Source organism: Euprymna scolopes, chromosome 8 (genome assembly GCF_053919585.1).
Source record: "Euprymna scolopes isolate OS-2025 chromosome 8, ASM5391958v1, whole genome shotgun sequence".
Classification (NCBI taxonomy): Eukaryota; Metazoa; Mollusca; class Cephalopoda; order Sepiida; family Sepiolidae; genus Euprymna; species Euprymna scolopes.
In genome coordinates this window covers 26417161-26705518 of record NC_136489.1, presented here as the reverse complement: position 1 = coordinate 26705518, position 288358 = coordinate 26417161, and positions in this window count along the sequence as shown.

Sequence of the window (288358 nt, the reverse complement as noted above, 5' to 3'; positions counted from 1 at the left end):
GTATTTATATATGTTTATCTCTATATATGTATATATGTCTCTCTCTGTATATGTATATATTATATATGTCTATATACGCATATATATATATATATATATATATATATATATATATATATATATATATTCGTAACGTTCATGGAACGTTCATGGAACGCATGCCATTTATACATTTAATTGTCAAGTTCCTAAAACAGTGCTTCATGGTACACGACTGAAAAACACCAAAATTATATTAATAGTAACTCGATATATCTATTAATGTGAATTATTGAAAACATAATAGTACATTGATTGCAACAGACTATCAATGAAATAATTGCCCAACGAACCACTTGGATATTTAAAAAAATCCTTTCATAATTTTATAATTTCCAAGACTATATATATATATATATATATATATATATATATATATATATATATACTTTGTTAATAACACGTATTATTCTTTTGTTTTGCGTGAAGTTTTAATATGTTTAATTTTACGAGAACGTCTCTTTAGTATTTCAGAATGTGTATTGTACAGCAAGATTGTTTTCAAGATTAGTACCTATGTAATTGCTGCGGATGCCCTTGTTTATTTATACTGTCACCGTGTGTTTAATGAAAGCAGGATTGATAGTAATTTGATGAATTTAATTGGAATTTCTTGATTAAAAAGAACAAAAAAACCCGGCAACTTATTGTAATACGATTGTATTCCGGGAAACTAACGGAAGGATTATTCTGAATAGACTGTTACGTTCTTAAATGGCACGCTAACACACCGGGAAATAAGTATTTTAAATTCATAGCGTGTTCTGTCTTTAAGTGTAAGAAATATGATGTATTTTTATATTACGAACAGACATTTAAAATTTTAGAATCAGCTAATTGTTTTTATTCTATCGACACTATCGATATGAGAATTGCAATCTATCATAAGAACGAACAATGGTATAGGCGATAAATGAAGATATGTGGACATGCACTATAAAAAGAAAGATGGGAATAATATATTTACATGATATATAACACTCGCTTAGCATTCTAACTGCCTTATCATCAGTATATTCCATACCGTTATTTATATTCATTTGGTAAATCTAATTAAGGTCAAAGAAGAGCATACCCCCTAGAGAAGTAAAAGCGATTTTGTTTTAATAATATGTGAACTCACATATACATTAATTGGTGATCAGAAATTTGAGAGAACTTCAAACGTGTATGTGCAAATACGTTAGAATTTATTTTATCTTGCCCCCCATTCTTTGTGTTACAGTACTAAGTTAGCTCTAGTTGTGCTACCAGCATTTGATTCCATTTGCATTATTTTCGAAAAGAGTAACTATTTATTCCAAGTCCTGACGAACCGTGGTAGGAGGATAATTCACTCTCTTAACATTTTCTACTTTGATACTCCCAGTTAAAACTAATCAAATAGTCATAGTATTATCTTATCGTTAATCCCCATAATTATTTCCTTTGGACACTGTGTTATTACACATCAAAAGAACAGATAAATAACCTGATAACCAATGAAAGCGCCATTACTACACAGTCCAATAGAGGTCAACACTGATAATATTTGTTACGAAGACAGTTAACTCCCACCAGTACACATAAGCGGGCGATGATATTGGTAGATATTTGATTCCACTACCCGCCTCTACTAGACAATACTTGGCAGTGACAGCCAGATTATTTCGTTTTGGCAACGGCGCTCAGTACTTGCGATTTTTCAGGACTGACAACCATAATTAAAGTTGTATACAGGAAGAAGTGTTTTATCAAATCTTCTCTGCCTTTGTGTCATACGTCCACCATTAGTGATACCATTACACGGTTCTTGCAGTATTTGATATAAAGAAAGTTTAAACAAGGCAGAAGAACACAGCTATTTAATAAAATATTAATGCAATTTTAATGGCACATTAATAAGTGGATTCTTAATGAAAAAAACCCCAAAAACAATGCTATAAAATATGCAGGGGTTCAACCAATTGATTAGGGTAAAGCAGATCTTTGTTGGTTGATAAGAAATGGATTTTCATTGTTTGATGCAATCGTTACAATATTTTAATTGTGTTGTTCATTTGATGCCATGATTTCATTGTTGCGATCAAAAGGACAGCATTTCTATTTCTGCTGCTAACATTTTATGTGATTTAAAAAAAATGAATAATATGAGGGAGACCGAAACGGTTATTCAATGAAATATATAAAGTAGAACAACACATTTTTTTTTTTAATGTGATGAATTTTGTAAAATCTCATGCAGTTTTATACTCAAAAATGATTTTAAAAATTCAAGAACCATGTAAACACAGGGTAGGGGACTATACATATATTTACCGTCTTAATATATATCAGAAGCTGCCGAATCCAGGATTTCATAGACTTCGTTACTATTTTTGTATGCTGTTCCACAGAGTAAATCCCGTACAGAGAACATAGTATTTGATTAATGAAACTGAAGCGCATATGTGGTTTTCTATGCTTGGACCCATGAAAACAATGACATCTAGGATAATTTGAAATACTCTTCGACATGTTTTCTTAACATTGATTGATAATGTGCTTTGAAAGACCTGCGTTCCTTCACAACTCAATGTTGGCAATTATTAGAAAATAATGCATCATATTTAAAACTATGTGCTTGTATGCCACATCTATTCGTATTTTTTCTATGCCGCCGCACATGAACCGACGAATAGACATCCGATATTTGTCCAAATCGTCTCAGCTACATATTCTGGAATTTTCTTCGAAAATGCTATGTATGTAGCTAGTGTCTAAACAGTTACGAAGCCACAGTGTAGTTAAAAGGCAACATTGAAATAATCTTATTACTGCAACTCGGATTTTATTATTGATTTTCATCACTTATTTACTAGTCGGTCAGTTTTCAGTTAGAAATACTTTGAGCAATCTAAGACGAAGACAGTGTAAAGACAAGTTTTCCTTTGTGCAGTATTATGATGCAATGAGGGTCATTATGTTCTAAAGAAAACTTGAATATACAAATAAGTAACTTATAACCATTATTCCATTCTGTTACCGTCTTTCTTTTCTGTGATTGTGTAATAATGTGCAATTAGCGGTGCGACTCACTAAATTTTCGTTATTAGCAGAGCGATCAATTGGGTGAAATTATGAAAGGTACATTTCTATTCTTGTCATTATTTAAAACATATTTATTGTACCTGCATATATATTCATTGAACACCAATTTTGCACAAAAACATATTATAAATTGCATTATTGTAAACAGTAAACCCCCCATATATATATATATATATATATATATATATATATATATATATATATATATATATATATATATATATATATATATACTTCAGAATAGGTTTTATTTAACAATCATTTGTTATGGAAACGTGTGATTGTAAGGTTTACAAAATATTACTGGCAGTAATATTCTAGAAGTTATTCCATCTAAACAAGAATTGCTCGATATGCAAGATAGAGCAAATAAATTAAATTGTAATTCAATGAATTTCCAGAAACTCTCATTGAAATGAATTTCATATTAAAGCATTTTATTATTCTCAGCAAGACGAAGAATGCTTTAGAAAGTTAATCTCCTTTCTCCTTAACCTATAGGGTTTCGATGTCTACCATCTCATCAGAGGAGAGAAAATATTAGCAAATATTTGTAAGGTATGCACCCTATTTGCTAAAGTCAGTGAGACATGGAAAGTCAAAGTCAAAATAATAAATTCATCAAAAGTCCTGTAGCAGGAGGAATTGCAGATAAAGGATATGAAAGTTTTTTTAGATCCAGCTTGCTTGATAAAATTCATGTTATGCGTTCCTTACATCTGTTTGGTAATAAGGTCCAAGTTATATATTGGGTAATCCGCATAGCTGTGTAGATATCCGAATCGGGCAAGTGCTTGTATTAAATTTGTTTGTGGGTCCAGCGATAATAATTCAAAGTCTGGTGGAATTCCTTTCATTAGAAATCTATATTATTTTTTAGTGGGGCGAGGTTTTAATATTAGGGAGAGTAGGTAGTGGTGAGTGGTAGGAAGTGGGGTGAAACATATGTGCATATTCATCCCTATATACATATGAACACACATATACAAACACACACTTACACACAATATACATATATAAATACATACATGCACACATACACATACACATACACACATACATATATGCATACACACACATATATACCAATGTGCATATACATACATATACACACATAAACATACATACATATATATAAATAGATATCTCTTCAAATAGAATTCAAAGAATCATAAAGATTTACCGGTCGCTTAATTGAGGTACGGTCGTGTACTAGATATAGAGACTTGGTTCGGGAAGGACAGAGCGAGAACAAGAAGAATATAGAGATGAGAATAAAAATAAAACAAAAATAAAATAAAAAATAAAAAATAAAATGATGGGCCAAATACGTAAATGGAATAATTCGTTTTTTCAGGATTTATACTAGTTTCATCTCAAATCTCTTTGTCAGTTTAAATCGTATTTGTTCCGTCAACTCAAGCTATATATATACTGCACATCAGGTGCTAATTATTATTAATTTTATACGTATCTATATTTCTCTTAGAAAGGAGGGTTGACATAAGGTTTAGAATATACTAATTTTTATGAGCTAATTGTGAAACCAATTCTAAGATTATTAATGGATCGTTTTATCTTCATTTTATGGTCCTTACGGTAATTGTTCAATGCTAAAGATAGGCAGATAGAAAATAAACACATATAGGGGCATATAAAGAGAGACGGGCGGAAGTATAAGTGTTATTTATGTTAGTGGTTTTTAATTTAAAGACCATGCATGTTTATGTGTTTGAGTGTATATCGATAACGTATATAAAATCAATACGATGTAGTAATTGCGCAAAAATATAATTAACTTGTAATATTCCACAGTTCGAACAAAAATTATCAACTTTTATATTTATAAATTTAGGTGGTTGACAAAAATAATTCTTAAGTGTGTGTTATTTAATCCAAGCTATAAAAATCGGAAATGTTAAAAATATTGACATAAAATTGAGAATAATAAAACAATTTCTAATTCAGGAAGCGTTTTAATTATACAACGCTGATGTTTAAAATTGAGGGGAGATATTTACTTCATACGAAATACAATATTTATATGTTGGAAATATTTTAAAAGTTCCAAAATGTTATTCTATGTTTGCGTATTTTTTCTATTATCACATTTTAAGCCCAACAAGGCATATTACCACTTTGATGTAGGGGGCTACTAGCTGGGACCTAAGTTCCAGGAGTACTATTTAGGGAGTTTAGCAGCAAGATGTCTGTTCATATTATACTTTAACTTCTGCATGGCAGTACAGTTGGGGAAGCAGGACATCGGAAGAGATTTCCAAAGTTCTGCAGTTCTGGGTAAGAAGCTATCAGATTAAAAGGCTTTCTTACGTCTAAAGATCTCAACTGTGTACCGGTGGGACTTTGCTGCTTGTAGGGTGTGTCGGGGTATTTTTGTCAAGGCTGTACAAGGGCCTGTAATTCGTCAGAGCATCCACCATTAACATACTTGTCAAACAAGCAGAGGGATGCAAGATTTCGTCGGTGAGACAGGGGCTGAAGTTTAGATGACAGTCCAGGACCTATTAGATTGGCAACTGTCTTTGGACCCTGTCCAGGAGCGAGAGACTAATAGCAGACGCAACAGCCCACATGTGGCAGCAGTACTCCATACATAGGTGAATGCTGATATTGTAAATGTACAGGATACTTTCAGGTGTAAGTAATTTTTATGGACGATAGAGACAGCGCACTTTCTTTGCAGCGGCCTTAGCAATGATCTCAATGTATCTATTCCAACTCATGTTTTCTGTGAACATTAAGCTAAGGAGCTTGGACGAACTGCTCTCATGTGAAGTACCTCCAGCCATAGCTATTGGCGATTGGTAAGGTTACACGTAATTAGTAAGGAAACTAGTTTTGTCCTGGCAGCGTTGAACGTTACGATCCATTTATGGCCCCCATTCCACTACAGACTGTAGATCTCCCTCTAGAGTCCGGCCATTATCTTAGATATGTGCTCATTAGTTTTCCCCACGTGGCAGTAGAGTGTGGTGTCGTCGGCAATTATACCCAGCTCAGAGATAATTTTATCAGGTAAGTCATTTATGAATCTCAGAAATAATAAAGGCCCAAGGATCGATCCCTGAGGTACACCCGCATTTATATCAAATTTTTTGGACGTACGCCCATCGAGGACAACCTGGGTTTTCATCTTATTTAAGAAGTATATAATTATGCTAAGCATTTTCCAGTAATACCATAGGATTTTATTTTCCTAAGAAGACGATCGTGCCATACCCTGTTAAAAGCCTTGGATATATCTAGGGCTACTGCGAGGTTTCTGCCCGCAGAGGAAAATCAGGAACGGAAAGTATTGCTGGGTCCAAGGCAGAGTTTGAGGTAAACTGACGGGCAAGCATGTTAGCTTTCTCAGTTGCTGTTCCACCAACTTCCTGAGTGTTTGATAGTGCGGGTATTGTTGATTGCCCATTATTTATTACACTGTTGTAGATTCTCCAGAAATCATGAGTTCCCAATTCAATGCCTTTTCTGGTTGTTTCAATGTATTTAATTATTTCTAGCTTCTTTATATTTTTGTTTCTTTGTACAGGACTTATGCCGCATAAATCTATGGTATGCATGTTGCCTCTAAGCAATGGCAGCTGTGCATGTAGAAGTAAACCATTGGTAAGAGTGGGGGTTTACTATAGAACTTTCGGGTAAAAACATGTGCTTCAATTGCTGCTTTGAACCATTAAGTAGTCGCATTTTCGCACTGTTCTGTTGGAAGAGAAAATATATATCTTATGTAATCTCTAATGGCTGCCCAGTCCGCCAAATGGTAGTACTCTGTTGCTTTGAGGTCGAGAATGTCTATCATTATTACAGCGTGATTGCCATTCCCGAGTGGGCAATCAGTATTTGTTACACCATTATCAGAAACAGTTGTAAGAAACAGATACAGAAATTAAGGCTAGCTGGTTCTGGTGATCTGGAGGACGGGTCGGGAATATTACTGTCTGTACCAGGGAAAGTGGTATAGCAAATTTATGGATGACGGTACCAGCTATGTCAGTGTAGATAGAGGAGACAAACCAGTTTCTATGGTGAGCGTTAAAGTCACCAAATACATGTATTAGGGTGCTATTCAAGAGAGATTGCTACATCTATGCTGTCAGAGACATGATTGATTATAGTACAGTCCTGGCTTGATAGAGAACGATAAAGAAAATTCAGCTAGCTAACGCTACATCGTAAAGTTTTTTTAAAGCACATGAAGGGCTGGTCTTCTGATTCTAGTTTAGATTCCCTAGACATGGGGAGGGTGTTTCGAATATAGCCTCCAAGTCCGTGCATGTGTCTGTCAGTGTTCTTACGACAAAGTGGAGATAACCAGACATGTTAAAGATGTTAGATGGGATGGAGTAGTGCAAGTTAGTTTCACTCAGTGCTAATATATCCAGCTAGGAGAAATAATTCTACATCATCTAAGTTAGTTCTAAGTCCTCGGATATTTGTAAATGCAAGCCTCAAGGGAGGAGGCGAATTGTTTGAATGTGTGTCTGGTCTGAACCTTTTTTTAATTGAGCTGTCATTTCATTTTAGTTCATAGTTTTTCAGATCTAGGGTGAGGTGTTAGGCAAACCGGATGTACATGGCCACTATCATGCAACACGACTAGTCCATCAGCCGGCTCCTCATCCACAGGAGTGTGTCCACCAGACATGAGTGCAGGGCCCCTTTCTATGCGTGACATGGCACTACAAACATCCCGATATTATACAACTGATGGTAGAGCAGTCGCTCTAAACGCTACCAAAGATTTAGGGGTCTGTCAGTAGGGAACAGCAACCAGCAACGATTAGAAAGGTGTCCTCAAACATGTCGGACAGGGGTGGCTTAGTCCAATCATGTAAGCATGTATGGGAAATAAGCACCCACAAGATGGCCAGGTGTAGAGAAAGGGAATGAGACAAATGTAGGTAAGGCATTCATTGCTGTAAGCAGGAAACAAGGCTAAGCAATGGGCGTCTCTAATGAGTCCCTAAAGCCGCACCTCTGCTACTGGCCAAATATCAAAGCAAGAGTATGAAAGCCGGGCGATAGGTAAAGCCAATTACTCCTTAAGCAGTTAAGTATGCAAACGGGGATTTGATCAAATCACCAGCTCAAGGGATGTCCAGTTTTGAGGAGTCCTCCCTCGCCCGTTTAGTGCTAAGACATATGAGGTCATTGACACATGTTTTCAAATCGGAGTTTTCCTTCTAAATGGATGACCTGATATGATCTACGGGTCCATCAGCACGGAGAGGGTTTTACCCGTGCCTGGTTTCAATGCCAGATATTTCTATGCCCCAGCATGGATAGATAAGATTAATAGAGTGTGTATCAAAGAATTAGTATCTGCTTTGAAGTTACATTCCTCAGAATTGGAAGATGTGGTTACGTTTGAAAAGGAGTTATGTATGAGTATGGGTTGTATATTTGAAATTTATTTCTACTAGGAAAAACGATCAAATATTGTTTTTGGATTAGTGCCTAATTGGTAAATTAGGGTATAATGATTAGGGTGTATTACCAAATTCGGGTAGGGTTTTAGTTTTCATATAAAGATCATAACAAGTACGTTTCCCATCTAAGTGAAAGAAATATAGTTTGTTAGTTAATATAGATCATTTATAGTCTGGGCACAACGGTGGCTAATAGGTATCTACTCTCTCTCTCTCTCTCTCTCTCTCTATATATATATATATATATATATATATATATATATATATATATATATATGTGTGTGTGTGTGTATATATATGTTAAGATATTGCGTGCCTTAGAATTCTGTAGATGTTTAGTATTTAGCGATTTTTAAAAGGTCAGCTTCCTATTGTTTAGGACCGAAAGCTAAAAAAAAAACTCCCAAGGTACGTGCAAAGTATGTGATGTCACATCAGCTTGGGGAGAAGAGCAATTGTTTTTTAGCCCTCGAAACAGAAGAGATTACATACTTACAAGAATACAGCATTACTATACAATATAGATATACAGAGATTACGAGAGCGTTTCGGGGTATAAGGGATTGTAACGGTTTCATGCAAAGCATACACAGGCAAGGGCCTTGCAGGCAAGTATTATCCATTTAAAGCAGGCATTTAGAAATAACATTTGTGCCAGTAATTTTAATAGAATAACTCAGTAACAATATGAATGTGGCCACTATAGTCCTTATATTTAAACATTACACTTAGTCATAGAATGATATATTATGATTTCCATAAAGAGCAAAGCAGTATACGTAAATAAGAGCAGGAAAATCGGGTTGGTGAATAAGCAATGACTTTGTATTTTATATTAATAATTGCTTCCTAAACAGTGGTAATTGGAAGATGTTTGTTTATCACAAAAGGAAGGAATACGCCTTGTATTCAGTTAGCTTTCAATATTTACAGCCTGTCGTCAACAGTGAGGGGGCTTTAATACTTATGGAAATTTGTATTTTAATAAGTTTTGTATCTTACGGGATAAAGGTTGAAAAACAAGATGTACGTGCATTAGCATCAGTTTTAAAATAGTCTAGGCCACTTAGTGAATATAGGTAATATGCAAATAAAAATTTGCTCTCGTGGAAGAAATATAGGTAGGGGAGGGTGGTCTCGTAGATCTAGTCAGGGATAAATGCTAGAAAAAGTCCGACTCACGTAATTCTCACATAATCAACTGCTCCAGTATTTCAGCACACTTTGTAAAAACTCAAAACTCTTTGCAGTCATTTACTCGCTGACGGGTTACTTAGTGAATTTACAAGTTCTACTGGGCAATCAGATTAGAAAAGGTAAGTTATTCGTCAGGGTTCAAACCAGGCTCATAGGCGCATTCGCATGCTTTGCAAGATATTAAGTATCATACTTAAATAAAGCTCTACTGGATTTTAACTAAATAAGCATAATTTGTTTAGCGATTTCTCTCTTACTATAAACATGGTTTATTATTTAAGCGAGGTGAATAGACTAGTTCGTTGTTTATAATTCTATTTTAAGTGGGGGCAATTATCAGGAAAATATGCCTGGAAATGTGAAGAATTAAGGTAAAAGCTTTAGAAGAAGAAAAACATAAGGGAGCAATAAATAGTTAGATTTGCTTAATTTCATGCGAAACGGATAACATTTTTACTTAGCTTTTTATGGCTTGGACATTCGAGGTTAAATCATGCAGATCGATTCCCCTTACCCCGACGAATGGCGTTTGTGATACAAAGATGCTAATCTATTATTGGATTGCGTTCAACGTTATATATGCTAAATGGAATTTGATGTGTAAATATAGTAGTACTAGCAGGGCGACCAGACGTTACCCGGGATTAAAGTATGATAACGAATATTTAACACTCGTATATTTTCATTGTAATCCAAATCCGTGAAATTATCGAGGCGGAAGCTTCACATACCCCCATGCAGTTACTTATTGTAAACTTTATTTTATTCTGTATTACACTCTATGGAATCCACTGTTTCTTTTATAAAATTATTCTATGAAAACTTCTTTCTAGGTAACGAAAAAAAACAGTGATAAATTTACGTGGGGTTTTGACCCTACAGACCACGTCATGCAAAAAAGAAAAACACACACGCTATCAACTTACTCACGGTAGAATTTTCACCTTAGTATGGTATAATCCTATATTACCAATAGGCATGTTTTACAATCTGTTATCCTTCAACCTATATACTTATTATTACTATACAATGGATATGATGATGTTCTATTTTGTAAAGTATTTCAATTAGACGATCAAACCTGGATAGAGGAAAAGTGTGCCCTCTAAGGTAATCTTCTTGCGATCGTGCACGAATCGAAAAGCTCACTGTAAAATCGCTACTAGTATGAAGGCAAAATTGCTCTAAAAATATAGCGATGTTATCTTAGCGCCAAATCTAATCTAAACGGAGACAAAGAAACAGGAAATAAAATCTAAATGGCATGCTGGTGAGGATGTTTTACTGGAAGGTAATTTTACTAATTTTGTTATTCTTTATGTTTATATCTCGGATCATATGTATTATAACGGATACAATAATTCACACCTAATGTTCCATATAGTAATATAGTTATTTGCCAGAAGAAAAGAACTTGTGGCATGACATCGCAATCCTCCTACTTATTGAAGGTTTAAGAAATTATATATTTGCCGAGTGTCACATCGTCTCTATACTTCTTTAGGTACATTTTTCGTTCTAAAATGTTTTTCGCATTTTCTTAATGTTTTTTTATGATTTTTACTCTTTTCATTTTGCAGAGTTGTCTTGATTTGCACGTAGTTTAATAACAGCTACTGCCAACAAAAAATCTTGATGCAAAGCAAAGCCATATTGATAAACATCGTGGGCATAGTGGTATTAGTAGTTTAATGATATAAATACTGATGAATGCATCAATCTATTCCTATATTTCTTTATTTTATAATTTTGTTTGTATAGAGTTTATTTTATATTACGATACATGATATGTGCTGTTGTCGTGTGTATATATTTGTACATCTTTTATGTTTGTATACGATATGCCATGATGTGGATGTTTATAATGTTATTTATTTGTTGTATGGCTGTTTATAATATTATTTATATTGTTGTGTGGTTGTTAATAATTTTATTCGTCTGTTGTGTGGTTGGTTATAATATATATATATATATATATATATAATATATATATATATATATATAATATATATATATATACATATTATTGTGTAATCGTTTATAATGTTAGTTATATTATTGTGTGCGCCCTTTAAAATTTAGTAAAAACTTGTAACGTGTAATGCATTTGCAGATAGAGAATACGAAGGGCTTTCGTGAACATTTTATAAGAGTTTTTGAACAATTCATGATCAATGAAAAGATTCGTCATAGCTGAAAGGTGGTTAAATCCTGCCACATCACCGAGCAGCAAAAATATAATTAATATCATTTACTTCATAGATCTCCTCGAAATCTACCAGAAATTCACCCCTTACTAAAATTATTTCACACGCTACTTCGAATGCCTTCGTTTTTTTGCTCCTAACGAAACACTCAACTTTACAAGACTCTCTAACACTCTCTAACGGCTGTTCGAGGGATTCAATTATTATTCTCTTCTATTCACAACATACCTATATTAAAGCGTACGGCATGATTTTATAAAGTTTTGCCATAAAATTGAAGCCTAGCAGAAAGCGAATTTAGCATTTAGCACGAATAGCGCCAATGAACATGACAGAATAGATCACGCATAAGTTAACTGGAAAAAGAAAATATACATATTTTCATAAGGATATTATCTTCAGTTGATAGAACAACACATTAATAGCTGAAATAATAGATAAAAAGATCCATCCTAAATCATCTACTGACATTATATTTGATAGAAAACAATGAATATATAAATGTTTTTTTCACATTAAATGTACACCATTCAATAAGCGAGGGTACATGTAAACAATGTTCAAACATAGTTTCAGGTATCATCTGTCAATTTCTTACTTCAAAAAGAGCCTGAACTATTCCAATGATAGAAACTTAAACCTAAACGTCACAGCCGTGTGGCTTGTTCCCATTTACAATGCCTCCCCGCGGGACAGACTTAGACACCAGGGTCGTTTTTTAACGTGGGGAAAAGGAACAAAAATAAAAATTGTCTCAGACGTGAAGGATTTCCCCTCCACTGATATCATTCATCTATAAGTTCCATTGTACCTAACACGGCTGTTTATATGTAAATAATTATAGTTATAAGTAAAATAGTATTTTTCGGATTTTTTCGGGGTTTCGGACGTAAGCAAAAATGAGCCTATTTACACAATGATAGTAAACCGCCCATTCATATGAAACTTCATGAGATAATAAGCAATTTATTAGGGTGGTCCATAAATAATTTCGTTTTTTGGCACGTAGTTGAACGTCAAACACGACCTCATTTTGGCACTAATCTAATAGAAAAGTGCGCTTGTTTTGAGAAGGAGGCCACCGCCAAAAACGTGGAGTTGAATTACAATGAGAATGTCAGGATTTATTTACTCTTAAAATGCGACTATTTTCTGTAAAGTACTAATTATTCTATCTTAATTATTGTGATATATTCCTAAAATTTAACTATATTTATAATGTAGTAAAATACAGTTTACGTTTTCAAATTGTAAACATGTCCAATGATAAGACAACTCCGCTTTATTCTTGCAATTAAGATCAAATGTTCAGTAGATTACACAAATATCTATTTTATCATTTCATAAATTTAAAAGCATTTTTTCTTCTTTAATTTATTGTTATGTATTTGCTAAAATAAAAACATGATTCATAAGAATAAACAAAGTATTAATAGAATTGGTGATTAAATAAAAATATAATTTTTTTGTTATAAAATATATTCCGGTTAATGCATGTTCTATATTCATATAGGGTATAAAATATCTCCTAGTTGTCTTTACACGGCATTACGCGCACTCGATTTTATAGTCATTTTTTTCTATATTAGAAATGTTTATCTGCAAGATATTTATAATCATACAATTTTTTGCATAAAAATGCAGTTTTATATGTAAAATAATCCTAACGTATATTTGATCGATGATTTCATTTAACTCTAGTATGAGGATGGCGGGGATGATGATGACGATACTTGTGTATGGACCTGTAATAAAGCGAGACGTTGTCAATCACATAATTAAACCAGACTTACATTGTTCCCTGCAATGTAGATTTTGTCCCACAGATTAATGTTGTGCATAACCTATACACGCACGCCATTAGTAAATTTCCCACCATTAGATTCCAATATTATTAACTTAAAAATAATTTAAAAAGCTGTCTCAACAAGCTGAACAGGTGCTATATGTAAAACAAAGACTTTCAGAGAAAAGTCTGAAATAATGCAGCTTATGTTAATGTATTTTACGATACTTATGTTTCGTCTACGATTTCGCAAGATGGCTATATTAAAAAAAGATCAATATTCGTTGCGGTGATCGTCAAATAAAGACGATATTTCAAAAAGTGACACATTAATTACTAAATACAAATAAGAAAATGTGTCCAATTGTTGTGGGTTTTACAAAGGATACTCAGGGCACATTCCTCACTTGAAGAATAAAAAATAACTTGCTCTGAATTTATCCCAAGTTATGAGAAACTTATTATCTACATGACATGTATTTTACTTTCCTCGCCAAAGCACTTGATCGTTTGACTAAAATGCAATCTGACGGACATTCGTATACTTTCTGGAATTCGGAAAATTGTATTTATTTTTTAAAATATCCTTGGGGGAAAAGTTGATGTCAAATATTTGTGAATATATATATATATATATATATATATATATATATATATATATATATATATATATATATATATATATATATGGTAATTTATAAAATATATATGGCGATTAAGCTACACTGAATATTCGGCGTTTCATCCACTCTAGGACTCCTCAGGATTATGCGCGAATTATTAAAATATATATATATATATATATATATATATATATATATATATATATATATATATATATATATATATATATATAGTGCAACGCAAAAGTATAGGATACATTACAATGTTTCTTCATAACTAAAATTAGGGTTCCAGATTTTATCTAAAATTTGGTCAGTGTATTCCTATTACTATTCTAAATTATATTTGGAGTAATAATTACAAATTTAAAGTTAACAAACGCAAAAGTATTGGCTACACTTAAAAAATCTTTTTTCTGAAATAAATTAAAATTAATTTTTCTCAGCGTGTTGCAATAATGCAAACGAGTTATCACTGACCAATTAAAGAGCTTTATATTAAAATAATTTTATAAAATTCTTCCAGCTCACTCCTTTAAATTGAACGAGTTCCTTTTAAAAGGTCTAAAACTAAAGAGCTCTCAATAGACATTCGTCAAAAAATCATTGATAAGCACCAAGAAGAAAAAACGGTATCGAATAATATCAAGGGGCCTAAATCTTCCACAAAGTACAGATGGAAATGTTATTAGAAAGTTTAAAAACCGTAGTGAAGCAGTTGCAAATCTCTTATGACGTGGTTGGCCAATGAAATTAAAACGAAAAATTCAAAATGGGTAAGCAGACAGGTAAAAATGAAACCTTTTCTTACTCGTGGTAGAATTCTACCCGACCGCTGAGAATCTGGGATTAATGTGCCTAAGAATACACTCAGTAGAGTTCTAAATCGTGCAAGTTTTGTATCAAGGACTCATAGAAAAGTTCCATTATTGAAGCTTAAACATATCAGACCTCGTTTAAATTATGTCAAAACATATGGGGGACAACCCCAAGCATTTTGAAACAAGGTAATCTGGTCAGAGGAAACGAAAATAGAAATCTTTGTAGGAAACATAGCAAAAATGGCACGGCCTATAACAAAAAGAATATCATTCCTACTGTAAAGTTTGGCGGTGGTTCGATTATAGTATGGCGGTGTTTTTCATCCAAAGGTACTGGCGAATAAGAAATCATCAATGGTAGAATGAAGGAGATAAAACCTCCAGATATATGCTGGTTTGGTGAGACATAATAGCAATTTCGTGTTTCTGCAGGACAATAATCCCAGGCATAGTGCGAAAATAGCAAAAGAATGGCTAAGAAACAACGGAATTGACGTTCTCATTTGGCCCAGTTAGTCTCCAGACCTCAACCCAACTAAAAAGTTGTGGAAAATATTGAAGGTCAATGTTCACAAGAGGAATCCAAAAAGTATTCAACAACTAGAACCGTTATGCAAAGAAAAATTGCGCCAAATACCTGCATATCTTTGCAAAAAACATTTGTGCAAATATACAAAGGGTTTGGAAGCTATTGAACGCAATAAAGGCTATGCAATCAATATTAAATCAATGTATCAAATATTTTGCGTTTGTTTGTTTATATTTTTCCTTTAATATAATCTTTCTAAACGTTAATTCTATAATTACTACCGCAAATATTAGTTAGAATATTAAAAATAATATACTGACCAAATTTTAGGTATAATCTTTAAACTAATTACAGTTATGAAGGCAAATGTAATGTATGCAATACTTTTGCGTGGCACTGTATATATATATATATATATATATATATATATATATATATATATATATATATATATTGATGAACAAATCCTGGTATATATATATATATATACTTATATATATATATATATATATATATATATATATATATATTGATGAACAAATCCTGGCATATATATATGTATATATATATGTATATATATATATATATATATATATATATATATATATATATATATATTGATGAACAAATCCCGGCATATATATATATATATATATATATATATATATATATATATATATTGATGAACAAATCCCGGCATATATATATATATATATATATATATATATATATATATATATATATATATATATATATATATATATATATATATTGATGAACAAATCCTGGTATGATAATAAAAAATAAAATATTTTAATACGTGTTATGTAAGTTCAATGATATATTGGAAAATACGGATATTTACTTTCAAATAACACCAAAAATATAAGATTTTGTAATTTAGTAAAATACGTATTATTTTCGGTGCATAATTTTTTATACACACTCCTTCTGCATGTCCAGCTACTTTCCTTTGACATTTAGTCGCCTGATTTTTATGCATTGTAATAGATCTGCAGTAAAACGATGGACAGTAATTTTTTTTTGATAATAAACAAAATGCCATAATTTCGAGAATATAGCATGGCTTTGAATAACAATTTGGGAAAGACTAAACAAAGTAACGCGTTGATGGGACAAATTTCATTTTTATGACGTATATTTAGGGAAATATTGATATTTTACTAAACTTCAATAAAGCGATTGACACAGGTTACATATATATATATGTATATATATGGGTGTATATATATATATATATATATATATATATATATATATATATATATATTATAAATTCCACAGTCAAACAATGTCGAAGTCAACAAGACAATTGCCAGTCAAAGAAGCGGAAGTCCAAAGCTCGGGTTTCGCCCTAATTTGGGTTCATCCGTTAGACAGATATGGAACTCAGGATTCGAAACCCGAGCCTCTAATTTCTGTTAACCAGCACAGATCAAGAAAACCGCGCCGAACTCCGACTGTGAAATAGACCTACTTCGTCTCGACAAGCGACTCGGTCATCAAACCAGCTAATAACCTCAGGCCGGTGTCTCACAAGTAGGAGTTTTAATCGAAAGGACGATGCCATCCAGCAATGCTAACCAAGCGAGCAACTTATGGTAGGATGTTCAGAATGTGAGAGTCTGTATATAATAAATTCCACAACCAAACAACGTCGCAACCCACAAGAGCCATGACAGTCAACGAACCGGATGCCCAAAACTCGAGTCTAGCCCTCATTTGGGCTCATCAGTTAGCCACATCCAAACTCAGGATTCGAAACCCGAGCCTCTTGCATGCGAGGCAAGCCTTCTACCAACTGAGCAAAATCCCCGCACACAAGAATTTCTATTAACCAACACTATCAAGCAAACCGCGCCGAAATCCTACTGTGAAATGATCCTACGTCGTCTCGACAAGGGACGCGGTCATCCAACCAGCCAATAACCACAAGCCGATGTCTCACAAGTGTTGTATATATATATATATATATATATATATATATATATATATATATATATATATATATATATATATATATAAACTGTGTCAATCTCTTTAGTGCAGTGTTTGTGCAAATATTTATAATAAAAAATAAAATTTAATAAGATTTCAAACCACACAATATGTTGCCCGTTCTTATTTTTCTTTGTAATGAAAACTATTTCGTGCACGTTTTTTTTTATATATGTGATAAGTGTTGTTGTCATACTATTCTTACCTTGCATCTTTTTGTGCATGAGCTATATCCCCTATTTGGTTTTATCGAGCTTTTACATCTGGCTGAGAAACTTTATAAAGAAATTATTTAGTATTTATAATATACTTTAGTTTTACCATTTTAGACCATTTTGTTAAATTTAATCGTAATTTATATATATATATATATATACAGTTGTGCCCGATATTATTCATACCCCCCTTGAAAATTGAGTTTATTAGGTGTAACTTTTGTAAGAATTTATTGTTTACGTCCATATTGATACATATTCTTAATAAACCTCTTCTGATCATTTTCGTCATTTTAAAATCTCGGGATACTTGTAATAAAAGAAATATACAGCTATTTATAAAATCTGCAATGTTCAAAAATAATCATACCCCCTTATTTTTTCAGTATTAATCGAGTTTCTGACTGTTTGTTTTCTGTTTGATTCTTATTTTGAATGCTTTTATACAACCTTTGATTAATTTAATTTCGTTTTTTGCATTTTTCAGAAATTAAAATGATATCAACTGAAAACCAATAAAAGAATAAAAATTATTAGAATGGGGAAGAAAAAAGAGCTTAGTAATGATCTTATGACTAAAATTGTGAATTCACATAATGATGGTTTAGGTTACAAGTCAATTTTCAAGAAATTTGAGGTCCCTACAGCAACAGTACAGAGCATCATCAAAAAATTCCAGAGCCACCACACAACAAACAACTTGATTGGTAGAGGAAGAAAAAGGAAACTGTCTGCTAGAGCCACCAGGAATATTGTAAGAAGTGTTAATGCAACTCCAACCACCACTAATAAGGACATTTTAGAAAATCTGGAGTCTTCTGGCATAAAAATATCAAGGCAAACATTGCAAAGGACTCTGCATGAAAATGGTCTGAAAGGAAGAAGACCAAGAAGGACTCCATTGCACACCGGAAACCACCTTGCAGCACGTCTAAAGTTTGCTAGGACCCATGTGAATTCTCCAGAGTCCGTTTTCTCAAGTATTTTGTGGACTGACGAAACAAAAATTGAATTGTTTGGCCATATGGATGTCTCTTACGTTTGAAGGAAGAAAGGAGAAGCTTAAAACCCAAAGAACACCATACCCACGGTGAAACATGGTGGTGGTAGCCTAATGTTTTGGGACTCCTTTTCGGCTAGTGGTCCAGGTAGTTTGGTCAATATAGATGGAACCATGAAGAAGGAGCAATATTTGGAGATACTCAAGAAAAACATTAGACAGGATGCGGAGAAGCTCGATTTAGGACCAAACTGGGTCCTTCAACAGGATAATGATCCAAAACATACTGCCAAAATAGTCAAGAAATGGTTTGAGGATAATCAAATTAATGTTTTGAAATGGCCTAGCCAGAGTCCCGACCTGAACCCTATCGAACACCTCTGGCACATATTGAAAACTGAGGTTAAAAAGCGGAAACCTAGAAATTTGAGGGATTTGGAGAACTACTGCATTGAAGAATGGTCAAAAATCAGTGTTTATGCTTGTAAAAACCTTGTTGATAAATATCCCAAACGGTTACAGGCAGTTATTAAGAATAAAGGGCATGCTATTGACTATTAGTAAGAGAGGTATGAATAATTTTGAACTAGTGCCATTATTGTTTTTCTTTGTATAATGTTTCAAACTTGCATAATTTATTTATTTGTTGAGTTTAAATTAAATGCTTATGCTTGATTTATTGTTTGAAATCCCTTTAATATTGTCTACCTTCTGGTTTGAGCAATATTCTTATAGAAATCTCAAAGATCCGAGGGGTATGAATAATATCGGGCACAAGTGTATATATATATATATATATATATATATATATATATATATATATATATGTGTGTGTGTGTGTGTGTGTGTGTGTGTGTGTGTGTGTGTGTGTGTAATTATTGCACCTTAACAAAGTAAAGTGCCGTTCTGACGTAATAAGATTAACTTCTGGACTGAATTGATAGCATATTTCGTAGGGAGTTCAGCAGCAATATATATATTTACACAGCAGTTCAACTCATTATAAAAAAGGTTGTTTATATGTTCTTTGTCGATTCCATATACTTACTGTAACTTTTGAACTATTTACAAGTGTTTCTTCTTTTCTCTGTTAAATAATCTGTAAATAATTTTTCCACACTTTCATTTGTTTAAACTTTTGAAAGTTTTTTAAAACATCTCTTTAACGAGATTGGATTTATATAATTTTTAGATTGAATTTGTTGAAATTAAGTTATTTATCGGTTTAAATCAGCTTCTAGATTGCTTGTTTTTTAAGGTTCGTAGACGATCGTATTGCCGAAGATTAGTAATGATTTCGTCTAACTTTCTTGTATTTTTTATATATTTATAAGTTTGGTTTTGTCGGCACAATGTATACTTGTTCAGTAAGTAAGTCGGATCTGATATATATTTTTCCTTTAATAATTACAAGAAAACTTCTCAACCACTAATAACTATGGCTAAAGATGCACTATCTGATATTACCTTGTTCAAACTCTTCTGTTTAACGTTCACAGGGAACAAAAATTGAAACTGATATATTGAAAGCATTGCTAAAGTTGCGGGGAAAATGGTTTATCATTAGATTGCGAGAAAGTTACATGCTCTTAAAGCATCCGGTACCTCTACAAGGCCACCATTCTCCCAAGAATGAAGCATAGTTGTCCCATTTCGACTGGTGCTTTTGCTATTGGTCTCTCACTCTTGTACAGAGTTAAAAATAAAAAAAAGTTGAGAACCTGATAGGTCCTTAACTGTTATATAAACGTAAGCCGCTTTCTTATCGACGAAATGGTGCATCCTTCTGTCTGTTTTAAAAGTATGTTAATGTTGGATGCTTTGACGGACTACAAGCCCCATACCCCACCGATGTAATTTCTCCCAACAAACACGACAAGCAGAAAAGGTCCACCTCTACACAGTAGAAACCCCTAGATGCAAGAAAGACTTCTACTCTAATAGTTTCTTTCCCAGAACTGCTAGACTTTTGAATTCCCTTCCGGATACTTGTTTCCCCAACTGTACTGATATGCAGAAGTCAAAGTCTGCTGCTCAACTTCATATCATAGCATCTCTGTAACTTATGTCCCTGATAGTAATCAACTCCATCAATGTGCCGCTTTGCTTTGTCGGGGGTAATAATGTTATAATTAAAAAAATACCCCTTATTTCAATATGACCAATTTGCAGATATAAAATAGAAATGCACACATAGACGCGCATTGATAATTTACATTAATTGAATTATTAAGATAATTATTCTTATCTCAGGTAATATTCTCGCAAAGTGCTTGCAATGCAACTTCAAATTTGTTCACCATTGCAGCTGATAAGTTAATGTCATTTACAAATTACGTAAGAGTTTTACGCGATCGAGACTGACAGAAAAAAAGCTGAATTTGTGAACTAAATCAAAAGCCACATGCGTTGCTTTATAAAGATTCCTGATTTCGACAAAAATATTCACAAGTTTAATATGCACTAATTTTGTAGTGTAAAAGTATGCACGTAGAAACTTTATGAAAATCACCATCAAAAACGAGAACAAAAGTTTGCATGATTCGGATAATACGGAGAAGAAATGTCGAATCAGAATGTGTAACAATTATTATAATTTTTAAGGTAATCTAGCTTTCTCAAACTGGTTGAGGGTATTCTTGCACTGTTTAATACATTTTCATAAACGATCGTGTGCTAAGTCTATATGAAAAAATAGATATTGTGACAAAATCGATTACAGTTTCGTGATATTTTAGGCTGACATTTATCACCACATATCATACTAAACACGTGTTTACAGAAAAATGTTTTGTAAACACCATATATTGATAACCTGAACCACACGTAGATTATCGTAAGCTGAATGGAGGTCGTTGATAAAGAAAAGAACCCGGCAATTTTATGTCGCATTTTCAGTGTTCAACCTCCAGGAAATAAAGTTCCGTTTCTTTGAACTTCTGTAAAGTTCAATGGTCGGGACCTTACTGTTCATACTCCAACCGTAGTTACATATCATGATTGCGTTGCAGTGACTGTGATGCCTGGTCTCCATTTTTTTCATATACGTATTGGATCATTCGCACTGCTCAGCACTAATAGAATACAGGTTCTAATAAAGCTACTCTACATGTTGAAAGACCCAGTGGATCTTCGCGCTTATCTTGCAAACTAGATCTCTGAAAGAAGTCATCATGTTGTTAAGAAGCCTGCGTATTTTTTGGCCTTATTATTGTCAAAGACATTTTTTACAAGCATTTCGCGTTTCTAGTTAGACTTTGTTCAGTGAGTTACCGAATCGTTAAAGATGCCAATCTTTAAACAGCATGGCACAAGTAACTGCTTGATTAAGCCAAGCCTGCTGTGTAACGGTTGGATAAGTATTCTATTTCTGTTGATCAGTGAGTTGTTGATAACCTCATTCTCTTTTCAAGGTCCCAGTTTCTACCGCACAGGCCAGTCTTTGTGTATGCTAAGCACAAACTTGTGGAATCTACAAAAGAGAAATACGTATTCCGCATGTGAATGTTACTTGAGCTGTGTTTGATAATTGTCACAATTTACATTTTGTACTCATGGTGTTCTCATGACTAATAGGCTTACAAAGATATTTCAGCAATTACCAACATCCATACTTTTTATTGAGTTGCTTTGCCGCACTTAATCAACAATATACCCAAGATATTTCAAAGAATTATCCTAAAAAATTGATCAATGCCGTCATAATAGTTTAATGCAAAAAACGTATGTATGAAGAACATTACTCTAGTGAAGTATCTATGTTATAAATCGTCTCAAGATAGGTAAGAGAGTGCTATAGTGTTTTATATCGCAGGTAATATTCTTTGCCGAACAGGAGAAAAGGTTTTGACTTGTTAAAAGAAATCTTAGTAAATATAAAAAGTCTCGTATTGAAGGAAATCTATTGTAATCTATTAATGTGACATTTGTCTGTGTTTGATACATAATATATAAGAATTGTAAGTGCTTAATAAAACGAAATTTGTATTTAGAAAATTGACTTACTTTTATATGAAAAAAATAATTAATTGGAAATATTGCGTAGTAATTTACCTTTGTTTGATTTTTGCAACAAACCTCCAGCTAAGAAAACAGCATTGCATTGTGTCGTGAGAAATATTTAAATTATTCTGATAACGTCTGAACTAGTCCTTCTATAATGTAAAAACATGATATTTTACATATTTTTATTTGGCTTTAAATACAATTCTCTAAATTAAGCAACATTAATTCGCTCAATGTTTATGCAAGTTGAAGCCTGTTCTTTTCCTAGAATTAATTATCATAATTTACCTTGCGGAAAATTACATGAATAAATGGATATACATTTTTTATTAACCTATTTGTTTATTCGACTAACATATTGTGTGAACATCTATCTAATTTTTAATGCGTAAATATAGGGCTATCAAAAAAAAAACGGGTCAACTCCTACTAGGCCTCGTTTCTTAGTGTTTGTCCGAGTGAAATGAAACTTTGGTCATAACTAGTTTATTATATTCAAAACATCACATCAAAACCCTAGGGTCTTTGGCCTTTATTTCTTCATTGGCTGTAAAATGCTCAGAAAAACAATTGAATGTCCCTTGTTTTTTGGGGTCACTCTGTATTACATCCATTCGTATTATCAGACAAATAGTATCGTGTAAAGTCATGATTACAGTTTAAATTATCATTTTTTTACACGGTGGTCACCACTTTTCAAGGCCCGAAAGCCACTCAGGGCTAAGGGTTATTGCAAGTACAGTCCGTTAGTGTGGAGATTTATTGAAGTGTTTACTTGGGGTGGCGGTTCATTAGGAATTTGTTAACGTTGGACTTGAAGACATCCAAGTTGTAGTCCGGTGGAAAGCAGGTAGACGGAGCAGAGATTCAAAGGTATTCAGTTCTAAGAAACAAGCTTTGTTCATGGAATCTATGTTTTGATTTAGGCACAGATAAAGAGTGGGGAACATTTTTGACAGTGGAATCAGCAAGACGGGTGGTTTTCGTGAAAGATTGGCAAGGGGGACCAGAGATTGGAGTTCAGACGAGCACATGCCATGGAAATAACGATAAAATAAGGATAGGCTCGCAAGGTCTCTTCTGTGGGAGAGAGGTTGCAGGGAAGGGAAAAGGGCATCCTCACTAAGACACGAAGTCTATTTTGTACTCTGTTTTTAGGAGCTCCTGCCCAGATATGGCAGCTGTATCCTATCCTTGGACGTACTTGGCTTTTATATAGATAGAGAATTGCATCAGTAGTGAGATATCTTCTGGAGCGGTAGAAGGATCCCACCATCTTTCCAGCGACCTGGGCAAAACACTTGATGTACGTGTTCCATTTCAGATCAGGAGTAAAGGAAAAGACGCAGTAGCTTGTCAAAATATGGGACTTCTCCTAGAGGAGAGCCATCAATTTAAATTGATGCCAGATGGGGATCAGAGCATTGATGATATAAAGATAGGAGTTTGGTTTTAGATGCATTAAAGGTAACCATCCACGTCTTCTCCCACTGAACCAGGCGCTCGAGATCAGAGGAGAGAGAATCAAAGAGTGTTGCCTTAGATGGTCGTGTCATCAGCATGGATGTCAGCGAATGATTTAAGTATGTGTTTAGGGAGATCATTGATGTAGATCAGGAAGAGAGTTGGGCCCAAGATTGACCCTTGAGGGACTCCAGCATAATTAATGCAGGTCTCTGATTTTTGTCCATGGACCACTACTCTTATGAGCCTATCGGAGTGAAATGATTTAATTATTGAAAAAACATTTCCAGTTATACCGTAGTTTGAAATCTTGGGAAGTAGGCCCTTGTGCAATACGTTGTCAAAGGCCTTTGATATTTCAGAGCAATTGCCCTAGAAAAAATCCTTTGTCAAGAGATTCACTAATCCTGTGAGATATAACCGTTAGCACATCTGCAGTAGATCTTTCAGAACGGAAACCATATTGTGTGTCATTAAGAAGGTTATTTCTGCTGAGGTGGTTGACTATTTCTCTATTTATTGTGGATTCCAGTAACTTACTCATTACACACAGGATACGTATTTGTCTGTACTGAGATGGAGATGACTTATCACCTGAATTCTTAAATACATAGCAAACTGACGAGGTTTTCCAGGGAGTCGGAAAGCACTTCTCCTTAAGGCAGCGCTTAATCAATTTCGTAAGTATGGGATCAAGTTCTGGTTGAAAATTTTTAAACACTATAATTGGGATGCCGTCAGGGCCAGTTGGTTTACTGGAATCTATGTTCTTGATTAGCTTCGTGACCTCATGCACAGATATTTGTATGTTACCTAGCTTGTTCTGTGTTATAGGAGGAAATATGGGGAGTTGATGGCCTTCGTCGCATAGGGTAGAATTGGTTGCAAAGTTCTTTGCAAATAGTTTGGCCTTGTCTGATGCTGAGGAGATGACCTCTGTACCATTGATAATGGTTGGGATAGAACGTACACTTCTATTCAGGATCCTATTTGTTATTTGCCAAAACTGGTGGGAACCAAGCCGCTGATCATCTACTTTGGATTTAACAGACTGAGTATATAGCTCTCTTGAGCGGTCAATTTTGTTACTTGGGAGTAATCGAAAAATGTTTTAGCGCTTTTAATTTGCCATACTTTTTTGGTGTAAGTGTCGTGTTATGGCTTTTGTACTGCAATCATCATCTGTAACCGCCTTAATATTTCTAGAAGAAAGTCCTCTGCCATTCATAACAACACGTCTAGTTCTCCTACAGAATGCAAAAAAATGTATGGGGGTTACCAAAGCATGTTCCTTTCAATTATTCTTAGTGTACTTTAGAAAGCTGCCATTATACTGCGAGTTAACCTAGCTGCTATCGCGTGCTGTGACAAACCTTGCTTATGAAATCCTAGAATTCAGGAGCGCTCAATTACAGTTAGTTTTCTTGCTTTAGGCATGGTAACACCTTCACACAGTGATTGCTTATCTCTAACTGAACTAAAAACGTTAGAATTACCATAAATCTTACAATTTATACCCTTGGTAATTTCGATCATGTGTAAAAAGCCCAATATAATTAAAAGGCTAATTTTGAAATGAACCTTTTGGAATGTACCTTTTTGTTTCCATAACCTTTTAGATTGTAGTATTAGTAACCTTAAGTCGGAAGAGTTTAAAATCTATCCTTATAAAAGTTTTCTATTTAAAGGTTTCGAAGTGCCCTTAAATTTTTGATCAGCACTGTGCATACATATATATATATATATATATATATATATATATGTATATATACATATATACATATATATACATATATATGCATGCATATATATTAATATATTTACATTTATACATATATATACATATATGTATACATATATACATATATATTATATATATACATATATATACATATATGTATATATATATATATATATATATATATATATATATATATATATATATATATATAGTGGTCAAGGTCGGGTGTGGATGTATGTTAAAACCACACTGATGTCTTAGCGTAATACTGTGCTTCTTCCGGACAATCAACGCTATGTGCAAGTCGTGACGATTGCCACGCAGACATTGAAAACGGCGACTGTCCCTACCTTTTGGGCTATTTTTTTTTCAATCAAAGTCTAATGCGAGGAAACCCTGACAGAAACCTCAAGAGGAATTAAAGCCTTGTCAGCTGCGGCAATCATGACCAACCAGGTGTGGAGTATGGTCGGGTGATTAGCAACCTTATTTACAGTCATGGATGGGATGACATTGGCGTGGGAGGGCTGCCGTTAGCCGTGGTCAAATCAATCTTTCTAGAAGCGCATGCCTGACTAAAAGAACATAGAGCGAAACACTATCTCTGCATTAACCTAGTCTTTTTTTGCATTTGTGTTATGATGTTCTCTCAGACAATGACACAAAAAGTCCTGTGGCGATGGAAATGTTGTGACGCATGTATGACTGACAGGCTGAAAGCATGTAGTAACTGATCAAAACACAGATGAAAAAAAAAACAATCCTAAGCTCGTTTTTCCCAACAATACTTTGGCAGTTTTGTGCTTGGTCTGGCTTTAGGTGACTGAGTAGCCTTTTCGGAATAGCACTGCCTGCTCAAGAATTTGGGAGAGGGAAGGAATATGCGTGCTGAACAAAGTTTACTTTGCTTTGCTAATAAGAAACCTCCGGTTGACAGCTGTTCATATTAACAGGAATACAAACACAACATATGATAAACTATACCCTCTCAAGCTACAATGCTGGAATATGAGAAAACTTATTGGCAATAGTAGAAGACTAGAACGAAAGACTGCAATTTTGACCAACGAATTATGTTGCAGATATTGCCGCAGTCATTGAGACGCGTTTCGCAGATGTGGATCAACTGGTTGAGCGTTAGCGGGAACAATGTTGCAACAATTGTAACATTCGAAGAAATGCAAATATGATGTAATATTTTTCATTGTTGTTTTTTTGTGCAATACATATATATATATATATATATATTTAGTTATGTGATTGATAATTTAAAAATCAAATTATAATTAAATAAAAAATCCGTTTCATAAGAAGGAACAACAACAAAATCAATTATTTGTACGAGCGTTTCGGAAAACAGTGTTTTTATTGTGGTAGACATCAAGTTACATATAGTTTTTTTATTAAACAAGGTTTCCTCATCAGCAAATATTGGAAAGGGTTTTTATTAAATGTAAAATACACCATAAATAAACCTAGCATTAAAGTAAGGCAGATGTATCTGGAAAAATTAAACTAAAGGTATGGATTTAAAACTTGATAAGAAAATTTATATGGGTTAGGGATAGAAATAAAATAGAGTAAAATTATAAATATAAATTTGGTTTAAGTACAATATTATACATACATACATACACAAATGCATACATGCATATATATGAAAAAGTATACACATATATATATATACATATACATAGATATACATATATACATCAAAACATACGTACAAATATTTACCTTTTAATTTTTCGCCTTTTGAAATCAGGAACTATGGTTAAAGTACTCATATAGATGCTTGCTATAGCTTTTCAGCTAATGAAATGATACATTTACAAAAAGGACGATTGTCGATTGTGTAATAATTTATTTCCGTTAACGCACTTTTGATTAAAGGACACCAAGGTTAAAAATGCGAAAGAAATTGGAGGATAATGTTATTTGTATAATTAAATAATGTAAGGGGGATAATTAGGCATATTTCTTTAATTAAAGAATGTAAGGGAAATAATTAGTCTAACTTAATTTATTACAGAATAATAAAAAATTGTAATCTATTTTATTAATAAGTAATTTTTAATGATTTAAGGTGGTTTATATTTATTAAATTTAAACCAACGTTTATGACTGCATATGAATATGAGTTCCTCTTTTGTATTTAATAGGGTGGTTGTATTTTTTATATCTTCACATTTCAAAATTTGTAGGGTCTCTTTTGTACATAGTGCACATAATTTATCTCATGGTTTATATGGTTTGCAAGATTCAATTACTTGCCATTTTAACTTGAAAGGAATATTGTTATTCTTGAGTTGCCAAATATACTATGATAGAGTAGTTTGGTTTGACAGAGAGTTATTTTTAAAAGAATATCTGTGCGTTAAAATTCTATGTTGTATTAGGTCAGATGTGGAACCAAAATATATTGCCTCTTGTTTATTGTGATTATTTTCCGTTAGGTCTGGTGCTGGATTATTATATGGTGGGGTGGTTTGTAATTGATTGGTAGATTGGTTAAAGTTGGTTTCATTATTAAATCTGGTGGTTAAGTTATGGTTGTAAATAGATTCATGTAGATTTGGGGGCTTTGATACTGTGCAGCTATAGATTACATTTTTAATTTTACATGAGCTTTGTAAGGGGCATTTTTCTTCTTCAGTTGCAGTCTGCTATATTTTGTATAGTTGTAGCTTATTAATTTTCTTATTATTAGCATTAATTATTTTTTGATGAAGGTTAGACATTGTAAGATAGTAAGAAACTTTGATTGTATTCTTATTGAAAATTTTATTATATCTATGGGGGGGGCTTTAAAGTCCCTATCTAATATTTTAAAAAAACTCTCTGGCTATGTTTGTCTCTAGGTTTTTGGAATATGGAGAGTTGAACCATAGGGTCTCCTTATGTCTATTCTTACGTTTAAGGGTTTTGGTTTGTTGCTTATTTGTATTATTATCTAATATTTGTGGTTTTGTTTTATCTTTTTTTGTCTCTTGGTCATTTTTCTTAACTCGTATACGGGAAGACGTTGCCATATTATATGTTATTACGCTCTTAATAGGTTTATTTTCTATGCAGTGTATGTTTCTATCATTTTTTTATGAATTTAATTTGCGAATTGTATCCCGAGTTTTTAATGCCTTCATTGTAATATTTTTCATTTTTGATAAATATGGATTTAGTAGAAGACAAATATGGATTTAGTAGAAGACAGTCTAGCAATTTTTAAAGCGCTTTAAGAATTTGTAGACTGTCTTCTACTAAATCCATTTTTCCAGATGCATCTGCCTTACTTTAATGCTAGGTTCATTTATGGTGCCTTTTACATTTAATAAAAACCCTTTCCAACATTTGCTGATGAGGAAACCTTGTTTAATAAAAAACTATGTGTAATAATTATTGTCCGTTACTTGATGTCTACCACAATAAAAACACTGTTTTCAGAAACGCTCGTACAAATAATTGATTTTGTTGCTGTTCCTTCTTATGAAACGGATTTTTAATTTAATTATAATTTGATTTTTAATTATCAATCACATTACTAAATATTAAATTAGCTCTAGGATGTTTACCTATCGAGCTTATTATATATCTAAATTACAACGAGCACTTTTTTCTTTCCCTGTATTTTAATAAAACTAGTAATTTTATTATTACATTAAAATACACTCTGCTCTTTAGACTATTGTTCTAATCTCCTTCATATATATATATATATATATATATATATATATATATATATATATATATATACATATATATATATATATGGAGAATGATAATGACAATAATGTTGTTTATGATAATTGTGAAGGTACTTTGAAAACAGACTGACAAAATCCTTAAATCGTAACATACATTTTAGTTTTATAGTAGCAAACCATTATTTCATAGGTAAAATTACTTCAACATTCTTTACAACTTTTTTATCAGAATACAATAAAAAAAGCAGGTAGTCCTTACACAAAAGTGGTGTGCGTTTATTCCTCTGTTGTCTATTTATTTTAATTTAAATAGAGATATTGCTTGAAAAAACAGTGCATCTATATCGATGTTAGCTTTGTATAGACTATTATTTATTTAACACTTAAAAGTTTATATATCTATTTTCTATTTTATTTTTTCAAATCAACTTGTATTATTATTATGAAGGCAGTGTTATCCTCAAGTCAGAGAAGACTGCACTGACAAGGAAGATCAATGGCTGGATATAATATATCCGCTTTTATTTCGACACGGCAGACGAATCCATAACATTCCTGTGATGGTGCTTGTGTAAAGGGCGTCGTATTAAAATTATGGCTTTATTTATTTTAACTTGTTCTATAATGACATATTTTGTAAATACATAGATTGTAACGATAAATTCTCTTGAGCGCATATGATTTCCTATTGTCTATTAGACCTGCCTGAATTAAGAACATGTGAATTATAAGTAATATGTTTTTCCTATGCCAACCTTACAATTCTTAACAGTATACTATCTATAATCATCGTTTACTGTTTACTGTAGTCTAATCGACGTGGCCTAGGACTGAATTAATATGAAAAATTGTACAAACTTCTAATTCGTTTAATGCCATCGATAACTGTGAAATCGAACAATCGTCTATTATAGAGATCGATGGTTGGGAATCCATCGTTGTGTACCGGAAGAAAGTCTGCATGCTTCCATGCATTGTCTTAGTCAAAAATACAGGTTAGTGTACATTGCACTCTAGAAAACCTATGTGAATTTTATTAATTCATCGTTATAAAATAACAAGTATCGTGGTTCGATTATACTCTAAACAGAAACATTTATTTCGAATGCGCTATTGCGTCAGCAAATACTCTACTACTGAATTAATACACCGAACTCTTTTACTTGTGCGTTGATGAAAGTGTCCAGGTATACTTGTGACGTCATGATGTAAAAAGTGTTCATTTTGGTCAAATTAGACTGTTACTTCTTTGATGGGATTTTAATAAAATTATTTTATAAATAATCGACGTAGGCTTTTGTAAAGCTCATATACAGTGAATTTGCATTAAAATTTATAGAAATCGTGAACTAAGACAACATTCTGTTCACATATTAATAGAGGTTTATTTCGCATTCCGAAGCATGTTCGTCTTACACAATGTATTTGTTTGCAAATAATTGTATTGCTAGTGTTTTGTTCAGAGAAGGAGTAAAATTAATTCACTAATAGAAAGAGCCACGAGATCATATGTGTGACCTTTTAATAGTAAGGATAAAAAAGGGGAAATAGATTTGCCAGCAGAGAAAAATATATATAGATTAAGTTTTGTAGAAACACAATGATAAAAAACGTTTAAATATTATTTGTTTAACATGTTGTGATAGTGTTTGGAAGAAAATGGACAACAGATGCCAATATATTTAGTGTTAGTTTAATAGCAGTCTTAGTAGAAAGAAATAATGAGTTTTGCAATAGTTTACTACAGTTAGAACTAGTTTACACCAAGTATAGAGGATAGTTCCATGTTTAGGACAGTTGGTGGCTTAAAATTCGCCGTGAGAGATCAGAGATTAAAGTTGAAGCTGGCTGAGAGTCGATAGAATCAAACATAGATAAATAAATAAAATTGCTTGGTGGCGACACGGTTCGGAAGGTTGTTTGAGACAATATCAAACACGCTAATATCCAGAGCTTAATTTATATGAATCCACTTCTGATTTTGTGTTGTTTTATCGGGGCAAAATCAAAATGACGATAATCGTATCACATAAGCACCTATCTCTTCGTTTAACGATTATAATCACATTTAACACAAAGGTGTAAAAGACGAAATTAAAACTCATTTAGAAGACGAAAATGGGTGCAGACTAATCGTGTTATTGAAAATAGAAATACGTTATCAATTGTATTATATCGAGAGCTATTAATAATCAAAATTGAGGCAAATTCAAAATATATTGCGAGATACACATTACTCAGATATTTGTGACTAACTTAATGTAAAACACACTCCACCGCCGTCTTCAGTGGTAAAGATAAATCCAGAAACAAATCCATCTAGGTCTACAAAAAGGCGCCATCTGGCGAGCTTGGCAACGAATTTACACAACTTTAACGCCAAAATTACGTTTATAAAAGCAATTAAAAAAACACCTTGATCTTATTTGAAATAGACCGACTTCTTTGGAACAAGTTACCTGACAATGAGCAGCTTGAGAAGGGCAACGGTTCAAAACCTTGCACACTTCGGAGAGAATTTTAGTACAGACTGTTCAGTCAAGGCGATGGGGAAATATTTCTATGTGAGCAAACTCCTCCTCTTCCTGCCCTTTCTTATGAACAATTTCTGCGACTAATCGACTATTGACTAAGCTTTAAGTTATACAATGCATATACATTAATGAAGGGCATATATACTCATACATGAGTAAGAAATACAGTACAATATAACAATAAATAAGATAGTCAAAGATTGAAGACTTTTTGTTAGCATTTGCCTTAGTGTAGATTTACGTATTTAATTTGTGTACATTTATAATCTATATTTATGTTTTGTTTGTGATACAGAGGTGGCTAAAAAACAAACAGATGAATTAGAAGCAGCGATATTTTGGTTTATTAAGAAACCAGATGGTTTTGTTTAGGATGTCTTAGTTGGCATATCTAGAATTTACAATATAGACAATTCTTGGTTATCGATGTCGGCATATAAGCATATGTTTTACTAATGCCCATCTGTAATACTTAGATGTTGCCGCACCTGTGGAAGCCTTTACTTTTCATTTCAATATCTGCTTTTTGACGGCTTTTGAAATATGCAAGTATTACCAGAAAGCAGCTAATGTTTCTGGATTTTCGAATCTTCTTTTAATCAAAACGGATAGAAAGCAGCAATACCCGTGGATAAAATAACCGGTTTTTCTCGTATTTATGTATAGATGTTTGAGCTCAACAGAAATACTTCACAGTGTGACAGAATATATTCCAAATTCTGACAAAGGGAAACGTGTTGAAAAGATCAGTCATAATAAGAACAATAGGTTCGAAGAGTAATACGAAGTTGATCATTGACGAAACAGGTAGTAATCGATAATTGGTAATGCAATTTTTGTAAAACATAACTACATAGACATGATAGCATTTATGTTTAAGTCATCCACACCAGAAATATGCAGTTGTAGCCTAAATCAGTAATTTCCTCTAAAAATCATGTTCACACGTTTGGAAAACTTACGACAAATACGCAAAATTTGATTTTGATAAATTGAGTATGTTTTTTTTCTAATTCAAAATATTTAAAGAAAAATGTAGAAAATAAAGTATTAAATCACATTGAAACTTGATCTTTATTTTATTTTACTTATTAGAATGTACGCTGGACATAACAAAAAATAACCACTGAATTTGTTGATATATTTTCGGTCTGGAATGACATGCTTTCCATAAATTCTCGTATTGACTTACTAGTACAATTCTTGTTCAGTGTACATATTTCATATATTGATCCTGCGATATCGAGCAAGTATATTGACATTGTCTTTTATCTTTTGAATATCTATTTTGCCTAATGAGCTTTTCACGTCGATAATCTGATATCAACTTTTCTAAGTGGACCTGTAGAAATTCCACAGCGGACTCATTAATCCCTATATTTATAAGAGGCGCAAAAATTCCTCTCTGGACAAAAATACCGTAAGTTTAAAACAGGTTTACTGTATTAGCTATTATCTTATTTAAATATTGAACGATATTTAAGTCACATTAATTCGTAATATTAAAATATTAATTATTCCAAGCAGTGCCATTATCACGATTGCACAAGTAGCTGTTGTTTTTCCATCTTAAAAAGTCCTACCCCTACTACCATTCCACCCTAGTGTTAGCTAATATTTTGATTTTTCGAGATTAAAAATTTCAATATCGACATCATAGTAACTATTTTTCGTATACATACTATGTCAGTCACAACGTTATATCGATTTTCAATAATTCTGATATTGCTCCTAGTAGTTGCCCTCCTTGGGTTTATTTGTAGATACAAACATTGGTATATTGACTTTTTGATAACGATTATATGATAATAACAGTTAAACGTGTACTGTAACTACACTAGTATCCGAGCTTTACAACATGTATTTCTCTGCTTAATATATTTTTGTCTTAAGTCTTATTGACAAATGTTTTTTTTTAGAACATCTTTCGTATTTTATTTTTTTTGCGTTTTTAATTGATTTCCACCCAAATAAATCATCTTGCAATAACAACGCAAGGAGCTGTTGTGCACTTAATAAAATAAGGGGCAGGGTAAGAGAACCCCACTTTTTTCAAAGACAAATGTTCTTAGAAATCTAATAATTCCGACATTAGCCGTCAACTAAAGTAAGTGAATTCGTTATTTGGACATTTTGAGAATGTTGAGGCTACCGACATTAATGCGGTATATAGACATTTAGTTTATCAGTAATAAGCACAATGGTGCAAGATTGTACACATATCAGGGAGGGTTAATTGCGTTAGTCCTTTTATGAACATTATTTTGATCTCCATTTCACAGAAAAAAAAGATGTATCATACTAGATATGGCAACAATACTCACTAGTTTTATTTAATTTATACTGGCATTGATATTGGAAACAGGCAGATGTAAGACGTTCTCTGCATCGTTTCAGTAAATCCACATTTTACGAAACCGATATCGCAGTAATTTTAACGCATTTATTACAATTATTATTACTTGTAGATATTAGACGGATGCGTTTAAACGTGACCCCAATGCGACCAGTCATAACAATCAGTTGTGTTAAAAGTTTCTAATGATTATTGATAGAAACAGTTTTTTTTTATATTTCGTAGCAACTCATGTAAGTGTCCATGTTTGAGACATATGATTTATTACATTTTTACGCCAAACAATTCACATTGCTATATTGATAGAAGGGGTGGATATCAGGGACATAAGCTACATGGAGTAATATGTAGGGAGTTGGGCAGCAAGATGTCGGTTCACCTTACACCTGGACTTCTGCATGCCAGTACATTTAGGGGAAGTAGGAACCGGGAAGGAAATTCCAAAGTCTAGCGGTTCTGGGGAAGAAACTACTGGAGTAGAAGGCTCTCTTCCATATCTAGTGTAAAGGGGTGTGATTTAAATGCTTGTAAGTTTTGTCGGAGGTATTTATCTCGAGAGGATACAAGTGCTTGCATTTCGTCGGGGCATTCACCATTAAAGTGCATGTAGAACAAGAAGAGGGGTGCAACATTTAGTCGGTGGGACAGAGACTGAAGCTTAAATGACAGTTCAGGACCTATCATGTTGGCGACTCTCTTTTAAACCTTGTCTAGGAGCGAGAGATTAGTTGCAGATGGATCAGCCCAAATATGACAACAATACTCCATACATGGGTGAATAGTGGTCTTATAGAGGTACAGGATACTTTCGGGTGTTAGTAGGTTTCAAACCGGTAGACAGAACCTACCTTCTTCGCAGGGATCCTGGCAATGTTCCCAGTGTAATTGTTCCGACTCATCTTTCCTGTAGACGTAAAGCCTAGGAGTTTAAAAAATGTACTTTCAGACAAAGAGTATTTGACCATTGCTATTGATGGAAGAGAATTTTTCTTGTAATTAGTGAAGGAAACAAGATTAGTCTTGCCAGCATTGAATGTGACCATCCACTTTTGTCCCCAATACACTTCAGATTGGGGGCCATCCTCTAGTTTTTTTATCTGCACTTTCTTTAGCTATGTGTTCATTTGTTTTCTTGTTGTGTCTGTTATAGAGTGTAGTGTCATCAGCATATATACCAATCTCACAGGCAATTTTGTCAGGCAGGTCATTTTTGAATATTAGGAGTAATAGAGGTTCAAGAATAGAGCCTTGAGGCACTCCCGCATTTATATCATATTGTTTAGAAGTACGACCGTCGAGATCAACTTGGATTTTTTTCTTTCTATATGGATTTAATGTGTTAATTATTCGTCCAGTGATTACTTATGTTTTTCTTTTCATGAGAATACCTTTATGCCATACCTTGTCAAAAGTCTTAGGCATATCACGGGCTACCGCTCTACCATCGTCTGCTTTGTCTAGTGAATGGTATATACGTTCAAAGATTACAGTTAGGATGTCTGCTGTGTAACGGGCTTGCGTAAATCTATATATTTATTCGGTCCGAAGTTTAACATGTGTAAGGTGATGGACTAGAGCATAGTATATTATGAATTCAAATATATTGGCAAAAAGTGGGAGGAGCCTTATCAGGCGATAATTTAATGAATCAGTTCTTTCGTCCAAATTTCTGCAAACTGGTACCTCAGAAGCACTTTTCCAACAGTCAAAAAAGCAAGATTCCTTAAGGCATTTGTTGTAAAATTTAGATAAAATGGGGCTATTCAGCGACAACATTTTTAATAGTACAGCCGGGATGAGATCAGGTCCACATACTTTTTAGGATTTTATATGATAGTATACACATGAGAACGAGTTATGTCCAGATTGTCTAGTGTGACGTCTGTCCGCAAAAGAAAAGCCAGGGATGGGGTGGTTAGCAGGGTCCAGTTTGGAGTTAGAAGCAAACTGCCTGGCAAGCATATTAGCCTTCTCAGTTGCTAAGCAAACGCCTCATGATTGTGGGATAGTGAAGGAATTGTTGATTGCCCATTATTTACTACACTGTTATAGATTTTTCATAAATCACGGGTTCCTAATTTCTGTGCTTCGATGCGTTTTTGGCGGTTTCAGTAAATTCTCTCTTAGCTGTCACTATTTCCTTCTTACAGTTACTTCTGACTTCTATTTACTTCTGTCCGTTTGAACTGGAATTGTGTCGGTTAAATCTGCGGTATGCATGCTGCCTTTGAGCAATGGCAGCTGCAAAAGTAGAAGTAAACCATTGGAAAGAGCGAGATTAGCTATAAAATTTCCGCGTGGGAACATATGCTTCAATTACAGTTTTGAACAATTCAGTGGTATCATTTACGCACTGTTTAGCAGGAAGAGAAAACTATTTTCCCATGCCACATCTCTAATGAGATGCTTGATTGCTTTCCAGTCAGACTTTTTAGAATATATAGTTGTTTTGATCAATGACTCTTCAGGTTTGGTTCTAGAGTATAGGACGATTTCAACCATTATCACCGCATGAACAGCGTACGCAAGTGGGCTGTGGGCATTCGTTACACAATCATCGAGAACTGTGGTCGGAAACACGTCTAGAAGTAATGTGTGGTTTACTTGCTGGTCTGAGAAACGGGTTGTAAACGTAACCATCTGCTATAGGGAATGAGATATAGAGACGTTATGTGTTGTGCTACCAGCTGTGTCTCTATAAGTAGAGAATCCAAACCAGTTTCTGTGGCGGGCATTGAAGTCACCAAATACATTCACTTGTGCGCTAGTGTCAAGGGAAACTGCTGGATCTATGCTGTCAGAGACTTTATTTATTATGGTGCAGTCCTGGGCCAAGGGAAGGCAGTAGAGAAAATAAGAGTAGCTAATATTATCTTGTGTGTTCAGTTTAAAACACATAAATGCTTGATCGTTCGATTTTAGTTTTGTTTCTCTAGTCAAGGTGAGGGTGTTTCGAATATAGATTCTAAGCCCGCGCATATGTCTCTCAGACGCTTGCGGCATAGTGGGATATATCCAGGCATGTTAAAGTAGTTAGACGGGATGGATGAGTGTAAGTTAATCTCACTTAATCCTAAGATATCCGGGTGTTTGTTAGAAGAAATGCATCAACATCATCCAAATTAGTTCTAAGCCCACGGATATGCGTAAATGCATCGGACATTGTGTTGGATAAATGCGTGTCTAATTTGACAATACGTTAAGAAAAGCATGTTGGTGGTATCAGCTAATATCGACTACATCTCATTATATAAATATGATTTCAGCAATGGCGTAGATCAATTTACCAAAGGGGATATTCATCGCTTGCCTTCTCAAACATTTTGGATTTGTAAATGATGGTTATGAACGCCTCATTGATTAACCAAAGTAAAGTTACATTAGTGTTTGCCTTATGAAGTAAATGTTTTAAAATATGTTTTTGAATATAGTGTCTAGGAAAACTAATATATGATCTATCACCAGAGAATAAATACATATCGCAAGTTTATAAATACTAGTATACCACAATGTCAATATGTAAGATAGACTATTTGGGGTTAAACATGTTATTTGGGATTCGTGTTTTACTGGCATAATTGTGTACGTGAAGTAGTATCTAAATTAGTGTAACATAAGAAATGAAAAAATGGCATTTTCAAGTTATATTTTTAATTATTTTGTTATTATCATTATTTATAAACCCTTGCATGTGGTAATTTGAAAAAAAACATTGTTGAAACAGTAAACGATCACAATGGAGACGTAAGCGAGGAAATGGAAATGATATGTTTATGATAAGTTAACTAAATTTCTCTTCACCCTAATATAATCAATGTAATAAAGGATGGACAAAGGATAAGTAATTATCATACATGTTTCATCCAAGATAACTAAACTGTGTCCTATACTGAAGACCAAACGTGCCAATTATTGATTAATGTTTACAATCACTTATAGAAATTAAGATATGAAATGTTGTGAAAAAGTATTCTAGTGGAATAAAATAAAATTAAAAATATTTACAAACAGGAGAAAATATAGCAAGTGATTCTACAAGAACACGATAGCATCACTACAGTATAATTTGAGAGTGGTTTTATTATGTTACTAGGATGCAATTCTCCCATGGGTACAGATGAGGTACGAGTTATTCGATGGAGAAATAAATTGTACTATTTACAAAGACAATACAAAAACTTTCGGACATCTTAAACTTTATGGAATATGCTTCAAATTACTGTACTTCAACAAAATAATTGTTTAAAACATAGAGTGAACATATGAAAGAATGGTTTGACAACAATTGTAATTGGTGAATAGTCTCCATTCTAGAACCATTCAGAAATTTATAAAATATTTTGAAGTTGAAAATTAAAAGCGAAATAAACAAAACTAATATGTTATTAGAAGAATAATCCAAGTAGAAATTGGATAAACACTCGTGTTTAACAAATGAAAGTGATTCAACAGAGTAAATAAACGGATACTTGTATTAAATTTTATATTTGATGAACATGTGTTAAAACATAATTTTTAATTTCCCTTTATTATATTTAAGCAACGTTGAAAGATATTGCTAATATCAGGCAAAATGGCAAACATAAGATAATGTTATAAAATAAAATTCATGCGCGCAACTATATACATATATATATACATATATATAATACATATACATATATACGTATAAGTATATATATAATATATAAATATATATATATATATATATATACTATAAATATATGCATATATAAAAATATTCTTAATACATATATATAAATATTTTAATATACATATATATATATATATATATAAACATACAAAAACATATACACATTTTGTGTATTAATGTAACATATCTTCATTCAGACAAGTTTGTTGAATTGCATGGAGAGTTTTTTGCTAAATAAACTTATTTTGTTTCACTTTTCGAAATATTAATCTTATTTCGCAGTCGGATCCGTGTAAGAAATTCCATAGTCGTCTTTGTCAATCTGTTTTTTTTTATTTTGGTTGCATGTGCTTTGGCAATAACTTTCAACTGCAGGCAGTTATAGATTACCGTTTCGTCTGTTGTGATTTGACACAATGGTATAGATTTTTCAGCTTTTATTTATTTTTTATATATACACATTGAACTATAAATGCACAGACACAGACACAGATACATACACATATGTATATATATATATATATATATATATATATATATATATATATATATATATATATATAGGATGGTTACGCACCCAGACAACTCGAAATGTTACTAGCAATTTACACCGTTAGTTTTTGGCTATTTAGTTCTTATAGTAATGCTTCGATTAATTTACATCTCTATGCGTATGCATTCATATGGATGATCTGTGTTTTTACCGAGATATATCTAAATAAGTCAAATAAATGATATCATCTTGAAAAGAGGCGATGCTTAAATATCACTAAACATAATAAAGGCGCAATTTGTAACTGTAGGTAGTAAAAGAGCATTTTTAAGACTACGGCGTTTTTTCTGGACTCAATTTTTGAGCGTTTATGTGGACATTAGAAACTTTTGTGGTTGTGTCATCCACAAGTATAGCAGATGATTTTATTCTTTTTCTGGTGAAAATTATATTTGGGGAAAACATTGCTGTGAGATGTGTAATATGGTTGTGTCGATTTTTGAGAAGAATATTTGAACTTCATGATATTGCTAGAATTATTATTGTCGACGAGCATCCGAATCGCCATTTTCTTAACTACGCGCTGCCACTTTAAATTCACTGAAATTTATGGGTTTGCCTTTTGCGTTATATCAATTGTAGATGGTTCTAAATCGGCTGGAATCACTTGAGACTCATTAATATGAATAGGTTATCGTTTATTATTTCACACAAACGTTTAAAGGCATTGCCAGTTGTTTCTGCACTTATAACGTAGTGATAATAGTTTCATCTTCGTTACGTTTTATAGACGTAAGTATTGTTTCCCTTTTGATAAATAGTGATCTCTTTGTATGTTCAATCCTTTCTGTCTGTCATCCAATGCATCTCTTATAATCAAAGATAGGCTTCTATCGTCTAAGCACTGAATCAGTTCTCTTATAACAGTCGCGTTCTTTCGAGAAATTTGGGATCGTTTAGATTCTCTATTTGAGATGTATAATTTTAATCCTCGAATATCCCAGAAATTTAATCTGCCAAAATTATGATTCCAATCAGCCCAAGAAAAGACAATAACTGAACTTCGCATTGATTAACCAAAGTAAAGTTACATTAGTGTTTGCCTTATGAAGTAAATGTTTTAAAATATGTTTTTGAATATAGTGTCTAGGAAAACTGATATATGATCTATAACCAGAGAATAAATACATATCGTAAGTTTATAAATACTAGTATACCACAATGTCAATATGTAAGATAGACTATTTGGGGTTAAACATGTTATTTGGGATTCGTGTTTTACTGGCATAATTGTGTACGTGAAGTAGTATCTAAATTAGTGTAACATAAGAAATGAAAAAATGGCATTTTCAAGTTATATTTTTTATTATTTTGTTATTATCATTATTTATGAACCCTTGCATGTGAAAATTGAAAAAAAAAACATTGTTGAAACAGTAAACGATCACAATGGAGACGTAAGCGAGGAAATGGAAATGATATGTTTATGATAAGTTAACTAAATTTCTCTTCACCCTAATATAATCAATGTAATAAAGGATGGCAAAAGGATAAGTAATTATCATACATGTTTCATCCAAGATAACTAAACTGTGTCCTATACTGAAGACCAAACGTGCCAATTATTGATTAATGTTTACAATCACTTATAGAAATTAAGATATGAAATGTTGTGAAAATGTATTCTAGTGGAATAAAATAAAATTAAAAATATTTACAAACACGAGAAAATATAGCAAGTGCTTCCACAAGAACACGATAGCATCACTACAGTATAATTTGAGAGTGGTTTTATTATGTTACTAGGATGCAATTCTCCCATGGGTACAGATGAGGTACGAGTTATTCGATGGAGAAATAAAATGTACTATTTACAAAGACAATACAAAAACTTTCGGACATCTTAAACTTTATGGAATATGCTTCAAATTTCTGTACTTCAACAAAATAATTGTTTAAAACTTAGAGTGAACCTATTAAAGAATGGTTTGACAACAATTGCAATTGGTGAATAGTCTCCATTCTAGAACCATTCAGAAATTTATAAAATATTTTGAAGTTGAAAATTAAAAGCGAAATAAACAAAACTAATAAGTTATTAGAAGAATAATCCAAGTAGAAATTGGATAAACACTCGTGTTTAACAAATGAAAGTGATTCAACAGAGTAAATAAACGGATACTTGTATAAAATTTTATATTTGATGAACATGTGTTAAAACATAATTTTTAATTTCCCTTTATTATATTTAAGCAACATTGAAAGATATTGCTAATATCAGGCAACATGGCAAACATAAGATAATGTTATAAAAAAAATTCATGCACGCAACTATATACATATATATATACATATATATATATAATACATATACATATATACGTATAAGTATATATAATATATAAATATATATATATATATACTATAAATATATGTATATATAAAAATATTCTATATACATATATATAAATATTTTAATATATATATATATATATATATATATATATATATATACATACAAAAACATATACACATTTTGTGTATTAATGTAACATATCTTCATTCAGACAAGTTTGTTGAATTGCATGGAGAGTTTTTTGCTAAATGAACTTATTTTGTTTCACTTTTCGAAATATTAATCTTATTTCGCAGTCGGATCCGTGTAAGAAATTCCATAGTCGTCTTTGTCAATCTGTTTTTTTTTATTTTGGTTGTATATGCTTTTGTTACATGATAAGGGCTGTCCCCTGTTCATGTAAGTATAAAAATAGAGAGATTAGTTAAAATGGAAATAAGAGAAAGCAGAAATCGAACCCTGGACATAAGTTTTAAAGAACAATAGGCTTAAATGGAATGTCCAGTAAATTGTTAATTCGGATGAAATAAATAATAAATAAACTATTCATTTGTTAAAAGAATGTGGATAATAAAATATGAGTTAAATAAATTAGATATGTAGGTTAAATTCCTTTGTCGAAACAACACAAGGAAAATAGGTTATTGGGAAATCAATGTCGAAAACGTGCAAAGTCGCGCATGTTGAGACACGTGAATTTTGCTCACGTGGCCGGAATGCATGGAGTTCTCAATATAGCAGGTGGGAGTTAGTTGGTCGAGGGAGAGTCAGAGAGAGTCAGAGACAGTCAGAGACAGTCAGAGAGACAGTCAAGAGAGACGGTCAGGGGAGACAGACAGGCGGACGTCTGAAGCGAGACGTCACTTCAGAAACTAAGATGTGAAACTTTGAGTTCTTAATGAGGAAATCCCGACCGGTCGTATTAAATAAATTCACCATGTGTTTTGGATAAAGCTCATCTTTGTATTGTGATTTCTACAAAAAGGTAAATTGTATTGTTATTATATGTCTGTGTATAAAATGTCATTACAACAACATCTCAGAACTCTCACTAAGACTCCATATCATTACTAATAAGAACTCACGTAACATACGCGCACAAGTGGTATAGTCTAATACTAATAATAATAACCATATCACCCAGTATATAACAACTCACAATTTGGTGTTCGTGAACCTTTTGCATCAGCGATGCAGAAACCGAACCTGGGGTCGATACCACGAAAAAAAAGAAAAAAAGAAACACAACGTTTTAAAGGGGTCCAACATAATTTTAAAAAACAAATAAATAATACCACGGAAAAAGAAAAATTACACGATCACAGAATTCGAAAAAGAAAAAGAAACACAACGTTTTAAAGGGGTCCAACATAATTTAAAAAAATAAATAAATAATACCACGGAAAAAGAAAAAAATCACACGATCACAGAATTCGAAAAAGAAAAAGAAACACAACGTTTTAAAAGGGTCCAACATAATTAAAAAAATAAATAAATAAATAATACCACGGAAAAAGAAAAAAAAATTACACGATCACAGAAATGCGAAAAAAAAATGATGAAAAAAAAAATTTGAACATACACGCACACAGAGAACAAAAGATACAAGAAATATTAAAAAGAAAAAGAAGAAAAGGCCGATATGCCGTAAAAAGAAATTCGTAGTAATGAAAAAAATAGTAAACAAGTCACCATGCGTAATTCATTGATAAATGAATTGGTCTGTTAAAAACACACACACACACACATACACGCGAATGCAGAGATTGTGTAATCCATAATTGTTTTGAAATTTGTAGAAGGTCATTAGAAAATCTGTGTCAATATGAAATCATTTGGACGAATTGTTGAATTTAATCTGTCAATCAAAACAGGAATTTCAAAGGTCGCATGTACTCTCTATGAAACGGCGTGTAAATTGTTTTGAAATGCATTTTGTGTTCATAGTGAACTTTTCGGCTTTTGCGTGTTCATTTATTTTTTTTTTGAAAAAAAAAAGGACAATTGTTTTGGACAGACTGTTGAATTGTTGTTTGTTACAGATGATTTTTTTTTTGTTGTTAAAAAAAAAAGTTATAACTGTTGCAAAATGTTTAAATGTATTAAGGTATTTTTTTTTTGAAAATGTTTTTATGATGTTGAACAAATATTGTAAATTGTCTTATGTAATGTTATGATTTTCACAGCAAGAATTCAAAGTTATCCGTAAATATACATTAGATTAAAATGATCTAGTAGAAAATAAGTTAAGACGTATGGTTGGCTTACAGATTCAGTTAGAATTTTAGAAGGGGGACAAGAATTAAAATTACGTAAACGGGCATTTGGAGAGATTTTAGATGTGATACGCCGTAAGAAAGATGTTTTGTTTTAGCATTTGGTTTTGTTGTTTTTTTTAGAGATCCTAAAATTTTTTCTCCAAGAAAAGTGACTTGGTAGGGATTGATAAGCACAAGAAGTGCCCCTATACGAAAAATTTGGGAACCTGGTTAATTAAGTGCTTAAAATAACCTAGTTGCACGTAACGACTCCAAGCAAAGTAGTAAGTCTTGGCTTAGTTAATAAACAGGCGTTGGAAAGAATACGAAAATTCTTAAGGGGACCAGTAAACCGATGAGAGGTAGTCCCGAGGCAATCACATATAGCTTAATGAAGTAAGAGACAGGCAAAAATATAACGTAGATTACGTAAGAAAGATATAACCTTGTATTTTTTTTTAGAGACGCATGAATGTGGGATATATCTGCTGGATCTTGGAGGCTCTGGTGAGAGGAAAGAAAAATCACAAAAAAATCGGGCAATTAGATAGAATTTAGGCGCAATTAAGTTGTTGGTCGCAGGAAACGTGTTAGTTAGTTAGGGGTGATATTTCTAAATCCTCGTCGAAGTTTCAAGAATCCAAGCAAGGAAATCCGAGTGAATCCGTATGAGAGAAAAAAAAGGTATATCTTAAACTTCTGAAGCCAACCACAAAGATTTAAGTATATGAGCTTTGGTATGTCCCGTATGAGATAGTTATAGAATAAAAAACAAAGCCATACTTGATAAGACTAACCATGCGGAAAGAGAGATCAGAGCACTTTTGAGACGAAGGAAGTCGTCCATTTCGAGAAAGGTGAAAACCTCTAGTCTGCGGCATATGGGTGGCTGGAAAAAAGCTGATGTGAATTATAGGAATACCCTACACCCAAAAAGTAAATGCCACAAAGATCAAAAAGTTTCTGATCTTATAAAAAAAAATAAATAATTGTGAAATCGGCCGTGAAGGGCTGACTAAAAGAGTTTTTTTTTTTTTGTGTTTTTTAGCCTGATCTTTCTAGCCGTGTGGTTGTGTAGATGTAAAAATAAAAAAAAATGTACTAAAGTTAAAAATGCATACATTTTTTTTGTGAAATATGGAAGGGAGGGGTGTTACATGATAAGGGCTGTCCCCTGTTCATGTAAGTATAAAAATAGAGAGATTAGTTAAAATGGAAATAAGAGAAAGCAGAAAACGAACCCTGGACATAAGTTTTAAAGAACAATAGGTTTAAATGGAATGTCCAGTAAATTGTTAATTCGGATGAAATAAATAATAAATAAACTATTCAATTGTTAAAAGAATGTGGATAATAAAATATGAGTTAAATAAATTAGATATGTAGGTTAAATTCCTTTGTCGAAACAACACAAGGAAAATAGGTTATTGGGAAATCAATGTCGAAAACGTGCAAAGTCGCGCATGTTGAGACACGTGAATTTTGCTCACGTGGCCGGAATGCATGGAGTTCTCAATATAGCAGGTGGGAGTTAGTTGGTCGAGGGAGAGTCAGAGAGAGTCAGAGACAGTCAGAGACAGTCAGAGAGACAGTCAAGAGAGACGGTCAGGGGAGACAGACAGGCGGACGTCTGAAGCGAGACGTCACTTCAGAAACTAAGATGTGAAACTTTGAGTTCTTAATGAGGAAATCCCGACCGGTCGTATTAAATAAATTCACCATGTGTTTTGGATAAAGCTCATCTTTGTGTTGTGATTTCTACAAAAAGGTAAATTGTATTGTTATTATATGTCTGTGTATAAAATGTCATTACAACAACATCTCTCTCTCTCTAAGATACAACATCATATGTAATAAGACAAGAACTCTCACTAAGACACATATCATTACTAATAAGAACTCTCACAAGAAAAATCATCTGTAACTATATAACACTTTGGCAATAACTTTCAACTTCAGGCAGTTATAGATTACCGTTTCGTCTGTTGTGATTTGACACAATGGTATAGATTTTTCAGCTTTTATTTATTTTTTTTATATATACACATTGAACTATAAATGCACAGACACAGACACAGATACATACACATATGTATATATATGTATATATATATATGTATATATATATATATATATATATATATATATATATATATATATATAGGATGGTTACGCACCCAGACACCTCGAAATGTTACTAGCAATTTACACCGTTAATATTTGGCTATTTAGTTCTTATAGTAATGCTTCGATTAATTTACGTCTTTATACGTATGCATTCATATGGATGATCTGTGTTTTTACTGAGATATATCTAAATAAGTCAAATAAATGATATCATATTGAAAAGAGGCGATGCTTAAATATCACTAAACATAATAAAGGCGCAATTTGTAACTGTAGGTAGTAAAAGAGCATTTTTAAGACTACGGCGTTTTTTCTGGACTCAATTTTTGAGCGTTTATGTCGACATTAGAAACTTTTGTGGTTGTGTCATCCACAAGTATAGCAGATGATTTTATTCTTTTTCTTGTGAGAATTATATTTGGGGAAAACATTGCTGTGAGATGTGTAATATGGTTGTGTCGATTTTTGAGAAGAATATTTGAACTTCATGATATTGCTAGAATTATTATTGTCGACGAGCATCCGAATCGCCATTTTCTTAACTACGCGCTGCCACTTTAAATTCACTGAAATTTATGGGTTTGCCTTTTGCGTTATATCAATTGTAGATGGTTCTAAATCGGCTGGAATCACTTGAGACTCATTAATAGTAACAGGTTATCGTTTATTATTTTACGCAAGCGTTTAAAGGCATTGCCAGTTGTTTCTGCACTAATAACGTAGTGGTAATAGTTTCATCTTCGTTACGTTTTATAGACGTAAGTATTGTTTCCCTTTTGATAAATAGTGATCTCTTTGTATGTTCAATCCTTTCTGTCTGTCATCCAATGCATCTCTTATAATCAAAGATAGACTTCTACCGTCTAAGCATCGAATCAGTTCTCTTATAACAGTCGCGTTCTTTCGAGAAATTTGGGATCGTTTAGATTCTCTATTTGAGATGTATAATTTTTATCCTCGAATATCCCAGAAATTTAATCTGCCACAATTATGATTCCAATCAGTCCAAGAAAAGACAATAACTGGGCCCAAAACCTATTAAATGTTGAGATATATTATTGTAGAGATAACGGCAAAGAATAAAATCGGCGTAGAATCAATGCAGTCCTGATCTTGAGTGTTAAGTAATTTCTAGTGACAGTTATTGCGGTGAAAATCAACGCTGTACCGAACTCCAGTGTTAGTTATTTCTAGTAAGAAAGATGGCGGTGAAGAATAAATGAAGGCCTGATGCTGGATATGAAGTTATTTATAGTTAGAAAGATGGCGGCAAAGAATCAATCCAGTCCCTATTATGAGTGTAAAGTAATTGCTAGTAACAAGTATAGCGACGAAGAATAAATAAAGTCCCGATCTTGAGTGTTAAGTAATTTCTAGTGAAAAACATAGCGACGAAGAATCCATGAATTCCCATCTTGAGTTTAAAGTAAATCCTAATATCAATGATGGTGGAGAAGAATCAAGGAAGGCCCGACCTTGAGTGTAAAGAAATCCTAGTAGCAGAGATGGCGGCGAGGAATCAGTGCAGTCCAATCGTGAGTGTTAAGTAATTCCTAGTCACAAATATGGCGTCGAAGAATGAATTCAGCCCTGATCTTGAGTGTTTAGTAACTCTTAGTAACAAATATGGCGCCGGAAACTCATCGCATCTTGATCTTGAGTGTTAAATAATTTCTAGTAACGAAGATGGCCGCGAAGAATCAATGCTATCCCCATTTTGAGTGTTTAGAAATTTCTAGTACAAAGATGGCGGCGAAGAATGAATTCAGTACTGATCTTGAGTGTTAAGTATTTTCTCGTAAAAAAGATGGCTGCGAAGAATCAATGAAGTCAGGATCTTGAGTGGTAAGTAATTTCTAGTAACAAACATGACGGACTAGAATCAATGCAGCCCCGATAATTAGTGCATAAATTACTGCTGTTCATATCTTCAGTTCAAAATTATTCCTAGTAACAAAGATGGCGCCGACGAATTAATGCAGTCCCGATCTTGAGAGTTTAGTAATTCCTAGTAACAAAGATTACGGTGAAGAATCAATGCAGTCCCGATCTTGAGTGGTCAGAAATTCATAGTTACAAAGATGGCAGCGAAGAATCAATGCAATCCCGATCTTTGTTGTTAAGTAATTTCTAGTTACAAAGATGGCGGCGAAAAATCAATGGATTCCTGATCTTAAGTGTTAAGTAATTCCTAGCAAACAAGATGGCGGCGAAGAATTAATTCAGTCCCGATCTTGAGTGTAAAGTAAATCCCAGTAGCAAAGATGGCGAAGAAGAATCATTGCTGCCCCGATCTGGAGTATTAAGTAATTCCTAGTAACAAAGATTGCGATGACGAATAATTGCACTCCCGATCTTGAGAGTTTTGTAAGTCCTAGTGACAAATGTGGCGGCGAAGAACCAATGCTGTACCAATCTTGAGTGTTAAGTAATTCCCAGTAACAATGATGGCGGCAAATAATCAAAGCGGGCCTTATCTTTAGTCTTAAGTAATTTCTAGTAACAAAGATGGCGTCGAAGATGCTATGAATTCCGGATCTTGATACACCCAAATTCAAATGTACAAACTTTCGTTTTCATAACCTATCACAATTCATAAATCAGAGTCCATTTTCTGTAGGCTGTTTTTGAACCCAGTCAACGACGTGTACTTTTGCTAGTATATATATATATATATATATATATATATATATATATATATATATATATATATATATATATATATAGTTTTATATACGTACATAATTTCCACATTTGACATTTGCAAAAGTGCAGACTTTTTCAATAAATAAACATATATTTATTAAAATTCAATTCAATATCTCGATTCATAACAGAGTCTTCATAGGAAAATTTAGGTTTTCCTTTTCATTGTATTTTAATGTTAATTCTTTCCATGATTTCCTACGGGTGTTTATAAATGTTAGATGTAAATATTCGATATAGTAGAAAACGCCTGTCTAGCGGGTTTTTTTAGTAATAAAAAGTCTTCAGAATTTAACGGATTTCAGACAAAAACAACTACAGACTTTTTTTTCAATAAATACACATACTTATTTATTAAAATGGAATTCAATTGTTTGGTTTCATGCCAGAAGCTTCATAATAAATACATGTTTCTGTGTTTTCTTCCATTTTTACATACCATGGTTGTAATGCTTAACTGATTTTCCTTCAGATTTCCTTTAAGTGTCATATTGTGTGTTTGATATATTAGAAAACGCGGGTCTAGCCTGGATTTGTTAAGTATTAAGTATATGATTTTTTCGAAATCCTTGGTCCATATATTCACCTATAATTGTTCATTTCATATATTTTCCCGAACAAGACCCCTCCTCAGCGCATATATTTGAAAAGGGCGAAAACACGCAGTACATTCATATATAAATTGTTAATAGCTAGATTAGCTGTATATATATATATATATATATATATATGTATATATATACATATGTGTATGTATATATATATATATATGCGTACATGAATATGTATTTCTATCAATCTACTTTCCTCCATTTCTATCGCTCACCCTCATTATCCCTCTTTATATATACATATATATATATATGCCAACGTATTATATATATATATGTGTGTGTGTGTGTGTGTGTGTGTGTGTGTGTGTGTGTGTGTGTGTGAACATAATATATTTTCCACTGCTGCGTTTAGCATGGATTATTGTTGTATTATATTTTCATGAATAGGAAGTTTCACCACAGATATTATAAGGGATACATATTATTTTTTTATCGTCTCATCAGTTGGTCTTGTAACTTCTCGCCACCAGACTCAGGGGAATAAAGAATTCTTGAACCGCCCGAGAGAAGTACAAAAACAAAACAGTGCAAAAAAGTCAGTATTGATTCAGCGATGGAAAAACAGCTCCTAAGTTTGAGATTACGTACAAAATAAAATAACTAAGGATTAAGAAATTAAAATCATACGACCATGTGTAGAGTGCGCATGGTACATAAAGAACCGATATGCTCTTAAGTTACGTTAATATCGTCGTGTAGCAAAATAAACGTTACTTTCAAATTTTGTATATTCGATGTATAATTTGATTCAAAATTACAGCGGGAAAGAAGCTAAGCCACGATTTTTTTACATAACTTTAACAATATAAGAAAACTTATATTATTTATTTCAGTATGTCTGGGTTTTACCTTTTATTGTAATAACTAGACTGGGTGCCCGGCATTGTCCGGGTTTTTGGAGGTTTGCGTTAGTAGGCAGGCATGCTAGAACCCGTATATATATATATATATATATTTATATATATATATATATATATATATATATATATATATATATATATATATATATATACGCATATATATATATGTATATACATATATGTGTGTATATATATATATATATATATATATATATATATATATATATATATATATATATATATATATTGTAAAGAAGTGAAACATAGCGGAAATTCAGTCGACTAAAATAAGATGGAAAACGAGAAAGGGAAAGAAAAAAATGGGGGAAGTTACATGTAACAAATGTACAATTCAGTAAAATAAATAAGTCGATTAAAAACAACATCGTTAAAATACACCTGGAGCGCTTTTCGTTCAGACTAAATTTTCAAGGGTATAAGTCTGAAAATTATTATTGTATTAGAATATTTGGTAGTGGAATGGAGTAAGAAAAGTATATATATATATATATATATATATATATATATATATATATATATATATATATATAAGTGTGAATGTGTTAATTTGTGGGTGTGATAAAATTCTCCCTCTATTTCGACATATTCTAGACTCGTCACAACAACTAGGTGGCTGAGAAATTCAAACATGTTATTTGATTACAGTGGGTAAGTCTTTGTGCAGGGCTAACCAGCCTTTTTGTGTACAACTGCTAATTTCTGTCGGTTCTGTTACAAAGCAGTTCATACAGTGTATCTCACGTTTTTACAACAGAATGTTTCTTTCTCCTAAAACCATATATGGTGCATCCCCCCTGTTAATTACATGTGCCTCCAGACACAAACCTAGAAACACACACATATGTATATATATATATATATAGTGTATCACAAAAATGAGTACCAAAACTCTGGCAATAAAGGTGAGTACACCCCTTAAAGAATGTTGTCAATATTTACATACATCATGTCAACTCTCAATATTATGTGTGGCCACAATCATTATCAAAAACTTTCTTTACTCTCCTGGGCATGGAGTTTGGCAGAGGTTCACATGTAACCACTGGAATGATCTTCCCCTATTCAATTACGATGTCGCGAAGCTGGTGGATATATGAGATTTTTCCTACCTCCAACTTCTTATTGAGAATGTCCCAAATATGTTCTATTATGTTCTATTTTGTTTAAATCTGGAGATAGGCTTAGACAGTTAACGACCTTTACCCTTAGTCTCTTAAGTCTCTTCAGTAAAGTAGTGGTTGTATTGGATGTGTGTTTGTGTCATTGTCATGCTGGAACACTGCTCTTGGACCCAGTTTCTGGAGGGAGGCGATCATGCAGTTCCGGACCATGACATTACTCCTTCATGCTTGACTGTAGGCATCGCATACTTATCGTTGTACTCCTCACCTAGTCGCCGCCACACAGGCTTAAAGCCACCAGACCTAAACAAATTAAATTTTCTTTCATCAATCCATTGGACATGGTTTCAGTATTCTGTATGAGTTGTTGACATGCCTTCAGCAAACTGTTTATGACATTTCTTGTGTATTGCCTTCAAAAGAGGATTCCTCCTCGGTCGATCTCCATCAACACCAATTTGATGTATTGTGCGCCATATGTTCTGAACACTAACATTAACCTCTTCAGCAATGCTAACAGCACTCCTACGGAGATTTTTCAAAGAAAGCATTTGGATTTGACTCTCAGCACGTACACTCAGCTTTTTTGGACTGCCTACGAGATGCCTGTTCTGAGTCGACCATGCTCTTAAAAAATGCCCAATTTTAAGGTGTACGCAATCTCCTTGTAGTCTTGGCCATCTTTATTTAGCGCAAAAATACATTTTTTAAGATCCTCAGAGAGTTCTTTGTGATATGCTTCTATGTTGGAAATTTCAGTGACATGTAAGCGAGAGTGTGCAATACAACTTTAAATACACAAGCCACCTGTGAACACATGGCATAATTACACGAATGTGTAAAATAAAATTTTGGAGAGAAAAAAGCCAGTATTCGGTTTAGACATTTAGGGGTGTAGTTTTTTTTTTAGAATTATATTCACTTTTTAGACGTGTAATTTCTTAGAGTGTATTCACTTTTGTTGCCAAGGATTTGGCTTTTAATAGCAATATTTTGAGATTATTTGAGAGAAAAATACATTAACTGTTATATGTGCTGCAGGCAGACTACATTTCATTGTATCGAAAACTATTTTTTCAGTGTTCTCCCATGAAGAGATATACTCAAATATTTGAGGATATATGATGAGTCCACTCACTGTTGTGATACACTGTACACACACACAGCCACCCACCCACCCAAATACACACATACTCACACACACACACACACACACACACATATATATATATATATATATATATATATATATATATATGTATATATATATATTGTGTATATTTAGGCATCATTATCATTTAGACAAATATTATTGAATAGCACGGAGTCATTCTGTTGTACAATTTTCCTTTTTATCTCCTCCAATCTCCTAATAGTACTTTTTGTGTTCTTCTCGAAATTGTATGAGTTGGATCCATAATCGCGAGCGCTTTCGACAGAGTGCTTCTATCATCCGAGGGCATGTTGTAGAAATAAATGTAGAAATGGTTTCTATTTTCTCGTACATCTTTTCATAGTCACTTGATAGTTTGTTACAAGTTAGGTGCGCTGACTTTATATATATATATATATATATATATATATATATATATATATATATATATATATATATATTCAAAATTCATCGCAAAAATTTCAAAACGTTTCGGCTGCACTCATAATTAATATTGTTTATCTGAGGCTTCTCTGTTTTAATATACAGCGCCTCGAGTATTCTTAGCCTATTTACATTTCTCTCACTCTGTATTTTCTGCCATAATTCTTCAAAATTCTGAATGATGACAGACATGTCCCTTCAAATGTAGTGATATGGAGCTAGAATCCGAGACATGGAGAGTCAATCTTCGCGACCACGTGTTAGTTGTCGCACCAAGTATTAGAGATACACTCTCCTATTGGGCAGCTGAATTTGTACACTACATTGGTCCTTTCCAACAGGTTACTTGCCCGCGAAATGTTGTTTTTCATTACTTGTTGTAATACGTAGATACGTGGCTCCCAATAATAATAAAAAAGTAACTACGCTGATCAATCTATTTTTAACGAAATATTGGACTTAATACACCAAGAAAAGGACATAAAAATGATTTTATCATTTTTCTGACACCTAAAGTTTTCAAATAGTCAAATTCCTATTCAAAACAAGTGTCTTCAAATAGTGTGCAACTATATTCTTATTTCATATTTCTGCTCGAAACTGAAGGGAACGCACACGTCAAAAATGTACAGCTCGTACTTTTCAATTTCTTCTCCAGTTCTTACTCCCTCTATAACAAAAAAATGAAGAAACAAACAAAAAAAGACTTCAAATTGACCTACTACCCTAATGAAGCTATTTTAGCGAAATATTGGACTTACAGCACCAACAAAATGACATAACAATGATTTTATGATTTTTATGCCACCTAAAGTGTTTAAGTATTTAACTTTCTATTTAAAACCAGTGTATTGAAAAAGTCCGCCCACCTAACTTGTAACAAGATACCACGTAACTATGAAAAAATGTATATATATATATATATATATATATATATATATATATATATATATATATATATATATATATATATATATTATTCCTTAATTGGAATTTCTGAGATGAGCATTATATATTAATTTATTGTTATTCCGGACTATTAGTCTCATCTTTATTAGTTGGGGTTTTTTCATCTTTTATTGGTTTGTTTATTCACAACGTTTCGGCCAACTATTCCTCTGACCTTCGTCAGGTGGTAACCGCGACGGATAGGAACTTCGAATGATGACTGAGAATGCAGTTAGGAGATTCGAAGTTCCTATCCGTCACGTTTACCACGTGATGAAGGTCAGAGGAATAGTTGGCCGAAACGTTGTGAATAAACAAACCAATAAAAGATGAAAAAACAACTAATAAAGATGAGACTAATAGTCCGAAATAAAAGTAAATTAATAAAATTAATATGCACCCCAGTAATCTTGCATTTTCTTTTTTTTTACTTTTCTATTATATATAGGATAGTTAACTATTATGAAAGCACAAATCACAACAAGCAATAAGATATAGTTTAATAAAAATAAAGTCAATCATATTTCCACTTTTATAAATAACTAGCAGGGAGAGCTGACGTTGGCCGGGATACAATAATTATCAATGTAGATTTCACTTCCCCACATTTTATTATCATCGAAATCAAATCAATTGATATCTTTCTTTGTTAAGAACCCTTCGTGGTGCACCGGGATGAAGATTCACATTGCTCCCGTATTGGCATAGTCCATAATACATTGCAGTGTAGAAAGTGTACTGTTAATGTTATAAATTTCTTTCATATATAGTGCTTAGAATCAGAGGTTTAAGATGCCAATATCAAGTATCATGCTTCAGTTGTGCTCTAAACATCGACATTAATTTCGAATATCTCATATCAATTTTAGTTGCTTCGCCTTTCACTTATGTAATGAAAATAGCTTGAAGCACTGTTTAACATGCAAAAATTATGAATAGTGACTCAACTGTGCTCTAAAAAGCCCTATTTGCGCCTGCCATATAAAAGACACATTTACACCTCTCATATAAAAGAACCTACTGTTACCTATTTACGCGGGGCACACGTGGATTCGGTGATAAAATACACTTGAGGTGTTAAACTGTGTAAAGATGGTTACTTTAGTGAAAATAAGACTATTCAATGTTTACTTTTTTCGATGTCCATTTACGAGAATTATTGGATAAATTCCCATTTTACATATCAAATAGTTTAAATATAATAAAGAATCAGCATTTAAACAGAATTATTGTTTAAAAGAAACTTATAAGTTAGCCTGCAAAAAAAATATTTATATAAGAAAACAATTTATATTCTCATTTCGATTATTTAAGTACAATGAATAAAAGTTGAAACGCAATTACCAATTCATTTAAGGTTTCTTCTGATGATTTGTTCAAAGAAGTCTATTATTATAAGAATTTATATAATAGTAACATAAACACAGTTCTTATGGTACTGTGTAAATGTCACTGAAGATCTTTAATATATAAATATAAGCTTTATAAAGTATATACTTATGAGGAAAGGCACAAAGAGAAATATATCTACGATTAGACTTCACAGTCTGATTTTAGGAGAGACAATAGTTTTTATCTACTCAACATAATACTTACAAACAACATGGGCAGGCACAAATACGTTAGTTGGTATTTTTCAGACAGGTTTTATATTTCATAACTTAATAAATATGTCTCTTAATACATACTTTCCGAGCTAAATAATCAAGACTCTCTACGAAGCTGAACTTCGGTCCAAAGATGAAAGGATTGTGTTTACCTTGCCAGACCTGTAGAAAATACTGGTGGTAATGTATTACATATTAAGTACTACAGCATTACTTATCAAGATGTCTCTGCTGACTGGAAAATGTATTAAACAAAGCAGTGCATGTCGTCATTATGCACCGTTGCCATCTTTTGTATTTTCACAAAGGATTAGTAAAGACAGTGAAAGAGAGATGGCGAAACTTGAATGTTTATTTTTGTGTGTTTTATGTTATGCAACGAACTTAGATCCAAAGCAAACACAATGAGTGCAATTGCTCTACGAAGAGAAGGATTAGATTGAACAAAAAAACAATAGCCGCAGAGAAAATAAATAAATGAAGACGCTAAATGAAACGCATGCGAAATGTCTAGAAGGTGAAATGTAAAACAGAAAAGGAGTGAGAAAAAAATTAGAAAAACTAAACGTACTTTTTTAATTCTTTGCAGGTCGGAGAGATAATAAATTAGAAACTTTTTTCCCGGGTTCAAAAATAATTAAACAAATAAAGGCACACGCATACATAGAAGAACACACGCCCATATACACACACGCACACACATATATATATATATATATATACAAACAACACATATATATACACACGCATGTGTATACATATATATATATATATATATACACATCTTTCATTGACGTAAACTTAAAAGGAATGACGCCACCTTAACAAGATAAAATGAAAGTTAATATAAAACAAATGACGCTTCATTAATTTCAGAAAGCGAATAGTTCACCTACAAAAAATTTAGCGGGTACACATTATTGGATAAGATCAGCAACGTCTTGAAAGCAATTAAAATAATAGAAAAAATTAGCAACTGAAGTGATAAATGCTTTTATAAATATATTTACTTGTTTTATTTTTATTGTTGTATCCTAAAATAAAACCTTTTAAGCAAAACGAATTATGGGTATTTATTTTAATCGAAAAACACATCACATGCTCGGTGATAACTAGGTAATCCGAGTTGAATTTGGAAACATATTAAAATCATTGGAGTCAATTGTGAAGATTCTGGAAAAGTCTTAAATAATTAGGGAAATAATTGAACACGGAAACTCATATCGGCTACAAACATTTGCCAGGCATATGGCCGTGCAAGTGAATTAAAACAGATTGTTAAAAATGAACACTACATACGACCGCAAAATTCTAATTATCATTATACTTCTCTAAAACTGTGGATGATTTTAGAATTGATTGACATATTTAACTGGTGAACGGTCAGAAACCATGTGAGAATCTAGGAGAGAACCCCTAATGATAAAACCCCTTGCAACTGTGGACCGCTGGGGCGTTGAGGTAGGTTTTCTTATCATAGACAGATCCATTCTTGTTGGCAAGAAATTATAAACGGATATTGCGATAACGCAAAGTCATATCGAAGCGTGAAGACCACTAGATCTCTAAGCAGACGTTGTGTTAGTCCGATTGAAGCATCATCAAAGGTTATTGTGAACGAGTGTTTGTCTGGATTTACATGCCTCAGAACGTATAGAAAGTAAATACAACTACTACTACTACTACTACTACTACTACTAATAATAATAATAATAATAATAATAATTATAATACTAATAATTTATATAACATTTATAAACGGCTAAAAGTCCACTTTGTCGACTGTACGCACAGAAAAGTAAGAATGTACAGCAAATATCCGCCGTGATAAATGCAAAAAACAGAGATGAAATGTAGTTAAAAATGGGACGAAAATGTCTAAGATACGTGGATGGAGAGGGATAATGTTGAATCATTTTGGAATATGAATATTTAACGTGATAATGTGATTGAATCAAGCGTGCGTATGAATACAAGAAAAGATTATCAATTTACTTACAAAAGGCATTAAGAACAAGAGATAAAACTGACAGCGAAAGAGCAACACCTAGTTGAACCCAACCGTATTCTCGACAATGACAGACAGTATGCAAATCTTCCAAACCTGTTTTCTTACAGCTTGTACAGCACAGCCTCCATTTTGAAGTTGTGATCACTCAGTGGTTTCGGTTTACAGAAAAACAAAATTTTATAAGTCCTCAGCTGTACCTCTCTATTTTACTGTATATCAATAATATATGGTTGATTGGGATAACTTCTGAACATTTATATCAGATATATAACAAATTCCTGATGAACCGCCTCCTAAAGTACTTTATCTAATCCCCAATACTGACGTACTGTACACGTAATAACCCTTATCCTCGAGTGGCTTCCGGGTCTTCATTATAAGTGATGACCACCTTGTAAAAAAGTATATATTTCTGCATTCCATGTTTTAAAAATGTGTACTATATAATATCAAACCTGGCAGTATATTTAAGCATCACTGTATGCCAATTATACGTTTCAAGAAATTCTAGAAGCAGCGCAATAGCCAGCCGTAGTTCACAGTACAAAGACGTTGTATGATCATTTCGCAACGAAATCAATTCTTCCATTGCCTTCAACGAAATGTGCAAGCAACTACTGTAAAATGTTATTAAAGAACGCGGGAGATTCGTATTCCTAGTGCGGCACATTATAAGTAGCAGAGCAGCAGCTGGGTTCTTACATGTCTTGGCGAATAATAGAGAGGGTTCAAAACAGAGGGGGGCTCTTTATCTCAACCATCATTTACGGACATCAGTTAATTTCGTCAGCATTTTACCCTTTGAAGCTAGCGACAGTTACCTGTTTTTCCTCCATATGACTGAAAAAGCGCTATGCGACATATGATTAGCTGCAATTCATGTGCCCAGTCTTATTTAAAAACATTAGCCCTGACAGTATTCCTAGCATAGTACTACAAACTCAATCGGGATAAGTTCCCATCTGTAGAAAGATGTAAAAACCTTGTCTTAAGAAATGCTACCAACACCCTGGAAAACGGCATCAGTCTGTCCTGTATTTAATAATTCTAGAGATCGGTTATTCTCCTCTCAGCACAGAATAATAAGTTTGTGGCATGAGTAAGTTGCTGGAATCTGTGAGGTATAGAAAAGTGGTCAAACACCTCAGTAGAATAATCTACTCAGTGGCATGCTATGTGGTTTCTTTTTTGCTAGATTTAAAGCTGGTGTGCTTAAGTTAATATCACAGAGAATTAGTGAATCTCCCACAGAGGGCTTCATTTAAAAATCAATTGATTTTTACATTTAAAAGGCATTTGAACAGGTATTGTATAAGCGTCCTGTTAAAAAGATGGACAGTTAAGGAGTATTTGGAAAAGAGCTCTCAATTATCAAATACTTTCTCTCAAAAAGACTTATAAGTGTAATCATTGGTGAGCATGGATCAGATACTTATAATATGAATGCTTGCGTTGATTAGAGTATCATCCTGTGTCGAACTCGATTTGCGATCATAATCAATGATCTTCCAAATAAACTTCTTAGATCATTTGTACACATATATGCAGACCACACACAAATCTATGGCATCATTGACAAGGATTTATTGATTATCTTTCTTCTGATTTTGAGCAGGTTGTAAAATGGGAAAAACTCGGCTGGTTAATTTTAAAACAGTAAATAAAAAAGCTTCATATTCGCTCTGACACCTATCAGGCCACAATTAAATGAATGCCACTCGTTTTAGAAAAGCCCCATATCTTGACAAGTTTACGGACCTGCACCCATGAACAGAAATGGAACACACACATACAAAGTTGTTGCCAATATCACGGAGAAAATGTTTAGATTATTATACTGGTTCAGTATGCCCCTGACGATGCAACACATCGTCTCCATAAGGCCCAAGTACGCCCTAAATGAAATACCTTTGCCAGGAGATCGCTCTGTTTTGCAGTGATAGAGTTCAAAGACGGCTTTAAAATCTAGAAAATTATGCCTTTTTCCATTCTCTTGAAACTCTTTCTTACAAAAACAGTATCTGCACTATCGGTATGTACATGAAAATTAATAATTTGATTAACATGATCATTAGACTCACTATAGAAATAGCACTACGCAGAGTAGATTCAGGGAGACGACCTGCAAGCAAATTTAAACTATAGTAACCCCAATAGAAGAGTGTAGTACGTATGCAATTCATGGTAAGAATAATCAAAATCCTATAAAACAGTGTGTATTCTGACCAATGTCACCCTAGAGGATAGTGCACGGAAAAAAATGTCTTGCATAAAATGCAAGAAAAATGGAAATGTTCTATTGTTTGCTGCTTAAAATTGGAGTTTAAAAAAGCAAACAAGTAATAGAATAACACAGTCACACTTTCAGAAAACAATAGAATTCACATGGCAACACAACAGGGAAGTAAGTTTAATGGTTCGAGTGAAGATGTATATGTTAAGGAGTTACGATAAACTACTACAATGACATTTTCCAACTTAAAATTGAGAAGACTCCAACGCTATGCTACATCAATGATAATGTCGATATCGGTACTATGATCAACCATTTCCTCCAGAATATATATAATAAATTGCACATAATCGTGCGCAAAGCGAGAACAATACAGTTAATTTCCTTTGGTTAGACAACAACTGATCAAGAAGAAAACTGGTGGCTAATAGTAAGATTCCACAACAGATTCGTATGTGTAACCTTCTATGTTGTGAATTCGGAATGGCTGAAATTGATAAAACTACGGTCATCACAGAAGATTGGGTTAGTGACTCTAAACCTTTCTGTAAAATCAATCACTACAGCAAGAAAAAATGATCAGATACAGACAAACGATGAACAAATATCTCAGCGAAATACAAAACGAATATCAATGTCACGATCGAGTTGAAAATATTCCGAAATCCAGAATTGAAGCATATCTCCCGGGCTGTTATCAGCATGTCATTTCTTTAATACATCAATGACGAAAATGGCTTGTTTACACAGCAAACTTAATATACACAATAAAGGAAGTAGCGATACTCACCAGGAAAGGGGCAAATGGGAATATGTATTCAAGCAAGCCAGTGAATTATATAAACTTAAATAACATTGGTGAGTACACAAAGATGGTAGAGAAGCATTTATCGGATTTATGAATGCAGTTAATTAAAGTAATCACAGATGCTGAATAGAGCGAAATTCCACAGAAATGAAAAAAACATGAAACTTTACCGATGAATACAAAAAAGAAAGACTTGCAACTTTAATTCAAACAACAACTAATAAAATAGTCTATGTAATTTAATTTAATTGAATAAATAAAGCAGGCAATAAGTGAATTCCAGTAAGCATTGCGGAAAGCTAACCTATGTTACCTGGTAATAGACTACTTCAATCACAATAAATACCGGAAGAATTCGCCGTAAAGTGTCAGTCGATATCCGATTGCCATAATAGGTATTGTGTGATATGCAATAGAAGATGTCATGTTATTGTGTATTTCTCCTTTCTTTTTAACCCTTTAATAGGGCTATAACAATAGAGACGGATTTTGAACACAATGAGATCACTCGAATTCAAAATGCCTCTAGCATTCAAAAGAACGCACACGAAAAATCATAATTAAATAAGCAAGTTCTCAGAAAACACTGATAAACCAAAAACGTAGTGGCGAATTCAAATGGGTGCGTGGACATAATAGTATAAATTGCATCCTCGTGGAAAGATGGAAGAATTTCATAGTTGTTATCTCTTTGCCTCGGCCAGCCATGACAATCTAGCGCACCCCTAAATATAAAAAAAGAGAGATATAACATATTCGTGTTATTCCGTGTCATAAAATAATTTTGTCAACAAAGTTTATTTTAGGATTACTAACAAAAAACAACATTCTTTTTGCGACATGTTCTTTTCACAATCAACGTTTTTTTCTGTTAGATGGAAAAAATACATTTGCTTTAAAATATATTGAATATATTTATAATTGTATACTCGTGTATGCAAAAGAACTTCTTTTGGAATAAATGATCTGCCAAGGCATTTAAAACTGTATGTTTAACGTTCCAAGGAATTTAAAACTGTATGTTACATGTTAGTTCGCAAAATTATTGAAGGAAACTTATACTGTTGTCATTTCCCCCAGTTGTTCTTACAAGACTAAAACACCAGTTGGTCTTAAAATACTAAAACCGGTTTGGATAAATTCCTTACATTCGGCCTTTTACTACACATACAAGGAGGATGTTTTACAAAGTACATTGGAACAGAAAAAAAACAAAAACAACAATCCCCTCTTTTACAAAACATACAAGGATGGATGCTTTACAAAGCACATTGGAACAGAAACAACAAAACAACAATCCTCTCTTTTACCAAACATACAGGGATGGATGCTTTACAAAGTACATTGGAAAAGAAAAAAAAACAAAGCAAAAATCATGTATTTTACCAAACATACAAGGATTGATGTTTACAAAGTACATTGGAACAGAAACAACAACACAACAATCATGTCTTTTACCAACCATACAATGATGTATGCTTTATAAAGTACATTGGAACAGAAACAACAAAACAACAATCCCGTATTTTAGCAACCATACAATGATGGATTCTTAACAACGTACATGGGAACAGAATAAAGAAAACAACAATCCCATCTATTACCAAACATACAACGAGGAATTTTATGAAGTACATTGGAACAGAAACAACAAAACAACAATACTGTATTTTACCAACCATACAAAGATGTATGCTTTACAAAGTACATTGGAACAGAAACAACAAAACAACTATCCTTTATTTTACCAAACAAACAATGATAGATGCTTTACAAAGTATATTGAAACAGATAAAACAAAACAACAATCCTGTCTTTTACCAAAAATACAAGGAGGGATGCTTTACAAAATACATTGGAACCGAAACAACAAAACAACAATACTTTCTTTTACATACCATACCATTAATGGTGCTTTACAATGTACATTGGAACAGAAAATTACAAAATAACAATTCCATACAAGGGGAATGCTTTACAAAGTACAATGGAACAGAAACAACAAAACAGCAAGATTGTCATTTACAAACCATACATTGAACGATGCTTAACAAAGTACATTGGAACAGAACCAACAAAAACAGCCCTGTCTTTTACCAACCATAAAATAATTGATGATTTACAAAGTAAATTGGAACAGAAAAAACAAAACAACAACATTGTATTTTACCAAACACACAATGAATTATGCGTTACAAAGTATATTGGAACAGAAACAACAAAACGACAATCCATTCTTTTACAAAACGTGCGAGGAGGATGCTTTACCAAGTAAGATGAGACAAAAACAACAATATAGTGATTTATGCTTTACAAAGTACATTGGAAGAGAAACAACAAAACAACTATCGTGTCTTTTACCAAAAATAGAAGGGGGTGTTTACAAAGTACATTGGAAGAGATACAACAAAACAACATCCTGTCATTTACCAAATATACAAGGATGGATGCTTTACAAAGTACATTGGGACAGCAACAACAAAACAACAATCCTGTCTTTAATCAACCATACAACCGTGGATACTTTACAAAGTACATTGGAACATCAAAATAATGTCTTTTACCAAAAATACAAGTAAGATACTTTACAAAGTACATGGTAACTGGACAAAAAACAAAACAATCCTCTCTCATACATAACCTACAAGGATGGATGCTTTACAAAGTACATTGGAACAGAAAAAAAAACAAAACAACAATTTTGTCTTTTAAAATTCATACGATTATGGATGCTTTGCAAAGTACATTGGAAGTGAAACAACAACACAAAAATACTGTATTTTACCAACCATACAATGATGTATGCTTTACAAAGTACGTTGGAAAAGAAACAACAAAACGACAATCCTGTCTTTTACCAACAATACAAGGACTGATACTTATAAAGTACATTGGAACAACAACAGCAACAAAACAACAATCCTGTCTTTTACCAAACATACCAGGATGGATGATTTACATATACATTGGAACAGAAACAAAAACACAACAACCATGTCTTTTACAAAAAGTACAACGAAGACGTTTTATAAATTAAATGAAACAGAAACAACAAAACAACAAACCTGTCATTTACCAAACATACAAGGATGGATGTTTGTCAAAGTAAATAAGAACAGAACCCACAAAAATAACAATCCTGCCTTTTACCAACCATACAATGATGGAAGCTTTACAAAGTACTTTGGAACCGAAACAACAAAGCAACGCACCTGTCTTTTACCAACCATACAAGGAGGGATGCTTTATAAAGTACATCGGAACAGAAACCGCAAAACAACAATTGTATATTTTGCCAACCATACAATTATAGATGCTTTACAAGGTGCATTGGAAAAGAAACAACAAAACAACATCACTTCCTTTTACCAACAATATAGGATTAGTGCTTTATAAATACATTGGAACAGCAACAAACAAGAAAACAATCCGCTCTTTTACGAAACCTACAAACAACGAAACAACAATCTTGTCTTCTACCAAACATACAATAATGTATAATTTACAAAGTACATTAAACGGAAACAACAAAACAACAATCTTGTATTTTACCAAACGTACGAGGATGTATGCTTTACAAAGTGCATTGGAACAAAAACAATAAAACAACAATACTGTCTCGTACAAACCACACAGGGATGCATGCTTTACAAAGTACATTGGAACAGAAACAACAAAACAAAAATCCTGTCTCGTATCAACTATACAATGATGTATGCTTTACAACAATCTTGTCTCGTACCAACAATACAAGGATGGAAGTTTTACAAAGTTCATTGAAACAGACACAACAAAAAACAATCCTGTCTTTTACCAAACGTACAAGGATGGATTCGTAAGAAAGTACATTGGAACAGGAACAACGAAACAACACTCCTGTCTTCTACTAACCATAAAATGATGTATGATTTACAAATTACATTACACGGAAACAACAAAACAACAATCTTGTATTTTACCAACCATACAAGGGTGTATGATTTACTAAGTACGTTGGAACAAAAACAAAAAAAACAACAATCCTGTCTCGTACCAACCATACAAGGATGTATGTTTTACAAAGTACATTGGAACAGAAACAACAAAACAACAACCCTATCTCGTACCAACCATACAAGGATATATGCTTTACAAAGTTTATTGGAATAAACACAACAAAACAACAATTTGTCTTTTACGACCATACAATGCTGTATTCTTTAAAAAGTACATTGGAACAGAAACAACAAAAAAAAACAATCCTCTCGTTTCCTAATCATGCAATGATGTATGTTTTACAAAGTTCAATGGAACACAACCTACACAAAAAACCATACTTTTTTAACAACCAAAGAATAAATGAGGCTTTACAAAACTCATTGGAACAGAAACAACAAAACAACAATCCTCTCGTTTACCAACCATGCAGTGATGTATTCTTTACAAAGTCCATTGGAAGAGAATCAACAAAACAACAATCCTGTTTTTTACAAACAATAGAATGATAGATGAGTGACAAAGTTCATTGGAACAGAAGCAACAAAACAAAAATCCAGGATTTTACCAAACATGCAAGGATGGATGCTTTACAAATTACATTGTAACAGAAACAACAAAACAACAACGATGCCTTTTTCAAAACATACAAGGATTGGTTCATTACAAAACACATGGGAACAAAAACAACAAAACAACAATCCTCCTTTTTACCTACCGGACAATGATGTATGTTTGCAAAGTTCCTTGAGACAGAAACAACAAAACAACAATCATGCCTCCTACAAACCATGCAATGATGTATGCTTTACAAAGTACATTGAAACAGAAAAAAACAAAACAACAACGCTGTCTCGTACCAACCATACAAGGATGTATGCTTTACAAAATACATTGAAACAGAAACAACCAAAACAACAATCCTGTCTCGTACCAATCATACAGTGGTGTGTGCTTTACAAAATACATTGGAACAGAAACAACAAAACAACAATGCTGTCTCGTACCAACCATACAATGATGTATGCTTTACAAATTACATTGGAACAAAAACAATAAAACAACAATGCTGTCTCGTACCAACCATATAATGATGTATGCTTTACAAAGTACATTGGAACAGAAACAACAAAACACAATGCTGTCTCGTACCAACCATATGATGATGTATGCTTTAATAAGTACATTGGAACAGAAACAACAAAGCAACAACGCTGTCTCGTTCCAACCATATAATGATGTTGGCTTTACAAAGGTCATTGGAACAGAAACAACAAAAAAAGCAATACTGTCTCGTACCAACCATACAATGATGTATGCTTTACAAAGTACATGGAAACAGAAACAACAAAACATCAATCATGTCACCTACCGACCATACAATGATGTATGGTTTACAAAGTTCATTTGAACAGAAACAGAAAAAAACAATGCTGCCTCGTTCAAGCCATACAACGATGTATGCTTTACAGAGTACATTGGAACAGAAAAAAACAAACCACAATCCGGCCCTGTACCAACCATACAATGATGTATGCTTTACAAAGTACATTGGAACAAAAACAACAAAACAACGATGCTGTCTCGTACCAACCATATAATGATGTATGCTTTACAAAGTACATTGGAACAGAAACAACAAAACAACAATGCTGTCTCGTACCAACCATACAATGATGTATGCTTTACAAAATACATTGGAACAGAAACAACAAAACAACAATGCTGTCTCGTACCAACCATACAATGATGTATGCTTTACAAAGTACATTGGAACAGAAACAACAAAACAACAATGCTGTCTCGTACCAACCATACAATGATGTATGCTTTACAAAATACATTGGAACAGAAACAACAAAACAACAATGCTGTCTTGTACCAACCATACAATGATGTATGCTTTACAAAGTACATTGGAACATAAACAAAAAAAAACAATACTGTCTCGTACCAACCATACAATGATGTATGCTTTACAAACTACATTTGAACAGAAACAACAAAACATCAATCATGTCCCCTACCGACCATACAATGATGTATGGTTTACAAAGTTCATTGGAACGGAAACAGAAAAAAACAATGCTGTCTCGTTCAAACCATACAATGATGTATGCTTTACAAAGTACATTGGAACAGAAAATAAACAAATCACAAACCGGTCTCGTACCAACCATACAATGATGTATGCTTTTCAAAGTTCATTGTAACAGAAAAAAACAAAACAACACTCCTGTCATTTACCAACCATACAAGGATTGATGCTTTACAAAGTACATTGGAACAGAAACAACAAAACAACAATCCTGTCTCGTACCAATCATACAATGGTGTGTGCTTTATAAAATATATAGAACAGAAACAACAAAACAATCATGTTTCGTACCAAACACACCATGACGTGTGCTTTACAAAGTGCATTAAAACAGAAACAATGAAAGATTAATTCTGTGATTTTACCAACAATGCTGTGATTGATGCTTTATAAAGTATATGGGAGAAGAAACAACAAAACAACAATCATGTATTTTACCAACGGTGTATGTTTTACAAAGTTTATTGGAACAGAAACAACAAAAAAAACAATCCTGTATTTTAGCAACCATACAATGATATATGCTTTATAAAGTAAATTAGAACAGAAACAACAAAACAAGAATCCTGTCTCGTAGCAACCATACAATGATGTATGCTTTACACAGTACATTGGAACACAAACAACAAAACACCAATCCTGTCTTTTTGCAAACGTTCAAGGATGGATGCTTTACAAAGTACATTGGAACTGAAAAAAAACAACGATCCTATCTTTAACTAACCGTACAATTATAGATGCTTTACAAAGTACATTGGAACAGAAACAACGAAACAACAATCCCATCTATTACCAACATACAATGATGAATGCTTTACAAAGCCCATTGAAGAGAAACAACAAACAGAGGACCCACAAAGATCGTTAATGGTACATAAAGGAACAGGGAAAATGATGTTTTTGACTAACTTCACATTATCGGGGAAAACGCAAAACAAAAAGCCATAAACTTTAAATACACAAAAAATTAAAAGCTTACTACCACTAACATACTCGGGTAGATTCAATAATTTTAATTATGAAAACAGCTATTCGATAATTTGTGCAATGTTATATGGTGGTTATCTTTTAGAGGGATACCAAATATGTGCGTATGTTACGTGAGTTCTTATTTAGTGTTCTTGCTTATATTAAAAAGTCTTAGTGAGAGATTACAGTCTTACATACTTATCTAGAGTGTCTTAAGCGTGTTCAAGTGTTGAGTGTTCATATATCTTAAGATGTTCATGTTGTAAGAGATGGCATATTGGAGACATAAACAGGTATATATAAAGAGAGAGACAGTTATATATATATATATATATATATATATATATATATATATATATATATAAATGACAATGTACATGTTACTATAAGAGAAACAATTCTATGAGAGGAGATTTATGAATATCTGGATGGACAGACCAAGAGATAGTGCGTTTGTTATTTACGTTTTGACAGTTGTGCAGATAATATAAACTCGTTACCTTTCTCGTTGTAATGATGAATTCAGAAGACGCAGATACACAAAGATGATGACGTCCTTTATTCTTGGCCGGTCCATGATTTCGCGTTAGGAATTCAAAGTTTCTTTCCGTAGTTATTTCTAAAAAAACAAAAAAAAAACGTCGCTTCCAGAGGGTGCCAGATTCGGTCAGAACCTCTCTGCTTGTCTGATCTGACTGATCTAACTCTCCCTAACTAACTTCGAACTCTTTTCTATATTGAGAACACCTCACGTTATTGCATGATTAAACATGTGCTCATAAAGCACGTTGCATAACATGCATCACGTTGCCAAACTTGACATGACCCCGAGTTCAGTAACCTATTTTCAAATAACACTTTTACAAAATATGTGTACAATTCCAATTGACGATTAAATTCCTTATTTAAATTTTCACAGAAACAAATTTCATTATTACATTCCTTTTCCATACACAGATATGTAATCTAAACTATTGCAACTCCTTATTTCAATAACATGCTGTATTTATTGTAACTTATGATTGGAATTTTCAATTCTAAATCTATCTTCGCAAGTTCGAATCCTTGACAATCCTATTTCATATTAACATTTAACTAATTCCCTATTTTCCTTACCTAAAAAGGGGCCAATTCCTTATCATGTAACAGTAAGACGAACATAAAAAGTACAACAGCAAGACATTAAATATGCTTTCGCAATCAAACCTATAAAATTGTCGATCGAACAAAAGTAGCTTTGCTTTTACGAGAACTGCGCCTGACCACAATCCAAGTAACCTCAATCAGGCAGAGTGCTCTATCGCTTAAATACCAGAAATTGATTACATACTCGCTAATCGAACCAGTCGTAAATGTCTATGCGACTGATGGCGATTTTCCTGGGATACGGGTACTTTAGCAACACCGCAGCAGGCACCAGTCGCAACTCTATTTTTCCAGTATGAGAACATTTTTTACCAAGAGTCAATATCACTCAAATATATTACTTGCAGCAAAATAGTAACACTGCCACTTTTTTCCACCATATGAAAGAGCTGCCAGACCGTTTTTCCAGGCGTCTTTTCAGAATTGACAGTTCATCAAGTAAACAACATTAGTAGAAACCTATTGGACAATATCGCCGTTTTTCGAATGGAGCATTACAAGCAGAGTTTGTTTATAGTTTTATTGACTCTTAATTATTTCTGATGATGGCTGCCCACGCAAGTAATCATTTTTTTATTAAATTATCCTGATTAATACTTGGGAAAATAGCAAAATTATTTTTTATGCAGGTCAAACAGAAAAAAAATGTCTCCTTGAATAACACATCCCTCAATAAGTAAAGTGTTCAGTTTGCAGGTTGAAACAAGTAACGTAGAAAGCAATACAAATGACGACTTAACAAACAAAGGAAGATCAAATAAGAAGTGTATTAAGAAAAGGTATATTTACAGGATATTTACATAATGTGTCAAATAAGAGAGTCTTTGCTGGGGAAACATATCTGCTCTCGACGGCCTTCAGTGGCTTCTGGTGAACACACACTCAGACTAACTGGGTCTTCCTATTTATGTGTAATTATTATCCACATATGCAAATGAATGTGTGACACCACAACATAAAGGCTACTGAAACTCTGTACGACACATTTTGTATTGAGCCTCCCCAAATAGTACCAGAACCACGACGTAAGTGCAGGAAAAATAAAATCGCCGATGCGTATAAAATCGTCCTACAGATGAAAAATACTGAGACACCGTCCGTATCAGCTTGGGAGGGAGATGCTGTTGTTAAATTTATCTATATTACCTACTAATAGACTATGCCAACGTCAATAAAAACGGGAAGAATAAACCGTATGATGTCATTCGACATCCGGTACTTGTACTGGACTGGTGGCTAAAGTGCGCTGCCTGCTTAGATGTTGCACTCAAATAAATTATCCTCAGTCAATGGAGGGGGGAAACCGTTCAATACTAAGACAATTTTATTTTTGCAGAATAACTCTTTTGAGAGGAGCTGGTTATCCCTTCTAAATTAAAACAGGGGATATAACAGGAAGTTTGAAACATGAAAATAAATAAGATATATTTGAGAATAGGCTACTTGAAAACATTGCACTGTTATCATGAAAACATGATGCAAGGAGGAAAATTTCATTATTGCATTTAGAAAGAAAATTAAAGCAAATCAGTTCGCACATTTTAATCCAAAGGAAAACAATTGCATCGAAACAATAAGACTACGCATGATACTAAATAATAAGCTAGAAAACATGTAAAATAGTAGATCACAATGTCAAAGCACTTCACAATAAACAAAGATAAAAATGCATATATCCATGACCTCAATCTATAATAAAAGAAATATTTCATTCTAGAATACGTAATTTGTAAATAAAAGCGAATGAATACTCATATTCTCGGTACTCTCAATCAACTCCAAAGAATACATTAGCGATAACTAATACATGTGAAAGTTAACGTAATAAAAAAACTAGTCTGATGAATTCAGTAGAAGTATAAAGAAACTACTTAAATATAGAAACTACCTTACATAGTAGTATAACACCGACCAACTAGAAGTTAATATAAATAACATAGTAACATAGAATTTAGTAAACACACCTGAAACATAACATTTTGAATCGGAAAATCCAGTCTACATATATGAATTATAATAATAGACAGCCGTATAACATTACTAATTACATTAAATAGTTATGAATTAGCCTGGAGAGCAGTGATATTATTTAAATGCTACATAAACTCTTAATCATCAGGTATTATCATCATTAAATTTAAATTGTGATTTTCTGCTGCCAACACTCATACTCATTTGCACTCGGCATTTATGGAATGGAACATTATTGGACAAATGTAAAAAATTGTTGTCATACGAGATTATAGAAAACGATTTGTCATATCCTGATAATTTGTGCCCTATTTGAGAATACCTCGCTGTCGGAATTTGAAATAACCAAAATATATATGGGGAATTTTTCTATATAAGGAGGACACTAACTATCGAGAAAACATATCAACAGTAAAATGTGTTTTGTGTTTTCTAATGAGATGTATTATAATAAGGCTTTGGCATTTCCACGTAACATAAATAATAAATTTCCAAAATCATATTTCCACGTTACTTAAATGCATATTCATAAATTCAAGATAATTTAATAGTTAAAGATTTTGAAGCAAGGTTCAGGTCAAAACCCATGGTTTACAATGAAATATACGATAGAGGCTTTTCTATGTGTCTTTACATTTTGACAATGTGCGAGATTTATACCTTAAGTAAACAAAATAAAACATATTTTTGTAAATTTTTAAAACATGTCAGCAAAATATATTGTCAAAAGTAAATTTAGATTAGTTCAATAGGTTAATATGTAATGCACAACTAAAAATACACAATTACACACTCAAACGTACAAAACGATATATCAGATTAGGAGGAAGGGTTATCTGTCTTATTATACAGAATTATTTTTATTATATCTTATGCAAGTTTTTGACTAAAGTTCTACTTTTATTCCTTACATCAAGTAACGCCATGACTTTTTTGCAGTCGTTTCAATAATATATATGTATATATATGTGTGTGTATGTGTGTGTGTATGTGTGATGTGCGTATGTGCATGCGTGCGTATATATACATATATATATATATATATATATATATATATATATATATATATATATATATATATATGCACGCATGCACATACGCACATCACACACACATAGACACATACACACACACACACACATATATATATATATATATATATATATATATATATATATATAATTTAAGGTTAATTCTCTAGCGGTAAAGTAACCAGCTAAGTAAAATTCGGTAAATACAAGAATGCTCAATACCACAGTAGGGCAAAATATGCCTTCTATTTGTTTTTTTCACGACCAATAATATGTTGCTACACATTCATGAGTAGATTTCGGTACACTATTTACTAAAACCTAGAGACCTCATCAAATCATGCAGCTTATACGAAAGCACAGTTTAGATTGCAAGATTGATAACTTTTCTTTCGTATTAGCTGTATCATTTGATGGGATCTTTCGTATTAGCTCTATCATCTAATGAGATCTTTAAATGATAGAAACCAGCTGACCGAAACATGCTTATGTGTAACAGGATATTGTTGCTTGTATCAAACAAAAAGATTATATATATATATATATATATGTGTGTGTGTGTGTGTGTGTGTGTGTGTGGATATATATGTGTATATATATATATGTGTGTGTGCATATATATATATATATATATATATATATATATATATATATATATACAGAGAGAGAGACAGACAGAGACAAGACTTGAGAATTGGGCTAAATATTACACACGAAAAAAGATTATATATATATATATATATATATATATATGTGTGTGTGTGTGTGTGTGGATATATATGTGTATATATATATATATATATGTGTGTGTGCATATATATATATATATATATATATATATTTATATATATATATATATATATATACAGAGAGAGACAGACAGAGACAAGACTTGAGAATTGGGCTAAATATTACACACGGAAAACAAAAAAAGGTTGTACTATTAATTGCGTTGATTTTGAGAATGAAAACTTGCAATGTTTATTTATACAGTAAAAACGCATTTACTATTTTGTTATTTCAAAACAAAAAAGACATTTATCAAAGTACGAGGATAATATTCAGCACTAATGGAAATACCTTTATAATAATCGTCTTTAAACTCTCTATGTCGGATCTGGAATTTTTGGAAGCATAATACATATTTAACGGTATAAAGTGAAAAAATAACAAATACTATGATATCTATATGTGTAGTACATGGAATAGATATCCAGATTTTTTGTACAGATATTGGAAATTTTCATACACATTTGAAAATTCAGTATGTTGATGCTATACATATTATAAGATCACTGAACACAATTTATGATTTTAGGTTCAAATGTCCAGCTACAACAGGGGCTGGAATACCAGCAACTAAAGTCTGATTGTAACAACTGGTTAATTTCAAAAATGTAATATAGTCATGAAGACACTTTAGAAAAAAATGAAATAAAATGTTACTTAGAACTTGAAGAAATGCCACATAAACTTATGGAATTATTCAGACTGCTTTTGGAACATTTTACATGAATGGAGCCTCGGTTTTTTAGTAAAATAAGGGATTGATAGAAAGAGGAAAAACAGTCTGTAAGGAAAGAGTAGAGCTGTACGAAGAGTAACGATGAAGGAACACCAGAGTTGATGGTCAAATAAAGAATTTCGTGGATAAGGCGTTCCTTGTATCAATATAGACGATAAGTGTACAGCTAAAAGCCAGTGTGACAGTTGTACATACGATTATTTGTGAGGAAATAAAGATTCAGACGATTTGCCGGCAGTTTGTCCCAAAAGTACCCGATCCGTGTAACAAACTAATTGACCATAATGGGTATCAAGGCAGATCCCCATCATTCCGATAGCCCAGATGATTTTTGAGATGTGTTGGGGGATTTTTTTTTATTATTCTTTAATGTCGTTATGAGACACTTGAGAAGAATTGAAAGAAACTGTGATGACGACAGTGACACTATCACACAAGAGGAATTTCATAGGGCGTTCCAGGTTTTTGAATTGTACAACAAGTGTATTTAAACCAATGGATATTACATTGAACAGGGGCTCATATGTGTACAATAGACAAAAGTGACGAAAACAAGTCTTGAAACCTACTGAAGGTATCTTATATATAAACAATTTTAAAATAATGAAAATGTCTCTGAAAATTAACAAGCAATTTGATCCAAACGTTCATTTTTGTATCATAACATGTTTTAAATCGTAAGCAATCATACATAAAAAGATAACATACAACGGTGATACTTTAGTTTAAATTCAATATCTGCAAACATTCATTAACGTTAAGTAATGTATTCTATGAGGAACTAGATTTGCATACACGCTGAATAAATTAGACATTTCAAGATATTTCTGAAAGTTTATTATTTTTTTTCATGTTCCGAACGGAGAAAACATATTCGCATGAAGCATAAGGGCAAATTATTTAACACATATTTAAAAGACGACAACTTGCATATTGAGAAAAAAACTGGGGCGCATTTGTTTAGTTAACATTTACATTTCGACGTGTTTTCGGAGAATACGTGTGCATTCCTAGTTTCTACGACTAGCTCATTGTACCGACCACATCTGTAGTTTTATTCCGTCAGGACTGAAGCGAATGATTACTCCTTATAAATAAACTAAAATTCATGTTAAAAACAACAAATGTGTCTTTTTTTTCTAGTAATGTAATATTTGTTTTGTGTGAGCAGCATACTTATAACTGAAATAGTTTACCAAAACAACGCAAAAAACAAACTCGACACATACAGAATGTTTTTCACCGAAATACATCCAAAACCTCCCGATTCACAAGTTCAACTCAACGTGACTGGGTGGCGTGAACATTAACAAGTTATTGCGATCCTTCAACTATTAGCTTGTGCTATATATGCCGTCTTAAACAGTAAACCTACGGAATTGATCTCAATTAATCCTAATTTGACCACTTACGGACGGCGAATTACTATCAAATGTGGATCGATAATCGGGATAAAGCATACATAAAAAAAGCTGCAACAAATTTGAAAAATTCCCTATTCGGTTTCGTTGGTCTGAATAGGAATATAATCAATCATTTCATTTTTTGAAAATAAAGAACAAATAGGGTAATCAAACTCATCATCATATTTAATTTGTTTTTTTTTACTATTTACTCATGGCCGTAAATTTGTAATCAGAATGAAATGTGTTATTCGTATAAGTACGCAAAGAACGGCTCGTGCTTGTTTATGTAATAAGATTTAACAGAGAACCATCTTAATGTAAAATATATCGCACTATCAAATGTTCCAGCATCTAGGTGCCTTTACAACGGAGGGTTTACCTTTAGTAACTATTTGGTGTATCGGGTGTAATGTAATGTGGGTTAAGGTATAAACGTTCATGTTGTTAAATTAAGAAAATGTCAGTATAAATATATAAAAACGAAAATATGTTATACAACTTGGTATAAAGTATAGTACATAATAACTATGAATATTTTATGTACACCCTGTGAAATCTGAGAGACACTTGGTGCTCCGCGAAGTCAAGTTGCAACAGCGCACTATGTAATGATGAATGCTGGCTAAAATATCCCATAGTCCTACCGACGTGAAAATCATTCTAGCCGTGTGACACCTTGAGAAAATATTTTATTTACACTCGTTTATATTTTTTTAATTTTAATCTTATTAAAATTATTATTAAAGGAGTTTTACATTACTCGGATTTAACTGGAAGTGGTAAACATTACTCTCTCATACATCGTTTGGAGTATTTGTATATGTTTAATTCGCGTCGTATTTTGGTATACCGTTAAGACTATGTGTGTGTGCTCTTAAAAAATTAGATCTGGCTAAACGTTGAATCCGTGTGTGCATCTCCATCTGAATTAGTGGCTTGATCTCATGTACAGGGTTATCTTGATTAATATAATAACGAAACCAACGGTTTTAATCTTCCGGAATGTCACAATTAATGGATTCTCTGCTATAACGGATGAAGAAGATCTTCTATGGCATCTAAGAACGTTACTAGGCAACACAAAACGAAAAAGTAATGTCTTGTTGATGAATAAGATAAGACGTATAAATAGCATAATGACCAAAGATGCTATCATTCGTGGATGACCTCTAAGAAATATATGTTCATATTAATCAGAGGTAGCTTGCCCACATCTATCTCAGCGAAGATTAAACCATAGTACTTCAAGAATTGATGGACGTTTCCTCATAGATTAATGCGAATCGTTTATCAAATATTTTTATTTTCCATCAAACGCATTGCATGAAATAATTGTTATAGAGAAATAACCATACACGTCGAAAATATATACACACGCACCCCCCATATATATATATATATATATATATATATATATATATATATATATATATATATATATACATATTTGCATATATATTATATAGAAATAATCGTACGTATGTAAATATTGATATTAAATTGCACATATTGCATATAATACAGCGCATGAAGGGAATTTACGTAATATATTCTTCATGGATTTTAGCTTAATCAATAAAGCAATTCATCCATTTTCATAGCTGTCAGTTTTCTATATACAAGCATGACCATAATAAAAGACATCCAACTTTTGAGAACGCTAATGAAGCTGTCATTAACAAGTAAAACAATATTTTGTAAGAATACACTTGTATTCCTAACTTCTTTACCAAGAAGACGTCATCAATATTAAAAAGTAGTTCTTTTTTGCCATTCCAGGATATACTATGAATATGTACTTCCAGACTGCAAACACACATGAATACAAGTAATTCATTTTGCATTAAATATTTTAATTGTTAGTAGCCATTCACATCAATTAATTTCATGGCTTGTGATTAAAATATTACATTACCCATTATTTGCAGTAATAAAATATATTATTTAAAAACAATATGCAAATGATTAAATAGAAAATACTAATTAAACACAACTATTAAAATTTAAATATAAAACACTACGTGCAGTTATATAAAAGATTGCTTTATTAATGTGTTAAAAAGTAAAATATAGTCTAAAGTATTAAACATACATTCAAAATACTATTGAAATTTATTTAGAATATATAGGCAATATTTCTTACAATGCAAGACACTAATAAATGTAAAAAAAACATGAGATCCATAAGAAAGTTCGTGCGGGATTTATAATAGTTATTTCCGATAATGTATTTTCCAATAGATTTTTTAAAAATACTTTTAATTTAAAGAACATTTAAAAAAAAAAAAACGTTTTTCAATATATATAATTTTTTTACGTTACACACGTTTTTATTTATTTTCAGAGCATTAAATACAAGATGGAAAAAGCTAGGTCTAAGAGCTGCTTAAACAGTTCTCGATACCAGCGAAGAGTTTGGCCCGGAAACCACTACTATACGCATAGCACAATGGGGGTTTAAGAGATTTCGTAGCGATGACAAGAGTTTTAGAGATAATGAGCGTAGTAATCCGCCATCGGAACGCGACAACTATCAATAAAGAGCGTTAGTAGCAGCCAATGTACTTTTGTTCAAGCACTTATTTCTAGAATAGATATAACTTATACGACGATTTTAAACCGTAAGAGAGAGATTGGAAGGACGTAGAACACTTGATAAAATTTAGCCTCACAAATTGAACGACAATCAAAAGAAACTCTGTTATGTAGTATATTTCTCTTCTTTTATACAAAAAGAAAAACCCGTTATTTTGTCTTGTGATGTCTTGTATTGAAAAGTGGGTCTTTTAGGAAAACCGGCGACACTCAGGTCAGTGGTTGGACGCCGACAAAGCTCCACGATATTTCTGGAAGTGAGAGATTCATAAAAGAAGGGCATGCTGAGTCTTTAGTGATTTCGACCGCTCGTTCTCTGTATATATATATATATATATATATATATATATATATATATATATATATATATATATATATACATCAAGATAGGTAATGTGACTCTCTCTCCCTCTTTCTCGCTCTCTGTATATATATATATATATATATATATATATAATTATAGAATAATTGATAGATAGGTTTATATATATATATACATGTAAAGCTATGTATATATATATATGTATATATGTATATATATATATATATATATATATATATAATTACTTCATTTAATCGCGTAAATTAATATACAAAGTTCTAGTTGCCACCGCCATTGGCTAATTATGATGGGCACGGCACTAGAAAGCTGATTGTCTCACAAAATCTCGCGCGAAAACTGCAACTTTAATATATTTTAAGGGGAAAATTATATTGATAATAGACAGATATATAATGATGCATATACATGTATTTATTAATTTTAAACAAGAGAACATTATATTGAGTTCATGACAGCGTATCTTGCTAAGCATTTCTAAGATTAAATCTTCTCATCAGACGATTAATTGGGATTCTTGGTACAACATAAAGATGCAACGGCTAGCATTAAGCATAGAAATAAAATATTGTATAGAGTTATAAATTAGAGAAAAGTAAGGGGGTCCAGGGGATAATTACAAACTTCTTACATTTAAAATGTGGGATTTTTACAATATTAGCCGTAAAGGGATGAGGTACGCTTTTGTGATAAGATTTTATATGTAATGGTAGTAAGATTAAGGTATTAATTATGTAAGGTGGAATGAAAGTGAAATATGCTTAGCTATTCAATAAAAATAAATAGCAAAAGAATAATAAAAAGAAGAGTGCAAGAGAATTAATATAGTTGATAAAAGTAAAACCAAAATGAAAAAAAAAAACACAAATTCACACAAGAAGTGAAATGAGCTGATGGACACTGTCAACATGGTTCTATGTTGTAATGGGATAATCAGACAGGGTTTCTACACGCGATACATTCTTTTAAATGCAGAAGATACGATTAAGAATGACAGTGAAAGCATAAAAATACAAAATATTCACTGACAAAATATACAGTATAACACTGATAGTAATACTCTATATGTTAATACGATAGCGTGCGTGTTTTGTGTGTCACGCTTTCCAGCAAATTTCATTGGTTGGAATTTTATTCCAGAATATACAATAATTACAGAATACACATTTACGAACGATCCAGGCAGCAGTTCATTAGCGTATTCTCATCGCTGTACAGGGTGCCCCCCCAAAACGGGTCCCAACTCTAATTAGGCCCCGTTTCTTAGTGTTTTGTCCGAATTAAATGAAACTTTAGTCATAACTAGTTTATTATATTCAAAACATCACATCAAAACACTAAGGTCTTTGCCCTTTTTTTCTTTGTTTCACAGTATATGTTCTAGATGGCTCCATTTAGCTCCGTGCATTTCTTGAGGCGCAGCACGAAGTTGTCTATGACGTTCTTACAGACCGAATTAGTAATGTCTCTCATCTCCTCCCTGATTGCTTCCTTGAGTTCCGTGATGCGTGGGGGTTTCCGTGTGTAGACTTTGTCCTTAGGATAGCCCCAAAGAAAAAAATATGGGGGTCTTATGTCCGGGCTATGAGGTGCTCTCAAAATCAGTCTTGAGACTGATCACTCGACCTCCGAAGTCCTTTTTCAGCAAATCCCATAACAGGTTTGAGGTGCTAGAACCAGAACTTGCTCATGAGTGACGGGTAGATGGGCTGGAGCTCACTCTTGAAGGATATGAGGACATCCACATACCGCTCCTTGGTGACTGTCCCTGCTGCGCCAGATTCTTCGATGAAGATTGGACCAGTGATGCTTCTGGCCGAGATTGCAGCCCACACCGTGCACTTATAAGAGTGCAGGGGCTTGTTGGTTACTTCATTGGGTCTGAAGGACTCCACGAAGACATTTGTCTTGGAGTTCGCCTTTCCATCAAGATGGAAGTGGGCTTCATCTTAAGTTCAAAAGAGGTTAAGGAAACGTGGTGCCTCCTCGACCTTCTCAAGCATCTTGACTGGCAGAGCCCTCCTCTGCTTCTTGTCTGAGGCTGTAAGAGTCTGCAGCGTCTGTATTCTGTATGGGTAAGCCCTGATATCGTCCAGCAGAATTCTCCTGCAAGTCAGACGGGACATGCAGAGTGTTTCGGAATCTGCTTCTTGGGACGTACCGAGAGGCTTGGACGGTTCCATATGTCTCGAAGTGGTCCACCCAGTTTTGAATTCTGCTTTTGGATGGAGCCTTTTCACATTCTAACTGACGCATGAAACTGTCCTGGATTTTCTTAAACGAGCTTGTCGTGTAGTAAAATTTTACATAGTGTATTCTTTGTCCTTGTTCCAACTGGGGTCTAGGTGTACTTACTCTCGTTGATTCTTTCCATGGCCTGTAAAGTAAGGGTAATCTGTGAATAAATAATGGAGATATCACATAAAGGGTACACGGTGTCCGTGCTTTTGGGCAGCCTTTATTTGTTTTAAATATAATACAATTTAGGGTTTTATCTTTATTGTAAATGCAAAAGTTTAAAAAATAATTGGTTTTAAGTTATTCCCTAGTAACAAAACGATAACACAAATCTGTCGGTCAGCGGACGCTATAAGTTTGTTTCTAATGTAAAATATCCGGGACAAAAATAATGCATCACTGCAGTTCTATATTTTGTTATTGTTTTAGAGAGCGAGCGAGAGTGAGAGGAGAATGGGCTGGTGTTATCGTTAATTAAAATAGTATTGCTACTACTACATGTGCAAGTAAACAAAAGCCAAGATGCCTATCTGTTATGACACCTTGAAATTCATAAAAAGCATTGACCTAGCTAAGCAGAAAAGCGACACCTTATGAGCGAAAAGAAACTGGTTTTGTACATAAAATATTTTTTATAAAAACCCTAATATATATATATATATATATATATATATATATATATATATATATATATATATATATATATATATATATGTATATGCCGTATCTTTCTGTTGAGTGGCATTACAAAAAACATATCTTTCTGTTAAGTTACATTGCAAAAAAAAACGGCCGTGTAGCCGTATATATATATATATATATATATATATATATATAAAGCCGTATATATACATATATATATAGGAAATGACAGTTCCTTTTTCTAAATAAATTATTTTTGTTACAACACTGTTTTAACTAAAATAGTTTCATGAACAACTGTGTTGGTACATAAAATGTTTTAATCTATATATTAATACGATAGCGTGTGTGTTATTTTCTGTGTCACATTTAATTTTTTTCGGAACTGTTTACTCTTTATACTCCCAATTTTCGTCTGCTAAAATTTATTCACGTGGTTACGGTGTAGCGTCAATAAAATAAACCATTCATTGAAATAAAATAAAATACGTATTATATACGTTCGAAGCTACATTTGGTCACGTGGGATTTTATTTTATTAAAACTCAACCACCGCTTCTAAGGAACAAAAATTAAAAAAAGAATAAAATAAACTCCCGCGTGACCAAACGCACTGTTCCGAAATTAAAAAAAAAATACAGTAGACACAACAAACCGACATATATTTGCTGTTTCTCTGCTCCAACAACAACATGGCAAAGAAAAAAAGAAAGACAAACTGAAGATGAAGGTTTACTTTGAAATATATTTATGAATTTCAATATAAATTTCAAACAAAATAAATGCCTGTTTATTTTGTAATACTGCGGCTTCAAACGTATATAATAGTATTTTATGGTATTCAACTCAACCGGTAACGGCTAACCTTAAATAAGTAATTATCATTTGTGTCCATATTATGCTATGCTTTTAACCGACGGAGTATGGTATAACCATAATAAGATGAAAGCATAATGGAGAAACCGATTATTATTATTATTCAAGAACCGTAATTGTTGGGCAAATACCGTTATTAGATGTCTAAATGACACAGGGTGGGATATGTGGAGGTACAGTAGAAGTTTTAATTAATATTTAAGTGAGTTTAATAAGAAAAAGTCATACATGTAAATGTTATCTAATGACGGTAAAAGGGTGATTAGAATATCAATAGTATAGAAACAATGTGATAGACACACTTGTGGTATGCAATTCTAAATAATTCTAATTAGGAAACAATTCTAATTTATTAATAGCTTTATTTATAGCAATATTTTATATTGAGAAATATCTATTCAAAGGATCCTTAATTTTTTTCATATATACATATATACATATATATGTGTGTATGTGTGTGTGTGTGTGTGTAATTGCACGTGTGTTAGAGTATTGGTGATTATAAGTCAGACATTTCATATGGTATTCAAATCACGACATTAGATTAAATCTTCCTTAAAATACCAATTTATTTATAGCCTACGATATATATATATATATGTATATATATATATATATATATATATATATATATATATATATATATATATATATATATATATATATATATATTACATACTAGGATAGTTCCAAATGGATATTCTTCTATTCATTCAAAAACGTTGAATAGCTATTAAGACGATTAAAACCAGCGATATTTTCCGGAATTCATTGTCTCGCATTGTCAGCACAATTCGAAATGCATTTCTCTTAACGATATATAATAGATTTATGTAGGCGTCCGGTGTGCGCATTGTTTTATGAAAGTCATTCTAAAAGTAAACGTACCTTTTTGTCAACTCAAAATCTTGAAGAGCACCGAAGACGTAATACGGACTCGTTTTTTCTGAATAGAAATGCTTCCAGACACCATGTAAAAATTCGTCAGTCAACACTATATTTCTAGATTCTTGAGGTCTGTCATCTGACCCTCAAAAGAGACCAATAACTCTATTTAATGATATTTGTAATCTGTGATTAATAGAGTCCCCAATTATTTCTGCGTAAACAATCAAATTCGTGGCATGCAATATAGTTTCTGTCCTGCAAAATTTACAGCGTATAAGTTCACTTTATTAGTTTACATTTTCACAGTGGCTTCCTTTTCACAGCAGTTGTTCCTGGCATAGAAAATGCGTTTTAAAGTGTACGGCTTAAGAGGTGTCCTTTACACTATTGTCAGCTATATGCTAGCAGGAAATATCCCCTACACTATAAATCATTTGTCTCTGTGGAGTTTCTACTGTGAAGTTAATAGTCAGAAATCTGAAGTTCATAGCATCCACGCTAATGTCCTTCATGTTTATAATTCTGAATCCAGCTATAATTCTTATATTTATAAACAGTCTTCTAAATCAAATACGTGGGCATTTATGCAAATAGCATTAAATTTATAGAAATTATTCAAAGGTCGTTAATGCACAAAACCTTATTAATTCTCTCTTTGCGAACATTATGCTTGTAGGGCAATAGAGAAGAATGTAGCTAGTTTATTTTAATGCATCTAAAACATATCAAAGATCATTCCATCAGCAATGCTCAGATTCACACACTATTCGAACTGAAAGTAATAGCTTTTGTCTTGGAGATTAATCATGTTTTTTCCTGTTAATAGTCTTAACTCGTCATCTGAAATGGACTAGGTAATGCAAATACGGACGAAGATATATATTGTAACCACATCTGTGAGTGAGGTTTTAAGAGTATTTTTCCTGTTTCGACAAAGTACAAAACGATGTTGACATTTGGCGGATAATGTCGTTTATTTGTCTTCGCGATATCTTTATCATGACAGATGCATTGCAAGTCTGCCTCTGCCCTATCGTTTTCTAAGGGAAGTTGCTTGACTTAGCGTAATTCCATACTCATCCTCTGTAAGGCATTTTCGACAAACAGCGGACAACTCAGAACAACTATTAGCAATTTACATTACTATTACTATGTGCCTAAAATTAACCGTAAACTCCGTAGGCAGTGTGTTTTAAAGAACAGATTTTATCTGGAACACTGGAGTGTATTATACTTTTGTTAAGCAACTTATGTTTTTTCCGAGAAATCTATGTTTTTCTTTACATATATACGTCTTATAAAAAAAACTATGGGTTATAAACTCTTATATTACTAAGTATACGCCATGCCATATACATATATATGCATGTGGTGTTGCCAAATTTCGCAAAAACTTTGACTGACCCTGTAGGCATTCCAATCATAGTGCTTAAGAAGCTTTTAACTTTATATTTCATATTCTTACTACGATGTTTAAACATTGTCTTTAAGACAAATTATTATAAAATCAATGAAAAAATCGTAGGTTCACGCTGTATTTACATATCCTTGGAGTCGATCATCTAGCTCTCAGGAATGCACTCCATTCTCTGTGCATCATTGTAACTCGGGTGAATCTGAGTAAATAGAGTAGTGAACCATCTTAGCAAAACCAAGCAAATTGATATCATACGATATAATTGACATCTCGCTAAAAATACAGGCTATGATTAAAGTGTATACTATACATGAATAGTTAACCTCTTAACGTGGGGTTCGTGTCCAGAGCAATTCTCCTTAACGTATCTAAAGGCGCTTGATATCATATGGCATATAGGTCTACTGCACAATATTTCTAACAAGGAAATTGCTAAAAAAATCATCTTGCAGGTTTATTAGTGCAATCGTGAATGTGCCGACATCATAAGTTCATAGTATCCACGCTAGTGTGTTTTAGGATTCTACCCGAGCTGAGATCCTATTCTGATTTCCATAAAAAAAACTTCCATATAACATTATTTGATTATTCGTAAACATTTATGCAAACGACATTACAATCTACGGTAATACTTCAAAGACCGAGAATTATGAAGATTTGTTTTATTCTTCTCTTTACTGACATTGAGCATGTTATGCAATAGACGAAAAGAATGCTGGTAAATTTTAAAAAATCTAAAACCAAGCTTATCTTTTCCATCACCAACGCCTTTACCCTTGCTTGGCCCCAATTGGCATTTGAATGTTTCTTGTCATTAAGATACAGCATGTTTCTAGAAGCTTTTCTGAAAGGCTTTTATGCTTGATCATAGGGAAAATATGTTACGAGAAAAACGAAAAAAACAAAAGAAGTTGCATCATTCTAACTTTTAAGATTATATTTCTCGTCCGACGTTTGCTTCGACCAGTTTAAGAGTTAAATACGTCGTAAATTAGGACACTGTTGCTACATTAGAGAAAGATTTTCTCCGAATATTTTTTCTGGTTCGACCGAGTATAAAACATAGTTGGAAATTTGGGGTATTGACCCTAATTCGTCACTGTAATATTTGTCACAGAATAAATATAGCAATTTTGTCTCTGCGCTTTCTTTATTTGCAGCGTAAGTGCTTGTATTAGTGAATATTTATGGCTCATTCGCGGCAAAACCAATAGAGATGTACCTTACTCTCTATTTGTTCCTAAAACTACGCGCACATTTAATGAATAGAGTTGTTGAGACTTTTTCAGAAACTGATCCTATCTAGAATACTACAAGAGAACAGATTTCCAGCGTATTATATTATAATCTTTTCAAGTCTAAGTGATGCTGTCTCGTTGATATATTTTCCACTAAATAAATGTAACGTGTAGGGTAATAACATATCATAATAACGATAACCATTTAGTCAATAAATATGATTTTATTTTTTAAGAAGCGATTTTGTGTGTTTTTTCCTGGGAAATCTATTTTTTGTGACAGATTTAAAATAGATGACATTTCTATGAAAAATATGGTACCTAAGCATTAAATCAAACTTTCTCTGTACTGAGATTTCGTATCAAACGTCAAACCGTACTAGATTTTAGCTGAGAAACACTTATCTTATCGTAAAAATTAGTTCTACATTCTTTAAGCGTCAGTAATATTTGATTTATGTTTGCGTGGGGTATCACGCTAATGAACACACAAAGCCACCTCCCACTTTATCACACACACAATATATACATATATATATATATATAAATAATACATATATGCATACATATATACATTCTTTCTGTATATATTTATCTATAGAATATATTTGATATTGAATAGCATTTGTTGAAAAAATGGTCTACCAAAATTCTCTCTCAGTTTTGGATCTACAGACATGAAAGTTCGTATATAGATATTTGAACCATGCAAAACTTCATATTTGGATTTTATCCCGGAAAAAATCGGTGCAAATGTGTGAAAATAAAAAAAAAATGAAATTGGCCAGGTGAAAGTCGAACGATTACATTACAAATATGCATGCGTAACATAATAGCTATTGGTCCAGTGCAGTCATTAACGTCAAAGGAAAAAGTAAATCGTAAGGTAAACGTTTTTGTTTGGATTTTCAGTGGTGGCTTATTGGTCATTTTTTTTTTAAATTTTTAAATCATTACTTGTCTTAAATATAACATATAATATAGATCTCACCTGTCTGTTTACATGTATGTATGTATGTATGTTTGTATATCTGCCTAAAACTTTAGATAGAGGCGACGGATTTTCAGGAAATTGGTGTCGTTCTTAATATAAGACCCTCTACATGACAAATAGTGAAAAATTAGCCAGAACCACTCATCTCTGCGACCTCAACTAAGCATTTTTTCTAAAGGGAGGGGTCGCCAATATTTTTTTTAATTCATCCCCTCTTTTCGATTGACTAGCCTTAATTTAAACCTTCGTCACTTCTTAATATTGGGAGGGGAACTTTTCAAAAATCTTCTGTGCATACACCTAACAACATTTCTACCTTTAAGACATGCATTAGAGTTCATTCGTATCCAATTTGGTACTTACCAGCCAAAGTATGCACTCATATGTAAAGCGATCTTCATTACATAACAATGACTCTTCCTAGATGGTTTAGCAACGATCAATACAAAACCAAACCCGATACTCCCTGTTATGCAAAACGCTCGATGACTCTTAAATGACAACTGAAATTATCTTCCTTCAATAGTAGAAACACACTTACACCTACAACTTCTATCTAGTCAATCTACTGAAAACTTGCCCAAATATCTATTTACTTAATGATACATACGGAATACGCCATGACTTAAAGTTTACCTCCGGTTTTACCCGTACTGTATTACATCTACATCTTAACCCTCCTGTAATCTAAAATATACAGTTACTGGGCAAAATTCTTAGCTCAATTCCTTACACTTACTCCCATTATAACATTATCCTGTACCTAAACTAACATAAAAATTTAAAAGAAATGGAAAAATCTAAAGGTAAAAGTCTTAATCCACACTAACGCCTTTCTAACAAGCCTGCACACATAGTTGCTTCCACTCCATGAGTTTGTCTTAGTAACAATGAAATAGCAATGGCCCTTAATCACTTTAAGCAGTGTATGTAACTATTCATTAGATGTATAACCTCTACAAATTATCCCTGTAAGATTAACTTACCACAGGGGATTGCAGAAATACATGGATTAGGACCTAGGCGCGGAGCAAACCCTCTAAGGGCTGATGGACCCAGTAGATTTTCTTAGATCACCCGTCTAGCAGAGGGAAAACTCTGAAACGAAACCTAAGGGGAGGGAGGTCTTTCCAGTTTTGGATGACAACCTTCCAAGAGCTGGTGATTCAAACAAGTTAGCGGTCGGCAAACCTAAACTGCTTTAGGAGTAGATAGTGTTACATGATCAAAGGGCTGTCCCCATTTTTATGTAAGTAAAAAATATCTTACAAAATCGAATAATGTCGGCTGTAAAACTAGAAAAGATCCCATAGATACCATCAGGTTTCCTGTAAGGCGAAAGTATCCAGATGCCAGCTAGGTCTAAATGATCTCTGTGCATAGAAATTAAAGATTGGGTAGTTTCTAGTAATCATTCTATTTCTTTCTAGTAGGCAATCACGTTCCTCTCATATGAGTGTCAATTTTTATAGAGCGAACTACATTTAATCTGAAAGTATTTCATCGTTATTGTAAGACGGGTTGATCAAAATGCTGTACATGGTGACTTGTATCAACTAGTCCTCATATTCTCTCCATATCTTTCTTAAGATAATTGATTTCGTTTATCACTGGTATTTAAAATATAGTATTCGCGTTTGTGTCACATTGGTTTTGGAACAAATGTACATTTTTATTTTCATTATGTTTAGTGTATGTAATTTATAATACATGAAAAATTCATATTTTCGTAAAATATTAAAGAAACTTACATTCGTTTATTAATTATATTTATAAAATAAAGACATCTCAGTTATTACTTCTTTCAGAAATTGCACGTATATAATTTAAATTGTTTTATTATTTATGAAAATCCGTCCCCTTAAATAAACATGTTCCGATGGAAATAATCACATTTTATATATTCAAATGTGTCTAAAATCATATTGTCTCTGGCTCTTTAAAGTAAGATTGACGTACTATTTGTAAAGTAGAATGTAGATGTTCTGCTTAAATATGAGTTTGTGCAATTACCTATACATTTTGAGGTCAGGTTAAGCCGGTGTCTGTCCATTTATCTCAACGGATTCAATCTTCTAGAAAAGTCCTTCTTTTTTCCCCAGAGATAGAGTGATAGACTTGTAGGCGTCATAGCAGACTTACATTTTTCTAAGGAATAAAGCGGCCTCTTTGGATTGGAGATCTACTGCAATAAGAGCAGAAACATCATAATACAATAATGCATAAATATTTTACCAGTACTTGATAGGTAATTATAGAAGAAATAGAGACTATTTCTGGAGCGACTATTTCTTTGTGCTTGGCACAAGAATTGCGACAGAGAATATAATCTATCAGATATATATATATATATATATATATATATATATATATATATATATATATATATATATAACTACATTATTCTGTTTCATTTCGTACTTTACTGTAACAAATAAATTATATAGAACAGAGTTGTCTACAAGTAAAATAAGATCCATCAGAACATACAATAAAATAACTTTGGAATTCATGATTTACAATGTTTTGTCCGATCGAGAATTGAAAAAATCAATAATGGCAGAGTGTGATCAATACGAGACTTTTACATGGTAAACAGACCAGCATCTTTTGACCTCAAACAAAGAATAAAATGATCTATTGATTTAATGATATCCGATAGAGACCAAAATTAAATGATGATGTGTCTGGATACGGAATATTTAATCCAGGCGATATAAATAAATACATTCGCATGGAAACGATTTCTGACTTGTCCGATTTGCGATGGCCTCGATTATTAAGTTACTCAGTAAGGATCTATGTGCTTATGTACGTTTATGGAAACTCTTCTTTTATGAAGAAGACTTTATTTTGATTCATATTTTGTTTCATACGTTATTGTAATTATGTAAACGTATTTCTATTGGATATTTCGTTATATTTTTACTCCGCAGACACTTTGATATTTAAATTGTACAGTTGAAGTAAATGTTTGTGTATCACGCTTAATAAGGTCATATAAGTTTTGTGACATATCAATTATAAAAAAAATATCAGTACTTATGCAAATTTTCGACCGGGCATATCTAAGAATCCACTTGGCTTTGCCCGGAACATAAACCGCCGGATTTTGTCAAAGGTTGCCGATGTCTAAATAGTAACATATGTATGAAACAAAAAATGCGAATCGTAAAAAAGCAAAAGAACAATTTTTTTATGTTAGGTTTTTATTTTTTATATATAATTTTCAGCAAATAAAAGGGTTTTTTTCAATAAAATTATGAATCATTTCGGGTTTTTCGAAGGTATTTAATAAAGTTCGAAAAAGCAAAATTTATTTTTTATTTTCATCGTTTTTGGTTCTGAATCATCGGTTCCGAATCAAAATGTTCTTTACAAACAAAATATTCTGAGAAAATGCTTTAAAAAAGAACAAAATAGTGTTGTGCACAAAAGCCGAGCTGACGCTTAGATATGTCAAGTTCGAAATCTGCACAAATACCGAGACGATTTTGTGCAAGACATCCGGGTTCAAGATATCAAAGTTACTACATATTATGTTATTGAAAAAGGAGAAACAATTGATATATGCGGGCTCGAAATGTATCTATCTAATATCTAGTGTTAGATAGGTTTTAACCTTAAAGTAGTAGGGTTAATCTGGCTACAGCGAGTAGATACCTGTCATGTTATGGCAATTTCTAGAAGAAAAGAAGTAATGCAAACATTGATCAATAATTTAGACATTGAACAACGCTTCATTAATCGCCAAGGATTATCCTGGCGGCGACCGGGATTTTGTTGCGTTGAGAACATCAAATAAGATAAGAACATAATCCTTACTTGTTTTTTCACCGGGATTACTATACACTCTAGAGAGCAGCTATTCAATTTCCTATAGGCCACAGCCGGATTTAATTTGTGAAAAATCTCGACAAAAAGAAATAAAAGCTGGGCGTCTGATTAAAGATGAAAACGAGCCAAAAGCTCCTTTTTTATTAGCAGCTACACAATGGCGTTTAGGATGACTATCATACCATTATTAGGATTACTCATTGCCAATGTGCCTCCACATTAATGCGGGTTGATAAGCAAGGTTGAATCCAATATCATTTTTTTAAATGTTTAATATCATTAATTAATATATTTTGTTCTCTCAGGATACTAGCGAAAACTATTCTCACTATGCTAAATATTAGAGCATACAAAATTATGGAAAGAAAAAAAATGATGATTTGCCGTCGAAGAGACAAACCAAGCATTTCACTTAATGAGTAGACGAGGGTTTCAGCCTCACTGATTTCTGATGAATAAAACTGATGAATTGTTTAACTTAGCCTGAATAAATCAATAGTGGGAATGCTTATTCAGTTGTTGATTTCTGCAATCATGAATAAACCATACAGTTCTCAATCAACCATGCCGATCTTTTCAGCTTTAAATATACTCCTTATTATTCGGTTATGTGCTTGTTTCTATTTATCCGAATGTCACGCGGAGAAAGATTGGGAAATGTTTTAATTACCATTTCGGTCTTTTACGTCCGATATCTTAAATTCATTGCATATATATTGGCAGCTATACACAAAACCATTATTGTGTTAAGTACGTTTGTTTTGGATATAATACTAACGTTTCCATCTTGACAAGTATTTTTAACTGTTTGTTTTGTGTTTCCGTTACAAGGTTTCAAAGTTGAGACTCTAGATTGTTTTATTCGGTTCAGCAAATGCTCACAGTATGAGGAGAAAATAATTACGGGATTTATTCATTTCCGATGATAAAAAGAGTTCACTACCGTAGGCTATTTTGTAGGATATTAATGTACATCATTTAACACCAAGAAAAAATGTAACTCTTAGTAAAAAATACATAATTAATTTGATGATTTCTCACAATAAAGACAGTCTAGCGTTTCTTTTAGGGTGCATGCCTCGTATTATTATTTGTATTATTTATACACCTGTTCTCATCTACATTCGTATTATCACGGGTTTTAATCTGGCATTTTATATAGTGTACTTCGAGGAACTCAGCAACAATACTCTATAACTTATATATAGAAATGAATATAAACTTTGAGACCCGTAAGTAATACAAACCTTTCGGTCAGGACACTTTTGAGTGTCGAAGACACTAAACTTCGAATTTTTAACCTCATTTAGAATGTAACGTAGTAGTCGATTTTATCAGGTATTTCTTCCGTATACATCAGAACAACAAAGAAAATTTTAGTATTTATTGTCGACACCTTACATCATTTTTAATTTTACAAATACATTTTACATCAACAATTGCTTATATATTTGCCCCTCTCTTTATACACACACATATATATATATATATATATATATATATATATATATATATATATATATATATATATATATATATGTATGTATGTATTTATACACATACATATGTACATGTTTTTAAAATATAAATATCCACTGACACGTGTTTCTTTGTCTACAACTAAACAGAATAGCTAAATCTGGGAGATTTGAAACCAGAAAACAAATGGAATAATTTTCCCTTTAATCAATGTGTTACCCTCAAATAGGAAGCGGCATGTGTATTGTGTTTAAAATATAATTTTTGTAAAATATAAGATATATAGAAACTTATATACATACATATATATATATATATATATATATATAAATATATATTTATTATAACTTACTTCCTAGCTCTACCAATGTATTGAGCATTGTAGAATAAATCCATTAACTTTACGCAAAACTGTATATTTATTTATGACATTAAATGAAATAGTCATAAATAGATTACACATTTAAAGCCCGTTACACATTTTACGACCTTTCTTTGTTTAATTTTGCCTTAGGAGATAGGAAAATTCTATCTTTTGAAAAAAGGATGACAAGTTAATTGATATATATATATATATATATATATATATATATATATATATATGTATATATATATGCATATATATGTGTGTATGTGAGTGGGCATGAGTGTGGGTATATATATATATATATACACATATATATATATATATATATATATATATATATATATATATATATATATATATATACGTATGCGCTTAGCATAGAGGCCAAGAAGAGATATGTATGCTTTCGATTCGGTTCTAGCTGATGGCATGCACGTTTTAATTTTTATCTAGCTAATTTATATTATGTTCAATATAATAGCCGGTAGAGAATTATCTCTATGATAATAAATACGTTATTGTCATGCATTTAATAATCGTATATAAGACGATTTAAAAAATGGAATGACTTTAGCAGGATTTAATCGGTTAACTTAAGATATATATATATATATATATATATATATATATATATATATAAATTTGTATATATATATATGTGTGTGTGTGTTTGTGTGTGTGTTTGTGTGTGCATACCTCTAATTATTATGTATAAATATATATATTTACATGCATACATATATACACATATATATGCATATATATATATATATATATATATATATATATATATATATATATATATATATATCGACTATTATTTGAAAGTCACATTGTGTTTTAACGTTTTATTCTTCTAGGTTTTGGAAGGGTTGAGCCTGTCTTTTCCAAATTTAATAAAAAGTTAATTTATATGTCTCGCCGTGTTCTTAGATATGTTTTCTATAGAAATTGGTCTAAGAAATATCGCAAATGGAAAAAAATCCCATCCTAAATATAGACTTTCTTTCTTATAGACAAAAAACAATTTCACAGAAGAATATTTTACGTGACCCTGAGTAAGATTATAATAAAATCTTAACGAACTTTCCCATTCTAAGAAATAACAATGGTTTGTTGACATTTGAAAACAATGGTCAGTGGTAGAACATTCGACTCTAGATCGATTAATTTCGTGCTAAAAGCGGTTGTACTCTATAATTTGATTTCATTTTTTATTAATGCATTTAATTCAAGATAAAATAAGAGGTACCATTTAAATCGTTACAAATTATCTCTTTGTTTGTATATTTTAAAACTAAGCAATAAGTATAAAGGAGTCATTCATCGTGAAGCGTTCCCCCATGTCCGAGCATATGCTTGGCTCATGTGTCATGATCTCACGTGCACTGTTCACACATATCTCTAACAGGTATTCTCTAACCTAATTTTGTGTCTAACGTATTTTCCAATATGTTTAACATTTGGTATTGTTCGTTTTCAAATTCCTTTTTCACAATAACATTTTCTAAACAACGAATTCCTTTTCAACAAACGCATCTGCTATTTATTTTAAAACTCTCCTTCATCTTATTTCCAAACCTAGCTTTCTAGGTTCGAATTGTCGGACTATCCTATCTCATTTTTCCTTACAAGAACAGGGGGCCTGTTCTTGTAACACAATTAATAGTTGTGTATTTGAATAGAGTGTAATAATATATCGAAAACTTCTTTTCACTTTGATAATGTTCAAAAAACATGTTATATTTATTATTAAATCCCTGGGAAATATTGTGGGAGAAAATCGTTTGCACAGTAAATAAAATATTTGTTATTTACATCATGACGACGAAAATGTAATTATCTATCCATCCGCCAACGTATCAATCAACATCATTAACTCTCATCGCCGCCTACCGCATTTCTTCATCGTCTCATTTTTTCTTCAGTGACGTAACTCTCTTTCAGTGTTTGTCACCAGTATTTCAAAAAAACATTTTTCAATTACACCCACGCAACTCAAAGATCCACAAATATTCTTCGTATTATTTCAAATAACATTATTGGAGCAATACGATTTAAAAAAAAAAGTAACCTACTAAAACAAGAAGAGTATTTTGTGTATATCATTGTTACGTTTGCTCCGTACATCTGATTATGTTTTTAGATTAATTTGAATCGTTATTTTTCAAAGATAACATTTAATCAGAAAAACTACAAACAGATTAGTAGCATAACAGCTAAGTAGAAAATATAATACTAAACTATTGAACATATTAAAATTGAAAACAAAGTCCAAATTAAATATGGAAAATATTTCGATTCGAACATATAGATTTAAGAAGTTATTAAATGAATACTCTAACAGAAAAATAATAAATAAATCATAACTTAAATATAAGCTGAGACATGGTGTAATGATCGATGTTAAACGTTAAAAAATTGCAATAAAGGCTTTTTAATTACTAGATTCATTATCCCAGAAGATTAATGGATGAACATCACGGAGAGTGAAAATTTAATAAATATATGAGAATTGTACAGAACTAAAAGGATTATAGATCATTGAGAAAGCTATTGTGCTATAAATGATCGTATATGCATTTAGAACGCTTTCCCAGCTGATAAGACCGATATTAAAACAATAAGGCATTAAAGAAAAGAGTAACATCATTTGGACTGTAACGCCTAGCGAAACCCTTGAAATATTGTGAAAAATTATAAAGTTGTAAAACAAACGTGTGTAACAAGCTAATCAAGAACCTTGATTTCAGTAAAGCAATTGCACCTGACGGCATCCCAATTATAGAGTTGAAAAAGTTACATCGGAACTTGCTCCCATACTTACAAAACTGTTTAAGCATTGCCTTAAGGAGAAGAGTTTTCTAACACCCTGGAAAACATCATAAGTATGCCCTGTATTTAAGAATCAGGTGATAATAAATCTCCCTCTCAGTACACATCAATCGGTCTCCTGTGTGTCATGAGTAAGTTGCTGGAATCCGTATTAAATAGAGAAGTAATCAACCACCTCAGCAGAAATAACCTTCTAAGTGGCACGCAATATGGTTTCCGTTCTGCAAGATCTACAGCAGATGTGCTAACGGTTATATCTCATAGGATTCCTTTCTAGGTCAATTGCTCTTGACATATAAAAGGCATTTGATAAGGTATGGCAGAAAGGCCTACTTCGCAAGATTTCCAGCTACGGTATAACTGGAAATGTTTTCTTAATCATTAAATCATTTCTCTCTGATAGGGTCATAAGAGTAATGGTTGATGGACAAAAATCAGAGGCCCGCAGCATTAAGTCTGGAATCCCTCAGGGGCCCATCCTGGGCACAACTTTCTTCCTGATCTATATCAATGATCTTCCAAAACACAGTTAAATCATTCGTTGATATATATGATGATGACACGAGCATCTTCAGCAACACATCAAAATCTGTAAATTACAAAGTTCTCTCTGATTCTCTTTCCTCTTATCTCGAGTGCGTAGTACAGTACAGGAAGAGGTAGCTGGTTACCTTTAAACCATCTAAAACCAAACTACTATCCTTACATCATCAACGTTTTGATCCGCATCTGGCATCAAATGAAATAGATGGTTTTCGTCTAGGAGGGCCTCATGTTTTGACAAACATATGGGCTTGACCTTTACTCCTGATCTCAAATAGAACACGTACATCGTCTGTTGCCAAGGTCGCTGGAAAAATGGTGGGATCCTTCTACCGCTCCAAAGATATCTCACTACATATGATATTCTCTAACTATATAAACTCAAAGTACGTCCAAGGATGGAATACTCCTGCCACATATGGACAGGGGCTTCTAAAACAGCATATTCTGCATTGACAGAGTGCAAAATAGACCTAGTCGTTAAGTGGGTGATACCCCTTTCTCTTTCTTGCAAACTCTCTCCCACAGAAGATACGTTGCGAGCCTATCTTTATTTTATCGATATTTCAATGGCAGGTGCTCGTCTGAGCTCCAATCTTTGGCCCCCTCTTGCCAATCTTTCACGATAAACACCCGTATAGCTGAACCACTGTCAATACTTTTTCCACACTCTTTATCTCTGCCTTAATCAAAACGTAGATTCCATGAACAAAGCTTATTTCTTAGAACTGCACGCCTGTGGAACTCTCTATCTTTTGCCCCTTTCCTTCCTGACTTCAACATTGATGTCTTGAAGTCCAACATAAACAAATTCCTGACAAACCGCACCCCCTAAGTAATGTCATTTTATCAAATCTCCAATACTAATGAATACTGAAACACTATCCCATTGATAACTGTACACAAAATAGCCCTTATCCCCGAGTTGCTTCTGCCCCTGTATAAGTGGTGACCTTCATGTAAAAAAAAAAATTCAAAAAATAACTTGGTAGTTGCAAGTAAAAAGCATTGTGTAAACAGGTGAACATATAAATATATCAATAAAAAGGAAATAGATTATACCTGGTTGCACACATTATTTGGATATTTATGGCAGTTGGTTTCATCTTGATTGCTATTTTTCCAATATTTCGATCAACGTAATCTCCCAGGTTTTTTTAGGTGCATTTTGTCCAACTTTGGAATATTTCCCCCGAACTTGGGAACACACGCACACGAATTCGAACGGAACATTTTATTTAATCCACACTTATGACATTCACTCGTATCGTCGACAATGATTATATGAGCATATTAAGCAAGTTATAATTGTATTTAAATAGTGGCTGCACTTGTATGAAACTTTTATTCTGCAAAGTAATGTAAATGCACATTTGAATTTTCTAAATACTCTGTCAAATACGCTGCAGGTCATTGCAAACTTGAACACAATCAGAGGTTACATTGATGTTAACTGTGATAAAGTAACGCTTAAGATAAGAACAGAAACCCGACGTAATCAAATAACATAGATAATCAACCCTTGTCATAATATTACAGAATACGCTACATAGTTATATTCATTAAATATATACTATATTTTGATGACTGGGTTTGATTAAGTAAAAAATAAATGAATTAATAAAATCTAAGTTACCGCTAATTAGTATTTACTCTGTGTTTGACGATTACGACGGATGGAATAGAGACGGTAAGAACTTGATTCCCAACGTACACATGAGTTGTAAATTAGACATCAGTAAACAGTAGCTGGTTTCCTCTTGTTCTTTATCATTTTACCTGCTTCACATGATAATTGCTATCGAGAAAAAAACGTAATCCCTGGTCATTGCTTCTTACACAGTAAAACTTGATCGTTGTATGCTGAACAACCACTCGATATTTGACGGACTTCTGTTCAGTGAACCGATAGAACCAGGCTAACATTTTATGCAAACGAAACTATTTGGCCGTATCTTGGAAGACGTGTACACGACTATTAAACTATAGAAAATATCCTATAGACTGATAATTAGTTAGCATCATTTAAACTGCTTCGTCGGTTGGTCCTTAAAAGCAAATACATATCAATGACATCATTTAAGTCAACAGCGAGATGTGTGCTGGATATTTATGTGTGATAATCAATTATAAATCGGATTTATCCTTGTGTACTCTTTTCTCATATGTATTGTCGAAAATTCTTTCCATGGTGAATATTGTTGTCTCCATGATTGGTTATTTTTCCCCCTAGAAATTATTGCATGGGCTAAATAATTTTTTAAACAAATCCTTCTAATACTATTTGCTACACATATTCAGAACTGTTTTTCATATTAAGATTATGTGAAGTTTCTCTGAGGGAAACAAGGCTTAATGCTGTTGTGTATAAAGAAAGGAATATTTCTAGGGAAAGTGCTTTCAGTTGAAAAATAATTAATAGCGGTAAAATTTTTAACTGAAAGATTAAAAAAGAACTAACAGAAAATTATAAAATTATAAAAGAAAATAATAGAATTGTATTGGTTTCTAAAGTTTCTGTGTTATTGATTAAATTTTAAGATACGAATGAAATGCACTTACAAAAGTTTTAACAGCAGAAAGTATTGCAAATTTTATTAGAACATTTGTTAGGTTCAAATACATTGTTTATTGTCTATCGCATTTGTTAAAATATTCTAAAATATACAAACAAAAAGATAATTGGTAAAAAAAAAACTATAGTAGATGCATATAAATCTAACGATACACATCAAAGGGGAATAAATGGAAATAGAATATATTTAAGAGAAACACAAACACAGGAAACAATGTGTGCATATATTAGTCCGATTGTCAATTATTATTGATTATGCATTATGAGCTAATTCGGATGATCATATATATGGTTTCTGTATAAAGAAGGGCGGGGTTTTTTAGTGTGAACGCAGCACAACAAAAATAGAAAATATATTTATTTGTATATACTAAGTTTAGACACGATGAAGCTGTTTTTCTAGTACGTTAATTTTAGTGAAAAATTCGCGATTACAAATAAACGCAAAAATACTATACAAACGTAATAGTTTCCGATGATCAACAGATTATGTGTTTTATAGGTAATTTCTTTCTTACGTCTGCCATTTTGGGCGCATGTACTAAGAGATATGATAATGAATGTTTTTTTTCGGCTGAGGATAACGCCAAAGGATTACTTCAACCAATGATTTATTCGCAACAGAAGATATCTAATGGCCAGATGTGAATAATTATATCGACACATGTTTTTCATGGTATTCTTTTGATGTGATTACTTTGACATAATCTACATATATAAGGTACTCGACTTAATTTCAAATTGTCTGACAAAATTTAGAGATGAAAGACATGTATATAAATTTAAGAATCTGACCAAATACAGACAAACGTCAACAAAAAGCAATCAATAAGCAACATAAATTAGTATAGTTCGATCATAACTAAACAAAAGTATTATAACCGTTTTCTTGTATGAAGAATATCACGTCATTATTTTTATGTTTTAGATTGAATTCGACTGGGGAAATATTTACGATGCTTGTTTTAAATATATAAGTTATTTTATTGTGTGAAACACGATTACTATTTATGTGTACGGTTTACTTTTGAAATGGATTTTTTGCCATCTCTTGTTAAATAAGATATCAAATGCATATTGGTATGACAGGCGTGTGAATATCATTTTATTATAGTTTTCTACATTTTTACATTTAAATTAATATCTCTATTGGCGTGTACGCCTAATTTTGAATTCATCATATTTATTAATCTGCGTTGTTTAATATACAATATTCGTTGATAAATAACACTTAAGTACTAAAACACATTAGTTATTTGTGATTATTTGCTACCGTGTTCTTTGTTTCTGTTAAGTTTTGAGATATTGTGTTGAACAAAGATGGCGGCGTAGTTCAGCTCAGTAACCTAGATGGCGGCGTAGTTCAGATCAGTAACCAAGATGGCGGCCAAGAATTAAAGTGGTCCGTGACGTAGCAAACGGCGTACTTTTATTTAGATTTTCGGCCCCGGCCTTGCCATTATCTACTGCCAAGGCCTCATTTGGGGTCCGAAAGAGCTTAGGCACTAAGGCCAGAAAGGGGATTGGGGAAAACCCGGGTCTTTACTAAAGCTATGCTAGACTTGTACGAAAGACAAGTACTTTATTAGTTTTTCTACACTAGAGATCTATCACGCTAAATACGCCTTCATTCTTACCAGGACCTACTTTAAAAACACCTCCGCAGCTTACGGGATGGCAGGCGACTTCATGCATTCTGTTGAAAAAGAATATTGGTATTTACAAAACAAAAATAAAATATATATTTACAAACAAAAGAAAGTATATAAAATGGGGTCAGATGATTGGGCGGGGGGGCCAACTATGAAACACCAAAAAAGAAAGAAAAAGAAAACAAATAAACAAAATGCCTATGGGGACAGGTTAGTAAGGGGACCCTCCCATCCTACTTGCTATTTGTCCATTAGAACGCCCACTGTCTTCCGGTCCCCATCCCCGTGGGGAGAGGTGAAAGCAAGCAGGTCGTTCTCTAGTGGGGAGTGAAGGATCTAAAGGACTGCTCTTCTGCGAAAATAATTGGGGTTGGGGTCAATAGGGATGGACGGTGTCTTCCAAGATAAAGGACGTAATGGGCGAAAAAACAAACCGGGGGCAAAACAAACAAGTGGACTGGGCATCTTTGGAAGCTCTCCTAGTGCCGATGAAAAATAAAGACTCGGGGACAGGATCGACACACTTACTTCCCTAGTCTAGGCTCTAATAAAGAACTTATCTTCAACTCTTGGTGGTTACTCAGCCTAACTAACCCTACTTCTACCCATATTACAAGGTAAACCTTGTATTAACAAAAAGGCTGGGTTCCGAGAAAAATATAGACCCCAACAGCTTAGGACCAATACAACTAGGGTGGAAATGGGAACTCGCACCTAGCTCCGCGTCGGATGCACAAACTAGTGTTGTGCACCCATCTCCTATCAAAGTCAATGCGGGACAATCCTTTTCAGTCACAATTGATTTTTATTTTAAGTTGATACTTAAAATAAACAACCAGGCCCGGATCGGAAAAAGAACGCCTCTCATAGACAATGCCCAGACGTGTAATCCACGTCACTAACCGAGCTATCGCTAGGATCACTAGAAACACTGACCGTTTCTCCCTGTAAAACGGCGGGTCCACATTGTCGACTACGTACGCTAAATCAAATGGCACCGACGGCTCGTGGTCGATGCGAGCCGTTACCCCTCCGACATACTCCCAGTGAGTCCGCATCCCGCTGCAAAGAAAGAACGCGTGTTCTCTCGTCGGGGAGCTTTACCGGACAATCAGTCCAGCCGAACGCACCTGGAACCGAATTTACCCCGGTCCAGGCGCCCAACCGCGGGCCAACGGACTTGCTGCGATTGATCACGGCCCCTGTGACAACATCATACTCAGCGATCGCCTCTATCACCGCTTTAATATCGCTACGTTGCGCAACTAACACGGTGACGTCATAAGCGTACGCGGACACCCTGGCAAATTCGCCGCCAGGCAGAGCTATGCCGCACAGAACTTGTCTCGTCGCCTCGTCCCTTAATTTGCGAAGGAAGGATTCCAACGCCAGGACATACAACAGAGCCGACAGCGGGCAGCACTGCGTCACCGACCGGGAGACCCCAAAGGGCTCCGAAAACCTACCATTTACTTGCACCACTACCGCGGGATCACGATACAGGGCGGAGATCCACTTGCGGAAGTCCGAACCAAAGCCGGCGGTTTCAACAACAGCCTTGGACTGTTCTAAATTGATTAGCGCGGCGTCAGTGTCATCTTCTAACCCCTCTAATATCGTGCGAACCAAGTGCAGATTGTTCTGAATTGATCGACCCTTTACAGCGTAGTTCTGATCCGGTTCGACCAATTCACCGATAACGACCTGCAGTCGGTTTGCAAGAACACCGGCCAAAATCTTGAAATCTGCGTTAAGCAGAGTAATGGGCCTATAATCGTCTAGATTCCCCCTCCATGTCGCTCCCCCTTCTTCAGAAGCGTAGTCACTTCTTTTGTTACCTGCCTCGGGATCGAATCCTGGGAAAACCAGTGGTTAAACACGCCCGTCAGAAGGGGCACTAACATGGGCGACAGCCTCAAGAACAATCCGTAAGGCAAACCATCAAGCCCCGATGATTTGTTGTGGTCAACCTGCTTCAACTCAGTAATGACCTCACGCTCCGTAACCATCCCCCCGCAGCTAGCCGCTCGGGTCGCAGTAAGGCGGGGCGAGCCGGCTAAATAGCTGCCAAACTCCTGGCCGCGAAATCTGGGTAGTTGTGTGAAGCGCTCCTCCAAATGTTGCCGAAACCCATTGCGGATCTCCCGTGCCGACACGAGAGAGCGCCCTTCCAGGTTTTTCACCTCCCGAATGTACCCATCCAAGCCGCGTCTTAGAGCGGCCTTACGCTCAACAGCGTCAACATTCACGGCTTCGTTGGAGACTCTGTTTAACCTACCCCTAACTACTTGAGTTTCATATCGCTCGCTAGCCAAGCGATTGAGGTCCCCCTTTACTAGAGCTAGATCTAGGGAATCTCCCCTGCCACCGCCCGGGTCAGTCTATCTTCTAGGTGCCTTTTGGTCCGAGCCCTAATTAGCGCGAGGCGTTGGCTGTATTGGACACAAACTAATGGTGACCTTAAGCTTAATCCACCAGCTACTCCCGGTAACCGCCCCCACTAACTACCTCTGAATTAGTGTTGTCAGCTTCTCCCGAAAGTCGTTCGACTCCAACAAGGAGACGTTCATCTTCCAGTAGCCCGCCAACCTAGGCCTATTACCTTATTTCAAACGGGCCAACACATGACCAACGAATGACCTAGCCAGTGGAGCGTTGGACAAGATAGGAAATCTACATCACACCTTCTAATTAACATCCGGTCCAAGTGTGTACTCGGACCGGTGGCTTAACTAGATTGCCACGTCCACATCTCCCTCCCTGGGTGATCCAGACGGAACCTGTCGACCAGTTCACACGAGGCTATCAAGCCAGACAGGGTGTTGTCACACCGCTCCAACCCACTAGCCCCCCCTCCCGACCTAAACTATCTTTGGGTCCAGGATGGCATTCCAGTCCCTTATTAGCACTACCCGCTCCGGACCCGAAGAGAGAAACACCTCCACCCGCCGAAAAAAGAAAACCCTCTCGCTTTGGGATGTTGGGCGCATAAACTGCCACGATCCGGAACGCGCCGCTTTTAAGGGCAACATCAATCGCGACCAGCCTCCCATGAGCGTCCGCGTCGACAAGTGTAACCGTCGCAGCAAGGGTGTGACTCACTAGTACAGAAACCCCCCCGGCTATGGAGGCTGCCATATGCTGAGTAAAAATCAAAATCGTCTACCAGCATATCGCAGTCCCCATAGCCAACAAACTTGGTCTCTTGTAGGGCAGCTACCTCTACCTCAAGGGCCACGAGATCCCTCAGCACGCGAGCAGCCTTGCTTCGAGATCTCATGCCCCTTGCATTTAAACTAGCTAGGTTCAAGGACATGTTTCCCTAACAAGTAATATCCTTCTTCTAAGGGTCTAAAGCCCTCGGGAGTCAGTACGTCGAAGGCCTGACCGAGACTGTCCGTGAGCAGATCGGACGTAAGCCGTCCCCCAACGTCCAAGGGGGACGTCATTTTAAGAGCCCTATAGAGGGAGGGGTGAACATAAAGAGGGACCCTCTCCGCGCATTGTGTGGCTATTTTACTCAGTGATGGGTGCTCCCCGTCCACTATTTTGAGGCCTTTGAACGTTGTTTTAGCCTCCTCCACCATGCTCCAGAGCGCTTTCGCTCTGCCTCCACTATTCACCCGGACGAACGTCATTAGTGACGGAGCGTCCAGATTTATTAAATGAGGTTATGTATACTTACAATAATAAAAAAAAAGTATTAATAGGATAAAAAGTATTTCTACATGTTAAGAGGCAGCGAAACTATCGTTGGGAAACATTGTCACATTCCGAATGGTAAAATCCATGATTATTTCTTGAAAGGTTTCTCATCAATTCTACTGATATCAACGTGTGCCTCGTGAAGTTTCGTTTGGCTTAATGGAATTTATATAGGGGTACTCTATGAGTCGATATAATAACTATGTGAAAAAGTTTACATTATATGTGTAATTTTATGACTGATTTGTCCGTTTCTATGTTAGATTATTTTTCGATTATTACTACAGTTTGATTACATTCATACTCATTTGCATTTAGTCATCTAAAACAGGCTATAATTTTTTAATGCATAGCCGTTACCTACAAGTTCTCGTGACACTCTGTCTATTTTTGGCATTATTTATACAGAAACCTACTACAAAGAGCATGTCCTCGTTCTCTCATATATAATTATGCACTTGTGTTAAAATACAGTTTATCAAAACATTGAAATGCAGTCATATAACAGACATGCGATAGCAGCCTTTTCTTTTCGTTTCATATTTCGATTAATTTGTAGGAGAAATAACTTAATACGAGTAAGGGAAAATATCTGATAATTTATATATGATTGAAAATAATTATCCTAGAAATAAAATGCTCTCAGATCATATAGTTTTAAGGTTTTGAATATTTTCATCAAACATCAGCGTAAAGTTCGAACAATAAGACATAATACACACAATATCATTTAATAGATAAACTCATAACAGGGCGCTAACAATTTTAAAATGGGTGACAAAAGATTGGCTGTGTACACGTATAAATTAACTGCGACGGGGAAATTTTTGCAAAGTCAATACAGACTATAGTATAGCAATTATGAGGCTTTAAATGAACTCCTGATTTAACAATATAACGTCAATATAACGTAAGAGAAAACGGACAGTATTCATTCACACATTCATTAAATAGATACACTTCTCACTCTGCAATAGTGCCAGCTGTAATCTTTGTGAAAAGCTTTTTGTCTGAAAATTTAATCTGCAACAAATTCACTAAATTGTAAAAGCGATATCTCAAAAGTTTGAATATTATTATACATTAAATTTCCTGGAAGCTACCTATATAAAATAATGGAGCAACTCTTCATAAATATGTGCAGCAAAACATTGATTGAATAAGCCAGAGAAATAGACTGCGTATGTTAAGAAAAATATTCAACGATGTATACTGGCTTATAAAAATCTTTTACAACATATAGTTTTTCAATTACGCTGCTAATAAGGAAGTATTGACTTAATTAACATGAAGTTATGGACAATTACGTGCGTTCTATGTGGAGGAAAACCAGTTATTCATTAAGGGGTACTCTGACAGTAGAAAAACGTAAAACATATACTTACTGTCGAAGGATTTAACCTACATTTACTAGGGAAAATTTTCGTAAGTGTAGCATCAGTATATGCTAAACTCAGACATAAACCTGCCAGGCAGAAGTATTTCTATTGTTTTGAATTAATCCATTGAAGCCTATTTATTCTGTGTTGCTCTAAACTGAACTAAAAAGGTAAATTCAAAAATATAATAGACACCAATAATTGTAACAATAATAAGTGATGAGGTTTAAAATGTTAAGGTGTTAAATATACGACATTGATGTACAATAACTGACTATTCCTAACTTTATCAGAGTAAGTATTAAGCCTCATTTTTCGCCAATAATTATTTGATTTATATGAAGATAATTTCCAAAATCGAGCAAATAACTACAGCAATTGAAAACGTACTAATTCGGTTTATACTAAAGTGGATATCGACCAAAACCATACAAGGCGTTAAAGTAAAATCAGAGAGAAACGTACGAATATCATCTCTAACAAGTAATAATGAACTCAAAGGAAGTTGAACAAGCACATTTCACGTACATAGTGATATGCAGAAAGGGCCAAGGTTGAATAGTGCATAGCGTCATTATCAAAAGTGTGTGTCACTTCATGAATAAATGAAGTCAGACCATGAAAAACAACAATATAATGAATATTGTATACTTATAAACGACTTCAGGATGTTTAAAATATCCGCAAAAATATCACCACTGTCTCGTAACAACGCATGGACACATTCAGACACGTGTAACACGTATTAGGAATGACCCACCAAAACACAAACAAAAACACAATTTCACACAATGAAACAATTTATGCAGAACCTGTCGTACACAAAATGGTGATGAAAACCCAAATATAGACGCGCACATACACATGGCCGACAAAAACATATCGTCTCTTGCAGTTTTATCCATGTTTTTCGATTTAAGGATTATTCTTCATATTAATATAACTATTTTTCATAATCGCCGTTTACTAATAATTAATAACTTTTTTACTAATAATTAATAAATTCTAATGTCAAGAAAGAAACAGAAAAATAATCGATATTATGTTTTCTGTCTATATAACGATCCAAAAGCAATATTCTTTTATAAATATGATCGATTAAGTTTGAGAAGTCTGAAGTGGAACAAATATTTTTTTCGATGCATAATCGAGTCAATATTATTCATCCGGTAGGTGTCAAGGATCATAAACCTCTATACACCAAAGTTGAATGGCCTGGCGTGTCATTATTTTAATATCTGAGTAAAGAGTTCTACAATATCACTATTATATTTTAATGAAATTCTACTCCGGACTATTTCTAGAAGCTTGTTTAAAATTTAAAATATATTTTAAAATATCTATTTCTTAAATGCTTATTGCTGTATTATCTTGTCATCACTCTTCACACGCAAATTCTAATGAAGTATTTATCTCGAATAAAGAACATATACAGAGATCAGCCGAAATATACGAAGTATGAGTCTTACGAGGATTGCTGTTGACAATGACCAAAGCAATGATATATTAAACCTCTATGAGGGAAATTGGGCACTCCCGTTATCAGATGTCAAACTAAATCGTCAACACAAATGACTTCGGAAATTCACTGTAAATCAAGGCGAAAATTAGCTAGAACACGATTCCGCCTGAATGCTAAAATATTTCTCTGATAAAATATTTGTCAATCAGAGGAAACAAGAAGTGTATAGGCAAAAATATCAAGCATGTTTTCGATGCAAATTATACGGAAACAAGCGCCTCCCCATACTTCATAACATACTTCCGAGAGAATGGTAATTGAAGTTCGCGTGGTTATATTTAAGTAAGCCTCAGCTCTACAAAAAGAGAAAAAATACCTACACCAAATCAAAGACTACACAAGAGTCACTATTCAAGAATATTCTTTATCATTGATAACAGAACTCTATCGATTCAGTGCATCCTTCTTAATTTTTTTTTCACGAGAGTTGTGGAAACTAATACAGATATGCATGCACATGTAATGGTCAGATTTCTACCGGCTATTATTTTTAGGCTTCTGTCTGTACGGAATAGGTCATGCTCGCAAAATATCGTTACTCGTTTCACACTGCTCTTGCTATGGTCGTTTTCGAGTACGTAAAAATACTGCCGTAAGTAGATATTCTTGAATAACTTCCTATTCTCTGCGTATAAAATGTTTCTATTACATGTTTCGTTTTCCTTTTGTCAAGTGGTGTATTTGTAGCAATGCCTGTGCATACACACACACGCAAATATATATATATATATATATATATATATATATATATATATATATATATATATATATATATATATATATACATGTGTGTATGTGTTTGCTTGTATATATATATATATATATATACATATATACTTGTTTATTGTTATATAAACATGTTTACATCCCGCTGCTACAAAAAGCCATCTGTTTCAATCAAACAACAGATATCATCAGGCAGCGACTTGACTATTCAAATGGTCAATGAATAATCTATTATAATAGATTATTCATTGAACATTTGTTTGTAGCAGCGGGATATAAACATGTTTATAGAACAATAAATAAGTATTATCAGCTCTTTTTATTGAACACTATCTAACAACCTCGTTGAATTAACTAGTCTATTACGTTTGAATAAAAAAACCCGAGTATATATATATATATATATATATATATATATATATATATATATATATATATATATAAACCTAATTGTTGTAAACCCGTATTTGTGGTTACAAATGAAAGAAACCTCTAGTAGTGTAAATTGTAAAAAATATATATTTTTATAATAAAGAATACAGGAGTGTATCTTTCTGATAGGTTCATAGGAGTAGTAGTTGATGGGTAAAATTTGAGAAGCTCAAAGTATTAATGGCGGGGTCCTTCCGGGGCCAAATTCTTTTCCTGATCTATATTAATGATCTTCCAAATTACATCCTTACATCATTTGTGGGCAGTTATGCTGATGATACTACCATTTATGGTAGCACATCTAAGACAGTAAATGACCAAGTTCTCTCCGATTCTCTCTCCTCTGATCTTGAGCACGTACTACAATGGGGAAAGGAGTGGCTGGTTACTTTTAATGTATCTTAAACCAAGCTGTGGTCTTTACATCATCAACGTTATGCTCCACATCTGGCATCAATTGAAATGATTGGCTCTCATCTTGAGGAGGCCTTAAGTTTTGACAAGCTTCTAAGCTTGGCCATTTACTCCTGATATTAAATGGAATTCATACTTCAAATCTGTTGTCAAGGCCGCTGGAAAAATGGTGGGATCCTTATATCGATCCAGTAGATATCTTACTGCGGATGCAATTATTTATCTACATAAGAGCCAGGAACGTCCCAGTATGAAATACTGTTGCCACATCTCGGCAGGAGCTGCTAGAAAGGACTTGTCCGGCCTAGGTAGCCTCGCAGGAGATGTCCTTTTCTCTTCCCTGCAGCCTCTATCTTACAGAAGATATGTTGAGAGTTTCTCTCTGATGTATGGTTATTTTCATGGAAAGTGTTCGACTGAGCTTCAGTTATGATACCCCATCGCCAAACTTTCACAAGAAAAACTCGTTATCTGAAACCACTATTAATAATTCGCCCACACTTTATATGTGCCTAAACCTAAACGTAGATTCCATGAATATAGCTTCTTTCTTAGAACTGAACGCATGTGGAATGGTCTTCCGTGTTGCTGCTTTCCAGCTAACTACAATATGGTTGTCTTCAAGTCTAACGTAAACAAGTTCTTGATGAGCCGTTCCACTTGTTAACAAATTTACCTATTTTCCATTTACTAAGGATTACTATATTGTCCAATTTCTACTGTACACTCTTTGACCCTTATCCCTGAGTGGCCTGTTGGCCTTAATAAGTGATGATGCCTATATAAAAAAAGGAGCCACCAAAGTGGTATGAGAGGAGCGTGTTCGTTGCATGTGGTGAATTATGGTATGAATGTCTCCATTTAGTCTCTGAAACTGATGATATCCATAGGACTGGTGCATTCCACTTAGTTCTCAAATAGGGGTGATATGTACTTCAAAGCACACCCTCCCGGGATTTTCATTCCCCTAGGATGATCGTATAGCTCTTTTCCTTGGGGTTGATCTCGATCGGGTCGGTCATTTCCCTTTTCCTGTAGGACTAGCGTTGTCCGGCTGCTTGTGGTGTTAGCAAGTCGAACGTGTCATATATCTGGTCAATTACTTCTTCTTTTTAAGCAGGAGGTTGTCCTTCGTCATCCGTTATACGTTTCTGAATTTGGTTTAAATGCTTCTTGTGCGTAAATCTGGGACTTTCCATAATGTAGACCATACGCCCGATCCGTTTATAGACCTTTCCTACTTCCTACATCGTAGTATTATTTTTGTGTTTCTGGAAAAATACTTTTCCACCAGGTAAATACCTCTTTTTAGGAACTATACTATTTAGCGACTTCACCTGTTTTGGCAAAAATTTCTCGAAGACCGGCCTATTTTTTCTCGTAAATATTAACTCTACCGGCGACATCTTCAATGGAGTGTTTTTATTTGGCGTAAATCGGTAAACTTGTAAAAACTGTTGTTGCGCATTTGTGGGAGAGTTCGTTTAGCCTTCTACTCCACTTTTTTCAGCGTGTCATCAAACCTCTCTGCCTGACCGTTCGATCGGGGTTGATAGGTTTGAGTTGGTGTGCAGTTAACCTGGAAATCCTCGCAAAAACTTTTAAAATCTACTGAAGTGAACTGTGTTCCATTGTCTGACACTAAACCAACTACACCAAACCTAGCGTACAATTCGTGAAAAGCGCCCATTGTAAAATCCGTCGTTGGATTTTACATCAAAATACTTCAGGATGTTTTTAACAACTGTCTACCACTATTAAATAATAATTTCAATCCAGTGGACCTGCGTAGTCTACGCGTATTCTTTGCCATGGATATTCCGCTTTAGGTCACGAACTAACTTGCATTGAGGGCGCTTTTACAGTCAATGCGCATCGCTTACACGATTTTACCGTGCCTTCTATATCAGTGCCCATACTTTTTCAGTAAACGTAGGACCTCATGAGGTTCTTCATTCGCGTAGCCCCAGGGTGGCCCGTATGGAAATCCTTTAGAATTTTCTTTTGTAGTGTCGCCAGGATTACTACTCTTTTTCGGTACAGCAGTACCTCATTGCACATAGAATAAACTACCGCGCCGATTCACCCGATTGAATTTGTTGTTTCGTTTCTTTGATGAAACTATCTTCTTCAGCCTCCCTTATTATATCTTCCAAAGTGACTGGTAGTTCCTTGATCATAATACATAGTATTTGTGTGTAGTTCTTTTAACTTTGTAGTGACGCTATTACTGTGTCTTCGAGCGGTTCTCTTGATGTCGGGAATAATCGCGACAATCCGTCTGCGTGATTTAACTTTCTATATGTAAGAAATTCCATACTGAAATGGTAATTCAGTAGAATTGTCCTCCATCTTTGCAGTCTGTTGGCTGTGTAAGTTGGCAAAACTTTTTAGAGCCATGGAAGGTTATGATCGGCTATGGTTAGTTTGTAATTTAAATTTACGACTGTGTAAAAATCGATGGAATTTTGTAACACCGAATATGATCCCCAGTGCTTCCTTTTCGATATGGGAGTAATTCTTCTCAGGAATTAAAGTAGTTGAAGCATGTGCGATAGGCTTAGTGAACTCATCAGATATCTTGTGTAGAATGCACGCCCCGATCCCATAAGAACTTGCGTCTATTGCGACAATAATCTCTTTTTTTTTTCGAATTGAAACGTGTCAGGGATAAATCTGACGTTAATACATCTTTTAATTTCTTAAACGGTCCCTGTCGCTAAGGTGTCCAGTCCCATTTTCGTCCTTTTTTAATAGTAGATTCAATGGTGCACGCAATCCATGCGTGTTCTTTAATGGACGTTTGATAATAGTTCGGGAGTCCTAAAAAAAACCTGCAATGTAGTTACATTATGAGGTTCTGGTATGTCTTTTATAGTTGTGGACTGTCTGGATCGTGTTTTCTCCGGGCTTTATCTATTACATGACCCAGGTATTTAATTCCTTCCAAAAGAAATTCGCATTTGACTTCCTTCAATGTGAAGCCGTATTCTTTTATTCTGTCACACACTTGAAATACATGATCTCTATGTTATTCAACATTTTGACTTCGGGTAAGAATATCGTCCAGATAGCCTATTGCGAAATCCAAACCAATATATAAATTACCTTTTGGAAAATTGCAGGCGCTACTTTTATACCAAATACAAATCTATTGAACATATAATATCCTTTGTGCGTTGAGATACACAAAAGTATCGAGCTATCTACCTCTACTGGTATTTGTAGGTACGCCTCTCTTAAGTCTATTTTATAAAAAATATTTTAAGCCATTTAACTTAGCGAATATTTCGTCTGGATTTTATAGCATCTAGTGATTGTCCTTTAGCGCCACATTCAATCCGGTCGAAATATCCGCGAATACTCCAATCTCTTTATATTTTTCGCGTATACGGTGGAGACTGGCCACTCACTATATTTTATAGGGGTTAAAATACCAGTGTTAACTTGGCTTTCCAATTCATTTCAATTTTCCCCCTCGAAGCGAATGGTAGGCTCCGTGGCTTTTTGAATATTGGTTTTTCCTCGTCCAGCAATTCGAATCGCGCTTTATTTTTGTGCAACAACCAAGCTTTTCGGAGAAACACTCGGGGAAAATTTTCTGAGATCCTTTTTGAGTTTGTCGGCTTCGGGCGTAAGGTTTTCAACTTTGTTACAAAAATCACACATTGGCGAGTCCAATAATTCAAATTCATGAATCCAATTGATCCCGAACATGTTCGTTGCGTTTCTTAGAACGAACACGTTGCGTTTCTTAGAACGAACAAGCTTTTTTGTCGTTCTTTTTAGTGACACATTAATAAATACTTTTTCAGCAGTTACCTATCTTGCGACTTTTTTCGTCTTTGTCATAGAGGACTTACATATTCTCTTCCAGATGTGAAAATTCATAATTGATAAATCCCACCATAACTCGAGCTGCAGTTTTTCTTCTTATTTCTGATTCTCAGCGTAACATAATTCCTTATGTTCTCTGTTGCAGTTTTACGTAGTTCTTTTTCGCTACTTTCGTTCTCCCATATGAGGCCTTGTGTCCTACTCGCTTGCATATGTCACATGTTATTTCTCTTTGGTATTGATATGCATTGTACCCCTGAGGTCCTCCGCATTTGATACAAGGGGTCCTAGTATTTTGTCTATTCTCATAATTATGTGAAGGGTTCTTGTTGCCTCTTCGTTAAAATTTCTGGCGGACGGGTGTCTTTTATTTTTAAGAGTATTTTTTAATGTGAGCGATCCATGCTTTCTCTGTGTTTTGAGAATCTTGCTTCATTGCCACGAACGGCTGACAATCTTCAGCCAGTTTCTGAAGCCTCAAATTTTGTTCTAATTCCAATTTGTTAAGAGCATGGCGTCTTATATCGGCGTCTTTTGTGACGATTTAACCTTGTATGAATATTAAGTACTTGAAATTGTCCGCCGGTAATGAGGAGAATTTGAAATCGTCACAGTGTTTATTAACTATAGACGCAACAGTCGTTTAATCCAGACTGTCTTTACGTGTAAATTCATGCATTCCCCTCTTTCATGAAAAAGGCTTCTTTTTTTGGAATATAAATCCATTAATAATTGACTGCCTCGTCAAACGACATTTCTTGTTTTTTCTTGGCAAAATATAGTCCACAAATTTGTTACGTGCGTATGTACATAACTTTCGTAGTAACAAACGACCTTCTTTTGATCAGTCATCAATTTTAAAAAAAGATCTTCAAATCTTATGACATAGACCTCAAAGGTTAAGTCTTCCTCATGAGTATAGTGAAATATATCACTAGCTGACCAGTTCGCATTTTGGGTAATAGGCGTGCTTGTTTCTTCGCTGCCCTTATTCACTAAAACTTGCGTTATCAAATCCATTTTTACCTGACTGCTTTTTTGCTCTAAATGTAATTTTTTCAATTCAAATATTTGTTCGTTCATATCTTTTCAATTTCTATGCCCTGTTTTCCTCAAAGCGTTTCATTAAATCTAACCGCGTTTCCAATATCTGTTCGTGCATTTCTTTCTTTTCTCTTCCTTGTTTTTCTCCGAGATATGTGATTAAATTAAACTGTTTCTCTTCCATCTGTTTTTTATTGTCAGTTGTATTTCGTCGATTTGGTTCTGCATTGCCAATCGTTCTTCTCTGAACCTTTTCTCAAGTTCTAATTGTTGACTTTGTTGGAATTTCACCATTTCTAACATTTGTTTTGCAAACTCGTCTATTTATTTATATAAAGTAGGTAATTACTTCATGTGACAAAATGCATTTTCAGAAACACAATTCGTTGATTTACTTATAGTACCAATTTATAGAAAAAAAAAACTTTACAAAATTCCTACCTCTTTATTTAACGAATATTTCTTTCATGTATTTATTTCCTCGTTTGGCAAATTTACGGAAAAAATAAGTCCACGTTTGCATTTACACAGCAAGCAGTAGATTTTGTTTGTCGTTTTTCTATTTTCGTAACGTGTAGGCACTGGGATCAATTCCTTGTTAATTCTACACCTTATTTCCTTTTTTATCCTTAGAAATGTTATTTATCTGTGAAAGAGAATTTATAGCCTTGATTTTATATTGTCTATTCTTTTCGGTTTCTGTGCAAAACAGTTTATTTGTCGGGCTTAGCGAAATCGTTTTTTTCGTCGACGTGCAGTCCGGTCAACCAGTGAAAAGTTTATTTAATCTGATTAAAATCCACTCTTTTTTTAACACGGTAAGTTTGGGAAAAGGTGTTATTAAAAATATCTGGATGAAATACTGTTACAAACTCGCTCAATATATGTTACCGTGACATAGGTTGACATATATTCGGCGGGTTTTTAACATTATTTTGTCTAGTTTTTTTTTTATTTATAACACCTTTTCTCAAACTTACCGTGTTAAAGAGGGAGTGAGGCGCTATATTGAATTTTCCAATACATCGGTAAACACTGTATATTTTTCGAGCTGAATTAACATGTTACATTGAATAAAAACACGAAAAATATATCCAGTTTAGTAGAAAAGTAATTATCTTGCCTTTGATAACATCTATTTGTTATATATTTGTTTTTTTGACAACTTTTTCGAATCTATGTGTACAGTAATACAAACCCCAGTCCTGTTTCAACTCGTAGATACGTTCTCTTTTAGTAGCTTTTTTAACAGCAAGAGAAGCTTTTTACAACGTCTTTCTAAAATCCTTTTTTTCGGCAAGTATTTTTGTCCTTTTTCGAAGTCTTCTTTATCCTGTATTTGTGGATTTTTACGCCCGAATGGTGTTGTTTTTTCAACGTAGAGAAGCACTGTTTCTCGTTCTACTATGAACTTTTGAAAAATAAATATTTTTAAGTTTCGAATCTCCCCCGAGTGTAGGAAAAAAAATTATTTAGAATATCTGCGTGTTCTTTTTGTTGAATACTTTTGGTCGTAAAATGTTGTTTTCTAATGGATGTTTTTTGGAGTAAATTCGTTGTCCGTATATTCGTAATTCGATTGTTGTTAGCAATTATTGTAGATTCATTCGGAAAGGTCTTGAATCATCCTTGTCAGCCAGTGGTCGTGGACTCGTGCTACGGGTTACAAATGAAAGAAACCACAGTTAGCGTAAATTGAGTATTGAGGGCCATTCTGACAGTAGACAAATGTAAAAACATACTTATTATCGAAGGCGTTAACGTAGATTAACTAGAGACAAATTATTGTAAGTGTAGCATCAGAATAAATACTACACTTGGATCTTAACCCACAAGTAATATGTATTTGTATAATTTTAAATATGAGTGTTGAAGGGAGATTCATTGTGTGTTTTCTTAACTGAACTAGAAATATAAATAAAAAAAATGTAGTACATTGGTGTACAATAACTGACTATTTCCAACTATATCAGAGTAAGTATTTAGTTCCATTTTCCACCAAGAGTTATTTGATTTCAATAAGTAATTTTAAAAATCGATCGAAAAACTATAGCAATTGAAACCGTTCTAATTCGGTGTAAACTAAAGTGGATATCGCACAAAATCATACACAGCGTTACAAAGTAGAATAAAAAAAATATATTAATATTATCTCTAGCTAGTATTTAATAAACCCAATGTAAGTTAGACAAGCACATACCGCTTACTTAGTTATGAGCAGAAAGTGGCAGAGTTGAACACTTAATAGCGTCAAAATAATAATACGTGTAACTTCATGAATAGATGAATCCAAAGCACAAGAATAAAAATATAATTCCTATTGTATACTTAAAAATGACCTCATGTGTTTTAATATACTTAGAGAAATATCGCCACTGTCTTGTAACAACAAATGGACACATTCAGCCGCATGTAACACGTATTAGGAATGAACGACCGCAACGCAAACAACAGCACAATTTCACAACAAAACAATTCATTTAGAGCCAGTCGCACACAAAATGTTGATGAAAAAACAAATATAGACGCGTCCACACAGAATCAAAGTTCGTCTTTTCCATTTTTATCCATGTGTTCCAATCTTAAGATTATTGTCAATGTGCACATACTAATGTTTCATAATATCCCTTACTTATTATTAATAGGTTAATTTCAATTAATATCAAGAAACAGAAAAAAAAACAATCGATGTGGTTTATTCTCTTTTGTCTATAACGATCCAAAAGAAAATATTTTCTTTATAAAAGATCGATTTCCTTTGAGAAGTCTCAAGTTGTACAATTATTTTTTCCGATACATGGTTTAGTCGATATTATTTATCCGGTGAGTGTCAAGAGTCGTAACGGTCTATGCACCAAAGTTGAATGACTTGGTGCCTCACAATCTATATATCTAAATAAACATTCTACAATATAACTGTGATATTTCAATGAAATTTACATTTGTCTTATTTACATTAGTTTTTTATTCAGAATTTAAAGTATATTTCAAAATATATTATTCTTAATTGCTAATTGCTGTATCATCTCCTCTCGACTCATATATTTTTTACAAAATGAAGAGTGAATATCTTGAAAAAAAAACAATGATGAGAGTATTACTCAATGTGATGGGAATATCTATAGGACTTTACATAATAAATACAGTGTATGACTTTTACCAAGATTGTTTTTGACAATGAACAAAATACTCGTCTATTAAAACTCTTAAAAAGTCTAACTCAATGGGCAGCACAAATGACTTCGCAACTTCAATAGAAATCAAGGCCCAAGTGTGGCAAAACATGCTAGAGCACGATTCCGCTTGAATGCCAACGTTTCTCTGATATAATATTTTCGACCAGACGAGACGAGAAGTCTATTGGCAAAAACATAAAGAATATTTTCACTGTAAATTATATAGAATTTAGCGCATACCTACTACTTCATAACAGTCTTTAGAGGGAATGGTAATTGAAATTCGCGTGGTTATTTTTAAGTAAGACTAAGCTCTACAAAGAGAACAAAATACCTACACCAAAGCAAAGCCTACACAAGAGTCACTGTTAACAATATTCTTTATCCGCCGGGCTGCTATCGATTGAGTGCATCCCTCTAAACTATTTTTCATCGAGAGTTGTGGTAACTAATGCAGATATAATGTTTTTTACAATATTTTTTGCAAAATTATAAATAAAAAAATACGATTGTGTCCATATGTAATTGTTTTTAGTTTTTGGAATGTAAGTCAAATACAGCTTTGTCCCAAATTATAGATCACCAAATTCAAAATTATTAATCAAACATATATTTACAGATTAAGAGTAGTAGAGTACGCACAAGAATTCGTCATAAGTTATGTTTTCGGTTTCGATTATAGTTGATGCCACTAAAATCATTAATTTTTTTTTTTTATATACGTTTACCAAGCATTCTTCTTAATTTCAAGTTCGGTTCCGATTATAGCTGATGGCGCTTAAGTCATCTATATTTTTTATAAATAATTTTATCAAGAATTATTCATGAGTTTTAGTTTCGATTTTGATTATAGCTGAAGGCACTTAGCAATCTATTTTTTATAAATAATTTTATCAGGGATTATCTTTAATTTTAATTTCGTTTTCGATTATAGCTGATAGCACTTAAGTCGTCTATATGTCTTAATAATTATTTTTATCAAGAATTATTCATTAGATTGCATATCGATTATAGCTGATAGCATTCAGTAATCTATTTTTTATGAATAATTTTATCAAGGATTCTTTATAAGTTTTGGTTTCGATTAGTGCTGCAGAAACTCAAGTTATAAATCTATTTATACATATATATTTTCATGCTTTTGGTTTCGGTTTCGTTTTATGCTAATGCACTCAAACCATATAGATTTTTTTTTGAAAATCGCAATTTTATAAGATATTACCTTCAATAGAACATTAACTCTATCATAAAATATACGAAATCTGCAAGATTTAAAATGTCATATGTTAGTTTACTTTAAAACCGGACTACGACGGGTGTCACAGCTAGCTGATATAATACTTTTACAGTTTAAACAAAAGGGTTACTGTTATATCAGAACGTCTTCAATATGCAAATATCAGTATATTATATGAGCCACAAGTGAATTTCCACAGGTCCCTGTAATGTAAATTAATATTTTAGTCAAAGAGATTTGGTAAACCTGGTCCACCATATTTAAATTGTGGAGTTTATTCTGCCCTCATTGTGCAACAGTCCAATGTATAAGGAAGCCATGCAACCTATGCACTTCCTCCTCTAAATTTGAAAGGCGAAACAATAAAATCAGGATGAAATATATTCCTTTCCTCGCGGCGAACATAACACTTGGATTTCTTCAAGTCCAATGTTTACAAATTCCTAATGAACCGCCCCCTTAAGTAAACACTTCATCAAATCTCCAGACTAACGTAATGTACTTGCAATAACCCTTATCGCTGAGTGGCTTCCGGGCCTTGATAAGTGGTGATCACTGTATAAAAAAACACGCTCTAGGGATGCCAAAAATTGAGGGAAAAATGAGAATTTAGTACAATTCTTGAATTGATGCGATGCATGTTCATTTGCATAAAAATATTGTTTTATTTTTTTTTCCAAATTATAAAAAATGGAAGATGTAAACTTGCCTAAAAGTTCTTTCATCAGATTAAACAATTCAGGCGTAATCACCACGTGTCTAATTTTTATATCTTTCATTTTCAAATTAGAAGTCTTGTGTTCTTGTTGACCTTAACCAAGTATAGCTTCTGCCTTGGTTTGCATTATTTAATCCGGCTTCTCTGAATAATTTTTGTCACTATTCGCAAAAGATGTATTCTTAACAGATCTGTGTTTCCTGGTGGTTCTATACATTTTACGATTTTGCACTTTTCTTTTTGGAAGGACTTTGCTTCTTTGTACTATTTGATTTATGTTTGAACTACTTAAACACTTTCTCTTCCTGATTATTTATACCTGAATATATCCTTCACCAGATAAAGCAACAAATTTAGACCTTTTAATCTCTCCAAGCTCTTTTTGTGGTTCAATTTTATATCGTATTATAGCGCTGGAAGGAATAAAATATTACCTGAAAAATAAGAAACAACTTCAATATGACAATGAATCATTTAGAATATTGGAATGAAATTAGTACGAAAGTCAGCTAAAACTTTTGAAAGAGGTTTAAAGAAATAAATTACACAATCTCATGTTAATATCTTAATTTTTATTTTAACTGTAAAATGTACAATTCTTAACCTTCAATATTTCCTTACATTGTAGTATATTTGTTTTTCATGAATTCTGATATAAACAAAATTATATTAAACTGACGATAATTGAAACTGCGCACGTTTCTCGTATCCAACTTCTTTAAATGATTTCGATTGTATTTTCATTGCAAATTAAAGGGGTTTTCAAACAACAAAAAACAAATACATTTGTATAATGTAAAAAAAATAAAACAGATTATACTTGATGGATTCACATTTTCCATGAAAATATTTGGTATTTTTTTTCACGATCTAACCCAACAAATTCCACGACTTGAAAACAAATCTCAATAGACGTTTTGGATAGTACGCTTCAACGGCATTTAATGATAATATTAATGAAAGATTTTCTTTTCAAAAAATGACTAAATTTTACATTTTATAGTGGGTATTCGTTCTCTATATAAATATAACTTAAGATGAGCACCGTTTCCTTGTCAGAAAGCGGTAAACGAGACGTAATTCTTAGCATCGTTTAAAGTTTGGTGGCAGGAAGTGGGCTGGATATGGAACGGGCGAGGGGTCAAAAGTTCAGAACAGTTAAAAAAAATATGTAGAAACACTCCAATACGTGTGTGTGGGTGTTTTGCGGGGAATATTATTTTTTGGGAATATTTACTTAGAAAAGGACTTATCTTGAAATACACTTGAATGAACACATGTTCAATTGCATTTATAAGGGAAGAAGGAGTTCAGAAAAGCTTTAAAATGTTTCATTATATTTAGAAACAAGGAAACTGAATGCACAGTGTTATGACTTACAATGATGTTTTTTTTCAAATGAATTAAAAATCAGTGATTATTTGGTTGGTATAAACGGTGGTTAAAGAAGCGGTGATGTAGATTTGTAGCAGAGCAGTCAAGAGTAAAACCAAGAGATTTACAGATTAAGTAAGGTAAAGTGATAAATATTTCACTACCTAAATATTACAACTACATTTAAATCTATTCCATATTTTTATGGTGGTATAATACGCCGAATAACTCTGTAAGTTATTTCAGAAATCTTCAGAATCAGTTACAAAGAAAATTCTAGGATGAACCTGTTTTTAAACCACTAATTCCAAACAAATAATGTCTTTAATAAAAATTTTCGAAAACAAATTTTGAAGAGTAATCAAAGTGATGTATTTAAAATGTCAGCCATAGTGACATTTATTTTTACTAAGAAGTCGCCACTTATAAAAGATTAACTAAATATTCAATTTATTCACCACTAGCAGTGCCCGCTCGCCGGCGTTTCCCGGTGGAAGCGTTTTTCCCTGGAAACAAAGTACGGTTGGTGTTGTTATTGGTGTTGTTTTTGTTGTTGTTGTTGTGGTTGCTGTTGTTGTTGCTGCTGCTGCTACCCACAGGTAAAAAAAAGAAGAAAATCCATTTCTGTTTCAGCTGTGGTAATATTGACTGATTACTTACTATCCTCTTCGACTAATATTAGTTCGTCTCAAATTTTTATCAAAAAGAAGAAATTTATTTACGAACGAAAACATGGAATCCTATCCTAAGGAAATGAAACACAATATATTCGGTGGATTTAAAATTTATTTCTTTCATTAATCATTGCAATACTTGGTTTCAATTATGTAACTTATCACCGTAAGAAAATGAAAAAAATACAAATAAAACCAAAATAAACCAAAACGCAAACAAACAAGAATTAAGGTGTGTTGTTTTTGATTTGATGATGAAATAAAATTAAAAGGAATTGAACACAAATATAAAGAAAACAAAACAATGAATTCTGTTTGAATTCAATAATAGAAAAAAAACGAGAAAAACGGAGAAAAACGCGTGGGCGTATACCTGTTTGTCGCAAAAAAAAAAAAACATGGAAAAAATATTTTAAAAAGGGGATAAAAACAAGAAAATAAAAAAGAAGCGAACATAAAGCGTCACATAAATAACCCTATGTAAATGTTAACACCCCAATAATGTTCCGTAGCATGGGATCAAATGTTCATCCCGTAGGTTAGGTCGCTTACCATTTTATCCATTGCTTCACCAAGACATCATCGAAATAAAATCATGTTTTGTTCTATTTTAACCAACTTAATGAAGGAACGTAAAGCGCGCAGGTGTGGATGCCGAAAGAAACGATTTTTTGCAGCCATCGCTGAAGGAAAATCAGCAAAGATGTTATAAAAAATGGTCCCCTCCGCCACAAATAAGGACCGAAAGTTCTTTTAGAAATAGATTAAGCGGACGCTTATGCAATGCCACCTCCGAAACTCTTACAATCTACATTATGTTAAATGATTAATATTTAACTCATTGATTTCTTACTTAATTTTCACAAAAGTAATATAAATGGTCAAAAAACAATTATTTTTATGATTTTTATCGTCGATGATCAGTTTACAATGATGACGTTCTTAGAGAGGCGACAATCTCATATACGTACGCCAGAGATTCGTTCATATTTTCACCTCAAAAGTTTTGTTTTACGCCAGATCCACCGATATTTTTATTAAATTAAATGATTAAAGGAAGAAACCTTGGACGGTTAAGAAAAAAGCAACGGCATTTTAATTCGGTGTAAACGTCACCAGAGGTAGCTGCACAATTTTATTTGTAGGGAAGTTATCACTTTTTTTTATTTCTCATACGTTAAACTACACTATAAAGAATGTATATAAATGCGTGGCGATCGAGCAGTAATTTTGATTGTTCGTTTGTTGTATTATCTGGAATAATAGAGTTTAAAAGTAGCAGCCAATCAGAATAGGGAGGAATTTTACTGGGGAGAAATAATTATTTTCGAATGTTGAAGTGTAATGGTAGCTGTATGTGTATGGGGTTTGTCCAGTTTATAAGGGTGTCAAGTCAAAATAGCTGCAATTTTTATATATTTACCTCTCTTATGATGCTTATAGACTTTCATTTTAACTAATAAGTGTTTATTAAATTACGTTGTGTAGTTACAGAAACGACAATTGCAGGTTTAGACATAATATATTTGTATGCAACATCTATTAAAAACCTACGCCAATTTGATTAGAGGAGAATTTCTGCAATCAAAATATTCTACACAGGATGACCTTATTTCGTAGTATTACAGCTAATGTGGCGAATCCCTCTGATCGAGTGTGTTTATAACAGGGATTTAACTGAATAAAGCCACATTTTTTCAACGTTCTAATTTATCTGGTCCTAGATATTAATAAAGTTTTGATGGTTTTATGATGCCTTTATTCTTGATCGACGTGAGTGTCTTTGGCTGCCTCGTAGGGTTCCTTTTTTAATGTTTTACTTCCGCTCACTTTAGTCCAGAGAATCTTCTTACCACAGTATGAATATGTGCTGCCTCGGGGCAGGACGCTTTTGTTTCGATGGATACGTCCACATTTACCACATGCATCTGTGTTCATCTATGTGTCATTTATCCTATTTATTTAGCCGACATGTTTCTTTTTTGGTTTCCAGATGTGTGTATTACAAATAAATAAGGTCTCAAAACTCCTTCATAAATTTGGGCATACAATATTATGTCCTTTCTTTAAGTGCAAGTGTTCGACGATTTATGACTACCAGTGAGAAAAAAACACTGTTTATGTGAACTTTAATATTCAGTGGCAGCATTTAGATGTCATCATTTAAAAATTGGGGTTATTCGGAAGTTACCTTACAATATGGCCATTTGACCGTATGAGGCCAAGTGAAACAAACGACCACCATGCTTTTTAGCCTCGAGTATCCAAGAAAAAAAAACCAAAGCTAAGTAAAAATTCCTAACTGTTCGCATATAATTTAAAGCTAATATTCTTTCCATTTTCAGGCATATTGTAACCGATAACTTTTCTTCACTTAAATAGACTATTTCGCCGCTTACAATGCCATGTCACTTAAATAATAAGTCAATGCTATAGTAAAGACAAACTCGGTAAAAAAAGAAATTATGCTAAGTTATTTAGAGGACATGAAAACCTTATTTAAATATCATTTCCACCGTGTTATAAATCTAGACTTATTGCATGTTCAATTATTGCATATATTAAAAAAAAACCTATAAATAATTAGATTTATTGAATTAAACCTAAAACTCTATGATTCTCAATTTATTGTTGGTTTTCCTTCACGACGGTTAAAACTTATTTCAACGAATCCTTACGCACCGTAAGTTTATTATTTAAATTCTTTCCTAAAGCTGTACTTTTCAACTGCACATTTCCTTTTCAGTTTTTTCCGCTTTTCACCTTGTACGTTACTTATGCCATTACTTTTACGTTATATCTATTAATATTTTATTTCCATCATATTTGTTTGAAACGCGTATTCAATTGTTAACATTAATACCCCTAAAAACGATACACATGTAAAGAAATATGTCGCGCCGCCAACTGGAACACTTTTCACTAAGTGACCCCCCTCCCTCTAAATCAGCCCACACCGTCTCCCTAATTAGATAGCATCTTGGTACCACAAGTGCCATTTGACCGTATGAGGCCAAGTGAAACAAACGACCACCATGCTTTTTAGCCTCGAGTATCCAAGAAAAAAAAACCAAAGCTAAGTAAAAATTCCTAACTGTTCGCATATAATTTAAAGCTAATATTCTTTCCATTTTCAGGCATATTGTAACCGATAACTTTTCTTCACTTAAATAGACTATTTCGCCGCTTACAATGCCATGTCACTTAATTAATAAGTCAATGCTATAGTAAAGACAAACTCGGTAAAAAAAGAAATTATGCTAAGTTATTTAGAGGACATGAAAACCTTATTTAAATATCATTTCCACCGTGTTATAAATCTAGACTTATTGCATGTTCAATTATTGCATATATTAAAAAAAAAACCTATAAATAATTAGATTTATTGAATTAAACCTAAAACTCTATGATTCTCAATTTATTGTTGGTTTTCCTTCACGACGGTTAAAACTTATTTCAACGAATCCTTACGCACCGTAAGTTTATTATTTAAATTCTTTCCTAAAGCTGTACTTTTCAACTGCACATTTCCTTTTCAGTTTTTTCCGCTTTTCACCTTGTACGTTACTTATGCCATTACTTTTACGTTATATCTATTAATATTTTATTTCCATCATATTTGTTTGAAACGCGTATTCAATTGTTAACATTAATACCCCTAAAAACGATACACATGTAAAGAAATATGTCGCGCCGCCAACTGGAACACTTTTCACTAAGTGACCCCCCTCCCTCTAAATCAGCCCACACCGTCTCCCTAATTAGATAGCATCTTGGTACCACAAGTGCCATTTGACCGTATGAGGCCAAGTGAAACAAACGACCACCATGCTTTTTAGCCTCGAGTATCCAAGAAAAAAAAACCAAAGCTAAGTAAAAATTCCTAACTGTTCGCATATAATTTAAAGCTAATATTCTTTTCATTTTCAGGCATATTGTAACCGATAACTTTTCTTCACTTAAATAGACTATTTCGCCGCTTACAATGCCATGTCACTTAATTAATAAGTCAATGCTATAGTAAAGACAAACTCGGTAAAAAAAGAAATTATGCTAAGTTATTTAGAGGACATGAAAACCTTATTTAAATATCATTTCCACCGTGTTATAAATCTAGACTTATTGCATGTTCAATTATTGCATATATTAAAAAAAAACCTATAAATAATTAGATTTATTGAATTAAACCTAAAACTCTATGATTCTCAATTTATTGTTGGTTTTCCTTCACGACGGTTAAAACTTATTTCAACGAATCCTTACGCACCGTAAGTTTATTATTTAAATTCTTTCCTAAAGCTGTACTTTTCAACTGCACATTTCCTTTTCAGTTTTTTCCGCTTTTCACCTTGTACGTTACTTATGCCATTACTTTTACGTTATATCTATTAATATTTTATTTCCATCATATTTGTTTGAAACGCGTATTCAATTGTTAACATTAATACCCCTAAAAACGATACACATGTAAAGAAATATGTCGCGCCGCCAACTGGAACACTTTTCACTAAGTGACCCCCCTCCCTCTAAATCAGCCCACACCGTCTCCCTAATTAGATAGCATCTTGGTACCACAAGTGCCATTTGACCGTATGAGGCCAAGTGAAACAAACGACCACCATGCTTTTTAGCCTCGAGTATCCAAGAAAAAAAAACCAAAGCTAAGTAAAAATTCCTAACTGTTCGCATATAATTTAAAGCTAATATTCTTTCCATTTTCAGGCATATTGTAACCGATAACTTTTCTTCACTTAAATAGACTATTTCGCCGCTTACAATGCCATGTCACTTAATTAATAAGTCAATGCTATAGTAAAGACAAACTCGGTAAAAAAAGAAATTATGCTAAGTTATTTAGAGGACATGAAAACCTTATTTAAATATCATTTCCACCGTGTTATAAATCTAGACTTATTGCATGTTCAATTATTGCATATATTAAAAAAAAAACCTATAAATAATTAGATTTATTGAATTAAACCTAAAACTCTATGATTCTCAATTTATTGTTGGTTTTCCTTCACGACGGTTAAAACTTATTTCAACGAATCCTTACGCACCGTAAGTTTATTATTTAAATTCTTTCCTAAAGCTGTACTTTTCAACTGCACATTTCCTTTTCAGTTTTTTCCGCTTTTCACCTTGTACGTTACTTATGCCATTACTTTTACGTTATATCTATTAATATTTTATTTCCATCATATTTGTTTGAAACGCGTATTCAATTGTTAACATTAATACCCCTAAAAACGATACACATGTAAAGAAATATGTCGCGCCGCCAACTGGAACACTTTTCACTAAGTGACCCCCCTCCCTCTAAATCAGCCCACACCGTCTCCCTAATTAGATAGCATCTTGGTACCACAAGTGCCATTTGACCGTATGAGGCCAAGTGAAACAAACGACCACCATGCTTTTTAGCCTCGAGTATCCAAGAAAAAAAAACCAAAGCTAAGTAAAAATTCCTAACTGTTCGCATATAATTTAAAGCTAATATTCTTTCCATTTTCAGGCATATTGTAACCGATAACTTTTCTTCACTTAAATAGACTATTTCGCCGCTTACAATGCCATGTCACTTAATTAATAAGTCAATGCTATAGTAAAGACAAACTCGGTAAAAAAAGAAATTATGCTAAGTTATTTAGAGGACATGAAAACCTTATTTAAATATCATTTCCACCGTGTTATAAATCTAGACTTATTGCATGTTCAATTATTGCATATATTAAAAAAAAACCTATAAATAATTAGATTTATTGAATTAAACCTAAAACTCTATGATTCTCAATTTATTGTTGGTTTTCCTTCACGACGGTTAAAACTTATTTCAACGAATCCTTACGCACCGTAAGTTTATTATTTAAATTCTTTCCTAAAGCTGTACTTTTCAACTGCACATTTCCTTTTCAGTTTTTTCCGCTTTTCACCTTGTACGTTACTTATGCCATTACTTTTACGTTATATCTATTAATATTTTATTTCCATCATATTTGTTTGAAACGCGTATTCAATTGTTAACATTAATACCCCTAAAAACGATACACATGTAAAGAAATATGTCGCGCCGCCAACTGGAACACTTTTCACTAAGTGACCCCCCTCCCTCTAAATCAGCCCACACCGTCTCCCTAATTAGATAGCATCTTGGTACCACAAGTGCCATTTGACCGTATGAGGCCAAGTGAAACAAACGACCACCATGCTTTTTAGCCTCGAGTATCCAAGAAAAAAAAACCAAAGCTAAGTAAAAATTCCTAACTGTTCGCATATAATTTAAAGCTAATATTCTTTCCATTTTCAGGCATATTGTAACCGATAACTTTTCTTCACTTAAATAGACTATTTCGCCGCTTACAATGCCATGTCACTTAATTAATAAGTCAATGCTATAGTAAAGACAAACTCGGTAAAAAAAGAAATTATGCTAAGTTATTTAGAGGACATGAAAACCTTATTTAAATATCATTTCCACCGTGTTATAAATCTAGACTTATTGCATGTTCAATTATTGCATATATTAAAAAAAAACCTATAAATAATTAGATTTATTGAATTAAACCTAAAACTCTATGATTCTCAATTTATTGTTGGTTTTCCTTCACGACGGTTAAAACTTATTTCAACGAATCCTTACGCACCGTAAGTTTATTATTTAAATTCTTTCCTAAAGCTGTACTTTTCAACTGCACATTTCCTTTTCAGTTTTTTCCGCTTTTCACCTTGTACGTTACTTATGCCATTACTTTTACGTTATATCTATTAATATTTTATTTCCATCATATTTGTTTGAAACGCGTATTCAATTGTTAACATTAATACCCCTAAAAACGATACACATGTAAAGAAATATGTCGCGCCGCCAACTGGAACACTTTTCACTAAGTGACCCCCCTCCCTCTAAATCAGCCCACACCGTCTCCCTAATTAGATAGCATCTTGGTACCACAAGTGCCATTTGACCGTATGAGGCCAAGTGAAACAAACGACCACCATGCTTTTTAGCCTCGAGTATCCAAGAAAAAAAAACCAAAGCTAAGTAAAAATTCCTAACTGTTCGCATATAATTTAAAGCTAATATTCTTTCCATTTTCAGGCATATTGTAACCGATAACTTTTCTTCACTTAAATAGACTATTTCGCCGCTTACAATGCCATGTCACTTAATTAATAAGTCAATGCTATAGTAAAGACAAACTCGGTAAAAAAAGAAATTATGCTAAGTTATTTAGAGGACATGAAAACCTTATTTAAATATCATTTCCACCGTGTTATAAATCTAGACTTATTGCATGTTCAATTATTGCATATATTAAAAAAAAACCTATAAATAATTAGATTTATTGAATTAAACCTAAAACTCTATGATTCTCAATTTATTGTTGGTTTTCCTTCACGACGGTTAAAACTTATTTCAACGAATCCTTACGCACCGTAAGTTTATTATTTAAATTCTTTCCTAAAGCTGTACTTTTCAACTGCACATTTCCTTTTCAGTTTTTTCCGCTTTTCACCTTGTACGTTACTTATGCCATTACTTTTACGTTATATCTATTAATATTTTATTTCCATCATATTTGTTTGAAACGCGTATTCAATTGTTAACATTAATACCCCTAAAAACGATACACATGTAAAGAAATATGTCGCGCCGCCAACTGGAACACTTTTCACTAAGTGACCCCCCTCCCTCTAAATCAGCCCACACCGTCTCCCTAATTAGATAGCATCTTGGTACCACAAGTGCCATTTGACCGTATGAGGCCAAGTGAAACAAACGACCACCATGCTTTTTAGCCTCGAGTATCCAAGAAAAAAAAACCAAAGCTAAGTAAAAATTCCTAACTGTTCGCATATAATTTAAAGCTAATATTCTTTCCATTTTCAGGCATATTGTAACCGATAACTTTTCTTCACTTAAATAGACTATTTCGCCGCTTACAATGCCATGTCACTTAATTAATAAGTCAATGCTATAGTAAAGACAAACTCGGTAAAAAAAGAAATTATGCTAAGTTATTTAGAGGACATGAAAACCTTATTTAAATATCATTTCCACCGTGTTATAAATCTAGACTTATTGCATGTTCAATTATTGCATATATTAAAAAAAAAACCTATAAATAATTAGATTTATTGAATTAAACCTAAAACTCTATGATTCTCAATTTATTGTTGGTTTTCCTTCACGACGGTTAAAACTTATTTCAACGAATCCTTACGCACCGTAAGTTTATTATTTAAATTCTTTCCTAAAGCTGTACTTTTCAACTGCACATTTCCTTTTCAGTTTTTTCCGCTTTTCACCTTGTACGTTACTTATGCCATTACTTTTACGTTATATCTATTAATATTTTATTTCCATCATATTTGTTTGAAACGCGTATTCAATTGTTAACATTAATACCCCTAAAAACGATACACATGTAAAGAAATATGTCGCGACGCCAACTGGAACACTTTTCACTAAGTGACCCCCCTCCCTCTAAATCAGCCCACACCGTCTCCCTAATTAGATAGCATCTTGGTACCACAAGTGCCATTTGACCGTATGAGGCCAAGTGAAACAAACGACCACCATGCTTTTTAGCCTCGAGTATCCAAGAAAAAAAAACCAAAGCTAAGTAAAAATTCCTAACTGTTCGCATATAATTTAAAGCTAATATTCTTTCCATTTTCAGGCATATTGTAACCGATAACTTTTCTTCACTTAAATAGACTATTTCGCCGCTTACAATGCCATGTCACTTAATTAATAAGTCAATGCTATAGTAAAGACAAACTCGGTAAAAAAAGAAATTATGCTAAGTTATTTAGAGGACATGAAAACTTTATTTAAGTACGATACTTAATATAATCAGCCATCGAAAAAAAAAAATTAATTTTTTTTTTTTTTTTTTTTTTTTTTTTTTTTTTTTTTAAGAAAAAAAAAATAAAAAGTTATAAACATCAGTGACCCCCCCCTTGCTTGTACACGTCCATTTCCTTTCCGGATCCCTGCTCCGAACTTATGCTCGTGATCCATCATCTCATCTGAAGATGAGGGGCTCTTATGCCTTACACAACAATTTATCAGTCTATACTATTGTCTATAAACTGATATCATCAACAATTAGATAAGCTGTTTTTAAATTTCCCCTCTTGACAAAATTGCAAACCGGAATGCAAACGGATTTTCCTTTGCGTTAGAGGATTGAACTGAAGCAGTATACTTAATATGTACAATACGTGCGTACTAAACTAAACCACCTTTGTTACCTATATACAATCGCCTATACTGAATCCTCATCGGCTCAAAGCTCTCTGTATCCCCAGACTCTTAATTTCTCAAATCTTATATCACCAAGACATCCTTCTTAATTGATACAAGAATCCTCCTGAGCAGTTCAACATCCAGTGATCATATATCCAATCCTCATGAAACTGCTTATATCACCCTGAATATTACCTTAAATCTTTATTCTATCCCTAAGCAAAGTAGAACACCTAATAACACTCTAGTCAACTACTTTTAAAATTAGAAAAACCCAGTTTCAATATTAGAAGTACATCGTCCCTCACCTTGACTACGGACTTTTGCAATAAGTCATGAAACTATTGTACCTAAAATTCCTCTCCAAACTACAAAATACTGCTGCTTGTATACTAAGCAAGTACCTCCTATAGATACTTTACCTCCAAGATGACTGCCTTGTCTGTTTTGCATGACAAACCTTATTATTTTTTACTTAAATTCTCTTTCTCCTGATCACTAACAAATCAAATCTGCTCTACTTCCTAAGTTGACACTAAACAAATCCGTCTCACGTAACTTAGATGGGTCCTTGCTCTCCGCCCTTGACCTTAACAAACTCGCAAATCGATACCCATTAACACCTAAAATTTCCTAGGCATGCTCCCGATTATAACTCCCAACCCATAACCAAGCTTCTAAGTAAATACTTACTAGCCTTAGTCCAATACATTGACTTAAAGTAATCTATAATGAACAGTAACCGTTAATATCTCTTTATTAAGAGATAGTATTGCAATAATTATTACACAAACTAAACCGGTACTCATTGAAATAAAAACTTCCGGATATTAAGAGAAAGGCGAAGTCATTCTCCTTAGTTGTAGTCTAAAGGCAACTTACTCAAATTGTCTAAAATTCCATGCATTCGTATACAATACTACTTATCCATCCATCTATACTTTTAATATACTTACAGAATATGCAATAACCTATATCTATCAGGTATAACTGTACTCCATTTCAAATGTTCTCTTGTCTCTATACTGAACATATCTAATCTTTCAGTCTTACTAAATGTCCGGTTTGGGCACCAAATCAGAATTTCTAATAGAAAGTAGATCATACTCTAGCACTTTATCCTAATTCCTAAACCTACTAAACCATATCTAACCATACATTCCTAAACCTACTAAACCATATCTAACCATACATTGCTAAACTTACAAAACTATATCTAACCATACATCAACTCGACTCTCTCGATCCAATACTGTAGCAAATTTAACTGCTTCCACTGCATGAATTTTTACGTATGCCCTCTCTCAGTATAAATGAAAATGGACAGCATAATAATGCCCTTTTTAAACCACACTTGAGGAGTGAAAATCTTCTGTAGAAGCTAACCTAAATGCCCGATTTTCCAGGAGATATTACCCTAAATAACCAATAAATATTAACTACCCATGCGGGGTCGCAGAAATACCTGGATTAGGACCCAGGCGCGGGGCGAACCCCCTCGGAGCTGATGGACCCGTAGGTCTTCCCAGGCCATCCGTCTAGGAGAAGGAAAACTCTGAAACTAAACCTAGGGGAGGGAGGCCTCTTCAGTCCTGGACGACAACCTTCCTAGAGCTGGTGACTCAAACAAATCACCGGTTGGCAAACCTAAACTGCTTAAGGAGGAGATAGACTCTGTCTATCGCTCGGCTTTCATACTCCTTCTTTGCCTATTGGCCAGGCGTAGAGGTACTATCACAGGGACTCGCTTGAATCACCCAGTGGTTGACCTTGTTTCCTGACTAGGGTAATGAACGCCGCTTTTCCCCACTCCTGCCACATCCCATCCCCCTAAACTGGACACAGTGGGGTGCTTCAGTGCCATATATGTCAGTGCAGTTGGACTGGGCTGGCTTTGCCTAATGGATTGAGGGTACCGGATTGACAGTTCCTGGCTGCTGTTTCCGACTGATAGTACAGGAGCCCTAACTCTTTGGTAGCGCTTAGAGCGGCTGCTCCATCAACAGTTGTAAAATATCGGGATGTTTGTAGTGCCATGTCGCGCATGGAAAGGGACCCTGCACTCATCCCCGGTGGGCTTTCCCGAGGCCACAATCCTGTGGGTGAGGACAGCTGATGGTCTACTTGTATTGCATGTCTGGTATTCTGCACAACTACTTGTCCAGCACCCCCTCACTCATCCACCCTAACTGAAACTTTTAAATAAAATAAAATGAAATGACAGCTCAAGCAAAAGTTACGTTTAAACCAGGACCAAACTCAAAGAAAACCAACCTGCCTCCTCCCTTGAGGCTTGCATTTACTAATATCCGCGGGCTTAGAACTAACTTAGATGATGTTGAGTCATTTCTCCTTGTAAACACCCCGGATATCTTAGCATTAAGTGAAACTAACCTTCACTCCTCCATACCCTCTAACCACTTTAACATGCCTGGTTATCTCCCACTCTACCGTAAGGACTCGGACAGACATATGCATGGACTTGGAGTCTATATTCGAAACACCCTCCCCCTAACTAGAGAAATAAAACTAGAATCAGAGGGCCAGGCCTTTATGTGCTTCAGACTAAATATGCAACACAATATTAGCTACTTATATTTTCTCTACCGCTCTCCCTCAAACCAAGACTGTACCCTAATAAACAAAGTCTCAGACAGCATAGATATAGCACTCTCCCTCGATACTAGCGCACAAATACATGTATTTGGTGACTTCAATGTCCACCACAGTAACTGGCTAGGATTCTCAAATCACACAGACGTAGCTGGTAGCGCCACATATAGCTTCTCTATATCTCATTCCCTATCTCAGATGGTTACATTTCCGACACGTTTCCCAGACCAGCACGATCAACATGCCTCACTTCTAGATCTCTTTCTGACAACAGTTCCCAATGACTGTACAACAAATGCCCATAGCCCACTCGGGAATGCTGATCACGCTGTGATAATGGTAGAAATCAGCCTAAATTCTCGCCCTAAAACTGAAGACCCACTACTCAAAACAACGAGGTATTACAAAAAGGCTGATTGGGAAGCCATCAGGGAGCTCATCAGAGATGCCCCATGGCAAAATATCTTTACTCTTCCAGCGGAACAGTGTGCAAATGAGACAACTGAATGGTTCAAAACTGCTATTGAAGCACATGTTCCCGCACGGAAATTCTATAGCAAGCCCCACTCCCCCCAATGGTTTACTTCTGCTTGTGCAGCTGCCATTTGTCAAAGGCAGCATGCGTTCCGCAGATTCAACCGACATAAGTCCAGCTCAAATAAACAGAAGTTTATAGAAGCTAGAAATAATTGTAAGAGAGTGATAGACACAGCTAAGTCAGATTACTCTGAAACCACCAGAAAGCGCATCGAAGCACAGAAATTAGGAACCCGGGATTTTTGGAAAATCTACAACAGCGTAGTTAATAATGGACAGTCAATTATTCCCCCACTAACAAACAATCATGAGGTTGCTTGCACGGCAACTGACAAGGCTAATCTGCTTGCCAGTCGGTTTGCCTCAAACTCCACACTGAACTCGGTACACCACTCACTCCCTGATTTTCCTCTGCGAACAGACGCCACACTTGACGACTTGAAAATCACCCCTTCTCAGGTACATGCTATTATAAAAAACCTAGACACCTCTAAAGCATGTGGACCAGATCTCATCCCGGCTGTGCTATTAAAAAAATGCTCTGCCGAGGTTGCTCCAGTTCTGTCCAAACTTTACAATAAATGCCTTAACGAATCTTGTTTTCCCGACTGCTGGAAAACCGCCTCTGTGGTACCAGTCTTCAAGAATTCTGGTGAAAGAACTGACCCACTAAATTATCGCCCCATTAGCCTCCTCCCGCTTTTCGCCAAAATATTTGAGTCCTTAGTTAATAAAGCCCTAGTCCAGCACCTAACAGCTGCTAAACTCTTGACTGACAAACAATATGGATTCAGGCAAGCCCGTTCAACAGCAGATATCTTAACTGTAGTTTCTGAACGTATATACCGTTCATTGGATAAAACAGGGGAGGGTAGAGCGGTGGCCCTTGATATATCTAAGGCTTTGGACAGGGTATGGCACGATGGTCTTCTAAGGAAAATTAGATCATATGGAATCACTGGAAGAATTCATAACGTAATTAAATCCTTCTTAAGTAATAGAAAAATCAAAGTTGTCCTCGACGGACGTACATCCAAACAATATGACATAAATGCGGGAGTGCCTCAGGGGTCTATCCTTGGACCTCTATTGTTCCTGATATTCATAAACGACCTCCCTGATAATATTGTTTCGGAGATGGGTATATTTGCCGATGACACCACTCTCTATAACAGATATGAGGGGAAAACAAATGAACACATATCCAAGAAAATGGCAGAAACACTAGAGGATGACCTCCAATCCGTAGTGGAATGGGGACAAAAATGGTTGGTCTCATTCAATGCTGCTAAGACTAAGCTTGTTTCCTTCAATAACTACAAGAAACCTTCTCTACCACCAATAGCAATGGCCAAGAACACATTGCCTGAAAGTACTTCTTTTAAACTCCTCGGCCTAACGTTTACAGGGAATATGAACTGGAATAGATACATTGAGAGCATTGCCAAGGCTGCTGCAAGGAAGGTTGGCTCCCTCTACCGTGCTAGAAAACTACTTACGCCTGCCAGTATCCTATACCTCTATAAGGCAACCATTCGCCCATGTATGGAGTACTGTTGTCACATCTGGGCTGGTGCATCTGCTGCTTGTCTCTCGCTCCTGGACAGGGTTCAAAAAAGAGTCGCAAACCTGATAGGTCCTGAACTGTCATCTGGGCTTCAACCTCTGTCCCATCGACGAGATGTTGCATCCCTCTGCCTGTTCTACAAATACTTTAATGGTGAATGCTCTGACGAACTGCAAACACTTGTACCTCCCCGACGTAACTACCCCCGACAAACCCGACAAGCTACTAAGTCTCATCCCTTTACAGTGGAGATCCCTAGGTGCAAGAAAGCCTTTTACTCCAATAGTTTCTTCCCCAGAACTGCGGGTCTTTGGAACTCCCTTCCGGGATTCTGCTTTCCCAACTGCAATGATATGCAGAAGTTCAAGTGTAATGTTAACAAACATCTTTCTACTCTTCTCCCTTCATAATGACCCCGCTAATTAATTCCCTAATAGTAGCCCCCTGCTTCAAAGTGGCACTGTGCCTTGTTTGGGGTGTAAATTGAATAAAAAAAAAAAATAAATAAAAAAAAATAACCGTATCCAAAAAGAAACAAGAATCAGCCTTAATAAAAAGGAAGCAACTTTTGTATCAGGAACGGTAACTCATTTCATGGCAATAAGTATAATGCATTTATTTAACTATAGTTTTTCTATATTTACATATATATTGAGGTTAGAAACTACTTCGTTATCTTCTATCATTCTATATGTACTATAAATATTAATTTGGCAAAAGTCGTATGAAATATGTAGGCAAAGTTTATGTTTATTTAACGTCGTTGTAGCAATAACATTAATCTCGCGGAATGTAAAATATTAATTAATATTACAATTGATCTGAATATAAAAGTCCGCATTAATATTGTTTGGTATATTTTAATGAATTTCAAACTTCGATCGATCATCAATAACACATTTACCTTAAACAGGTGTAAAAAATCAAATCCAATAAAATACTTATCAGATATACACAAACATATTTGAAAATCATGGCCATTTTTCTTCATTACTACTACGTTTTACAGTTACCTGAATAACTGTGAATTAGAATCTCAAGATTTACGATGATTGATTATGAGGAAAACGAAAGTCAAATTAGATTTGGAATCACTATACTTTACACTGTGTCTATTGACTTTTAAATCTATGTGTACATCATATTTCACATTATGTTTATGCAACCGTATATCTTAATGAAAATAATCCTACTCAACTGTCTACTCCGATTCTGTTTTCAGTATCATTTACATTACAGACGAACACATCAGATACTTAAAAAGATAAACCCCCAATTCATAAATGTTTATAAATGTGTGTTTATGACGCGCATAATTGTAATAAAACTTTCTTTAGAAGCTATGCATAAGTTTTAAATAGAGTTCTTATTCTTGGTCATAATTTGATGTTATTTTAGTATAAGTTGTCTAAAAAGCTTACTTTGAAATAACAGTTCTTCCGCGTGTATTCGTTATATTGAAATATAATTTCACGTAAATTAGAAATAGCAATAATGTTTTATCCAAACTTATGTGGAAAATTATATCATGAGTAATATAAATTCAACTTTTCTCTTAGTAGGTAAAGCATCTGTTAGAGATATCATACTTGCTGATATGTCAGACCTCAGTAAAACTTTGTAAATTAGCTATCTTTCAGTTTTAATTGTTTAAGATCCCATTAGTGGGTTGCATTAAATTAGGACAATATGTTCACTGATATGTTTTGCTTACGTTTTAATTATAATCCCACCTTAAATTCGAAATGCTGCTGCTTTGCTTCGATGTATCTGCTTTTCCTTGATGCAGCTGAAATGCCATTTTAGTTATGCATATCACTTATTGATAAAGTGCTCCTCCTCCTATACATGGCAGTACCAATGTAGATAACAAGGTAAACTGCAATAATGGGTTTCCAAAATAGATTCTTTCAGTTCCGCACGACGATACTTAAACTAACAGATCTCGTAAGTAGTTAATCTTTGAGGGAATAGAGGGCATTAATACTAAGAATTAGAATCAATCATTCCGATACTGGTTACGGGGATATTTATTTGCGGTTTATCACAAACAACTTGATTCTACCAAAAGAATAAACACCCATTGAATATTTTGAAATACACGAACTAATAAAGATTAATCATTTTAATTACTCGAGTAAGAAACTGGAAACCTAAAATTAATGTTGAGTCGAGGCAAATTACTTGCGATGACTATTATTTATTTTATTGCATTTTCACTCCAAACACATTTTCACTTGTATCTATGTAGAGAGTTTAACAGTAAGATGGCTGTACCATTACACAAATCTTTGCAATTAAGGAAACAAGAACCCGGACAAATCCAAAGTATAGCAGTTCTGGGGAAGCAATTATCAGAGTCGATAATTTTCTGGCATCTGGAGATCGCTACTGTGTAGGAAAATGATTTTGCTAATTCTCGGGTTTGTTGGAGGTATTTATGTCAAGGGGGTATAAGGGCATGTTGTTCCTTGGGGAAACTACCCTTATAATACTTATAAAATAGGCAGATGAATACAACATTTCGTCGACGGTACAGGAGTTAACGCCTAATTGACAGTCCGGGGCCAATTATACTTATGACCATCTTTTAACACCTGTCCAGAAATGATAGACTAGTAGCAGATGCACTATAACATTCCATAAACGGGCTAATGGTGGATTTGTAAGGGGCCAGGATACTTTCAGGCGTAAGTAACCTACAAGCACGGTAGAGGGATCTACATTCCTCGTAGCAGCGGCAGTAATGCTCAAAATGTATCTACCTCAACTCATATTTCATGGGAACTTTAATCCTAGAAATTTGAATGAAGTATTTTAGGTAACATGTCTTTAGTCATAACTATCAATGTTTGAGAAGGTTTCTAGCAATAATAAAAAGGTAACAAGCTCAGTCTTGGCAGCATTGAATGTTACCATTTATTTTTCTCCCCATTCCACTACAGACTGCTGGCTGTTTTCTATGATTCTCGCGATTTTCTAAGTTATGTGCTCATTCGCTTTCACCTCGTGCCTCTTATAAAGTGTAGTGTAATCAGCAAATATACTCATCTCAGAACCAATTTTACCAGGGAGGTCATTTATCAATATAAGGAATAATAAAACTTCTGTGAGCGACCCCTAAAGTACACCTTCATTTCCACTATATTTTGTTGATGTACGACTATCAGGGATTACCTGGAGTCTTTTCTCATATAACAAAAGAAGTTTATTATGTTAAGTATTCGTCCAAAAATAGCATAGTCTCTGATTTTCCGGAGAATACCATCGTGCCACTCTGAGAAAAACTTTAGATATTTCTATATCTTCAGCTCTACTTTCTCCTGATTTGTCCAGTAAATACGTTCAGACATTATAGTTGGGATATCTGCAGTAGAGAGGGCTTGACTAAATCTATATTTTTGGTCGGACAGCAGTTTAATAAGGTTAAGGTGGGTGGTTAGACTATGATTTATTATGGGCACAACTATTTTGGTGGAAAGCGGGAGGACGCTAAAAAGTTATAATATAATGAGTCAGCTCTTTCACCAGAGTTCTTGTAAGCTGGTACTAGAGAAGTAGTTTTATTGAAAAGTTTGGAGATCTGGTGCAACCTAAGCGAAGCATTTATAATAGTAGAGCCAGGATTAGATCGGGTCCACATGCTTTTCATGCATCTAGTGTTTCTGATATGATGCAGTTGATGTTATGCTTGTCTGCAAATGAAAATCAGGTAGGGAGTGGTTTGATAGGTCCAATGGAAAGTTTGAGACAAACCGACTTTTAAGCGTGTAATCCTACTCGGTTGCCGCGCAAACAACCCAATATTGTTTGATGAGGGGGGGATTGTTGATTTCCCATTATTTTCTACACTATTGTAGATCTTCCAGAAAACACGATGTCCTTGTTTCTTCGCCTCAATGTGTTTCCTTGTTGTTCTCGTGTATTCGTTCTCAGCTGTCGCTATTTCTTTCCTTTCGATTAGGTCTAGCTTATTTATACTTTTGTATGTAAGCACTGGACTTATGTATGCGATATGCATGCGGAGATTGAGCAATGGCAGCTTCGCAAGTAGAATTAAATCATTGGGGAGAGTTGGTTTTGCTATAGAACTTCCCTGTGAGAACATGTGATTCAACTGCCGTTTTAGAAGTTAAAGTGTAATGCTAACAAACATCTTTCTGCTAAACTCCCTACATGGAACTCTTGCAGATCAGTTTCATGATAGTAGTCCCCTACATCAAAATGGCAATGTGCCTTGTTTGGGGTGAAAATATAATTTAAAAAAAAAATAATCTGTTATATAAAAACGCTTCATAAGCAGATTGTCTTCTATCTTATTGTCTTGTATATTATTGTTTTGTATCTTATTGTCTTGTATCTTATTCACAGCTTTGTGGATTTGACTTATTGCTTATTTACTGTATCTAAGTCCTGACCACTGATATGTGGTTTGGCCTCTCCTTTTCGGAGGAATATTTCTTTCGAAATTAAAAAGCCGACGTTTATTCTAGTATTGACATACTGATTAATATGATGTATTGTTTACATAAATCTAGATTGTATAACTTTATTTAGTTATTTCCATTTTCTCACCTTCGTTTTTACTATATTGCTCAATTCAGATATACCGACATCTGACTACAAAGTGGTAATTAGAGAGCAAGTTGTCAATTTAGAAGAAAGCAACGCAGGAAAATACAAAAGTTGACAATGGAAAAAAAGGAAGGACGTTTGCACAGATTTTCAGGATAAAATAAGGGAAAGAGAAGATACGCGAAACAAAAAATAAATAAAAGAAAGGATGGAGATCGTCAAGCACAGACTTTCTGAGAGAGGGAAATTATGACTGACTCAGTGCTCACTGGTGTCGTATAAGGTCGGTCAGGAGAGGAGATCTCACGCTGACTAAGTGTCTGCAAAAGGCTTGCAACTTCCACCATTCTTCTCATGACTTTCATGGATTGCTGACTCGTTTCACGGATAATTCAGACATAATTGACATATTCTTGTCAACTATATTGCATTGCAGAGTCATTAATCTTTTATCTATGCTTAAAATTAAATTGTGCAGCATGTGATTTTTTTGCTATTTATTTCCACAATTAACAAGATAAAATTAAATAAAAACATGTTTTTTATGCAATTCAAAACCAATTTCGAATTCGAAATTGCATAATTGATTGGGAATTTTACCCTCGTTTTCACAATAAATGGTATTTGTTGCGTAACAACAAATCTATAATTCAGGTGCTTCTGATCATTAATGGAATCGAAATTAGCCCAGGACCCAATCATGAGCCAAATGAAACGGAGTTGCCCAATGCAAATGATGGGAATAAAACGTTTATGATAAAAATGTTGAAAACGATAGAAAAGCTTAATATTTTAGTCAAAATGCAGTAAATTAGACCAAAAAGTTACAATTATGAAAATAAGCTGACTAAGGCAAATAATGATATTTAAAAAAGATAAACAAAAAAGTTCAATGATAAAAATAAAGAAACCCATAATGCACAAATTTCTCAATAGTATATCAAAATAATGAAAAAAGGGTGCAAAATTATTATAACAATAGAAATAACCATAGAAAAAACATCCAAATTTACTTCCAAATTTTACACGTCGAGAAACGCTGCTATTTTGCATCGACAGTTGCTGTTAAAAATGAATCAAACTACGAAGATTTTATGATAAAATGATTATGCAAAAAATATTAGAATGTGAAAAATCTATTAAAAGTGTTGGCATGAGAAACTTGCTGATCAACCGATTCAAGAATTTCTTCAGGCGCATCGACCTGTATTTGGAAAAACTGTCAACAAGGTCTACATACTTATTGAGGCGATGATTTGTTCCACTGCTTCATCAATTAACACTTTTCTTGCAACAAACTCAGGTATGAACACGTGCCATTGGCTCAGTTGTCAAGTCACGGTCTTAAATGTATGGATTTCCAAGACTGCAATTGCAGTAAATTAGCAACATTTGAAGTTCTTAAAAATGATAACAACGTAAATGAGATGAATGATACTGACTACAGAATATCAATGATTGCAATGTGTCTGCTTTGAATCCTCAGTTTAGAATTACTAAAGTCATGAAGTAATTCGACGGAGTCTCAAAGGTGTGCATTCTAACAAACATCTATGGCTGTAGCCAAATAATTGCACTGAAAAGCTAGATTTGGTGGAACTATTGTCAGCAAATTCGCAATACCTGCAGACGTCGATTCTTGTCAATTGAAACATGGCTCAACAAATATAATATTGCGATACTTCAAGGTGACTTAATTTATTTACAAAGTGAGCAAGGATGCTACTATTTTCCACTGTTAAAGTGAATATTATTTTGATAGACACGAATTACATACCGAGAGTTATGTCACTATAATATATGACAATCTGTTTAAAAAGACAATTCTAAAAGCAATTTATGGTTTAAAAATAAGTCACTGTGGCATTTGGAAAATTCGCAAAAAAAAATTGCATGAATAGGAAATCATAAAAGGGAAGTCCACATCGCCATATACTGTATTTGCAAATGCCTATTAGACCTTGTAACAAACCAAAAAGTGTCACATTTAGCATGGATTTATGGTCTTTACGTGGATGGCATTTTTGTTAATATGTATGAAAGGATTTTTATGAAAAGAGCCAAATGCTTATCAAATATTATTAAATTGGTGATATATATGTTAAACAACTACAAAGCCAGCTGATCCAAGCAAGCAGAGTAATAGCTACGCATTTGACAATGCCAATAGAAACAACTATGAACCATGTAATTGCTACATTGCCAAATAAAAATCCTACATTTTTTGATAGTAGATACATTGCCAAGCAATGATCATAACTTGTTTGAAATCATAGTAAATGCATTGTCAAGCAATGATCATAAATTTGTTTAACAAATTTAATGCGGAAATATGCTTATTTAGTTAATATTTGTGTGTTCAATAGATTTTTTGGAAAAGTACACTTCCGAAATTACGAATTTGAACAAAAACAAATTGTGAACACTTTGATTAAAAATGCTTTGGGACATAATACTTGCATGGTTAGAAGTAATAATTGCACATGAAATTATCAATATGATACAAATCTTTCTTCCACAATGCCCAACATTTTTTTGCTTTTATTTCGAAAACATCTAAAAACAAAAACAAATGACAAAATCCGAAGTATCTATCTAATGTAAATGACAAAAAATATTTGTGGTATCTTTCTCCCTAAAAATCAGATTATTACGTAAGCATAGTATGAGGTTGTAATGCTTATATGTAGTCGGGCAATGGCGCTGTTATAAATAATTATTACTCGGACATCCTTTTTTTTGTAAATATTGCATTATGTGATATTTTTATGCGATTCTTAGCATGTTTTCTCACTTAAAGAATACAAGGTTATTGTTTTGTTTGTTATTAATATTGTAGATTAATATAAGTTAAAAAACTTGGATATGTTCTGTAAAGTAATTCATGACTTAACAGGAAAATGGTAAACAAAATATAGGACTAAATATATTTTGCTGAAAACTATTGATTAATATAAATCTATATAGAAGATGATAATAGAATTTTAAAATATAATTTAATTTTTAAACTAAAGACATGCAAATGTCTGCTCCAAACTGACTCTCGAATGCTTAAACATTTAAAAGATTAACAAAATAATGGACTTTGGGAAAAAAGTCACTAGACCTTTTCCACCTGAATGTTTGAGTGTTCAAATAAATGGATCCTTATTTGAAAAGTACACTCCTCAACGTATTAATGCCAAAATTGTAGATTTCGATCTAAAAAGATTTTTGGCACGAATTTCAATGTAAAAACAGCTATTCCGAACATTTGATTAAGGTCAGTTTTCTGCATTATAATTGCATTGTAAGAAATAATAAAACTATATAAAAAAGTGAATATAAACTAATATTTACTGTAACATACATCGTCCTTCCAAAATACTCGACGATGATTGCATTTTGTTAGACAAAATATAAACGAAACCAGTGATTTACGAACACCAATATATCCAATCTATGTAGTAAAAACATTTGCGGTGGCCTCCTCCCATAAAATCCAACTATCAGATCAGCGTTGTTTTAAATATTGCATTACATGATACTTTTTTCTGGTGTTCTTAGCACGTTTTATTAGTTGATAAATGAAATGTTATTATGTTTGTTGCTGTGAATATTGTAGAGTAAATAAATTTAATAAGTAAGATATTTTCTTAGAAAATGATTTCTGCTTCAACCAGTAAATATTCACTAAAATGTTTCACAGGAAAATTACTTTGCTGAAAAATAGTGATTAATACTAAACTATAAAAAGGATCATACATTTAAATGTCTATTTTCTTTACACTTAATAAGATGTGGCTTATGCAGCAAAAATGTATGTTTTAAATTTTCTATAGTTCAACATTTTCTCATTATAAAATAAATTATGAAACTTCTAAATTTTGACCGAAGAATTAAATTCATCTGAATATAAAACATTAGAAGAAAAAGTTTTACTCGTAAAGAAAAAAAACTAAAAAGAAAACACATAGAAACGCTAAATTAAATCGGGATTATTGAAACAGTATTATTCTACGCCCCCCCATAAAATGGCATCAACCGACCCTACACAAAACAATCTAGGAGAGTCAAGGGGGATGAAAAGACAGAGTAGAAATATTACAATCTAAAATTCCACTGGATGAGCGCAGAAAGGGCATGTATAATTTTGAAGAAGCTTATTGCTAAACAAGCTCGAGGGGGACCAATGATCATTAACTACAAGAATTCAATTGTAAGTGGCTGTTGCGAAAATGTAAAAAAGCAATCATGAAACAACACGTAGCGATTAATGGAAACCTGGATAGACTCTAAGGAACACCGCAGGTTTTTTTCTCAAAGGGAAATCTTTGATGATGACGTGTGTGAACTCTTAGTGCGAAATCATAATAATTATTATAAACTGAGTTTATGTATCTAGTCATGTTTAGATCATGTAATTGCGTAACAGTTTGTCGCACTTATGTGTTCCTTTCTATATAATGGTACCTTCTGTTGTATGATGCCTACTGTTGTAACCAACATTTGCTACTAAACTTTTGTTAACCATTCCACAGTATTTGCATATATATTTGTATAGATAGACCATCACCACCACAATAATCGCCACAAAGACGATAACAGCAATAATAACATATATATTAATACAATAGCGTGTGTGGTATTTTGTGTGTAACGTTTCCGGCAAATTTGATTGGTTGAGATTTTATTCTGGAATAGACTTTAATTTTAGAATACACATTTACGAACGCTCTAGGTTCTATTCGATTAGCGTGTTCTCACAGATATATTTGTTTTTAATTCTATAAAATGCAGCGTTTATCTTACAAAAGTTGTTAAGTAATAATTGATTTTAATTATTTCGTAATAAAAAAAACTATAACACACATCTCTCGGCATGTGGGGACAAAAAATTAAGCAGTTATTTGTTTTTTCATAGTTTATTTTTCTTTACATTTGTTTATTGAGAGATAGAAAGATGGAGAGAGAGAGCGAGAGAGACGCTGATGTCTTCGTTCATCAAAATATTATTGCTACTACTAATTGCTATAGCATGTAAAGAAAAGCCCAGATGCATATGTTATGAAACCTCGAAGTTAGCAACACGTTATATATACATATATATATATATATATATATATATATATATATATATATTAAATGACAGTTCCTTTTTCTAAATTAATTATTTTTTTATTACAACATTGTTTTACCTAAAATAGTTTCATGAAAAAAATGTTTTTGGTAAAGAAAATATTTTAGATATACATGGAGAGAGTGATCCAGAGATAACTCAGAGTCCTCTCGGCTTTCTTCAGAACATAAAGTAAACAACAGGAGTAAGCCGAGCGTCGCGGAGGAAATTAAGTTGAGCATCGCCGAAGAAAGCATAACAAGAAAAGAAAACTCACCTTAAATTTTAATTTTTATTTACTGTAAAGAAAAATGTTATAACAATATTTTTTGTTAGAGAAAAGGTTTAGAAGTAAGTCAAATAAATACATTCAAGGAACTTTTTTTTTAATTTTTTAAAGAAAACTTCAAGACATATCTTTTTGTTTTTTTTGGTGTTATTTATTTTACTTTATTTTATTTTTTTCAAAGAAAAACCTTAGAACTAAAAGGTTGGATAGTAGTTTTTTTTTTCATATTAAAACAGATATTGTTGTTGTTTCCTCAGACCGCTGTTTCATTAATCGTGTGTATGTGTGTAGATCGTATTCAGCATTCACGTTGGAGGTATTTCTGTGTTGCTAGCTCGAACGCCCACAAGTTGATGATTTTAATTATGATGTCAATTGTCAGCATAGACTTGCCAAAATAGTTACCAGTCTGGATGACGAAAAGGTTCAGCATTTGGTAGCCTGACACCTTCAGGCATAGACATCGCTTACCTTTCCTCTAATAATAAGATTTCACCTGTGTTCACATGGTGCATAAGTTTCCGTCCGAGCCAGCATTTTTTTACACAACCGAGGACTCCGGCTGGTGTTTTCAGCTGCACACTTAAGGCTGTAATTATTTTTTGACGTGAGAGTACAAAATGATGAGCTTTTTTATTTTTTACTATTTGTTTCCTTTCTTTCTCTTCCAAATTGTCGGCTGTTGCTTTGAATATGTAACTCGCGCGAACGCGGGTCGCGTTTAAAACCATCGTGTTATATTGTCATTGGCTCAGCTTTATGTTACGTCAGACAGCTTAATTTCCTCGGCGACGCTTAGCTTACTCCGGCTGTTGACGACATGTTCCGAGAAAAGCCGGGCGTGCGCGTGCGCTGAGTTATGTCTGGAGCACTCTCTGCATGAGTAACATTTATTTATCTATATGTTAATACGATAGCGAGTGTGTTATTTCTGTATCACATTAAATGTTGTTTCACCCGAGTGTATGTCGTTTAATTAATATGCCTTTCTATTTCTTTTAATAAATAATTTTTCCAAGAATGCTTCATCAGTTTTGGTTTAGGTTTCGATTGTAGGTATAGAACTCAAGTTATACATACATATATAACTCAAGTTATATATACATACATTCTTTTTTTGTCATCATGAGCTTTGGTTTCGGTTTCGAAGAGGTGGCTCGTAACCTTTAATGCATCTAAGACAAATCTCCTTTCTTTACATCATAAACGCTATGATCCCCATCTGACATCAATTGAAATGGATGGCTCTTGTCTAGGGGAGACCCAATGTTTTCATAAGCTTCTGGTCTTGACCTTTACCCCTGATCAGAAATGGAACAAGTACATAAAGTATGTGGCCAAAGTCGGTGGGAAAATGGTGGGATCCTTCTACCGCTCGAGAATATATCTCACTAATGATGCAATTCTCTATCTATATAAACGCCAAGTACATCACAGGATGGAGTACTGCTGCCAGATCTGGGTAGCAGCTACGAAAATAAGTCTAGCCTGCCTTGACCGAGTATAAAATAGACTTCGGGGCTTGGTGGGGATGCTCTTTTCTCTTCCATACAACCTCTCTCCCACAGAAGGGACGTTGCGAGCCTATCTTTGTTTTTGTTTTTTACACAGGCATCACCACATTATCAAGGCCAAGAGGCCATTCAATGATAAGGATTAAAGAGTGTACAGTGGAAATTGGAAAATATAGTAATCATTAGTAGTGAAAATTCGGTAAATGTGTTAACTTATATGAAACGGCCCATCAATAACTTATTTACGTTAGACTTCAAGACAACCACATTGTAGTCAGCCGGAAAGCAGGAAAGCGGAAGACAATTCCACATGTGTGCAGTTCTAAGAAAGAAGATTTGTTCATGGAATCTACGTTTAGGTTTAGGCACAGATAAAGAGTGGGGGGAATTATTGATAGTGTTTTCAGCTAGACGAGTGTTTCTTGTGAAAGTTTGGCGACTGCAGCTCAATCGAACACTTTCCATGAAAATAACGATACATAAGAGCCAACCTCGCAACATCTCTTCTGTGAGATAGAGGTTGCAGGGAAGAGAAAAGGGCATCTCCTACGAGGCTACGAAGTTTATTTTGAACTCGATCAAGGCAGGACATGTCCTTTCTAGCGGCTCCTGCCCTGATGTGGCAACAGTATTCCATCCTTGGACGTACCTGGCTCTTATATAGATAGAGAATTGCATCAGCAGGGAGATATCTACTAGATCGATAGAAAGATCCCAGCATTTTCCAGCGGCATTGGAAACAGATTTGATGTACGTTTTCCATTTAAGATCAGGAGTAATGGTCAAGCCTAGAAGCTTGTCAAACTTGACGCCTCCTGAAGACTAGAGCCATTCATTTCAACTGATGGCAGATGTAGATCAGAATGGTTTTTATGTAAAGAGAGAATCTTTGTTTTAGATGCATTAAAAGTAACCAGCCACTCGTTTCCCCATTGTACCACGTGTTCAAGAGCAGAGGAGAGAGAATAGGAGAGAACTTGGTCGTTTACTGTCTTAGATGTGCTACCATAAATGGTCGTGTTATCAGCATAAATGTCTACAAATGATGTAAGGATGTGATTTGGAAGATCAATCATGTAGATTAGGAAAATATACTAGCAGTAATACTGTGAGCTTCTGATTTTTGCCACCCCACTACTACTCTTATGAACCTATCAGAAAGAAATGATTTAATAATTGAGAAGACATTCCCAGCAATACTATAGCTAGAGATCTTCTGAATTAAACCTTTATGCCATAATCTATCAAACGTCTTTGATATGCCAAGAGCAATTGCCCTAGAAAGGTTGCCTCCGTCGAGAGATTCGCTAATCCTATGTGATATAACTGTAAGCACATCTGCTGTAGATCTAGCAGAACGGAAACCATATTGAGTGTCACTAAGAAGGTTATTTTTGTTGGGATGGGTGATTACTTCTTTATTTAACACAGATTCCAGCAACTTACTCATGACGCACAGGAGACTTATTGTCCTGTACTGAGAGGGGGGTGAGCGATCAACTGAGTTCTTGAATACAGGACATATTCATGAGATTTCCCAGGGTGATGGGAAGCTATTCTCCTAAAGATAACGTTTAAAAAGTTTTGTAAGTATAAGCGCTATTTCTGGTTGAAAATCTTTGAGTACTATTATTGGAATAAAGTGAGGGGCAGTTCCTTTACTGGAATTAAGGTTTTTGATTAGCTTGACAACATCACGTACATATATATATATATCACGTAGCGTGTTTTCTGATACAGGAGGAACTATTGTGGGTTGGCGGTCGTGATAGCAAAGGATCGTTATTTTCATGGCAAGTGCTCGTCTGAGCTAAATTCTCTAGCCCCCCTCGCCAATCTTTCACGAAAACACCCGACTAGTTGAAACCACTGTCAATAAATTTCCCAACTGTTCCTAAATAAAAACGTAGAGTCCATGAACAAAGATTTTTTCTTAGAACTGCACGCCTGTGGATCTCTCTGTCGCTTGCCTGTTTCCCTCCCGACTTCAACTTTGATGTCTTCAAGTCCAACACAAGCAAATTCCTGATGAACCGCGCCTATAAGTAATGAAACTTCATCAAACCTCCAATACTAACTATTACTACGATACTATCCCATTGATTACTGTACACATGATGACCCTTATCCCCGAGTGGCTTCTTTTCTTGATAAGTGGTGATCTCCATGAAAAAAGCACAGGTTTAAAATATATAAGAATGGATCGACAATTGGCTCTTATAGTAATATATACAAAATCTGCATAAATTAAAATACCATATTTAAGCATATTTTACGACAAGGTTGTACCGGGCGTCCCTGCTAGCTAAGATATATACTTTTGCAGTTTTAATAAAATAACTACAATAATATCAGGGTGTCTCCATTATTGCTGGACACCCACAAAAATGACAACACCAATATATTACATATGAAAGAGTCCACAGTAGAATGTCCACATGTCCCTCTAATAATAATAATAATAATAATAATAATAATAATAATAATAATAATAATAATAACATTAATAATAATAATAATAATAATAATAATAATAATAATGAAGATGCTGATGATTATAAAAAGGTAAGGACTAAAGTCCTACTATATGCAGTTCAGGAACAAGGCCCGGACAAACTATGTGAAGTATCGCATTAATAAAACGGATGAAAGTCCCTATGTCGAATGTGGAAGAGAAAGGTAACAATGTACACCATCTCGTCAGCGGTTGCGATACGTTAGCTCAAACGAATACAAGAGACGGCATGATAACACTTCAGCAAAGGCCAATTGGAATATATATATATATATATATATATATGTATGTATGTATGTATATATATATATATATATATATATATATATACATACATATATACAAGAAAACAGGATTAGAATGTACAGAGGATATGTAGGAGCATATTCAAGAACAATAATTGAACACGATAATGTTGAAATATTTATGGGCTAAGAATATTCAATGTGATAATTATTATTATTATGTAATTACACAAACAACATTCGAAATATAAACCGTAGCGTCTTTAAATCAAAAGTACGCTAACGGAGTCAATTTATTGCACGGGCGTCCCCCTTTTTAAAATTCATCATTCAATAGGGTTAAAAGATATAGCAAACATCTAAATAAGTATTTTAACCATAGTTTTTTTTATTTCAAAAGGAGAAAAATTAAAAGGTAAATTTCTATATATTTTATGTATATACCTGTATATCTATGTATATGTATATGTGTCTATTTTGTCATATATATGCATGTATATATTTGTAATGTTGTACTTAAAGCAAACTTATAAATTCAAATCTATATTTTACTCTATTTCTTTTCTATCTCTAACCCATATTAATTTTCTTATAAATTTTAAATCCAGACCTTTTATTTCAATTTTTTTTAGATATATCTGCCTTACTTTTAATGCTAGGTTTATTTATGGTGTATTTTTAATTTAATAAAAACCCTTCAAAATTTGCTGACGAGGAGACTTTGCTTATTAAAAAAACTATATGTAATAATTATTGTACGTAACTTGATGTCTACCACAATAAAAGCATTGTTTTCCGAAACGATCGTACAGATAATTTATTTTGTTGTTGTTCCTTATTATGAAACGGATTTTTAATTTAATTATAATTTGATTTTTAAATTTTAAATTATCAATCACATTACTTTATATATATATATATATATATATATATATATATATATATATATATATATATATATATATATATATATATACTGGCACGATTTGTGTATCGGAGTTGCTCGGTTGAATTATGGAAACACTTGTCAAAGGAAATCATCTACGTTTCAATGTCTTGCATTATCTGTCAGTTTTAAGTAGTGGAGGTTACTGGATGTCACTGTCATCTCTGCGGTTTAATGACGTAAAGTGTTTGTGTTCAGCGATTAATTACGAGCGCTGTCGGTCAGTGGCAGGCCAGATTAGTGTCGATCTTCATTGAACTACGAGGGACATGCAATAAGTAATGCCCCTTACCCACTTCCCATAAGAGTGGAGCAACGAAACTTGCCACTTTATTAGTCTTTCTCTACATACGAACCAATTAGAGTTATGTATTTATCCCATAGTTTGATGCAGCTCTGGAGACCGTTTTTGTAGAACACCACAGGTTGGTGACTTCAGATATCCAGGCTGCATCATCTGGGAAACACTTTCCTTTCAAAAACAACTTGATGGTTGGGAAGAGGTGAAAGTCACAGTGGGCCAGGTCAGGAGAGTAGGGAGGATGGGGAAGGATTTTATAACAACACGCCCGTGCTTCTGATCTGGCGACATGCGAGTTGTTGACCGGAGCGTTGTCCTGCAGGAGGAGGGTACCATTGCTGATCTTGCCCCGCCTCTTGATTTTGATTGCTTCACTAAATTTCCTCAAAAGTGAAGCACAATAGGCTCTTGTAATTGTGGCACACTTTGCCAGGAAATCTGTACACACTACTCCGTCCTGGTGTCAGAAGACTGGGAGCTACCTTGCCAGCTGAGGGTTTCGCCCTTGTCTTCTTTAGAGGTGGTGAGTCCCAGTTCTTCCATTGCATTTACTGGTCTTTGGCCTCTGGATCATGGGGATTGACCCAGTTTTCATCCTGTGTAATCAGTCTTTTGAAAAACTTTGACTCATCTTCTTGGCACATCTCAAAATTCCTCCTCGAGCACTCGACGCATTCTCGCTGATGGAATGGTGTGAGCAACCTGGAAATCTATCTGGCAGACATATTATGCATATGGAAATTGTCATGAATGATAGTTTCCACGAACCTTGTACTAATATTGACATCTTTGGCTTTTTGGCGAATAGTAATGCGCCGATCTTCCAAAATGGCAGCCTCGTTTTGACGGACATATGCCTCGTCAATGGCAGAATGTGGCTGACCAGGTCTGGGAGCTGTTTCCACAGACTTCCGGCCATGTTTGAATCCACGATGCCAGCGTTTTACTAGGCCGTATGATGGGGAATTATCACCATAAGTTTTTTCATTCCATCAAAGGTCTTCTGTGGTGTGCGTCTTTTCAAACACAAAACCCGGATCACTGCTCGACATTTAACAGGCTCCATTTTACACCTGACTCAGTTCAAACACCTGTAAAACAGAAACCCCAATTAGTTCAGAGCTGTAATTTTCATAATAACCCGTAGAGATATAATTTATTGCACATACAGAATGTCAGGTAGATCAGACAATTTAAAGTTGGTCAGAGGCATTACTTATTGCACAGCCCTCGTACTCTGAACTTAAATCATTGGTTGTAATTGTCAGGCATTGTTGGGCATTGCAATGGTAGTTTACGGGCTATTTTTTGTTTTTACTGGTAAGCATTTGCTGTTTTTCCAGCTGTCACTCTCGCTTAAGTGTCAACTAGACTGATATTTAATATTTTTTCTCCAATATCAAGCACATATTTTCATTGGCCTTTATAGCCGGATACTTGCGTTCAGTCATTGTAGCTAATTCTCGATCATGACCAGTGTGGAGCCAATTGGACTGCTATGAAATATATGGTTTTAAATATTCGTACGCTGCCATCCGTTGTACGGCTTTTTAATCTAGTAGCGGGAACTGTTGTTCAAGGGCAGCCACTTTTGGTCATTGGTGGGCTTCGTGGGGATTCGCTGCCGTAAAAACTGCAACCGTCGGTTATTCGATTTTTATGTTCAGGCTTCATTGCTAAAAGATAGTAGGGTCTGTTTTATGCACCTACAACGCCATATACGGTTACATTAAAATTGGCCATCACAGAGAATAGATAAACGTTGAAACGTCTTAAGGGAAATGATGTGTTATGTAGTACATCTCTAACTGGCAAAGTATTCCACAGAATATATAATAAATGAAAATAACGTGTTTAATCGTATTGTACGACCGGGCAATATCGGTCGTTCAGCTAGTAACGATACGTAAGAAGTTAAGTAACAGCTTGGCTAAATGCGGAAAAGATAAGAAATTAATAAATATTGAGTAACGGAATGGGAGTGCATTGCCTTAGATTTAAAACCCTTTGTTACTATCTCAATGTGGTAACGTATTTGAACAAAATATGCGTAAAAAGGGAAAATAAGGATTATTAAAGAGAGAAAAATGTATTGATTGTCGACTAAAAAAGCTCTTTAGTGGTTACTGCAAGAAGTGAGCGAAACATTTGTCCATAGGACGTGTTTAATCCATCGTTTAATAATGTCGAAATTGGCGATATAAAATCGTTTAATATTATTTAATAATTGAATATTTAATATTATTTATATGAACGATAATAAATCATTATCTTTACATTCAGAAATTTAATTTATTATTACTCAAATTAAAAAAAAATATGCGCATATTAACTGGGCATATTTTAGTTACATTCGCTTTTTTAAATTATAAAAATAGTAAAAGTCTGAATAGAATATATTAAAAAAATGATATTACTCAAAGCTCGTAGACGTTGCCTTTAACATAAAAGAAAATGAATATTTTATCTAAAAATATTATAAACGTGACTTGGTTCTAAATATATTAATGATTCAAACAAAAATAAACGTTTCATTCTTTGAAATATAGAATTAGTCATCTGTCAAAAGCAATAAATTATTCCATTATATATGTGTATGTAGAACATTCAATCCAATAATGCGAATCAATTGAGAGTAAAGTTGACTTTCCGAATGTATACATATATATATATATATATATATATATATATATATATATATATATATATATATATATATATATATATATATATATATATATATACACCAGTTTGAAAATAATCTTCGACATGCTGGCAAATATAGATACTTTTTTCAATGGAGTTCCAGGGCCGTTATTGTCAGGAGTAAAGGTAAAAAAAAAACTTTTCTCATTTCCAGATATAATATTACATTGGCAAACACATTATAACTAACCTGATATATCGATATTATTATTATTACATTTTTGGAGACCGAATGCGATAATCACAGTATACTTTTTAATACATATATATTACTTAGTGCTGGAAGCAATCGGTATTACAAGTCTATTTGAAAATTTCTATCACCGCACAAGCTGAAAATCTTCGACAATAAAATCAATCTACATTTTTATACGACAAGAGCGGCGTTCGACTTGAATGTTTTTTCTCAAGCACAATTGAACCACGATACTTGACATTTGTATGTTCAACTTTAATTGAAATGATTATGTAAAAATAATTTCGTAAAACCTACAGTAGGACCAATGTCTAGAGTAGCATGTTTGAAATGAACGCCTCTGCTTAAAGAACAATTAAACGTGGTTACTAGACTTTTCCATTTTCAAATTTAAGTGAAACCATCTTTTACAAACAATTTTATAAAATTTATAAATCACTGCGTGGATATATATATATATATATATATATATATATATATATATATATATATATATATATATATATATATGTATATATATATATAAAGCTTTACCCTGATATAATTGGGGATAGGTCCCTAACGAGAGCAGACAATTAAGTTATTTAATAGAATAATCAATGATGTTACCGATTCTGGTGACAATAAAACTATCTGTGTACATAATAATTAATACCTTTACTTTACGTATCATTTTAAAAGGTGGGGTTTGGATCTATCCAATTTTTAAATTATAATCGTTTAAAAACAGTGAAGTCTTCGTTTTAAAACAGTAAATACAAGATAAAAAAAGAAAATTGGCACAATGATTTTAATTCCATTTTAAGCTAGGCAGCAAAAGTGTTGAAACACCTCCCAATATCAACGAAGCCTTTGGCGCAAGAACTAGTACTGGCCTATAGATTATTTCATTATTTAAGTAATATAACAATTATATTTCTCCTTTATCTTCATTATAGCTGTCTGTCTCTGTCTGTCTCTCGTGTTTTTCCGAATACATTTATTTGTCTTTTCTAAAATCACTATCTTCCTCTATCAATATATGCATCTTCGAATGAAAAAATAATCCTTCCTCTACGAATCTGCCCGTATAATAAACCCATCAGTCTCACTGTATGTTTCTCTCCTTGTCTATCATTTCTATGTCTCTTTCTTACGTTCTTTATCATCCTCCGTTTTTTTCTCATATACGGTACCCAACTCTCTCTCTCCATTGGGTTTACCTTTTCCGTGTATCAGTTAAAAATAAAGAACGCGTAATATTTTATCGGAAAACGTAGTTGATCTTCGTAAAGCTCATTTTTGATTTGTAATGGAAACACATCCTTACATAAACAAAATAAGGAAAACGTTTCGTTTTTATAATGTATTCTTAATCTAGTCAATTTGTTAGTATGCATATCACTTTTTAAACATATATTTTTTATTGGAAATTAATCATATCAATTGCAATTATGACGAAAGAAATATTATCCCTGATTCGCTAACAAGATTTATTAAACATGCGTTCGATGCTTATGGTTTATCAACACCGCAGGCTGGCGTATTTTAATCGAGTTGCTTTATTTAAAAAAATTCATATCAAAAATTAAGAAGCTTTATATATCACTACCCGGCGTTGCTCTGGATAGTATACACAATGAGAAAATTGAATTTGGTTTCGTAATATATTTGTTATTCTTATGAGAGAGGAATTTTGTATGTTTATGCATCATTTGTTATTTCGAACAAAAGAATAGTTTACCTACATAAAACGGGTATTACACATATGAAATAATTGTATTTTACCTAGGGTAGGTCATTTGTAGCATGTATATGAAAGGGCAGGTAATATACAACACATTTATCTCATCAAATCCCAAGCGATTCCAGGTATTTTACTAACATATATTCACGCCTATTTCATTCAATCCCGGGCAACGCTATGTGTTTTGCTAATATATATCTCAATCAATCTCATTAAATTCTGGGTGACGCAAGGTATTCTGTTAGTATATATTTCAATCAATCTAATTCTATTCAAGGCAACGCCAAGTATTATGCTAGTATATATTTGTATCTATCTCATTACATCCCAGGCGACCGTGTATTCTGCTTACATACATTTGCATGTATCTCATTGAATCCAGGCTGACTACGGGTAATCTGTAAGTATATATGTGGACGTATCTCGTTTAATCCCATAATTCTTGGAGTGTTACAAATATCGACAATTTAACCCATATTATCGCTCACCTGTCTAAAATAATAACTTTGAGACATTGTCTTGGCTGGGTTTTCATTACAAATACATCATCCAAATCACTCACATTTCATCATTTTTTTATAATTTTTGGATATGTTACTAATTTCAACAACCAAGTCACATTATTTAACTTACATTATCGCCACCACTCTTACTAAAATAAAAACTTTGATACGTAGGCTATGGTATGTTACTAATTTCGACTATAACTTTTCATGAGTAAATCCACATTATCGCCCCCTTCTATCACTAAAACAATAACTTTTAGACATTGTATGGCTGGTTATTTCATTAAAACCCCACCAAAAAAGTAACTCACATAATTATATAATTTTTCATAATTATTGGATATGTTACTAATTTCGACGGTTATTTTTAATGAAGTAACGAAAATAATTGCGACCTCTTACTAAAATAATAACTTCCATACATTGGCTGGTCTGTCTACTTAATTACGAATGCACCAATCAAATAACTCACATTTCATCATTTTTCATAATTTTTGGATAAGTTGCTAATTTAAAACGCCATTTTTTCTGAGTTCAATCACATAATCCCTCTCCTCTTTCTAAAATAATACCTTTGAGACATTGCTGGGATGTTTATTTTATTACAAACACATAACTAAAATACCTCACGTTTCATCATTTTTTTTTTATAATTCTTGTATATGTTATGAATTTCGACAATCAAATTTAATTAGAGCGCAAATCTAATCGCCCAATTCTTACTAAAATAATAAATTTGCTACATTGACTGGGCGGTTTATTCCATTATAAACACACCAATCAAATAAGTAAAACTTCATTTTTTATAATTCTTGGATATGTTACTAATTTCGACAATAATTTTTCATGAGTTAATCCACATTATCGTAACCTCCTATCACTAAAATAATTATTTTCAGGCATTGTATGGCTGTTTTTGTCATTACCAACACAGCTATCATGTTATTCACATTTCATCATTTTTCATAATTCTTGGATATGTTTCTAATTTCGACAATTATTTTTAATGAAGTAATCCAAATAATCGCCCCGCTATCTTTAACCGACACGATCCCCTTCCTCTTACAAAAATAACAACTTTGATACTTCTTCTAGACTGTCTATTTCATAACGAATACACCAATCAAATAACTCAAATTTAATAATTTTTCATTATTCATGGTTATGTTACTAATTCCGTCAATAATTGTTTATGATTTAACCCACATAATCGACCCCCTCTTACTAAAATAATAACTTTGAGACAATATCTGATCTATTTATTTCATTATAAACACACCAATCAAATAACTTACATTTAATAACTTCTCATAGTTCTTGGATGTGTTACTAATTTCGATAATCGTTTTTCATGATTTAACCTACATAATCCCCTCTCCTCTTGCTAAAATAATAACTTTTAGACATTGTCTCTGGTTATTTCATGATAAACACAGCAATCAAAAAACACACATTTTATCATTTTTCATAATTCTTGGATAGGTTACTACTTTCGAAATCATGTTTCATGAGTTAACCCACATAATCCCCTACCTCTTACTAAATTAATATATTTGAGACATTGTATGTGCTGGTAATTTCATTTCAAACACACCAATCACATAACTCACATTTCATCCTTTTTCACTTTTCTGGATATGTTACTAATGTCTACAATCATTTTTAATGATGTAACCCATATAATCGACCCCCTTATTAACTTTAAGACTATATCTGGGCTGTTCATTTCATTATAAACACATCAATCCAATAACTTAAATTTTATCACTTTTCATAATTCTTGGATATGTTACTAATTTTGACAATCGTTTTTTATAATTTAACCCACATAATATCCTTACCTTTTGCTAAAACAATTATTTGTGACATTGTCTGGCGTGTTATTTCATTATAAACACACCAACAAATTACTTGCATTTCCTCATTTTTCATAATTCTTGGATATGTTACTAATTTGGACAATGGTTTTTCATGATTTTACAACATAATCACAACATCTTCCTATATGCGGTATTCTGGTAGCACAAATATCATCCAATTTGATCCGATCCCAGGTATTCTCCTAGGAAACATCCCATCTATTACATCCAATCCCAGACAACGCCGGATATTTTGCTAGTACATATATCCATCTTTCTCATACAACCCCCGGCGACACTGGGTATTATGCTAATACAAATATCCAGCTATAAAGCCATATCCAAGAGCGTTCACTGGCATAAAAGTACATTGATTGCATATTAATCTAATGGTATTCGAAAATGAGGCTACATCCATGGAAGGCCACTTGCGTAATCTAATGTTAGTCGCCAATGAATTACATCAAAGGGAGGTCACTCGCATGTTATAACAATGATTGTATATTAATCTAATGAAATTCGACAATGAAGCTTCACCCAAGGAGGTCACTCGCATATTATAACAATGATTGTATATTAATCTAATGAAATTCGACAATGAAGCTTCACCCAAGGGAGGTCACTCGCATATTATAACAATGATTGTATATTATTATAAAGGTATTTTACAATAAAGCTACATCCAAGGGCGGTAACTTGCATACTATAACAATGGTTGCATATTATTCTAATGGTATTCGACAACAAAGCTACATCCAAGCGAGGCCACTAACATATTATAACAATGATTGTATATCAATCTAATGGCATTCGACAATAAAGCTACATCCGAGGGAGTTCACTCGCATATTATAACACGGATTGTATATTATTCTAATAGAATCTGACAGTGAAGCTACATCCAAGGGCGGGGACTTGCATATTATAACAATGATTGTATATAAATGTAATGGCATTCGAGAAGGAAGCTACCTCCGAAGGACGTCACTTACATATTATTACAATGAATGTGTATTAACCTAATGGTATTCGAGAACGAAGCTACATCTAAGGGAGGTCGCTTGCATATTATCACAATAATTGTATATTAATATAATGGAATTCTAGAATGAAGCTAAACTCTATGGAGGTCACTTGCATATTACACCAATGACTTTATATTATTCTAATAGTAGTCGACAAAGATGCTACATCCAAGGGAGCTCACTTACATATTATGACAATGATTGTATATTATTCTAATGAAATTCGACAATGACTATACATCTAAGGGGGATCACTTGCATATTGTAAGAATGATTGCATATTAATCTAATGGAATTCGACAATGAATCTACACTCAAGGGAGGTCACTTGCATATTATAATGACTGCATTATTCTAATAGAATTTAACAATGAAGCTACATTCAAGGGAGGTAACTTACATATAACAATTATATTATATTAATCTAATTGTATTCGACAATGAAGCTACATGCAACGGAGGTCACTTACATATTATGAGAATTATTGTATATTAATCAAATGGTATTTCACAACGAAACTACATCCAATGGAATTAACTTACATATTATGACAATGATTGTATAATAATCTAATGGTATTCAACAATGAAGCTACACCCAAGGGAGATCGCCTTCATATTATGACAATGATTGTATATTAATTTAATGGAATTCGACAAAAGGGCTACACCAAAGGGAGTTCACTCGCATATTATAACAATGATTCTAATATAATGTAATTCGACAATGGAGCTACAACCTAGAGAGGTCACTTGCATATTACCCCAATAATGTTATATTAATCTAATGGTATTCGACAATGACGCTACATTGAAGGGAGGTCAATTGAATATTATAACAATGATTGTATATTAATCTAATGGTAATCGACAATGACGCTACATCCAAGGGAGGCAACTTGCATATTATAACAATGAGTATATATTAATCTAAATGAATTCGACAATGAAGCTACATCAAAGGGAGATCACTTGCCTATTATAACAATGATTTTATATTACTCTATTGGAATTCAACAATGAAACTACACTCAAGGGAGGTAACTTTTGTATTGTAACAATGATTGTATGTTAATCTAATGGGATTCGACAGTGAAGCTAGACTCAAGGTAGATCCCTTGCATAATATAACAATTATTGTATATTAATATAATGGAATTCGACAATGAAGCTTCATCCAAGGGAGTTTTCTTGCATATTATAACAATGATTGTATATTAATCTAATGGAATCTGATAATTAAGCTCATCAAAGGGAGGGCACTTTCTTATTATAACATATATACACCGCAAGCACCTACTAAATTTTTCACATCGCACCTATAATGCACAATCATCTTCAAAATTTTCAAATCGGACCTATAATGCAAAACCACTTTCCAAATTTTTCAAATTAGACCTATCCTGCACAAGCACCTTCTAAATTTCAAATGGGACCTATACTGCACAAGCACCGTCTAAATTTTTCAAATCGGACCTATACTGCACAAGCACCTTCAAATTTGTCAAATTGGACCTGTACTGCACAAGCACCTTCAAAATTGTCAAATCGGCCTATAATGACCAAGCACCTTCAAAATTATCAAATCGGACCTATAAGGACCAAGCACAATTAAAATTTGTCAAATTAGACCTATACTGTACATGCACCTCCAAAATTGTCGATTCGGACCTATACTTCACCTATGTCATACAATCCCAGGTGATGCTTGGTATTCTGCTAGTACACATCCACCTATGTCATACAATCCCGGGTGACACCGGTCGTTCTGCAACTCTATCCAATCATGGGCATTTGGCTAGTACATATATCAACCAATTTTTTCTAATCCCATGCGTCGCCGAGTGTTCTGCTAGGAAAAAGTCCATGAATTTTATCCAATCCCAAGCCATGCCGGGTAATCAGCAAGTATATATGTCGTGCTAGTGCTATGTCATACAATTCATGGCGACGCTGGGGATTTTGCACGTACATATACATCAATTTTATACAATACGCATGTATTTTTATTGGTATTTTGGCTAAGATCAAAGTGTAGTATCTGTTCTTAGAAATAAAGCAGTTTTATCTTTAAAGAGAATTAGTTAATATACGAAAAATATATCACACGCGTCGTTTTTTTTTTACTTGGTCTTTAAATCTCGTTTCCTGTCTAGAATCTCTCTCTCTATCTCTCTCACTTCGTCTTCCTTACTCTAAAGAGTGTTATTAAAAAAGAAAATGGCGTCTGGCTTTGTTTTTTTTTTGTAAAAACACATCGATCGTTAATATTTTTTTGTAAGCGTATTTTTTTTACTTCACATTTTTGGCTTGTTATTTTTCGTTTCACTATCGGATCTAACTATTTTTAATCTGCCAATAACTTTGATAACGTTATCCTGACGGGAATTTTTGGTATTTTGATGTGTATGATAGTCGTCTTTTTACCGATAACAAACTCTCTCTAGTCAATGTTTTCATATGCATATCGCCATTACAGATTGCTTACGTCAAGGTCACGTGACATGACTCAATGTTTATAAAATTATGCAGAAATATCGTAAAAATGTCACTTTTTGCCCCCCACCTGTAGAAAAAGGGTCAGCTGAGTAACTTAGATTGGAGCTTTTGGGCACAAATTTCGATATTTGTCGTCCGGGGGGTGAACCTCTCATATGAGACCAAATTTGTGAATTATTGTTCTGTCTGTCAAAAGATTTAGCAGACATCCAAACATACACACATAAATACATGCATACACACAGGATGATTGCCACTACCTCAGTCACTGCAAGTCTATAAGCTCGAAGATAACCTTTTTTTAGTCCTGCCAGCGAATTCACACGCTCAAGCAGACATGACATTGAAGCCGGTCCTTGGCATACATACATATATATATACATATACACACATAAATACACATACATACCCACAAACATACACACATGCACACATCTATACATCCATACATACACAATACATATAACACATACATACACACATATACATACACACATGCACACACATATACATATATATGCATACACATATATACTACTATATGCAAATACATACACACATATGCATACATATTCACATACATATACGTACACATGTATGCACATATACATACATACACATAAAGTACCTACATATACCAACACGTACATATATACGCACCTATACGTATACATATATATGCATATACACATATACATATACATACACACAAATATATATACGTATATACATACAGACACACATAAAAATGTATACACAATAAATAAATAAATATAAATGTATACACACATACATATATACATACATATACAAATAGGTATACATACACATACATACACTAGTACATATATTAACATACATACATACATACATACACACACACATATGCATATATAGAATGATGGCAGATCAATTATTACATGCTTCCAGCATTTCAGGGCTACACACATGACACTTTTTCCATCGCCACGGACAATTTTTATAGAAAAATGCCTGAGGAAGTACGTATACAAATATTGTGTTACAGAGTTTTAGCTTTGTACGACAGCTAAGTCCCTCTCTCGGTTCAAAATGTTGAGATCCAGCAACAAGCATGAGCAAGATAGCCAGCAACAAATCAAACTGCAGACCTGCTTAATGCGGGTACTTGCCTCCCGCATTATGTATTTTTTTTTTAAATCAGAGATTTGCTTCATCCAGATGGGTTTCCTTAACAGGGCTTTTGGGAGTCCTCTCCACCCCACACACATATCGAAATAAAGATATATACGTACACCTACAAGCATGCATACAAACAGATGCACGCAAACATACATACGCAAGAACAAACACACATGACAACATGCACATACACTCATGGATTAACACATTCACGCATGTACATACATATGAACGCACACGTACACATACACGTACATATATATGTGAAGGGCATTTATTATGCCGATGATGATGGTTGTTACGAATAGGTGAATTCATCATGAATAAAAGAGTAAAACAATCCCAAATACACAGAAGATAGGATAGAGAGACGTTCGTTTCGCCAGTTGTAGAGTTTTTAAAATAAAAACGCGTTCATAACGGCTCAAATCCACAACGTTCATGACGACGACGATGACGGTTGTTACGAATAGGTGAATTCAACATGAATAAAAGAGTAAAACTATCCCAAATACACAGAACATGGCATAGAGAGACGTTCGCTTCGCCGGTTGTACAGTTTTTAAAATGAAAACGCGTTCATACATACATACATACATACATACATACATACATTTTCGCTTTTATATATAAATAGAGATTAAATTTCTACGCCTTAACTAAAAGATCTATGTGCAAGTAATATAAGACAATTTAAGTATGAGTAGAATTCACCACGGTTTCAGGTTTCCCTGGGTATTACCTCTATTTTAACATCGGAGTGTGCTAGGAGATGCGATATATATATATATATATATATATATATATATATATATATATATATATATATATATATATATATATATATAGCTTAATGAGCTAGAAGACGAGAGTAAATTCAATTCTATAAAAGGAGATTCCTCGGAATGATATAACGCTCAGCAAGTTTCATTGGATCTTATATAGGAAAACAATAAGTATTGAAAATGAAGTCAAAAAAACATATTTTTTGGTGAATATAGAATAATTTATTAAATCAATAAGGGTATACAAATATTTATTTGGGAGGTGGAGGGGACTCCTTATGTCAAGACATTTCGAAGTCGTATGCTTTTCATCAGAAGAGTAGAGAAGATGCTAGGTAACATAATGGGGATGCGAAGTCTAGCGTGTGATACATTAGGAACGAAATAAAGCAATAAAATTATAGATGATTTAAGGGGAGTTATATCGAGTTCTAAGATAAAGGAGGAGAGTAGTATATATAGTGTAATTGAAAAGGTGTATAGGGCCTCTATCAGGAGAAGGTATAGTATGAATAGTGTGTAATTCTATTTTATCGGTATATAAGCAGCCTACATGCAGGAGCATTGGCAGATGCAACCAACAGCACTTTGATTTTAGGATATTGTTCCACTTATCGCTTATTTCCTTAAGAATGGTTAAAAGGTAAATTCTTGACAACACATGTTTTGTAGCGCAGAAACAACCATATAATTATTATGTAAAATCTGTGATTAGATTCTACTCTGACTAATTTCAAGAAACATAATTCGTAACCTTTAAAAATGCAAAGAATATGCCCATGATAACATAAATCCTAAAAAAATTCGAGAAGTATTTGAAATGGCGTATTTTATGATATTTACGCCATTTTAATGCTTTGCAGTCATTTAATCCGTAATAACGGATTAATATAAAGAGATCATATTAATGTTAGTAACGCAATATATATATATATATATATATATATATATATATATATATATATATATATATATATATATATATATATATATATATATATATACTTAATTTACTCACATAAAATTAATACACGAAAGTATAGATTTATGCGTAAACTTTAAGTATTTACTTTAGAAGTGCTCAATACTTAGGTAGTAATTTATAAAATATATATGGCGATTAGGCTACACTGAATATTCCGCGTGTTATACCACTATCAGCCGGTAACTGAGGTGTGACCGAGAGACGTGTTATAGTAAATGTCTTAAAGCGGTTTCGGGAAGATATGAAGATGGGCCAGTCATTAGAGTATTGTGTAGCAAGAAGAAAATCATACCTGAGATGTTGGATCTGGGTGTGGCTCCTTTCTTTTCTCAAGATGATCTCTTCACCCTGGTGGCATTCTGGTGGGAATCTTAATCTCTTTGTCCTCAGGGCCGCCTTTCGACTTAAGACATGTATGGAGACATTTATGAAGGCATTCATAGGAGACACAAGAAAAACGACACGCGACACAATTGTAACATATATAAAGCGTAACTAACTATTTTACTGTACAAAATATATATTACAAAAACTTTAACAACTTAAAAATAACTGGATAATCGACTTTTCAAAGCTAACTAACCTAACTAGTATTGAGGGAGGGGGTGCTTCCCCCATTTACGGAGAGACAGAATATTTGTATTCACTTCATGGTGGTCGTGCAGGAAAGAGAGAGAGAGTGCTCTAGGAAAGGGAATTATTGGAAGGCGTTTCTTTGTATCTCTACGCACATGGCCAAATAAACACCCGGTCATGCTGCAGAGTTTGTTAGAAACAGTGGCACAAATAAATAGTTTCATCCACTCTAGGACTCCTCAGGCTAAAGCCTAAGGAGTCCTAGAGTGGATGAAACGCGGAATATTCAGTGTAGCTTAATCGCCATATATATTTTATAAATTAATAAATTACTATATATATATATATAATAAAAAGTAAGGAAAGTATTTCCTTCAAACTCCGCGGATAAAGGACTATCCACTTATTTAGTGTGTGTTTTTCAGATTAAATATTTTGAACTCTTTTTGAAAGTATTTTCTAACATGTTTTCTTAACTATTTGCTCCAATATATCTATATATATATATATATACATATATATATATATATATATATATATATATATATATATATGTATGTATACGTATATATGTATAGATATTTATATGTTTTACGGTTACTACTTCAAGTGTATTAACTCGTAACTCTATTCATTACAAATTGTTTCAAACGAGAGGATAAAAATTATTCGTCCATATCGTCTGATTATTCAGATGAAAATTAATATTCATCCTATCCATTGAAACAGTTTGTAAAAAAATGATATTGCACTATTGCACTTTTATCCTTGTTTTTACCACATGGACCTCGCTATATATATATATATATATATATATATATATATATATATATATATATGTGTGTGTGTGTGTGTGTGTGTGTGTGTGTGTGTGTGTGGGTGGGTGTGTGTATTGTGTAAGTATATCTGTGTGTCTGCGTTTAAAAGAGGAATATCGCCGTTTGTCGAGGCCCAAAGTCAACACAAGAATAATAGTGTATGATTTTCAGATTTAAAGTGATAAGCAACTGGACATATATCAGTATAGGTATAAGCTTATTTTTAGCATACCCCTGGCTTCAGTGGACGTAATATATTTGGTACTTTCTGTCACGTTTCTCTGTTTTAATCTGTTACATGAAAGGAAAAGTTACTTCTATGACAATGTCTCATAATTTCGCTGGCTTCACTTTAATTAATTTTAACTCTTAAGATAGACCGCTACCATTTGAAGTCAAGTAATGCCTATTATGTAATCACCTGCTTTTCTCAGGCTTCAAATGCTTTGAAATTGATAATAGTTTTACTTTTACTAATTACACATTAGAATACACTTTAACAACCTATCAATGTATCAACACTAACAATGTTAGCTGCCGCAAAAATAAAGACCCGTACTTAGTGAACAGAATATTATTCATCAAAGTTTCCATGTATCTATATCGATGTATTATTAAGTCATATTGTGTGAAAATATATTGGACATAAACAAATAGAATGTAAATACTTTATTGCCATCTAATAACTGTCAGGAGCTAAAATATCGGCGCGCAGACTAATGCCGTAAAACAATTGTTTACGTTCGAGCTGCAAGCTTCTGAAACTTTTCTTTTGCTCCATTTCATCATATGTATACCATCGATCATTTGAAGACGGACTGTTTATATTCTGTAACACGTGAAGACCGAAAGTGTTTGAAAAAGGCCAAATTAGGGTTTAAATGTTATCTTATAATTTGATTGTACTCTTCCTAAATAAATTTACTTATCTCTGTTCGATTCACACAAATAACAACGGCGGAAACAGATACTACAACGTGTCTCTGCTCATATGTAGTTTAAACCACTACCTATTTCAGTTACTTACATTATTTCCGAAAACATGTATTATTACAGGTGCTCAAACAATAATAATTAAAGCTTTGTGAACGAGGTAATAACAATTTTGATGGGGGGAAAAACTATTTTAAAAATAGACAATAATGCGGTTAGCCTTTTTTAAATTAAATATCATTATGTGTCTCTGTCTCTATCTTTCTTATCTCCTCTCTTACAGACTGACTGGTTCACTGTACATACACAAATGCGCACACACACACACACACAAACACACACAAACGCACACATCCATAGATACATACATATATATATATATATATATATATATATATATATATATATATATATATATATATGTGTATATATATAAAATGAAATAAAATAAATATAGAAATATATATAAAGTAAATACATATATATATATGTATATATATATATATATATATATATATATATATATATATATAAAATAAATTTCTTGGAGTTATATTTTTGGATTTTACGGTCATTGCATTATTTACCTTTCACCAGACTATCCATTCACGTGTAATCACCTTTTTCTTCACCATATTCCCTCTGCTCCACTTTTTTGTTATCAAGTAAGATCTTTGACTTACTTGCTGTTTAATCAAATACTTTTGTATGTAAAATCCGATCCCGCATTTTGCTAATTCCTACCTTCTGATGAGAAGGAAAGTATTTCTTCGAAACTCCGCGGATTAAGGACTATCCGCTTACCAAGTGTTTCCTTTGCAGATTAAATATGTTTTTAACTATTTTTCAAAGTGTTTTAACACGTTTATTAACTGTTTGCTCTTATATATATATATATATATATATATATATATATATATATATATATATATATATATATATATATATATATATATATATATATATATAAAATAAGGGAGTAGTCACCAACAATGTGTATTTTTTAACATTATTTTATTATTCCGTGTCTTGGTTTTTCATTGAGAATTATGTTTAGATCATTGTAATAATGTTTTTAAGTCATTTAAATCGTTTACTCGCGTTTCAGACGTTGTGTGATGCGTCCTCGTCAGAAATTATTTTCAAATGTGTAAAAATGGGCATTTTCGTAGTTAGTTTTAAGTTTTTCCAAGGGGTGGAGTCTTGTAAGTGTTTATTATACATTGGTGTGCTGAATTTTTATTGTTTTTTTATTTGGTTTGTCCAGGGAGCCGTTGACCTCGCTGTAGTCAGTCGCTATCTCTTTCTGCTAATGTTTTTTCTTTTCCTTTTAGGGTAGGGTAGGGTGTGTGTATGTGTGAGTGTGCGGGTGTGTTTATGTGTGTGTGCGCGTGTGTGTGCGTGTGTGTGTTTGCTTTTATTGGTTTGGGAATGTGTATATTGTTTTATAGTATTTTGGGGTTATTTGCTTCCTTACGAAGGCGGCTGTGGTCCGAGGTCGTTACTAATGTGCATGTGTGGGGAGCGGGGAGGACTGGCTCTTCTGAAGTAAGGGTGCTTTCATTCTATTTTGATATTTTTTTTTTGGATTCTTGGATTTTAGTATTGTGATTTTTCGTTTTAGTCTTATATTATGTTTGTTTAGAAAGAGGGATCAGAAGCAGCCATCAAGATGTCAAAATTATCACGGATGTATTTTCTTATACAAACCTTATTGTTAAATTGTATAAGGGGCTTTCTTGCTCGGAGAATTAATTTAATTTCTAAATTAGTTAAGTCAGAATTTCTTTTAGCAAAGATGACAGTCTTATTTAAAAGGATGGGAGAAATTGATTGATAATAATTTTCGGTGTCAAAGGTTATGAAATTAAGGAGGTGTTATTTTTAAGGGAGACAAACCTATTAATTACGGAATCTGAAATCAGCCAAAGAGGGAAACTTACTTTTTCTTTAATAGAAGGGATGATTCTATCTAAGATATTTTTGCTTACAGCTCCTAAGTCAGAGTTAGATGGGCAGATTAATCTGATGGAGGGGTTGTCATAGAAATTAGGTTTATGATCATTATTGTCAACTATAAAAATATATACGACAATTAGGCTACAGAGATTATTCCGCGTTTTATGTTCCTGAGCATTCGTCTGGCTTATGCATAATCCTGAGGAATTCTCACGAGAATTAAACCGGAATATTCTGGTTAGCTTAATTGCCATATATATTTTTACTTACTACCTAGCTCTCCATATATATTTAGCACTTTTGAAGTAAATACTGAAGATTTACGCATAAAATATTACTTTCGTATATTAATGTATGTGATTAAATGAAGTACATATATATATATATATATATATATATATATATATATATATATATATATATATATGTATATATATCGGATATACTTTTCTCACCTACGAATATTATTTCGTGTCGTTATTTTAAATAAATTGACGATAATGTACGAAATCAAGAATCTTCTAACTTATATAAAGTAAGAAGATCCTTGATTTCATACTTCATATCCTATATGTATGTATATATGCATATATATGTATTTATATATATATATATATATATATATATATATGCATATATGCATATATATATATGTTAGTGTGTGTGCATATGTATATATATATATATGTGTGTGTATGTGTGTGTGTGTAATAAAAATCATATATCATTGCTAGGGCAACAGAATATTATTTTCATTGTTTTTACTCTCTAGTATATATCCGACACAGTTAAACACAAATTATCAACCAAGGACCGCATCACTCTACATAAAAACATATGATATCAATGGATATATGCCTGAGAGTAAAAAAAAGTAAAGTAATACGCTGTTGTCCTAGCCTCAATCATTACGTAAACGAAATATATTAAAAATCGGCTAGCATTCAATTATAAATTAAATATTTATAAATAAGCTCACCCTCCTATAGGTGTTAACCAAAATCAGGTATTTCGCCAATACAACTTTAGCAATGAAATATCAATACGACATGCGTGTGATTAATATGGAGGCATTGTGTGTCTGTTACCTACGAATATTTTTCGTGATCTGATTCATAATTAACTGCCAATCAAGATTGAAGACGAACCCCTGATTATTTACTTTAAGAATGAATCGAATAACAAAGGTAGTAATAGAAAATCATATACCACTTAAGTACAAGTAATATCAATGCACTGGCATCTAGTTGAAAATATGAAATATATAAAACAGACTGATACATATCCCTGCTTTACTCGTCAATTCACATACACCCCCATAAGTTTATGGTCACACCTTGAACGTATAGATTTCAATCAGAAAAGTAAGTAAAAACGAGGAATGTGTGTACGTTAAGTATAGATGTTTCTAACACCCAGGAATATTCTGCGTGATCTAGTTTAGAATTCACTGACAATCAAGAATTCAATCAAAATTGTATTTCATTAAGTTTACAAGATAAGTCAATAAATGATGAAGTAAATATGCTGTAATTTTAACAAACTATATACTTCAAGTAGGATCTATATTTTTTTACAATCTGTCGGCACTTAATAAAACTTTAAATATAAATTAACTAGTTGATGTAATATTTCGACCAACGAGATAAATTCAGGAAATTTCAGAACTGAATCTTGAACCATTAAATAGTAACCAGCATAATAAAGAAGAAAAAATGAAGGCAGTACTTCAATGTTTACTTCTAAACTTCAGACGTATTGAACTCATTTCCTATAGACTATTTACGTATTATATTGGTCCTTTCAATTACTATGTTTTTTTCTACAGTTAACACCTGACGGCCCAAAATTCCAGTTTGTGTGAGACAGAGATAAACTGGGTTATTAGTGATTCTTAATTAAATTTCACCATAAATCCCGTTGTTCTCTTCGGAAATATTTTTTGCGCGCTTTGTTTAATTCACATGGGAAATAAAAAGAAAAAGCGAGCTTATCAAGTCCTTATGCAAATAATAATCTCGAACAGCCCCATATTTCTTTAAATCACTGTTGTTATTCTGACAATATAAATTAATTATGATTCCCAAGCAATTATTTTTCAAGCTTTTTTACGAGATAATCAAATCTTTCCAGGAGAATTTATTAAAAAAGTCTATCGTGATCTTCTTGTCAATTTTAAAATTCAATACCACGATGTATCATTATCTCTGTTTTTATCTTTAACTTTGTCTGTCAGTTCGTTAGTTTCTCTCAACATATGCAAATCTGTGGCTCTTTATCTCTCTCCAAACCGGCAATCAATATAAAAACGAAACTTTCTAATCTCGTTAAAATGAATGGATTTACAACGACAAAAGTTAATATGTAGAAATTGAAGATATTATGTCACTTTAGTAGAAAACATATCTGCCGGAATTTAATTAAAAAGAAAACATTAATAAACTAGTGGATTCCTGTCTTTTATTTTCACAGGAAATCAGATAAAAAAAAGAATGTGTTTGTTTCATGCCAAAAATATTTTCTCTTAATATATTTTTTAAATTATTTGACAATAAAAAATATAAAAATTACACACTTCTTATAATATTAACATCACAAAATATATACAGAATGAATAATAAATATATAAATGTATGATATATAAAAATATAATATACTTTAAATAGAAGTACGTCATAAGCAATCTTATGGTATTTTATTATGAAAATATAAATAAACTATTTGACTAGTATTCCGGCGATACCGCTGAAATCCCATGAATCTACGGACGCCCTTGATGCAAATATGTACAAAGTAAGATCAATTAGTATAGTAAAAAAACGAAAACAATGAATGTTGTATGACGTCGTTTTTTAATGCCCAATAAAAAACAATATTCTTTCTAATTGAAAATGTTAAGTGTTCGTGTGATATCTTTATAATTGATTTTCTCGTTATTTAGGACATCCATAAGCACTCTGCGTGAGGTCATTCTGTTGGTTTTTATTAAGAGAATGGTCGGTTTATTGATTGAGATTGTCGGACTGACTTCCTTATTTTGGTTGTTATTGTCACAACATTTCGGCCGTTTTGCCCTCCGGCCTTCGTCGGGTGTTTTGTATCGAAGTGGGGAACCGTTTCTTAGGAGTCTTGAACCCAACCCTTTATTATTATTACGGGGGTACCGTGTTCGGACTCCAGCAAGGCTTTGGCGCATATTTGCTGATTCTCTGTTTTGAATGTGACTTTTTCACTGCCTTCGTTCAGGATTGAACTCAACACGTTTGGGTAACTGTAAACTTTGATACAGCGTCAAGGACAACTCGGCCATATGTCACTAGGACACTAGGACACGTTGTGACAATAACAACCAAGATGAGGAAGTCAGTCTGACAATCTCAATCAATGAAAACACCTCATCTCAAAAATACAGACAATTACTGGTCGGTTCATGTTCGTAAACTGTTTTTTTAAAGATGGTTCAATATTTTCTCAGTAAACATAAGTGTTTTCTCTCCGCTTTATTTATTGCTTACTTAACTGATTAACTTTTGAATCCTCTCAGGAAACTAATATTTATCTTTAAAGCTATTTTTACCATCAATGTATTTAGCTTTCAAATTTTACTTTACCCGCAGATAAAACGTTTTTTTTCAATAAAACTTTTCATAACCTGTAAAAATATATTTTCATTTAAGAGGTTATCCTTAATCGTATATCGTTCAAATACAAAAAAAAACGAAATCAGAAAAATACTAAAAATATGATTAAGCTATTTACAGAACCATGCATTCTTTCGGTGTTCACCATACACGTGAACGTACCTACTAATAAGTACATTTGTACATGCTTGAAGAAAGGAACTTGTTTTAATATATTATATTTAACATACTAAAACACATTAGTGCCGCATATTTAATGATGGATGAAATTATTCTTAAATCACCTATGTGATATTTAATTACATTCTGTGCTCACTCGGACATTGTAATGCTCACCCGGTTTTATAGGCCATCATACTTTGACACATTCTAGAACTCGGATCCAAGATCAATAAGGTGTTACATATTTAGATGGCTGTAATGTAATCAGACGCTATATTGTTATCTCGGGCGGTATTATGGAATTGTGCAATACACTAAGCGAATTAAATTTATATCGTTAGGTGTAAAACGTACATGAACTCATTTGATCTACAGCATTCCCCAATAAAATTCATGAACTCTTTACATGACGATAAAACAAATTTTTGTGATGAAAAATAAAGTTCCGTACATCGGAATACTGTAAACAACTACGGAAACAAGCTAATTACCGAAAGTGTGCAAATTATTAGCCATCCTGGTCAATGAATAGCTGACAACGCTCACTGATTGAATCGAAAACTTTCCTAATCAGTTCAATTGGTGTGTTGATAAATCTTCTTTCAATGGTTACTTTCAACGCATTCATTGTAGCCCTTTTGGGGTAGGAATCCTGTATTTACCATCCCCCAGTTTCCATAAAGAGAAAAATCCATCAGGGGCGGGTCAAATCTGGTGAGCGTGGACAGTACTGAATACTTCTTCGTACTAACTGTTTCGCGGGTGACTATCAATATATGTTTTTACGTCATGATGTAGGGAAGTGTTCCATCCTGCTGAAAGGGTCATTCTTTATTCCTAATCATCTCTTGGGAACGTAGCATAGCGTACTCATATAGTAAGTAGAGATGATTTAATGAGTGTATACCTTTTATTCGGACACCATATATATATACATATATATATATATATATATATATATATATATATATATATATATATATATATATATATATATATATATATATATATATATACAATAGATAAACGATATAACATTTGGAATTTATATGGAACCAGATTCTTAAAATTCATATTTGGAAAAACGTCGGTTACGTTCCGGTATTTGCATAAGCGTGTATTAAGTCGAAGTTAATAAAGCAGTAATCTATATTTATAAAAAAGATAACCTTCAATATATTTAAATGTCTTAAAAAATGAAAATATACATTAGATATCTCCGAAAAATATATTCAAGATAAATGCATGTATCCACACTGATATGATAACGTTACAATCTCGCGTTGTTTACCATGTTGCGTGAAATACTGATGGTAATCTAATAGTTCACAAGGCAGAAACACTGCTGATCTAAGCTACATCAACTGTTTACTTCGAGGGCAACAGGAAATGTTTATATCCAGTAAACACTTGAATGACAAACAATATCCATTCAGTGCGAGACACAGACGAAATAAACTTTTTTATAAATAATTTGATAAACTTTCACCCCCGCCCATCTGATCACTTCCTCCGCATATAAACTTCATTGCACACTGTGTTTAATCCACGTGGGAAATAACAGCGAAACAAACACTAACGCTTCATTACCAAAGCAAAAAAAAAAAACGAAAAGTTTCCGTATTACTGTGGAACATAAATTAATTATTATTTCTAAAGCAATTATTTTTCAAACTTTTTACGATATAATCAAATCTTTGATACAGACGCTATTCCAAAAAAAATCATAGTTATTTTCTTGCCATCTTAAAAAATCAATAAAACCATGTGTCTCTATTTCTCTTTGTCTTGGCTCGGTCTGTCAATCCATCTGCGTTTCTCTGTATCTATTAACAAAGAATTGTGTATTACTTTAGTGAAAATAATATCAATGTCGCTGCATTTAACTAAAGAAAATATTGATTAGTAGTTGGCCATTTTCTGCATGTATCCAGGAAATCATATATAGTAATCGAATTTAATGGCACAACCTTGACAAATTTAAGCATCAATCAGAAGAGTAAATAAAAAAAGGAATTGCGTGTGTTTAGATGTTGGTGTTTTCTCTCGATACCCACAGATTATATTTTGTAAGCCAGTCTAGAATTACCCAATATTATGGTATAGTTTACATATTAAAACGCATTAGTGTCGCAGATTATACCGTGAATAGTAAAAAGCGCTTTCCAAAATTCCATATAAATACCTTTATATCTCTGTTGCTGCGATTATGTCAATCCGTTTGTTTATGTCTATATATTTGTCTCTCTTCTCCTTATCTCCCTTGTCTCTTTTACCTACGAATATTACTTCGTGACCTACTTTTCAATAAATCCATTATCAAGATTAGAAATACACATAATTTATTTAATTATTTTTTAAAAAATATATAAATAGATAAAATATATGTAGTAATTAAGGTGGACGAAATATCTTTTTAATCTCCTGCAATGTAATAAAACAAAAGCATATTTATAGACAAGATTACTTGTGTACATATTTTACTCAGAAAATCAGATTAAATGATTGAATCCCATGACTCTACTTCAGAGAAATGAATGAATTAAATATCGTGGATCATTCAAACAGGGACATTGTGTTCCTCTCAGCCACATATATTTAAGGTGATCGATTTTAAAATTAATTGACGTTCACGAATGAAAACGATACGCTTGCAATTTTAATTAATAAATGCGTATTGATATAAAATGTTATATTCAATGAGTACAAACAATGTCAATGAGCCATTTAATTTAAAATTAAAACATGTTTTTAGAATAAAAACTCGATTAAACCTAGAACCCCATCTTCCAACGTAGACCCTACTACCAGGTCTCCTTCTCCAACATCAGGGGTCTACGTTCCAACCTTCCAGAGGTTGAAACCCAATTACAGGAGACGAAACCGAACATATTATTTCTATGTGAAACTGGAATAGGGCCGACCACTTCCCTAGATGAGTTCATAATTAACGGATACTCTTATTTAACGGCTAAATCTGACCCCCAAGATCGCTATGGGCGTGGAATATGTGCCTACTTAAGGATGTCTTCCCGTGTGGCAGGGATATCTCTAGAGAAGATCCTAATTTACCCTATATGTGCTTCAGGGTTGCACTTGCTTACACCACTGCATTTATATTTGCCCTCTATCGGCCCCACAACAGCGGAGTTACTATCTTTGAGAGCATATCTGAGAAAAGAGACCACATACTGTCTACACATCCATCGGCTAACATCCACATCTGTGGTGATACAACGTCCATAACGTGGAATTGCTGACCCATTCAAATAAGACAGACGATGAGGGGAGGTTTAGTCATGATTTTACCATTGCTTATGATCTCACTCAGATTGTTCGCGAACCCACCCGTGTGCCCGATACACCCGGTCAATATGCAAGCCTCCTAGACATTTTCTCTCAACTTCCCCTGAGCTATGTTCATGTTCCGTTCATTCTCCTTTAGGATCCTCCGACCACTCCGTCGTATCAGTTAAGATAAAAACGAAATGTAAGAAGCCCCCAGACGTCCCCCTCCACCGTACTGTATACCGATACTCTATGGCTGACTGGGATAGCTTCCGTACATTCATATCTTATTTACTTCTGCACTCAATGTTTAAAAAGGAAGTGTCCTCTAGAATATCAGATCTGACCGAATTGATAATTGTAGGCATAGACCAATTCATACCATCTAAAAATTCCAACAAAAACCTCACAGCCAGCCATGGTTCTCCCCAGAATGTGCTGCTGCTATCGCGCACAGAAATCACGTTATCCATAGCTACCAACGTAATAGATGCACTGAGAATAAAGCTGCTTTAAGGACTACCAGCAACTACTGTAAAAGAGTAAAAAAAAAGAGAGGTATATGCCCAGTCTGTTAAATCCAAGGAAGCTGATCCGCGGCTTGGTTCCCACCAGTTTTGGCAAATAACAAATAGGATCCTGAACAGAAGTGTGCGTTCTATCCCAACCATTATCAATGCACCAGAGGTCATTTCGTCAGCGTCAGATTAGGCCAAACTATTTGACAAGGAACATCAACTCCCCATATTTCCTCCTATAACACAGAACAAGCTAGGTAACATACAAATATCCGTGCATGAGGTCGCCAAGCTAATCAAGAACCTAGATTTCAGTAAAGCAACTGGCCCTGATGGCATCCCAATTATAGTGTTAAAAAAAGCTTCAACCAGAACTTGCTCCCATGCTTACGAAACTATTTAAGCGCTGCCTTAAGGAAAAGTGCTTTCCGACTCCCTGGAAGACCTCATCAGTTTGCCCTGTATTTAAGAATTCAGGTGATAAGTTATCTCCCTCTAAGTACATACCAATAAGTCTCCTGTGTGTTATGAGTAAGTTGCTGGAATCCATATTAAATAGAGAAATAGTAAACAACATCAGCAGCAATAACCTTCTTAGTGACACACAATATGGTTTCCGCTCTGCAAGATCTACCGCAGATGTGTTAACGGTTATATCCCACAGGATTAGTGAATCTCTTGGCAAAGGCTTCCTTTCTAGGGCTATTGCTCTTGACATATCAAAGGCCTTCGACAAGGTATGGCATAAAAGTCTACTTCACAAGATTTCCAGCTACGGTATAACTAGAAATGTTTTCTCAATCATTAAATCATTTCTCTCCGATAGGCTCATAAGAGTAGTGGTAGATGGACAAAAACCGGAGGCCTGCAATATAAATGCTGGAGAACCTCAGGGGTCAATCCTGGGTTCAACTCTCTTCCTGATCTACATCAATGACCTCCCTGGACACATACTTAGATCATTCGTTGACATCTATGCTAATGACACGACCATCTACGGCAACACATCAAAGGCTGTAAATGACAAAGTTCTCTCTGATTCTCTCTCCTCTGATCTCGAGCGCGTGGTTCAGTGGGGGAAGATGTTACTGGTTACCTTTAATGCTTCCAAAACCAAACTCCTGTCCTTATATCATCAACGTGCTGATCCCTATCTGGCATCAATTGTGATGGATGGCGTACGTCTGGGTGAGGTTCCGTGTTTTGACAGGCTTCTGGGTTTGACCTTTACTCCTGATCTGAAATAGACCACGTACATCAAGTCTGTTGCCAAGGTCGCTGGAAAGATTGCGGGGCTCCAGAAGAGATCTCACTACTGATACAATTCTCTATCTATATAAAAGCCAAGTACGTCCAAGGATGGAATACTGTTGCCATATCCGGGCAGGAGTTGCTAAAAACAGCCTATCCTGTCTTGACAGAGTACAAAATAGAATTCGTGGCTTAGTGGGGGATGCCCTTTTCTTTACCCTGCAACCTCTCTCCCACAGAAAAGACATTGCGGGCATATCCTTGTTTTATCGTTATTTCCATGACAGGTGCTCGTCTGAACTCCAATCTCTTGTCCCCCACGCCAAGATTTCACGAAAAACAGCCGTCTAGCTGAATCCACTGTGAAAAATTTCCCCACTCTATATCTGTGCCTAATTCAAAACGCGGATTCCATGAACAAAGCTTCCTTCTTAGAACTGCACGCCTGTGGAACTCTGTTCTGTATGCCTGCTTCCCACCGGACTAGAACTTTAATGTCTTTAAGTCCAACGTTAACAAATTCCTATCGAACCGCCCCCTTTAGTAAACAATTCATCAAATCTCCACACTAACGTAATGTACTTGCAATAACTCTTATTTCTGAGTGTCTTCCGGGCCTTGATATTGGTTATCACTGTGTAAAAAATAAATAGATGCCTCGTATAAGTAAGATAACCTCATGGATTTTCTAAACCATGTAAAAATTACACATTAAGACTGTAAACTCTTTTCAATTTAGATGATAGTGTTTTTCTCAATAATCCATTAATGATATTTGGTGACACCGTGTAGAATTATCCGACGAGCAATAATGAAACAGACCCTTCTAATTTGATTTTATATTTTTATAGAGAAACAGAGATAAATATACAACTTGGTAGTGATTTAAAATAAAGATACGTAAAAGCAATATTTTAATTACTGCGAGGGATTTTAACGAAATATAATATTAAAAACTGAATTGTACGCCGACATTATCCGTCGATATGGAGTAATCGACCAATTGCTTACGTCAACTTTGAACAATTACATATCAATCAGAATGTTAAAAAGGGGGTGTGCGGGAGACTCGAATAAAAGCGTTGTGCTAAATATGGAATAAAACTCATATGTGGTATAATAGAAATTCTAATTAAATATATCAAGCAAATGTTAGTGATTGCTGACAGTCAAATCAAGAGAAAACAGATGCTTACATCCAAACAACGTGACGTCGATTACAAGTGCGCGTTCAACTTGCCAGGGAAAAACATCTCTTACTACGTTATATTAAACATTTTAAGTTACAAGCATTGGTCTCACAGATTAATTGACATGAAATAATTATGCAAACCACTTATCATCATTAATTTTATCTCATGGCCTTTTGCTCATCATCCACTAATCCTTTTATAATAGATACATTATAATATCACCTACGATGCAGTGTAAATTTTAAATTCATTTGCTAGTGTTTTCTAAGGAACATGGAACTAATACTATAATATAATCCTTCGAATTTCGGTCCATAATAAATCAGTTGAAGTATATTTTAAGATGTTGCGATGCCGTTAAGTAGCATGAGTTTACGTGGGATGCCTATGGAATGGTAATATGGCACACGACCTAACATTGATTTTAATCTGGAACTACATTTACAAAACATCAATCCAAATTATGTTACAGAAACTAAAAAATAAGGGTGCAGATTTGAATCAGTCTGTTGCTATTCTAACCGATGACTCCCAAGTAATATATATATATATATATATATATATATATATATATATATATATATATATATATATATATGTATATATATATGGGGTGCGTGTGCGTCTGTGTATGTGTCTCTTGTGTATGTTAGTTCTTAAGTCACTACTCTATAGTACGTTCAATGTAATAATCGATACATAATTTGCATGAAATAAAATATCATATTTCATAGTATATTACGACCGGGCAATGCCGTGCTGCCTGCTATTCTAATTACAAAATCTGTGTCTGCATGGGCGAACACTTTACAAGAAGTTTAATCTCTATGAACTTGATTCATGCTGCGTTTTCTACACCTGAGGTAAAAGGTTTCATTTACCGACGTATGAATTCTGGGATTAATTAAGCAAATTTTTTTTCAAGAAATGAATGGCACATTGTCTTTCATGTTTGATACCAATTTTTTAATTGGCCATCGATGAAAGAATTTACTAATCCGACGCCTCGAGTAGTATGTTTTCGCTTTTGACTCTTCTTAGTTGATAAAAATATTTCCTTCTTTTAAGTTGACAAATTTGCTTATGGCGGATTTGAAGTTCAAATTGATTCAACCTGAATTTTAATTAAAACTGATTTAATAGAATTATTTCTCAACGTGTAATGTAAAAAAGTATTAAAATTGATCATAATTATTAGCAAAACATTATATATAACAAATTTACCTTGGGGTCTTAAAATGCTGATTGATAGTTTATACTGTTTGAATGGCTCCTGCTATTGCTTATCATATTGGATATTATTGTACATCCAACGTTTCCATTTATGTGCCCACATATCGTCTTGGTAGAATGAACGTCGGAAACGGAGACCAAAGTTGCCCCCACCTGCGTTAAAACTGTCGGCCGAAAGAAGTCTTACTAGAGGTTTTTCGTTCAACCCTTCTTTTATTTACCTCTTTTGTCTTTAGCAGTGTAGTTCAGCTTTTGCTGCTTGTCATATATTTCTCCATTTAAAACTTATATTGAAACTATTTGAAAACACCTTAACCATAAGAATAGTGGCAATGTGTCCAATATTATTTTTAAGGTGATTACACATTAATGGATAGTCTACCAGACTATCCATTAATGTGTAATCACCTTTTTCTTTACCATATTCCCTCTGCTTAACTTATTTTGTTTTCAAGTAAGATCTTTGACTTATTTGTTGTTTCATCAAGTACTGCTGCATGCAAAATCCGATCCTGCATTTTGCTAATTCTTACCCTCTGATGAGAAGGAGAGTATTTATTCGAAACTCCGCGGATTAAGGACTATCCATTTATCTAGTGTTTCCTTTTCAGATTAAATATGTTTTTAACTCATTTCAAAATGCTTTTTAACATATTTCATTAACTGTTTGCTCATATTATAAGCTCTATTTCCTATTTGGTATTATCGAGCTTTTATATCTTGCTGAGATAATTTTATAAATATTAATTCTTTAATATTTATAATTTACTTTAATTTTACCATCTTGGATCATTTTGGTAAATTCAATTGTAATTTTCATTTAATTATACGCTCCCAGTTAGTTGAGCTTTTTATTTTCTCCAGATATGTTTGAAAAGGAACACATTCCTCTGTCTGCCAAAAATATCCCTATTCCTACTCAACAGGAATATATCCACAAATTTATTCTCGCTTTGTACACTTTCCTAAAAAACATAAGGTGGAGGGCTTATCACCATGATTTAAGCATTAAAAATAAACTTAAAGCGCCTATTTCCTCTGAAGACCAACTTTACCCAGAAATCTTTAATGAACTCCCTATCAACTCTCATAGAGAACAAAGAAATTCGAAAAAATTGCTGCCAAATTTTATGGATTAAAAACTAATGCCCACCCCAAATACAACCCTTACTTCGAAGAGTTTGAGAATCCCATGTTAAATTTAGTCAAAAAAATTAAATTTAAGAAACAAAATTCTATTATAATCCTGTTACTCGAAAAATAAATAATTTTGCCGAAAAAGTTAAAAAGAATAAACATATATTCGTCCCTGCTGAGAAGACAAAAAATTATTATAAACTTTACTATCCTACATATAAAAACCTTTTGTATAAAGAACTTAATAAATCTTATAAAATAGTCCCTCCTAAGACTTTAGATTCCATTAATTCTGAAGCTAAACTTTTACTGACTTCTATGAACATTCATAACTTCACTGAAATAATTTCTCCAGGTACTCCCAGATTCACCCTCAAAGATCATAAACCTAATTTCTATGACACCCCCTCATCAGATTGATTTGCCCATCTAACTCTGACTAAGGAGCTGTAAGCAAAAAATATCTTAGAATCATCCCTTCTATTAAAGAAAAAGCAAGTTTCCCTCTTTGGCTGAATTCAGATTCTGTAATTAATTGGTTTGTTTCCCTTTAAATAAACACCTCCTAAACTTCATCACATTTGACATCCAAAATTATTATCAAACAATTTCTCCGATCCTTTTAAATAAGGCTCTACTCTATGCTAAAAGAAATTCTGACTTAACTAATTTAGAAATAAAATTAATTCTCCTAGCGAGAAAGTCCCTTATACAATTTAATAAGCTTTGGACTGGAAAGGACACCCCTAATTATTCTGACATGTTTAGGGGTGCGTATGACTCTGCAGAAGTTACAGACTTAGTGGGACTCTTCTTACTGAAAGAACTTAAATACCACTTTAAACATATCCAACGGGGTCTTTATAGAGACGATGCCCTTTTTACTACAACAGGTAGGCAAAGAGAGTACAACAAAACTATTTAAAAATTACATAACTCCTTCAATAACTTTGGCCTTTCTATAATTATCGAACAAAAAAAAACTTCAAATTTTCTAGATGTTACACTTAATCTTAACACCGAAACTCATAGGCTCTATCATAAACCTAATCTTACGCTTTTATACGTCCATAAATATCCTAACAATCCCAACTCAATTATAAAATCTATAGGACCATCTGTCTCTAGAAGAATTTCGGCTCTTTCTTCTGATGAAAAAACACTTTTAATCAAAATGCTTCTTTCTTCAATAATGCTTTATGGAACTCAGGACACAAAGAAAATATTAAATACAACAATTATTCTCCTCCTGCAGGCCGCCTTAAATCTGTAATCACACACAATATGACTCGTAAGAAACCAGTTCAAATAGCAAGATCTGCCGCTATCAATAACAATGAACCAGTCTACAATTATAATCTAAACCAAAATACTAATCCCAATGCCTCTAACCCATCTAGTCCCATCAGGAAAAAGAAAAATATTTGGTTTAATCCTCCATTTAGCCTAAATGTCAAAACTAATATACCTAAGGAATTCTTCCACATTGTACAAAACTCTTTCAAATACCCACACAGATATAGTTCTATTTTCAATAAAAATTCAATCCGGATGTCTTATTCAACAATGCCTAATTTAGCACAAAAAATCTTAACATCTAATAACAAAAACATTAAATCAGCCCAAAAAATCCCTTTCTCAATTAAACCCAAAACTAACTGTAATTGTAATAACAAACATCTTTGCCCACTCAATAATGAGTGCATCCATAAAGATGTTATATATTCTTGCAATATTACTGAGCTCCAACGCAATCCTATCATAACAGACACTAATATTTAGTCTTCAAGTTATGCTTCGTCCCATCCTCCATCTGATATAGTTACTAATCCAATACACCATTCGAGCAGCCCTTCCATCTACAATCATTTAACTAGTAATAATGATGATGATAATAATAATAGTAATAATAATAATAATAATAATATTAATGAGAATAACAATATTTCTCCGAACAACCATCCTAACACTAACAACACTCATTATCCCCTCCAAAATAGTCCCCATACAGACATTGTCCCACCATTTATTGAACACTATGAACAAAATTCAAACTATTTAACTAATACAAATCAGCAAATTATATCAATACCAGACCTCGAGCTTTTAATAAAGTACATACATATATCGACGCTACTTCAACATTAATTAAGAAAAGAATATCAAACCACATTTCTTCTTTTAACAACCATAATTCTAATAATAACCAAGAAACTTCTCTAACCACTTTAATTATTAAAATTTACTCTAACAATACTCCCTTCTCAATCAAATGGACTATCATAAAAAAAAGTTAAGTCTTATACTCTAGGCTCTAAATCATGTCGCCTCTGCACAACTGAAGCTATAACTATAATTACTTCCCCTCTAAGTAACAATATAATAAATTTTAAAAATGAACTGATCTCTTTCTGTAACCATAAGTCCAAATTTTATTATGGCAATTCTGAAATTACATAGTTAGTACTTATATCCTTTATACAGATATAAATTATTTTTTTCTTTAACTTTATCGTTTTTGGACATACATTCTAATACTTTATAATTTAATAAACCTTTATTTTAATTCTTTATCTCTTCTTGGCATGGCCGGTTTTTTATCTGCATTTTCTGTTTTATTTATTTATTCATTTGTAATCTGCATTTTCTGTTTTATTCTTTAAACTTTCCTATCGGTCTAATATGTCAATATACCCATACTTTCATATCTTGTGTGTATATTTACTTAAATTTTACTATATGAATTTACTTATTTATTTATTTTTTTTAATTTATTTATTTTTGTTTATTTTTTCCTGAAATTGCAGATACCGGCCATCTTCTCCCCTTAAATTAATTTTTATTTGTATTTGTTATTTTATTCTTATTTTACTTTATTTTATATTATATATTATACTTTATTTTTTTTATATTTCATATTTTATATTTTTTAATTTATTTTCTATTTATTTATTATATATTTATTTATTTATATTATTTTCCTTTTAATGACGTTTAACAATTCTTGCTGACACCTTTTTTTATAAGTGACCTGCACATTTCAGTTGACCTATATTATTTTGCCCTATATATATTTTCGCGCCTTTAATATTTCCTGTCTTGGTCAGTTTGACTTTTATTTCCCTTTGTTTTATATTTTATATTTAACTTCATCATTTTTTTTCACTTCCCAGATTTTTTTTATTTATAGTTATGTCTCGGAAGTAGAGTGAAAAGCACACTTTTTTTTTTCTTTTATTAATATTATTTTTTCCTTGTACACACTTTTTTGTGAATTATTCCATGGAGTTCTGCGTTTGGATTATTATGGACCATCTTCTTCCAATTACGGGATTTCTTTGAATTTTACTTGTACAAATGGAAATTCTTTTAACTTTCTTGAAGTTTTACATTTGGATTTTACCGTCACTGGGTTTTTTTCTTCCACCAGACTATCCATCAATGTGTAATCACCTTTTTCTTTACCATATTCCCTCTGCTTAACTTATTTTGTTTTCAAGTAAGATCTTTGACTTATTTGTTGTTTCATCAAATACTGCTGCATGCAAAATCCGATCCTGCATGTTGCTAATTCCTACCCTCTGATGAGAAGGAGAGTATTTATTCGAAATTCGGCGGATTAAGGACTATCCACTTATCTAGTGTTTCCTTTTTAGATTAAATATGTTTTTAACTCATTTCAATGTGCTTTTTAACATATTTCATTAACTGTTTGATCATATTATAAGCTCTATTTCCTATTTGGTGTTATTGAGCTTTTATATCTGGCTGAAATAATTTTATAAATCTTAATTCTTTAATATTTATAATTTACTTTAAATTTACCATCTTGGATCATTTTGGTAAATTCAATTGTAATTTTCATTTTATATATATATATATATATATATATATATATATATATATATATATATATATATATATATATTCGAGTGTGTGCGTGTGTAACATTTCGGTGGGTGTTAGAAGTATCTGTGCTTAAAAAATCTCTGAATATTAAGTCTACAGATTTACACTTGATAAATAGGGTATTTTGACTTGTAGCAACACTTGGATTTGAATTTTGGCAAGAAAAACAGATTCTGAAACATGATGGTGAAAATTGAAAAAGGAAACTGTTTACATTAGCAGGGTGAATCGAATATTACATTACTACGGAGACATATTTGTGCATGCGCAAGATTACACTTTCATAGATGAAAGTAGCTTATTTTTATACATCTCGTATCCATCTGAGGGGAGCTAAGACAGTAAAGACGCTGAAAAATTAAATAACGATTAAGTCTATACCCCAAGTGCGCTTGTTCGGATTCTAGCGTATGGAACCTAAGACAGAATTTTATTACTATATTTTAGGTCATAACTGATAGAGCATTGGTTATGTTCTGCGCGAATTTAATAGAAGAGCTTTGCGAATTTTCAACTGGGCAACAGCGGGCGGTATGCTATATATCTTTCTTATATATTATGCGTAGTAAATCTCTCTCTCTCATTTTATATATGTTTATTAATGTATGAATATGTCAGCGTAAATAATATGTTCAACAAACATACACATATACGTGTGTATACTTCTTTATAAAATGTTAAAATTGTTAAAAAAATATACATTATTTTAATGTTTTTATAATTTAATCATTTAGAGACGACTAAAACTTCCAACTCGGCAGAGAACGACAATTCAATTAAAATATGGTAATTGCAAATCGAGTTTTAATTTTTTTAAACTGGTTTGTGTGATGTTCTCATAATTTAGAATACCTATCTTTAAATTACAGCCTCTTTTACTATAAAAACGCATCAATTTGCAATATGAATAATGATAGCTGTATCTTACTGAGAGACAAGAATTACCGCGACGCGTGAAGCAGTCAAAATATTTAACCGCGTTCGCTATTTAGACATATCAACATATAATACAGTGCGGACGTGCGTATGACAGCCGTACACCAGTCAACGTATGCACATGGTCGGGGCGGGTGCGAAGTATCACAACAAGGTGTGAGACGGCAAAATGACTACAAAAAGAAGAACGAGTGTATTGACAAATGATCACGTTAAATACAGGCGGGGAAAAGACGCAACTGCTGCATCGCTATTGGTAATTAAAGATAAGTGTCCACTATCCAATTCAGTATTTACAAAACTGGGAATGCAACGTAGTTCATCTATTAGAAATTATTTACTGAACTTCTGAGGATCTGGTTTATGGAGAAATTAGCTAATGGGATCGTGGACATCAGAGAAGAATTAGATGAATCAACAGCATGCTAGCGTGTAAGGAAAGATAACCGAAATAAATGATATGGTCAAATTAGATTGTGACAAAATGTGGAAATTGCAATCATTGTTGCATAAAATGGTGATATCCGAAAAAGTCACTGGCACGGATAATGCATCTGGCAATTTTAATCAGGCATCAACCGTAATTGTCTCTATTAATCTCGTCCAAAAGAGTTAGGAGATCATGAGACTTGGCAAGACGTTATACATACTAGATGTCCAATAGCAAGTTTTACCAAGAGAAAACTATTTCGGCATCGATGTGAAAATCTATTAAGCACAAAGAGAAACATAGTAAACATATAACTCATAGGATATGAAAAAGAAATATGTAAGAATCGTAAAAAATATATAAAATATATTCAAACGACCGAAACAAATCACAACGAATCTCGAAATACAATTGGAGTATAACAGTATAACAATAACACATAAAATAAAATTACTAAAATAAAAATATCGCATTTAAGTTAAAGGAAATTACAGACTGATATCCAACAATTATGAAATACAGTTCACCACAACGCTGATTTCGGTCCTTTGTTATTCATTTTTCAGCCCAAACAAGGCATAGTGCAACTTTGAAGTAGAGGCCTACTATCGGTGGCATAAGTTGCAAGGATATTATAAAGGGAGATGAGCAGCAAGATATATGTTCACTTGAACTTCTACATGCCAGTACAGTTGGAAAAGCAGAATCCTCGAAGAGGGTTCCAAAATCTAGCAGTTCTGGAAGAGAAACTACTGGAGTAGAAGGCGTTCTTGCACCTGGGGATCTATAGTGGGTAGGGTGGAATTTAGCTGCTTGTCGAGTTTGTTCGGGGTATTTACGTCGAGGGGTACAAGTGGTTGTAGTTCGTCAGAACATTCACCATTAAAATACATGTGTTGAGCAAGGAGAGATGCAACATTACGTCAACGGAGCAGAGGTTGAAGCTTAAATGTGAGTACAGGATCTATTAGGTTGGCAACTCTCTTTTGAACATTGTCTAGGAGGGAGAGACAAGTAGCAGATGCACTAGCCCAAATGTGAAAACACTACTCCATAAATAAGCAGATGGTGGTCTTATGGAGGTACAATAGAGTTTCAGGCGTAAGGAGCCTTCTAGCAAGAGAATCCACTTTCTTTGCAGCGGCCTTGCAAATGCTCTATTGTATCTATTCATAATCATGTTCCCTACGAACGTAAGGCTGAGGAGTTTAAAAGACGTACTTTCAGGTAAATTTCTTTTGAGGCATTTCTATTGGTGTTAGAGAAGGTTCATGGTAATTATGTAAGGAAACAAGCTTAGTCTTGGCAGCATGGAATGTGACCATCCATTTTCTCCCCATTCCACTACAGATGTAAGGTATTCCTCTAATGTTTCTGCAATTTCCTTAGATATGTATTTATTTGTTTTCCCCTGGTGCGATGGTCCCCCGGGTCCATCCATACATGGACGACCCCTGGTACGAGTGTAGCCCCGCATAGAGGAGAACATGATCAAGAACTGCATATACTCCATCCCAAGCAGTTGCAGAAAGATTTACAAGGGTAAAAAATGCCGCCCCCTCAGAGTAAGGGTGGAAGAACACCGAAAAGCGGTAACTAAATGGGAGACGGAAAACTCGGATATAGCCAACAATGTCTGGATGGAGGGGGGCATCGCCCTCTGTGGGATGAATTAAAAATAATAAACAAAGAGCCCCACTGAAAAGTGAGAAAAATTAAAGAAACAGCTCACATGCTCGGACATAACAACCTATTGAGCAAACCAAGCGTAGAGCTGAATGCAATTTGGACACCCCTAATAAAGAGATAAAAAAAACTTGAATAACAACATAGGTTTAACATTAACAAAAAACAACTTAGAATTGACCTAGTGACATATGGCTGAGTTTTCCTAGACGTTGTATCAAAGTTTACAGTTACCCAAAAAGTTTACAGTTAGTGAAAAGTAAAATTCAAAACAGAGAATCAGCAACTATGTCCCAAAGCCTAGCTGGAGTCCGTAATAAAAATAAAAGGCTGTGTTAGAGATCCTAACAAACGGTTCCACCAGTTCGATACAAAACACCTGATGAAGGCCGGAAGACAAAACGGCTGAAACGTTGTGACTATAACAACCAAGATGAGGAAGTCAGTCCGACAATCTCAATAAATAAAAACACCTCATCTAAAAAGATACAGACGATTACGAATTAGGTTGATGTTGGCTAATGTTTTAAAGTATGTATGGATCAAAATTTCGCTTGCAGTATTTTTATAGATTTAACATGAAATATTTCTTTTTTTGTATTTCTAGAGTTGAAAGTGTATTTTATATTGTTTAATTGTTCATATTGTGTACGTGTCTTAGTAGTCGTTTTTGTGTTGCTGATAGTTTTTTTTTTACTGACTATTATATGATAGATGGGCAAAATATATTTTTTGTATCAGACCCGTTTTCATGTATATGATTAAAGGCCCCACATATAAAATATTTGAAGTTTATTTCTCCGTTAATAATGTGCTCTGATATAAATACTTGTTCTTAAATGATTCAACCTTGTGGAATATACTATTTCGGATATTATAAGAGAATAGTAAAGTGGCTTATTTCTATCAGCACAAGACTGGCGTAAAAATTACAATTATCGAATTTTAAAGATTTCTACACATGTGTTTTCCTGCTACTATCCGAAATTGTAAAACTCCTTTATCTCATTTAAATAAAAAAATACACAATACATTGATATATTTAAAGGCAGATATTCCTGCGTTTCCAAACAATCGCAATATAAGTTATGATGCCTCCGTTTAGTCTCGAAAGACAAAGGATACGCCTTGTAGGGGCAGCTGCGCGTGTAATTGTGAACTGCAATTCCTAACCACAAATTCCCTGAATCGGCATTGTTTCGGTCGAGTGGCAAGGAGAATTCCAGGACGACTGGAAACAATGTCGAGATAAGCGGAGAGCACATACAACACATGACACTCCCAAATGGGCAGCCACTTAATACTAATCAGGTTCAACGTTGCTTAATTAAGTGATCCAGCGGGAACCGGTGTGTCAACGTGATTAATATAAGCAATATAAGTATAAGTTGTCAAATACGTGAACTTTCGACTCATTTGCTCTGCAGTTTTGTATTAAAACACATAAAACTAGCAGGTCTCCCATAATTGCCCGCCCGTGAAATAAGTTCAAATATGATATTTTACTTAATGCAGATTGCGTGTTCATTATTATAGTTTACTAAAGCCGTCATATAGTAATGATTTAAAAATGTTACAAATATTACCTGGGTACCACCGCCGAGAATTGAAACCAAAACTTTTAGTATACCTTTCGTTTAACATTAATACCTGAGCTATGATGGTGTTTGCTTCAAAGCGAAAAAATTAAAGCATGAATAAAACCGTAATGCATATTCCTAATGCAGTTGTTCGACCTTCACGCGTCAGTTTTTTTCTTTTTTTAATTTTCCGACTTTTGCACCGATTCACCCCCGCTAAAACCCAAATATAATATTTCGCATAGTTTTGAATACTCTTTATATTAAGTTTCCTGTCTGAAGACAGAAACTGACAGAGAAGTTTGGTATGCAAATTTTTTTAAACAAATTTATTATATACGCATACAGAAGTATATAGAGAAATAGGTTTATGTTTACTATACATTTTTACGCAAATATTACGCAAGTATATATCATGTAGAATATCTGCATGGACATAATTATACATAATTAAGGATGATAATCTCATAAAAACACTGAAAATAACCCAAATAGGCAATTAATTGAAATAGTTAAATGAATTTGCAAATTACCTATATCTTTTGCAGATAAATTCAATTCCACGATTCAAATATAATAACGTTGTTTTATTTTTATAAAGGTGTCTTAATATGAATATAGATACAAAAAATGTTCTAGGACTATTTAAGAGTTATTCTGTATAAGTGTGTCACTTTCCATAGTTATTTTTGTTCGTAAAGCGCGTAATATTTAATAATGAGTATAAACATTGGAAAATAATTTTGAAAAGTTTTAATAAAGACCTCGCGGGGTTTTAGCTAGGATGTTCATATAAAATATAAAACACCTACTTTTATATAATAAAAATCATTAGGATTAATCCCTAGTTGGAGTTAATGAATACTGATCCTACCATAAAATGCCTAAATATTTAGAGCAAATGTACACTAATATTTTCGAAAACATGTTATTATATTAATATAAGTTATTGGTAAAATATCAAATACAATGTTTTCTTGATAAATTGTTCACAATCGAGATTGGATTTAGCCATAACTTAACTCTATTTATTTTTATTACTGCATAACAACAAAATTTATAATGTATTGATTTCAACCGGATGTTTTTGTAACGATTTCTCATGAATATATATTAATTGAATTTATGATTTATTGTTTCAATAACAAATTAAATTGAAAACGGTATTATTAAGATCTATGTTAAATATCCGATGAAAAAGTTAATTAAAGCATAGAAACTTAGTGAAAAATACGATCAATTATTAAATTTAATCGGTCATTTAGTTCGCTTTTCAAAATATAAGCCTTTGCGTAAACAATACATATTTTTTTTATAGAATTACAGGATGGAACAATAAATTTCTCGCCCAAAGGAAAACAACACTACAGCTTTATTTTTGAAGAAAATTAATCCAGGAATGTTTTTTTATAAAGTAGAGCTGACATCTATTAAAATCAGCATCAATCTCCGCCTCAATACTTTCCTTTTTCACAGGGGCCGACAGGAGATCGGCAAATACTCGGCAGATGGTGGGGATCAGGCTTGTTTGGTATCGTGGTAGGTCATGTTCGCGACCTATGTCAAAACGAAGAAGTCTAGCGGGTTCAGGTCGAGGGAGGGGAGGACCAGTAAGAAAAGAATATAATGTCACTACATTTCTTCTGTAACCGAGCTAGGGTTCTTGGATTTGTGGGCCGGATCAAAATCCTGCTGCAACACCCAGGGTCTGCAGGCAGCCTACTGATTAAGCCAGAGGATTACCACACTCTTTAGGACATCCATATGCATTTTGCTGTTGACTTTATAGCCGGCTTAAAAATGTGTGGTAACATGATGTGGCACTTACAGGAAACCACACAAGAGACCATAACAGTGGCTGCACACTTTATTAAGGCGTTTAACCATACGGATTTTCATTGTGAGTTGCTGGTAATGGTCCTGTTGTCATACAATTAATTAGTAGAGAGCATGAGTTGTACAGTGGCGCATTTCCGATTACACTAGGTGAACATTGTGTCACATGCAGACATGATACAAAAGAGGACGGAATGATAAAATGTTCGTTAAATCGCATCACATGTCACGATCTGCTCGAGGAATGAATCGTTTTTGTTGCGGAAAAGAAGCGTAGAGCCTCAAAATGACAACTTTTGTGATTTTCGTTCGATTCATGCGGCATTTATTCATGCAAATGTTTTGACTTTCCTATTCAATTAAAAATTTGACTGATCAAACAGCAACTTACCGTGTTATTTTGCGAGGATCAGCTTCAATTAATCTTTCGAATGTTCGTTATAAACCGCAGTCGGCTGACCACGAACCACCTCACTTTCGAGGCTCGCCTCACCATTGCGAATTTCCTGAACCACCGTTGTGCCACATGTTCGTTCGTGGTTCTTTCGCCGAACTCATCATAGATATAATGAACTGCCTTGGCAGATTTTCGGTTTTGTTGTAACTGTAATAAGAAACTCGTTCAGATTTGATTTTTCTCATGAAAAAAAGAGGAGATTGAGAACTGTGGCAAATTGCACGATTTGATAGAGTAAAAATGCGCTTAAAATAATATAACATGGCTACATAGATCAAATAATTAATTCAGAAATCATAACGTATTTCAAATAACACTATTGTGTTTGCCCCAACATAATATATATATATATATATATATATATATATATATATATATATTTAAATAATGTTCTAAACTTAAATATACCAATTTTATACTTTATATATATATATATATATATATATATATATATATAAAGTATAAAATTGGTATATTTAAGTTTAGAACATTATTTAAATCAGAACACTTTTGTTTGATGCAAATTATATATTTTTTATTTTAGCATTTATACCCGGTAATTATGCTTGACAACTATTATATTTTAAACTTAGCGTAAAATAATTCATAAAAAATGCGTATGGAAATATATAATAGCTTACGTTTATACTAATTTAACCCATACTAATCAAAAGTTGTGTATATTTCTAATGTCGGAATTATATCCCATACGGTGAATTTGAAATTAACTAAGTTTCAATTTAATTAAAACATTAACATAATTAAATAATTTCTCTTTTATTTAAACAAACATTCAATTAAATCTAACTTAACTGTATGTTTAAACATTATTCTATTCAATATTCAATATAAATCATTGAAATAATTAGGTTAGTCACCAACATATATATAACTTTGTACGAATAAATGAATAAATAAATAATGAAAATATGATCAATTATAAAAAAAGAAACAAACTAACATCTGGTAATTTTGAATATAGCTATTTTGGTATAAATCTATCTATATATCTATAAAAGTGAACGTGTCTGTCTGTGTGTGTGTGTGTCTGTCTGTCTTTGTGGCTTTCTGTGTACATTTCCCTTCGCAATAACTCTGTCAATTTGTAGTCTACAGACTCGAAATTTGATAAAACAGGTACTGCGATTTAAGAAAATCTATGTGATCTGTTTTCGGCCAGGAATTTGGCTGTTAAAGAATCAAAGTTCAACGATTTGACTCTTAAGAACTCTAATAAACTCCTCCGATTATTGGGGTCTGAACAATTGAAATTTTAGATATAGGTTCCTTGGACATAGATCTAACTTAATAAATTGATTTGAGTCCAAAACAATAAATGTTAAAGAGTCATAATTCGGGTCAGATTTTAAAAAAATGTTCTTTTTTTTTTTTTTTGCTCAGCATACACCTCCAAACACCCGGGCAACGCCGGACCCCCATGCTAGTATATCTAAAAAAAGTGAACGTGTCTGTGTGTATGTGTGTCTGTCTGTGTGTCTGACTGCCTGTGTGTCTGGGTGTCTGTCTGCCTGTGTACATTTCCCTATGAAATAACTCTGTCAATTTAAAGTCTACAGTCTCGAAATTAGATATACAGGGTACTGAGATTTGGGAAAATCTTTGTGATCGGTTTTCCGACAGAAATATCGCTATTAAAGGGTCAAAGTTCAACGATTTGACCTTTGAGAACTCTACCAAACTCCTTCGACAATTTTGGGTCTAAACACTTGAAATTTTAGATATAGATCCTTTGGCCATGGATCTAACTTAATAACTTGATTTGAACCCAAAACAATAAATTTTAAGAGGTCATAATAGGGGTAATTTTTTTTAAATCAACCTCTGCGGTCCATACCACATTACTCGGATAATTTCTGGTCTAAAAGTTTGAAATTTTAAATAAAGGTTATTCAGAGATACGGCAAGCTTTTTCATCGGTTTGGGTCAAATATTTTTAGTTATCAATATATAAATGCATGTATGTAAATTTGCATGTCTGCCTGAAACTTTTGACAGAGGCGACGGATTTTTATAAGATGAGAATGGTTTTCAAGCTCCACATTGTAGGCGACAAATATCGAAAGTTTTGCGAACATCATTAATTTCTTCACCTTCAACTGTGCACTTTTCTACAGGGAGGGTTGATTTTTTAGGTGATATAGTCGAAACTCATCCCCTCTTTTTTTATTCTTTAGCCTTCATTAAAACCTACGTCACTTCCGGTTTGGCGGTGATAGTAACAGTAAAGACGTCACGTTTTTCCCATTCTTGTCCTCATTCGCGGTACGGGTTCGAGCCTACATTCCTACTGATACATTTTACAACATACACCTCCAAATACCCGGACAACGCCAGGCTGAAATGCTAGTATATATATATATATATATATATATATATATATATATATATATATATATATATATATATATATATATATAGAGAGAGAGATAGAGAAAGAGAGGGAGAGAGAGAGGAAAAATGACGAACAAACGTAGGATATTAGGAAGTGTTTTATAGTAAAGGATCATATAACAAAATCTATGTAATAAAGACCATGTTACAATAACATTACTTAGCTATTACAATTGAAGTGATTTCAGTTATATTATGCAAATATTTTGTGTAAAATTACTTGTTATAATATATTGCAGTTAGATAATCTTCCACTGCGATGAATATGTAATATGTATTATTTTTTATGGAAACTTTTAGTACATTTACACTATCTTTAATCTGATAGAATCTAGATTAATGTGTCTGAGTTTCCCAAAGTGTATAATAATAATAAAATATCAACACAAGTATTCTTTTATTTCAGCAATATATTTTAATAATAAAATAATTGCTGCACGTATTCATTAAGAACAAATGTCGTTTAATCGACAGTAATTTATGCATCCCTGAAGAGAAATATCATTTTCTACAGTTAGGATTAAAAACGGCGTCATTTTAACAGTATGCTTTGTTTATCATTTAAAATATTTAGACTTGACTAAGGAGACATTACATTTTTTAACAATATTGACAGACATTTTGTGCAACGAACCAGATGAAAAGAATATTTTTAAATCCAATAATTTAAATATTTACTATTCTACAAATGCTAACAACTTGTGCAAAGTTTTTTACTGTTTTATGTTTTGTAATATATATCATTTATAAGAAAATATTACCTCATTTTTATTTAACGAAAATATTTTATTTATTTTGTTATCGTGGCCACAATACTGTGATTCTCTTCCTGCGTTTAACTTGAAAATATACAACTAGAAAAATAATGTCCAATTTTTAGATTCCTTATTTTTTTTCCGATTGTTTAAATTTTTTTTAATGGGGATTGGTTATTCATATTGTTATGATCGTTCAAACTATTCATATAATCTTACGTACAAGTTTCCCAACATTTCAGTCCGTATAACCTTCAGCTGTCTTCAGGTGTATCATTCCGATCACAGGGACACCTTTGTTAAACTCGCGAAATTGCAGTCAACCATTATTGGATAGAATTCTACATAAATCGCAATTTCATATTCATGTCGCTTACATAAAGATTAAACCTCAAACATTCAGGAAAATGTAATTTTACAAATGAATATTTGCCAGTACTCTACTAATTGCGCCACGTATTCTTACGGACAATTCTAGTACGAATTTAATAAGCCTAAAACCAATTCTTATTTATAGTTCATCTATTCTATATGTAGTATAAATTATTATATATTAATATTATATTTTATTTATTATAATTAGTTTCTTATATTTTATTTATTATAATAATTTATTTAGTTATAATATTTCTAAATGCACTATAAATTATTATATATCATTAGTGTATTTTATTTATAAAAATTAGTTTCTTATATTTTATTTTTTATAACTTATTTAGTTATAATATGTCTTGTTGCACTATAAATGACTGCATTAGTCAAAATAAGCACAGTTGGTCGAAGAATCCAAATAATGCAGTTAATCAATCTTAATTACGAAATTTCAAAAACGTAATATCAATTCGGCACGGACACAACATAATAAGAAAAATGGAAATACATCGGGAAAATCAGAAAGTTGAAAACATAACTAAACTCCTCATATTCTGATGCCGATGCTGTAATCTTAAGATAGTGATACCAGGCTCACTAGTGAAAGTACCGTACGCTGTAGCAGACCTCAAAGCCTCGAAATACGAGTACAGCATTAGCTCGTCTCTGACAGAATCCACAAAATAATGGAAGAAAAATCAATCACATACCCAAATTACAAGTAGTTTAGGCTCTTTCATGGTTAGTATCTCAAATACTAAAACATGAATACATTAATAAATAATAAATTACCACCAAATAAAGAAAATAAAAATGTTCAAAGCTAAGGACGTGTTATTAATATTCACCATTAACCAATATGAGTTATTGTCTTCAAAATAAATATCAGCTCTAAGAGATCACTCGTATATCAAAGATGCCAGACCTGCCACTATACTCACGCCAGTCTCATACTTTGATATAATAGCCCCTATAGAAGAAATAACGTAGAATAAACCCAAGGCGTAAGGAGCTGAATTTGTTAGGATCGGATATACCGATCGATAAAAAATAAGAAGGTTTTTAATAACTCCGACCGTAATTAATTATAACCAAATACCGAGTTACGTCCATACAAGCAAGATAACATGAAAACAATTTTTGGTGTACACGAACAGGTGAAGATAAACTGCAAGTTTCCTTGAGTAAAAATGGGTGTAACTGAATGTTTATAAAAGTTCAATAGTATCGTTTAGATTTACGAATAACTGATTGTTCTTGGTAAGACATTATGTTCGATTGTTTTTGGTTGGTATCAAAGTTCGGTAATGATCAATCGCCTTAAGTCTGTTTGCTGCTCTCCAAGTGCATCCTCATGAAGCATGTGGGTTTATACATGTGCACCTCTTGGTGCCAAGCGAAAAAGAGGAAGTAGAGAAGGGAAATGGAAGGCTATTCAGAAGTCACAGGAAATACACGCGTATCAAAGTTATGTGATGTTTGCGGGTTCCTCACTCCATGCGCGCGTGTGTGTGTGCTACTGCACGCAGATTTTTTGCGTCTGTATGTTTGATGTAGACAATGTGAATTTGGTAAGTATAATCGGCTCACTATAATATCCCCCCAGATAGCTGGAGGCTAAAAGGAAAGAAACATGGAAAAGAGCATGCAGATGTGTGTGAACTAAGAGTATCAGAACTAAGACAAAAGAGAAAAGAATTAAGAAGTGTCGAAGTCTTCATATTTGCGCAGAAATACTACGTGACGACCAGTTCGAGGTGTGCGTAGAGTAAACGCAGGTTCAGAGTCTGCGGAGTGTATGTTGGAAAGCAGCATGTGTACTGATGGTGTCTTGTATGTTGAATCGACAAAGCGAATTGTTAGGTATAAACGGCTCACTATAAATTAAATGGAAAAGTAGACAAGAACTCGCGGACCCAAGATATCCAAACCTCACATCTAAAAAAGAAAGAAATACTGGCTATCAAGTCACTACGTAGTGGCAATGATATCATAATATTTCCGGCAGACAAAGGCTACAATATAAATGTATAGAGCAGGAATTTGCAGATCCAATAATTTCTCATGTAAAGTTAATAAGTATCCGACTTTGGAAACAGAAAAGGTTCTGTCACAGATCCTCAGCAGAAACAAGAATTTAATGACATCTGCAAAATACAGACAGCTAGTTGAACATTAAAACAAGCTACAACAACTATACAACCTCCCTAAAATCAAACCGTTATTCGGTTAGTACCTCGTGTTAGCGTCCAAGGTTCCGCATGCCATCCATTGAGCCGATTTCTGTAATATGTATGATTCTAATCATAGGCAAATCTCGCTCGTACCTCAAGCAATTAGCACAATTCATGGAAATAATCAACAGTGTGAATACAAATGCTAACCAGATGGTGAGACTACATTTACTAAAGGACCCACTGATTGAAATTTTTACAGTTCTACAGGATATTCTGACTTTGGATGTCTCACTCGAAAGAACCCACTGCAATTTCAATTTACAACATAATAGGGTTATCAACCTTATATGTAAGAAACTACATACGTCGTGATGGGATCTGATATATCGACAGGAAAAAGTATAGCGATGCTATCACTATTGCTCCCAGTACTCTAAAATGTATATACGGTAAACTTAGAGGGCACGGATAAGCACCACTAAAACCAACAATATAGTTGCAATACGTAACTAATACATCCCTGTTTAGCTTTTACCAGAAAAATGTCCGAAGCTTACACGGCAATGCAAACTCTATCCGTTCATCTATAATTTTCCAGATGGAAAAATAATTCACTGGCAAATTACCTTTCATATATCTGCTGATAAACCCCATTAGTCAATGGGTTATCGAATCTGTATACCGGAATCCAAATTTCACTAGACAATATCAACATTTCCACCCCTACCATACATATAATGTAAAGAAAATCATCGTTCGTTCCCTTCAACACGGAGCAAAAGTTATATCTAGTAACACAATGAGAAAAGGAGTTCACAAGAAACTCTCAACCAAAACAATCATCGAAAGAGCAGTAAATTAGTTTTAAAAATGTTGGACTATACGCCCACCTCCCAAAATATTCGAAAATTCAGTATAGTTTGTAAAGCAGACATGGAGTATTTTGTGGGAAATACAAACAATATATAATTAAAGTGGCATCGGGACAATATTAAGGATCAATTCGACTTATAGCGTGTGCGTGTCATCCATCTTATCGAGAACATCAGAAATCGGAACTGGGTGTATAAACTCCATGTGAATGTGAAAAACTATACAAAGGTATCACATACTGTGCATAAAAAGTAAATATAGAACAACGCTGAAAAGTCATAATACATGACGAGATGGAAAGGTCGGGTATGACGGAACATATATTGATAACGAAAAGGCTAAATTTTACCTTTATAAGATTAAGCAAACATTATAGAGGAACAGAACCATGGGGAGTAGCAGCGCATATGATAGCTGACAATAAAGTAATATGTAGAGACCTAGTATGACATTTAACAAGATATAGGTCTGGTTAATTATACATAATACACACAGTAATATATAAACTTATATATATATATATATATATATATATATATATATATATCTGAAAGAGTATAATCAGATTATAGCAGTGCAGAGAACTGACATATTAATTCCTGTATGAACGAAAATGGACAAACGGAGGAATATCCTGTTCGTTTTTCCTTTTATTTTTGTAAACACAAGTGGTTTCCAAAAAAAAATATATATATATATCAGAAATGCAAACTGGTAAAATAGTATTTCTGTTTGAGATTACTGGCATTGTGGAAGATTAATTTTTCACAAATTATATAGCTTTTCTTTTAATATTTCGAGGATCATATCTCTGTTACGGCATAATCACTTTGACTCACCGGTTCAAGCAGGATCACCGAAGTTAAGCAACGTTGAACCTAAACTGTCGGGTTCTTGATGTGCTCTGCGCTTATCTCGGTATTGCTTCCAGTCGTGCTGGACATCTCCCCGCCACTAGACTTAAGCAATTCCGATGCAGCAAAGTGGCAACTGGGAATTGCAGAACACTTTACTCAGAGTTACACGCGCAGCTCCCTATACAGGGGGTATCATTGTCTTTCGACACTGAGCGGATGCATATCTATTTTCCAAAAGAAAGCAACCAAACAATCCCTTTAATCCTTAGAAAAACGTAAAATAGAAGTCTGAAGTTGAATTTGATGTGCTTTCATGAAGAAAAACGGGTTTACATATAAGATGTTCTTACTCTTTCTGTTTTTTTCACTTTATATTTTATATTTATTTTTAATTTTTTTTATTTCTTTTTATTGTATATTTTGAGCGAACAAAAAGTGTCATTATCTATTTTATCTGATGGCATTATATTTTATATGTACCAATACATGATGGTTACATAATATTTCATTATATTTTATATTATTCATTATTTTCTATTTTTTTCGTTGCTTCTTAGTATGTTCAAGTATGTAAAGCGATCTTCAAGTAGTAAATATATTTCATCTATTCACATAAATTATGACTATTTATATAATTATTTAATATCAAATGATTATATATATACATATGCAAACACGCACACATGTACATGTACACACACATACACACACACACATATATATATATATATATATATATATATATATATATATATATATATATATATATATATATATATATATATATATATATGGATCTGTACGTGTGTCTGTATGTGATTTTATTGTTAAGGATTCCATTTTTGTAATGTCTTATTTTATGAATGTTCTCCCCATTTTTATTAATTGTTCCTATTATATGCAGCTTTATTTATGTCTAGTTTAATTGATATTTAATTATAATGGGTGTAGTTTTATCAGCCTCACCTTACAAAACATTCTGTTTTTGTTCTATAATTTATTTATAATATGTTTCTATTATTTACATTATTTTTAATTTTATTTATATATTTTGTATCCTTTACTTATGTGCTTACCTTTATAATTTTGATTTTTTATTAAGTTTTGTTTTTTTGTTTATACATAGTAATAGATACATACACATATAAATTTGTATATATATATATATATATATATATATATATATATATACATGTTTACATACATGCACATCTACATGTTTATTTTTGTATTTGTTTTATGGTATTTATTTGTATTTTTCTTTTTATACTTGGACTGTTTATGATATACTCTAATAACGTTTTAGCGATGTGCTATTCTCACATATGGGTGTACTTATTCATACATATATCATATTACTATACTTTGTAATAATGTATATATAAATGCATGTATTTATATATATATATATATGCGTATATAAATGTATATATTTATATGTATATATATAACAGGAGAGAGAGAGAGTGAGAGAAAGAGAGAGATGCATAGAGAGAAGAAAGACAGAGCATAATATAAAGTTATCATATTTACTCATGCCTTACTTCTAGATCTCTTCCTGACAACGGTTCCCAATGACTGTACAACAAATGCCCATAGCCCACTCGGGAATGCTGATCACGCTGTGATAATGGTAGAAATCAGCCTAAATTCTCGCCCTAAAACTTAAGACCCACTACTCAAAACAACAAGGTATTACAAAAAGGCTGATTGGGAAGCCATCAGGGAGCTCATCAGAGATGCCCCATGGCAAAATATATTTACTCTTCCAGTGGAACAGTGTGCAAATGAGACAACTGAATGGTTCAAAACTGCTATTGAAGCACATGTTCCCGCACGGAAATACTATAGTAAGCCCCACTCCCCCCAATGGTTTACTTCTGCTTGTGCAGCTGCCATTTGTCAAAGGCAGCATGCGTTCCGCAGATTCAACCGACATAAGTCCAGCTCAAATAAACAGAAGTTTATAGAAGCTAGAAATAATTGTAAGAGAGTGATAGACACAGCTAAGTCAGATAACTCTGAAACCACCAGAAAGCGCATCGAAGCACAGAAATTAGGAACCCGGGATTTTTGGAAAATCTACAACAGCGTAGTTAATAATGGACAGTCAATTATTCCCCCACTAACAAACAATCATGAGGTTGCTTGCACGGCAACTGACAAGGCTAATCTGCTTGCCAGTCGGTTTGCCTCAAACTCCACACTGAACTCGGTACACCACTCACTCCCTGATTTTCCTCTGCGAACAGACGCCACACTTGACGATTTGAAAATCACCCCTTCTCAGGTACATGCTATTATAAAAAACCTAGACACCTCTAAAGCATGTGGACCAGATCTCATCCCGGCTGTGCTATTAAAAAAATGCTCTGCCGAGGTTGCTCCAGTTCTGTCCAAACTTAACAATAAATGCCTTAACGAATCTTGTTTTCCCGACTGCTGGAAAACCGCCTCTGTGGTACCAGTCTTCAAGAATTCTGGTGAAAGAACTGACCAACTAAATTATCGCCCCATTAGCCTCCTCCCGCTTTTCGCCAAAATATTTGAGTCCTTAGTTAATCAAGTCCTAGTCCAGCACCTAACAGCTGCTAAACTCCTGACTGACAAACAATATGGATTCAGGCAAGCCCGTTCAACAGCAGATATCTTAACTGTAGTTTCTGAACGTATATACCGTTCATTGGATAAAACAGGGGAGGGTAGAGCGGTGGCCCTTGATATATCTAAGGCTTTTGACAGGGTATGGCATGATGGTCTTCTAAGGAAAATTAGATCATATGGAATCACTGGAAGAATTCATAACGTAATTAAATCCTTCTTAAGTAATAGAAAAAATCAAAGTTGTCCTCGACGGACGTACATCCAAACAAAATGACATAAATGCGGGAGTGCCTCAGGGGTCTATCCTTGGACCTCTATTGTTCCTGATATTCATAAACGACCTCCCTGATAATATTGTTTCGGAGATGGGTATATTTGCCGATGACACCACTCTCTATAACAGATATGAGGGGAAAACAAATGAACACATATCCAAGAAAATGGAAGAAACACTAGAGGATGACCTCCAATCCGTAGTGGAATGGGGACAAAAATGGTTGGTCTCATTCAATGCTGCTAAGACTAAGCTTGTTTCCTTCAATAACTACAAGAAACCTTCTCTACCACCAATAGCAATGGCCAAGAACACATTGCCTGAAAGTACTTCTTTTAAACTCCTCGGCCTAACGTTTACAGGGAATATGAACTGGAATAGATACATTGAGAGCATTGCCAAGGCTGCTGCAAGGAAGGTTGGCTCCCTCTACCGTGCTAGAAAACTACTTACGCCTGCCAGTATCCTATACCTCTATAAGGCAACAATTCGCCCATGTATGGAGTACTGTTGTCACATCTGGGCTGGTGCATCTGCTGCTTGTCTCTCGCTCCTGGACAGGGTTCAAAAAAGAGTCGCCAACCTGAGAGGTCCTGAACTGTCATCTAGGCTTCAACCTCTGTCCCATCGACGAGATGTTGCATCCCTCTGCCTGTTCTACAAATACTTTAATGGTGAATGCTCTGACGAACTGCAAACACTTGTACCTCCCCGACGTAACTACCCCCGACAAACCCGACAAGCTACTAAGTCTCATCCCTTTACAGTGGAGACCCCTAGGTGCAGGAAAGCCTTTCACTCCAATAGTTTCTTCCCCAGAACTGCGGGTCTTTGGAACTCCCTTCCGGGATTCTGCTTTCCCAACTGCAATGATATGCAGAAGTTCAAGTGTAATGTTAACAAACATCTTTCTACTCTTCTCCCTTCATAATGACACCGCAAATTAATTCCCTAATAGTAGCCCCCTACTTCAAAGTGGCACTGTGCCTTGTTTGGGGTGAAAATTGAATAAAAAAAAAATAATAATGGTGATACTTACATCTGGAAATAAAGAAGGTTCAAGGCTCATAAAATCGCGCAGCTGTAAGAATACTTGGCTGAATTCAATTGTAATGTGATATCGTCCTGAAAGTGTAAGGAAGATAATTCAATGTAGCCAACTGGAAAATACAAGTCCGAATTACTTAGGGCATCTATACAGGAAAGACTGACGGAACGAGAGCATGCTTCCCCGTATGAATTAAATAATTGAGTCCGTTCGACATATCGTGTAAATTAGCTAGTTCGACAGAAACATTTATGATTTTGACAAGATCCACCTGAAGAAGGTCGGATGTAACGTCAGCTAGAACGTGGTGAAAATGATGCTACAACGGAGAATAGTAATTTGCAGAATCAAAAGAATACAAATAACCAATGGTTATCTCCAAAATTTAAAAACATAACGATTACACATTGTTTTCTTTATTACAGTGTACACACGTGCACATTCTCCTACAAATGTAATGTGTTAGAACATGTCTGCTTCTTGAACACGCAGAAAACAAAAACAAGTGTGCAGTCGAATTGTAATGTATTCATACTTTCTTATTAATGATACCGAACTTTAACTCTGCCTTCATATTTATTAGTACAAAACATGAAAAAAATGTTGCACTCACTTTTATAGAATAATATTATCGACGTTTAAAGAAATTAGCTATACAAATATTCTCTTTTATGTTGTCTGTTGCACAAAACGTCTGACAATATTCTTAAAGACAAGTAATCGCTTCTTTGTCAAGTCTAAATATCTTAAACATTCAAAGAGAACCTAATTTAATATGACATTATTTTAAATACTAATTGTGTAAAAAAATAACCTTTTTCTCCAGGGATTAATAACGTACACCAACTATTAAACAGGATGAACACTTGAAACGATCCTTTTTATTCTAATGCACACCCTTCGTTTAAATGAAAGAATATTTTCTTTTATATTATTATTATTATTATTATTATTATTATTATTATTATTATTATTATTATTATTATTATCATCATCATTATTATTATTATTATTATTATTATTAATTTTATTATTATTATTATTATTATTATTATTATACATTAGTGAATAAATAGACACTCTACTACGTATTTTTGTCAACGTGAAGATCATGTGAACTATAATTATTTAAAGTATTAGTAGAGTAATTGTGCCTGACATATTTCATTAAAAGCAATGTTGCTAGTTTAACTTGAAAAAACGGAAATCTTTTTTAATTTCGTGTATTATTGTTAGTATATTGTCAGTATTTTATATTTACGTATTTACTAACATTTGTGTGCTTGGATTTACATAAACACATTTTGTTTTCATGTTTTCATACACACATCGATTTAAATAATTCGATACAGTACAGTTTAAACGATATATAGTGTGATTTAAGGACATTAATATATGTAATGTTTGACTTCCTAACATTATTAAGGATGAAGTCACTTGTTAGTGTGAGCAATACTACAGTCAATGATATATATGGAAAAACGTTTCTCCTGAAGCACCTTTAGCTAGCAAAATGGCCTGCCTATTGCGATTAAATTAATAGCCTGAGAAAAATGCAAATTTTGGACCTCCTTAAAAGATAAATAAAAATTAAGATATCGCCTTACTTGACATAACGACAGGTATATTTATACCAAAATTATACACAATCTGTTACATGATAGTATCCTAGAAATGTTTCATGTGTAACGTCAAAATATATAGAGTTTTTTGTTTTTTTTTTTAAATGAGATCAAACATCATAAACGTGTGTCTGGGAACAATATAGTGTCTTTTAAGAAGAGGTATAGATATTTTTGGGGTATACATTCATTTATTAGCTAAAGACAGATAGTGACTTACAAATAAATTGTTTATAAGGAAGACATTTCTTAAAAAAGCTCGAGGAAATGACTCCACAATTTTGTCAGCTAATCGATCTTTTAATGAAATATCTCTCTTTCTCTCTCTCCCTCTCTCTCACTCCATTATATATATATATATATATATATATATATATATATATATATATATATATATATATATATATATGCTGCATTTTATATTATGGCCACAAGTTTTGCTATTTAACCACTAAAAGGCAGAAGTCTAATTAGGCATGCAAGCTCCAACTGCTTCTTTTCGGAGACTCAACAAAATATATTTACTAATCTATAGTTTTCAAACGACAAGATGGGTGCGATGTATTTTAAAATGTAGAATCATTTGTGTTTATTTGTCATGCGCGAACGTACACATACAGAACCATGGCAAATAAAATGTATATATATATTCGTCTAGAAAATAAATCTACAGTTATCTTATTTGCATAAGGAACATACGCTTATTGATACATATATAACAACTCTATTGCAAGCCGGTCTTATTTTTGACATGTTGAAAGCAAAGGTTGTACAACATGCATGGCCGCATTGTCCGGCAGAAAGTATTTTGTTTATAACCAATATATGACATACTTTCAGGTAATACTTGCTTTCAGGAGTATTCATGATATAAATATGATTTACAAATTAATACTACACACACGCGTATGTAAACCCTATCGGAATATCTGTATCAATATATTTACTACAAATAACTAAAGTGGCTAATTATGAATAACGGCTTAATCAATGTAAAAGTTTATAAAAAATATATGCCAACATATACCGTAGTATGTTTTTTTTACATATGAGTTACCGCTTTTCAAGCCCGTGGGCCACTCGAGGACACCTGTTAATGAGTGCACAGTAGCGAATAGGGATACTATCGTAGTAATCGATAGTAGTGAAAATTTGGTAAATTGGATTACTAAAGGGAACAGTTCAACAAGAATTGTTTACGTTGGACTTGAAGTCGATCAAATGTTAATCGGCTTGAGATCAGGCAAACAGAAGAGAGTTCTTCATAATAGTTATTCTTTACTTTTTTCATGCGAGTTGAATTCGTTTAAGAGTTTACTAATTTCATACATATTATGGACGGTCACGCTTATGAGCAAGTGTTTTTTTTTCATAGCAAAACGAGACATGATTTGTATAGATCAATCATTTTCTGAAATGTATAACGTTTATTTTATTCACCTTGCAAATAAAAAGTATTAAAAAGTATGTTATCGTTACAAATCGTGTTTAGTATTAGCTTATAATTTATCATATGTGTATTTAAACATACCATACATAATCACACACGCATACACACACACATACGCACACATATATATGGGTGTGTTAGCATACAAAAAATACAATACTTTACAAAGCAACCGATAATTATGTGGATTAAATAATCGTGGTAAAGAAATAATAGCTTTTGACATGTTATTTTCATGTCGTTCATTTTGAGAAAAGGAAAAAATATATATTGTCAATAATTAAAATTAATAATTATAACTAAACTTAATTGTAGAAGTGATTTCCAGGTTAGTGAAATTAAAATAAATGCTATAAACAATGGCGCATGTCAGTAAACTAATTAACTCCTAATCTAGTGACGCAAGTTCCAATTTAATGAGAAATACAGTCCTTGAATAAATACACAACTGTCAAATTACTAAATATTGCAAGTATATATATATATATATAAATTGTAATATATATATATATATATATATATATATATATATATATGTAGAATTGCCATATATATTTTTATAACTTACTACTATGCATATATATATATATATATATATATATATATATATTATATGTAAATGTGTGTATCATCCCTATAGTTTAAGCAAGAAACACGATCCACCCTATTTATGTATAGGCGTGAAAATTTAACTCAAGATAGCTTACGAACAAATCATGATGATTACATGTTAGACTTAGTGAAGTGTCCGTGGAAGCTCTTAAAAATGATCGTTATTTGCAAGCGAACAATCTCAATAGCATGTCCATATCTTGGCTGTAATCGCTGAAAGGAATATGATAACAATTAATTGGTGTTTCTGAAAGAATGGAACGAATTAAAACTGGATGAAAACAGGAAAGCAAATTACGAATGGGATGACGTAAACAAGTACAAGATTACAGAAAGAAAGACGGCTGAGTGAACGAGTAACTAGGAAAAAAGAATAATAGAAACTTAGAAAACGACAGAAAAAATGACACGCTTGGAGCAAACAACAGAAAGTTACAGGCGGAACAAATTGATTGAAAATGTGTTAAATGATTTCGATAGGAAATATAAGATAACATACGTTAAGTCATGTCTCATTAAATACTGATCTGTGGCTCCAAAATATGTTTCTATAATTTACATAATCCAACCTGCTTGTTTAATCTGCGTTACACTTACTTACAGTACAATAAAATTCTTTCCGATTAGCTTTCCGTTTGTGCGTTGAAGCTACATTCAGCTTCTCCTGTAGATAAGTGCCCTACTCAGCTTCCGCTGTGATGCGATACAGCACCATTAAAAAAAACGAGAAAATATGCAGATCTTATATCGTAAAAACACACACACATCAAGTTATAGAACATGCAATAGCTTCCCTAATAATGCGTTAGGAAAACAAATTAAGGTGCAAACAAGTCGCAATCACAAATTGTACGCTTGAGATAATCTGATATCAATAAATCAAAATTCGATTCTTTTCACAATTGGATGTTATTTAACTATACGTTGCAATGAATACATTTATACATATATTCTGTTATATTGGTTAGGTGTGATCTTATGTTTATACACTAATGGAAACAATATTTTCTGTATATATTTCGTTATGGGTTTGAGTGTGTTTATTTTGGAACAGTTCACACTATCATTATGCACATGTATGTAACTACTAGACATAGTCTTGGGTATGACGTAAAACTACATCCGGCAACGAGGCCCTGGTGCGGGAGCGCCAGGGTTTGGGGGAGAATGTCACTGTCCCTTAGTTGTTTCAGTGCTGGATCACCCTTGGACAAAGTGTAGTACCCACTAGCCCCCCTATTTAGGTTCACAGAAATCCTAGCCTCGTCAACAATGCTCTTGGCGGATGAGGAAGGAGTCCCAACGGCTTGCGAAGCGGATGAACCAGCGCTGCCGTGCCAACGCGGTGAACAAGGGTGATGTATAACTCGACTCGGGTCTGTCTCAGCTATCGAAAGGCTGATTGCATGTGTGGAGACTGTCCTGGCCCGTCCTTGCCTCTGTACTTTTGCTTTCAGCGGAGATGGTGCTAGCAGTACTGGGCAAGCTACTAATCACTACTTTGCCTAGGCTGGGAGAAAGGGTTAGAGTTAGGGTTGGGTGAGGGTTAAGGTTAAAGGTGAAAGGCCTGTGGCGATGGAGTACGGGCGTACCGGCAGATTTGGTGTAAAGGAAGCCCCGACGTGATCTCTGCACTCAGGTGATTGGAGTATGATGGTCGTGCTCTTGCTGAAGAGCGACAGAATTGCAAGGCAGAAGCTTCGATGACCGGGCAGCTCTATTCAGAGGTGCACTTCCTGCCCCAATCTGATATGGGCCCTAGAAAAGGTGGACTAAACATTGCTCGTTCACACACACTCCTGGCTAGCTTACTGCGGTTGGCGGTAATCCACATAAGCGGTACGAAGACGAAGAAATCAATAAAAACCTTACTCTGGCATCGTGGAATGTCAGAACCCTGAGGAAGACAGACCGGAACGAAAAACAGCCCTCCTCTCTCGAGTGCTGGACCACTATAAGATTGATATTAGGGCAACTAAAGTAAAACACTCATACCTTTTACTGGATTGAAGAGAAGCGGCGGTTGTCTTTGCAATCTCAAACAACCTTGTGAAATAACTGGAATCACTACCAACAGAGAAAAGTTATCGCTTCATGATGGCAAGCAAAGATACCTGACAACGATCTCCGCATATGCACCAACGACGACGAATGGCTTGAAGACTAAATAACTATTCTACCCGTCTCTTGACAAACTGCTTTCTTTTATCCCTGCAGCTGACAAACTCATTGCAATCGGTGAATTCAATGCTAGAGGGGGAAAAGATCATGCAGCATGTCAACAAACAATGGGTAGATTTGGAAAAGGAAAAATGAACTCGAATGGCAAACTTTTGCTATCAAAGTACTCCGAACACGGACTTGCTATAACAAACACGTTCTTCAAATATCCAGACAAATGGTACTGAACATGGAAACATCCCAGATCCAGCGAAAATGTGTTTTTTGATAGAAAAAAATATATCACGCATCAAATGTGAGTTTATTAAAATTTCCATCAATAAATTATTTATCGTTTTCTTGATATAGAAATAAAAAACCTGAGATAAAAAATGAGTAATGATAAACAGAAATACATATAATTAAATAGTAAGTCGTAACTGGTAATGTTTAATGTACCTCTTCGGTCTGTTACATCCTGACACAAATTGTTCTTAGTTTTTACCTAATTTAATCGTACGTTTCGTGGTTAGGGGTCTTCTTTCTTCTGGGAAAAAAACAGCTCCACGTCATAATTACTAGGCTTTTATCTCAGAAAATTACGGCTATAAGTATATATAATTATAAAAGAAGTTAAAAAAGAAGGTACATTAAAGGAGGTACCATTCATATCTTTGTCTAAGGTAGCCTGATTGCCGTTCTTATGCTTAATTTCGCTAATTCGGACTCTTCCGAAGTACATTGCCTTTCATGAATCGTATTTGGTTGTCTATTATATATACGTACTGATCAACTAAACAAGGAAAAAAGTAGAATGTTATGGGGTTATTCATTTTATTAAAAGTTTTTATAAATATCACGTATTCAGTTTTTTGTTCAGTAATAAATATATTTAAGGATGGCATATAGATATTTTACTTTATATTGTTAGTTTTTTTTTATTTATTTTTCATGAATAGCAAGGAGTAAGTTAAAAACGATATGTAATAAGTCCCCAGACGTACCCCTCCACCGTACTGTATACCGATACTCTATGGCTGACTGGGATAGCTTCCGTACATTAATAGCTGATGTACCTCTCCACTCCATGTTTAAAAAGGAAGTTTCCTCTATAGTATCAGATCTGACCGAATGAATAATAGCCAGCCATGGTTCTCCTCAGAATGCGCTGCTGCTATCGTGCACATAAATCACTTTTTTCCATAGCTACCAACGTAATACATGCACTGAGACTAAAGCTGCTTTCAGGACTGCAAGCAACCACTGTAAAAGAGTAATAAAAAATGCAAGAGAGCTATATGCCCATTCTGTTAAATCAAAGGTAGCTGATCAGCGGCTTAGTTCCCACCAGTTTTGGCAAATAACAAATAGGATCCTGAACAGAAGTGTGCGTTCTATCCCAACTATTATTAATGGATCTGGGGGCATCTCGTCAGCGTAAGACAAGGCCAAACTATTTGCAAAGAATTTTACAGCTAATTCTACCCTATGCGACAAAGGCAATCAACCTCCAATATTCCCCCCTTTAACACAGAACACGCTAGGTAACATACAAATATCCGTGTATGAGGTCGCCAAGTAAATCAAGAACCTTGATTCCAGTAAAGCAACTGGCCCTGACAGCATCCCAATTATAGTGTTAAAAAAGCTTCAACCAGAACTTGCTCCAATACTTACGAAACTGTTTAAGCACTGCCTTAAGGAAAAGTGCTTTCCGACTCCCTGGAAGACCTCATCAGTTTGCCCTCTATATAAGAATTCAGGGGATAAATAATCTCCCTCTCAGTACATACCAATAAGTCTCCTGTGTGTTATGAGTAAGTTCCTGGAATCCATATTAAATAGAGAAATAGTAAACCACATAAGCAGAAACAACTTTCTTAGTGACACTCAATATGGTTTCCGCTCTGCAAGATCTACCGCAGAATAGCTGACGGTTATATCTCACAAGATTAGTGAATCTCTTAACAAAGGCTGCCTTTCAAGGGCAATTGCTCTTGACATATCAAAGGCATCCGACAAGGTATGGCAAAAGGGTCTACTTCACAAGATTTCCAGCTATTGTACAACTGGAAATGTTTTCTCAATCATTAAATCATTTCTCTCCGTTAGGCTCATAAGAGTAGTGGTCGATGGACAAAAATCGGAGGTCCGCAGTATTAATGCTGGAGTCCCTCAGAGGTCAATCCTGGGCCCAACTCTCTTCCTGATCTACATCAATGACCTCTCTATTCACATACTTAAATCGTTCGTTGGCATCTATGCTGATGACACGACCATCTAGGCAACACATCAACGGCTGTAAATGACAAAGTTCTCTCTGATTATCTTTCCTCTGATCTCGAGCGCGTAGTTCAGTGGGGGAAGATGTGGCTGGTTACCTTTAATGCATCTAAAACCAAACTCTTATCCTACATCATCAACGCTCTGATCCCCATCTGGCATCAATTGGGATGGATGGCTCTCGTCTGGGAGAGGCCTTGTGTTTTGACAAGCTTCTGGGCTTGACCTTTACTCCTGATCTGAAACGGAACATGTACATCAAGTCTGTTTCCAAGGTCGTTGGAAAGATGGTGGGATCCTTCTACCGCTCCAGAAGATATCTCACTACTGATGCAATTTTCTATCTATATAAAAGCCAAGTACATCTAAGGATGGAATACTACTGCCATATCTTTAGGAGCTAGTAAAAACAGCCTATCCTGCCTGTACAGAGTACAAAACAGACTTCGTGGCTTAGTGGGGGATGCCCTTTTCTCTTCCCTGCAACCTCTCTCCCACAGAAGAGACGTTGCGATCCTATCCTTGTTTTATCATTGTTTCCATGGCAGGTGCTCGTCTGAACTCCAATCTCTGGTCCCCCCTCGCCAATTTTTTACGAATAATACCCCTCTAGCTGAATCCACTCTGAAAAATGACCCCCGCACTCTTTATCTGTGCCTAAATCAAAACGTGGATTCCATGAACAAAGCTTCCTTCTTAGAACTGCACGCCTGTGGAACTCTGTTCCGTCTGCCTGCTTCCTAACTGACTTCAACTTGGATATCTCCAAGTCCAACTTTAACAAATTCTTAATGAACCTCCCCCTTAAGTAAACACTTCATCAAATCTCCACACTAACGTAATGTACTTGCAATAACCGTTATCCCTGAGTGGCTTCCGGGCCTTGATAAGTCGTGACCACTGTGTAAAAAAAGAGTAATGCCACCAAAACATAAGGAAATATAATGTAACTGGCAAAGAATTATAACAGACATTTGTATGACGTAATCTGTATCAACATATTTGATAAAGTGATAGTTCTCCAATATCTTGAATTATCTACAATGACAGAATGGGGTTAAGCTACTAATCCCATTTTTCGGCCTTACTCATAGTGAGCAGAAACAAGTAACATATTTCCGTGGGCACATTCTGTAGAAGAACGTGTAAAACAAGATCATAGGAGAAAACCTGTGGCAATAGGATGAGTTCGCTAAACAGTGTATACGCTATTTCATTCGGGGCGCTTTTTCTCTCCATTTATCAAAGTCAAAGGACGCCTAAGCATTACATTTAGAAGAGTTTTTTTTTAGACTGACCGTTAAAAACAGGCTGAAAAAATTAGTGTGCTAAGTTCGAATCTAGTTACACACACGTTTACGCAAGGGGGACTTACGTTGTATGCAGTTTAAGTCGTAAGGAACATAGGACAAGTAATTACACGACTCCATTTGTATGTAACAACGATATTTATTTTCGGGTACTTTCGCGAACAAAACGAGATTGTGCTCCTTCTATTCGACCCAAGTCTTCTGGAACGTCTTCTCTTTTATATCGCCTTTCTATTGGTCCTTTGCGTGACGTAATTTCGCAGACAGCTTGTTATTTGCATATAGCCGCCATACGCGCATCCTCGCTCTATTATACATTGTACAGAAAATTGTTCATACGTTCTGAAAAAGAAATAAATAAAATAGCAATAACATTAAATAAGAATCACAATATATATGTGGAGGTTTTTAATATGATGGTTGCATACCGCAGTAAAATAGTTTTATCATCTGTGAGATTTCTATAAATCTAGAAAACTACGATTCGTCAATGCATAGATTTTTAAAATAAAAAAAAACGTTTTTATGGAGAGATTCTGAACTCTTCTGATTAAGGTTAGCAATACTACAATCTAAAATGTTATGGAAACAAAAAGCTACGTTCCAAAGATTGTTTTTTTTTAAATTTACATTTTTATAAAATTAGGCTTTCTACACATTATCAAAATTTTACGAACAGAGATAATAATTCTATTAAATTGTACAAAACCTGTATGAAAAGTGTATAAAAACATTCAAAAATCAAACTTAATAATTAATTCTACCTCCACTGATTTTGATGACTTCAAAAATAAGGATTTCCATTAAGGTGCAGGTGATTCTGCTCAGTTCCTGAAGATGGCTTCACGAAGTTCATTTTTGTTGAATATTTTTTTGCAATTTCGATAAACCTCTCTTGTCATCCATCCCCAAACATTTTCAATGGGGGGGGGGGTAGTCCGGTGAGCATGCAGAATGTCCCAAGAGATTGACTCTATTTTCTTGTAGAAACTCAAGGTCCGTCTAGCAGTATGGATTGCAGCATTTTCTTGTTTAAATAACCATTCATATACACAAAAACGATGACCCACCCTGATCAAAAATGATTTTTTAGCATACTTACATAACTACTGCTGTCTGACGACCCTGCCCTACATTGAGCTCCATCGTCCCTCTGTAAGAAAAGGCACCCAATACTATTACGAACCCTCCACCACTATGATGGGTGGAAAATTTTCAAGGGGCATGTTTTTGTCATGCAAATATCGCTGGAGGCGATCAGGACGATCTAACTTGATTTTTTTTCTTATCAGAAAACATGGCTTTCATCCACTTCTCAAAGTCCAAGGATTGGTATTCACGACCAAATATTAAGCGGCCCATTTTGTGACATGACCGCAATCGAGGAATGTATTTACGCTTTTTATTTACCATGCCTTTTTGTTGTAAGTGTCGTCTCATGGTTATTGGACTGCAATCACAATATGTAACAGCCTTAATTGTACTAGAAACGAAATCATCTGTTATTCATAACAACCCGTCATATTCTCTTACTCAATGCAGGAGAAGTTTTGGGGGCTACTCAAGGTTTTTGCCTTTCCATGATTCTCAGTGTCCTTTAAAAAGTTGCAACTAGCAGTTTTACTTCGATTTATCTTAGCTCCTATCGCTCGATGTGACAAAACTTGCTTCTGGAATCCTAAAATTCGAAAGCCCTCAACTTCGGTTACTTCTCTTGCTGTAGGCATGGTAACACCTTTACACAGTGATTGCTGATCTCTAAGTGAACTAAAACCATTAGTATTCCCATAAATCTAACAATTTATACCTTTGACCTTAAAATTTTGATCGTGTGTAAAAAGCCTAATTTAATGAAAATGACAAATCTTTAAATAAAATTTTTCCAATGCCTTTTTTCGTTTCCATAACATTTTCGATTTTAGTATTAGTAATTTTAAGTCGGGAAATCTTAAATATCCTTAACAGAAAAGTTTCTTTTTAAAGATTTAAAGTAATCTTAAATATTTGAACAGCAGTGTATATATATATATATATATATATATATATATATATATATATATATATATATATATATATATGTATATGGTAAAAATGGTAAGAGCAAATATAAAACGGTAATAAAAATAAAAACATATATATATACATATATATATATAGAGAGAGAGAGATACAGAGAGAGAGAGAAAGAGAGAGAGAGAAAGAGAGATGTCAGGAGATAACAACTAATGTTAGATTTGAACGTTATTATATTATAATGTAAATAAAGATGGAGCGATTACAATGAGTGAAATGTAATTATGGAGGAAACGACTCCTGAATTATGAAATTTATAATCTTAGTTTATTCATAATCTTACAATTCTTTATTCTCAATACTCCTCTTGATGGTGGAGAGCTTCATTTATCTATACATGTTAGCTCTTTCTTTCCGAAAAAACTTTTTTCAAGTTAACTACTTTCTCTCTCTCCTTCTCTCTCCCCCTCTCTCTCTCTCTCTCTCTCTCTCTCTCTCTCTATATATATATATATATATATATATATATATATATATATGCGTGTGTGTTGAAGGGGTTGTATTGTCACTGTTGTAAAAGGTCTATATTTTATAAATGAGTATTTGTAAGGATCTAAATCTGCTGTGCGTGTGCATGAGTACGTGTCACATAATTTATTACGTTCTTTATTATTAAGATCATATGTAGCCCTACATATATACATATATATATATATATATATATATATATATATATATATATATATATATATATACTAGCGTTGGCCGGGCGTTTGGATGTGTATGTTGAGCCAAAAAAATGTGGTAGTAGGAAGGCAGGCTCGAACCCGTACCGCAAAGGAGGAAAAGAACGGGGTAAAACCTAACGTTTATGTTGTTACGACCACCGCCAAACCGGAAGCGACATTTTTTTTAAAAATTAAGGCTAGACAACTTAAAGGAGAGGATAGCTTTCAAACATATCGGCGAAGAAAGTGATCCCCTGTAGAATAGTGCCTAGTTGAAGGGGAAGATATTAATGTTTTAAGCCAATTTTTCGATATTTCTCGGTATATCCGTTAACTCATCCGCCTTCTTAGATGTCTGAAATCCAACATAAATTATGCGCCAGCAAACCGGATCTCGTAAGAGACGATACGTACATTTCCAGTCAGCTGTTCAGACTCCTTCTTGTGCAAACTCGATCAGCTCACATTTTGACAATGCCTGACATGTTTTGTGTAACCTATAAAAACATAGCTTCACATCTCTTCTTTTCATCACTAATTATATCGATAAATAGATTGATAAACAGATACATTGTTAGATACATAGATAATTAGATAACATGATAGATGGACAGATAACAGATAATTTACTACTTTTCTATTCAAACAACTATACATCACCCCTTCCTTTCTTTTTATAAAAATGAATACATTCTACTTCTCCCTTTTTAAATCCATTGTATTTACACAAATATACGGATATTTAAATGCAACACGAATGCCGTACGATACGTCTGCAATAGATTCTTGTAGTATATCGAAGCCGCTACTGTATGAACACCCTATTCAATTCATGCATATTTTTTTTGCATTTTGTAGGAAACTAAAAATCAAGTTTTCGTTAACTAATAATAAAATAATAACTCAATTGTAATCAATTAAACACTTGCATCATATTTTATTTCTACATTGTTTCATCCAAACATTTGTTGTATAATCGTCGGTTGCTAAATTTAGAAATTTTATTAAAACATCCGATAGTAATTGTCTGTATTTTTGAGATGAGGTGTTTTCATTGATTTAGATTGTCGGATTGACTTCCTCATCTTGGTTGTTATGGTCACAACGTTTCGGCCATTTTTGCCCTCCGGCCATCAGGTGTTTCGTATCGAACTGGGGAACCATTTGTTAGGAGTCTCGAACCCACTCTTTATATTTATTACGGGGGTACCGTGTTCGGACTCCAGCTAGGTTCTGGGACATAGTTGCTGATTCTCTGTTTTGAATGTTATTTTCACTGCCTTTGTTCAGGATGGAACTCAGCACCTTTGGGTAACTGTAAACTTTGATGCAACGTCTAGGACCACGCGGCCATATGTCACAATGAAAGCATCCGATATTTAAAAAGTTATTAAATTTAAATATTTCCAATGAAAAACACGGAAAACTATAAATATATATATATATATATTGCTGCTGCATTTTCAGATATAAAAGATGCCTATTAGGATTATAAATAAATAAAACATTACCAATTTCTCATTGTATTCTTTTTGACGTTCTATACACATGAGTCCGCACAATAATTGTGATTCACTTAATTCTGAATTATTCAAAGCTGAGTAAAGTTGAAATACGCAATCTATCTGTCATTGGATTGTAAATATCCAAACCTGATTTAGAACCAATTATTATTAACGGAGGCACTTTTTTGCAAAGCTACAACTAGGAAAACGTATCAGTTCATGAAAGAACTACTTAGTATTTTACAAATTTAGAGATGTTCTAGTTTGGTAACATTGTCAAGATGCATTCAAACAAGTTCATTTTGATATTGTCAAGTTTCATCTGCTCGTTATCTCATTGAGTTGTGATTCGTATTTCATAATTGTATGAGTAAAAAGGAAACTAATCGATAAAAAAGACCTAATTAACGCGATGAAAATTTGAAACTGGGACTTTGCACTCTCATATCTACCATACATCGCGTCAACTGCTGTTATATTGATATTCTTTATTCAAATTATTGTTCATCATTTTTCACATAATATTTATGTTTATATAGGAAATATAGTTCAATTTGTGTTAATTATTATCAGTTATCATAAAGATCCAGGGCCCTCCTTTGCTACTAAAATTTAATAGTTTGTTAGTAAAGCGAGCCGAACACGCGTGTGTTCATTTTATAGGTTTATTTATTGCATAAAACATAAAGTGTTGTCAAACTAAATAATATTTACTGAGAAACAAGGTATCTTATCAATGTTATTTTTTAAATCTATTTCTGTCATGATGCTTTCTGGTGGGAAAGAACTCACACCGTATCCAGTTTCTCTATTTTGCTTTCAATTTTAATAATTCTATAAACAGATTTATTCAAAAGGTCCTTTTTATCTTGGTTTATATTCGATACATATAACTGATTTTCTTTTTTATTTGCTCGTCATATCGTCATTTATATTTTATTTCTTTATCTTCTGTTTGCTGAGGTACTTTATAAAATCCATAATCCATTCTATTTTAGGTCACTTTTTAGTACAATCGTACAAACATCAATTTCCCAGTCGTTTTTTCCGATGATCTTCATATGTGTTTACCAGTTTCAAAAATACTATTACTCCATTAAATTATACTTATATTCTTACTTTCTTAAATGTTTATTTTCAGTTCTATTTTAAAGGTACATAAAAACTCAGCTTCCATTATAATTAGCTTAGTTGTAATGATAGTAGCGATAATAACAAGGTGTGGCTTACTTAGCTGCAGTCTTATATTTCTATCTAATAATACCGTATGCAGTGCTTAGGGCGTACATTCGCACATAAAAAATTATTTTCTCCAATTAGTCTTATCGCCTTAAGATGAACAGTTTTAATTTCCTCAATTTGACAATAAATGATGTCTTTGTAAATTCATGCGACTAAACCAATTTAAATTATAATCAATACATATTTAGAAATGGTTAGATTATTAAATTGATGACTGTGTAAGTATTAAGTAGTATAACAATCCAGTACATCTAGCTTAATAAGCACTATCTTATGTAGCTGTCGAACACTATTTTAGATGAATTCTGTCGTGATAATAAAATGCTACATTTCATTCAACGAGCAACGCCCTTCTAATTGCAACCTGTATAGAAGGATTCCCTCTTTTTCTCTCTACATACTTATTACTACCACCGCTACCAGTTGCCACCGGGTCCATATCTATATCTTTCACAGATACTGTGATTACACCTATCGTAACTGGCTCATAATAATTCCATTATCCGATTATATATAATAAAGTCATCGTCTCCAAATTCTGTTTATTTTGCCTGGCTGCGCTCTGATACTTCTCATATTCAGAATTCATTTAGTGGCTTTATAAACGAATGCTACTAAGATTAAACCATGACGATACTAAGTTAATTACATGCATAATTAAGATGCAACAAAACAAATAAGAGTAAATAATTAAACGCATATAATTTGCTTTCTATTAACAACCTTACAAATAGATTATTAACTAGATGATTCTCTGTCATCTTTACTTAAACACAAACACAAATAACAATTGCGACTTTTCCGTCAACGACGAGGATAACACCTTCTTCAAAACATTAACATATCTTATTTCTTTTACCGTGATTAACACTTCGTGTACATTAACGAGGTTACAAAGCACATACTTTATATGTACTTTTATATTAAAAAGTTAACCTAATAAATAAATGCAACTTTTATATAGAGATTTAGCCTGAACTCATAAAGTACAACGCTTACGTCTTGGACGACGACTGCGCCTTCGTCAAAACATCAATAAATATTAGTTGTTTGCTTTTTAGCATACACCTTTCATATGCAGTCATGAACGATTTCTCCTCGAGGGAACGAGACCAGAAAAAGTAAAGTGTAGCATCAGAAAATATACTACACTGTGGTCCTGGCTTTATGTTGTGTTTCAGAACGACGCATTTCATATGTATAAAACTACACATTTCAGCCCGGCGTTGCCCAGGTGGTTGGAGGTGTGTGTTGAGCAAACTAAAAAAAAGTGGTAGCAGGAAGGCATGGTTGAACCCATACTGGGAAGGAGGAAAATAACGTGAATGTCTAAGTTTCTAACGGTCATGATTTGAATTTAAACGCTTGCGTGCTTTATGAAAAATGGATTCCCTATTCTTTTATCAAACATCCGCTGAACCGGAACCTATACACGAAATCGGAGATGAAAATCTTGGTCTCCAACAACAATATAATGCTGAGCAAAATTCCATTATGGTGAATAGAAAAATAATATTTTCCTGATATATATATATATATAAATATATATATATATATATATATATATATATATATATATATATATATATTATGCCAGGAAAATATTATTTTACGAGGCAGAAATTCGAAATTTAAACAAATACTTATATTTAAATAAGAGTTTATTGCAAAATATAATTCAGCACTTGTCTACTATATTTACTATAGTATTTTCAAATCAACATCTGAGTTCTTCATAAAAAGTGGATTTTCTATTATTCTTAAATACATGCGCTAGACCAGCGATTATACATCGAATCGGACATTATAATCTCGGTTTCCATAAAATATCATTTCTGTTGTCTGCTAAGTTCATGTTATTCTTCTGTACTTGAATTAATGTAGATATGTATGTTGTTTATCGTTATTTCCATGGCAGGTGCTCGTCTGAACTCCAATCTCTGGTCCCCCCTCGCCAATCTTTCACGAAAAACACCCGTCTAGCTGAATCCACTGTGAAAAAGTTCCCCACTCTATATCTGTGCCTAAATAAAAACGCAGATTCCATGAAAAAAAGTTCTTTCTTAGAACTGCACGCCTGTAGAACTCTGTTCCGTCTGCCTGCTTTCCACCGGACTACAACTTGGATGTCTTCAAGCCCAATGTTAACAAATTCCTAATGAACCGACCCCTTAAGTAAACACATCATCAAATCTCCACACTAACGTAATGTACTTGCAATAACCCTTATCCCTGAGTGGCTTCCGGACCTTGATAAGTGGTGATCACTGTGTAAAAAAAAAAGCTGACTATTTTCGTTCTATCATTTTTTTGTGAATTTGATATTGATAAGGTTAATCACACCAATCAAATGAACTTGCTATGACAAAATATTTAAAAGAAGAAATGTAGTCACTGTTGTTGTTGTTGCAGTAGCAGTAGTAGTAGTAGTAGTAGTAGTAGTGGTCGAACCGTCTTCAAAACTGAGTAATTGTGAACGCGCACGAAAATATTTAAGCAAATTGAAATTAATTTGAAGTACTAAATAGAAATATAACTTATTCATTTTGAAATGCTTTTATCATTTTGATAGCTGTTATTTATCAGAGGATTTCAGACCCTCGATTATCTCGTAATGAAGGGACACCGGGATGTATATTGCGAACATTTTCACAAACAAGACAATGATAACCATGCAAAATATTTTAATTAAAAAAAAAACAATACTGCGCCATAAGCCTATATTCCAATATGAATTAGCATACGCGAATATCAAAGCGTAAGCTTATTTTTAACAAGCAGGACCCATGTAGCGACGTTGCCTGCTTTAAGTATACACCCACCCCACCCTTAAATAATTCAATGAAATTACGGTTGTTAGTGGGAGCCACTGCTTACTGAGTATAATAGTGGGCATTGGCACCCGTGCACAGAATGAATTTACGATAGATTTGTGGCAAGAAAAAAAAATGGAATTTTATTAAAAGAAATATGTAGCGTAAATAAAATATTTAATTAATTCCCTATTAGTTTTTTTCGGTTTTCTGATGGGTAATCATCTTTAGTTAACTATTATGCGTAGTTATATAAATGCAGATATTCTACATGATTTATTCTTGCATGATATTTGCGTAAAATTTTCACAGGAAACACAAAATTGTTTCCATATATATTTATGTATGTGCATATATTTTTATTTAATCTATCTATCTATACTCCTATGAATTCGTTTTTCTTTTGTGGGTATTGATTTTCATATTAAAACATCTGTTTTCTAGTTATTTAAAAAGAAAATACAAGTTTCTTATATGTAGGTTGTGGAAATGCATTCACTAGCAAAGATTTAGCTATTATTATATTCATGCAGATATTCTACATGATTTACACTTGCATAATATTAGCGTAAAATCTTTACAGTAAACAAAAAATTGTTTCCATATATATTTATGTATACGTATATATTTTTGTTTAATCTATTAATCTATATTTATATACATATATATATATATATATATATATATATTTATATATATAAGTGAACGTGTCTGTATGTATGTATGTCTGTCTGTGTACACTTCCCTACGCAATAACGCTGTCACGTTTTTAGTCTACGGACTCGAAATTTGATGTACAGGGTACTGATATTTGGAAAAATCGACGTGATCGGATTTCGGTCAGAAATTTTACCTTTGAGAACTCTACCTATCTCCTCCGACAATTTTGGGTCTAAACACTTGACATTTTAGATTTAGATTCCATGGCGATGGCTCTAACTTAATAATTTGATTTGAGCCCTACAAAATAAATGTTAAGGGGGCAAAATAGGGGTCAAATTAAACAAAATTGAACGTTTTGGGTTTTTTTTTCTCAGCATACATCTTCAAACACCCGGGCAACGCCGGGCAGCCATGCTTATCTCTCTCTCTCTCTCTCTCTCTCTCTCTCTCTCTCTCTCTATATATATATATATATATATATATATATATATATATATATATATATATATATATATATATATATATATATATATATATATTTAATTCAATTTTCACCCCAAACAAGGCACAGTGCCACTTTGAAGCAGGGGGCTACTATTAGGGAATTAATTAGCGGGGTCATTATGAAGGGAAAAGAGTAGAAAGATGTTTGTTAACATTACACTTGATTTTCTGCATATCATTGCAGTTGGGAAAGCAGAATCCCGGAAGAGAGTTCCAAAGACCCGCAGTTCTGGGGAAGAAACTATTGGAGTAAAAGGCTTTCTTGCACCTAGGGATATCTACTGTAAAGGGATGAGACTTAGTAGCTTGTCGGGTTTGTCGGGGGTAGTTACGTCGGGGAGGTACAAGTGTTTGCAGTTCGTCAGAGCATTCACCATTAAAGTATTTGTAGAACAGGCAGAGGGATGCAATATATATATATATATATATATATATATATATATATATATATATATATATATATATATATATATACAAGTGAACGTCGCTGTGTGCCTGTGCGTCTGTGTATATTTGCCTATGCAATAACTCTGTCAATTTTTTGTCTACATACTCGAAACTTGATATATAGGTTACTGAGATTTGGGAAAATCGATGTGATCGGTTTTTGGCCAGAAATTTGTCGATTAAGGGGTTGACCTTTTAAATTTGTCGATTCAACGATTTGACCTTTGAGAATTCAACCAAACTCCTCCGACAATTTTGGGTCTACGCACTTGTAAATTTTAGATATAAGTTCCTTGGACATAGATCTTACTTTATGACTTGATTTGAGCCAAAAAATAAATGTTAAAAAAAAAGGGGTAAAAAAAATGTTAAAAAATTACCTCTGCGGTCTCTTCCAAATTACTTAGACAATTTCTGGTCTAAATATTTGACATTTTACATAAAGGATATTGAGAGAAAGGGCAAGCTTTTTAATCGGCTTGGGTCGAAAATTTGTAGTTACCAATATATAAATGTATGTGTGTATGTATGTTGGCATGTCTGCCTTAAGCTTTCAATAGAGGGGACGGATTTTACCAAGATCGAGATCATTTTAGTTCGACCTTTCATACGAGATATATCGAAAAATTGGCTAAAAACAATAATATCTTCCCCTTCAACTAGGCACTTTTCTTCCGGGAGGGGGGCAATTTTTTCGCCGATATTTTTTAAAGTTATTCTCTCCTTTAGATTGTCTTGCTTCATTTTTAAAAGATCTCGCTTCCGGTTTGGCGGTTGTCGTAACAGCATTAACGTTTTTTTCCTCCTTTGCCATACGGGTTCGAGCCTGCCTTCCTACTACTACTTTTTTTTTTTTTGCTCAACATACACATCCAAACACCCGGGCTGAAATGCTAGTATATCTATGAAAGTGAACGTGTCTGTGTGCCTGTCTGTGTGTGTCTATCTGTGTACATTTCCCTACGCAATAAATCTGTCAATCTTTAGTCTAGAGAATCGAAGTTTGATATACAGGGTACTTAGATTTGGGAAAATCGACGTGATCGGGTTCGGCCAGAAATTTGGCTGGTAAGGGGTCAAAGGTCAACGATTTGACCTTTGACAACTCTACCAAACTGCTCCAAGAATTTTTAGTCTAAAGACTTGCAAATTTAGATATAGGTTACTTGGATATGGACTTAACTTAATAACTTGATTGGAGTCCAAAACAATAAATGTTAAGGAATCATATTAGGGGTAAAAATTAAAAAAGAATGACCTTTGTTTTTGTTTTGTTTTTTTGCTCTGCATACACCTCCAAACCGCCGGGCAACCCCGGGCACCCATGCTAGTATATCTATAAAAGTAAAAGCGTGTGTGCGTGTCTGTCTGTCTGTGTACATTTTCCTACGTATAACTGTGTGAATTTTTAGTCTACAGACTCAAAGTTGAATATACAGTGTCGCGAGATTTGGGAACATCTTTGTAATCTGTTTTCGGCCCGAAATATGGCTTGTAAAGGGTCAAAGTTCAACAGTTTTACCTTTAAGAACGCTACCAAACTCCTTCGCCAATTTTAGGTATAAACACTTGAAATTTTAGATATAGGTTCCTTGGACATGGGTCTAACTTGATAATTTGTTTTGAGCTCAGAACAATACATGTTAAGGAGTAATAATAGCGGTCAAAGTTTTTTAAAACATTGACCTCTGCCAAATTACTCAGACATTTTTTCGGCTAAACATTTGAAATTTTACATAAAGGGTATTCAGAGGTAGGGCAAGCTTTTTAATTGCTTTGAGTCGATAATTTGAGCTACCAATATATAAATGTGTGTCGGTATTTTTGCATGCCATCCTAAAAATTTCGACAGAGATCAGGGATTTTCACACGATCAGCATCGTTTTGAAGCTCGACTGTTCAGACGATAAATACCTACAAATTGGCTAAAAACATTAGCACCTTCACCCTGAACTGGGCACTTTTCTACAGGGAAGGGTCGAAAGTCATCTCCTCTTTTCCATCGCCTAGCTTTAATTTAAACCTATGTCACTTCTGGGTTGACGTTAACAGCAAATACGTCACGTTTATTTCATGTTCTTTTCCTCCTTCGGTGTACGGGTTCGAGCCTCTCTTCCTACTACCCCCGCTTTTATTTTTTTTTGATCAACATACACCTCCAAACACCCGGGCAACGCCGGCCTAAAATGCTAGTTTGTAATAAAAATATCATTTTCGGCTTGCAAAAGAGTTGTCAATACGTAAATATGTTTTCTTGTCTTTAACTATAATGATATATAGCGCCGTCCTTCGTTTTTGGTATTTTTATATTTTTTACGTTACAGGTTTTCGTTTGATCACCGCTGAGCCTCGTCAATGCGACATGAGTTATCAATTTGGGAATTACGTTCGCTATCTGTAGGGGAATGTTTAATACTCCCTTCAAAAGTTGCAAAAACCTGACGTCATCATATCCCATAATGGGATACACATGCGACTAGTGACCTCTTGTTAATGCCATACTTCCATGAAACTTCCCCGTTTGAATCAAGCTAGTTACACCCGCATAAGTTTAGTAACGTTTCCATTTTTCCAGATCATGATATTTATGTCTGATTAAATGCATAGGTCCAGGGTCAGAGCAGGTGATTTAAAATAATAGTGAATTATCTCTTTTTGAATGCCTGTTCTGTTGGAATTCAAAACCTGGCGGTTAAAAGACCAGAAAAGTGTAGGTTTTATTTTTAAATAAACACATTTATTTATATAAAACATTTACCCTGAAACGAGTTTATTCACTAAACATATTTTCTCGCCGTGAGGGTATTAACTTAGGCTTTAGTTGTTGTCAGAGAGCGATATTTCAATTTTCGATCCACTGTATAAGCGCCGGTTTAGCTCGTCTATAAACGGAAGATTCTCTGTTGCTTCATCACAGAAATCAGTTTTTCTTCTAATTTCGAAATGTTCATTTCTTACATAAACATCTCTGTATACATATCTAATAAAACAAACAAACTTCACATTTAATTATTTGATGTGTTATTTTAAACAAGGCAATAGTTTGTATTTTTATAAGTGATTATATCTCAAATATAGGTGAGTGTGGTGATATTTTATAATTATAATGTAGATATGTCGAAAGTGCACCCGAAAATACGTTCTTTAGCATTAGTTATAACAGATTGATAATCAAAACAAAAACTCCCAGAAAATGTATCTTTAGAGTTTAAAAAAAATTAAACAATCACCATTTTTACTCCGCCGATATCCATTCCAGGGAGTTTAATTAAAGCTTCATAAAATTTATTTGAAAGACCGTACTTCGAGTTCCTTAAAGTTGTATTTATCTTCATTCCCCTTTTTTGTGAATTCAAAAAAATGCTTTTAACCCTAATTTATTCAACGTTTCGTGCTTATCATTGATATAACTTTTCTTTAGTGCATGTATTACCGTATTGTTTACCTGCTTTTTCTATCCTCATTTCTAATCTCTGTATCCTTTTCTGTTTATTCTCTCGCTTTCCATCTTTCTGTTATTGTCTATTCTTTTTAATGATCATGATTATGTTGTAGTGCGTCCTATTTTTGTTTGCTATTACTTATATGCCGCCTTTTCGTTCATTATTTCTCTCAATCATAATGAATATTCTCTTATTGATCGACATATCGAATCAAATTAAAATAAATAAACAAGCGTGTGTATTAAAATGAAATACTGTATTATTTAGGTGTCTACGCCGTTTAAGGTTCAAGTGTGTATTCCAATATACATAGTGGTTACTGTAAACTTTGGATTACTAGGATTTACCACATACGAGCTCACACATAATCGAACACTAAGCCTTGTACTTCATCAGCATCTGAAGACATGACAAGAATTACAATCTACTTGATTTTTGCTGTAATTAATCGAAATATCGAATGTTATTGTCATAGATGAATATATTTATTAATTGAAACAAAAACGGTTGGTCTTTAAACCAGAAAGATTTGGCTTTTATATGTATGTATGTATGTATGTATGTATGTATGTATGTATATATATATATATATATATATATATATATATATATATATATATATACAACATCCATATATATATGTGTGTGTGTATGTGTGTGTGTTTAAACCACTCGTGTTTGTCGAGATTCGAAACCACAATACTCTACTATGCTGAGGAGCCTTTGTCTGGCGAGACACGTGTTCGTAGGAAAAATGTGTAATAAAAAAAACTATATCAATAATATATTAGGTTATGTACACATTACGGTTATCCTTAGAATCTAAAAGAAATAATTACCTTATCAGATTACATAGAAGGAAACACTATATCGAATTTAATTATCATTACCAATCAACATGCAAAAAAGAACAGACCGACAAAGAATGCAGGAGAGATAATGAGAGAGAGAATACTCTCTTTGCTAAGCACATTTATTTTCTATAGGCACGTATTACAATACAATTAGATCACACCATATGTTTTTACATTGAGAAATGCTTGCGGAAAACTTTCATCATAGTTTTTTTTCATATAAGAAAGGAGTAGTAATCATCTCACCCCCGTATATTAGGTCTATATATAAGATATATTATTAATCATAATATTAATATATCACGTTATAAAAAGATATATTATCATTAGGAGTAGTCTTATCATATTATTAGCACACTCTTTGTTTAATCTATATTGTTTAAATCAGCGTTGTATCTAATAGCTAGCTGCCTTTACAGTTTAAATGAATATTTGTTATAGTGTATGTATGGATGAAAATTCTTATGTGTTAAAGTGTGATCGTTCTGTGTTTGTATGTGTATAGCGATACGTGTAGAAAATAGCGTGCGGTCCCAGTTTAATATGGTCGCTTGGAGATGGATAATAAAGTTTAAAGAAAGTAATAAAATTGTGGATTTATGTGCTAGTACTCGCTGCACAAGATTAAATATTAAGACATATATATACTTGGCAAAATAAAATAATTTCATATCTCACGATATGTGAAATAAGATAAAGAGCCTCACTCACTTTCCGCTTTCTCAGAAACTACATTCGGAACGGCTATTTTTTTCTTTTCTTTTTTCTTTTTGGATCGTAAATTTGAACGCATATTAATTCGTTATTGCCTGCGGATTCTGAAAATTAAATAGACTTGCTCACAAAACTTGTTACTTATGCACTTTCCGCACTGGATTTCAGTGATGTTCGCTTGAGATGGCTTGTTAACTGATGTAAACTGCCGGACATGAAGAGCCTAATTACAATTTTAAACCATATAGGAAAGAAAAAATAAGAACATCTATTGGATACTAATTACAACGTACAAAATTCAAAAATACAATATGACAACAACCTTCCATAACATTCAAGAACATTTTTTTAATCGATAAAACATGTTTTCTGTTTTTGTTGTAGGGTTAGCGTTAGAGTTTGACTGATTAATTTGAAACATGACTATAGAGTTAATTTTTCGTAGGTTTACGGTTTAGTTGGCGTGTATGCGCTAGAGTTTGCGATTATGTGTAAGGTTATGATTAAACTTGTTATATTTGTGAGTGATTACAAACTAATTTATTAAGGGTTTATGTTAGTATATGAACTGATTACCTTGTAGATTGATTATGAAGTAAACTTTATTAAGTTTATGTTTTCTTATTAGGGTGAAGGTTTTCGGTTAGGGGTTAAGATTATGACTAGACTGACTAAATTTGTGAGTGATTAGAAACTAAACAATTTAATTGTTATTGTTAAGCTTTGGGGTCAGAGTTGGACTGATAAAAGTTAAACGTGGTTATAATGTAAACGTTTCTTGGTATTAAAGGGATGTTTTCGGATTGGAGCAGGGTTTTCGGTTATGGGTTTGGGTTAAAGCTGGATTAATTAAATTTGTGGGTGATTATAAAATATGTTTCTCTTATTTTTAACAGTCACCTGCTTCGATTTTTAATTGACTAAGCGTAGTTGTTGTCGTTTTTTCATTGGCTAATCAACTTGATGAATGCTCCCATATGCCATCAGTTCATCTTAGCGGTCGATCAATCCCGAAGCAACATTTAAGGAGATCCGATGCGCAAAGCGCAAAGTGCAAACATATATGGATTCAGCTTTTTTTTTTTTTCCTTAAAAGTTGTAAAAAAAAGCATGTGGGGTTTCCTGTACTCTGAGTGACCGCAACTCTTTTTAGATTTTTAGTAATCTTCTACCTTTTCTGAAACCCTTGCCAATTGATTTCCGTTATTGCAATAGCAGTCTTATATTCATTTCTCATTGGTAATGATCATTGGTCTTCACAGGGGTACAGATGCCGATCAGTCTCCTAAAGGTCCCAGTCACCCTCCTAGTCATCCAGCAGAAATCTTTAATGATTTCTCTTCTAAGTCTTTCAATTCTCATTGATCCTACCTATTTTTATTTGGTGCGGCACCGGTTTATGGTGTCGAGGGACAAAAATGGAACAAGGGCGTAGGGGGTAAACTTATAATAAAGCAATCATGCAGTTTCAGATTTCCAAGACTCAAGTAGTGATCTTTGTGTTAAATCTGTAACAGTTTGTCCATGCCCGACCAGCGACCGCAGATCATGCGTATTATTTTCCGTGCTGAAGGGGTTTTCTCAATATTTCAACCATTTTCATGATTTTATCTGTTGTGTCTTCTCAGCCATCTTTCTGATTTCAATCCCGCCTATTCTTTTTTTTTCTGAAGTGCTAGTGCTCCTACTATCAATAATTTTATATTAACTTTCTTTATCTGTCATAACACTTGGAGCTTCTTGGCTAGTTTCGGGGATTTGCTATGTTTCTTTTTTCTTTAATAACTACTCTGTGGTGTGCTGGAGGGGGGGCAAAACTACAATCGAGCATTACTTTCCCCGCTTGTTAATAATTATGATGTCCGGTATTCTTGCTGGGATCATTGTATCTGGCTGTATATCAATATTCCGTAGGTTATTGTGTCATTCATTTTGAAGCACTACTACCGATTTGCGTTTGAAAAAGTTTCAGTGGTGTCAAGATGCAGTTTTCTTCATAATCACCAGTGTAACGCTATTTGATCGGGTTTGTTCTTATATTCTTGTTCGGCTTATTTGCTACATTCGCTAATTGTGTGGTTTACTGTGCCCTCTCTTTGCCCACATAATTTTCATTTTGTGTTTTCTTGTGTCTTGTCGATTTTTGCTTTGATGTGGTTTGTTTCGATAGCGTTATCTTGCAAGGTTGTTATGAGTGATTCAGTTTCTCTGTTTAGTTTTCTATTTTGTCGTTAGTCTCGTCTTTATCATTAATATGAATCGTTCGTGTAGCTGTTTTGCGTCCCAAATTTCTTTTCTTGTTCTATCCATTTTTTCTTCGTTTTCTGTCTTGTTCTTTCGTTCAGTGTCTCTTAGTAACTATTTTTTTCTAGTTTCTGCATTCTGCATATTTCTAATTCATGTTGTGTGTGTGTTATTTTCACAGTATTTTATACAAACGCCCACCTTTCTTTTTCACGAAGACTCAGTCAGTTTCGTCGTTTGAGTGTTGTGTATCTGAGTATTCAAGTGTCCCTGGTCTTCTGGACAATTTTTCTAAGATCTTATTCATCATTCCACCCAAAGGTATGGAGTGTCTTACTAGGGAGATTGGCTATTTGCTTATATCTTTTATTAGGCATCGACTATATACTTTGGTTTCAAGAAGTTTTCTTTTCCTTCTTAGGTAGTTATTATTATTATTATTAGTAGTAGTAGTAATAGTAGTAGTGTAGTAGTATTAAAATCCTAGTGCAGTATGGATATATTACAGAAAGGTAAACGACATGGTTCCTCATTCATGGATCCGTGAAACACTATTGATGATGAAGATTGCTAGGAATGTGGTAGGGCTTTTGGAGGAAAGTATGGCTTAATGGAAAACGGTGCTGACAGCAAAAGAGAGGTGATGAGGCAGGTTGGCATTAAACGTGGAATATTCCAAGGAGATTCGTTATCTCCACTTCTTTTTGTAATGATAATGATGCCATTGAGCATTCTCTTGAGGAGAGAGAAACTGGGGTAGGTCTATAAAATTAGATCTGGTGGAAGACCCTCAAGCATCTACTATTTATGGATGATTTGAAAATATTCGGTAGGAATTAGAAGGAAATGGAGAGACTGGCAGACCTTGTAGGCAATACTTGGAAGACATCAGGATGGAGTTTGGGATTAGTAAATATGCGGTGCTTGTGAAGGGTAAAGTTTCATTCGTATGGAAAAGTGCTACCAAATGGGGAAATTATGAAAGAAATAGAAGATACAGTATATAAGTATTTGGGAGTGTTGGAGGGTGTAGGCGTCATGAACAGAGAAATGAAGGAGGAAGTCAGGAAAATGTATCTTAGAAGAGTGAAACTAATTGCGAAGTCGACATTGTATGGAGGAAACCTCATGAAAGCGGCGAATGCATGGACAGTCAGTGTTTTGAGATACAGTGCTAGAATTTTATAATGGTCTAACATGGAGTTGCATGCCATGGATATCAAAACAAGAAAACTTTTAACAATGTTTGATATATTCCACATTCGAAGTAGCGTAGCGAGGTTCTATTAAAAAGGAAAGACGGTGGGAGAGGATTGAAAAGTATAAAAAGTTGTGTTAGAACTGAGGACATGTCGTAGAAGGATCATGTGGCTAGAAGTGAGGAGTGGATGATTACGGTTATGGCCAATTAAGTGGAGGTATGTGAGGTCAAGTCTAATTATGTGAAACGTATGGATAGAAAAAGGGCAGAGGATCAGGCTAGGACGAAAATGCACGGAAGGTTTTTCCAGGATATAGCAGAAGTGGTAGATGAAATATCATTGCAATGGCTAAGAGCTGGGTATATGGCGAAGAGTACTGAAGCTTCTGTTTGCGCAGCACAAGAGCAGTCATTAGGAACACGATTGTTTAAAAAAGTTGTTTAAGGAGAGGAACCTGCTGTAGAATGACGTATTTGTCGAAATACCTCAGGGGCAATTGCACACCTTGCAGCAGGTTTTACTGGATTAGCCCAGAGTGAGTACCGCAAAAGACACGATCGCATGGGACTCCGGATATATTTGGAGGTCTGTTATGAGGTTGGGTGAAGTGTGCTGGAAAGTGGCTTGAGGAGGTTGGGGTGAAGTGTGCTGGAAAATGGTTTGAGGAGATACCCGATAAAGTGGGAACAAGTGAGGATGGAAATGTTGAGGTATAGTAGGATAAAAGTGTTATAACGACCAAGCAATTGGAACATATTCGTCCGTATCTGGTCGTCATTGACAAGGTCTCAAACAACTGTCAGATTGTAGACGTTTCAGTACCCTAGGGCATTGATGTGTGAGAGAAGGAGGACAAGAAGCGGTGCATCTGTATCTCATTGGCCTTGTAGATATGGCGTATACACGGGGTTAAAACACAAATATCCCGATCGTAGTAGGTACGCTAGTAGTAATATCAAGTCGTCTGGAAGGACAATTGAACAGAAAACTACGAATCCCTGATGTTTCACGTGGCCTAAAATTTCTGCTATTGTAGGTATAACCAATATTCTTAGGACACCCCTTGGCATTTGAAGCTCCTGGTTTGGGGCCGGGATTGAGGGAAACTCTCTGGAAATAAATTCCATCCCTTTCCAGGGAGACGTTAATAAATGAATTCATTATTATTATTATTATTATTATTATTATTATTATTATTATTATTATTATTATTATTATTATTATTATTATTTTACTCAATAGGAGTAGTTACCCAAGCAATGTATAATTATTTCTCTTGGAGAACCATATGTGGTATTCTCTGAAGTCTGAGTGATAACAAGCTTCTAGATTTCCAGTACTCTTCCCATCTTTGCGATAAATGTATTTCTGTTATTAGAATGTTTGTTTACCATTGACTTTTCGTTGGCAGAGACCATTGGTCTTCACTAGAATTAAAGGGATAATAAGGCTTATTCGCCCACATCTATCAAAGCTCTGGCTAGTATTTTTGTTGCGTTATTATCAAAGCATATTTATATTTTCTAAACGGGTCATATGTATGTATCAATGTACGTTATTCCTACTATAACGAAATATTGTCCTCGTGTTTAAATGCCTATCTCGACTAGTTTTATAGGTGCGTGCGTGTCAATTTCGAGTCGGCGTTGGAATCTGTGAGAACTAAATTATTCATTTCACATATCATTGAGAGAAGAAGAAGAAATGTTGTTCACTGTTCTTTCTTTTCTCTTTCATGTGTACTTTATAGAAAATAAGTCTATGCATGCTCGCCCTTGCTTAAGCGATTAAGCAAGACCTGACCAAATCCGTCCCCGTCGAAGGGTGATTCAAGACTTATGTTATACATCTGCAATCTTTCGCAGTTTAACGGTGCACTACTCATTCACGTATTCGCATCCAAAATAAAGCGTCACTTTAATTAGACGGAATTTTGATGCACTTCTAGAAAAAAATAGCCGTAAGCAACGCCTCTTGAGCAAAACATTTTGCTGCCGGGTCATTCGGTAGCGTCCAGGAGAGGAACGTCAAAATATCATGCAGATATAATACAGGGTGGCCAATGAGCTATTAAAGAGTTTTAAACTTAAATATATTCTTTATTTTTGGTGATATCTCTATGTAACTTTGACTTAATCTGACTAAGTTATTAAGAATTTTTAAAAATGCAAAATATAAAGAACTTTTATTTATGAAACATAATGCGTTTTAAATGTTGCATATTTTAAGCTTCGCATATTTGCGCTCTTTTTAAAACATTATTTGTGACACATTGTAGAATATATAGATTTCGATTTACCTTCATTATTTTGTTCCTGATGTTTTCCTTACATTCTTGTAGGATTTGGGGTTTATCAACATAGAATTTTTCTTTAAGATATCTCCACAAAAAAAAAAGTCGGAGCTAGTCAATCTGAGGAACGTGGTGCCCATGTGACATTGGCAAAGCGAGAACAATGTTGTCTCTAAACCATTGCCTGCTTTTGGTGAGAAAAATTTCACAGCTCAGGTAGGTTGTTCAATGTTATTCTCATCCATAATATTTGTTTTAAATATTATTTGTTGAATATCTGAAATTAAGAAAAAACATAATCATTAATGAGAAAATGCCAAAAAAATTCGACTCATTAGTGGCTTTTTGGACACGCTATATCACTTAGTATGAGTTCTCATTTGCGTCCTCATAAGGTATTGGTCACTAACAATAAACTGAAATATTAATTAGAATAAAGTGGAAAACTTTTTATCTAAGATGTATAGTAAAGTTTAAATCTTTTGATATAAAATTCAAATGATTTAACTCTCTCATAACGCTCGCTTACTCTTCATTTATAGCTGATTACGGCCATGAGTAATCGGGGATTTGGGTGCAAATTATCCTTACAAAATCTGCTTACTATTTGCATACATCCATTTGAGTTCTCTGTCTTATTAGCTGTTAGACTTTATTTGACTTTCGAGTAAATCTTGTGGTATTGCTGTAATGACATTATATAGGTATGCAGTTTGGCTAGCATATTTTAAATTATGTTGCAGTTCAGTTTCCTTTGGATTGTGTTGTGTACTTTTAATAGTTTTCTTTAATTTCTCTTCTTAATGTAATAATTAATATTAAATAGTTACGTTAGGTTTCTTTTTGGCATTAATTGTAGTTGTATTTCATCATTGCAAACTGTTTACATCACTTCAAATCAATAGTTTATGGTCTTCATTCATTTCACTTTGTCCACGTATTAATTCATGCTTTGTAGAGGCTGTCTTACGTACGATTTCTATTATGAATACTCTATTGACCTTTTCATCGTGCTTTGAAATGTCAAGCACTGTTGCTTTGTTCTACTTTATTTTCAATTTACCCTATAGAAAAGTGGCAGAATTAAATTACTCATCCTCCATTTTTACTTTTATTTTATTATTATTATTTTTATTATTATTAATTTTATTATTATTATTATTAATACTATTATTATTGTCATTACTATTATTAGTTTTACCAATCTTCTCATTATTAATATTATAAATATTATTAGCATTGTTATTATTATAGTTAGTATTATTCTGTTTTATTATTGTTATAATTTTAGTCATTAAAATGATTATTAATGTAATTATTGGTATTATTTATGCAATGATTATTATTGTTATTAGTTTCGTTATAATTATTAGTATACGTATTAATATTGTCATAATTGTTATTATTATTATTTTTATTAACAATTATATAACGCTGAGTAAAATATTTTAATTAGCTTAGAAACGAATATTTCTTTATTATTTACAGTATATTTCTTGCATTCAGTTATATATTATAGAAATAATACCACCTAATAATATTTATTTTCTTTGCTTGATCTTTAGAATTTTCATTACATACATGAAATTAATTTATATTTGCTGCCAGGTGTGGGAGTTCCGTTATAGACGCGTTCAGTTAGTTTGAATAAAATAAGATCCGCATGAAGTGCGCTTGAAATCCAAATTACAACATGATTTTATGAAAGTACTGTACCCTAATAAACCAAGTCTCAGACAGCATAGATATAGCACTCTCCCTCGATACTAGAGCACAAATACATGTATTTGGTGACGTCAATATCCACCACAGTGACTGGCTAGGATTCTCAAATCACACAGACGTAGCTGGTAGCGCAACACATAGCTTCTCTATACCTCATTCCCTATATCAATTGGTTACATTTCCGACACGTTTCCCAGACCAACACAATCAATATGCCTCACTTCTAGATCTCTTTCTGACAACGGTTCCCAATGACTGTACAACAAATGCCCACAGCCCACTCGGGAATGCTGATCACTCTGTGATAATGGTAGAGATCAGCCTAAATTCTCGCCCTAAAACTGAAGACCCACTACTCAAAACAACGAGGTATTACAAAAAGGCTGATTGGGAAGCCATCAGGGAGCTCATCAGAGATGCCCCATGGCAAATATATATTTACTCTTCCAGCGGAACAGTGTGCATATGAGACAACTGAATAGTTCAAAACTGCTATTGAAGCACATGTTCCAGCACGGAAATAATATAGCAAGCCCCACTCCCCCCAATGGTTTACTTCTGCTTGTGCAGCTGCCATTTGTCAAAGGCAGCATGCGTTCCGCAGATTCAACCGACATTACTCCAGCTCAAATAAACAGACGTTTATAGAAGCTAGAAATAATTATAAGAGAGTGATAGACACAACTAAGTCAGATTACTCTGAAACCACCAGAAAGCGCATCGAAGCACAGAAATTAGGAACCCTGGATTTTGGGAAAATCTAGAACAGCGTAGTTAATAATGGGCAGTCAATTATTCCCCCACTAACAAACAATCATGAGGTTGCTTGCACGGCACTGACAAGGCTAATCTGCTTGCCAGTCGGTTTGCCTCAAACTCCACACTGAACTCGGTACACCACTCACTCCCTGATTTTCCTCTGCGAACAGACGCCACACTTGACGATTTGAAAATCACCCCTTCTCAGGTACATGCTAGTATAAAAAACCTATACACCTCAAAAGCATGTGGACCAGATCTCATCCCGGCTGTGCTATTAAAAAAATGCTCTGCCGAGGTTTCTCCAGTTCTGTTCAAACTTTACAATAAATGCCTTAACGAATCTTGTTTTCCCGACTGCTGGAAAACCGCCTCTGTGGTACCAGTCTTCAAGAATTCTGGTGAAAGAACTGGCCCACTAAATTATCGCCCCATTAGCCTCCTCCCGCTTTTCATCAAAATACTTTAATCCTTAGTTAATCAAGTCCTAGTCAAGCAGCTAACAGCTGCTAAACTCCTGACTGACAAACAATATGGATTCAGGCAAGCCCGTTCAACAGCAGATATCTTAACTGTAGTTTCTGAACGTATATACCGTTCATTGGATAAAACAGGGGAGGGTAGAGCGTTGGCCCTTGATATATCTAAGGCTTTTGACAGGGTATGGCACGATGGTCTTCTAAGGAAAATTAGATCATATGGAATCACTGGAAGAATTCATAACGTAATTAAATCCTTCTTAAGTAATAGAAAAATCAAAGTTGTCATTGACGGACGTACATCCAAACAATATGACATAAATGCGGGAGTGCCTCAGGGGTCTATCCTTGGACCTCTATTGTTCCTGATATTCATAAACGACCTCCCTGATAAAATTGTTTCGGAGATGGGTATATTTGCCGATGACACCACTCTCTATAGCAGATATGAGGGGAAAACAAATGAACACATATCCAAGAAAATTGCAGAAACACTAGAGGATGACCTCCAATCCGTAGTGGAATGGGGACAAAAATGGTTGGTCTCATTCAATGCTGCTAAGACTAAGCTTGTTTCCTTCAATAACTACAAGAAACCTTCTCTACTACCAATAGCAATGGCTAAGAACACATTACCTGAAAGTACTTCTTTTAAACTCCTCGGCCTAACGTTTACAAGGAATATGAACTGGAATATATACATTGAGAGCATTGCCAAGGCTGCTGCAAGGAAGCTTGGCTCCCTCTACCGTGCTAGAAAACTACTTACGCCTGCCAGTATCCTATACCTCTATCAGGCAACCATTTGACCATGTATGGAGTACTGTTGTCACATCTGGGCTGGTGCATCTGCTGCTTGTCTCTCGCTCCTGGACAGGGTTCAAAAAAGAGTCGCCAACCTGATAGGTCCTGAACTGTCATCTAGGCTTCAACCTCTGTCCCATCGACGAGATGTTGCATCCCTCGGCCTGTTCTACAAATACTTTAATGGGAAATGCTTTGACGAACTGCAAACACTTGTACCTCCCCGACGTAACTACCACCGACCAACCCGACAAGCTAATAAGACTCATGCCTTTACAGTGGAGATCCCTAGGTGCAAGAAAGCCTTTTACTCCAATAGTTTCTTCCCCAGAACTGCGGGTCTTTGGAACTCCCTTCCGGGATTCTGCTTTCCCAACTGCAATGATATGCAGAAGTTCAAGTGTAATGTTAACAAACATCTTTCTACTCTTCTCCCTTCATAATGACCCCGCTAATTAATTTCCTAATAGTAGCCCCCTGCTTCAAAGTGGCACCGTTTTTTGTTTGGGGTGAAAATTGAATAAAAAATTAAAAAAAAACTTGTTTGAAATTAATAATTGAAATATATTCATCCTCAGTATTTTGTCTTGCAAAATTGCGTGGTAATTTGGCTTTCAAGCGCACGTGATGAGTATGTTATTTAATTTAAATTAAATGAACGTTTCCATGACCGACCTCACACCACTGAGGTTAATTCAGCGTAGCCAAAGCAACTTTCCTGGCATTTCAAAATACAACCGCTACGAGACAACGTGCGGATCATTATTACTGGAATTTTTTCTCCAACTTTACAACATGGCAAGAAAGAAGAAAAAAAAAAGAAAGAAACGGAATACTTAGGATGGAATTTGAGTCTGAAATATATTTAAATTATAAATTTCAATATTTGATTATTTTCGTAAAATTGTAATTTTGCTTTCAAGTTTAATTTTATTGATTTATATTTTTCTATCATCATTATCATCCTATTTTGCTGTATGTTAATATTTACATATCAATTACTATTCATCGAAATTAGAAAAATGGAAATGATTATCGGTCGAAGAAATTGTGGAAATTTATGCTTAGTGCTATATTATTAATAATTACTTAATTAATTGCAAATAATCATCAACAATTAAATTAAATAAACAAATATGTCGTCGATAAAATGCCAGTACGAAAATAAATGAATTAGATATTTTTATTTTGACCACTGTTTTCGGAATCATATGTAACTATAATGAGTTCAACATCGATTTGATTTTACTCTATTCCTTTTAAATTAAACACTGAAGAACCGTCTGGCACCTTAATTGAATGCGACATTAGATCCTGGATGCCCGTTGGTAATTTAGATATATTGGTTTTGAAATCGTATTGTCTAAAGATATTTTATTTTAATTCAGTAACGCAAAATTATTTGCAACTATTTAAATGGCCCTAAACAATTTAATACTAAGGAGATATTCGAGACTGCGTTAAATTAATTCAGCATAGTATTTATAAATCGCTTCAGCGAATATCGATGTCCACTTAATTTTGGTTACTCGCAAAATAGCATTTGTTACTAATTCTGAGCGAAGGTTGTCATAGGCCTTCAGTGGCAATAAGTACTAAATTCTATGGGCCTGAATAGACAAACCGCAGCGCAAATCATTAACACTTCATGATAACGAAAACTATTCCTCGTTGGCTGGATCGCCTTAGATATAAGGACGAAGTTACTACTACTACTACTACTACTACTACTACTACTGTGGGTAGTAGAGATAAATGTAATAACCTTTATGCTTTACTAGCAGGACACGTTAACCGGTGTTGCCTTGTGGTAGCATTCCCCGCGTACAAAATTAAAGAACGCTTGTTGCTGTTGTTGTTTTTGTGGTAAAATCACCGACCTCTTCACGTTAACAACGGCAATAGGAATAGACACCCACAACCAATCTGTGTAAAGAACGGCTTTCGCAGTATACATCCCATTTTGTTAGTGTCTGTGTATGGGGGTTGTTGGCAAGAAGGTAGCCCATAATGTAAGGTATATATTAAAAACCAAATATATTTAGCTTTGTGACCTATTTATGTCAACAATTAATAACAGAACGTTTAATAATAATTATAGTAGATTAAAGTACGCACAAATAGTTTTAAATTTTAATGGTATTTTGCATTCTGCGGTATTTGTGTGTCAAAAAATAATTTAATAATAATAATAATAATAATAATAATAATAATAATAATAATAATAATAATAATAATAATAATAATAATAGTACAGCTTATTGCGAGGTATCCGGAAAGAAACATCTTTAAAAGTGTAAATAACAGTGTTTATCAGCTCGAGAGCCCCCCCCCCCCTACAAAATTATAAATATAAAAAAAACAGGCAAAAACATAGAGGGAAAAAGAACAAAGAACCTGCATTATTAAGTTGTTAGATGACAGTACAGAATTGTTGCACAGCACTCTCCCGTCGCTAGGTAAAGACCTGCTTTTTAAATAATAACGTTATACTTTCAGCCGGGATCAATAATAGCAAATCATTCTCATTGGTTCTTGGAGTTTTGTTACATCTGTTACACAAAAACAAATAAAACATATAATAACAAATTAAATAGGACGTTGCAAAGTTCAAATCAAATAGAAAACTATATGTTTTTAATAATTAAAACTTATTATTAGAACAAGAACAGACTGATTATTAAAAAAATGTAATAACAAAATAAATAGGAGAAAGAAAAGTTCAACAAAATAGCTAAGAGAGGTAAATATAAACAATTCCATGAATAACAGGGGGAAATCTGTGTTATTTTATCACAAATAAACAACATAAGTCGTTTACGTCCGCAATGAAAGTTGTCACAAATAAGAAAATAATTAATCTTTTTTAAGATTAAATTAATAAAAATGAATTGTTCATTTGCAAAGTACATTCTTGTAATGTTGCGCGTCGTTAATTATATACAAGATGTAATTAATGGAATTATTTGTATTTTAACCGCTTAACCATTTTTTCACATATAAATAATTGATATTTTCTTAAATCTAAAATATCGGGAAATACTTTGTTGTTGTTTTTTAAAAATAAATATATTTTTCTTCCTCAAAATATCAATTGTGTTTATTTTTGTAAATATATACTTACAAATTATATGTTTCTTTCCATTCGTTAAAATCTGAACATGTTTGACCGAACGCACAATAGTGAGGCCCTCATTGAGAAATAGGCACTGACTACAATATTGTACGCAGAGCTTTGCAGGGATCGTTCATTCCTGGTCATATCGTAAAACTGTGGAATGTTAATTTAGTGACTGTCAAAATATGCAATAACAAAATAAATTGTGAATTGCAAAGTTCAACAAAAAAGGTTCATATAGAAATAATTCGATTAATTACATAAGTAAAACTTAAGAGTAATGTTTAATTACTAGAATGGCGATCTTTATTATAGTGGCGAACTGTTTGTTTAATGATAAAATATTCCAATAGCGGAATTTTAGAATGTATACTTGTAAGCCAATCAGGTTGACTGCATTTCTGGACGGGAGATTGATTATTTGTTCTAGAATGTATGTGATAAATATATACCATTTTGTAGGACTTCCGTAGTCAGTTAATAGAGGATAACAACCAGAACAGTGAGATAAGCACACATGCACATGGTGTAGAAAGGGGGTGTAAGTGGTTTTGTCGATTTGTGGGTGAAAATGTAGCTTCTTCCTCTGTATGATTGTAGTGGCGCTCCTCGGAATCAATTAATGTGTCTGAAATTGCTATAGTTAAATAATGTAATGAATTATAGAGTAAACTTAATACATTTTTATGAGCCATCTGTTGTCGTAAACGTAAGATACTTTCGCATAGGGGAGGTATACAAGATATCGTAGTAAGATGAGGTCCACCAATCCGGAAAGTTATTTTATATTAAACAGTAAAGAAAACCGCTCGGATCAATTCTGCGCGACTTTTCAGCGATTCACAGGCATAAGTCCGGATTCGGTATTGTGTTCTTAGAAACATCCGATGTTAAAATAACAGACCATATCCTACATATTAATACAGCAACCTAATGGGTATCATCGTTCTTCTTTTGAAAAAATCTTTACAAAATAGTCAAGGGAGGGAACTGTATAGCTACCATCGCGTGTCTAAATATTAATATCATATTCTGATCATAAATCATATTAATATCTGATTCGGTCGATTTTTTGGTTTTATCAGCTCTTTAATAGGAAGCCCTTGAAGTTAAACATGCACTACATAGTATGGTTATTTAATATTAGCTTCATTTCGCTGATCTTCATCGCCGTATTGCGCAATATCTTTTTCTAAAATAAGATATTAAAAATATAAACATTGATTACATGATCGTTTCTAATGAAGATTTTAATTAAGTGATAGTTCTAATATACTAAGTTATATTTTACAATAATGCTTTTTTGATTTAGGGAATTTCTCGTAAAGCATTAACGATTTAATGAAGTAGAGCATGCTATAAATATACTAACCACGAATGAATATACATATTACATTCTCAATGCTTTATTTTGTAAATTTCAAATCGACAGGAATACATTTATGTAATTAATATAATGTAAGTAATTATGAACGCTAAATTGTTGACTTGGATCTAATATTTTAGATAGAATTAATGTTATTTTCCTGTAACCTCATATTTATTGATACACGGGTCGTCCTTGTTTTTTAAAACGTCCAGATGAAATTGTGTAACTTAATTTGTGGACATAAGAAAAGATGTACTTCCCACATATGAATACTCAAAACTATTTACTTTATTTGAAATATGTTTATTTAGACAAATTGTGCTTTAGATAATATCGCTATATTAGGTTAAATAAGTTTAGAAAATGCTTAAAGTAAAAGTAAGTTTATATATAATAAAGTCACATGACGATAATGGATGTAAATAAACAGTATAATAATGATTTAATAAACGAAAATTCAAATGATTATATTATTATTATGGGCATAAAGGTATACCCATGACCATGCATGTTTCATGCTCCCATCTTTGTTACAACCCATGCTGATGACGGCTGGAAACTACAAACATGCACGTCTATATATCTAATATGCACGAATGATTGCAATGAATGCGCAGTTATGGTTTAGTAACATTTAAAAAAAATAATTGTTTAATCTTAATATAATAAAATAAATAATTTTAAAAAGACATTGTTATACATAAGATTATTAGTAGTCGATTATTGCTAACAAACAATTTTAGTATCCATATAATGTAACTTGTTTCAGACAATATATCTTTTTTTTGCGATCTACAAACCTCATTCTCAATTTTATGCATGCTGCCCAAAAAGAAAAACAGAAATATACCAAACTCTTGATAAACGCACACAGTTTCTTGTGGATGACTTAAAAACTGAAAGACGGTTGGATAGGTAAATATACGGTTACACCAATCTCTTATACTAATTAAATATATCGTTGTGTTATTAAACAATCGCACGAGTGTAACAAGGTTGTAATGCATAAAACGATTTTACTAAAAATGATGCAAATATCGCCAAGTCCAGTTTGTGTACTAAGAAATTCATATAAGGTATTCTGTATTTACTTACCCGTTTTCCTTTAAATATGTTGTTCTAAAATTTTACAAAAGTAATCGATTGAATTCTATCTTTATTTCAGTGTTTAATATGTAAGTCAAGTAGTGCCTTAAAATGAAAGACCACATATACATAATCATATATTTATTAAACAAATATAAGTCACCGTTCTTAATTTTTAGATTTAAATTTCTTGAAAAATTTTAAAATTAAAAACATTAATGATTATGCTTTAAGAATTAAAACTTTTTTCCAGGGAGATTAAAGTGATCTAAATTAAATTTCAATGAGGCCGCTGGTTTTATTTTATCAAAAATCTTTTATGTTTATTTTTATTTAAATTTAATGTTTACTAAAGTTAATGCCTTTAGAGTTATGTTTGTGGATATTGCATGACATAGTTTTATAAATGAACTCCGATGCTTTTAGGCTTAACAGATTCCTCAGGTAGTTTTGCGCGCAATTAAATTAAGGTTGCAATTAACATTCGGAAGTTGATTCTATAATGCTCGCCACAAATGTGCAGTTATCGTTTTATGAGAGATAAAATTTGTTGATGTTTATAAGTTAAACGAGGAACACACATACACTTGTTTATATATATATATATATATATATATATATATATATGTATATATATGTGTGTGTGTGGATGTGTGATTGTGTGTATATATATATAATTTATAAAATATATAGGCCGATTAAGCTAGATTGAATATTCCGCGGTCCATCCACTCTAGGATTCTTAAGCCTGAAGAATCCTTGAGTGGATGAAACGCGGAATATTAAGTGTAGCTTAATCGCCATATATATTTTATAAATTACTATCTAATTCTACCTGCGTATTGAGCCTTTTTGAAGTAAATACTTTACGTTTACGCATAAATTTATACTTTCGTATATTAATTTTATGTGAGTAAATGAAGTAATATATATATATATATATATATATATATATATATATATATATATATATATATATATATAGCTAATAGCAACTGTGTTCCTGTAATGTATACCCATGGATATCCCTATTTCTACCTCCCAGCTGTCATTAGCTGGAGTTATTGCAACGATCGGCCTTCTGACACTAACATCCAGAGTCTGGCGGTCTTCTACAAAGCTGTGATGTTTTACCACTTGAATGGGCGATATTTATCGCTTTTGCATTTAAGATTTATTGATATTTACATCGCTGAATATTATATATGTATTTATTTTTACAGGTTTTTGCTATATTAGCGTTTTTAAATCATTTATACGCACTTTTTATTATCTCCCTCTCCCTTTCTCTCTCTATCTCTCTCTCTCTCTATATATATATTTATATATATATATATATATATATATATATATATATATATATATATATCATCAGTCTGCACGACTTCTATGTTAAAATAAATTAATGAAGCATGTTTTCTTTTTAATAAAACAGAAGGGATGTGGATGATATTTTCTAAAAAGAAAATCATCACCCACTAACAGGATAAGAGTTACTGACTGTAACTGTTCACTCGCAGAACTGAGTAGTCAGTGTTAATAGTGTTAATTTTGGTATAATTCTATTGCCTACAGAGCCGGTTAGACATGAACTGGTTGACTGAATTTGAAGCTAACGGTATTGTAGTCACCTCGGAATCAGAGAAGCAGAACGGAATTTCACAACCATAGCAGTGTTGGGAGAGAAGCATTCATCATCGAAACCTGTCATTAAGCAGAGATAGAGAGTGAGGGAAATTGTTTATAGGATTGCATTGGACATGGAAGGGGCAGATCAGTGTAACTAGAGAAACAAAGTTAATAAAACTGGAAATATGTTGTAGCGAGCTGGTACTACTACGAGACTAGGCTGTATTCTCACTTAGTTCTCTCTTTCTATCTACTCTTTTCCGTTTTCATTCCTTTCTTCTTATACGTCATCAGAGGTTCCAGCCAATGAAAAGCGAGAACGGTTTAAGTGGGGCATTCGAGTGAAGGAAACGTCCTTACTTCCACGGCGACTAGTGACAGAAAACACGCCTCACTCCTCAGCTCCCGTTAGGTAGCCAAGAGGAGCATTGAACATTAATACATACTTTACAAAATGCACTGTCTTTCTTTGTAACCCGAGTTTCGAGAAAACCCACATATATAGTGGATATATAAAACCTCGTGAATTCATAACAAAGTCGCGTTACACGTTCTCATTTTTATAAGAAGACAATGTCTTCTTTTACCAGTATTTCTTTCTATTTCAGCGCTCCAGTACTCCCTGTTATTGGAGGTGCCCTGAAGTGGGAGCCTACCGAAGTGGTGACCTCTAATTAGTACCCCTGTTTATGTAGGGTAATAATATCATAATGTCTTAAAGGAAAATGCTAGAATTGAACACAGTAATCAACTTTTGAAAAGAATGCATATTTAGATGCAATTCTTTGAGTGTGGAGAAGTAAATTAAAAAGAACTATACAACGAGTAAGTCTAGGAGAAGTAGAATGAACCTTCAATTAAGGGATGCTCTTTGGTTTGCTAAAAATGTGTCGGAAAGACATGTAATATGTAGCATCCACGTGCCATTCAAAAGTGTGTGTACGTTCTGACGGCACACAACTAACAGTGTATCTCACATATCTCCACAATTATATCTCTGCTATTAATATGAAAATGAATTCAACAAGTAATTTTTACATCACCGTCGTCGTCGCATACGTTGCTATTATAAATATGGTATCCTCGGTTTTAAATGTTCCCGATAAATACACACTACTACTCAACCGTTGAGGCTAGACGTGTGTTTTTTGTAAGAAGGATCATAGATTGTAGATCAGACGAGAACTTTCCATGCTAATAACAGGTGCGCAAAATCTTTTCTATAAAAGAGTTTGCAGCGAAGAAAAAAGTGAGCATTACCCAGGTATCGAAGCTTATTCTGAACTCAAGGTAAAAATGGCTGCTCCGGGAAGCTCAACCCGAATATATGGGAATTGCGGTCCCTCCTTACTTGATTTTTACCTGGATAGGGAGTGTATTAGAAGTGAATTATCTAAAGGGATGGTAGAATGATCAACCCTCTCTACTGGCGATTCCGGAAAAAGATTTGATGAAATAAAAATTTCAGATCAGAAGTGAAGGTCATATTCAGAAACGTGTCAAAGCACAGCCCTATTCTTAGACAGGAGACATTCATTAAAATTAGGACGAACAAGTTGCACGAGTGCTGATAAGAACCTTTGTTTGAAATGCATTAAACTAAACCAGCAACCTTCTTCCCCATTTAACAAGGAGCATAACGTCGAAAGAAAGAGTATCAGAGATATATTTAATGATAGTGATTGGCGCATTGAATTGCTCAAGTTCAAATCTTATTTTTATTTTTTTACTCAATATTCACCCCACACAAGGCACAGTGACACTTTGAAGCAGGAGGCTACACTCAGGGACTTAATTAGCGGGGCCATTATGAAGGAAGATGAGTAGAAAGATGTTTGTTAACATTACACCTGAACTTCTGCATATCATTGCAGTTGGGAAAGCAGAATCCCGGAAGGGAGTTCCAAAGACCCGCAGTTCTGGGGAAGAAACTATTGGAGTAAAAGGCTTTCTTGCACCTAGGGATCTCTACTGTAAAGGGATGAGACTTATTAGCGTGTCGGGTTTGTCGGGGATAGTTACGTCGGGGAGGTACAAGTGTTGTCAGTTCGTCGTTGGATAGAGGGTGAAGCCTAGATGACAGTTCAGGACTTATCAGGTTGGCGACTCTCTTTTGAACCCTGTCCAGGAGCGAGAGACAAGCAGCAGATGCACCAGCCCAGATGTGACAACAGTATTCCATACATAGGCGAATGGTTGCCTTATAGAGGTATAGGATACTGTCAGGCGTAAGTAGTTTTCTAGCACGGTAGAGGGAGCCAACTGACCTTTCAGCAGCATTGGCAATGCTCTCAATGTATCTATTCCAGTTCATATTCCCTGTAAACGTTAGACCGAGGAGTTTAAAAGAAGTACTTTCAGGTAATGTGTTCTTGGCCATTGCTATTGGTTGTAGAGAAGGTTTCTTGTATTTATTGAAGGAAACAAGCTTAGTCTTAGCAGCATTGAATGTGACCAACTATTTTTGTCCCCATTCCACTACGGATCGGAGGTCATCCTCTAGTGTTTTTGTAATATCCTTGGATATGTGTTCATTTGTTTTCCCATCATATCTGTTATAGGGAGTGGTATCATCGGCAAATATACCCATCTCCGAAACAATTTTATCCGGGAGGTCGTTTATGAATATCAGGAATAATAGAGCTCCAAGGATAGACCCCTGAGGTACCCCCGCATTTATGTCATATGACTTAGATGTACGACCGTCGAGGAAAACTTTGATTTTTCTATTACTAAAGAAGGATTTAATTACATTATGAATTCTTCCAGTGATTCCATATGATCTAATTTTCCTTAGAAGACCATCGTGCCATACCCTGTCAAAAGCCTTAGATATATCGAGGGTCATCGCTCTACCCTCCCCTGTTTTATCCAATGAACGGTATATCCGTTCAGAAACTACAGTTAAGATATCTGCTGTTGTTTGTCAGTACGTAGTTTAGCACCTGTTAGGTGCTGGACTAGGGCTTGATTAACTAAGGACTCAAATATTTTGGCGAAAAGCGGGAGGAGGCTAATGGGGCGATAATTTAGTGGGTCAGTTCTTTCACCAGAATTCTTGAAGACTGGTACCACAGAGGCGGTTTTCCAGCAGTCGGGAAAACAAGATTCGTTAAGGCATTTATTGTAAAGTTTGGACAGAACTGGAGCAACCTCGACAGAGCATTTTTCTAATAGCACAACTATTCTAGTTCGTTCTTCAAAAGTTATTTTTTACATAAGAAATTGGCACCGTCTAGTTATTTCTCCTGTACATACCCGAGTAATTCTATTAATAAAACATCGACGAAACAAATGGCAAATTTAAATTCCTGGCTGAAATAGATGTTAATAAAAATGCCGTTTTCAGTTTTTGAAGAAAGCATAATATTCTGAACCGTGGAGTGAATCTATCAAAATAGAAAGCTGCTTCATGACCGGCTGTTTCTTTCTACAAAAGAATTCAACAGGCTATTACTCTGACGATATAATTACTGTAATGAAACGTTACGGTTATATATATATATATATATATATATATATATATATATATGTTACAGAGAGAGAGAAAGAGAGAGGTGAGTAAACGTGGAGTGTAGACACGTTTACCAGAACCGAAGGTCAGCTGACCAGATTACGTATGAGTGACGTGGTCAGGTTGGCTAGATCTGTGAGATATTATTTGGGCTTTGAAGAAGACGGACGGCTTCCCGTTGTCACCCCCTCATTACTGGGGAGGGGGGAGACGAACGCTGACGTGTGTAGAAGAAGAACCTACACAGGCCGATTTCACTTCCACCTTCTGCAGGACCTCTGGGGAAAGTGAAATAAATACTATAAAACCCATTTATCGTCTTGGAGTGATAAATCTTCGTCAAACAGGTATCAAGTCTCCCTCCAGGATGAGAAATTTCCAGATGGTCCAACATCGAAGAAGCAGAGGTAGGTTCTGAGAATACATGTCACACACACGATTCCCTTTATGATAATCAAACACACAACCATTTATATTAGAGACAATCATACGCACACGGAATCCTTTTATGTTATACACAAAACGTAAATGGTGTCCCTCTACGATAACCCTATGTAACATCTATATATATATATATATATATATATATATATATTCATAATAAAAATTACAATTAAATTTACCAAAATGTTGCAAGATGGTCAAACTAAAGTATATTATTAATATAAAAGAATAAGTTTCATAAAGTTATCTAAACCAGATGTAAAAGCTCGATAAAACCAAATAGGAGATAGAGCTTATTATAAGAGCAAACAGTTAATAAAACATGTTAAAAACACTTTGAAAATCAGTTAAAAACATATACAATCTGAAAAGGAAACACTTGATAATTGGGTAGTCCTTAATCAGCGAAGTTTCGAAAGAATTATTTCCTTCTCATTAGAGTGTAGAAATTACCAAAATGCCGGATCGGATTTTACATACAAAAGTATTTGATGAAACAACAAGTAGTCAAATATCTTACTTTATAACAAACAGTGAAGCAGAGGGAATATGGCGAAGAAAAAGGCGATTACACGTAAATTGATAGTCTGGTGAAAGGTAAATAATCCAATGCCGGTAAAATCCAAAAATATAACTCCACGAATGTTAATTGAGTTTCCATTTGCACAAGTACAATCCAAGGAAATCACGTAATTGGAAGATGGTCCAAAATAAACCAAAAGGCTGAAATCCAATAATTCACAAATATGTACAAAGAAGAGAAAAAGAGAAATTCCAATAATATTAATAAAAGAAAAATAAGATATGCTTTTAACACGACTGTCGAGATATAATAAGAAAGACCAGGAAAGAAGAAAAGGAAAACAATTAAATAATTATAGAATTAAATATAAGATAGAAAAAATGTCAAAATGGCACAGACAAAAAGGATGTTAAAAGGCGCAAAAAATATAGGGCAAAAGATAGGTTTACTGAAATGTACAGGGTATTACTTAAGAAAATGTCAGCATAAGTTGTTAAAAGGCACTAAATTGAAAAAATTAATTAATTAATTAGTACAATATAAAAAATAGATAATATATGAATAAATAATAATAAAATAAAATAAAATAAAAAATAAAATATAAAAATAAAAAATAAAAATTAAAAAAATGAAGGGGAGAGGATGCCCGGTATCTGCAAATTAAGGATAAAGCAAGTAAGTGTGTAAGTAAATGCATAAAGTAAAATATAAGTAAATATACATGCAGGATAAAGATGTGTGAGTAGATAGGAATATTAAAAGACAAAGACGGAAATTGCACCGGCCAAACATAGAAGAAATATAGAATTAAAATAAAGGATTATTAAGTTATAATGTATTAAGGAAATATGCAAAAAAACGATAATGTTAAAGAATAACTATGTATCTATCTGAAAGTTTAAAGTAATAACTATGAAATTTCAAAATTACCATAATTAAATTTGAACTTATGTTCACAGAAAAAGATCAGTTCGTTTTTAGCATTTATTTGATTGTTACTTTGAGGGGAAGTAATTATAGTTATAACTTCGGTTTTGCTGAGACGACATGACTTAGTGCCTGGAGAAGAAGAATTTACTTTTTTATGATAGTCCATTTGATTGAGAAGGGGGTATTGTAAGAGTTAAGTTTTTAATTAAAGTGGTTAGAGAAGTTTCGTGGTTATTATTAGAATTATGGCCGTTAAAAAAGACATGTGATTTTATAGTACTTTCTTAATTTATTAAAAGCTGAAGGTCTGATATTAATAATTATTTGCTGATTTGTATGAGTTAAATATTTTGAATTTTGGTCACAGTGTTCAACAAATTGTGGAACAATGATTGTATGAGGACTATTATATCTGGAGAAAAAAGAGTTTTTTTAACATGGTTTATTAACTGTGTGATCTTATTATAAGCTCTATCTCCTATTTGGTTTTATCGACCGTTTACATCTGGTTTAGATTACGTCATAAATATTAATTCTTTAATATTTACAATATACTTTAGTTTTACCATCCTGAATCATTTTGTTAAATTTTATTGTAATTTTTATTTATTATAAGCTCCCACTTGGTTAAGCTTTTTATTCTTTTCAGATATGTTTGAAAAGGAACATATTCCTCTGTCTGCCAAAAATATCCCTCTTCCTACCCAACAAGAATATTCCCACCAATTTGTTCTTGCTTTGAACACTTTCCTTACAAATATAATGCGGAAGGCTTATCACCATGACTTTAACATTAAAAATAAACTTTAAGCGCCTATTTCCTCTGAAGACCAACCTCACCCAGTAATCTTAACAAATGAACTCCCTATCAACTCTTATAGAGTACAAAAGAAAATCGAAAGAATTCCTGCCAAATTTTACGGATTAAAAACCACTGAGGAGTTTGAGAATTCCATGTTAAATTTAGTAAAAAAAATGTAAATTTAAGAAACCAAAACACCATTATAATCCGCTTACTTGAAAAATAAATAATTTTGTCGAAAAAGTTAAAAAGAATAAACATATATTCGTCCCTCCTGATGAGACAAAAATTATTATAAACTTGACTATCCTACATATAAAAGACTTTTGTATAAAGAACTTAATAAATCTTTTAAAGTAGCCTCTCCTTAGACTTTAGATTTCGATAATTCTTAAGCTAAACTTTTACTGACTTCTATGAATATTCATAACTTCACTGAAATAATTTCTCCGGGTGCCCCTGGATTCACCCTTAAGGATCATAAACCTAATTTCTATGACAACCGATCCATCAGATTCATCTGCCCATCTAACTCTGACTTAGGTTCCGTAAGTAAAAATATCTTAGATAGAATCATCTTTTCTATTAAAGAAAAGTAAGTTCCCCTCTTTGGCTAAATTCAGATTCCATAATGATGTTGTATATTGGTTTATATTGGAGGAGATTATATATTAAAACGTGTCATGTGTTATCTAGTGGATGTAAAATATTGTTCTTTAAGATATTGTTCAGATAATAAACGTATAAATCGTATGTATGGTGTTAGCCAGGTGACATGATATTGACGTGTTAATTGAATCATGTTGCATGAGACTTATTACATGCGATATTTTTATAGTTCATATGTAAGAAGAATAATATGTGCTTCATACCTTTTTTTCTTGAAGAGATCTGTATCTTCCCGCTGCTCCGTGATGAACAATGAAGCCAATTGAGACAGCTGATCTGCTTTGTGAAAACCATAAATAAAACTCTTTATATTTTTATAATATACATATATTAAAGTTTCTCAATTGGTTTTCACAGGATCTGCAGTTTCTACCTTTTCTGTTCATACAGCCTGCTCCTAGATGTCTGCATATCTTTATCCAGACGTCTGTCTGTTCTGGTGATCAATCCTCAACTCCTTGAATCTCTTTAAAACTAATTCGATCACGTGTTCTCTTACGTCACCTAATTACGTCTCTCATACCAATCTAATCCACCTAGTTATTTGTTTATTACAAACCCCAAAATAATGTTTACATATATTTTCTATTTTCGCATTCCTTTTGCGATTTACACGTCAATCATTTCTTTCTCAATTCAATTGGTTATTCTTCTAATCATAATAACCGATCCAGCGAGCATCCGTCACTCAAATCAATTAATAAGAATAAAATAACAATAATAATAATAATGTTTTGACCATTGCACCCGCTTTCCAAAGTTAACAGATACTACGTTATGATCACAGCCTAAAGGGTCATTATATTCCAATTAATTGTTTTGTCTTCCTTAAAATAAACACCTCCTTAACTTCATAACCCTTGACATCCAAGATTATTATCAATCAATTTCTCCAATCCTTAAAATACGGCTTTAATATTTGCTAAAAGAAATTCTGACTTAACTAATTTAGAAATTAAATTAATTTTCCTAACGAGAAAGTCTCTTATACAATTTAACAATAATCTTTGGGCTAGAAAGGATACCCCTGCTAATTTTGACATCTTGATGGCTGCTTCTGACTCTGCAGAAGTTACCGATTTAGTGGGACTCTTCGTACTGAAAGAACTTAAATACCACGTTAAAAATACCCAAGGGGGCCTTTAAAGAGATGATGCCATTTTTAATACAGCGGCGCGGCCAAGAGAGTACACAAAAACAATTAAAAAATTACATAACTTATTTAATAAATTTGCCCTTTCTATAATTATCGAACCAAACAAAAAACTTCAAATTTTCTAGATGTTTCACTTTATCTTAACACCGAAATTCATAGCCTCTATCATAAACCTAACCTTACGCTTTTATACGTCCATAAATCTTCTAACCACCCAAACTCAATTATAAAATCTATAGTACCATCCCTTTCTAGAAGAATTTCTGCTCTTTCTGCTGATAAAAAAAACACTTTTAATAAAAATGCTACTTTCTTCAATAAAGCCTTAAGGAACTCAGGACACAAGGAAGAGAATAAATACAACAATTATGCTCCTCCTGCAGGCCGCCTTAAATCTGGAATTACTCAGAACATGACTCGTAAGAAACAAGTTCAAATAACAAGATCTGCTGCTATCAATAACAATGAACCAGTCTACATATATAATCGAAAAAATACTAAGCGCACTACACTAACCCATCCAGTCGCATCAGGAGAAAGAAAAATATTTGGTTTAATCCTCCATTAAGCGTAAATGTCAAAACATATACCTAAGGAATTCTTCACCATTGTACAAAACTCTTTCAAATGCCCACACAGATATAGTTCAATTTTTAAAAAATCTCAATCAGGATTTCTTATTTAACAATGCCTAATTTAGCACAAATAATCTTAGCATCTATAACAAAAAACTAAATCAGCCCAAAAGATCCCTTTCCCAATATAACCCAAAACTAGTTGTGTTTGTAATAATAAATATCTATGCACACTCAGTAATGATTGCATCCATAAAGATGTTATATATCCATGCTCAATTACTGAGCTCCCCGTAATAATCCCATAACAGACACTAATATTTCGTCTTCAAGTAATCTTCTTCCCATCTCCCATTTGATATAGTTACTAATCCAATATATCACTCGAGCAGCACCTCCATCCACAATGATACAACTAGCAATAAAAATAATAATAATAATAATGAGAATAATAATATTTCTTCTAACGACCAAGCTACAACAAACAACATCCATTATCCCCTCTAAAACAGTCCTCATACAATCATTGTCCCACAGTTTGTTGAACACTATGAACAAAATGCAAACTATTTTACTCATACAAATCAGCAAATCAATATTAATATCAGACCTCGAGCTTTTAATAAAGTACATACATAGGGCGCTACTTCAACATAAATTAAGAAAGGAATATCAAACCACATGTCTTCTTTTAACAATCATAATTCTTATAATAAGCAAGGGTTTTTTCTAACCACTTCTTTTAAAAACTTAACTCTAACAATACCCCCTTTTCAATCACATGGACTATCATAAAAATGTAAAGTCTTATTCTCCAGGCTCTAAGTCATGTCGCCTCTGCACAATCGAAGCTATAACTATAATTATTTCCTCTCAAAGTAACAATATAATAAATTCTAAACACGAACTGCTCTCTTTCTGCAAACATAAGTCCAAATTTAATTATGGTAATTTGGAATTACATAGTTATTAATTAAACTTTACAGATAGATATATAATTATTCTTTAACATTATAGTTTTTGTACATAATTCCTTTATACTTTATTACTTAATAATCCTTTATTTTTCTTCTTTATTTCTTCTTTGTTTTATCTGCAATTTACGTCTACGTTTTTTAATATACCTATCTACCCACCCTATACATCCTGCATGTATATTTACTTATATTTTACTATATGCATTTACTTACACACTTACTTGATTTATCCTGAATTTGCAGATACAGGCCATCCTCTCCCCTATTTTTTTTTAATTTTGATGTTTTTATTTTTATATTTTATTATTTATCTTTTATTATTTTATTATTATTTATTTATTATCTATTTTATATGTATTTATTTATTAATTAATTAATTTTTTCAATTAAGTTTCTTTATACAACTCTTGTTGGCATTTTCTTAAGTAATACCCTGTACATTTCAGTTTACCTATCTTTTGCCCTATATTTTTTCGCACCTTTTAACATCCTTTTTGTCTGGGTAATTTTGGCATTTTTTCTATCTTATATTTAATTCTATCATTATTTAAGTTTTCCCTCTTCTTTCCTGATCTTTCTTATTATATCTCGGCAGTCGTGTGAAAATCATATCTTATTTTTCTTTCATTAATATTATTAGAATTTCCCCTTTTCTCTTCTTTGTACATATTTGTGGATTATTCCATGGATTTTAGCCTGTTGGATTATTTTAGACCATCTTCCAATTACGTAATTTCCTTGGATTTTACTTGTGCAAATTGAAACTCAGTTAACATTCGTGTAGTTATATTTTTCGATTTTACCGTCATGGGACTATTTACCGTTCACCAGACTATCTATTCACGTGTAATCACCTTTTTTCTACGCCATATTTCCTCTGCTTTACTTTTTTTTTTATAAAGTAAGATTTTGACTTACTTGTTGTTTCATCAAATACTTTTGTATGTAAAATCCGATCCGGCATTTTAGTAATTCCTACCCTCTGATGAGAAGGAAAGTATTTATTCGAAACTCCGCGGATTAAGGACTACCCAATTATCAAGTGTTTTCTTTTCAGACACTTGTGCCCCACGACGCAGACACTCTCGACAAATCCGACAGGCAGATAAATCCCACCCCACACATTAGAGATCCCTAGATGTAGAAGATTTTTCTATTCCAGTAGTTTCTTCCCCAGAATCGCTAGACTCTGGAATTCTATTTCAGGTCCCTGCTTCCCCAAATGCACTGACATGCAGAAGTTCAAGTGTAATGTTAACCGATATTTTGCTGCCCAAATCCCAACATGGTGCCCCAGTGGCTGCTGCCCGTGATAGTAGCCCCCTACACCACAGTGGCAATGTGCCTTGTTTGGGGTTAAAATATTAAAAACATATTTTTAAGTCTTTTTCAAAGTGTTTTTAACATGTTTTATTAACTGTTTTCTCTTATATATATATATATATATATATATATATATATATATATATATATAGAGAGAGAGAGAGAGAGGGAGAGAGATAAGGATAGAAAAAGAGATGGAGGCGGAAAGAGGGAGATAGAGATAGAGGAGCGGGGAAAGAGAGAAATAAATATAGAGGAAGGAGGGGGAAAGAGAGAGATCGAGATAGAAGAGGGAGGTGGAAGAGAGATAAAGATAGAGAGGGAGGGGGAAAGAGAGAGATAGATGAGGGAGCGGGAAAGAAAGATATAGAGATATAGAGGTAGAAAAAGAAACAGAATAATTATGTATTCCTTAATGCTTTTCTTAACACTAGTACACACACTCACATGTATATATATGTATATGTATATGTATATATGTATATATATGCATATATATACATTTTATTATTATTTTTATTTTTATTTTTTTTATTATTATTATTATTATTATTATTATTATTATTATTATTATAAATTGGAAATTTGTGTGTCACTTAGATCGTCCCCTAATTGACTCAAAAATGACTGGACCAATTTTTAGAGACTTTCACCTTCAGTTACTAGTTGGCAGTTTTAGTAAATAGATGTTTTATCGGAATGTCTCCGATAATTATCGATAAATGTTAATCGAAATAATCCGATGAAAGAAGATACCAGCGATTTTGACGATAGTTTACATCTTACACAGCCTACCTCAATATGTGAATGTTATTACTAGTGTTCAGCATATGAATCAGTAGTGGATTCATTGAAATAACACGTGCCCTTTCGGAATAATTTTTTTCTGTTTAGAGCACTATTAAAGATTGAGGATGGACTTTTCAATTTCAAACTTTAATTCAAGCCATTATATATGCAAAAAATTTTTTTTAAATAGTCAACAGTAGATGCTCAGCAGATACAATATATTTCAGACTAAGTCACCGTTAGAGCTTAACGAGAGATAAATTAGAAGATCTTACAGAAATATACCATAGATTCTATACCGCTGTAGACTTGTGTCGCTAATAAGATTCGCGATGCTTCTTCAAAAATAATGAGGTAGAAGGCAGGCAAAAATGAAGTTGCTACTAGTTTGAAGTTCGGTTTTGTACAGTGTTAAACCGTAGAATACTTTTCTGAGTCCTATTTTCTTAGACTTGGTTTTCCACTAACAGATATACTAAAAATTACAGATTGATAACAGTGAGAATATTTTATGATCACCTTATTGACAATTTTCACAAAGTAATTAGTAACTGGTGAAAAGTTGAGTTCGAACTCAACGTGATCTATTTTATAATCTGAAACTGGATTGATTAAGCTGAATATACCTTCTTTCGTTAAACTATAAGCGATATGTGAAATTATAAAGAGAATAAATCTGTTGATTTGGATTTTGGGGTAAACGAGTTCGTTTAAATAAAAATAATATGTGTTCTGTTCTTCATTTGAAAGAAGGAAATATAGAGTTGCCAATCAGTTAGATTGCCAAAGTGAGAATACATAAAAGATTTGGAAATATTTCACTGTTATAAGAGATACCAGATAAAAAAGAGCATTGAACACGAATCTTCAATTGATGTGCCCTTGGGGTTTGACTTATTGGAACCGTGCCAAAACAGCACAACTGAAATTTGACGAATTGGAGAGTTGTCACACTCAGAAAATGCTAAGATTATACGAAGAGCTTCAGAATAATCTTGGCGACAATAAGAAATTCATCTTGGCTGCATTACAAATTGTAAGTACGTGACACCCTTGATAGTATTTTTGTGTGAAATATCATCCTTTTCTACTTTAAAATATTATTAATATTACCTTTTATACTGCGAATACGAAAATAAATGTATGAACCAAAAATGTTAGATATGCGGTAACAGTAAATAACTAAAACAACCAACAGGAATAAATATTTGAACATAGCCCTTACCGAAATTGAAATTCGTTATTTTTATTTTTTATTTTCTAGAAAACTCATTAAATAACATTAAAATGTTTGATATACTATAAAATATAATAAGCCAAACAAAAAAGGGTTCGAATGCTACACTATTTTATTTCTTAATAATATATTCAAGTTATGTATTAGCCGATATAATTAATTTTCATGCAGAAATAATTATTTGATTATTTTATGATGATATACATTGGGTAAAAAAATACTCTGGCTTTCATTTCATAGTTGGTTTCTGTTAAGTTTTGAGACATTGTGTTGAACAAAGATGGCGGCGTAGTTCAGATCAGTAACCAAGATGGCGACCAAGAATCAAATGCGGTCCGTGGCGTAGTTAACCTCATAAGTTCTGAGATATTATGTTGAACAAATATGGCGGCGTAGTTCAGATCAATAACCAAGATTGCGGCGAAGAATTAAATGCGGGCCATGACGTAGCATACGGCGAACTGATTGAATCCAAAATTCGACAATTTCTATAATAATTTTGCGACGTTTTCATTGGTTGGTAAGCACAGCCGTTGGTTATTCAAATGATTGGCGAATCCATTCGTCTCATACCCTCATCACTTCGTCTGATGGGGATCACTGTTTCGACCTCTTCTGGCTTGGTGTGGTTTCTGTTATCAGAGCTCGCTGCGGCGGAGACTTCCAGTTGTTTTTGTTGGCCACTGCAAGGACCAGCCCCTCCTTTGGGGATTGGACCCGGAAGGACAGGTTTCTTTTTATTTTTGTTATTTGCTAGATTGTTTTCGTTATTGCGCTCGGGCAATTATTAACTGTTTTTCTATTTGTTTTTTTTTGTTTGTTTTTTTGCAGATAGTCCGGTCCAGCTAGAGCTTAAGCAGCCGGCAAGCTCAAGGGAAACCGACGTGCCTTTTTAGGCGAAGGTCTCCTTGGTTTCCGAATTGGCGGGCTATAGTTGGGCTCAGGATAATCAAAGGCTCCTGCCACCTTAGGGGACGCCCTAGGTGTTCGTGTCATGAAGGGTTCGTGGGGTGCCATCCCGAAAGGCACCCCCAGTACGAGAAAGGCTCCGGAGGTTACCACCCCAGAAGGCACCCCTAGTGTAGTGGCGACCGGCATGGTTGCGGGCGCGAGGATTGCCACCCAAGAAGGTGACCGCAGTACAGGCAAGCCCAGTTCGAGAGAGGAAGTAGCCTCCACCGGAGTCTTCGTGGTGGATGCTCCCTAGATAACACTAGCAACGGTTGTGGGGAAGACAAAGGAGAGGTGTGGAGGCCTGGAGAAGGGACGTCCAACAGACTTCAGGAGGCGACAACGAAAAACTGTGGAAGGCGATAGCAGCAAAAAAGAGGTGACTTGTAAAGCGTTGGTGGTTGCTGGAGGGGGAGGAGTCAGCGGCGTCATCAACGCCATTGCCGCCAATGCAGACTAGATGGGTGAAAAACAGGCCCCGGAACCAGCAGAGGATTGTCTGCGCAGAACTAAATCACTTTATGTATTCGTGATAGATGGGTGCTCCCCGGGTGTGGTGGAACAGCAACTGTGGAGCCGCGAAGGAAGAGGAATGCCCAGCCCTCGCATTTACAGATTATTCAATTCCAGCAGCTCAAAAGACTCTGGCGGTAGCAGCAGTGGCAGCAGCACCAGCCACAGAAAAGTCGGCCGAGGAACAGCAGGCCTGGGTTCCGAAACATAAAACAACAACAAAATACCCGGATTTCTACAGGCGACTGTTCGAAGAAAAATATAAAAACAGCGTCAAGGGGAATAACATAGAGGTGGTTCCCGAAATGCTGGAGAAGATTAGGGAGAGGTCAGTTTCCTTACTCACCCTGGACGTTACTGGAAAAGTGCTGGTGATCGTGCCCAAGGAAAATACGAGGGAGCTGCTGGGGGAACTGAAGATCCCTGTCCAGTACGTTGTAAAAAAGTTTAACGCCATGTGGCAGGTCCTCTTGCCGACAAAGGAAGAGGCAAAGAAGCTGGCAAGAGGGGACCTCACATGGCACAACATAAAGACCGACCATAATACCTGTCAAAGAGAAGGTCCTCGGTTACGGTCACAGGAGTCCCGTGATTCCTGATCGAGGAGCAACTGGGGGCCATCATGTCGCAATATGGCGAGGTGGAGGGAATCAACATAATGACCGGGGACTACAAGTTCCGGATGAGACTATCAAGAAAGGAATTCTATTGGATCCCCGCGCAGCTGACTTGCGAGGGCTGGTCAATGGGCATCATAGTGGAGGGGAGAAGGCCACTATGTTCGCAGTGCCAAAAGACTGGCCACGTCGCAAGATTCTGCCTATGAGGAAAACGGTGGCGGAGGTGAAGAAGCCCGAGGAAAAAGTAGGGCAAAAAGTGTGAAATGAGACCAGAATGGAGGAGAAAGAAATCGAGGAGAATAAATGGAGTAAGGTGGTGAAAAGGGGGAAACGGGCGTTTCAGCGCCACAGGCAACAACAAGGGGAGTGGCAACAGCCACAAAAAGGAATCTTAGGGTCAGTTCGTTCGGCTCAGAGAGCGATGGAGCCGAAGAGAAACAAAAAGAGAAACGAGGAAAAAGGTACAGGATCCTGAGCTTCCGGAATCACCCCCCCCAAGAGGAAGCTCAGCAAACCCTTTCCTTTTCACTACAACCAACACGGTCGACCTGCTCACGGGCAGTCTCGGCCAGGCTTTCGACGTACTGACCCCCGAGGACTTCAGACCCTGAGTCGACGAATACTATTAGTAAGGGAAACATGGCCACGCGCATGAACCTAGCTAGTTTGAATGCAAGGGGCATGAGATAGCGAAGCAAGGCTGCTCGCGTGCTGAGGGATCTCGTGTCCCTTGAGGTAGACATAGCTGAAATACAGGAGACCCACTTTGTGGGGGCAGGGCACTGTGATGTGCTGGACAACGATGTTGATGTTTACTCAGCATATGGCAGCCTCCTGAGCCGGGAGCGGGGGGGTTCTGTGCTAGTGAGTCTCACCCTGTCTGCGACGGTTACCGTTGTCCACGCGGACGCTCATGGGAGGCTGGTCGTGGTCGATGTTGCCGTTAAAAGCGGCGCGTTCCGGATCGTGGCAGTTTATGCAGTGAATATCCAAAGCGAGAGTGCTTCTTTTTTTCGGCGGGTGGAGGTGATTCGCTCTTCGGGTCCGAAGTGGGTAGTCTTAATGGGTGACTGGAATGCCGTCCTGGACCCCAATATAGATAAGGTCGGGGAGTTAAAGGGTCGGAGCGGGGTGATAACAGCCTGTTTGACCTCGTGCGATATGGTCGACAGGTTCCGTCTGGATCACTCCAGGAGGGAGATGTGGGCGTGGCATGCTAGTTCGGTCGCCTGTTCGAGTACATATTTGGACAGGATGATAATTAGAAGGGCGACGTAGATTTCCTATCTTGTCCCACGTTCCACTGGCTTGGTCATTCGGACCATAAACTGGTATTGGCCCGTTTGAAATTAGGTAATAGGCCTAGGTTGGCTGACTACTAAAAGTTGAACGTCTCCTTGTTGGAGTCGAACTACTTCTGGGAGCAGCTGACATCACTAATTCAGAGGGAGTTAGTGGTGGCGGTTACCAGGAGTAGCTGGTGGGTTAGGCTTAAGGTCACCATTAGGCACTTTTGCGTCCAATACAGCCAAACCCTTGCGTTAACTAGGGTTCGGACCAAAACGCACTTAGATGATAGATTTACCCGGGCGGTTGCAGAGGTTTTCCTAGAACTAGCTTCAATCTATTGTCCCCCCTCGCCAAACTTTCACAAGAAACACTCGTCTAGCTGTAAACACTATCACTAATTCCCCCCACTCTTTATCTGTGCCTAAACCTAAACGTAGATTCCATGAACAAAGCTTCTTTCTTAGAACTGCACGCCTGTGGAGTTGTCTTCCGTTTTCCTGCTTTCCGGTTGACTACAATATGGTTGTCTTCAAGTCTAACCTAAATAAGTTCTTGATGAGCCTTTCCATATAAGTTATCAAATTTACCAAATTTTCATTACTAATGATTACTATATTGACCAATTTCTACTGTACACTCTTTAACCCTTATACTTTAGTGGCCTCTTGGGCTTGATAATGTGGTGATGCCTACGTTAGAAAAAACAAAAAAAAACCTAAACGTAGATTCCATGAGCCAAGCTTCTTTCTTAGAACTGCACGCCTGTGGAATTGTCTTCCGTTTTCCTGCTTTCCAGCTGACTACAATATGGTTGTCTTCAAGTCTAACGTAAACAAGTTTTTGATGAGCCGTTCCATATAAGATAAATAATTTACCAAATTTTCATTACTAACGATTATTATATTGCTCAATTTCTACTCTTTAACCCTTATCCTCGAGTGGCCTCTTGGCCTTGATAAGTTTTGATGCCTATGTAAAAAAAAGTTAAGGGGGACCTGGATCGCTTGGCTAGCGAGCGATACGCAGGTCAGGTAGTTCGAGCGATGTAAAATAGAGTCTCCAACGAAGCCGTGAACATTGACGCTGTGGAACGTAAGGCCGCCCTAAGACGCGGCTCGGATGGGTGCATTCGAGAGGTGAAAAACCTGGAAGGGCGCTGTCTCGTGTTGGCACGGGAGATCTGCAATGGGTTTCGGCAACATTTGGAGGAGCGCTTCACCCAACTACCCAGACTCCGCAGCCAGGAGTTTGGCAGCTATTTAGCTGGTTCGCCTCGCCTTACTTCAGCCCGAGCGGCTAGCTGCGAGGGAATGGTTACGGAGCGTGATATCATTACTGCGTTGAAGAAGGTTGGCCGCAACAATCTCTGGGGCTCGATGGTTTGCCCTACGAGTTGTTCTTGAGGTTGTCGCCCATGTTTGTGCCCCTTCTGACGTGCGTGTTTAACAACTGGTTTTCCCAGGGCTCGATCCCGAGGCAGGTTACCAAAGGAGTGGCCATGCTTCTGAAGAAGGGGAGCACACATTGAGGGGGGAATCTAGACCCATCACTCTGCTTAACGCAGGTTTCAAGATTTTGTTCCGCGTTCTTGCAAACCGACTGCAGGTTGTTATCGGTTACTTGTGAAGGGTCGATCGATTCGGAAATATTTTCACTTGGTTCGCACGACCATAGAGGGTTTAGAAGACGACACTGAAGCCGCGCTGATCAATGGAGATCAGTCCAAGGCGTTCGATAGGGTGGACCATGGGTTCCTGAGATCTGCTTTGGAAACCGCCGCCTTTGGTCCGGACTTACGCAAGTGGATCTCCTCCCTGTATTGTGATCCCGCGGTAGTGTTGCAAGTAAACGGTAGGTTGTCGAAGTCCTTTGTGGTCTCCCGGTCGGTACGGCAGGATTGCCCACTGTCGCCTCTGTTGTATTTCCTGGCGTTGGAACCCTTAGTTCGCAAATGTAGGAACGAGGTGGCGAAACCAATCCTGCACGGCATAGCACTACCTGGCGGCAAATTTGCCAGGGTGTCCGCGTACGCTGATGACGTCACCGTGTTCGTTGGAGTTGTCACAGGGGCCGTGATCAATTGCAGCAAGTCCGTTGCCCTGCGGTTGGGTTCCTGGACCAGGGTAAACTCGCTTCCAGGTGCGTTCGTGTGGACTGATGGCCGAGTAAAGATCCTCGGTGTGTGGTTCGAGCCGGACCTTCAGCTGGACAAGAATTGGTCGGAAGTACAGACGAATGTTCCGTCGTCAGTAGGGACTTGGATTCGTAGGAGATTGTCCTTGAAGGGTCGCGCGGAGGCATATTTCCGTTGATCCTTTGCCGCTTGTCTGTACTTCCCCTGTCTGCGGATCGCTGTAAGGCTTTAGAGCGCCTTCTTTTCAAACTTCTTTGGAAGGGGGAAAGCCGTATGTCGGCATACAGGTCTGTACGAAGAAGCTTAGCGAGGGAGGCTTGGGAATGCCGGACTTGCAAAGTCACAAGCACGCAGAAAGACTGGCGTTCCTGATTCGGACACTGATGGAGGAACCGCACTGGGTACCAGTCGTGGAACGAGACTTTCCACGGCTCATATCCGCCCCTGCCGCTGAAGGTCGCAGAAGACCGGTGGGGGAACGTCATTTCCTCACCGAACGCCAAGCCGCCCTTAGGGTATTGCCGGGGTCCAGGGATCTTGCACGGCCTAGGAGGAGGCTGTATGAGGAGTTAGTGGCGGGTAATGCAAAATATCCGCTGGTGAAGTTGCTACATCTGTCGAGGGGGGAGTTCTCTCGCTGTGGAGTTGGGCGCCTTCCAGTAGCTTTATAAATAATGCGGAATTTTCCATAACATGGAGGCTTGTCCGGGACGCGCTGCCACTCTTCGGCAGGCTAGACAGGGATAGTAGGGATAGTGAATATTATTATCCCCCGTGGCCATGCTCCAACGACGAAGAGGAGAAGGAGACGAGAGAAACCGCGTTCTTTCATTGCAGCGGGGTGCGGCGTCTCTGGGAGTATGTCAGAGAGATAACGGCTCGCAGCGACCCCGAGCGGTCGGTGCCACTTGATTTAGCGTACGTTTTTGACAATGTGGATCCGCTGTTTTCCAGGGAGAAACGGGTGGTGTTTCTTGCGATTCTAGCGGTAGCTAGATTAGTGACGTGGGTTTCACAACAGTGCATTGTCTATGAGGGGTGATCTCTTTCGGATCAGGATCTGGTCGTTTATTTTAAGCATCAACTTAAAATAAAGATCAGATGTGATTGGAAAAGATTGCATCGCATAGACTTTGATAGGAGATGGGCGCACAACACTTGCTCGTGCATCCGACGAGGCGCTAGGTTCGAGCTCGTGTTCCCACCCTAGTGGTATTGGTCCTAAGGTGCTGCGGTTTTGTCTTTTACTCGGAACCCAGCCCTTCGGATAATAAAAGGTTCACCTTGTAATATGGGTAGAGAGTTAGGCTAGTTTGGATGAGTAACCACCCAGAGTGGAAATTATGTACTTTATTAGGGACTAGACTAGGGTAAGAAGGTGTGCCGATCCTCTACCCGAGTCTGTTTATTCTTTTTGTTAGTCAAAATTAGGAGAGCTTCCAAAGATGCCCAGCCCACTTGTTTGTTTTGTCCCCGGCCTGTTTTGCCCATTACGCATTTTATATTGGAAGACGCCACCTATCCCTATTGTCAACCCCAAGTCTTTTTAACACGCAAAAGTGCTGTCCTTTAGGTCCTCCATTCCCCACTAGGGAACGACCTGTTTGCTTTCACCTCTTCCCCCCGGGGAAGAGGACCGGAAGACAGTGAGTGTTTTATATGACAAACAAACCAGTATCTAGGAAGGAAGGGTCTTTTACTAAACCGCCAGCATAGGCATTTTTTTCTTTTCTTTTTCTTTCTTTTTGGGTATTTTCTAGTTTACCCCCTCCCCAACATCTCACCCCCATTATATAAAAAAAAAATAATTTTGTTTTTGTAAATATATTTTTGTTTTTATTTTCTGTAAATATGTTTTTTTCTTCAGGGTGAATGTCGCCCGCCATGCCGTCAGCTGGGGAGCTGTTATTTTAAGTAGGTCCTGGTAAGAATGTAGACGGTTGTGTATATTATGATAGAAATTCTACCGTAGTTTTTCTAATAAAGTATTTGCTATCCAACGCAAGTCTCGCCATAGAACATTAGCAAATACCCCTATTTTCCCCCCATTCCCCCTTACTGGCCCTGGTGCCTAAGTTGTTTCGGACACCAAATGAGGCCTTCGCAGTAGAAACGGCTAAATATATCACTTCGTCTGATAGGGAAGGTATCCTAGCGGCTTCGGCTGCAACGAAACAGGGTAGTACACGTCAAGGATTCGTCAGTCCAACAGGTGAGGGGCCGGGAACAGCCAAGCACCTGTTGGACTGAGGTACACCGCCTTGGTAACACCTAGGAGGTCCACCCTCCCAGGCCTTGCCACCGTGCTTTCCGGTGGGGCAAGTTTATTGCTTGCTGCCTGAATCGCCCCGACCGGGGAATGCCGACGGGGTTACTCAGGCATTTTTAATGCAGGAGTGCCCCTTCTTTAGGGAAGCCTGCGGGATGCTCACTTTCCGCCCTTGTGCCACATATTACTGATGTGGGCAGCAATTAAATATATACCCCCATCACAAGTCAAAAACATTTTACATTTTCAAAAATATCCGTTCGAAGAAACCCCGCGTTTTCGGGTAATTTACTTTTTCGATCCTTTGTCCCCTAATAAATGTGATTGTCGAAATGTATGAAATTCCATCTAATATAATCATTACTATATCGGTTGAATTAGTTTGTTTTTACTATTGATATGACGATTATTATAAGAGCGGTTGTATAAATAATGTATCATAATGTTCTATTTGTTACAACGCATAAACATTGGTCCGAATATTAGATATATATTACCCGAGTTTGTTTTCTAATGGATGATTATTTTAGATCTAATTGTCATATCTGACACTGTCCGAAAAAGTGTCATTGGATGTAAAACGGTTTACATTATTTCACCTATTCATCATCCAAAGTTTTAGCCATAAGGCTTATATTATAAATAGGAAATTTGACAGGAACCTTGTCAGAAAAAACAGAATAAAAATTATTGATATTAAACCGGAAGAAAAGTGTTGACATAAAATTAAAACGGGTGATGTTTATGTAAAATAGGATCTCTCAGTGAAACTAAACATTGTAATATATGTATCGATACGTTGGCCATGGGGATAAGGTAAATGAACTTTAGTATGCGTGTTATTTTTAAAAATATATATTGAGTGGATCTCTATACAATTACATTACCTTTTTCACATTTATTCTTATAATATTCACGTCTTTAATTCGCCAAATTCAAGTCGTCTATTGTGACTGGCTCATCAGCCTAGTCATAGGACGCCACATAACGTCAGAGGAAAAAAACATAGTGAGTGTTACTTGCACGATCGACGATGCAGTTGACAAATAGATAGTTCAAAATGAGTTTCAATAAACATTACACAACCGATCTTCTTTTCATAATAAACTGTACAACTATGCTGAAATCAAAATAACCAATAGTTGCCAAATCTTCAGTTAAAGGAGCAATAGTCATCAATTTTAATTTCTAGCTTTCTAAGAATACACACTGAAATATTTTTGAAAGCGTGTCAACTAATATTTTTTGTTATTGCCCGAAGCGAGTTTGTCTTCATTTTGCTTTATCAAGAGAGCAAGCATGTGTATTAAATTCTCGTACTAAAGTTCCTTTTCCTACCGTCTTATATATTTTTCAAATGTTGTGTGTACGGAATATTGGCAATAAACTATTGAGAAGTCATTTTGACACCGTGGCCTACCAGTAACCGATTGCATTTGTTGGTGGCGTGTGTAGTCGGTACAAGACATCGCTCTTCACCAATCAATCGAGACGTATTTTAATAACTACAAACCCGATTTCCATATACTGGGTATGATTGATTGGTTGGACACCAATAACATTACGCTGAAGAAGGAAAGCTAATATTTATGCCATAAACAATGATGAATGTGGTCGCGATACAGCTGGCAAACAGATTAACGAAATCGTGGCGAGTATACATTTTCCAGTTTAGTAGCGGATACAGACTATGGTGGCGGGTTCTCTTTTCTTAGCGGATAAATTATGTGGACGATAAAATTACTCGCTTTTCCTTTTTTAGCTTCTATTCTCAAACCTACAACTTGCTTAATGGCTCAGATTATTAAATTGGCCTTTTGTTTGTTAAACTAACAAATGCAAGTGTTTAAGAGAGGATAAAATGAAAAGAGTATGACCTGTAAAGTACGCAAATAACCTAAACATGGCGCCAGACGAAGATAGATGCAATCCTACATAAATAAGTAAAAAGATCAATTGCCGCTTGTCGAAAAAGTACTGAGAATTTTAATTTAATTTTTTCCCTGTCCTTTTATGTTGGCCAAATTTATTTGAGACTCATTCGAGGTCCAGAAGAGACATAAAAAATGAGGAGAGTCGAATGATCCGCGTGAACTTCTGATTTCATTTTTATGGGTGCATTTATTAAAAAAATATTCATACGTATTAAGTACTTTTGAGGAAATCTTATATTTAGTTCTGGTAAAATATATACCAAAAGTTCCTATATATATATATATATATATATATATATATATATATATATATATATATATATATATATATATATATATATATATATATATATATATATATATATATATATATATATTAAGAGGGAGAGAAAGGGGGACGCATGGAGAGATTGTCTATAAAATTTAAGCGATAGCGATGTAAGGACGACTTTTTCTTTCGATGAATAATACATTCATGATTATATATAGTAATGATTTTACAGGAGATTAACTTGGTTGATCTTTATTTCTGCACATTTACAACAGTAGGTAAGTAGTCATAATATTGTGTAATGAGGAACCAGCATCAGAGGCTGGAACCTATTTGAACAAATATGCATTCTGCTTCCAAGAACACTAATTGTATTTTAGATTATTTTTATTCGCTTTCCAGGTGCTCTTCACAAAAAATGAAAATGGAAATATCCCTGCTTGAGTGGCTAATTCTAATTCTCCATTCTAAGACACGTCAGCTTCTTCTTCGATGTAGGGAGGGGCGAACTGTTTAACCGTCCACCCCGCTCAACGTCCTCATGGCAACTCTAATTCTTCTTCTCGGCTTACTAGAACCGCGTAACATATACCACCTTCCGTCAGTTGATCAGATGTTTCTGGTATGCTTGTTTATCATATGATTTTATTATATTTTCAGTTTTTATCAAAATTTTTCATATTCATCTTTTGTTTATCTCTACAGTTAGATATATTGATAGATCAATATGCATAGAAAGAGAAAACGATAGATAACTAGACCGAGAGCTATATCGATACTACGCATAGATGAATAGATAGATTGACTGACAGATAAATAACTAACAAATGCTTTCTTGCGTTAGACCAACAACATAACAACAAGGCTTAATGTGTATGTCGATATATCTGTTAGAGTAAATATAGCTATTGATTATCAGACAGCGCGTGCTGTTTGCGTTATTTTCAAGTCCCTTGTTATGGATTGTTCAGGAATTGAAAGGAAATTTTAATTTTAGACAAATTTTCGATGGGTAACTGTTTTGCACAGCATGACGATGAAGCGTGGGAGCTATTTTGTAGAGGTCTCGAATTTTTAAATTTTGCAGGTTGAGAGCAAACATCTTTCTTATGTTGACGCGAAAAAATGAGGTGCGAGAATGCTTATAGATTCTACCATAAACTGCGTCCATTTGATTGGACCTTTTCATATTCCAATGTCAAGTAGAATCTTCCAAATTTCTTTAATCATATCCTAATATGCATAAATAACATTGCAACGTCCCATATTTTTTATATAATGGGAATGAATTTTCGGGAGCAATGTTTTATTTTTTTTTAAATATGTAAATAAATACATGAATAGTTTTGTAAAATAAATCAAAGTAAAATAAAACAAAGTAAAACATGTAAAATAAAATCAAAAAGATTATTCAGTTTAATTTTGATTTAAATACCAAAGAAAATATGAGATAAAAGTGTTTAAATATTTTTTGCACCACTTATTAAGGCACAGAAACCACTCGGGGATAAGGGTTATTTTGTGCACAGTATCAATGGGATAGTGTTGCAGTATTCATTAGTATTGGAGATTTGATAAGTTTTCATTACTTGAGGGGGCGGTTTATCGGGTATTTGTTTATGTTTGACTGTAAGACATCCATGTTTAAATCAGGAGGGAGACAGGCAAGCGATAGACATTCCCACAGGCGCGCAGTTCTAAGAAAGAAGCTTTGTTCATGGAATCTACGTTTTGATTTAGACACAGATAAAGAGTGTGGAAAATTGTTGGCAGTGGTTTCAGCTAGACGGATGTTTATCGTGAAAGATTAGGTAGGGAGAGCAGAGATTGAAGCCCAGACGAGCACCTACCATGGAAATAACGATAAAATAAAGATAGGAACACAACGCCTCTTCTGTGGAAGTGAGGTTGCAGGGAAGAGAAAGGGGTATCCACCACTAAACCACGAAGTATATTTTGTACTCTGTCAAGGCAGGATAGGCCATTTTTAGCAGCTCCTGCCCCAATGTGGCAGCAGCATTCCATGATTGGAATACTGCTGCGACATCTGGGCAGGAACCACATAAATTATTCTAAGGATGTAAAACCGAAAACATTTATGAAGTAATTTTTATAAATGAAAAGACAATACTTGCGGAAAAAGGGGTTAAAACGTAACTGATTTGTTCATTTTGTTTAGACCATAAAACGGTAAGCATATTAATTTTGATTCTTAAATGTTGTTAAAAAACAAACACACACACACACTCACACACACAAACATATATATATATATATATATATATATATATATATGTGTGTGTATATATACATGTAATCTGTATTCATAAAATAAATTTATATTAAATAAACTTAAAGCAGAGCAAAAGCAAGAAATAGAGCAGGCTTCCTGAATTTTCTTTAAATGCAAAACAGAGTATTGTTGGCAAAATAAAAATAAAAGGAGTACATTTTAATTCATGCAAGGAAAAAACATGTAAAAAATAAGTTATATTAATAGAAAGAAAATAATTTCAAAACGTGCTTTTTATGTTTTGTAAAATATTAAACATTTGTTACGCAGTTTGTATGTAAAACGCGTAAATACAAAAAGAAATACAGCCGGTTTATATCTTTTTTTACATGATGGTCACCAATTATCAAGGCCCGGTAGCAACTCAGGGAGAAGGGTTATTGCGTGTACAGTAATCAATGGGATAGTATCATAGTAATCGTTAGTATTGGAGATTTGATAAAGTATCTTACTTAAGGGGGTGGTTTATTAGGAAGTTGTTCATGTTGGACTTGAAGACATCCAGGTTGGAGTCAGGTGGGAAACACGCAAACGGAAGAAAGTTCCACATGCGCGCACTTCTAAGTTTTTATATGAGAAAGATTGCAGGGAAAACAAAAGGGAATCCCCACTTAGCCAAGAACATTATTTTGTACTCTGTCAAGGCAGAATAGGCTGTTTTAGCAGCTCCTGCCCAGATGTGGCAGCAGTACTCCATCTTTGGACGTATTTGACTTTTATATAGATAGAGAATTGCATCGGCATTGAGATATCTTCTAGAGTGGTAGAAGGATCACACCATTTTCCCAGCGACGTTGGCAACAGACTTGCTATACGTGTTCCATTTCAGATCAGGAGAAAAGGTCAAACCCAGAAGCTTGTTAAAACATCGAGCCTCCCCAAGACGAGTGCCATCCATTTCAATTGATGCCAAGTGACGATCACAGCGTTGATTATGTAAAGATCGGAGCTTGATTTTAGATGCATTAAAACTTTGTCATTTATAGCCTTTGATGTGTTGGAATAGAATGTCGTGTCATCAGCATAGATGTCAACCAATAATTTAAGTTTGTGTTTTGGGAGATCATTGATTTAGATTTGGGCCCAGGATGGACACCTGAGGAACTGCAACATTAACACTGTGGGCCTCTTATTTCTGCTCGTCAACTATTGCTCTAATGAGCCTATCAGAGAGAAATGATTTAACAATTGAGAAAACATTTTCAGTTATATCGTAGCTGGAAATCTTGTGAAGTATGCCATACCCTATCGAAGGCCTTTGATATGTCAAGGGTAATTGCCCTAGGAAAGAAGTCTTTGTCGACAGATTCACTAATCCTATAAGATATAACCGTTATCACATCTGCTGTAAATCTAGCAGAATGGAAACAATATTGCATGTCACTAAGAAAGTTATTTCTGCTGAGGTGGTTAACTACTTCCCTATTTAATATGGATTCCAGCATCTTACTCACGACACACAGAGGACTTATTAGTCTGTACTGAGAGGGAGAGCAGCGATCACCTTAACCAGGGCATACTGATGAGGTTTTCCATGGTGTTTGAAAGCACTTCTCCTTAAGTAGCGCTTAAACAGTTTTATAAGTATGGGGGCAAGTTCTGCTTGAAGCTTTTTCAACACTATAATTGGAATACTGCCAGGGCCAGTTGCTTTACCGGAATCAAGGTTTTTGATTAGCTTGACGACCTCACGCACATATATTTGTACGTTTCATAGCGTGTTGTTGTTATAGGAGGAAATATGGTGAGTTGATGACCATGATCGCATAGGGTAGAATTAGCTGCAAAGTTCTAGGCAAATAGTTTGGCCTTGTCTGATGCTGATGAGATGACTTCAGGTCCATTGATGATTGTTGGAATAGAACGCACGCTTCTGTTCAGGATCCTGTTTGCCATTTGCCAAAACTGGTGGGAACCAAGCCGGTGCTCAGCTACTTTGCATTTAACGGACTAAGTATATATCTCTTTTGCATTTTCTTACTCTTTTACAGTGGTTGCAGGCAGTTCTGAAACCAGCTTTAGTCTTAGTATATCTATTACGTTGGTAGCTATGGTAAAAAGTATTTCTGTGCGCGATGGCAGCAGCACATTCTCGGTAGAACCATGGCTGGCTGTTTAGTTTTTGTTGTAATATCTTGGATGGTATGAATCGGTCTATGCCTATAATATCAGATCTTATAATATAGATACCACATTCTTTTTTAAACCTGCAATGCAGAAGTTGTATCAGGATTAATTTACATTTTTTATCAGCGCTTTATGTAAAGTCAAATTCTGACAAACTTTTGGACAAAATGTATTAATTTTATTTTTGTCGCTAGTTTTGTAAATATACCGGCTGTTATTTCTCTTATTCTATATGATTTGCAACAATGAATTCCAGTTTTATTTCATTTCTTATTAAGTGATATTTAATATTTAGATCTTTACAGAATTACTGTGTGCTGTGCTTATACTATGCTGCCTTGGTTAGTAAATTCTTGTTATAAAACAGGAGTTTTAGATATGGCATTTACACATATTCTAGTGCAAAATTTGTAGTGCAATTACTTCAATTCCACACGTAAACACCCATGTGTGCAATCTGCTTTTTTAAACCTCTATGTTATCATACTTCCACCTTCGGAATCTTAATCGAAAACATAAACTCATGGGGATTTGTATATTTTCCAAATACTAAATATGGTTCGGTTTTTCTCTTTTAGATAACAAACAAATTGCTTAACCATGTTTAAATATTAAATTTTCGGCCCATAATATTTGTGATAGTTTTTTTAGTGTGTAATCTAATAGGATATAATAAATTCTATTATATCTTGGTTTAGTTTATCGTCAATTTCAGTTTATGAGTTAATATTTAATTTATGTCCTGTCTTACTTAAGTAGTATTCGATGATATTTCTGAGAAAATCTTTTTGCAACAAATCTTACTTCTAATGATCAACGCCTAACTCTGTGATCTTTTTTTTGTAAATACTAATCTTGGAGAAATTACATTTTTATTCTTCGGTAAGAGCGTTACCAAATAAATTTATTTTTTGTTTACTGGTTTAATAAATCATACATAATCGTTCTCTATTTCTGATTATTTTCTGAATTAATTGCTTCAATAAAGCGTTTGGGCGGACTTCCCGTTCAATAACATAAATGAATTTGATTACTTAAATAATCATCAATCATTAAAATATAGGAGTTTCTCCCGTTTTCTGTTTTTGTTCTGAGGTATTCTGAACTTTAACATCAGCATCATATTTTCATCATCTGTATATCTACTTCTCTATCGATATCATCGACATATGAATATAAAGAATTGGCCGGGGAAGGAGAAAGTATAAAACCAAACTACCAATATTCTTCCCATAAAGAGCTGGTTAATCATAGTCTAAAATAGTAGTCACTTACTTCTAATTGGCGAATGCCTTGTTAAGGATGAATGTGAGTTAAAAAATAACGCACATCATTCCAAATGGATTTTTTTGCATCTAACTGTTGTTGTGTCTCGTAACTCGAATTATTTTTTTTTGTCTAGAAATACGCTAGCTCTCTTTGTCGTAAGCAAGGAATATGTCTCGGTCATTTTTGATATATACATTGTTTTTTCTCATCTATTAATTCGATACAAGTTGAACCAAATACACGCATTTGGCTTAAGTTTGGTTTATTACGGCACGAACGCTTTCTATGGTGTTTTCCTAAACCGTTTATTAAAGGGCAGGTTCCGTATAAATGCAGTCGTTAGTGTATACATCTATAAATTTTTGATGACATTGTGTAATTTCAAAAACTGTTCGCCATGATCTTTGTTTTTTTTTTTCGAAAGGATGGATTAGTGGCCGAATTTTCACGTTTGATAAGAAGCGGAAGTAGCATTGAACACACGTATTGTATCATGCTAGGCTAACTTGGTTATATTTCAATATATATCTAATTAATTCTTCGGTTTTACACAATTTCCCAAGTTCGTATCGGCTTTTTACACTTTGCCTTTAATACAATGGTGATCGGTTGAAAGATATTAACTTTCCACGATCAAGTGAAAACTCTTACTTGTTTTAAAAGAAAAGATTAACGCGTATGCTCACGGGGCATCAAAACAGATATTAAAACGATTTGTATTTTTACGTTCGTTTGTTTCAATTTGCATCTCGAAAAGTCAAAACACAGTATCGATACGAATTTTCGGTTCACGCCTATTAAGAGAACCATAACAATTTTGATATCGTTTGTGGCGTGTATGGAATTCATCCAGCACGTCCCTCAGTTTGCAGACGGGGGCACCCCCTTTAGCAATAAAGGGCAGCTTTGAATAAGAAATAAAAAAGCCGTGGACAAAGGGGAAATCAAAACAACATGAAAGAAAATAAAAACACATACTGGCAGGTCGGCACCCAGGATAAAAGGGACCCTTAAACCCGTGCATACACCAGGCGGGAAGATGCAAACAATGGTGTAAACGTTCTGAACTCTGGAAGTGGCTCTCCAACCATGACAGAGGATAACCAGGGGCAGCCATCAGGCCTTGATAACAGAGGTCCTGGCTCCCAAACATCAAATTCAGCAACAAGAAGAAAGAAAAACACAAGAGGCTTAAAAGCTCAGCCGTGGTCTGTTGCAGAAAAGAAGGTGCTACTGTTTTGCTACCACTACTCGAAGTTCGAAAAGTGGAGCAAAACATCCACTGACATTCTTACCGAGAAAATATTAACTTTTATTTCATTGTATTTTAAACAAGGGCATTTCATGCCATCTGCCATGTCTTTATAGCGCATACATATTTTATTATGCTCATGCCTATAGTTTTAAAACATTCGAACCTCTCCGTCACTATTCAGGGAATAGTCTAACAATCAAGTACAATCTACTCTATGGTAAAGAATATGTGATTCAAACATCTATTCATGTAATTAACTTATTGATGACCTCCACACAATACACATTGCAGGTTTTAACTCGGATTTTTTTACACTTATAATTCTCATGCTTCGACATAAAATTGAAAGGAAAGAATATAAATACATAGAAAAAACAGACATGATTGTGCGGTTTCATTTGCAATCTGGAATCATAAAAATCGTAAATCATAGACATATCATTTCTTCATATTTTAGTAATCAAGCAGTATAGTTGAAGAAAGGAAAAGGTAGAATATAATTCGAAACAACTTTTTGTCAATATGTATTTTCTGCTAACAGATTGGTGTTTCTATTAAATAAATAATGCAAGCGACAATGTGACACTGTTAATATTATCGATTAAGAGAAAAACGATTCTTATGACATTGTTTGTAAGTCTTGCTGTATTAGATTCTCTATAATGTGAATAAAATTTCTGCATTTTTAATGTGTATTGCTTGTTATATGTTTGTCGAAATCAAACGGCATACAATTCGAATGAGTTTGATCTAGAGATCTATATATCTATAAAAGTAAAATTGTTTCTGTGGGTGTGCCTGTGCATGCACATTTCCCTACAACACTTCTCAGGCAATTTTCAGTCTACAGACTCGAGATTTGACATAAGGGTATTAAAGTTAAGTAAAACCGTTTTAATCAATTTTCGGTCGGAATTTTGGCCGTCAAAGGACAAAAAGTTGACCTTTAAAAACTCTAACAAACTACTCCGTGAATTTTGGGTCTAAAAATCTGAAATTTCAGATGTAGGTTACGTGGACATGGACTAAACGTTTTCATTTGATGTGACCCCAAAACAAAAAAGGTGAAGGGGGCAAAATCGGGGCCAACTTAAAAAAAGAACTGATATCTGTTTTGTTTACCAAATTACTCAGCCAATTCTTGGTGTACACATTTGAATTTTATATAAAGTGTAATCAGAATTAGTGCACACTCTTTTATCGACTTTTGGCCGAGAATTCTGAAACCAAGGCGTAAAAGTTTAAAAGATTTACCATTTCAGTATCTAGCAAATTATTTGCCCAATGTTGGGCCTCAACATCTGAAATTTTACATAAAGGGTATTCAGACAAGCAATAGCATTTTTTGTCAATTTTTGGGCAGGAATTTGGTTGGCAAAAAAATTTTTAGATGTAGGTTCATTGACATAAGTCAAACATATATATATATATATATATATATATATATATATATATATATATATATATATATATATATATATATATACATAAAGTTATGAACAGTACATAGAGCTCCAGCAATGCCCGGCTAAACTTCCAGTTTAAAAAAATGCTAAAATGCAACTACGATGTTTACTTGAGCAACAAGAAGGTACGCGTGTAAAAGAAATAAGACATTAAACTCCAATCATAGATCATTAAATTTCTCTGGTATATTCTCCGTTCCCTTTTTGCGTTTTGAATAAATATAATGATTTTATCGTTTTATTTTACGTCATAGAAAAAATGCTGGTTAATATATATTAGTAATTTATTCTCATGTTTTAAGTTTCCTGTATATTCAAATATCTATTTGCAGCGTTTGATTTAATTTTATAGTTGCACGGTATAATGTTACAGAAAAAGGGTTGCCCCCTTTTCCTGCAAGTAAGAAGAACATTAGATAAGTGGAACATGAGATTAGGATAGACCGAGATTCGAACTTTGTAAGCAAGGTTCAGAATAGATTCAGAAAATAGAATGTTAGAAAATCGCATTGTTGAATTTCATAGAAAATAGTTTAGATATGTTTTTTTATGGCAAACAAAAAAAAATTCTACAGTGCATTCTTTTATGGAAAGTGAATTAAATAGGTCAGCAAAAAAAACAATAAACAATACAATTGGTAAACATATTGAAAAATAAGTCAGGTTGAAAAATAGGTTAGTGAGAATTCGTTGTTGCAGCATTGTGTTTTGGAAATGTCTGTTAAAGCCACGTCAGTCGATCCCGTTTGAGACCACACATCTGCCGTCATAGCAAAAATGAACTCTCAACATAGGAGCTAGGACTCGAAGATCAAAAGCATTCGAGTACGGGTCGAACAAACAGTAGAGTCGGTCAGACAGAGCTGACACTATCAGAGGAGGGTCCCTTTAGAAGCGAATGGAGAACATTTAATCATGTAGAGCGACTTTGAATTGATTGACATTCGACCGGTCGATCTGATTATAAATAAGTTATCATCATGTTTTTGTAAGACTGTGTTGTGTCATCATTCAACAGCAACAGGTAATGTGTAATCATTTTTAATGAACTTTTATAAGTAATATGTCCCTCTATCCTGAGTAATGATTATTCCCCATCCTGTGTTAAAGAACTGTCCATTCTTTTCTCGCTATATGTGCTAAGAATAAACATTCCAGAACGGTATAAAAGTATCTTCCTCTCATCAATATGAATGCCCCCCATCATATCTCTTTAATAGGAAACCCCGTTTTTTAAGAAAGAGATTCATAGTTAATTGGTGACAGCATGATATAGCATGGAAGTATGAAATATACACATTTGATCTCATTTTTAATTGTCAAATACTATTGAACATAATATTCAGTTTTTCAGAAATATAATAATAAGATTCTGACTTAAAAACTCAACGTTTCTTTCGTTCGACAAATTTGCTATAGTATATGCGGACTAATAACGATGTAAATATATGTTTACTTAGTCTAAATTTTAAAATAAAAAAGTGAATAGCAAGGTGTATGGTCATACGTCCCCCGTACGTGCTAAAATGATGAGACACATTTTTGCAGACAAAATAAACTGTCACATAATCGCGACTTAATAATTATGAAAAAAGTATGTTTCTTTCATAAATTATTTTCTATTCTGCACTGCCTGTCTTTGCGGAAATTTATCTCCCTTACTTTGTTAGAGTACACAAACATTTCCTCAATTTCCTTTCAAAATTGTCTCTAAAATAATATAGTTTAACTAGTCGAACCCTTGGAAATCCAATTGTAGTTGATTTTTTTAACAAATTATAAAATTAATAAAAATAACAAAAAATAAAGAACGACTTATTATTTTTTTTAGTATTTTTAGCGCTAAAAAAGGATAGTATAAAAATCATATTTATTCAATAACAAATCAACACATTGTTTTGTGTTTCTGCATAATTTTAAATATAAATTTCTAACGAAAAAAGTCTAAACACATGCATATTTTTCAAATATTAAAAAGTCTTCTCTCAACATGAGGAAATGGTATTAATACTTTTTACTCATAATGCGGGACTATTCTTCGTTTCTCATTGATTAATGTTCGCGATAATGATAATGTTTTTGTGAAATCGGACGTCTGGTAAGTAAATTAATATTTAGATTATTAATTCATTTATTTTAATCGTAATCTGGGGGGAATGTTTTGGAGCTGTCTTTATCGAAAGACGCCTTAAGTTGTAGTATCGATTTGGATATTTTAGCGGGTTGAACATTTCTTCCACCAATTTAATTTTTGTATAATGTTTTTCCTCTACTTTCACAGTTGAATTTGGATTTAGAGTTTGGCTACTATCCAGCTGTACGTGGTTGAATATATGTCTATTATTTACACTGGCTGTACATACCTCACATCGTCCGTATTTCACTAAGTACAAAAACTGTACACCTACAGAAATGTATCTATTTATCTAGTCCATGGAAAATAGATGGGGACAGAAGGAAATATATTCATATATATGATACGTACTCGCATGTTATCATAAATGGAAGTTTGTCTCTATATAATGTTGTAACCACCTCTTAAATTCTTTACAGTTATTGGAATTTTGAGAATTTTTATTAAATGTTTATATTTTTGCGATTAAGTTGACTGCCGTAATGTGAATATGAAAGTGAGCGTTAAACTACTTTTTACCGATACTTTATAAAACTTATTTAAACGTATATTAGTCAAGAGTTAAAGGACCCCAGTAAGCTATGCATACTGATTGCTTAGTAGTTTGCGAGGTGCCTTAAAGAAATGTTCATACTTTTTTGTACAAGCATTTAAAATTGTCTTGACTCTTAAAAATGTAGTATGTTTTTGCTTTAAATCTTATGAGATGACTGACCAAATTTTATGATTGAATCTCAATTAAACAGCTATAGCAGAAATCCGAAGACAACATAATAGAATCTGATTTTCGCAGCAGTTGATCTTCAAAAATACAACTTTTACGTGGAGATATTTCAGAAGAAAAGTATTCAATAAAAATTTGTTTTCAATTTTGAAAATGGCAACAGAAATGTATGGAATGTTTCGGAGTAGTTTAAGATCATATTGCATGAATCGTGCAGAAATTTATGAGTTGCATACAAGATTCAAGGAAAGCAGGGAATCTCTGAGGGATTATGAGAAACCAGTGAGGATTAGTAACATCAGCACACGTGAGTTAGTTGGCTTAATAAAGCATTTTATGGGTAAGGACCGCCGGGTGTCTATGGAGACAATAAGTGCACAGATTGATCTCAATGTGGGAACTAAACACGATTATTTGCGAGGAACTGAACATGCGAAAAATTTTCGCGAATATATCAGTCCACATCTCCATCTTTGTCACATATTATTTAACCAAGATATGCATCAAGACAATTTCTATCTCTTCCCATATGCCAAACATTGCTCCCTGTGTGTTTTTGTTATTCTTTAAGTAAAAAGAAAACCTTAGAAGATGTCGTTATGAGACAATTAAGGAAATGAAAGAGGCTGTTTCGCGGGTCCTTAACACGCTGCGCACAAGATTAGATTCATGGGGCCTTCCAACAGTTGTTGGAACAAGACAAGTATATTGCAACCGGAGGAGATTACTTTGAAGAGGACTATAGTTTTATTTGTGCAACATCAATAAAAGTGCGCGCACTAAAAAATCTAAAAACTTATTGAAGGCCTATCGTACGCGTATATATCATACAAAAGATATAGACTCATAAGAAAGTCGATAAACATGTTTATTTTTTAATAAACAGTGCTGTTTTTTCTCACACAGATATACTGATTATATATATATATATATATATATATATTTATATATATATATATATATATATATATATATATTCATTATAAATGTTGATTTTATTGTCGAGCTTCCCCATGACAATCGTGCATTGTCTCAGAGGAGTTCATCACAGTACAATTCTGAAGATTAAAAAATAGGCTCGTTCCTGTTTGCCAAAGTAACAAAGGAAATGCACTGATACGCACGATATTGGAAATATAAAAATCGTATGAAGAGAATTCGCTTTGTTATTTATCGAAAATGATATTGGTATCATGCATTGGGGATTCTATTGCGTAAATGAATGTTTTAGACGAACGCTCATATAAAAATAGCTAGTGTAATCGTCTCATGACAGATTACATTTACAGAGGTATGGACATGTACTTGGCAAGTTTGCACGTTATTAATCAAAATTTATCTACGAAAATAGGCAAACGCGTACTGCATGCAACTAGAGAAAAGATTATATAGAAAATGTTTTCTATATATCCGCACTGTTTGATTGAAGGTGAATATACCTATAATGACTAATTGATTACTTATATCATTGAAATTCTTCGGATTAATGTTCTCATTTTCAATCAGTTTTGGTTTCGGTTTCGATTCAAACTCATGCAACCACGTCATATGCATATATATATATATATATATATATATATATATATATATATATTTTATTTTTGATATCGCAACTTTATAATATATGAACATCAATAGAGCATTGCCTCTATACTAATATATATGAAATCTGCAAGAATGAAAATATCATAGTAACGCGTACTTTACGACCGAGCTAAGCGGAGCGTGTCTGCTCTCTTAGATAAATACGTTGCAATCTTAACAAAAGTGCTACAGTAATAACAGAGCGTCTCAAGGTATGCTGATCATCTACAAAATAGCATTATGAAAACGTTAATGAATGCCTTGTCGAAGTTCAACTGCTTCAGCTAGTTATTAATAATTAATTTATCAATTTTCTATAACAGCTGATACTCGATTCACAAATTTTGCGATGTGTTTTCGTAACTTACTCTCTACTTTTTTAAATATATTCTTTTACTTAATATGATTATTTTTATAGATCACGGTTTGTTGGTGTAATTTTAGTCATAATTTTAAAAGTTGATGTGTCTCAGATGTATATCTTTTTGGTGACTGAACATAAAACATTTTTTCTGCACTGAAAATCAACATAATATAAAACATACATTTTTCATTAAAAAAATCATACCATTTAAAAAAATCGGTATATGGATCTACTTGTTTGTGTGGGAATACTTTGGTGATGGATTTTATTTCGAAACATATAAGGAAACGTTCAAGTTGAGACTTCCTTGAATGATCGCCCCAGAAAATGGACGTTCTTTCGGGGGAATTAATGAGTGTCTGTTCGCAGTTTTAGTGATAAAATATTAAAGTATATATATATATATATATATATATATATATATATATATATATATATATATATATATATATATATATATATAGGCACACATACATATACATATATATATATATATATATAATATTTGGGGTAAAAAGTTACATATGGTCGCTACAAATAGCCATCTGTTTCGGTCAAAGAGACTTCATCAGGCGACCTGGAACTTCTCGACGCCAACAAGAAAACAAAATAAAAAAAAGTTTTTTTTTTTTTTTTGGCGTCCAGAGGTCCCAGGTCTCCTGATGAAGCCTTTTGGACTGAAACAGATGGCTATTTGTAGCGACCATATCGAACTGTTTACCCCAAATAAAAAAAATATTTTGCTCTTTTTATTGAGCACTATTTAACAACCTCGTAGTCTTCATTAGTTCTAACTTCTGAACACCTCAAACTTATATATATATATATATATATATATATATATAAGTTGGAACTAATGAAGACTACGAGGTTGTTAAGTAGTGCTCAACAAAAAGAGCAAAATATTATTTATTATTTGGGGTAAACAGTTCGATATGGTCGCTACAAATAGCCATCTGTTTGAATCGAAAAGGCTTCATCAGGAGACCTGAAACCTCTCGACGCCAAAAAGAAAAAAACAACTTTTTTTTATTTTGTTTTCTTTTTGGCGTCGAGCAGTTCCAGGTCGCCTGATGAAGTGTCTTTGACTGAAATAGATGGCTATTTGTAGCGACCATATGTAACTGTTTACCCAAAATAATATATATGCACATATATATATGTATATATATATATATATATATATATATATATATATATATATATATATATATATATATATACATTCTTTAATATTTTATCACTAAAACTGGGAACAGAGACTCATTAAGTCCCCTGAAAGAAGGCCACTTTATTTACTTTTTACACGTACAATTGCTTTCGACATAATGGTATTTTTTATATAATTCTTTCTATATATTTTATTTATATATCTGTACGATTAGCTACTGGACGTTGATAATACATATTAAATAAAAACAACAGAATATCAGATCAACGTATGGCTATTCATAATCACCGACATTTACATTTACCGACACCGTACATTTATATTTTAGAAGAATTCTATGGGTCGTTTAGTGCCCCAATTCATATATTACGCGTCGGATATTGAACTATGTATCATCGATACGGATAAGATATAAGTTGTTAAGTACAAGTATGTATAGTATGCCTCTTTTCCGTTTGTAGTTATTCTGCACCTAATATAATAGCTGAATGCCAAGCTGCTTCAAAAAAGTTAAATTCGCGAAATTTGGCTTTGATAAGATCAATCTGACAACACTTTAAATACATATATGAAAGCGACCGTCTTTGATGTAGCCTTGTATTTGAATATCATAAGAATGATATATGATTATTGCTGTGATCGTGTAAGAAAAGGAAAACGGCATAGTGTTTTTGACGTGCATCGTTTATTCCCAGATGTTATAAGCCAACAAAACGTGTCGTTAAGAAAGACATTTGAAAGGATTCATGGCACAATAAAGAGGAAACATGGTCTATCAAGATGTGTAAGACTGATGGAGCAATATAAATATTGTTTGTCAGCAGATGGAAGACTAGTAGAGTAAAAAAAAAAGATGTTATCTCTTACAAAGTGATTTTCTAATCTGTATCAAACAATGTAGTACAATATTAATTAATAGGTTTTTAGTAGTATTTATTAATGTGCCTTCTTTGGGTCAGTTTTATATTTAACCTACAATGGACATTCGTTTCATGATAATGTTAATACACGTTCATTTGCTTTGTGATAGTTGTTTTCTGATGAGAAAAACAACTATTTTTTCGCTACCAGAAAAATATCTAATTCATCAGAATATTATTTTTACATACGAGTCACCACTTATCAAGGCCCGGAAACCACTGGGAGATGAGCCTTAATGAGTGTACATTAGTCAATAGAGCACTATCGTAGTAATTGTCAGTAGTGGAAATTTGGAAAATTAGTTTTCTTGAGTGGTCGGCTCATCAAGAATTTGTTTACGTTTGACTTGAAGACGACGAAATTGTAGTCACTGGGAAGCAGATACACGAAAAAACGTTTCACATGCGTGCAGTTCTGAGAAAAATTATTTATTAATAGAATCTGCGTTTGGGCTAAGGCACAGATCAAGAGTGGGGGAAAGTATGGATAGGTGTTTCAGTTATGTTCAGAAGTTTTATTTCCAATCCGTGGAATTTACAGTTTAAATAAATGTACTAACCTTAGTTTTTAATATTTCCGATCAATACTTCTTAGCACGCAAATCATTGCTTTTTATTCCAAATTGCACACACCCACACACACACACACATATATATATATATATGTATATATATAAGAAAATTAAAACTGTGAATTGAAATTTACAATCAAATTTATTGTTCGACTGAATACTCCAAAATCAATTTACGAAATCCTTCTTCCTCGAATTTCAAATAATGCTATTTTGCTATTGTTCGAATCAGAGGACAGAAAGAAATCAGCAAATTATATTTTTTATCAATACTAGAATTATGGCATTAAATACAACAGCAATATATTATAGTTATAAATTGTAAATATGTACATGTCCATTAAAAATAACGAGTGAAATAATGTAGTAAATGTAAAAAGAAATAATAAAAACAAACCGGTTATTATATTGCAGCTTGCAGGAAGATTCTTTCAAGGCAATCAAAAAGGCGAAAATAATTCTTTAGAAGGGATAAACTCAGCGAGGGGAGACGACATGCTTTTCTGTCCATTTTATTTCTCGAATAAACTGAACTAAGGATCAACATATCTTTTGTCTACTGTACTTATTGATTAAAACAATTTCTATAATTTAAGTTGCGTCGAAAATCTTCCAACCGGATTAATTATATTCGACTGGATTTAAATTTCGATTTGATTCGAGGACATTTACATCTTTTCAATTTATTACTATAATTAATTGCGGTTTCATTTAATGCCATAACCCCAAATTTCTCGCATTGCTACAAATATAATTTGCTGATTTATCTCTTTCCTCTCATGAGAAGACTAGCACGGGAATAAGGACATTGTAAATTGCTTTTCGCAGTACTCAGTCGAACACTAAATTTTATTGTAAATTGAAACTTGGAGTTTTAATTTTCTTTCTTTTATAATAAGCTCTACTAGCTGTTGTGTACTGAGCTTTTTTATTTGTTGGGGTAAAAATATCCATGTATAAACAATGATATTTATATTAGATTGAAGTTTACCATTGATAATATAAGTTAACCCTGCATCGCTTTTGATTTCCTTATATATATATATATATATATATATATATATATATATATATATATATATATATATATATATATATATATATATATATATATATATATATATATATATATATATATATATATATATATATATGTGCGGGTGAGTATGTGTTTATATATATATATATATATATATATATATATATATGTGTGTGGGGGTATATATAAATATATATATATATATATATATATATATATATATATATATATATTTGTGTGTGTGAGTGTGTTAGTGTGTGTATGGACGCGTGTGGATTTTCTGCCTTGATTAGAATGCACCGAATTTTGTTTGGACAAAATGAGTCACATGTTTATTCATCAACGTTTTTGCTTTTAATCTTAGGTCGTTGGGTTCGTTTGAATGAATAATATATACTTTGCAGGATTAATATTACATTTTCTCCGCTTTGTTAATCTGGAAAAGAATGTAATGGGATTATCAGCATGTAGCCCTATAGCTTTCGTCTATGAATTGTTATATATTTAGTCTGTAGATACGATGCATGACTCTGTTGAAGTGGAGGATGGAACTGCGATTATCAGTATTATGAAGTATTTCACTAAGACAAGTACGTTATTGAAATAGATTTTTAAATAAGATGTATTGAAATGTATGTTTTCTGATATCAAAAGAGAAATCATTCAATCAATAAACTATGTACATATTTACATAAAAGATACATCTTGGAAATTTTGTTTAAAAAAATAAAATTGCCGTTACGAAAACACTAAAGTAACGATAACTAACAAAGAAAGAACGATCATATATTCCAAAAAAGACTACACAAGAACTAAATTAAGCAGTTAACTATAGGTAGTCGAATTTAGAGTTTTTCAATCAGTCCCGAGGCAGTCAACTTAACCAGCTGGGGGAATGTAACATTACCTAGAGTAAAGCTTAAAACTCTAAGAGTAGTCACAAAATAAATGCATTTAAAATATAATTGTCGCAAGAAATTACTTCGGAAGAAAAGTTTCTTCAATTATAGGAAAGCACTTTAAATAATGATTCAATTCGGTGTGAGTCTACCTGTCTGGTGTTACTTTATAAAAGAAAACTTTAAAAGGTGTTATATGTCTAATTCCAGAGTCTGTATTTTTTTTATATAATGTGTACTTGTATATGTTTAAACACTAGACACCCTCACGCAGTCGCCGGCAATGAATAATATATATATATACATGGAAGAGAACATTGCACACTTACAAATTTGCTCGTATATATTACTTGCATGCACAACGCAGACACTATAATATACGGACCAGTTGCAATACACACACAGATATATATATATATATATATATATATATATATATATATATATATATATATATATATATATAAGTTCCGTGGTTAAATTTTATGATATATCTATATATATATATATATATATATATATATATATATATATATATATATATATATATATATATATTTGGCTATTCTTTAATATTGAGCTTTTCCTTTTTGGCTAGGATCTCCTTGAAAGTATTACTTCAAGTAATATCTATCAGGATTTTTCATCTGAATTCTATCAGTGTCTTATCTCGCTTATATATATATATATATATATATATATATATATATATATATATATATATATATATATATATATATATACACGACGACATGCCAGCTACCAGTTGGCAAAAGGACGGCGGACGAAACATTATGACAAACACGTTAAGTATTTTTAAACTCATCCTAAATGTGTTTATGTTACCTTGTTTTTAAACTTGTTTTATTTATGTATTTGTCTGTATTCTCCTGTCTTATTCGTCACCCCCATGCAACAAAGTAAACGATAAAAACAAACAAAATGCCGGAAACTAACGATAAAAAAACAATGCCAAAAATTATTCTCTATTAGAGTAGATAAGCCTAGGACTTTATAAAAAAAAGTTAGAACTCTTTTACAATAACAAAAAAATGTAAATTAAATATTTTACGCATCTGTACGTAACGACTTTTATTCTAAAAATATATAGGCAATCGTCCAATTTATCCGGAAATAGAAAACTTATTGCGCTCTAGAAAGACACGACGACATGCCAGCTACCAGTGGGCAAAAAGACGGCGAACGGAACATCATGGCTAACACGTTAAGTATTTTTTTAAACTAAGTCTGAAAGTTATTTTTATGTTACCTTGTTTTTAAACTTGTTTTTCTTGTTTTATTTATGTATTTGTCTGTATTCTCCTGTCTTATTCGTCACCCCCATGCTACAAAGTAAACGATAAAAACAAACAAAATGCCGGAAACTTACGATAAAAAATGCCGGAAATTATTCCCTATAAGAGTAGATAAGCTTAGGACTTTATAAAAAAAGAAGTAAAAACTTTTTAACAATAACAAAAAATGTAAATTAAATATTTTACGCATCAGAACGTAACGACTTTTATTCTATAAATAGATAGGCACTCGTCCAAGTTATCCGGAAATAGAAAACTTCTTACGCTCTTGAAAGACACGACGACATGCCAGCTACCAGTTGGCTAAAAGACGGCGGACGGAACATTATGGCAAACACGTTAAGTGTTTTTTAAAACTCATCCTAAATATGTTTTATGTTACCTTGTTTTTAAACTTGTTTTCTTGTTTTATTTATGTATCTGTCTGTATTCTCCTGTCTTATTCGTAACCCCAATGCTACAAAGTAAACGATAAAAACAAACAAAATGTCGGAAACTAACGATAAAAAATGCCGGAAATTATTCTCTTTTATAGTAGATAAACTTACGACTTTATTTAAGTAGTATACTTAATATATACTAGTGCTTGCCTATATTGGCAATGCTTGCTTCCTGGCTAGCACATCAAACCATCTTATATAGTTAGCCTTATTTTCAATTACATTCGAAATATAATACAGTGCCATTATCAAAGAAAAAGTTACCTATGAAAACGACCGTCCTAAAGTAAAACTCGAATGTAAATTAATATTAAGCCGACTTTTCAAATTGATAAAAGTTAATTATTGGATTTAAATTAATTATAAGGTGAAACTCCAATTATTCAAACTCAATAGATAACGCCAAACTTTCAACCATTCATATGGGAGGGCAAATTATCATCAAATTGTCCTGAATTGTATATTGCACCAGACTTACTACTTAGATATAAATAAGCAACTTGTACCCATCCCCTTTTTAAATGGAGAGTATATAATACAGTGGGTGTGTTATCGGCAGCTCCAGTAACTTTCGCTTCTCCCTTATTGTCCCTCACTCCTCATTCAATGTGTGATTTTTCTGACAAAGGGTGAAGAAAAAGCTGCTTAAAGGTCGGTAGTACTTGGTGACCAGTAGTCTGAGATGTCGGAAATATTTCTGTCTCTGTCTGTTCTTGTGGCCATGTCACTAGTAAGGGTGCTGGAGGTAAACGTTTTGTCCGAGCTGACGTTATCCGCCTGATAGTCAGGGACCCGAACCTTGGATTAATCACTAAGGAGGCTGTCCTATCAGCAGGCGCAAAGTACTGCGACTGCTGTATTGCCATTTGGTGAGTTGAGTTGGACCATGCAGTAGTCTCTGGTGGGGCCTCTTGATGCCAGTCTAGTCGGTAATTGTTACGGCTTTACCTTTTCGTGTGCAACAAAAGAACATTTTCCTGTCTTTTTCTCTCTTACTTTCCCTCCCTGTACTGCTCTTACCCAGTATGCCGACCTATTCCACAAATCCCAAAAGCTCAACATGAAATATCTCCAGAAAAAAAAAAAACTCGATTAAACCTAGAAGGCCATCTTCGAACGAAGACCCCTACTACAACGTCTGCTTCTCCAACATCAGAGGTCCAACCCCAATTACAGAAGACGAAACTGAACATATTATTTCTAAGTGAAACTGGAATAGGGCCGACCACTTCCCTAGATGAGTTCATAATTAACGTATACTCTAACTTAACAGCTACATCTGTCCCCCAGAGATCGCCATGGATAAAGGATGGCGTCCCGTTTTGTAGGGATATCTCTAGTGAAGATCCTAATTTACCCTATATTTGCTTCAGAGTCGCACTTGCTAACACCACTGCATTTATATTTGCCCTCTATAGGCCCCACAAACGCGGAGTTATTATCTTTAAGAGCATATCTTAGAAAATAGATAACATAGTGTCTGCACATCCCTCGGCAAACATCCACATCTGTGGTGACTTCAACGTCCATAACGTGGCATATCTGACCCATTCAAAAAAGACGAACGATGATGGGAGGTTTTGTCATGATTTTGCCATTGCTTATGACCTCACTCAGATTGTTCGTTAACCCACCCGTGTGCCCGATACACCCGGTCAATATGCAAGCCTCCTAGACCTTTTTCTCTCGACTTCCCCTGAGCTATGCTCATGTTCCGTTCATTCTCCTCAAGGATCCTCGTACCACTCCGTCGTATTAGTTAAGATAAAAACGAAATGTAAGGAGTCCCCAGACGTACCCCTCCACCGTACTGTATACCGATACTCTGTGGCTGACTGGGATAGCTTCCGTACATTCATCTCATTTACCTCTGCACGCCATGTTTAAAAAGGATGTGTCCTCTATAGTATCAGATCTGACCGAATGGTTAATTGTAGGCATAGCCCAATTCATACCATCTAAAAAATTCCAACAAAACCTAACAGCCAGCCATGGTTCCCCAAGACTGTGCTGCTGCTATCGAACACAGGAATCACTTTTTTTCCATAGCTACCAAAGTAAGAGATGCACTGAGACTAAAGATGCTTTCAGGACTGCCAGAAATTACTGTAAAAGAGTAATAAAAAATGCAAGAGAGCTATATGCCCAGTCTGTTAAATACAAGGTAGCTGATCAGCGGATTGGTTCCCACCAGTTTTGGCAAATAATAAAAAGGATGCTGAACAGAAGTGTGCGCTCTATCCCAACCATTATCAATGGACCAGAGGTTATCTCGTCAGCATCAGATAAGGACAAACTATTTGCAAAGATCTTTCTAGCTAATTTATCCCCATGCGACGTAGGTTATCAACCCCCATATTTCCTCCTATAACACAGAACAAGCTAGGTAACATACAAATATCCGTGCATGTGGTCGCCAAGCTAATCAAGAACCTTGATTCCAGTAAAACAACTGGGCCTGGTAGCATCCCAATTATAGTGTTAAAAAAGCTTCAACCAGATCTCGCTCCCATACTTACGAAACTATTTAAGCGCTGCCTTAAGGAGACGTGTTTTCCGACTCCCTGGAAGACCTCATCAGTTTGCCCTGTATTTTAGAATTCGGGTGATAAGTCATCTCCCTCTCAGTACAGATCTATAAGTCTCATGTGTGCTATGAGTAAGTTGCTGGAATCCATATTAAATAGAGAAATAGTCAACCACCTCAGCAGGAATAAGCTTCTCAGTGACACCCAATATGGTTCCCGCTCTGCAATATCTACTGCAGATGTGCTGACGGTTATATCCCACAGGATTGGTGATTATCTTGACAAAGGCTTCTTTTCTAGGGCAATTGCTCTTGACATATCAAAGACCTTTGAGAAGGTATTGCATTAGGGTCTACTTCAAAAGATTTCCAGTTACGGTATAACTGGAAATGTTTTTT